The following is a 288358-nucleotide window of genomic DNA, read 5'->3' as shown; positions in this document are numbered from 1 at the left end:
AGAATAGTTAGGTACCAGATTCTCTCTTTGAGTAATTAATGTGGCTTTTCCTTTGTTTGAGATTTAGCTAAGAGTTTTATAACATGTAAACCGTGATATAACAGGAAAACTATTGGTGGCTCATAAAGACTATAATTTCATTTCATATATTTCAGTCTATATCAGTTTTTTATTAGTGTTCCTAGCTTATACTTTGACTAATTTCTAGAAATTGAACAAGACAGTTCAATTCACTAGCAGGAAAGTACATAAGTAAACCTTTGGAGATATGGTATTTCCAGATCCTTTATGGTATCTTACATTCAAGCTTAATGAAAACTAGTAGTGAACCCCGCTTCTTTTTTCTAGGAGTTTGAAAAATCAGAGTATACTTGACCTGTTTCAGTTTGTGCAGTTTGGCAGTTGTTTATCAAACTCTAATTTACTTATGCTAAAAATGTATAGTTGTTTACAGTTTTGCTTTGCAGCGTCTGAGTGTAAAAATAGCCTATGCCTTAGATTTGCCTTGAATCTGTTCAGTGAAGTCAGACACAATGAAACTTGGCACCTGAGTTTTGTGTGCTTGTGCTTTAAAGGTCCTAGTCTCTCCTTGCCTCCTAAGAATTTGGTTTTTCCAAGCCAGTTTTGTACAGTCTGGTCAGTATTTATGAGATTCAGAAGATGCTATTTTCTTTTTTTAAAGATTTTTTTTTTTATTTTTCCTTTTGCTCCCCAAAGCCCCCCGGTACATAGTTGTCCATATTTAGTTGTGGGTCCTTCCAGTTGTGGCATGTGGGATGCTGCCTCACCATGGCCTGATGAGTGGTGCCCTGTCTGCGCCCAGAATTTGAACCGTTGAAACCCTGGGCTGCCGAAGAGGAGTGCGCGAACTCAACCACTTGGCCACAGGCCGGCCCCAGAAGATGCTGTTTTCTTTAAGTCTTCAAAGTGGGCAGTCTAGAGGTCCCTGTCACCCAGCATCCTCCTGTGCCCCTCAGGCAAGATACTTGGGCGTAGTCCCCTGCCCCATTGGAGCTTATTCCCAGGGTGACGTGTTAGTCGCTTTGCATCTTGTAATTCAAAAAATGACTAACGAAATACCGTGTCTGCTTGTGCTTATTCTCATTTATTTTCTTATCTTTAAAAATTTTTTGTTGACCTGGTATACATACTCAAGCCTTTGGACTGGATTATTATCTTAATTGACAGAGATATGTGTCTTGTCTTTCTGTTTGCTTAGTAGGAAGTAGAATTAGAAATTCTCTTTTTTCTAGAATCAGAAATTAGTGTATGACTTGTGTGCTTTTAAATCAGGACTTATTACTCATTTGAATGAATTGGATAAAATGTAATGATTTTAGCCTGTTAGTTCTGGCTGTTCTATTTCTTAAATGTCATTCCTGGAGTGTTTTGTCAGCACTGATGAAGTTCTGATGACATTTTATTATTTAAAGTTAAATTTTAGTAGATATTACCCTTACCTAGATTTTAGCATGTTTTTCTACTTGGAGAAAACCTGGAATGCAAATAATAATATTACAAAGCAATAGTTGCTTTCTGAATATAAGAGCTCTTTGAGTTAAAATGAATAATTATATTCTTTCTAGGCGATAGCATTTGTGGCCTTAAGTAACAGTTTAAGAAATACTAATGGCTGGCTCTACTACTTCAGATTAGGAGAGTAAACTACTGTAACTTTGTTTTTATTATTGATATAAAAAAATAGAAGCCAAGGTTGAAATAAGGAGTCTGCTTTTCATCTGTGTTTTATAAAATCAGTTTTACTACTTAGTAGCCACATTTGTTATGTGAAAAATAGAATTAAAACATTATAGCCTAGTGTTGCAGTTAATCCTATTTATGAATGTAAAAATCATAAAGAAAAAATTAAAATGACTTAGGTTTTGTTTTTTTTAAAAGATTTTATTTTTCCTTTTTCTCCCAAACCCCCCAGTACATAGTTGTGTGTTTTTAGTTGTGGGTCCTTCTAGTTGTGGCATGTGGGACACTGCCTCAGCATGGCCTGATGAGCAGTGCCATGTCTGTGCCCAGGATCCGAATCGGCAAAACCCTGGGTCACTGAAGCAGAGCGCACAAACTCAACCACTTGGCCATGGGGCCAGCGCCAGACTTGGTAGGTTTTAATATAAATGTTCTGGTATCTCTTTACAACAATAGATTAGATGCCATTGCATTTTGTATTCTTGAGGTGTCTGAATTGTATGTGCTCTGTCAATAATTTAAAAAATAAAGTAAGCCCCGTAAAGAGTCCCTGTCTTATGGACACTTTTATCAGGATAGAATGGCAGCATGCTGTTCCTTTAAAATTTTATGTATTTAATTACCTAAATTATGTTTTGGTTTTTAAAAGGTAAACCAGGGAATTGGGAGTATAATTGAGTAGAAGAATATGCCCAGAGCTATGATGGGATCTTATCAGAGTTTGAAACAGTTCGGTGCTTCGGTGCTTAAGTATTTGAATATTTCACCTTTATGTCTTTTAATACTCTCCAGATATTTTAAATATATCTTTGGCAGAAATTTAGTTGCCAACGTTTTCGTTGATATTTAAACTCTCTAGGTCCTATAGTGGATCAGTTTTGCTTCGTGTTATAGTAATTTTAATTATTAGTCTCAAGACAGCTAAGCATGTATAAAAACTTTAGGTGCTTAATTTTTTTTAAGTTGGGATGATTTTATAAAAGAAGCCTTGGTGTGTAAGCATCCCTTCTTATTTTCTACTGTTTTTGCCTTAATGTTTGATAGCTTTTGCTTTTTTTAGGTGGACTTTTATTTTAGATTTACAGAAAAGTTGCAAAGATAGGTCAGAGAGTTCCTGTTCCTCACCCAGTTCTAGTTATCGCTCCGTCATCTTTTTGTATCACTGTGGCACATTTGTCGAAACTAAGAAACCCACGTTGGTACGTTACTGTGAGCTAACTCCAGCCTCTATTTGGATTTCACCAGCTTTTCCATGAATGTTCTTTTCTGTTCTAGCATTCAGTCCAGGATACCACATAACGTTTAGTGGTCATGTCTCCTTACTATTTTCTAGTCTGTGACAGTTTCTCACTTTTTCCTTGTTTTGCATTACCTTGACAGTTTTGGAGTACTGGGCATTTTTTGGAATGTTCCTCAATTTCATTTTATCTGATTTTTTCTGCTTGTGATTAGACGTCATAATAGTGAGGTGTCAAACTCATTGTGAGTTTTCGCAAAGAATACCACAAAGGTGAAGTGCCCTTCTAGTCGGTTATGATGTGTCGGGGGTGGGGGGATTCCTGTGTTCTCGTGGTGTCACTGATGGTGTTAACCTTGCTCCACTTGGCTAAGGTGGTGCTTGCCAGCTTTCTCCATTGTGAAGTTACTGTTTTTCCCTTCTGTGTTCTATTCTGTGGAAGCTAGTCCCTAAGTGTAGCTGACACGGGCCAGAGGAATTAGGCTCTACTTCCTGGAGTGAGTAATTGTGTTTGACTTTTGGTTGTAATGTATTAGTGCATTGATCTTAGTTATTAGTGACTTTTGTACCAAAGTTATGTTTGATTTTGAATGAAGTGTAAATTGGTACTACTTTTTTGGAAACAAAATGGGGTGTAAATTTATGAGGATATTTAGCAATTTGTATGGCAAATTTAACACTCCATTTGGCTATTTTTAGATCTATAATAACATTTCTGTGTGACAGTGAAGATAAATTTAGGATGAGTTGCAAAGGTATTAGTGAAGAGCCTCATAACTCAAGGAATTCTATAATCTTACAGAGCTTTAGCTCAGAAAGAACTTGGAGGTGGGGTAGTGATGAAATGCTATTGTAGTCTGCGTATCTTCTTTTTTTTTTTTTTTTGAGGAAGATTAGCCCTGAGCCAACATCTGTCAATCCTCCTGTTTTTGCTGAGGAAGATTGGCCCTGAGCTAACATCCGTGCCCATCTTTCTCTACTTATATATGGGACGCCTACCACAGCATGGCTTGCCAAGTGGTGCCATGTCTGCACCCGGGATCCAAACTGGCGAACCCCAGGCCACCGAAGCAGAACGTGCGCACTTAACTGCAGCGCCACCAGGCCGGCCCCTGCATATCTTCTTGTTATTAACTTGTTATATAATTAACTCAAAAGAGAGAGGAATACTGGGGCTGGCCAGGTGGTGTAGTGGTTAAGTTTGTGTGCTCTGCCTCAGCAGCCCAGGGTTTGTAGGTTTGGATCCCTGGCACAGACCTAGCACTGCTTGTCAAGCCACCCTGTAGTGGCATCCCACATAAAATAGAGGGAGATTGGCACAGATGGTAGCACAGTGGCAATCTTCCTCAAGCAAAAGAGGAAGATTGGCAACAGATAGTAACTCAAGGTCAGTCTTCCTCACGAAAACACCCCGGAAGGATATATTCTTATCAGCTGCTAATTGTAGCAAAGAGTCATTATGTTGGCTCTTAGAAACATTTTATTCTGTCTTAAAGGAGTACATTTTTCACTATTTTGACTATCTTTTTTTCTTTGTAGCAGTTTTGTATGTAATTTCAATGAAAATCTTGATGTAATTGTAGTTGGCAGTTTTAACCAGAAACTGTTATTATGGGAAGATTAACTGTGAGTAGAACTTCACTTTATTGACTTCAGAATTTTCTAAGCAATTGAAGCTTACTCTTTTAAATGAGAAAACTTGTTTACTTTGACAGTTTTTGGTGTATTTTTATTTTGGCTGATGTTTTTGCCATTTCTCCTTTCTTCCTAGTAATAATACCGATTTCATATGATGAAAGTTATAAAATATGTACAGCACATTGTTTTCTTGAGCAGAGTATATTTATATTTGAGGCTATTGGATAAGTGACTGCTGGAAAAGTAATAGTGAGATATGAAAATCTTGCCAAACCCATTTCATTTATAGGCTAAAAAGTTAAGCCAAGGTATTTATCTCTCAGGGGCTTCCTTGAAAAGAATGAAGGAGAAAGGTAGAAATTGGATGTTAATGGCAAATATATCACTAGTTGTAAATAGAGCGGTAATTCTTTAATTTGAGATTGTAGAGGACAGTTCAGAATGTATAAATCAACTCATGGGGACACCTGGGTTTTTGTGCAGTATATAAGTCAGAAGTGTTTGTAACCAGCTGTTTATTAGTTTAGTAAACCTGGTGGTGCATTTTTAGACTTTTGGCCTTAAATAATTCCAGCATCTGGATGTCATGTTGGTGCTAAGAGTCACTAGTGTGGCACTTAGGGCCATCTTAATAGCTTGACACTCTGGGCAGGTGTTCAACTGGTTCTTCTGTACCGGTTTCGTTTGCTGACTTTCTTAGGTTTGAGTGCCTTGTGGGCCCTTTTTTCTTTCTTTTCCAATCAAGACTATTTTTTTAGAGCAGTTTTTTTTTTTTAAAGATTTTATTTTTTTCCTTTTTCTCCCCAAAGCCCCCCAGTATGTAGTTGTATATTCTTCGTTGTGGGTCCTTCTAGTTGTGGCATGTGGGACGCCGCCTCAGCGTGGTTTGATGAGCAGTGCCATGTCCGCGCCCATGATTCGAACCAACAAAACACTGGGCCACCTGCAGCGGAGCGCGCGAACTTAACCACTCGGCCACGGGGCCAGCCCCTAGAGCAGTTTTAGGTTCACAGCAACATTTAGGGGGAGATACGGAGATTTTCTACACCCCCCTGCCCACACTCATGGAAAGCCTCCTCTGTCATCAACATTCCCTGCCCGAGTGGTGTGTTTGTTACAATTGATGAACCTACATTGACACATCATTATCACCTGAAGTCCATAGTTAACATTAGGGTTCACTTTTGGTGTTGTTTATCCATGAGTTTGGACATATGTATAATGACATGTATCTATCATTATGATATCATACAGAGTATTTTCATTGCTCTAAAAATCCTCTGTGTTCTGTCTATTCATCCTTCCCACCCTTACTCCCTGGCAACCACTGATCTTTTTAGTCTCTCTCCATAGTTTTGCCTTTTCCAGAACGTCATATAGTTGGAATCACACAGTATGTAGCCTTTTCATTTCATGTTGGCTTCTTTCACTTAGTAATAGGCCTTTAAGGTTCCTCCATGTCTTCTTGTGGCTTGATAACTCATTTCTTTTTAGTGCTGAGTAATGGACACACCACAGCTTGTGAATGTCTTCATTCACCTCGGTGGGTCATTTTTAGTGAACAGAGCTGATAGTAGTTTAATAGTTTCTAACTTTTTGAGATTCACCTTTGTACTTTTTTCAAAAAATCTTAGTAGCAAGTAGCTTAATTCTATATTTCTGGCCCATTCTATCCTCAATTCTACCTTTCTTATCCCCTGATACTTGTTCTATAACGTGCTCCTTCTCATTCTAATATGTTTCACGTTTATTGTAGCATTCTTTCTTTGAGATGTCATAGCCCACTTTTTATGGATAAAAAACCTGGGCTACACAGGTTGGTTGAAAGTGCTGAGATCATAGAATAAGTCCCTCTAGTGATGAGTCTGGAGCTGACTAAGGTTTCTCACGCTTTTGTCCCTTGTAGCACAGATTTAACTTTGCACGTGAAGCAGGTCCTCAGGAAACACCTGTTCAATGAATTACACTAAATAATACACCACAGGTTTTTTCCACCAAGGCCTTGGGGCAGTTTTAGACTAAACTTTGGCACCTGTGTAGAAACGATATGGAAATCATGCTGGAGAGAGGCAAATCTTCCTCAAATGTTGGAAACTTCACTTCTTTTATATGCAGATGTCATTTGCCATTTCAAGTACACTGTTCATTTTTCTACACATAACATGTGTTTGTGTTCTGGAGCGGTCCTAAGTGCTAATTCTTTAGTTTATTAAATGCCATTTTCAGGTGATTTCTGTTTTGAGCTTCTTTGACTGCTGGTTTTATTTAAGATCAAAGGAAATTAAGATTGTGGATTAGGGAAAGAAACAGCTGAAACTTCTCTTACTTCACTTTAAAATGGAATACTTTACACTCATACAGATCATATAGCTTGTTAATACTCTCTTATACTTTGTGAAGTGTTTCAAGTTCCTCCACACAAACTAGCTTAAGATTTGATACTATCAGCGTCTTTGTTCAGGACTTCGTTGAAGACCTGTCTTTATTTTGTGTTTATTTTTACCCTTCCACCCATACGCTCTGAGGAAAGAAAAGATTTTATTTAAGAAATGTTTTAACAGCTCACACCTTCTATGAAAGTTATATGTGGCCTGTTTTTAGTTACTCAGAATAATGAGGAAAATACTTTATAATAGCCAGATATTTAAAATCTCATTTTATAGATGCCAAACTTGAGGTTTTATGATATATTTTAACTGTATATACACATAAGTACAGCTGTTTTTCTTTGTGTATTTGCTTACGGGCAGTTGGGAAAGGAGATTTTTGCTCCTTAGGTATTGGTAAGTTCTTTAATTATTTGAACCCTCTAAAACAAGTTCTAAAGTGTTGCCTGCAGAGCCCTGGGGATCCCCGAGACACTTTGAGGGGGACCGTACGGTTAAAGTTTGTTTCCTAGTTATATTAATTCTTTTTTTTTTTTTGGCCCTTTTTTTTTTTTTCCTGTATTGACATTTGTACTGATGGTGCAAAACCAATGGTGGATGAAACTGTTGATGCCTTAGCACACCAAAACCGTGTTAGTGGTGGTCTTATTCTTCATCACCACATATCTACAGTTTAAAAAAAGGGCAGTTTTACTTGAGCATGACCTTGATGAGGAGTAAAAACAATTAATAAAATTTGACCCTTACGCACGTCTGTTTAATATTCTGTGTGATATAATGGGAAGCACTTTTCCTGCTTACTGAAAGTATGGTGCTGGTTTCTAGAAAAAGTACTTATGTGATTTTTGAGTTGCCAACTGAACTAGCTACTGCTTTTATGGAATGCCATTTGTACATGGAAGTGTGACTGACAAACTATGATTATTCAGACTTGGATGTTTGCTAGTCATTTTCTCAAAAATGAACAAGGCAAGCCCAGGACTTCAAGGAGAACTGATAGTATATATTGCCAATGATAAAATACAAACTTTAAAGTGAAAATTAGGATTTTGGAAAACTTCTGTCTGCTACCACATGCTTGACAGTTGTCTAATATTTATATTTCTGGAGATCAGTGGTGATATTAACCAACAAAATTTTTCGATATTATGTGATGAAATGTGTCCACATTTGGAAGATCTGTGTAAGTCAGTGGACCAATATTTTCCAAACAACCAGTGCATGATGGAAAATCATGCTTGGGTAAAAGATCCATTCAAAATGCAAGGTAGACCATTGGATTTTAATGTACAGTATGAAAAGTTCATTGTGCTTTTTCAGATTCCAAATTTCAGTTAGCCTTTTGGAAACTACCACTTGTCAAGGTTTGGTGTAATATCAATGAAGAGTGTCCAGAATTATGTGAAAAGCCTACTAAACTTGTCTTTTCTAACTACGTTCAGAACATATTGTAGCAGATTGAATGAAGAAGCACATATGAAAATCCAGCTCACTTCTGTTAAGACGACATTGAAGAGATTTGCTAAATAGATTTTTGTTTGGGAAATTAGTTATTTTTCATTAAAATGATATATGTTAGTATGCATAAGATTTATTATTACTTTTAAATGAATCAGTGTTTTTTATTTCTAAAATGATAGATATCGATAAATATTACCACATAAAAAAGCTCTTTGGGGCTGGCCCTGTGGCACAGTGGTTAATTTTGCACATTCCGCCTCGGCGGCCTGGGGTTTGCTAGTTTGGATCCCGGGTGCGGACATAGCACTGCTTGGCAGGCCATGCTGTGGCAGGTGTCCCACATATAAAAGTAGAGGAAGATGGGCACAGATGTTAGCTCAGGGCCAGTCTTCCTCAGCAAAAACAGGAGGATTGGGAGCAGATGTTAGCCCAGGGCTAATCTTCCTCAAAAAAAAAAAAAAAAAGCTCTTTGGGGTGGTCAGTCTTTAAGCGTAAAGAGTGCTGAGACCGAAAAGTTTGAGACCCACTACTCTAAGAAATGTATGTTTGAAGAGAAGTTGTCGCATTGTTATGAAAATCTAGGACGTGCTTTATTTGTACCTAGCATAGTGTTGGCATAATAGTAGGTTCTTTAATAAAATATTTGAATCAGATTGTATTAAATTATACTGTAAACCTTGTAAATACACATTTAGTCAAGAAAGAAATTGGTGTTGTGTGAAGATGGCAAGTGTTTTTATGTTAGTAAGGAATGTCAGGTTTACACCATATTTTATAGATTCTAAGATATTTTTTCCTCTATCTTACCGTCTTTGAAATTGAGATGTCTTAAAATTGGTGGTGAGTCACAGATTATCAGCTTTTTTCTTTCTTCGTGTGTCGTAAAATAATGGCGGATCGTAGATGTGATGAATAAGGTGCGGCCTCTTTTTATGTGGAAACAAGGAGGAAACACACTGGATAGCAGTTTACTTCTTGGGCTACAGGATATGCTGCATTAAATGTTATTTTTCATCAGGCACTGAGTTGCCTCTGGGCAGTTGACATGGGCCCATTGTTAAAATATTCCCTTCCTAAAGCATTTATCTTTCTTCCAAGTTAGAAGACTAGACTCTAATGCTGTAATTCAAGCTTTTAAAATAAAACAGAAAATGTGATACAAATTTTGTTTTTTTAGCTGCAAACCTTGTTGTTTTTCTGTTTAATCGTTTTGTTGATGGGAACATAATGGTGAGTGTTGTCTTCCCATTTCTATTGTAAAGGAGGTCTTGGGAGGTTTTACTGTGTAGCCCTTGCAAAATGAATGAAGAAGAGTAACAGAATTAAAAATTTTTAAATTTTCTTTTCATTAAAAAGTTTTTAAATTCAGTAACACTGTGCTGAAGCTTGAGGAATTCACAAGTTTACTTTTGGCTTCTGTTATTCTGAATCTGAGCACTATTAATGTTTATTCTACATGGTTTTATGGGGATGTAGGAGGTACAGATACTTGTTTCTTCATCTTTAGAGCCTTTTCTGTTCTCTTGAATAGGTCTATTAAAAGAAGTTATTGGATTCTATTATTAACCTTGTGCCTCTTTAATTCTGTATAAAAATAAATAGGACCATAGCAGGGAAATATAAAGATTTATATACAAATAAATAACATAGGCTCCCTTAAATATGTTTAAAGAGAGGGTAGGCCTCGGAAATGTATGGAGTTGACTCTATTAGAGAAGGCTTCCTGGAGGAAGCTGAATGTCATAGAGACAGGAGGTAAATAAGCAAGAGGTCACCCGTGAGGATGGGAGGTGGTTGGTGGCTGAACTTGATTAAAGGATCAGAGGTTGTAAATTAGTCACTGTAAGTATGTGTCTACTAGAGTGCTGTGTTTCCGAAATTATGTGGGTTGCTGTAAGGTGAATAGGCTCAACTTTTTGCTTTTTATGATCTAATGGACACTCTGGAACCAGTAGGACTGGAGGTTTGATCTCGCATCATCTGTCAACCAGAGAAGGACTCTTGGTAAAGAATTTACCCACAGAGGTTGTTGAAATCTGATCATGAGTTGGCAAGGTTTTAATGGTGTTTATAGAAGATTTGGAATGCTTGAATTTGTGGCACATTATATGAGAATGATTAAGATAATATTTTGAAATGCATATCCTTTTTCAGATATGTACTACATTTGAAAAGTAAAACATAGTAGAGTGACCATAGGCTTAATCACATATTTGGATTTCCATCTACATTTGGTTTCCTTGTCCAAAAACTGAAGAAGATACCACAATATGGGATTGCTTGAAGGATTATATGAAATAATGTATGTGAATGCATTTATTATGTAATTGCTTAGTGAGTAACTCAGTTAGGAATTGTAGTTGGCTGCTAGTAACAGATATGAAATAATGTAGCCGTAATATGGAGTTAGCAGGTAGACAGATAAGAGCAAGGTTGTTGTTATCAGGGACCCAGATTCCTTCTGTCTTTTTACCCAGGCATCTTTAGTATATGGCTTACTTCCTAAAGGGATCGCTCCTACCATTAATATTTTATGCAGGAGGAGGAATAAAGGGGTGAATAGGCAAAGGGATAAGACTGCCCTCCCCCTGCCCCAACTTTTAAGGAGCTTTTCTGAGTGTCCCTCCCTACAAATTCTACTTATATCTTAGGCAAGAAATGTCACTTGACCAACCCTAGCTGCAAGAGAGGCTGGGGAACATTGTTTTGACTACCCTTAAGAAAATCAGAGTTTTAGTAGTAAGAAAGAAGGGGTGAATAGATACTGAGTTGGGTAACCAGCAGTGCCTGCCGCAGTGAATGTGAAGTTCTATTCTTTCTTTCATTTACATATTTGGGAGTATTAACATTTCGGTCTGGCTTCCCATGAAATGTCCCATGCCTTGAATTTTGGTTTATAAAATTTATCTCTTACCTTTATTCTGTACCTTCTAGGGGGACTAGGCTTATATGATAAAATTATTCCATGCTTTGCTGGGGGACTGGGCTTATATGATAAAATTATTTACTCTCAGGCATTAAGGGAAAAGAAAAAACATTAATTTGGCTCTTTTCATTTATGCTTTAGCTAGTATCTTTAACCTTTAACTCAGAGGACGTAATTTGGGGGTTTGGTCACTATTGGAGGTTGGTAGAGGTGAGGCAGCATGTTAGTATGAAAGAAGACTGCTTGGAAGACCATCCAGGCTTCTTGCCCTTGGCTCTGCTGCCCGTGAGACCCTGTGCCTTTCACTTCCTTCTTGGGTTTCTGTTTCCTTATCTGTTGAGTAAGGAATTGGCTTAGATGATTCTGAGTCTTTCAACTTGAATATTCTGATTTTATCTGTATACGTTTTGCATATAACTCAGTGTGTGTGTAAAATGTAAAAGACCTTCATAGCCGTATGTATACCTGGCATTGCCTTCTAAGGCATAAAGAATTGAAAATAGCTTTATAATATAAATTTAAAATCTTATTTTGAATTTTAATAACTTTACAGATAGATGTGGATAGTAAAAATAAATAAGTTCAGCAGTTTATTACTTTCTTGGTATGAATTTTTAGTAGGGCTTTTTAGAAGTATGAAGTAGGAAACCTTGACAACTTCATTTCTGACTTTGAAATATGGTGGTAATGATTGTTGCTTCATGTTTAGAAACTTTCATTAATGTTAAGTTTGAGTAGAAAAAGCCTCTATCTTATACCAGTAAGTCGTTACCCTTTCATTTCTAGAAATGGATTCCTGGAATTAGTTGAAGTTTTATGAAAGTATAATTATTAAAATACTAGCCAGTGTTAACTCATCATCTGCTTACCTGAGAATTCAAGTGCTTTGTTTACCGTATTTAAGTCAAACTTTGACCAACTCTGTGAATGAATCAGTTGTTGCCATTATTAAAGATGGTGGAATTAAGACAAGATGTTACTGTCCTTGTCTGGTAATGAGAAGCAGCCAAGTTAAGAATGCTTTCTGATGGGGCCAGCCCCACGGTGTAGTGATTGGGTTCTGCGTGCTCTGCTCTGGCAGCCTGGGTTTGCAGGGTTCCGATCCCGAGCATGCACCTGCACCACTCATCAGCCATGCTATAGTGGTGACCCACATATAAAGTGGAGGAAGATTGGCACAGATGTTAGCTCAGGGCTAATCCTCCTTAGCAAACAAAAAAACAACAACAAAAAACCACAGTGCCTTCTGATTTTTGTCCTGTGGGGTGACTGTGTTTAGTTACATGTTTCAGGAGAGGGAAACTGTGGTTCCCTCATGTCTTGTTTCAGTTTTATTTTTCATGTAGAGTACATCTAGAGAGGCAGTATGGTTGAGGAGATGGGACAAGGCCCTTGTTAGAATTCTTTCAAACAATTAATATAATTTCAAGCCAGTATATTTCTCCTTCATCTTTGTTTCCTGATCCTTTGGGTTATGAACAATCGATTTCAGAATGCTTCCATGTTCTAGAACCAATCTTAGCATCAGTCACCTTAGATGTTTCTGGTTGGTATTGGGATATTTCAACTAATTATTAGATAGTTTTAAATTATAGATCCTTTTACTGAAGTTTGGCTTATTGGAAATAATTATGATTGAGGAAATTGGTTATCAGTTTTGTGATTTTTCTAAATTGCTGCATAACTTCTAATCACATAAAAAGTGTCTATGCTTATTCAGTAGCAAAATTGGGCTACTTTAAATTATGATTAATAATATTACAGAATCAGTTCTAGGTTGGCAGTAATATTTACTGGTTAAAATATAGTAGTAGGCCTTTAGCTTTGCCATATTGTAGATCTTTTTCTTTCAGCTGCCACATTTTTATGAGTAAAACTACAAAAGCAGGTAAAATTTCATTTTATTCTGGATGTTAGTTGGTAAGGGTAATTTTCAGATAGAATTGCATGTTGATGGCAGTATTAAGTTTTCTGCTCAACAGATATTGACTGGGAAATTTTCTTTGTAGTTTACTATGAAAAATCTCAGATACATAAAAGTGGAAAGAATAATATAAATGCATACCTGTCTATCTTCCCATGATGTAGACTCAATAATAAATATTTTGCCATATTTGCTTTTTTATATGTATTTTCAGTTCAACCATTTGCAGATAAGTTGCAAATGTCATGACACTTCAGCCTAAATATTTTAACATATGTCTTCAAAGAGGCAGGACTTTTCCTATATAACCACGTACCATTATCACACCAAAGAATATTAACAGTAATTCCATTTATATCATGTAATCTCCATAGAGGAAATATTCACATGATGAGATTGTTTATCCATAAACAGAGGAAGACAGAGTAACCATATAGTCTTACTCTTTAAACATTTTAACACAGTATTAGACAAAGTTAGTACCTAAAAGATTGCTTTAAAACCCATGTTATCCTAGTGGGGAAAATATTTTCACACATTCTAATAATTTATAAACTCAGCTTTTAAATTAGAGTTTAAATTGGTTAACAGTGCATTTTTTAAAAAAATTAGCAATTTGTATATAATGTACTTGAAGTGGACCCACATTCATTGAATTGATTTTTTAAAGCAAAGTTACCAAATGGAGCCTAGGTTGGCATTCGTTGTATATGTATTTATTTTATACAATATTTTATATATTTATTTATTTAACTGCAGAGGCTACATTTTAGTGTGATTTCTGTTGTACGTAATTCTTGGAATAAATTCTTTGGATTAACTGAGAGTTGAGCAGAAGAAATCCTTTTGATTTGAATCCATGTTAAAATCTTTCAAAAAGATTAGTCCATTTTTTGCCCTTAGAAAATGTAGAATGGTGAGTACAATTGGACCCTCAAGGTTAAAGACCAGAGACAGTGATGCAGTCAACGTAGCAGAAAAATAATAGAACCTGCCACTGAGGGCTGTTGCACCAATTAAGTGAGACTGTGTACCTAGGGCTTAGTACAGCGTCTGAAATGTTAGCTTTTTGTTAAAAAAGACCAAAAAAAATAGGTGTTGACTTGGAGCTATAGACACCAGGACATTTTCAAGGTTGCTTTTCTTTTTTTTATATTCTAGTCATTTTCTCATTTAAAAATGGTTTTAAAATGATAAAATATTTTGAGCACCACAACAAATATGAGGAATAGGATAATGATAATAGAACGGGATCTGTTACCTAGTTTTGTCAGATCTTAACATTATAGTTTATTTTTTTGCTTTTGCTTCAGAAATTCTATTTCTTTTTTGAAGAAATAGGGCCTGAAGTTACATTGAAGCCCCCTGTGAAACCCTCCCTGATCCACCTCCCTCCCTCTCTTTGTGAAATAGAGGTAACCATTTTCTTGAATTATCATCTTACCAATCTTTTTTTTTTAAATTTTTTATGTATGTACATATCCACAAGTAATATGAGCATTGTTTTGCATGTTTAAATCCTGGTGTCATCACATTTTAGTTCAGTATTTTGAGATTTATTGATGTTCCTAGAAGTAGCTCCACTTCATTTGTTAACTCATTTATAGTAAGTTACGTACATTACTGTATTTTACTTATCCATTTTTAAATGTACATTTAGGTTCTTTCCAGTTTCTCCATTATATATAGTGCTATAGTGAACATTTATGAATGTCTTTTTGTTCTTTAGACGTAATAAGAAACATACTCTACATTGACATTCAGCAGATACCTATGTATAAATGCATACTGGAAACTATAGTTCTATAAAAATACTTACCCTGAAAAAATATTTACCCATACAATGTGAGAGATGCACAATTGAAGTATCTGTATCTACGTATATCCCCTTACTTAAAAAAAAGCTAGTCAGGACCCACATTTGTTAAATAGTGTATATAACCTGAAGCAGAATTGTTGGTCTTAATGGTGCACGTCTTCTGCTTTGGTAGAGGTGAAAAAATTACCAAATTTGTACTAAATTTACACTTCTATCAACAGCATTTAAAACTACTTTTTTTTTTTTTTTAATATCCACACCCTCATCTAGCTTTCTAATATTTGTCGATCTGATGGATGTGAAATCGTATCCCAGTGTTTTCTCAGTGTGTTTTCTAATCATATATTTTGAGTTCCTTTTCTGTCAGACCTGTTGTGAAGCAGTGAAGATGCTACCAGGAGAAGCGAGATGTAGCTTCTCTATCCTGGAGATAGAGGTGAACTTTGTCAGCCTATGAATGGTGAAAGGACAGAGGAGGGAGCAGTGTATGGCCCACTTGGAAACATGGCTGTTGTGAGAGCTGATACTTGACCTTGGTCTTGAAAGACGAGGGGGCATTTACAGACGGAAGTGGGGTTGAAGGACATTCCAGGTGGAGCGGAGGGGACTGGGCAAAGGCATAGAGCTGTAAAACCGCATCACTCAAAGAATTTATTGAGTGTTCATGACTGTACATAGAATCCCAGGATTGGGGAGGCCAGGGGAGAAGCAGAGGAGAGTATGCAGCCGTGTGGGCGGGCGGAAGGAGCTTTAGACTGTGGCACCAAACCTTCCTTGGTGAAGTTTAAGCAGGGTATTAACAGGAGCCCTTTTTTTTTTTAAGTCCAGAAATGGATTTTGGTATTTTAAAGGTTATGGTCAGTCATAATTTTGTTTTCATTTCAATTTCAAACTTATTAGCTTGGCTTTTATTTATTATTGCCCTTTTGAAACAAGTAGATGGTAGAAATTGATGTTTTTCCTTTGAACTGGAGTTGATCATTTGCTTTCCAAAATAGAAATAATTGTAGCCTAGCAAGTGACACATTTGCTGTCATCCATGCTTCTTGATTTTAAGTGGGACAACAGATAGTCTTCACAGTATTTCCTTTCTATCATCAAATAGGAATAGGTATATGTTTGGACAGGTTCAGTAATTTTAAGAACTTGTATTTTTGCACAACATCTTTCCTGAGGATATTTACAATCTTTGTCTCTCACCCTTGCTACATGATAGCAAGTATGAATATAGTTGAAAGAATTTCCTTAAGAAAGCTTGAATGCCTCTTGTTCATCAACTCTGTGTGTGTGTGTGTGTAAGCTATGAGAGATGATGCTATGAGAGATCTCTTTGGGGTCCTTGCCACTTTTCGCGTTCCTGAGCTGCCAGTTGTTCTTTTTTTTTTTTTTTTTTAAAGATTTTATTTTTCCTTTTTCTCCCCAAAGACCCCCGGTACGTAGTTGTGTATTTTTAGTTGTGGGTCCTTCTAGTTGTGGCATGTGGGATGCCGCCTCAGCATGGCCTGATGAGTGGTGCCATGTCTGCGCCCAGGATCCAAACCAGCAAAACCCTGGGCTGCCAAAGCAGAGTGTGTGAACTTAACCACTCGGCCACAGGGCTGGCCCCTGCCAGTCCTTCTTAATAGGAACATTTGTCTTGCTTTAAGGCATGAAAATTGGGACCTGCCAGCACCTAATTTAAATAGAAGCAGTTTTAGAGACCAAGTTGGAGAGAGTTGTAGTATTTTTAAATTATTAATGCCTTAAGAGAATAAATGTTAAACATATAGCACAGAACAGTAAACCCCTGTAGGTGTGTGCGTGTTTGATATCAACTCTTGGTGATAAATCTCACACTGTGTTAGTTAGTGTTAAGGAGAGTATTCATGTGCTACATAACAATGTTTTTTGGTCAATGATGTACGGCATATAAGACAGTGGTCCCATAATATTAGTACCATATAGCCTAGGTGTGTGGTAGGCTATACCATCTAGGTTTGTGTAAGTATGCTCTGTGTTTGCACAATGACAAAATTGCATAATGATGCTTTTCTCAGAATGTATCCCTGTCGATAAGTGAGGCATGACTATATGTTCATTGAAATGCTGGGGTAACACTGGCTACTGCACAGGTATTATTTTTAATTTAGGAAAATTATATGCAAGTAGATTTTTTTAAAAACTTCTAAACCTTACAGTTCAAAGTCTTAGTTTTTCTTAACTACTTGATACTTAAAAAAATACACACTTCCCTCAACGATATCTCTAAAATAAAGGCGTTTTATTAGTTTAGGACCTAATCCACAGAGAGCTGTTTTTGAGAGAACCATGCCTGGGATTAAAAGAACTAGACAGAAGCTTGTGTGGCCAAATATCCCTGCCTGTGCCCTTCCCTCTCAGAAACCCCTCTGGTGTTGATTCTCTCAGCCTTGTCTCCTGTCACCCACCAAGCTTCCAACACACACACACACACACACACACACACACACACACACACACACACACACACGCTGTTTCACAGGTGTTGATTCTCTCAGCCTTGTCTCCTGTCACCCACCCAGCTTCCAACACACACACACACACACACACACACACGCGCGCGCGCGCTGTTTCACAGGTGGGGAAGAAGTAGGGATGTGAGGGTCTGTTCTCAGGGTGGGGAATGGGACTATTGTATTTACTTCCTGCCTTGAGCAAATGTAATACATGTTAACACCTTGGCAGCAGAAGTGGGCTGGATCAGATGGATACAAGGTGACTGTTCTAAAATAAACAAAGTGAGGCAGCATAATCTTGAATTTGTGGGCAACATGTGAGACTGGGCAAATGAGACTTTTCCAGGTGGTTTGTCCATTAGCTGTGAGCATGCTAGCAGTGTGTTAGGCAAACGGACAGGATGTTCTCTGTGTGTACTGTATAACCTTGAAGCCTTGCATCTATTTCCATTTCCCCAGGAATGAAATCTAAAACAGAAAGCTACTTTCCTTCTCCTTAGCTTTCGACACAAAAGTGAGGCTTGTACACCTGAATCAGACTGTTTCTGTTGCGTAGTGCTGGAAGCATGGCTCTTGTTCTGGATTTGATTTTTGGTGAGGATTTTTTTTTTCTTAAATTGTTAGAACTTGAGCATAGATAAATGGTTAAAATATAAATAAAAAATAAAAAAGTGATATTTATTTATGTTTGTTTATAAATAAAATAAAGTGAGAAGAAAGCTCAGAACAGTAACCACTCATTGTGCATATTCTGTAGCAAATGGCTGAGAAATTTAAAGCAAATCTGTTAAGGTCCGTATAAACTGAGCATGTTGATTTCTGTGGTGGGTAAAGCCAGTGCTGTGTCTGAAGACTTTTTCCCTTTTTCTTACATCCTCCTTGAACTGAATATGTTAAATGACAGAGGACTTCTATGTTAAGCTGGTTATAGTGTCCATTAAAACTTTGTGTTTAGGGTATTAGAGTCCTGGACTAAATAAATCAGGTTATCCACCTATAAAAAAAAGCTGAAGTCACGTGAAGAAAAATTAAAAAGTGCAGCAATATAAGCCCTTTGAAAGCTTAAAATGCATCTGAGAAAGCCTAGTGAGAGTCAGAGGGCTTTATGCCTGTCTTCTGTCTTGTCATTAGTAAGTGAACTTGTGTGAAAGGTACATTTTAGCTGGATGGACGTACAAGGAATTGTTATAGATTGTCTTTGTGTTGTCTGTGATCTGTTTCTATATCCTGAACTAATGATTGAAAGAAAAATGTGTGGAACCTCAGTATTTTTATGGCTTTTGAGATGGAGATGGGGCTGAAAGGTGACTGCATGTTGGTGGGGGGGGGGGAGTTCTTTTGAAAGACTGGGGTCGTGGGCCCCTCAGCCTCTTTGCTTCTGCTTTGGCCACAGGTGCAGGCAGGCTGTTTTACAAAGAAGTTAAAGTTCTCCTTCCAAACAGATGCCTTTCCAGTGTTTGTTCCTGGTGCTGTGAAAACCGTATGTGGGGGGAAATAGTCTTGTTCTGTGTAGAGCTTAAGAGTGTTGCCTGTCTGAAAGCCCCAGTAGTATTATTTAATATTTATTTTAAAGTTTGAGGCAACAAATGAAGACAACTTCCTGCCATTTAACAAAGTGGAGCCAAGCCACCAGTTTTTCTTGGGAAATGTATTTCTACCACTCCTTTAAAGCTATAGAAGTCATTTTCATAGCTTCAGGGAAAGATACTGCTTCCCCTAAAGATCACTTCTAGGAGGATTGGAAGTCCAGTTGTCATTGGTCTATAACTTACACTGATAAAAAGCCTCTTTGAGTGCTTACCTTGTGCCAGGCACTGTGCTTTTCGCACTTGAGGTATCTTATTTAATCCTCAAAATAGCTCTGAGAGAGAGATGCGCTTGTCATTTTTCCTGTTTACAGATGAGAAACCTGAGGCTTAGGCCCCAATCTCATGCCAAGTAAGTTGCCGGCTGGGCATCTGACTCTGAAGTACTGAGTTCTACATTACAGTACTGATACTTCCCCGATGCATTGTCTCCTGGCAGCGGTGCTGTACCTGGTTGTGGTTCTGAGGCCAGAGCCCATTGGGACAGTTGATACACTTCACCTTCTTACGCCTGTGATACCAGCCTGGATTCTAAGACCTGCTCTGAGTTCCAGTTGAGGACGAGAAACAGCTGTATGTTCCTAGTTGTTTCCAGATTGCATTTGTCCCTTTATAGAAGTTATCTCCCTTGTTGTAGGTAACAGACTATAAAGTATGGGGCTGAGGACGAGACAGAGCCTCTGAGGTCAGACCTGGTTCTGATAGTGGCTGCACCAGCTACCGGTTCTCTCACCAACTGTCTACTTGGTGACGTGAGATGAGGCGCTTAACCTTTCTCAGATTCAGTTTCTTCATCTGTAAAACAGATAGATGTCCTCATGGTTTTGTAGGGTTTGAATGAGACAAACAGGCATTAGGTACTCAGCATGTTATCTGGACATGGTAGGTGTTCAGGATTTGATGGCAGTGTTGGTGATTTATTCTGCTTTGTGGTCCATTTCTTCTGTGACCAGAGGTTTTTGTAGAACTGAATGCTTTCTGGAGTAGACTGTGATATAAATATTCTGAATTGGTTATAAGGTAAAGTTTGAGATTCGCTTTATTTTGTAGTCACTTGTAAATCAGTAAATTGCTTTGTAATTTAAATACTGTGTCCTCAAATTATACGTTGTAAATTTTTGTATACTTTAAAAACTTGACTTTAATTGGAAATACACTTGGTTGTGTTGAACAAAATTTTTTAAGAGTTGAACATAAATTTTGATGAATGACTTTGATATTAACAACTTTCGTAAGACTTTTAAGTTCTTTTTGCATTTAAACATAATGTACCTTTTTTTTGGTGAGGAAGATTGTCCCTGAGCCAACGTTTGTGCCAGTCTTCCTCTATTTTGCATGAGGGATGCTGCCACAGCATGGCTTGATGAGTGGTGTGTAGGTTGGTGCCCGGGATCCAAACCAGTGAACCCTGAGCCACAGAAGCAGAGTGTGCAAACCCAACCACTGTGCCACCAGGCTGGCCCCAAACATCATGTACTTTTTGTTTCTCAGATGGAGAAACTGAGGTAAGAAGTAGGGGTGGACTTTGCCCAAGGGCTGTTGATTTAAAGCAGGGGTGGGCCAAACAGTAAATATTTTAGGCTTTGTGGGCCATACAGTCTTTTTTGCAACTACTCAACTCTGCTGTTGCAGCGCAGGAGCAGCCATCAACAATACATAAATGGATGGGCTTGGCGTGGTACAGTAAAACTTTATTTACAAAAACAGATGATGGGCCATAGTTTGTGGACTCCTAGACTAACGGCACATACTTAATTCTGTCTCATTATGAAGCCCTACCTTGGTTCTACGTCTCTCTCAAGGTTGATGTAGATTTATTAAAAGTTGGTTTTCCTATGGGCTTCGTCCTCAGTTTTCTTTTCATGTAACACATCCTGTGCTATAAAATAATTCATATATATACATCTTCATTTGAATTGTTTCCAACTCTAGATTAGTATAGCTGCCTGCCTTCCAAACTTCTATCCAAGAATATCCCGTCAGGCCCCTAAAACTTTAACATGTGTGAGACTGATTTCAGTACTACAGCCTCCAAAACAAGACTGTAGTCTTTTTGTGTGTGTGCGCTTACTCATCTGGATGTCCCCTTAACTCTTCCCCCATCCTGTTTGTTCTGCCCCCTTGAAACTGTTGCCTTCCCCACCTCGTCTCCATCAGTACCACTGCTGCTTTATTCAGGCCCTTGTGGTCTGTCTTGGACTGTTGCAAATCATTTCACAACTTCAGGGCCCCCTGTGTCTAGTCTGTCTCCTTCCAGGCTGTCTTTCATTTTGCTGCTAGAGTGGTCTTGTTTTTAGTACATCTCATCTTGCCATTTTCTGCTTAAAACTCCTTAGTTGCTCTTCCGTGCCTGTTAGTTGCTCTTATGCCTAACCTTGGCATAAAAGTCGTTTGGATAGAGAGAGAGTGCCTTCCTGCCATGAAGGTCCGCAGTGTGGTGCTGCGTCCACCCCTGCAGCACACCAGCCTTCTCAGAGAACAGTTCCTAACTGTCCTACATAGTCCCTTTCTCCTCTTTTGGCCAACTTTTGTTTATTCTTTAGGATTAACTTCAAGCTCTGCATCTCCCTAAAAGCCTTCCTTGAACGCTCCCCCTCCAGTCTCCGTATCTGCCTTAGATACTTTCCCTGTCTCCTGCATGCTTTAATAGCACCCTTAGTGGCCCCCTCAGAGAAGCAGTTCCTACTTGATAGTCAGCTGTGTGCTTGTGGCTCCAACTCCCACCTCTTTCAAGCTGCTCCTTGGAGGATAGATCCTCTGTCTTTTATGCCTTTGTCCCCAGTGCCTAGAACTGTGCATTGTACATCTGGCCTGGACATTTTGAAGAATGGTAAATACTTATGAATAAAGAGGTGGGGCCACACATACATTTTTCTTTCCTTTTTGAGAGGTTCTTATTTCTACTCCAGGGGAATTAAAAGCCCAAGGAAAGTAGCAAAAAAGAAAAAACACTTAGGCTAGGGTCTGTGGTACAAAGAATGCTCAGTGGACAGGCCTGGGGCCCAGAACTCTCCCCTTGTATTCTTCACGACCTGGCCACTCACTCCCTAGAGCAGTGGTTCTTAATTTGTAGTGTAGATCAGAAACTCAGGGGGTGCTTCATTAAAGTGTACATGTGTAATGAACACCTACCACCCCCTCTCTTCCTGCCTAGTTATCACTGGGGCAGGGGCTATCAATATCCTGGTGATTGTTAGACACCTATATTTCTTCTTCCTATTTCCACTCATTTCTCCCACCTGATATTCTCACCCTACTTATTATATTGCATAGTTCTTCATGACCATTCTTCTTCGTCTTATTTCCCTTCCTATGAGAGAGGGGCTCTAGGTGCAACGAGGTTCAGATGATGATGTTAGCATCTCAATTTAAAAATCCAAATGCATTTACATTTTCTGGTAGAAACATTGGTATAGATGAGGATTAATATTCTGAAGTAAAGTAGTGTACCTCAGATACAAATGAGTTAAACTGGCTTTTATTTGTGAGAAATTACATTGAGTTCTAAGTAATGGATTTAACATTTGAAACAAAACTTAAGTCTGTTAGTTAAGGACTCATGGAAACCTGCTGTACAGATCATCGTGCTATACCTCTTGCCATTCCCTCCTCCTATACTCTGATTTCTTACTTTTATAGATAGAGACCCAGGAGCTCTATAAAGGCAGCCTTTCTTGGGAGGAACCCCAGGTTGGCCCCTGGAAGATGGGTTGGAAAATGGTGCACGTTTTGCTGGTTCACATTTCAACGAGGTGCACATTTCTCTGCAGCTAAATCCAAGGGTTCAAACAATTATTTGCTGTCATATTTAAAAATACACTTTGCTGGTTTTGAGATTGAGCCTATGCAGATAGTTAGCTGGAGCCTCTAAAGAAGAAACCTCTTTATTCTTAAGTGACTGCTTAGTAATCTACATAACAAATGAGCTGTTTTGCTTCAGAGATGTGAAATAGGCATCTATAAATGAATAGTTTTTTTAAACTAAAGTTGTTAAGACAAAGTTCATCTTTTCACAGTAGGGTTTCTCCAGAAAACCCTCTTTACTCTATTGAAATGCAGCTAGTTTGAACTAGGAAAGCATATTCCAATAATAGGCCCATGCAATTAGCCTTCACTAGAATAGAGTGAATGCTGGAATTTTTTGTGTTATTATCATCAATTGGTGTTAGTCTCAGGGGAACCACATAATAGTTAGAAAACCTTGATTGAGAGACAAAAACAAAGGTTTCTGTCTTATTCATAGGCATGCTTTAGTTCTTGAAACTAATAAAATGTTAGGGTCTTAAATGTTATACTTTTTCGGTAACCATCTGCCGATGGTAAGATTAAGAAAAGGTGCTTCAGAACTATGTCATTATTTTGAACTAGAAGAAAATGTTGAGGGACTCTTAATTTAGTGCCATATTCACACTAGATCTTGTATAGAAATGACATAGTGTGATGTGCTGGTGAATGTTGAACAACTGCCCTCACGGGGATAAAGCTCTGATTTATAGCATTTGCTGATTTCTGAGGTGTAAGTTCTCCACCATGACTGGTTTCAGGCTATGTGATTCACTGAACTTGGAGTTGGGAAGAGATGCCATAATCAGCTGGCTTCAGCACACTGCTGAATTAACCTCAGCTATCAAATGTTGAGAATTTTACAACCTCTATTTTTTTCTTTTTACAGCCTACATTTTTAATACTTATCTCATTCCTGTCTTTACGTTTGCCCTTTGTTTTTTAAAAATTGGCCTTATTGGGCTGGCCCCATGGCATAGTGGTTAAATTCATGTGCTCTGCTTCAGTGGCCTGAGGTTTTCTGGTTCGGATCCCAGGTGTGGACATGGCGCTGCTTATCAAGGTGTCCCACATATAAAGTAGAGGAAGATGGGCGTGGATGTGAGCTCAGGGCCAGTCTTCTCAGCAAAAAGAGGAGGATTAGCGGCAGATGTTAGCTCAGGGCTATTATTCCTCAAAAAATTCTAAAAAAAAAAAATTGGCCTTACTGATGTGTAATCTACATACAATACAATAAAATTCAGGAATTTTAGCATATAATTTTGATAAGTTTTGACAAATGTATACTCCACCACAGTCATGATACCCTATAACCCTTTCTACACACAGTTACCAGATTAATTTTTCCAGAATCTTACTTTGCCTTCACCACTCACCTGTGCATAAAACCATCACTGGTTATGTGCTGTCCATAGGATAAAGTACAAAATTCTGCAGCCTGCCCCTCTGCCATCTTGCCTGTCGTCTCCTTCTCTGGCCTTATCGACTACTACCTGCCTACGTAAATCTCTTATTCCAAAAAAAGTGTTGAGCTGGTTCCTAGCACAGTTCCTGCATCTGTGTCTTTGCTCATTTCTGTACCCTGCCTGCAGTACTCCTGTTACCTCATGTTCCTTCTTGTCTTGACTGTCTTGCCTTTTCTTAAAAGTCTGGTTCACACCCATTTTTCTTCTTATACAATCCAGTCTTTAGTGATTACTCCTGCATCTCACCTGTGGTCCTACGGTTTGGCACTTAACTTTGCAACTTGTGCCGAAATCCCAGGTTTTTTATGGAGTAGTTGGGTCTTTCCTGATAAAGTTGTAAACTATGATAGGGTAGGAAATGTACAACTCAATTTTTAGCACTTGGCTTTCCTCAAATAAAAGGGACAATAAATGGTTCTCGATGACAATAAACTTTTCAGTGGCTCTTCCAATTCAGTAAGTCACAATCTCAGTGACACTGTTGGGAAGAATAGTACTGTGCTGTATCAGACCTCTTGGAAGAGGAAGGTTTGGTTTGTTATGGAGTATAAATGTGTAGTAATGTCTCTCAAAACTAGTGGTAAGTCATTAAAGTACACGTTGGAGCTTTTAGCTCTGCCTTGAAAATTCATCCAAAGGTAGTTAGCATCACGGACTTTGAACTCTTGGCAAGCTTTTAACATTTAAAGTAGGTCTCCAAAGAACATTCTTTGTTCCTTTCAACTAGCCTTATTTCACTTTTTGAAGTACTGGTAAGAAGTCAGTAGGGTGTATCTCATTGATTTCCTTCCTGTCCCAGGAAGCCATATTATGGTATTCTGAAAGAACTTTTGTGTCTTTTTGGGTAACTTTACTATAAGCAAATTGTTTTTCTTTTTATTTTAAAAATTGTACTCTCTGTAAAAAAAATTGCAGGTGTACTTGTTGAAATTTGGCATTGAATGATAACCTAACAAATATTTAGAGGAATTCTAGATGCCTATCTTTATTTCACAGCCTACCTTGCAGGTTCCTCTTTTTTTGTTCTTTAAAGTGTGGGTTTACTCAGGTTCCACAACTGGTCTTCATCTCTTGTTAGCTGATACACTTTTCTTGGGTGATTTCATCTATCATTGCCCAAATGCAAGTGTCTCCAAAATTTCAAAATTCCTTGTCTCTTTTGTTCCAGTCTTAGATGGCCAGATGCCTACTGGACATCTCCACGTAGCTGCCCTTCAGAGACCACAGATTCAGCATGTCCCAAATGGGACATCTCTCTATAAGTCTTGCCCCTCTTATTGCTGTTGCTCTCTTGCTGAGTGGTATTGCCATCCCCAGATCACTGAAGCCTAAAACCTTGGATGATTGGCTTCACCCTCTTCCTGCACCTTCTGTATCTGTCAGATCCACCTCAAACATTTCTTTTAAATCCTTTTCCTTCTCTCAGTTTGAAATCAGGCTAACCTTATCCTTTGTTGGGAGGGGGGCTCCCTCACCCCCAACTATTTAGTTAGTGAATTAAGAGCAGGTCCACTTCCCTGGCCTCAGATTAACCAAACTCATGAGTTTGAGAGGTAAAATTGGAAAGCCAGTATGTAATTTTCAGTGTGTACTAATGTGTTCCTTCCCTTTAGGTACACACAGCTGGGAGCCCATAGGTTATCTGAGAAGGAATCAGAACAGAAGCAAACAGATGAATCACGTGTGTAATGGCCATAATTAAATGGTGCCACCGTCTCATAATAGGGAGATCCCTCGTGACCAGAAAACTCATGTCTATGAGCAAAGGTCCTCCTCCCCTGCCCAGTTGCTTTATTGGCCCCTGCTGGCCTTTCTCTTTTTAGTTCTTCTTCAGTGACTGCAGGGCAGACCCTTGCTGTTGGATTCCATGTTTCTTTATATATATGAAGACATTCGTTTTGGGTCTGCTTAAATCTTGCTACACAGAAATCAAGCTTTCTCTTTCAAATGGCTTTCACTCCTCTCTTCTGTCATTATGTGTTGATCTCAAGTTGAACTTTGAGGGCCATCTTAGTTCATGTGTTTGGAGAAGATTTCATTGTAGCTGAAACATAAGAACAAAAGGCTAATCTCCCCCTTGCGTTCCACTGGCATCACTACCTCCTGAAACACCCTTTCCCCTTCCCCACCCCCCTGGGTATCGAGCACCCTTGGTATGCCTCTTTAGCACCCTCTGGGTAACCCTTATTGTAACACACATATATTTCACTGTTTGGTAATTGTTTGTTTATCCGTTTCCCCATTAGAACTTGAGCTGTCCAAGGGCAGGCACTCTCACTTCCAGATCCCACTGTCTAGCAGTGCCTGGCACCCATTCATGTTACTCGCTTAATCAGTCTTTGTTGAACACCCACTATATGCCAGATAAAGAACAAGTCAGATCCATTCCCTGTCCTCTTGGAACTTGAATTTTGTTGGAGGTGAGGGAAGATGTAAACAGACAATATAGTACCTATGGTAAGACCTACAAGGAAGTGTACAATAGGCTGAAGTAGAGAATATTTAGGGGGTTGTTGGGGTGTGTACTTCTAGACAATCAGAAAGATCTCTGAGGAAGTGTCATTTAAGACACACCATAAAGGATAAGAATCAGCAAGCTATCTGTAGAAACAGGAAAGTCAGGGCTAGTCGGAAGTAGCCATCACAAAGGCCCTGAGGAAGGTGAGAGCTTATTATGTTTCAGGAAATGAAAGACCACTGTGGCTGGAAAGGCTAGGAGGAAGAATGTGGCATGAGAGGCCAGTCCCGTGGCCGAGTGGTTAAGTTCGCGCACTCTACTTTGGTGGCCTAGGATTTCGCCGGTTTAGATCCTGGACGTGGACCTAGCACTGCTCATCAAGCCATGCTGAGACTGCGTTCCACATAATAGAGCTAGAAGGACCTACAACTAGTGTATACAACTACGTACTGGGGGGCTTTGGGGAAGAGGAGAAGAAGAAGAAGAAGAGAAAAGATTGGTAACAGATGTTAGCTCAGGGCCAATCTTAAAAAAATGCAACTTTGGGAAACTATTTAAAAAAAAGAATCTGGCATGAATATACTGTGCCAGTCATATTTTGGGCTTGGATGAGTGAAATTAGACTTTGATACAGTGATTCATGTAGGTTAAGATTTATTTGGAACTAGTACTTGATTATCTGTTAGAATTTGTGATTCTAAATGTTCATTTTGCATATTCCTTTCTGGTAGTTAATTTTCACAAATAATAACTGAAAGAAAACCTGGAATTTCAGTTTTATGTGAAATGTATCCTACAATAGGCCAGATACTCTTAGGAAGTTCCTTTCCATGCCTAAATTTCTATCCCTAGGAAACCTGTAATATAGCCACATAAGCCTTCTGTATCATATTGAGAATTTTCACTTAGTCTTATTGACCATCATTATTTTCTGCTGGTTGAGCTACTAACTATTCAGCACAACTGTTGAGATAAATACTGTTAATTTAATGTGATATCCTCATCTGAAAACCAATTCAGAATAAGCACAGCTGAGTCATTTAAACTTATATGAGTACAGTTTTTGAATTACGTTCATTGATGTGTTAACTTATTTTAAACTATTGTTTCGATGGAAGACTCCTCTCCTTCCCTTTTCACAAACCTGTTTTCTGCCGTTCACTGCCCTAGGTTGCACAAACATTATTTGGCTTAATCGGAAGCAGAATGTTGAGTAGAGAGACAATGAGTGGTAGCTCCACTACTTGCCAACAATCTTAGCTTGGAAAGTGTTGCAGACTGGCCATTTCTTTATATCTTTATATCTTCCATCTTTATAATGGAAAAAATACCTGCACAGTAGGGTTGTTGAGGGGATTAAATGAAGTAACATATGTAAGACTGAAATCTCATGGTAGAGGCTTGGTGAACACTTGGCACCTGTTAATCTTCAGCTATCCTGTGGGGTAAATATGATTATCCTGACTTTTGTAAATGGGGGTAGAAAGCAGGAGTTAGAGAACATTTCACGTGCTCTGCGCTGGTGCTTCTCAAACTTCTGTGCATTCTAGTTGCTGGGGGATCTTAAAATGCAGATTCGGATTCACTTAGTCTGGAATGGAGCCCAGTTTCTGCATTTCTAACAAGCCAACCACCTTGAGTAGCTAGGTCCTAGGTTACTTACTTAGGAAGTGGTGGAGCTGGGTCTCAAACCCAGGTATGCTCCACTCCAAAGCCTTCCACCGTCCCATAGACCCTCCCTAACTCTTACCGGAGGAACAGAGATTTTGTGGAGGGACCTCTAAGTTAGTTATTTAATAATTTCTTAAGCTAGTTAATCTGAGGTTGTGTTTTATTCATTCGTTCAGCATTTACTTAGAACCTTTTATGTGTCCCATCTCCTTTTTAAAGATCCTACTTTTAAAGAAGTGTAGGGCTAGATAAAAAATGGGGGCGTATTACTTAATGTTGTCTATTGGACAATTATTTGGTGTCTCATCACCTTACACTTAAATGTCCTGTATTGCTCTTATCTACCCCATCCCCAACCTGCTCCTTGTCTTGCTTTCCCTTTTGGTTTTTTGTTAGAACAGTGTCCTCTACCTCATCTATCAGATTGGAAATACCAGATAATCTTGAGTCCTCTCTCTCCCTCATATACAATTAGTCATGAAGTTCTTTTAATTCTTAGAAATCTTATTGAAATGTGGCTTTCTCTCCCAGCCCTTTGCTGCCTGTCAGCTCTTACCTGTCCTTGTTCATCAGACCCCAGCTGGCCTTTCTCCCACCACTGTCTCCCTGCAGTCTCTCTGCAGTTAATCTCTCTAAACCAGCACAAGTCTGAGTGTGCTACACGCCTCTCCAAAAGCTCTGTGGTCTATGTAGAGAGGCAGTGTAGGGTAGCTAAGAGCACAGACTTGACCTAGACTGCCTGGGTACCCACTCTAGCTCTATACCTTATTGGCTGTGTGAACCTGAGCGGGTTACTTAACCTGTCTTTGTAGTAATCACTTGTCTCCCTGGGCTGTTTTGAGGGTTATGAGTTAGTACAAAAGGCTTAGAACTGTGCTCATCACATTGTAAGTTCTAAAAGGGCTACCTGTGTTAATATTTGTGACTAAAAAGTGGAAGAAGCAATTTAAAACATCGGGAAAGGGCTGCACCAGCACAGAAGTTGTGCTGAAGGCTCTCTTTAGAATAAGTTATAGGTTAATAAACCCCTCATTAGCAATTGATAACATCAGTATAATAAGGACCTAAGCATATTAAAGATAAAAAGTCACTTACTTTTCTCAAGATTGAAGAGATGTAATTTCAGCTTTATAGGTTTGTAACTAAGGTAGTTTAAACTAATAGATGTACCCTCTTTAAATCTGAGGATACTGTTTTTGGAAAATTAGTGATAATAGTAAATACTGAGCCTTTCCTTAATCCTGTTAATATATTTACTATTACTCCCTTTTACATTGAAGAGAACCAAGGCACAGAGAGGTTAAGTGACCTGCTCAAGACCATATGGCAAGTAAATGATCAAGCTGAGATTCAAACTAATGAACCCACTCTCTAACCACTAGAATTCCAGACTTACTGTGAAATTTCTGTTCTTGGAAAAGAACCCTCTTCCTTTGGGGAAAGGGAACTCTAAACTGGGTGATTGTGTAAAACTAAGTGGCAGAGAGGTGGTTGGGTAGGACTTCTTTGCTGTCCTCTGTGAGTCTCCAACATGTGACTCTTTAGTCCTGGATTTTACTGTCTAGACAATGCTGATATTGAATACTTCTGGTTCTTTTTAAGTGATGTTACTGGTTCCTTTTTAACAGAAAAATTCTTAAGTACTTTTGGGCAGATTGCAGTCAAGTATTGATCCCTGTCTGGCTGCCTCTGTCAGCTGGCATATTCATGAGTCCCCTTCCTGTGCCATCTAGCCAGCATGTGCTTAGGGAATGCATGCTACCTGATCACGCTCAAAAGTGAGAAAGGTAAATTTGGGGGAGGAAAACACTCAAATACAAATATTCATCTTGATGTGTTTAAACTTGTTGAGACAGTTCTGTCATAGTTGAGGGACAAATTAATGATAGTTACATTGGGTTCTTCGTTGCTTAGTTTTTTAAGGCAGTGATTATTTCCTTTGGGAAAAAATAAGAGAAAAAAAACTGAATATCAATTTGACTAGCAGTGGTAATATAACAATATTCCATGGATAGGGAGAGGAAATGTGGGGGTAAAGGTGAAAATCCTGATATTCCATAGTGAGAAAGTCATTTGATAATATTTGAAACTAGAAGATCAAATAATACATAAGAATGCTATTTAGATATGTGGAAAGTAAATACCATTTCATATATTTGAATTATTTTCTACAAGATCCCTCATTTGTTTTAAGTAGTCAAGTGTAAACTCTATGGCTTTTAGTAAATTGGAGACTAATGTATTTCTTTAAAAGTTGAATGTCTGTTGTTGAGGGATTCAAGTCTATAATTCTTTTGTCAGAATTCATTATTTTGTATGCTATAATAGCATAAGTAGTTTGGTCTAAGGAGCTATTTAAAATACTAGATCCACTCAAGACATATGAAATTAACCTCATGTCCTGTTTGGGGCATAGATTTAGAAGTACAGATACTTTAAATGTTTAGAGAAGTAGGTAGGATACTATTTCTATCTTTTAATTGAGTGATGCCATGGAGTTAACCTAGCTAATGAATTAAGTGAGATTTAATTGGCTAGTCTTGTCTTTGAGGTAGTTCATGAAAGGTGCTTTGTATCCTAGTGTGTTTTTGTTCATGAATCCTAGAGAGCCACCTTCTCGTGCAGGTGTTGTGTTAGAGACACAAGAAAGCAGGTGACCCAGCCTGGGCTGCAGTTGAAGTGATGAACAGCATGAGAGAAAAAAGCACTGGGTAGTTTGAAGTGCAGATAGCAATTGCAGAAATGTTTAAAGATGAACTTTTTTTCACTATAAAAGCTTTAATTTGATAAGAGTATGAGGAAAACAGCTTGGCTCATATGATGGTGGTTAGAAAATAACTGTATGTGAGCCAGCCCTGATGGACTAGTGGTTAAAGTTTGGCGCTCGCCACTTTGGCAGTCTGGGTTCACTTCCAGGTTGCAGAATCACACCACTCGTCTGTCAGTAGCCATGCTGTGGTGGAGGTTCACATAGAAAGAACTAAAAGGACTTACAACTAGAATATACAACTGTGTACTGGGGCTTTGGGGAGGGGAAAAAAAAAAAAAGAGGAGGAAGATTGGCAACAGAAGTTAGCTCAGGGCGAATCTTTCCCTGCGAAGAAAAAAAGAAAAAGAAAGTCACTCTATGCAGCCTTTTTGAAGGACATTTAGGCACTATTTATCAAAATTAACTATATAGCCCTTTGACTCAAAAGTTCCACTTTAGAAATTGCAAACAGAAACTGAGAAAGTTTAGTGAGAGACTATGCATACTGAGATGTTCATTGTAACATTGTAATGGCAAAAACCTGACAACAACCCACCTGTTCACTAGTGGGTACTTAGTTAAATTATGGTACATCACTATTGTACAGGCATCTTTTTAAAAGGACCTTAGACCTGTATGTACTGATAAAGGAAGATGTCCTCCACATATAATATGGAGAAAGGTGTTTCTAGAACAGTTTAAACCTGTGTGTCTGTGATGATGTGAATGTGTGTGTATATATAAACATTTCTATATAAAGCACACAAACAATGGTAATATCTGGGCAGAGGGGCTGGAGAGAGGGCAGATGGGAAGGCTGTATTAGGACCACTCACATTTTAAAAGGCGATTTTTTTAAAAGCCTAAAACTCAGTACTTCCCCAGATGAGGTTATTTAGTTGTATTGAAAAGTGTTCTCAGAACTGCACTCTGCCCTCTGATTGTGGCACCAGCGAACTGTTTGTCTCACTTAGTGGCACCTGAGCCTATCAGTCCTACTTGTCCCCATGGTACAAACACAAGAGAGGGAAACCTAATAGTTTTGTCACCTTTTGAATGCCAAATTTTCTTACTATATATACTCCCACTGTTGCGTCTAGATTTGTTTTTTCTGGTTTTGCTAAATAGCTTTGATTTTTTTCACATTATTTAATTAGTCAGGAAGCATTCCTTGTCAGAAACTTAATTTTTAATTTCCTTCCAGCACCTCATAACAATACAGCCTTTATTCTCTTACTGTTTATGCATATTTAAATCTCAGACTTCTGTTTACTTTAAATTATTAGGCTAAAGTGATAAGCTTCCATGTCACTTACTCATCACTTCCATATCTCTTAATTGTACCTGACAACCCATTTCTTACTGTGTGTTAATCGTCGATACTGGTCTTGAGCTAGCAGTCTGACTGGCGTGGCAAGAAAGCTTCCTTTCTCAGCTCTAGCACCTGTTACTTTTATGTTGCTTAAAATAGCTTGAATCACTCTGGTTGTTGTATCACATTGCACACCTAGTTTACAGTCCACTTTCACCTCACATCTCTTGACTTTCCAGGGTTTTCTGCTTATTTGATCATATTGGAGTTATTTTCTTGTGGTAGGGTGTTTCTTTAAAAGAAACTTCTTTTCTGTCTTAAAATTTCTTTTCTTTTGCTTTTTTTCACTATGAATTTCTTTAAAAAAGCAACATTCTGGTTTCTGTTGAAAGTTTTCACCCCAGTGCTTTCATCCCAATTATTCGTGAAGATAGTAAAGGCAGTTTGTGATAGGTCCTTGAACGTATCAAATAGGATATTTGCCTGCAAACTACTCTTTCCTATGGTTTTTAAGCAGAATTTCAATCAAGACGACACTGCTATTTTCCATATCACTTTAGATTACTTTTTAATCCTTTTTTTAAACACTTTATCCAGGCCTCTATTAAATTTCCAACAGATAATTGCTACTACCTCTCATAATGGAAACTGGGCTCAATAAATAAAGGCATATTCATTTGTTTTGGAATCCAAAATTCTCTACACGGTAGGTCATGCTTTAATTTATCCTTCTGTCCAGTATATTCATCTGTAGTTCTACTTTTTTCGGTGTAAAATCGTGACAATGGTCTTGAACTTGTAACCCTTTTGCACATGTATTGCTTCAAAAAGCCTGAGTCTGTGCTGCTCTCTGTCCCTTTATAATTTTTATGAAATCAAGGTTAAGTTATTAGTATTTGCTATATCTAATGAACATGGGGTTATAAAGAGAACAGCAGGCATTCACGTTCTGGAGGAGAACTGGGGAGTGAAGAGGCACTGTCACCAGAGCTTTAGAGCAGTGATTTGTAAGGGCGAACCAATTGTATGTGCATGTGTGTATCTTTCCCCCCTTTCCTCTGGGCTTACAGGCATTTGTATTTGAATTTTAAAGAGTGTTAAGAAATTCTCCTTGAAATTATGAAGTCATAAAATTATGATGGGACACAAACTCATAATTAGCCAGTACGGAGAAGAGAAGGAAGAAAAGCCGTGGCCTGTGTTGCTGACCTGGGTCTTTTGGTAATTAGCTCCATGACTTCAAGATGAGTTGACTGTTCTATACAGAGAAGAGGATGACCACATGTCTAAGATCTCCCCCTACTCTTTTTCTGCAATCCATCGTTTTTCAGTCTTCCATAATCTTCATCTGCTGAATGGGTACCACTGCTTGGTATTAATTAATTTGTACATATCACTTTGCAGTTGTAATATACTACATGTAACTGGGAGAGTGCCAAAGAAAATATTTCCTTTAAAATGTCACCGCATACTGTGACTGATTTACATATACCTTGATTGGAACATCTTGGGTAGGGCTTATTAAACCCTCAGCTTAATTCTGTTTTCATTGAGTGTCATTGCAGTCTGTGTGTCAGGTGTTAGAGTAAAAACTGATCTACTGTGTTTAAAACAAATGAAGGAAGTAAAGTTCTCAGAGATTTTCAGAGAAGAGAAGAACATTGGAAATGTGAATACCAAATACACTGTATAGATATTCCATAAAGCCTTATTAAATTTAGCTTAGTAGTAGTACTTAGAAGCCGCTTCATAATGCGCTTTGTCCTAGGCACTGTGGATGGTACAGCGAAGAAGCATACAGCCCAGAAGGGGAGGTAAGGAGATAGATGCTTCCATTAGGATTTTCCAGAGCGCCACCTGACTGTTTGTTTACATGTTTCCATATCATTTATGGGGAAATTATATGTTGCCTATCACTTCAAAGTTCTCAAGTTCAGGTACTATTGTCATCCTTAAGGTTGTGATTGGTTCGTTTTTCTTCTCCAGCCTACTGTGATTAGGTAGTCTGACTTTGGAATGACAGGGTTCTTTCCGTTTTTCTGATGCATGGACAGTGGTTTCCTCTGCCTCATACTGAGGACAGGAAACTGGAAGTTGTAATTAGTCCCAGTATCTTTTAATGTGTCTTACCTTCTAAAATTTTTCAAAAAAAAATTTTTTTAACACTTTTTCCTGATCATTTGTTTGGATTTTCATTGTGGACTTTATGTCTCTGGTGTGTCTTGTGTTTTGAGAATCTTGCAAATCTTTTCTCAAGTTTTTTCTCTGTGGATTCAACCAACCGTGGATCAAAAGACCTACGATGGTCGCATCTGTACTGAACATAGACAGGCTTTTTTTGTTGTTAGTATTCCCTAAACAATAAGGTGGACCAATTATTTACATAGCATTACACTGTATTAGGTATTATAACTAATCAGGAGGTGCTTTAAAGTATACGGGAGGATGTGCATAGATTATATGCCAGTACTATGCCATTTTATATAAAGGACTTGAGCATCCACAGATTTTGGTATCTGCAGAAGGTCCTGGAACCAATCCCCTAAGGATACTGAGGGATAACCGTACAGTCTTCTGATTAAACAAAAAGAATAATAGGTATTGGAAATTAAATGTAAATAATTTATTTTTATTATGAAATTTTTCAAGTATACACAAAATTAAAGATTAGTTTAATGAATCCCCATCACGCAGATTAAGATTTTGCAATTATCTGTATTTCCTCACACATCTATTTTTCTTTCTTTCTGAAATATTTTAAGGCAGATCCCAGAAATTGTTGTCATTTAACACATATATCAGTAGAACCCTCTTAAAAATATGGACATTTTCTTGAATAACCATAATGCCATTATCACACTTAAGAATATAAGCAATTCTTTGGGAAATTGATTTATTTTTAACATACTGTAGGTTTTACCTTTGAATCAAGCTATTACAAACCAAATTGTGAAAATCAAGCTTTTCCTTACCCTTTGAGTTATTTAAGAGTAGTATACTGTTTAATTAGGTATATACCATTAATTTATGTATGTGGATTTGTGCATTTTCAGTTAAAAGTAAACAAAATACACTGCTGCCATAAAAGAGCAAAGCAGTGGAGTTTGTTTATTAAAGAACTGTTTCTATTTCATTGATAGTCTTCTAATATTTTGAGGTGCTTAAGTGGAATTTGAACTTTTTAGAAAATATAAATCTTATTTCTGTTTTGACTGTGTTACCTTGGTCTCAAGATGGCATCATTATTTTTCCATATTTCCCTTTGCTTTTCTCTCTTTCTCACTTTTTCTGGAACTGGCTATCTGATTTTGTAAATCTGCTTTATAAAACATTTTGTTGAGGATAGAATGGGGCCTAGATTTCCTATATATCTTTCTGATACACTTCCTTTTTCTAAAACCTATTTGAAAAAAATATTTTCCATAACTTATGACTCTTAATTTTTTTTGAATTTTTTATTTTTTGGGATTCTGGTAGCAGATAATGCATCCAGGGGAGAACTAAGTTATAATGATTTTCCCATTTGAAAAAATAACATTTACTTAGATCTTGCCAGTGTTTACTTTGGTTTCTGACATGGAAGCTTTAAATGAAAGTATAACACTTGAGGAAAACACTCTCTCCTAAGGCCAGTGTGATTTATAGTCTGCTGGCTGGTAATGAGCATGCTTGCTGTTTAACCTTACTCTTACCTGTTTAACTAAATTTTTTGACTATCTCTGTAAAATTTTAAAATACTTGCTAATTTTTACCCCTTAGATAATGAGTCTTTTAAGTGTTCAGTGTATCATAGTAAGTTGTCAAACTTTTTTCCTTTACTTACTTTTGGGCAATACATATTTATTTTGAAAAGGCTATTTTTAAATAAGTGATACCTCCCTCACTCAGAGGTGGTTTGGCAGCTTCATCCAACTAACTTAGTTGTAAACCTGCAAACAAACAGCTAAAAATTATGTATTCTATGTATTGGAGAATGTCTTTCTTAGAATGTGTTTACTCTTATTCTTTTAAATAAAATTTCATGAACTTTGGTTTTCTGATTTTTATAACCCACCTTCGGTACATTTTAAGGGACGGTAGCTCAGTGACAGCTCTCAAACCTAGCTAAAGATGCAAGAGAAACTAGGGAAAGAACCTGCCAATCTCTTCAGCATATAACAGTATGGGAAATTTCTATTTCAGGAAATAAGTTTATACCCTATTAATTCCTAAGGGTATCATTGTATTTTGTAGTGCTGTATAGCAACTATTATTCATAATGATGACTTAACATCAAGAAAGGGTGTTTTTGTTTTTTAGTATTCTGCTTAAGAATGTAGAAGAAAACTTAATTTTTCAGATCCAATAAAAGTGTTGCTTAAGTAAATTTTAGTCGTGTAGAAATTTAGAGTTTTGTATATTTATTTTACATTTAAAAAAATTGAGTTTCTGTTGTGTCAGATGCTGGGCCAGGTACCTTTGTAGATACTTCATTTCACCCTCAAAAATCCTATAAGTGGGATAGTAACCCCTTCCCATCTCCTCCCCCCTTTTCTTTTAGAGATTAGGAAACAGGCTCAGAGTTAAATGATTTACGGGTGGTGCCTTTTAAATCACGAGTTTTCCAACTGCTTATAATATATCGCTGCTTGGTTTATCCATTTATATGTTAAATTTAGCGTGTTCAAAACTGAACTTAGTGTCTTCCATAAAAAACTACTTTCCTCTGTCCTGTGTTCCACTTTATCCTTAACAGTATCACCTCACCTGTCTGACAGGCTAAAACTGTACTTAGCTCTCAGACAAGCAGCTTCAGGCTGTGCATGTCTTGCAGCTTCATTCATGTTTTCATTTTATACATATTGGTTGAGTACCTACTATGTGCCAGGTATTCTTCTAGGTTCTAGGAATGCAGCGGTGAACAAAAAAGACAATCCCTGCCCTTACGGAGCTTGCATTGTAGTAGGAGGAGAGAAGTAATAAACCAAATAAAGTAAAATATCTGGTATATTAGTTGGTGGGAAAGGAGCAGTATGTCGTTATAAATAAGGTGGTCCCAGAAGGCTTCACTGAGAGAGAGAGACACGTTGGAGCATATGTGCTTTGTTTACCTTTAGAAATTAGGAGATTGACCTAGAAATCTAGGTTTTTGGTTTCTCATGAAAATGAGATATTCTAGCAATGCTGGCACTTTTTACTGGCTGTGCGATCTCTAGGCAGTTGCAAAGCCTGGGAGTCTCCATTTTATCTCTCCCATAATTCCCATAACTGTTACCTTAGTTGAGGCCTTGAATGTTTCTTTTCTCCTCTTTTGCTTTCACTCTATTTATCACACCGTCAGTTACACAACACAGCTTGGTTATCTTTGTAAAGCACAGTTATGTTGCACTGTGCATAGAAATACCAACTGTCTCTCTGTTCACCGGATAAATCCATGCTTCGAGGCCCTTTGTAATCTGGTCTTGGCCTACTTTCTAATACTCCCCGTAGTCCACTTATCAAAATAAAAATACAGTGGTCCCTATTCTCTGGACTTATCCTGTGCTTTTCTGTCTTTGCTTTAAATGCCTTCTTCCCACCTCTACCCATCCAAATCACTGTGTTCTTAAGGCTGTGTAAATCCTTGCCTTCTATAGCAAACCATTTCTGTCTCTAACCACCAGATCTTTTCTTACTCTAGGCTTTAGTAGCACTTTATGTAAATTCTTTTTTTTTTTTTGCATGTACTCCTTAATATACAGATCTCATGCTCCCTTTCTAAACTTTAAGCTTCTTGAAGGCAGGCTCTGTTTAAGAGTAGTTTTTGTTTGCCTAATGGCACTTATGTGGGAAGTGTATAGAATATTTAGTAAACCAACTTTTTTTTTTTTTTTTTAAAGATTGGCACCTAAGCTAACAACTGTTGACAATTTTTTTTTCCCCTGCTTTTTCTCCCCAAATCCCCCCAGTACATAGTTGTATATTTTCAGTTGGGTCCTTCTAGTTGTGACATGTGGGATGCCACCTCAGCCTGGCCTAACGAGCAGTGCCATGTCCGCGCCCAGGATCCAAACCAGTGCTCTGTTCCCCATAGTTCAGCTTAATGGATTACTATTAATTCATGTGGAAAGCTCAGAATATTTTTTGGAGGGATACAGGGAATAAAACTGCCTGAGTTTAGGAGATATGACATGTATATATTGTTTTGTTGATTGCTCTTGGCATTATATTATTGCTTCCCAAATTGAGATAAATGAATAAAAGTATATCCTCATTCTTTATCTATATGTATTTCATCACTGGTAGACGCCTTTTTTCCTCCCTATTACTGCCTTTCATCCTTTTTCCAATGCTTATTTTCTCAAAGCTTTTATTTCTGCTATTTTTTATTATTTCTCCTTTGAATAAAAGTCCTCCTTCCTCCTAATATGAAGAACACAAACATTTAAGAACCTTTTTTGAAAAGTTTAAACTTTCATCTCACCCAGGAGCCTTTGCTATTACACATGACCATTTTGCTTTACTTATAATTTAAATATCTATAATTATTATTTTTCCCAGAGGCTAATTTTCATGGGTATGCAAAAGCCATGCTCATCTTCCTTCACTGCGGTTAGATTTTTCTTAGATGTCCTTTTGAATCCACTTAAATTTGATTCTTCTAGGATGTCAGCTGTTGATTTACTATCTTGGCAGAGTATTCTTCTCTTCAATAGGAAGTCTTTGTTTTCTTGAATACTGGATCACTTGCTATTTTTTTCTTCCTCAGACTGAGTATTGGACCTCAGGAAAATGTTGGATTGTTTCATGAGCTCTTAAGGGTGCTGTAGGAGCTGAGTTCTTCTAAACTGTTATGCTTGTTAAATGCTAAAGTTCTGATGATGACTGACTACATTATTAATTTTTTTAGAACTTTATTATGGAAAATTTCAAACATAAACAAAAGTAGAACATATAATGAATTCCCATGTACCCATCACTCAGATTCAGTAATTATCAACTCAAGGCTAATACCATTTCTTCTTCTGCTTTTTTTGCTGAGGAAGATTTGCCCTGAGCTAACATCTGTGCCAGTCTTGCTCTATTTTGTATGTGGGTCACTGCCATAGCATGGCTGCTGATGAGTAGTGTAGGTCTGCACCTGGGAACCAAACCTGGGCTGCCAAAGTGGTGTGCACCAAACTTAACCACTTAGGCCATGGGCCAGCTCCTATAATACCATTTCTTCTATACCTCTTTCTCCTAACTCTACCCACTTTGGATTATTTTGAAGCAAATCCTTGACATTGTTTATTTTAATTAGTAAATGTTTCATTTATCTCTAAAGGAGAAGGATTCTTTTATAAACATAATCCCAAAGTATTATTTTTGTGGTATTTTGCACATTAGTGGATTAATAGACATACCGTGTTTTTACCAAGAAAACTAGGTAGTGACGGTTGCGGAGGTTCTTCAACTTTCATAGTGTGATTAATCTCTAGGAGAGTTGGAAACAGGTCTAAATATACAGAGAGAAAGCCATGCAGATTGCTTCTGCCTTCTGCACAGAAGCACATTCTTCACCCTGGTCCCTAATACTCATGGATATAGCTTAGGGAGGCCACCCTCTTTTATTTTATAAACTCATCGTCAGTAAACCTAGGAAACAATGATGTCTGAATCCTAGGTCGTTGACCTGTTAATGTCGATCTTGTGGCACAGGCTTAGTCCTTTGGCTCTTTCTGGAAAATTCCAGAGCTGTAGAAAAATCATTTCTAAAATCCCGATAGACACGTTTTGCCAAGAATGTCAGTTATCTCTTGACAGTTTGGCATTAACCTTTAAATATTAGATTGTGTAATCATAACGCCATTCAGGAAAAATAAAGTGGTAGGTGGCTGGCATTTTAAAAGTGAATTGAACTTGGTTTCCTGGGAGTGTTAATCATTATTCTACTGAAAATGCTGATAGTAGTGAAATGCTAAGTAGGGAAAAAGCAGTATTTTGCCAATAACTTAGATCAGAGGTAAATAAAATGTGATTTTATGAGTTTATTTAACATATTTTTAGCAGAACAGTATCTGAAGGATATTTTATATTTTCAAGCTTTGAAAGTGAGAAAGTAATGAAGGAACCTTGTAGAGAGTTCAGCTAGTCTGCTAGCCTGACCTGCAAATCTGAGGAATAGATCATTATTTTTGTCATTGTAGCCTGCCTTCTTATTTGCCTTCCTTGCCCTTGACTTTGCAGCAGAGAGGGGAAACTCATGGCCTCTACCATAAATACACATGGTAACAGCAGTCAAGTAATTTTATATTTTTGGTAGGTAAGTCATTCAGTCGTGGCAATGGAATGGCTTATTTTTAAATGCAGTGTTTTTCTTTCAACTAAACTTAAATTCTTTTTTTCCATCTGATTTAGTGTCTGTATCATTCTAAGGCAGCATAAATTTAGCACAACTTTGTCATTTTACCAACTTGTTAGAGGGTTGTAAAGGTTTCATTCAGTTTACTTTTAGCTTTTCCTATGAAATGGACTATAGGAAGTCTTTAATTTACAGTATAATGTGTAATTAAAGACAGGCCCAGTGTGCTGGCCTGTGGGTTGTAGCAGGGATCATGGGAGAGAGGAGGTTTGGAGCATTGATTTCTAATCTCATTTTAACGTGACTGGAAAGGAGAAACTTCTTTGGAAAGTAGATGAAAGCATGGACTAACTCCCAAACACACCATGAAATGGAAGAAACCCGGGTTTATAGCATCCCCATAGAGGATAGAAAAGATATCTTCAGTTTTCCAGAAGAGACATCCATGTGGATAACTCATAATTTTCAATGAGTAATTAAGAGTAACTGCTATAGATGACTGTCGTTCATTGCAAATTAGTTCTGATTGATGGGGAATGCCGCTTCTACATATTTTTATGTTATAAAATTAGTTTATGACTTCTTTCATTTAACTCTTTTAATCCTCTCCCTTACTCCATTCTTTCATTATCCTTGGGAATTTATTAGGTTTTTTATGGTTTGGGTATCTTTACTACTATATTCAGTTGACTACTTCTGTGTATACCCTAGGTTGAGCAGAAACAGACATTGGAGGAGCTGTGGATGGGGAGAGGGCACTGGTAGACACTAGTAGCAGCCTGTTGTATAAACAGCTTATAATTAATTTGACCAGTTTCCTATTGATACTCAGATTATTTCCATTTTTAAATTTCAAATATTCTAGTAAATGTATTTACACTTTGTTGTTTTTAGAAACTTTATTAAACAATAACATATATACAAAAAAGTGTACATTTTTGTAGCTCAGTGATAAATGGAACAATAAATAAAGGTGTAATCAACACCCTAGAAGTCCCCACAAACACCTTTCCAATTATCACATTCCCCACTAGGGTAACTTCTGTCTTACTTTCTAATACTGTTGATTCAATTAGCCTATTTGAAATGTGTGTAAATGGAATCATATCATATGTGCTCTTTGGTATCTGGCTTCTTTTTTGTTTAATGTGTATACTTCTTTTTTTTTTTTAAGATTTTATTTTTCCTTTTTCTCCTCAAAACCCCCCAGTACGTAGTTGTGTACTTTTAGTTGGGGTCCTTCTAGTTGTGGCATGTGGGACGCCGCCTCAGCATGGCCTGATGAGCTGATCCGTGTCCGCGCCCAGGATTCAAACAGTGAAACCCTGGGTCGCCGAAGCGGAGTGCAGGAACTTAACCACTGAGCCACACGGCCAGCCCCACGGTATCTGGCTGCTTTCACTCACTGTACTGTCTGTGAGGCTCCCATTTACCTGTAGCAGTTCATTTTTTATTACTGTATAATAGTTTGTTGGGTGACTGTACTATGATTTATCCTTTTTATCATTGATGAACCTTTGGGTCGTAACCTATTTTTTGGGTATTACAGATAGTTAACCATGTGTTTTCATGAACAAGGCTATACATACCTATTGGGAGTAGCACTGATGGGCATGGGGTATGCATTTGTGCAGCTTTACCACCCAAACACTTTTCCAGAGTGGTTGAAACTGTATCATACTCCCACCAGCAGTCTGGTTATTTTTAAAAAATAACTTCATAGAAGTGAAATTTGAATAAAAGTAAATTTATTTTAGGTTTTGAAATATAGTGCTGAATTTGTCCTCAGGAGTACTAATTTATACTCCACTGAACACTAGGTTTTATCCAGCTCTTTCATCTTTTCAATTTATAGTGAAAAATGTCTGACTTTTAAACTAATGAGTTGAACTTTTTATATCTTAATTTTACTCATTTCAATTTTCTTTTTAACTTGGCTGTTCTGACTTTCCTTTGTTGTGGTGTTTCTCATTTTGCTTATCGCTTTGTAATAACTCATTTTTTAAAAATTCACTTTTTTTGTCATATGCTATGTTTTTGTTCCTAGTTTGTCCTTTGTCTTTTTTTTAAGAGCATTTTTTTATTTTTAGTATTGGCCCTGAGCTCCCATCTGTTGCCAGTCTTGCTCTTTTTTTTTTTCTCCCCATAGTCCCAGTACATAGTTTTATATCCTAGTTGCAGGTCATTCTAGTTCTTCTATGTGGGATGCCATCACATCATGGCTTGATGAGCGGTGCATAGGTCTGGGCCCAGGATCCAAACAAGTGAACCCCGGGTCACAGAAGCAGAGCATTCAAACTTAACTACCACGCCGCCACCAGGCTGGCCCCTCTTTGCCTTTTAAAATATGGAAGTTTTGGGGCCGGCCGGGTGGTGCAGCGGTTAAGTTCGCACATTCCACTTCAGTGGCCTGGGATTCGCGGGTTCAGATCCCAGGTGCAGACATGGCACCGCTTGGCACACCATGCTGTGGTAGGCGTCCCCACATATAAAGTAGAGGAAGATGGGCACAGATGTTAGCTCAGAGCCAGTCTTCCTCAGCAAAAAGAGGAGGATTGGCAGTAGTTAGCTCAGGGTTAGTATTCCTAAAAAAATTAAAATATGGGAGTTTTAAATGTGTGAGCATGCTTGCATCTGCTAATCTTTTCATTTGTGGTTTCTGGCCTTAGTGTCATTCTTAGGAAGGCTTTTTTACCCCCAAGTTTTGTGTTTTCTTTGGGACTTCATTGTTTGTATTTAAGTTGTTTATTGGAACTGGACTTCTTTTTTTTCCACTAACACAAGGGTGGGTTTTTTGTTTTTTTAGTTTTAAAACAATTATGTTGTACTTTCATTTGTTACATTAGCGTGAGCTTTGGTGTGTTTTGCAGAGTGTCAGAGGGTGACTGGTCGGGAAAATTTAGTACACCAAAGCATGGATGCATGTATGTTGTCATTTACCATGAGAATTGAAGCCAATTTTCCAACATGGATACTAGTTGAATCCTTTCAGTGTGGACTTTATTAAAGTAGTTAGTTTTCATTTAGAAAAGAATGAGATCACATTAGTGTAGACTAAATTATCTTATCTCCAGTGGATGCTGTTCAAGGCTCTTGAACAAGGACTGTGCCAAAAATACACCTGACCTCTCTGCTGTGGCCTGCAGGACAGAGGATCTTAATTTTGAATATTTAAAAATACACCATTTTTATCTATTTAAGAGATCATTTCAAAAAATTTTTGGCTTCTTTCTCTTTCATATAATAGTATATGTAATTAATATAATTTGCACTGCTGATTAAGAAAGATGAGATAGGTCTATCATATATAATTGTTGTTTTTTTGAATGTTACAGTGGGATTTCAGAGCTCCCCAAAGCCCCCACCACCTAAAATTTCTATTAGTAGAGTCATTTTTGGGTTAGACCACAAAGCAGAGACATAAACCAGATATTAGACCAGTAGCCCTCTCCTGATGTGGATTTGTTTGGTTTCTATAATTGAATCTTAGTATCTTAAAGGGGTTAGAGTCTCAGGGACAGGTGAGTTTTTGAGGAAGAGAAGACAGAAGTGTTGCTTCTCTGTGATTAGAGCCCCAGAGCACACTGGAACCTAGAGACCAGTCTAAGGGGGATGGAGGTTTGGGAAGGAGGGGAATAGAGTAGGTGAAAATAATACTATAGACAAGATTAAAAAATTCTTTTACTGGTCTTTTGCATTTGGCAGTACTACATGTAGCAAGGTTGTATCGCTAATTATTTTGATTATTCCCTAAGCCAGGGAGAAAATTGTGAGGACTTTACTTAGTAAATCCATAATTTTAGGAGCACAGCATTTCCAGTTGAGGAGAATCAGTGTTTTGCCGACTATTTGAATTTGACTAAAGGGAATACTGGATTTATGTTAAAGGCTCATGGGGATAAAGTTGGGGAGGAGAGAGTACAGAGGGGAGAAAAAACTAAAATGAAGGTCCTGTTTTTCATTTATATATATATAAAATGCAGTCTTACACATTTTACATGTTTAACGATTTAATCCTCACAGAAATCCTATGAAGTGGTGTTTTCCTGATTTGCCAAGAAAGAACGAGGCACAGGCAGTGAGTTTACATTACTTTATCTAGGCTCACAAACCCAGTAAATGTCAGTCCTGGGCCGTGAACACCAGTCTTTCTGAATCTAAAGCTAATTCATGTTCCTTTCATAAGAGTACATGTTGCCTTCTAGATTACCAGAATTATGTATTTTTTATATATTATTGGTTTCATAGCAAGTGTCGGTGACACTTTAAGTGGCATATCTTGGGGATGTCATCTTTAGTTCTTTCAGGTAATAGAAAGCCTGTGTAATTTCCTTTACCTTCCACCTTAGCATTGAGAGTAAGCATGAGGTCACGATCCTGGGAGGACTCAATGAATTTGTAGTGAAGTTTTATGGACCACAAGGAAGTAAGTACACTTGTTGGTATGTGTTCTATTACAGTGTTTTACTCTCTTCCTTCACAGACAATGAGAATATCAAATACAGATGGTGGTTATGTATAGTTTTTGAAAAGTAAATTTAATTGAATTCTAGAACCAGTGAGGAAGTCTTGTTCTTATCATAATTTCTTTATATGCTTTTCTCTTTTATCTCTATGTGACAGCATGAAACATGGATTGTGAATTCTGTGTTTTGTTATGGATGGCCACATGGATGGTTTTGGGAAAATGTTTTTTGTTTTATTTTTGTTTCTGTTTTTTTGTGAGGTGGGCATGGGGTAGATTGAGATAAGGAGGCTGTTATTTACAAAATAATTGGATAGTGTTTAATACTTTAAAGAATCAGGTAAATTTGTGTGGGGGGTGGGGAATGAATCTTTGCTGGTTTTCTTTTTTTTTTTTAAAAAAGATTTTCTTCTTTTTTTTTTTTCCTTTTTCTCCCCAAAGCCCCCCGGTACATAGCTGTATATTCTTCGTTGTGGGTCCTTCTAGTTGTGACATGTGGGACGCTGCCTCAGTGTGGCCCAATGAGCAGTGCCATGTCCGCACCCAGGATTCAAACCAACGAAACACTGGGCCGCCTGCAGTGGAGCGCGTGAACTTAACCTCTCGGCCACGGAGCCAGCCCCTTTGCTGGTTTTCTAACTGTAGATCTTTTAAAGAAAAATGTGTTAATCTGAACAGAGTACCTACTGATTTGTAAGAGGTCCCTGAGTATTGAAGGAATTAATATGCAAGGTTTTCAAAGGAAATTAGGATTTAATGTTTGTTACCCTCAGATTTATTTCCTAGTTTGAATACAGAATTCTAATGTTTAACATTTTTACTTTTATTTCAGCACCATATGAAGGCGGCGTATGGAAAGTTAGAGTGGATCTTCCTGATAAATATCCTTTCAAATCTCCATCTATAGGTATGTAACCACCCAGCTTCTCTCCTTAAGAGAGTTTCGAAATCAAAGAAAAAAAGAAAAAAAAATCTTACATTTGTGGGAGATAATTCCAGCAATGGTTATTTAACTAAATTTTTCCCCTTTTGCCTTTGGTTAATTAATCAGTGACTTTTTGAGGGACTTCCATATCATTAAATATACCCTTTGCATGATTGTAATGACTATAACCCCAAGTTTTTCTCTCTTTCAGGGTCAGATTAAACAAGGAGTTTTAAGGACTACTGTTCATTCGGGCTATTAGTAGTAAAATAATGTATCTTAAATTTCATTTTAAATGCCGTATTGTTGGAATAAATATCATATAGTGTCTATTCTAATTCTGTCATTTAAAAATCCTCTCTGTATCCTACTTGGCTTTTGTTCAGCCCAGCTCTGGATACCTAGCAATGAAATGATCCTTTTCTGTTCTCTCCACTCCCCGTCTTTTTAGCCTTCTAAATAACTAAAGAAAGTAGAGTAGAAACCTCTGTGGGGTTGTGTAAAGAGGTACTTTTTCCTCACCTTCGTCTTCCTTCTGCCATAATTGGTGATATTATTAACCTGTCACCCCCCCCTTAAGGCACTTAGTGACAGTTTAGGTATTTTACCATCGGGTGCTGTAGAGGTATATCTGAAGGGTGATATCTTTAAATATTTTGACATTGTAGAATGGTAGTAATTTAGCTAACTAAGGCCAACTTTTAAAAATTTCATTCTGTCGATTTTAAAATAGTATAAAATACTGATTTCAAAAAAGAAGAAGAAAATAAAATTGGGATATATTGAACAGTCTCTGCTGGTCACACTGGGCCTCCTGTTCAGAATTGCCAGAGTTCAGACATCTTGCTAACTGCCGTGGGCTTGTCTGCAGAACTAATGCCAGATCTCTTGGAGTTTAGATGTTCCCCTACCCCGGAACAGAAAGGGTTTTTTAAAAGAGGTGGACCGAAGACATTCTGAGCTATATGTTTTGATTCTAGGCCCCCACATTTCTGTCTAGAATAAATAATGCAGAAAAGTTAGGATAGTCACAGACTAATTCCCAATCAAATGCAGTAGGCTTGCCTCCAACATAGCTGTTTTACATGCTTTAGAGCTTTATGTATAAAAACACTACCGAGCATTTATCATTCCTTCTTAGGCTGGGAACTCTTAGTCTCATTTTAAGGATAAACTGATGATTTCCTCTTAAGGCCCCTTAGGTAAGGTTTCTAAACTCAGTAATCAAGAAGATACTTTATGGATAATTGAATTGGAAATTTCCCCATTGCTTCAAGGGCCTCTGAGTTTTAGAATTATTGGATGGTGAAACAGGAAGGCACCTGTGGGTGCTGCGTCTTTGAGACAGTCCCCAAGTCTGAGACTTAATACCTGTGTAGTCGGGGCGGCAGCCCTTGCCCAGTTCCATTCCAGGGAGGTGGGATGTAGGTTTCACTCAGTTTGGGAGGGCTTTTCTGTTGTGTGGTGGTTCCTTGTCCCCCATTTATCTCTTATCTTTCAGATATTTCTTTCTATAGCGGTATCTTCAACTTTTATGTAATTATGATCTTTAAACCTTTACAAACGGAATGTCCAAACCATATAAATTCATTCAAACATATTTCATAAATACCTATTTACTTAAAGACTAGAAATTGACATGTTAATTCTAGTTTCGTTCCCCTTGATTCCTGCCTAGTCAGGAACCTATAGAAATGCAATTACATATCCTGTAGAAATGTAGTTATTTCTCAAACCTTGTCTTAACATATTTTTCCAGGTAATATCATTGTTTCATCGTAACTTTCAAAATAAAAATATCTAAACTTTAGACATTGTTTATTTGTTAACTAATGACACAACAGAACCCTATGCACTTTCTTAAATTAATGATGTAATATGAAATTGGTTGGGACAAATGACTAAGCTAATTTAACTTCTTCATAATTTTTCCTTTGCCTTTCTGTGTGCTTTTAGAACTTGGCAATACCTGTGAATGTGTACCATCTTCTCTTAGGGAAGTAGATCTAGTTGAAATATTTGTACAAGCTGTCCTTGTTTCCTCCAAAGGAAGATTGCATAAGAGAGTTTGAATCAGTTGTGTGGGGTGACCCATTTTCAGGTTGTCAACAGTGTAATTACTGTTGGAGTGTGCTTTAAACATTTTGAGAGGTAGTGGCTCACTTAGAATAGGCAAAGTTTCCTTTTTGAGCTGTACAGATAGTTGTAGAATTATACAGAAAGTTAAGAGAGATAAGATAAACCCAACCTCAACATTCTTTTAAATCCTGCCTTTATAGTATTTTGGCAGGTGTACCCTTCTTCCTGAGACAAATTTGGAGCTCTTAAATATTAAGATGTGCAAATTTAGATTAAGCACATTTAATGTTAGATCTTGGAATTTTTAAATATATATGTATATAGACTTTTTTGTTTGATGTTTCTATGTGTATGTATGTATATTTTTTGATTGTATAAATGCTGCATATCCACAGTAGGAATGTAAGAATGTCCAGGTGAGCAAAAATAAAGAAAAATTAAAATGTCTCATAGCCTTATCCCTCAATGGATATCATTATTTACATTCTAGTGTATGTACTTTAAAACATTTTCCTATGTATATTTAAGTATATATTCAATATAATTTGACATGCTCATCTTTGGGATATCCTCCAAATATAGTTTTAGAGAGTTTTCAGTAGTTACATGATGGCATGAAGTGTAACTAAAAACATCCTTTTAAAAACAGTTTGCATCTTTAAATAAATGTTTTTTTCAAAATAATAATAAGGCTTACCTCGAATCCTCTTTGGAAAGAGAAGGAATATAAACAGACACCTTGGGAGGTTATGAACTTCCTCTTACAATGCCATCATTGTTTCAAATATCTTATGCTCATCTTTTGGAATTTTACATTCTCTTTGAATATCATAAGTGATGGCAAATCTTGATGCCTTGAAGCTGAAGATAAATTTTTGAAACGGCTACAGGTCGTTTAATCCCAGGGAATAAGATGAATAGAAAAACTGAGTAACATCAATTGGAGGGTAAAATGATATATGATTGTGAAATTGACTTAAGTTTAGGGACTATGGTTCTCTTGTAATCTAGCCCTATGGGCACTTTCAAAGAAGAATTATAAAACTCTTTTAATCAATTGTAACATCACTGAAATATTTGCTTAGTTTTCCAGAGATACTGCTTTGAAATAAATCATACTGAATCTTTAAGTTCTGATTTATTTGAAAGTTCAGACTTACTTTTATCTTTTTCATTCCGAAACTTTCCTAGAATGCTTAGCAGTGCTGCTGAGTGTCACCAACTGTGTAGAGTTAGGAGAGAGTGATAGGTCAGTGGACTGGTTATCAGGAAAGAGTGGTTCTGGCTTTGGTTCTCCTTGACCATGAGAATGATACTCATCTGAACCGTTGTTTCCTCTTGTAGAAAATGAGATTGGAATTAAATGAACTCTGCATGTTTGATATTGACCAATGCATTAAGTACTCAGGTTATATGGCATTCCACTGCATAATTAGGAGGGCTGTATAAGGCTCTCACTAGTTAGAAGAGAAGGTCAACATAAATAAAATGCTGCATATACTTTAGTGACAGCATTTCATTACTTTTTAGGAGAGGGGTGAGTCAGCGCCTCAGTCAAGGAGGAGAAAGTGTATGAAGGAGATACATTTTTACAGGGGAGATTGTGTTTCATGTGTTGAGAATATAGTCTTTACAAAGCTTCAGAGATGTGAAGCTGCACATAAGGACTTTAGAAATACTCCTTCAAAACCCCAAGTAATCCCCAGTCTGTGGAGATTTTGTTCTATGCAAAGAAGTTGCTACAGAGACTGTCATATTCCATACTTTTCCAAATTCACAGTTTTCAGCCGTTACACATGTGCTCGTCTATTAAGAGAAAGCTTTTACCAGTCAGAGAAAACACAGACTTGCAGTTGCTGTGGGGGTGAAATAAAGATGAATGATATCATGTATAAAGAGAGTAATTGAGAGCAGTTTTTTTTTTTTTTTTTTTTTTGAGACAGTTTAGCCCTGAGCTAACATCTGCTGCCAATCCTCCTCTTTTTGTTGAGGAACGCTGGCCCTGAGCTAACATCCGTGCCTATCTTCCTCTCTTTTATAAGTGGGACGCCTACCACAGTATGGCTTGCCAAGCGGTGCCATGTGTGCACCTGAGATCCGAACCAGTGAACCCTGGGCTGCCGAAGCGAAACATGCGAACCGCTGCGACCCCGGGCTGGCCCCAAGAGAGCAATTTTTTATAAAAATAAAACTAACCAATAAGCATAGGATACAGAATGGTTTTATGTCTAATCCAAAGAATACAGATTAGGAAATGAGAGAACATATGATTTATCAAATTGGCAGGTTAAACATTGCTGGCAAAGGTATTATGTAGGATATAGCCAACCTACCAGTATATGTTGATCAATAAAGATTTCATACTCTTTGAGTGATTTTACTTAAAAAGTTATCTTAAGGAAAAATTCAGAGATGTACACTAAGATTAATGTACAGAAGTATGTAAATTGCAGTTATTTCTAAAACTTAAAAGTTGGAAGCAACCTAAATGACCCAGCAGATAATAAAGTAGTTAAATTACAGTACATTTTAATGGACAAAATGTTTTACAGCTATTACTCATGTTTTAAAACCATCTTTTTAAAAAAACACAGGAAAATGTGTAACTTTATATAGTGTAACACTAATTTTTTCCATGAAAATTCCAAGAATGAATGCCAAAATATTGAATATGGTTATCCATGGCTGTTAAGGGGGTTGAAAGCATTTTTCTTTAATTTCCAAATATTCTACAGTAAGTTTCCTTTTATTATAAAAGTAAATATTTTTAAATGTATGGCAAATGCATGTCTTTTGAATGTCCCATCTATATCTTTGAGTCTACACTTTTCCAGTCTTTTGTTCTAGAAGGCCAACAAGCTATCCTTGGCTAGAATTTCTACCTGGTAGCTTGCTAAGGGCCTACTGGCCCTCATATTCCCCACCAGCCTCCTTTCTTTTTTCCTTTCAGTTTTAGTTACGTGTGTGTAAGTGTATGTATATTGTTCTTTCCTTGGTCTTTCTGCTTACGGTTTAGTTTACTCTATCTTGGGTACTATCTTTACACCTTTATACCTAACTGTTCACTCCTTTTCTTGCTTCCCTTCTTTTCCTTTCTCTTGGGCTGTACCTCAAGCATTTCTTCCCTACTTCTCTTTTTAGCTTCCACTTGTGTTCCCCTTGCTCCATTTTTCTTTTCATATAAACCAAAAAAAGCTCCTGCTTATAGCTAATAATAATAACAACAGTAATACTCTTGATAAACCTAAGCTAAGGGGAAGACATCTTCTAATAAAATACAGACATGAAGTATTAGATTTAAGGCTTTCAGCCTCTAAAGTTTTTGAAAGTACTCTGAAGTCCCCTTCAGGATCTGCGGTAGTCTTCATTAGATCATACCTACTTTACTTAAACACTCGCATTCGAGAGAAAATTAAGTTGTCATTTTCTCTTATTTTTTAAATGATTACTGGCTAGTATATTAACAGAACTGCATTCTACTAATTTCAGATAGAACTAGAGAGTATTTTAGAATCTTCTGTAAGTAACCTTAAGACCAGACTGGGAACTATGTTACCATGTATACTTTTTTAAAAAAATAGGAAACTATGTTCTATGATCCAGCCAACAAGTCTAGAAACTAACTTGAGATACTGCCTATGTATATCTACATATTAACAGTGAGGAGGACCCTCTCCCAGGAGCAAGCTGTATGCACCCTGTATCTGGATTGCAATTTGATGGTGCCAAAGCTGAGCATTTGAGAGGAATGGTTGGTTGAGAACGGGATTCTGGAGGGATTGCTTAATGGTTTGCTGAATGTTCATAGAATGGCCAAGAAGAAAGCCAAGAACATTCTGCAGTGGAATTTGATGTCAGTAGGATATAGCAAGAGCTAGCCAAGTCCCATTGAATAAATGAAGACAAAATGAAAAAGTCATGAACAGTAACAATAGTTAGAATACTCTCTTGAGCTATACCAATAGTGTTTACAATTAGATCAGACTATCATCTAAAGAGGACGGTTTGGGTCATCCTGTTCTGAGGGAAACTAAACTAGATAACCTGTCAGAATCCCTTCTGAATCTTCCAGTCTGCTGCAGATTCTTATTTGAAAGATACTCTGATGATCAATGCAGCATATTCTTTTTACTTGTACCAGCGATTAATGGAAATGATTTAACCTTTTTCATTGTCAAAATAGCAAACTCTTCTGGCATTATAAATTTTTTATTTCACATAACCAAAAACTGCCTCACAATGTTTTTGGAATGGAGTTCTGTAATAGGATACGACTAAACTAACTATAGAGCTTAGAATAGTTACCGTTTTACTCTGTGTCCTCCTAGATGGAAACATTATACAATTACTCCCTCAGGAACCGGTGTGACTTAAGAGGGTAGTGTTTAGTCAGAGGTGGACCAGGATTTGGAGTAGAGAGGAGTGTGTCACTTATGAGAGATTTGGGGTTAGTTGTTTAACAAAGGGCTACTTGGACCACTGTATTTCCACAAATAGGATGAAGTCTTAGACTGAGGAAGCAAAATTCCATTAAGAGCACCTATATATTTCTCTACTGTCATGACCTTGAGTTTGAATTTAGTTCCCATCTCAAACAGTTATATAATTGCTACTGTGTGGTGATCTGTATCTTTTGAATTCCAATAGAGAGAAACAAGGTTATAGTAGGAAAGTTTTGGAAAAATCTTTTTAGATAATGCTATGAGAACATAAGCAATTGTTAAAAGCTCTCTTTTTACTGTTCTGAAAATGAAATTTTTCAGGATGGATTTTTTGAAAGATTATGTCTGGCAGCTGAGGCAGAACCTTCTTTCTCAGAAAATGGTTACATCTTACTAATCAGCTCCACAAATTTCTTGGATACCAGCTGTGTGCTGGGCATTATTCTAGGTGCTAGGGATACAGAAGTGAGCAAATTGCTCTCTTGACCCTTATATTCTTTGTGGGGAGAAGATAAAGCAAAATTTTAAATGTCTGATAGCTTTATGCAGAGAATTGATGTGATAGGATTGATACAACAGCTACCTTAGATTAGGTGTTCAGGATGGGCCTTTCTGACAAAGTAAATTTAAGCTGAGGTATAAATGAAAAGGGAAAAAAGAGCCAACCCAGATCTTCCAAGATCAGAGATGAGAGCATTCCAGGCAGGAGAAATTCTAAGGGCAGAGACCCCAAGGCAGATAAGAGCTTAGCGTACTCAAGGAAGAGAAGGCTAGGAGGCTGGGTGAAGAGTCAGATATGAGAGAGGATCCAAGTGGTAGGCAGGTCGAGGTGCCATAAGGCTTGTAGGCCAGGTTAAAGGGTTGTGTTTTATTTTTAATGTAATGGAAAAGTCATTGAAAGGTTTTAAGCATGTTTTAATGATCACTCAACTGTTGTGGAGAAAGAATAGAGGTACTGGTGGTTTAGATCAGGATGCCAAGGTTAAAAACTCAATGTAGATATATGTTGCTTTGAAGAAATTTGGCTACATTAAGGAAAACATACAATTGGTGGTGGTACCTGAAGGAAGATAAAAGGAAGGTTCTGGGTTTTATTTCTTAAATGGGAGATTCTGAAGAATGTTTATGTGCTTGTTGTAGGGAGTTGTCCAGAACGGAGGTCAGGAGAAGGATGGAAGGAGCAATTCTGTCGAGACATTTGAAGGGACAAGATCAGAACACAAATAAAGAACTTGTGTTTGAGAAGGGTGAATATTTGAGTGAGCTGTTAAGGCAGGAGAAATGAACTTGTGTGGAGGGAGGATGTTTTTGGGAAACATGAGGTATCCAGACACTTGGCCCCCATTTTTCAAAGAAAATGGGCAGAGCTGTTAAGTCAAAGTGAGAAATGGAGGAGCAAGGGGAATGGCAGATTTGCAGAGTAATGGTAAAATGGACAAGTCCTTGGAGAATGGGGGAGCAAGCTACTAGAGAAAGGAGAGAGGAAAATTATAGGTGATGTTGAGTTGAAGCTTAAGGAATCGAGAGGCTTGGGTGTCGGAAGTGTGGTCTGTATGGGTGATAATGTCACTAAAAATGACAGGAGCTGTGGGGGGAGAGACCTGGGCACCAGGTGCTGAAGTTCTCAATGATAGAAGCAGCCTGTGGTCAAATTGGCCTTATTAATGAAAAACCTGATGTTAGTAGTCTATGATATCTAAATTCATTCACCTTCATCTTGGTATTAGCCATAGTGAAAACAGTTGTAGTTAGCTTTCCCTTCCCCTCCCCAGACCACCTCTAAGGGTAGCCTTGCCTTTGTACATGCTTGCTTCCATCACATTTGTCTATTTCCTTCTTGAAGCTGGCTTTTGTCACTTTTAATTCTGCCTTTGGCGATTCATTGTTATAAAATCTTTCCATTTACTATATAAAAATTCCATCTAACTTGCTGTTTAGCTTAGTTCCTACTTTGATTATAGTAGATGACCTCCAGCTTTTGAGCTGGTTATTAATTCTGACATCTTTTTGGCATTGGATCCATTCCTTTTTTCCCCTTTAGGATTGGTATCATAATGAAAACATGTATTCTTGGCTTCCTATTTCTTTAGTTAAACTGAGATTCTTTTAAAAACAAATAAGAGTAATGTCTTAGTTCCCTTTGAAAAGCTTGTTCACACAGTTGAAGATTTGTTCATGTTCCTGGAATGGTGAAAACCATATTGCTAAGGAACTTGAGAGATTATATCATCTAGTTGCCTCATTTTAAGGATGGTAAAAATGAGACTCAGGAAGACAGAAATATATCACTACTAACTAGTTGCAGAGTCTGCCTTCTGGCTTCCAGTCTAGAGTTTTTTCCCCTATACCAAATGCAATCAGAATGGTCTTTTTAATAATAAATATTAGAGTGACTGTATTTTCCATTTCTGGTGTGATGGGGTAGCTAATAATATTGTTGAGTGCTTACTGTGTGCCAGTTACTAGTCAAATGCTATTCTAGATATTAATTCATTTAATCTTCAGGACAGTCTTATGATATGTAAATACTATTATTTAACCTAGATTTATGAATAGGGAAACAGAAAAGCAAAAGAGATTTCAGTAACTCTAGCTTGCCCAAGGCTGACGGGAGCCTGATCTTTTAACCATGACTTTGTTTAATAGGAGTGGCAGACTTCAGATTGGGTCTTGCAGTTTCAAGTCCAGTGTGTTCTATACTTTACTGCCTCTGACTGTGAATATAATACTGCCTGATTCAGATAGTGTGGTTATATGAGTGACCAGGAGAGTGAAAGATAAACTATGGAAACAGCAAAGAGATTCCAAAAATGAAACTACAGGAGAGTAGATTTAAGGCTGCAGGTTTTGGTTAATCCTCTAGGTTGATGGAAGGGTTATGCTGTTGAAGGATAATACTTCACCTTTTCTTAGTTATAAATGAACTTTTCTTATCCATCCAGCCCATTCCTCAGATTCCATATATTCAGAGAGAAAGGAAGAAACAGAAAAGAGGACCCCTTGTTGAGTTTAGATCTCCTGAACACACACAGGATCAGTTCAGAAGTTCCCATGGCACAGGGCATTGAGAGTGAGCTCCTTGCTTGGTTCCTCACCCAAGAAGAGACCAGCCAGGTCCATCTCTCCTGAGTAGGAAAGGCTCAGCTCTATGAAGAGACTTCTGCCCGGGTGCAGGCTGCCACGGGCTGGGCCTGGCTGTCTGAGGTAAGACGAAAATCTATCCAAGTGTGCACTAATGCACAAAGCTGGAAGTATGGCTGTCACTAGTGAAGCTGGCAGCATCCCCACCCCTTTTTTAGCTGGAACACCCCAACTCTGGTCACCTCCTTCATACTAGGAATGGAGATCCAAGTTACTGCCCTTAAAATATTTATAGTCTGAGATACTGCTGTGGGAGATAAGATTCAATCTTTAATAAATATATTTTAAACAATTATATTCACTTTAAAAAATAGAATGAATCAGTTTGATTCTGAATGGTCTACTTTTTGTAAGCATTTGTCCTAAAATAGAATATCAGAATATTCTATTTAATGTATTCATTTCCTGTTTTCTCATAGGAATTCATAAGCTTATAATTAAATTGCATCAGCCACAGCTGCCTCAACCATCTGTAATCCAGGCTCATTTTATCCCTGGGATAGAGCTACCATTTTTGTCTTTGGCACTTCTCACCTGTTTACTTTAGGGTGGATTTACCTCGTTTCATGAGTCACTTGTTTGACCTCTCATTTCTTCAAGATTATTCTGAATGGAATTTCTGGATAGATGACTGGCTGTAGATATTTCATTCTATCCACAAATTTGATCATTAAAAAGATCCTCACAAATAAAGGAAACAAAGGTGAAAAATACTATGAATTTTTGCCTCTTTTATTTACATATTGACCCCAATATCAGAAGTTACTTGAAAGTATGTACAACTCTGTACAGATCCCTCCTGGGATTGGACACACAAACAGGCTAAAATAAAAACTAGTTTTCAGCATGACTCGGCATGATATTATTTACTTTCTCTGCCTATTAGCCTATGGGTCAAGAGATTTGTTTTTCTAGAAGCAGTTGAGTATTGGAGTGGAACAAACGAAAAAGCATGGCATGTTTTTCCATTTTAATCATTTATGCTTTTAGTTTTTAAGATACATAGTTTTGTTTCAGCCAAGCACAGTTTGGATTCCTCCTCCACAATTATCTATCACCTGATTCCCTTTTGCTAAAAGATAGAGGGCAGGCAGTGAGCTTTTCAGCTAAACATTTGTTCCTGTTGTCCCCATTTTTTTTTTTTTTTTTTACAATTGCCTGAGCCATGCTGGAGAATAATTGTTCAAAAAATTTAAACAAAGGAGTTCTGAATTTTATCTGGTCAAATCACTGAAGTAGATATTAGAAAATGTCTGGTAGTGAACAAAATCTTAAATCACGTAGATTAAAAATGACTTGCTGCTTCTACTTATCATGTTTCCATAAAAGCAGTTTTCAAAATATGTTCTCCTAAAATATCTTCAAAATAGTTCCTGGTCAAATGGAAACAAGTGTTGGGAAAATTCTCTTGTTGCAGACATATTCATTAGTGTGGTGATAGCATTGCCAAAAGGAAGGAAAACATGCCAGGGCAAACACGCTCAGTCCTGAGAATGTTCCTTCTCTGAATTCCTAGCCTGTTCTTTCTCAGTCTCCTCCCCTCCTTGCCCAGAAGTTGCATTGTTGCCATCAGTATTCAGAATGTGAATGGCTTTGCCAGAATTGCTGTCCGCAGTTTGTCCAAGAACAAATGTAAAGGAGGTATATATGCTCCTTTCCATTTATTTGCTTTGGATATTTTTCTAACAATTGAAAAAGCCTGGTGTGGGAAGAGATCATTGTAGTCTGGAAATTGTTTTTTGGTAGGATTGGTCTGACTGTGTTTGTTCCTCAGAGGCAGGGTTATAAACTCTGTTTCTGCCTACTGTAGAATAGTCAGGGCATTTTGTGTCTCCTTGTGGTATTTTAGCATGTTGGTATCTTTGTATTATATTCTCCAGAATATTTCTGTACCTAAAAGTGTGGCTTACAGAATTAATTTCCTTTATAGACTTAACTGTTGGACACATTCCTTTAAGCCCTCTCTTCTCAGAGCTCTGGCCATTGTTATTAACTCCTAGATTTTCAGAGCTGATAGTCCCTTTAGAAACAGAATAAGAGTATTTTGGAGATCATATAGTCCAGCTATTTCTCTTTGTAGGTAAAGGGGCTCCAGAATTAAAGTGACCTGCCCAAGGCCTGCAGTTAACAGCAGAGTTGGGACTAGAACCCAAGTCCCTGTTAGTACTTTTCTCTTTCCAGTCTAATTCTGCCTTCTATCTCAGAGCTCAGTAGTGTGTTATCCTTAACAGAGGCCCTGGGGACTGGGCTGCAACCCATTTATTACTAAAGAATATGTCTACTAAGTCCTTTTTGGCCCTCTCTATTTTGTGCTCTTGGACTCAACCAAGCCAAAATCTAGATTTAATTGAAAACAGTGTGGAAAGGATATTGATTCCAAATGGAATCTCGTGGCCTTGTACAAGGAGGGAGGCACCATAATCTTTCAGAGACAATTTTGATAAACATTTAAAGCTTTTTTCACCATAGCTGTTTTCTTGATTTACATGTCTGTGTTTCCCTGTGACATCAAATTATTGAAGCTTCATTCTTACTGTAGGAAGACAGCTCATTCCATTTTACTTGAGATATGCCATTCCCCGTTGTTCTTTCCCCAGCACTGAGGTGCTGTGACCTGACCGAGCTATTCCTCTAATTAGTCTTTTTGGGGAAATAAGCCTTTTGTTAAAAACAAAAAAACTTAAAGAAGGATTTGTATATATCTCGGTTCTAGCTCTAGTCTAAGCGGCTTCCCACTTCACTCAGTATGAAAGCCAGCATCCTTAATAGGGCCTGCAAATGCTCATCACCTCTCTGACCTCACTGCTAGTCTTCTGCTCCTTATTCACTGCACGTCAGTTTCACTAGTCTCTTTGCTGGTCTTCAGACACATCGAGCAAACTCCTGATGCACTTTGCACTTCGCTGTTCTTGCTGTGCAGACACTCTTCCCCTAGATACTGAATGACTCCTCTCTCACCTGTTTCGAATTGGGTCACTTTCTCAGGCCCTCCCTGACCATCCTATTTAAAAGTGCAGCCCCCACCCCAGCATTCCTGTTGTGATTCTTTGCTATATTTTTCTCCACAACACTTGCCGCCTTCTAACTTAGCACTGATGTTCCCTAAAGAGCTCTCCAGGTGATTCTTACCTGTAGCCAACATTGGGAACTTTAGTTCTTAATTGTAGCTTCTTTTTAAACCATATAGTGGCTAAACATTAATGTTTCCCACTCGTTTCTTGGCAGTTGTGACAGCAGTATATTTCTCTATGTAACTATTCTTGAGAATTGAGTGCCTTATAACCTGGAAATCTTCTGATTTTTTGTAATGAATTTGCATTAAACAGTATTGCTACTGTTAATTTTTTATTTGAAAGATTTTCTCAACTATTAAGACTATACATTATAGAAATTTGGGGAAATCAGAAGAGTAGTGGTAGAAATAATGGGGGAGTCTCTCAAAGTTGACTACCATTGACACTTGTTTGTTTCCTTCTAGCCTTTTTACATTGCTGTGATCCTACTTCTTCTGGCACAGGGGTGGTGGGTGGGGTGGGGTGATGTGATTTTAAAAGTATAATGGAGAAAATATTCCCACCACTGGGAATTAAGCACTGTTAGCATGTGTACATATTTACTTCCAGTTTTTTTTTTAATCTATGTGCACACTTTAAAAGAATGGAGCAAATAATACACAAGCACGTTATCTCTTTTTAGTATATGTATTGCTGAAGTGAGCACTATCTCTTTTTAAAAAGAATATAGTTTTACAGATAAATTTATCTTCAATCACCTTCCCTGTTCTGTTCCCCATTTCCACCATGACCTTGGCCCTTCAACCTCTCTGTGATAATACTCTTGTAAGTTTGGTATATGTTGGTCCAATACAGTTTTGTATGCTTGTTACCATAGAGGATATGTGGTGTTGCTTTGTTTTAGTTTATCTAAATCGTATCATGCTGTAAATATATCATTCTGCAACTTATCTTTTCCTCAGCTTTGGCTGTGTCCAAGTTGATACATACTGACTTAGTTCATTACCTTGGCTGTGTAGGGACTCCCAATATATAGATGTACTATAGTTTCTCTAGTCCCTTGTTGATAGGGTTGAATTTGGTTCTTGGTTTTTATAAACAATGCTGCATCAAATATCCTCACAGGTCTTCTTGGACACGTGTATTAGCGTTTTTCTAGGGTTACGTAGAATTTTTATCCTTTTTCTCTTAAAATTAAGACACGAATGTTTCCATTGTCTTAGTATAATCTCCTGATAAACACATACCTCTTAAATCTAAACTTTGAAATGTCTTTAATTTCCTTAATGAAAAATTAATATGGTAATGGGACACAAGGCTTTTCTTTTTGCATTTAACCATTGCATAGGCTCTCTTGATAGTAGTAAAACATTAAGCTATTTTAACACAAAGGATTAAAAAAACAAAAATTAGAAGCATGATTAGTACTTGTTGGAGTGGCTAGAGCAAGTGAGAACTAGAATACCTAGGATTTTGTATTCTTTTTTTTTTTTTTTTTGAGGAAAATTAGTCCTGAGCTAACATCCATGCCCATCTTCTTCTACTTTATATGTGGGATGCCTGCCACAGCATGGCTTGATAAGTGGTGCGTAGGTCGGTACCTGGGATCCGAACCAGTGGACTCTGGGCCACGGAAGCAGAGCGCACAAACTTAACTGCTGCACCACCGGGCTGGCCCCAGGATTTTGTCGTCTTATCCCGGTTTTATAAGTCTAGAAAAGTTTCTTAGCTTTCTGGAAATGACCTTTGTTGCAACTCATCCTTGAGGATCCTCCTTCAACGCCACTTCTCTGCGTCTTTCCTGATGTCGTCCTCTTCCCATACGTATCCCCGGTGACTGTATCAACTCTTTGTGCACAGTGCAGTTATTTCTTCATGTCTCTTGTCCCACTGCTTCAGTGACTTTCTTGAAAGTAGCATCTTATTTTTGTACACTAAACAAGCACAGTGGCTGATACGGAGATGGTGACCAAATATGTTTTAAATGAATGAATGAAAGAGAACATGTGAGGTGGGAGGTGAGGGAGGGTGGGATTGGGACATGGTGATGGTCACTTTAGGAAGGAACTTGAATTTATTGAAAGTATGGAGCAGAATAAGGAAGTCTTAAATGGAAATGAGGTGATAAGGATGACAAAATGACAGCTTTGACAGTGGATTTCCACTTTAGAGTATTGTCATTTGCAAATATACAAACTGATTAAATCATTGGTTTTAAGTTAGAAAATAATTTCTCCTTGAAATTTCAATATCAGTGTATTTGTTAAAGTCTATACTTGTTTTTCTAGGAATGAATTTTGAAAACTTGAATCCATGACAGATATAGCCATCTTAAAGATTTTTTTTTGACTCCTTGCCTCATTTCTTGGTTGCCCCAATTTTAATCAAAAGTGGGTTTCCTGGAATGAGTAGACTAAACTTAAGGGAAATATTTTGGTCGCTGTTGTTATGAAATCCTTTGTGGTTTGGAAGCGGTGCTGCTTTAGCATTTCAACAGCTTCATTCATGTTCCGTACACAGTGTAGCAGAGTCATAGCAGTAACTGAGCTTCAGAAGGAGAAGTTCAAATGCAGAACCTGCAGATTTAGAGACTGAACAATAAAACTTTAGGAGGGCAGTCAGAGTGCCTTTCTTAAGTTTTATCATGGCACTAGTTATAAACCATTTAGTACTATAAATTTTCTTGGCAAGTACCGTCATAGCTCAGAAAACAATTTCTTTTAATGATTATTTTGTATAAGCTGCATTGATCTCAAAGGTAGCTCATTTGATTAATAGAATTCTGATGTATTTTAAGTAATTGACACTGTCAGGAGAATGTAGCCTTATCAGTAACCAAAGATCTAAGATTGAAAATAATGAGTTATGGGTATCATCACCATTTTCCAGTACTGAAACTATTTCCAATACTGAAATACTTTAAAACTAATTGTTCTCTGGATACTTTTTGCTGCTAATTAACATCTCTTTTTACAGGATTCATGAATAAAATTTTCCATCCCAACATTGATGAAGCGTAAGTAACTATTTAAAAACATTTAAATCTTGGCAGCACCTGCTCTTGATTAGAGTTCATCTCTCTCTCCATTATTAAAAAAAAGCCTCAATTATCTTTTTGGATTTTACCAGCAGATAGAACTGTATGAATGGTCACTTAGAATGTAGAATCCCAGGAATATGATATTCTAAACTACTTAGTTCAAATTCTACTATTGGACTGCATAGTTTTCTCTGTTGTTAGGAATGAGTCCTTCATTTCCCTTGATATCTAGCTAGCATTTGTAATATTTCACATCTCCATTCTCTTTGTACGGACACAACTCAGAGACCTGCTTTCAGTATACAGATTTACTATTTTCAGTCCTTAAAGTATTTCTCAGTTCTTGAGAGTAAAGCAGACGTGAATGACTGTAGTTTCCTTTAAGTTGTGAATCTTAATTATCTCTTCTTTCCTTCTATTTATTAGTGATATTTTAAAATGTGATACCATTGCCTCCTATTTTGTACTTCTAGTGCTGTTTAGAATGCATACTTATTTGTTGTGCAGTTTTTTCTTATCGTGGCACTAAATTTTGATATTACATGCATATACACACATGCATACATATGAGGTATTCTGAACCTGATGTGAGTAGGTTGTATACATACATCATGCCCTGTTGTCCTTTGATACTTCTGTGTATCAGTCATCCTAACAAGGATGTTCTCTTATGTAACCACAGTATAGTCATCAGATTCAAGAATTGAATATTAATCCAATACTTTTTAATCTACTGCCATATTCCGGTAATGTACTTTTTAGCACTTTTTGTCATTCAGTGAAGAATCCAGTCCAAAATAATGCATTGCATTTAGTTGTCATCTTTCTTTAAACTACTTTAATCTGGAACAGTTCCTCAACTTTCTATAAAATTGACATTTTTCAAGAATATAGACCAGTTGTTTTATAGACTGTCCCTCAATTTGGATTTGTTTGATGTTTCCTTATCGTTAGATTCAGAGTATGCACTTAAGGCGAGAAAACCACAAAGTGAGATTGTGTCTTCCTCGGGGTATCCTGTTTGGAGGCACGCAGGTCTGTCTGCCACTGGTTACCAGTGTTAATTCTGGTTTCTCCATTGTAGATTGACTGTTTTTCCTTACAATCTGTAAGGAGATACTTAAAACTTTGTATATATTCAACTCTTCATCATACTTTCCCCAACTGGGATTCTTTTTTTTTTAATGATCTATTAAAAGTATTTTTCTTGATAAATAAAATTAGTTGCCAGATACATGCAACTAACTTCCTGATTTTTAAAAAAATGCCATTCTTTCCATCTGTTTCAGGTCAGGAACTGTGTGTCTAGATGTAATTAATCAAACTTGGACAGCTCTCTATGGTGAGTTTGGCCATGGAATATTTTTTAGAGATGTTGAGACACTGCCTAAAAAAATGTCATTTGGCTTTTCTTCTCTGGTTTAAGATGTTTTGTTGGGAATGGGAAGGGATTTTGAAGGACTGGATGGGAAAGTTTGATCAGTGAAAAAAATATTTTCTCTTAAGTACAGACTCGAGTTTAGCAATGGGAGTTTAAAATAATCTTGTGAGATTCTGAAATTAAGGTATAGTGATATACATATGCAGACATACAAATATATTTGCAAACATTTTATATATGTGTGTATTCAGAAGTACATTGTATGTATGTTTATCTGTAAAAACTTTTAGTTTTGGAAAAACTCTTAGGAATGTCCCTATGAAATGAAATGATGTTTCTTTTAAGAGGTTAAGAGGTTTGGGGGATCATCTGTTTCAAAGCCCCAAGCTTCGTTTGAAGTGAATAATTCAGCCTTACCTTTGGTGCTGAAATTGATGTCTCTTAAAGATTTTACTTTTCCTTTCTCTCCCCAAAGCCCCCCGGTACATAGTTGTGTATTTTTAGTTGTGGGTCCTTCTAGTTGTGGCATGTGGGATGCTGCCTCAGCATGGCTTAGATGAGTGCTGCTAGGTCTGCGCCCAGGATCCGAACCAGCAAAATCCTGGGCCGCTGAAGCAGAGCACAAACTTACCTGCTGGGCCACGGGGCTGGCCCCCTGAAATTGACATCTCTTACAGTGAATCAACAATGAATTGCCTAGCTCTGCAAAATACTGTGCTAAATATCATGGAGAGGTATAGGATTATCAGTCTGTCTCTCCCTGAGCTTGTAACTTGGTTGGGGAGCTAAAAATATTTTAAAATATATTTAAAGTCAATTAAGGTTACAACAAATCAATCTGTTTATTCCCTGACATGTCTAAGTCCTCAGGCGTCACAGACTCTCCCTGCTCTCATGTCCCCACCCCGTGAAGCCTCCCTTTGATACTCCAGCTGAAAGTAATCTCTGGCCACTCTTACATCTTATGGCTCTTTTTTTCGGCCCGCTTTTACTTTCTACCTTGTGTTTGTTGTTTATGCCTACATTTTTTGTACTACTAGATTATTTCCTGCTTAAGGGCCTTTGGGGTGCGTGTCCAATTTGTCTTTTAAGTCTCAGCACTCCTAGCAGAGTGCCTCACACCACTGTGTTTGAAAGAATGAGTGGTACAGACAATGAACATTTGCTGAGAGGTACAAGAAGATGGGGGGAAAGATCACTTTAGGCTGGGGTTAACCAGAGATGGCTTCCTCTTGTTGAAGAGTTGTGAGACCTTTTAACAGCTTAAGGTACTTAAGACATCTTATTCCAGCCACAATCTGCCAGTCGCCTTGCCAGACATCCTTGTAGTAGGATGGTGCATGAGAATCACTGAGGAAGGTTTGTCACCAGCAGCACACAATTAATCCATTTTCTTTTCTTCCTCCTAATTCTGCCATTCAAGAATCATTTCCTCTGCCCGGAGTCACCTTCCCTGGTCTTTGTGTGGCTGACACCTTGTTTTCTCACCTCAAACATCACTTCCTTAGAGAAGCCTCCTTTCCTAGCCACTCTGTCTAAAACAACACCCCTCCATAGCACAGCACCCTGTTTTAAAAATCTGTCTTTAAAACCAGTATTTGTTTATTGTTTGTCTTGTCCTGTTAGATTGTAAGCTCCACAAGAGCAGGGACTTCGTTGTGTGTGTGCTTATGTGTGTGTGTATGTACACACACTTGTATACATACATATATATATATACACACACATACACACATATATACACATATATATACACACGCACACACACACACCCGTACCCAAAACAGTGCTTGGTGTACAATAAATGTTCAAATATTTGTTGAATGAAGCAGTGAATTAATCATGCCCAGTACTGTTTAACATGAGAGTGTTAGGGAAATGACAGCTTGTAAGATGAGGCAGTAAGAAGGAGCATAGACTGAGGTTGATTAAGTGGATTCTTTTTCAGATGGTTTTTTGGTAAAAATGTCTCATGGCAGTCTGCCTGGAATATCTGATGGACTGCATTCACATTTTAGAAATGTACATAACAAAATACGACAAGCTGGTTCCAATTACAATAAAGTAAATTGGACTTTTAGTTTAGCTAATTTTTTTGCTATTGACCAGAAAAGCTTCGTGGAAAAGGTTTGCTGATTCTCAAGTACCTCACATCTTAGAACAGATTTTTTTCTTAATAACAACAGCTTTATTGAATTATAATTCACATACATAAAATTCACCCATATAAAGTAATTTGATAGTTTTTAGTATATTCACAGTTATGTACAACCATTACCCCATTTACATCATAGAACATTTTCATCACCTCAAAAAGAAAATCTGTACCCTTTATCTGTCACCCCCTTATCCCCCTAATCCCACTCCCCCAGCCCTAGGCAACGGCTAATCTACTTTTTATCTCTATGGATTTGCCTATTCTGGACATTTCTTATAAATGGAATTATATAATATGTAGTCTTTTATGACTGGCTTTTTCCACTTCATATAATGTTTTCAAGATTCATGCATGAAGCATGTATCAGTACTTCATTCCTTTTCATGGGCAAATAATATTCCATTGTACAGATAATCACATTTTAATCCATTGTCAGATGATAGACATTTGGGTTGTTTCCACCTTTTGGCTATTATGAATAATGCCTTTATAAATATTGGTGCATAAGTTTCTATGGGGGCATATGTTTTCGTTTCTCTTGGGTATGTACCTAGGGGTGGAATTGCTGAGTGATATGGTAACTCTTTGTTTAACCATTTGAGGAACAATTTTCCAAAGTTGTTGTACCGTTTTACATTCCCACCAACAGGTGTATGAGGTTCAGAACAGACTTTAAAGCAGAAGGCCAACATGACTAAGGTTTTATCATGTCTGTAAAATGTTAGGATATGTTCTTGCATTATCTTGCAAAGCATTTAGTAAGTAACAAGAATTAAACCACATTGATCAAAGTGAACTTTGACTTCAAAATCAAAAGTGAGTCAAAATCAAATGAATATTGATTTACGTGTGTATGAGTTATCCTTAAGTGTTCCATAATACAAGAGCATGGACACACTAACATTACAGGTAAGTTCAAGAAACCAAGAAGAAATATTTTTAGAATACAGTCAAAAGTATACTCTGCATGAGAGAATTGTTTTGACATTTTGCTCAAACCCAAACTATTCCTCAAGAAAATTCAACATTCTTTCATAGAAAGCTTTAGGAGCAGGTAAACCGAATTTATGTAAAAGAATTGGTAGAAAGGGTTTGTTCAAATGACGTTAAATTTTCTCTTAGAGTTATCTGATCTTGAGATCTAAACTGAGTTTTTATTACAAACTGCTAAAGCCTCAGGCATTGAAGGTTAGTTCATAATTGTGAATTCTGAATCAGTCCATTTCTTGCTGTAATTCTTGAGAGAATCTTAGTTCAAGGGCCAAAAAAAACACCTAATTTAATATGAAACAACTAAGTGGAGAAAGTTGACTTGTTAACACACATATTTAACTGAAAAGCAAAAAGCTTAGCCTGGCAACCAAAACTTGTTTCAACACCTCTACTATATATATAATATGGTAAGGAGCAAGGGGTTACTTGTGAAATTTCCTGCAATGAACTTTGCCCCAGGGCAGGTACTATGCAATGTAGTATAGTAGCAATTCTAGGTTGAACTTTCAGATTTATACTTATAACTTGATAATAAACAATGTTCATGTTTGTAGCAAATTTAGTCCTCTATTCCACCACCCCCACCAAAAAACCCTTGCTTTCTTGTATCCCATTTGACTCATTGCTTCTGTTCTCATCCTGTTTTTCTTTGCCAAGTGTATGTGCAGTTTGTTCATTCAGAAGCTCAAAATTGGTGTAACTGTAGTTTAATCACCCAGTAATTTTTAATTTTATATTATTTAACCTTGCAAGAGAGCTAATTATAGTGGCTAATATGGTTAATTTTGTGAAGATGCTTGTCATCAGTATGAAGTTGTCTATTGAGTATGAAGTTACTATTGTTACTCTTGTGACATTAAAAGAAAGTAACAGATGCCATCACACAAGTGATTCATTTTAGCTTCCTGCATGATAGCATCTTTTTTTTTTTTTTTTAAAGATTTTATTTTTTCCTTTTTCTCCCCAAAGCCCCCCCGGTACATAGTTGTGTATTCTTCGTTGTGGGTTCTTCTAGTTGTGGCATGTGGGACGCTGCCTCAGCATGGTCTGATGAGCAGTGCCATGTCCGCGCCCAGGATTCGAACTAACAAAACACTGGGCCGCCTGCAGCAGAGCGCGCGAACTTAACCACTCGGCCACGGTGCCAGCCCCAATAGCATCTTTTTTTACATCCCTTCCTGCTCTTCCAGACGACAATGATAAAAGCTCTGGAAAACTTAGAGTGCAACTAATGGGATCTGGATATCAGTTTTAAAACCAACTTTAATTTTAAAGACTGACGGAAGGAAAGTTCATTACGCCATAGGTAGCTTTTTAAGCTCCTTTCTCTTTTCCAGTTTTCCTTTTTACTCCAAGATACGTTTTATCCATAGTTGTCTTTTGAGCCCACACGCCTTGAAGCTCAGGTACCTTCACTGTAGTACAGCTTTAATTGCCCTCCCACCCTTCTGTGCCATGCATACTTGACCCCTCCAAACTGTCTTTATCTCTCCAACTTTCATTTTACTCATTTTTTGACTGACTTGGCAAATTACTTGTCCACAACTTTATCTACAAAATAAGTAAGGTGGAAGACAGTTTTATAAATTGGGAGGTTTACAGTTTTATTCTCACCCTTAGGGTTGCTAGCCAATAGACTGGATACTCCTCTTATTTTGCTGGTGAGAAAAATCAACATTTGGGAAATTACTTATCCTAGAGTTATCTGGGGAGTCAATAATAGACAAATGAAGTTGACTACAACAAGAGGAATGCTTAGGGGAATTTTAAGATTAGAATTAGACAAGAGAAACAAAGTTTCTATTGCTGGACATTTAGAAAAATTTTAAACCATAAATTTGTTTAATAGTACTATGCTGTGGCCGAATGAATTTAAGCTGCTAAACAAATTTCAGCTTTCCCATGTTGGAAATACTTATTCCATTCTTCTTTTCAGTTAGATAGTCTGTAAATCTTTCCAAACAATTGAAATTTTGGCTGAAGGCAATTGTGTCTTAAAATAATGCTTTGTGTTGCCTTAGTGTTTGCTTAACTATGTTTCTCGACATTTTAGTGTAGTTACACAGACAAGACATATATGTATCTGTCTGCATGGATGATTGATTAGCTAACAACTACTGTCTGAACAGGCTTGAGAACTCAGTATTGATCCATCCATGTTGGAATCACAGACATCATTTTGCCTTTGGAACAGCTGGATGTCATTATGAGTCTCCTAGACAGAGGCCAGGTAGAGCAGTTTCTTTCTAGTACTATCGGAGAAATGTCAGCTGTAGTAGATGAAGAATAAATAGGCTGTTTTGGATTTTATGGCTTCAACAGTACTTAGCTCTGTTATCTCCCTCCTTTATTTGTCTGCTTGGAGATATTCGTATGTGGTGTTGGTATGAGGCCCGAGTTTAAATAGCTATATGCAGAAAAATGGGATCTTCTTGGGTGAAAGAACTTAGTGGAAATTCGTTAAAAACACCACATTCACATTCACTGGTGGTCAACATTAGAACCATGGAGGGGTCCAGGCTTTGTGGATCATCAGACATGAGCAAGGCTGTGACCCTGAAAGACAGCTACAGCTGTGTTCTGCTTTCCTTGGGGCTGTAGTTTCAGGGCTCAGTAGTGCTTACGTGGATTTGTTTTCTCTTCATTTGCTTGTGATCACGGTGCATAGGTAAAGTCTTTCCCCATGCATGGCCACTTATCTTGTAATTGCGTGAAGTTATCTTGTTCTTTTCTGACGGTAAGGACAAACTAAATTATTGTCTAGTAATTAAACACTCTAATAATGAGTTTTAGTATGACTATAAGAATACCCAACTAGCTAATTATAAATTAACTGCCCTCATTTCTGGAAGGTTAATAACAAATCCTATTACCATGTTTTAGAATGCAGTCTTTTAAGGTAAGCAGCAAAATTCCAGGTTTGAACTAGGATGAAAGACCTCTAAAGAACATCTGTGTAAGGTGGGAAGTGTTTCAAGGTTGACATAGCAGCAAGGAGGATGTTTCTGATGAACAAGAGCCTGTTTTCTTCGTTCTGATCTGTGTAGTAGCATTCATTTTCTTCTGCAGATCTCTGCAGTTTAGGAGGTGGAAGCTGCAATTAGGCAGTGGATGGGAGATGGCTTTTCTAAGTCGGTGGACTCCCCTGAAATGTTTCATGTTCTCTAACTACACACCTCTGGTTGGTGACCTAGTGATCTGGCACTTAGCAGAATGTATCTGCTGTTCCTCCAGGTTTTAGTACCCTACATCTTTGACATTGCCCTTTCCCACATATAACAGAAATACCTGTTTTTAGCTTGGAATACTTAAAATCTGTAATGCTAGCACTAGTGAGATTAAATATATCATGTATGTTGCAAAAACTCTTTGAATGTTTACTAATTCTTATTAATTCCTACTAATTGTTCTTTTAGGGTATTTTTGTAAGGATGATTGGCCCTGAGCTAACATCTGTTGCTAATCTTCCTCGTTTTTTCTCCTCAAAGCCACAGCACATAGTTGTATAGCCTAGTTGTAAGTCGTTCCAGTTCTTCTCTGTGGGATGCTACTACAGCATGGCTTGATGAGTGGTGCGTAGGTCTGCCCCCAGGATCCAAACTGGCAAACCCTGGCCACTGAAGCAGAGCGTGCGAACCTAACCACTAGGCAACGGGGCCTGCCCTGTTTATCTGGTTTTTTTGAGAGGTGTGGGGAGGGAGGTGCTTTGTTTTTTGCCTTCATGACTCTCTTCATGAGACCTAAAGGATGAGAACATACGTAAATCTCATGCATTCAGACCTTTTGTCTATTTTATCCATACAGAAGACCCTCTCAGTTGAGTAATTGGATACGTTCTTGAATTTATCACCTAGCAGATTGGTGGCTGGATATATTAATCCATTAGCGGCATGTTAGCATTTGGTAAAGTAAATACAACGCAGCAAGCCTTGTGGCCAGCTGGCTCCATGCCATGGCACCACAGGAAATCTTTGTGGTGGTCTGCTTCAGCTTCCCATGCATGTGCCCTGAAAACAGCTATAGAAATAGGTTTTTCATCATTGAAATTGGATACAAATTAGTAATTTTAGAGAATTTTCTTAATCTCAAAACCATTTATTCTTTCAAGTCCACTTGCCTATCTGAGGGCTTCCCTTCTGATTGGCTTTATTAATACTTTCCTCACTGGGATGTCTGTCGTCGTCTAGGGCCGCTGCCTACCATGTCTTGTTCATACGCATCAGCTGCTTGATCCTATGCAGTGCTGACCCTCCGGTTGATGGTGTGTAGGTTTCTGACTCCTCCTCCTTTGTGGGAGTAGAATTCCACTCTTTTTTAGTGTTCAGAGTGTAAGCAGAAGAAAGTTAAAGTAAGAACTCAGATCTATTATTAATATTGCAACTTCTTAGGAACTGGTAAAAGTAGAAAAGTAAAGATCTATTAATTAGCCCAAAGTTATTAAATAACTGAAGGAAATCTAGAAATTTTTTTTATTTGCCCAGTTTCGGTTATTAAAAAAAATTGGCTGCACATGTTTGTATGTTTTTATACATATAGTGGATACCCCCCCCAAAAAATTTGTTGGTTTTATTTTGAACATATATTATAAATTCATGACTTGCTTAGCAGTTCGTGACAAATCAATCACAATTCCTCGTAATATGAGCAAAAGTTAAATCAGTGGGGTTGTGAAAAAGGTCAGCTGCTGATTTTCTCTAATAAATCAAGGATATAAATAACATGGTTGAAATTCCCAGGGGATCCCAACTTATTTAGCCATTAGTTTCAACTGTAATAGCCAAAAGCCGAGGGAAAGAGGAAATCTGTGTAAGTCATAGAGCATATCATCAGTTCTGGACCACTAGATTTACTCCTCATGATGTTTGTCCATCTTTTACCTCTAATGATGTGTAGGACTTTTACTTGCTTCTCCTTTCAGTCCTGCTCCCTATTGAATTTCAGAACAGATAAATACCTTAGGGAGTCATGGCTAGCTCAGTGATTCTCAAATTGGGGAGCCTCTCCAGAGGGAAGGGTGACAGTGAAATAGAAGTTTGTTTGGATAGCATGCTTCTGGAATATGAAGAGTTTTGAAGCAAAACAAGAGGAACTTGCTCTTGATGAAAAATAACCTGAGTGATTGTTTTGAAGAAGCTGATTACAAAGGCAAGGGTTTGGAGCCTAGAAGGCCATCCACGAGATGGTTGCCCTGATCCAGGGCTGGGGTGATATTTGGGGCTTGATGTGGTTACATGCCAGGGGAACCAGAAGAGGGACTAGAGGCATTTCATTAAGACAGTTAGGGAGTCTGGGAACTGACTGAGTGCATGGAATACAGGAGAAAAGCCTAACCATGTCCTTCCAGAGGTTTGGAGCCTAGGGACAGAGTATTGGAGTCAATTCTAGGTATTAGGAGAAAGGAGTAGGTTTTCAGGGAAATAATTTTAGGCGTGTCAAGTTTGATAAGACCAGAGACATAAAGGATCCAACAGAAAGATTTGGGAGTTAACAGCACAGACTTATTTCTTTAAAATTATAAGCTGATGGGCTTCCCAGAGTAAGAGTGTATGAAGCTAATTCTTAAAATACAAATAGGACAGAATTCACAGTGCTGTGCAAGTGACTGATGTCTTTCCAAACAAGGTTTTCTGTGTATTATTTGCTTGGCTTTAAAAAGAAGGAACCCAGGGCCTTGGACACCTGGGGGACAAGGAATAGAGTTGGAAAAGGAGTGAGGTAAGTGGCATTTGAGAAAGGAGGGTTGGCTTGGCTGCTTCTCAGCATCTGGCTGTGACTGTACTATGGGATGGTGGTGTTTTCTGAATTTACAGCATTTGGAGTGTTAAATCTGAAAAACAAATGAAGATTATGCAAGTTAAAGTCTCTGAGATGACTATCTGCTTGGTAATTGTGGTTCCTGGTAGGGCAGACCACGTCAAGCTTTGGGTGTCCACAGAGTTTTAACCTGAAGATAGCAGCATGCTTTAATAAAAGTTTCCATTTTAACGTTCAAAGGAAATAGAGGAAGAAGAAATAACCTGTGGTCACTGGTTCATAAACAGCCGAGAATAAAACATGAGATGTGTGATTCATTCATCCCCTCCTATGCTTTCTCCTTTAAGCCATGTGCCATGTTTTTGTGAGTCACCTGGAGTTAGGGTGTCTTTAAGAATTGGTGCTTTTTTTTCTTCAGTGTGACTCATTTTAATTAACATGTATTCCTTGAGGGATACAGGTAGCTGAATTTTCTACTCTAAGATGTCATATTTGTATTAATATTTTAGTCTAGTCCTTTGATGCAGTTTGAAGCCTATTTTAATCGTCATTTTTAGTTATATGTAATTTTTCCTTGTAAGGAACTGCAGTATTATACTTCTCTTTTTGCAGATGAAGAAATTGAGATACAGAGAGGAAGAGACCTGCCCAGGGTCAAAGAGCAAGTCAGTGGAAGGCCTGAGATTAGACTTGTGGTCTTCTAGGGTTTTCATCTGTTGTTCACCACTAAGGAGCCAGCTTCCCTTTTGCAGGAGACAGTTCAGCGTAATGGAATTTGCTCCACCCGGTGTCCACAGTCACTGCCTATTCTACTGTAAAGCAGCCCTTTAATGCCCCTCTAAAATGGATCCACTTTTTCATGCCTACAGTTTGGAATTCCTCCACTTGGAGGAAGTGATGGTGATTGCACTGTGCAGAAAAGAACGACAGGAAGGTCAGGGAGGGCCACCAAACTAGACCTCTTCAGCTTAGCTGCTGAGACCTGAACATTTTCTTGAACCAAAGAATCCACAAGCAAATAGCACTCTTCCCATTTGGTCTCTGAGAATGGGGCCTACATAGGCTAGGTAGTGTTTCCTGGCTGTGCATTTCTACACACACACACACACAAACACACACACGGATGCCAGCCAATCATAAATCAGGATCTCTGGGGTAGGTATGAGGCCTCAACTTGCATATTTTGAAAAAACCCCATGGGTAATTCTGATAGACAAACAGCCAGGACCCAGACTCGCCCAGGAACCATTGCTCTAGACTGAGTGGGGTTAAATGATGCTACTTTTGATGAGAGATCAGTATGATTTGAGTATTTTTAAAAATTAAATATGAATATAAATCATTAGTTTATGTGCCTAAACTGAGGTCTGAGTGTTGTAATATCGTTAACATTAATACTCCAAGATCAGGCTGCAGCATTGGTCCTGTGGACTGCAGTTTGGTAAATGCTGATTTAGTCCAAGGCAAAAGTAAGAGCTGTTTGCTCATCATAAACCCTTCTTCTCAGGGATCTTGGGACTTACTTTAAAAATTAAAGCAGCCAGTAATGGAGCCAGCTGACTATAATCTCTAGATTGGGTGACCTTTGTCTGGCTCTCTCCCTTTCAAAAAGTGGAAGGTTAATGTTTTTTAAAAAAGGCGTTTAAACTGATAGATGTTTTTGTTAGTAATAGTTTTAGGAGAAAATCTTTATGATGATGGATTTTTCCAAAGAATGAGTATCTTTATTTCATTCTTGGTTTATAGTTTAGGTCCCTTCTGCCAACATCTTGATCTTGAAAGAAGATTTTTTACACATCTGCAAGTTTGAGAGATGTTCCTTTGGGGAAGGCCCTCCTGGGAGTAATCACTCTGTTAGCCACTTTCAGGAATGCTGTACTGCTTTAAAATGGCCACAGCCACAACATCCTGGCTTTCAGAGGCTGTCATCTTCACCTGAAACTGAGCTGTGTACTTTTCTTTTTCTGCTCTTCTGTTTTACAGGTGTGACTCAGCACATCTGTACAATGGATCAAAAGTATGTTAATGCAGGAAGACAGTAGACACAGGAAGGAAGAACCAATAATTGAGGGTTCTTTTATTTGTTTGGAACAAATACCTAAGCAGAGCCACTTACTGGTAGCTTGAAAAACTTAAAAGTAGTGGGGAAGGGTGTAAAATCTCTTCCTGGAACACATGAAACACCTAGTTATGAAACATATTTTCTGCAATGTTTCTCGAGTCCTGAAGCATTTTGAACAGTCCTTAAAGAGAATAAAGCCTGTACTTTATTATTTTTTAAGGGTTTTTTTTGTTGTTTGGTAGGAACATTCAGCTGCTAATCTTTTTGAGCAGCACCTATAATGATGACGTAGCAGGAGAAGCCTGGCCCAGTTCACTATGCATGGGTATCTGTGAACAGCTGTGAGCTGCTTCCTGTGGTTGAGCTACTTGAAAACAAGCACACTGACTCTGTGAAATATCAGACAGTTTCAGCCACAGAAACTCCTGAACATGCTCTGCTTAGAGATCATCTGGCTGGCCTTGAACTTGTGAGAAAGGAAATCTTTGAGGTGGGGGTTGCCATTTCTGAGGGTATGTAGTTTGGATGCCGAGATGCAGGGAGCTTGTGCCATCACGAAGGTTGAGACGGTGTTCATTTTATCCATTAACAGAGGCCGCAGAGCAGATAAGCCCAGGTTTGAAACCTGGCCCTTGGTCAAGTTACTCAGCCTCTGACCTCTCTATGCCTCAGTTTCTTCATTTGCAAAATGGAGATAGTGATGGTACCTACCTCATTGGCTATAGTGAAATTAAGAGTGTTTATATAAAGTGTTTAAAAGTGCCTGGCTTGTAGTAGGTGCTATGTAAGTGTAAACTGTTGCTGCTGCCATTCTGTTACTGTTACTAGTGTTGATGTTACTCTTATTAACTCTTCCCTGCTCCAGGATCATGTTCAATTTGTAAAACTTCCACCCTGCTTGTTTTTTCTTCTTAATTAGCTTACCTTTTGGCATTTTCTAGCACTGCCTTAATAACCCACCCACCTAAGGATAAAGAGAGGAAAAGAAAAAATTTTTCAGAGTTAGCATGGTCTTTTATTTTTTTTTAATATTGGCACCTGAGCTAACATCTGTTGCCAATCTTCTTTTTTTCCTTCTTCTTCTTCTTTTTCCCAAAGCCCCCTAGTACATAGTTGTATATTCTAGTTGCAGGTCCTTCTGGCTCTGCTGTGTGGGATGCTGCCTCAGCATGGCTTGATGAGTGGTGCTGTGTCCATACCCAGGATCCGAACCAGCAAAACCCTGGGCCGCTGAAGTGGAGCATGCGAATTTAACCACTCAGCCACCGGGCCAGCCCCTGTTTTGATTTTTTGATTAGGAATCTCTGCATTTGTCTCCTGGTACATGGGAGTCTTACCATAATGTGGTTCTTTGGGAAGTTAGTCTTATGAAGGTGAAATAGCCTCAGTCTGTGTAATAATACCAAGTCCATACCTTGGGGTTAGAGGTAAACCTGCTCTGTGTCAACACCTGTGCATGAGAACACAACTGTGCAGGCTGTCGGGACTCTCCATTGCATGACTCTCTAGACCTGAGTTGTCCAATACAGGATCTACTAGCCATATGTAGTTATTTAATTTAAATTAATTAGAATTAAATAAAATGAAAAATTCAGTTCCTCAGTCACACCAGCCATATTTCACATGCTCAATAGCCAAATGTGGCCACCACATTGGACAGTGCAGATACAGAACATTTTCATAATTGCAGAAAGTTCTATTGAATAGCGGAGCTCTAGCTTATTCTCTACTATTTCTTAACCTTAGAGTGACAAGGAGAAGCCTCCTCTTATTGTAGGGTTTTCTAGAGTAGAGGTTGGCAGACTTTGGCTGCCTGTATTTGTATATAAAGTTTTATTGGAACACAGCCACGCCCATTTGTTTACCCAGTATCTGTGGCTGCTTTTGTGCTACCGTGGCAGAGCTGAGTACTTACGACAGAGACTGAATGCAGCCCACAAAGCCTGAAGTATTTATTCTGGCCCTTTACAAAAAAAGTTTTGCTAACCTCTTTTATCTAAGCCAGAGTTTCTCAGCCTCAACACTATTGACATTTTGGTCCCAATAATTCTTTGTTGTGAAGGGCTATCCTGTGCGTTATAGACCATTTAGCAGCTTCCCTGGCCTCTATCCACTAGATGCTAGTAACAACACCTGCCCTCCCACCTCCCACCCCCAGTTGCGACAACCACAATTTCTCCATACATTGTCAAATGTCTGCTGGAAAGCAAAATGACCCCTGGCTGAGCACCACTGATCTAAAGTGATGTGGCTTGACAAAATGTTCATTTATAGTACTGGATAAGACTGCTCACTCTAAAAAAAAAAAAAGTCCTTTAAAAGAGCAGAACAAAGAGTAGTTGTTATGCTGCTATATTTTAGCCTTCCCTCTAGAAACAAATGTTTTCTATAAAACGTGATAGAGTAACTAGAGAGGGCAGAGAAATGGAGGCGTTAACTTTCCACAGTTAGGTCTGCTGAGAAGCACAGAGAATGGGAGAGCATCTCTGAATTCATGGGGATATGCAGTTTATTTTACATGTTTTCAAGGCCTGTATCCTTTATAAAACACTATGCGGCTACAGAGTTTTTGTTGAACTGTGTGTGTAGATATCATGTGTACACCCAGCACCTTGTGCTGAATCTGACAAGGGAGTTAATAAACGCAGTAGATTGGTATTTAACTGTTTCATGGTTTTTTAATGATCTTAAAGTGGTCCGTATAGGTTCCTATCCTCATTACCCAGAAAATTGAAAAACTGGTTATATTTACCTTCATTAGAAGTTAGGAGGATTGAGTTAAATGTCAAGGCCTGTAACAGGTGCTTGAATACTTGTCAGAGTGGGAGTTTTCAAAGCTGTAGAAAATTGTGATATCAAGTAATATTACTCATATCAATGATATTACTCATTTTGTTGGAATGTAGAGTGCTGTAGAGTATTGGGACACAAGTTTTTTGTTTGTTTTTTAAAGATTGGCACCTGAGCTAACAGCTGTTGCCAATCTTCTTTTTTTTTTTTTTCTGCTGTTTCTCTCCAAATCCCCCCAGTACATAGTTGTATATTTTACTTGTGGGTCCTTCTAGTTGTGGCATGTGGGACGCCGCCTCAGCATGGCCTAATGGGTGGTGCCATGTCCGCACCCAGGATCCGAACTGGCAAAACCCTGGACCGCCAAAGCGGAGCACATGAACTTAACCACTCAGCCACGGGGCCAGCCCCAAGGGACACAAGTTTTAATTAATAAACAATGTATGTAATATTTCTAATTTCTTGGTTTAGAAAATGAAGTGAATTAGAATTGGGACAATTGCCTTTCAAAGTGAATATCAGATATACCTTTATGTGGTTCTTTAAATTAAAATTAAATTCAAAAATTGGCATTGAACGGAATATGTAATATAAGTCACATGTAATGGAGCACACTTTTATGGAAATACATCCATGTGGTTAAATATCTAGGAAGGTAAGCAGTTTTGGCTACTGAATTCAAGTGAATTTTAGGTGAACTTGCTTGTTCCATGCATGACGTATTTCTGTTTACTTTTTCAGATCTTACCAATATATTTGAGTCCTTCCTGCCCCAGTTGTTGGCCTATCCTAACCCCATAGATCCTCTCAATGGTGACGCTGCAGCCATGTACCTCCACCGACCAGAAGAATACAAGCAGAAAATTAAGGGTAAGAAGGCAAATAGTTTAACCTTGATACAGAAGAGCTTAAGTCTATTGGACTTTGATAATTAAAAGTCCTTCTGATCATTTTTCTCAGGCCTAAAAAGAGACAGCTGTGGGCTAGAGCAGAGCTCACTAGCCTCTGTAGTTCCAAGGGTCAGAGACACCTTTGAAGGCTGGAGGTACCAGCAAGGAAGAAGGGAAGGGGAGAGAGAGAGCGAGCGAAAGGAAAGATGAGAGAGTGTCAGGCTCATCTGTTGGGTAGTAATGGATGTATCTCTGCCAGAAATCCCTGTGGACACCCATACAAAAAAACCTTTGCCTTCATTTGCTTCCTCTTTTAAAATTAGAAAATTGGACTTGAGGGTAAAGTATTAATTGAAAGGCATAATCTCACATTTGTTTATAGATAGTATCATCCTGGCCTTTCAGGAAAGCAGCTTTTTGGGAGCTGGGAAATGCCAAATTCATCTTTAGACTTTTTAAAATTATATTCTTTTACCTATTGAATTAAAAACACCCAAGTGGCATCTTTTCTTGGTCCCATACTGATTTGCCTTTAATTTGGGAAGTTTACAGCCAGGCACATTTCTCCTCTACTGCAGATACTTGGCCCTGGTACCCTGGTTTTATGGGATTTTTCTATTAAAACTTGAAATGTGCTATTAAAGTTAGAAGTGTGGTAGTAGTAGTTTGCTCATCCTTTAAGATTCAGAATCCTATTTTCCTATTCTTAAACAGTTTATATGCCAATGGGATGTGAATTTCATAAAAATAAAAATATGGTTACAAAAGAACATCTAAAACTCCACACAACTTTAGCAATGTTCATCATATTGTCCTTTTTATCTCCAAGTATGTTTGAGAATTTTCATAGTGAAAAGTCTAGATATATAAAGTCCCACCAAAAAGGAAAGGAATTCAAAGTCTGTAAAAATGGGCCTGCTCTTTTTTTTTTTTTCCCCTCTGCTTTATCTCCCCAAATCCTCCCAGTACACAGTTATATATCTTAGTTGCAGGTCCTTCTAGTTGTGGTATGTGGGATGCCGCCTCAGCATGGCCTGATGAGCGGTGCCATGTCTGTGCCCAGGATCCAAACCAGCAAAACCCTGGGCTGCCACAGCGGAGCACGCGAACTTAACCACTCGGCCAGGGGGCCGGCCCCAAGGGCCTGCTCTTCTTAACAAATGGCAGGCATTGGTATCTACCCAATTTTTAGCATGACTTGCCCATCTGCATAGCAATTCAGAACATCAACTTCTGCAAAATGTGTGGCCCCTCTGAGGTACATTTGCAAGAGATAGGGGTAGAAATAATTTATAAGAGCTTGAATATATAGGTCTTCAGTCTTAACTGTGCAGGTATGAGACAAACAGGAGCATTCGGGGCTATTTCTTGAGCAATGGTTTTCCTTCTGTTTTCTCATTCTTCCCAGGTCTCTATTGAGTATTGTCTGGTACGTTTGTTGAGATAAAGTAGAAATAAATCGACTCTATTTACTTAGATCTCAGGTGCTTTGCAAATTAATATCTAATTTATGTAGAATATCTATATAGCCAAACAAACATGTATTTCAAGAAAAAGGCAGTCAGTTTTAACCAGATAAAATTCTATTATGAGACTGTATTAAAATTTTGACATAGAAATCACTTAACAGTGTCTGCAGCCCACAGATATCTTGGCGCAGAGCATATTTCCATAGTTGTTAGAGTCATTATGCCTCAGCAATTTAACACTATCCGTGTCTAGTACCTATCTGCTATAGCAGCAATTACAAAAGGGACCCAACCCACATTTTTATCTTAGACTCGCTAGCTCAAGCTTTCTGAAATGTTACTGTTGTCTATCATTTTGTCTTCCTTAGTAAACTGGGAAAATCATGGCTATCAGACCTGAATCACCCCAACTTCCTACTGGACTTTTTATATGTACATATTCCCCCCATCTTTTTTTTGTTCCTCCTACAGGAAATAAGAGATGTCCTGTCTTATTTCTCAGATTCCCTCCCCTCAGCAACCTGTGAGCTTATTCCCCCATTTGTGCGCTTCCTCCTGGCACTCTTGATCCTCCTTCACCTGCAGACGTCAGAGGGCCATTTCACAAATCCTGTGGCCTCCTTTAGGAATCTTGCTCTGTATTTCCTTTCATTTTCAAATGCCTTGCTTCCTTGTCTTAAACTCCAGAGGTCTAGTTTGTTCTGGCTCCTCTCCTGAGTCTGTGACCTCATTTCTTCCTAATCATGTGGACCCTTCTCGAGACCCATTCTCCTGGACCTCTCTGCAGCTTTGGTATTTTACCCCTTACTTTTGTGAAAACTCTTCTCATTCTATTTCCTAAACATGGTCATTCTCTTAAGATTCCGTCCTTCGACCCTCTGTCTTCCTCCCCCACCCCTTGGGAGAGCTTATTCACCCCTCCCAGCTTTAGATGATCCCCTCTAGGTAGATGATTTCCCAAAATGTGTGTCTAGGTGTGACATCTCTCCCCAGCTGCCTCCTGGACATTTGCACGCCTAACATCACAGGTTGGTGTAGGCACCCTTTCTTACCGTGAATGTTGGTCAGCATTCATATTTAGGTGATGCTGTTTTATCTTCTAAATATTGGACTGCCTGTAGGACGGGCCACCTTGGAGCTGTCTAAAGACATGTCACTTCCCTGCTCAGAAACCTTCACTGAGTGGCCTGTTAGCCTGCCCTTCAGGACTCTGTTACTGTGAGTGATCTACATCTTTGCCTTTACTCCTCTAAATGCATCAATATGTGACAATCAAATTAGATGAGTTTCAGGTACCCAAGTGTATTTGCTTCCTTAGTTAGTCATGGAAGGTTTCAACCCTACAGAAGAACAGCATAACTTAACAGCTGTGTGTCTACCATCCAACTAGTTATGCGCCACATAACCTTTCAGTCAACGACAGGCCACATGGGTGACCGTGGTCCCATACGATTAGTACCATAAAGCCTAGGTGTGTAGTAGGCTATACCATCTGGGTTTGTGTAAGCTCACTCTATGGTGTTCGCACAACGACGAGATCGCCTAACAACATATTGCTCAAAACAGATCCCAGTCTTTAAGCAACATGTGACTGTAAAGCAAAACCTGTACATTTTTGCTTTATTTGCTTCAGATTTTTTTAAAGGAAGGAAACAACTGTAGTTCTCTCTTAATGCTGTGTCTTAATAGCGCAACCACTTCTTTCCCTGTGCTTTTGGCGGGGCTGTGCCTTTCCCATGGAATGGCGCTTCCTACAGTGCCACTGAGGACTTCTTCAGTGCAGATGCAATTGCCTTCCCAGCTCGCGGCCGCAGCCCCTTCCTCCATGCTTCCCTCTGATGGGCTCAGCAGCGCACTGCTTTTATCTTTATCTGCTTCTCCTGCACGTCAGTGACCTTGCTTTGCATTTTTCTCTCTCCTGAAAGGCCTTGTCCTAGTAAGCACTTAATACATATCTGTTTCCTTGAATATACTTAAGGCTGATACTATCAGATTACAGTGTCAGAGAACAATGTCAAAGTGCAGCAGCTTCTTTCTACAAAGGAAGAAGCAAGGTAGCCAGCCCCTTAGAGAGTAAAAATAAAATTTCAAAGGCTTTAATAAACATTTCTCTCATTCTAAAAGGTGCATTAGGGTAAGTTTCTACCTTATCAGGGGCTTTTTAATTTCATTATCTCAGTGTAAAATTTTGTTATAATGAATTTGTAGGACTCTTAAGTCAGAAGTCTGCAAACTTTTTTGTAAAGAGCCAGATTTGACCACATGTCTCTGTCACATATTCTTTTTCTTTCTTTCTTTCTTTTTAACAACCCTTTAAAAATATAAAAAGTATTCTTAGCTACGCCCTTGCACTAAGTTATTCAAATTGGGCACCCCGTTTGGCCATTTCCCTTATCTTCGTTTTGCGCTTAGTTCCTCCAGCTCCGTAGGAGGAAAAACAAAGCATAAGAACCTGAGGAGTTGTTTTCTCCTGCCGGTGTTCTGAAGAGGATTCTCACTGTCTTGTCTCTTCATATTGTGTGTAGGCTATTTACTCAAAAACACTATGCACTTAAAGAGTTTTTAGGAACAAGTTTAATTGTTTATTCAGCAGTTCTTACAATTTTTTTCAGCTAGCAGATTCAGCCTAGACTATAGCAGCATAAATTTTCAGGTAAATAATCAGTGGTGAAGTTGCTCAGAGGTTAGCTGTGTCTCCAGGTAGCAGCTCATTCCTGAGCAGATTGAGAGACTGTTTTTACCAGCTGCTTCAAAAACCTGACAGGCAGGCTCTGTTTAGGCTAAAATCTATTCCTAAAATAATAGATTTGGGCTGAGTGTAATTATATAACTGCAAATCTAAAAATGATGGAGGATTTCCTTATAAATTACTATGGAATCCTAACTAGTTAGTCCTCTTCTATCTGGGGAGATGAATGGTTTTATTAACATAGAAAGTACGGGGTTCACATTTCCCCAGTCCATCAAGTTTAGAGGAGTGCACCATGTTGGTAAGCCAACAGGGAAAGAGTTGGAGGACATGTAACACCAGGCATTGTCCTGGACATCTGCTGGCTTTCCCATGGCGTGCAGCCGAGGCCCGTGGTGGTCGGCTGCCTAGTGCACCTCCACCTGGGGTGTTCATCTGCCTGGGAGGTGATGGCCCAAGGGAGTTCTAGGATGGTGATGCAGTGTACTTATTCCCCTGCAAATCAAGTGTTCTGCGTTGTCTCTCTTACTAAGGGGGCAAAGTGCACGAACTCAAAAGACATCTCCCTGTGGGATTTTCCCCTTAGCTTTAGTGACCGTAACTGTCATCTTTGTTACCCCCGGGATGTAATGAAAGCTCCAACCTCCCTGGGACTTTCCAGCTTGGGGGTCGCTGAAGCACATGCCTGCTCGCTCATGGCCCTTGTGTTTTCTTTATCCCCGCCCCCTGTGCAGAGTACATCCAGAAATATGCAACGGAGGAGGCACTGAAAGAGCAGGAAGAGGGCACCGGTGACAGCTCGTCGGAGAGTTCTATGTCTGACTTTTCGGAAGATGAGGCCCAGGATATGGAGTTGTAGTAGAAAAAGCACCTGCTTTTCAGAAAGACTATTATTTCCTAACCATGAGAAGCAGACTATAATATTCATATTTAAACAAAGCAATTTTTTTTATTACTAAACAAGGTTTTTATGAATAATAGCATTGATATATATATATTATATATCACCCTTTAGATCTTGATTTCTTGGTCATTTCTCAACCTGAGGTGCATAGCATATTCCCACATTCCATTTTGGTAGCAATATGCGGTCCGAATGCATGCATTCATAAGTCCATTTGGCCAAGTCAGCCTGTGTGCTACTGAACTGTCGAAAGAAATAGCCGCTCTGATAAATAGACTTGAGTTAAAATAACAGGAAAAAGTTGCTTCTTTTATTGATGGTTCCAAAGAAACAAACCAAACCAACCAGTTCTTGGACTGTTCTTGGAAGATAGAATAGTGCTTTTTCTAAACGGAAAGGAAAAATTGAGGAGGAAAAGGCTTGCTGTGGGAGCATGTAGAGCCAGCCCCATCAGAATCAGAGCTGCTCCTCCCTGCGAATCCTAGGTGGCCCCGTGCTGTGGAGTAACAGTATAAAACAGGGAGCTAGTGGGAGCGTTGAAACTTACAACAATTTTTTTGACTCAGATTTTAAGTACATTTTTATGTGTAGATTCCTGCCCTTCTCGCTACCAGGCCCTGCAGCCACACGTGTTTGCTTTGGAGGAGCTTTTGGAAGTGTTTCCTGAACCTGATTCTTTTTCTTGGGTAGAGCTTTGTAATCCAGACCTTTTTTGAGACGACAGGAGGAGAAAAGTGACTGAGAAGATGTTTCCTCCCATCCAGCACATGCAGAGTCACACCCTCATCCTATTGTTGGCCACTTTGAGACCGCTACTCTGGACTGAGAGCTTTAAATTTGAGGGTGGTTGTGAGTTTTTTGTTTTGAGGTTTTTTTTCCTTTTTCCGGCGTGTGTGTGAATTGTGCTTAGAAAGGTTGCAGATTTAATCTTCACCTACCAAGAGATGGCCTCTTCCTCAGACAGCCGCTCCGTGGACCATTAGCCTCGGGAAGAAGACCCGTCTGGCGGCTGGGACTCCTGGGTACTCTCATTCATGTTTTGGTTTTTTCTCCCTTCCGCTGCTGCTCTTGGCAGCAGCCTGGTCATCACCTGCTTGTGGGAGTGGGAAATGGGTATTTCAGACCCAACACGTATTCTAAATTTAAAATGAGAAATATTTGGAACAAATAAAGGTTCTTGTACCCAAAGTGACTCTACATGGGAAAAACAAACTGCTTTTTTCAGAGTGTGACTGAATAGGAGGAAAGGATTCAGAAATATGACGTAGTGGAACAGGTTTGGAAGGAAGGAAACTTTCTCTCCTGTATATGTTAAGAGGAAATCAGACAGTTTAAAATGCCTGCTAATCAAATGTTTACTCAGCTAACCATATGTCCAGGTTGCCGGCAGAGTTCCTTTCACATCTGAGCGTTGCCTGCTGAATTTGGAGAACTTTAGACAGCAACTCTGTATTCTTTTTTTTTGCCACAACCAATAGGACAATAGCAGAATTAGCCAATCCTAAAACGTTCTAAAGACAATTTTTGAATGTCCCACTGGGATAACTTAATTTTTCTTTTTGATGTGTGTTTTTTAGTTTAGAAGTGCTATATTCCACAAGATTTGAGTCAATGAGGTTGGAAGATATCCTATCTTTTTTTATTCAAAAAGCACAATCAATCTTTTCTTTGAAAATCTATTATATAAAATACAACTTGCTTTTAGCATGATTATTTTCCTAAATAAAAAGACAAAGAATTTACTTATTTTATGTTAATTACGGGCATGAAGCAAAAGGTTTTCTTTAAAGAAAATTTAAAAGTGCAGTTACGTAGGGCTGTGGTTAGTTAACCGTACTGAGTTACCTATCTAGCATTTGTGGCTTGTCGGAGGGTAGTGTTAACTATTTAACATGTACTGGTGTACTTTAACTCTTATCTAGCACGTTGTCTTCTCATTACTCTGGGGGAGGGAGGGGCTGTGCTGGCACTGTCTAACCTGCTTACCTGCTGATCTAGCAGTCTGCTTGTGCTATAACCGTGACTGTAGGTGCGATTTAGGGTAGGCTTAAAGTGCTGGGTGGTGATTTGAGTTCAAACAATAAAAAATTGTATTTTTTCAATATTGTATAAACAATAGTGTTCTAATTACCTTTCAAAAGAATAATGTCCAGTAATAATTGCCTTTAATCTTTTCAGAAAAACTAGGAGAACCAAGTTTAGGGAAGTTATGTGAGCAGTGCCACAGCCCTGCTCCCCGACTCAATCCATATTTCTCTAATGAAAAGATAGCAGCTTGCCTCCGATTGAGAGCTCCAGCGGTAGGAACCTGGTGGTGCAGGCTTCCCACATGAAGACTTACTGGGGGAGGTTGCAGGGGTTAAGAAGCAGATCTGAGTATGGCTGCAGAGTGTGTGTGTGTGTGTGTCCATCCAAGTCTGTGTGATGAAGGTGTAATTTAGGCTTCAATTCTCTTAGCACTGAAAGCTCCTGGAATTGCTACCCAAGTCATGCTGTACCCTCTCATTCTGTGCAAGTCCGTCCTTTCTGGGCACTAACCTTGGTCCCATGCATGTTTTTGGTTCTGTGTGGGGCTTTCCATCTCCACTGGGAAATTGACTTTTGATAAGTTGACGAGAATTCCTTCTTACGCTAACTTTTTGTCCCTTCCCTGTACCTGGGAGAAGTAGGAGTAGAGACCATAGTTATAGGTACAGAGGGAGCTGGAAGAAGCCGGGCCGTGAGTCTGAGGACTCTGGGTCCGACAATAGGTAGCAGAGTAAGGCTGGAGTGGGGGGTGTCACAACAGCAAATGCTTTTCCAGGCTGTCCCTTCATGACACTCAGAAAAACATCCAGAGCCTCTCAGAAGGGCTGAACATTATTGCTTTTAAAGGTGGTGGTAGGTCAGAGCTGCTTCTGGCAGTTTCCCTTCCCTTCCCTTCCCTTCTTAGAATCTATAGTTTTTGAAATCCTTCCTTGTGGTGTACCAGCACAAGCTCTTCTTTGCCCCCCGTTGAAATCACTGAGTTCGAGCTCTCGCCAGACACCAACAAGCAAGATGGCTGCATCCCAGCTGTGATGCACTGCTCGCGGGCGGCCCAGCACTGGCGCCTTGAGGTTACGTTTAGCGGTAGCCTAGCTAGACACTGGCATTTTTGCTCTTTTGTCTCCAGTCTCATCGCACTCCTTGAGGTTACTGTGCAGTTTCAACCAGCATTTTATACTAGTGAGATGATTTTCAGAAGTTGCCATATATCTCTCCAGTACCTAACATTTTCTTCCACTTCAAAAGATGTTCTAATTGCCAACTGGCTGATCTAAGCTCCTGAGGAGTGTCTCCCCTTGAAGGAATTTTTTTCCCTCAAAAGGCTCCCTGAAGCCATGGTTGGCCTTGGCCTGACACTTGCTTTTTATTAGGCCTCCTGTTGGGATGGCTGAGAATCATGAAAGACAGATCCTTTTCTGGCCTCCGCGGGTGACGTTTCTAGACACCAAGTTTCTGGGAACTAGTGTTTGATTTTAAATGGCATGTGGCCCTTCTGTGTTGTAGGGACTCAGTCAGAAAGTGAAAGCCATTAACAAAAGTTAGCAAGAGTTATTTTCATCAGCTTCCTAACTGGGTCCACAGCCTTGTTGACTAAAGTCAAATCGTTTCTGATTGGGCGCAAAATCCTGCATTTCTTTGGACTTCTGAATCCGTGTTCATATTTTCTCTGGCCACTGAACACCTTGGCGGTTCCATTAGGGATTGGATGGAGTGGAAGCCCCTTGGGGAAGGGGAACGTGACAGCCTTCAGGTGTGCGGGTTCTCCGCTCGCCTGAGGAAGGGCCAGGACTCTTAATCCAGCAAATACTTGTCTTGGCTGTGGGCTTGGGAAGAAATGGCCATTATTTACTGATTGTATTTGGTACATATTGTGTGATACTTGAAGAGATAAAAGGGACGTACCAGCCCTTAATTGAAATCTAAGCTTTTTATCACTTATTTTTTCCTCGCCCTATCTCCTCCCTTCCACCTTTTTCCTTGCATTGTGATGATCTAATGGGCACTTCTGTCAACAGGACAAATGCCTCTGACTATAACCTCTTAATAGCTGTGTATAATGAAAACTGTAAACTTTTTTAAATAAAATGTGTATATACCTTGGCAAATGGCTGGACCTTGATCAATAAGTTAGCAGCCCCCATGATGACTGAGCCCGTTTTCAGAGCCCCTCCCTGATCGTCTGGCTCCTCTGAGCAGCAGACCTTGGCTTTTTCTGACAGAGAAGCTCTTACAAGCAGATGACTGGGTTAGTCTGGGAAGAGAATATCACCTGTAGGCAGTAATAGGTAAGAGGCCCTGCTCAGAGTCCCTGTCCCTGTCCCTGGAGGGCCAGGTGACTGCTGACAATGAACAAGCTTACCGTGAGGCTTCTCCACTGGAGCCTTGAAAGCCATCTCTTCTGTGAAGTCCTGTGGCCTGGAGCACCCCACCTTCCCCCACATGGATTGGCAGGGATGGCTTCCATGCTGCTGTTAAGCTCAAACCTAGGCCATATCAACTAATGCTGAGCAAAGGGTGCCCGCTCGGCCTGGAGTCTACACGCAGTGCAGCTTCCTGCCAGGGCCTAGCTGCCTCAACAGGTGCCCCTCTGTGCCAAGTGCCAACTTCATCCGGGATGTGGTGGGGGAGCTGTGGGTACCGCATCCGAAGCTGATCACTGGGTTAGCCCAGCGTTTCAATTCCTGTCTAAAGCATATGCCCTCCTTGGCCACCAGAGGGCAATGTTGCCTAGTCTCTTGGAGAATCTACTTGATTTTGTCAAAAGGCCCTGAAGACAAAGGGAAGAGGTTTCCTTTGGTCACATGGTCTCATTCCCCCAACTCTCTTCCACCGTTTACTTATTCGTTTCCCTCACACCTCTTTTCTTCCTCACTGCACCTGATGTATTCTCCAGTAGGCCCAGCTTTGAGGCCACCAGGGAGGAGGGCAAGGCCACCCAGGAACGGTGCTCTGGTGTGAACACCTCATGCTCTCCCGTGGCAAGGAGATCCCCAAGCTGCCCTGGCTGCCTCCGGTGCTCAGAAGCAAAACATTGAACAGCCTTTTTGCAAGTGGTCGTCATCAACCCCTCAGCTGAGGATGCAGGGGACCAAAGGACCGAACCAGGCTGTGAGTGCTAGTCCTGCCTCTAACATGAACCAGCTGTGTATCTCCCGCTCTGTGGGCCTCGGGTTCATCTGTAAAATGAGGGCCCTAAACCAATAGGTTCTGACTCTGACACTTTGTGACTCAGAACTCCATCTGGGCTCTGAAACAATGCCACATCACAGGAGATGGTCTCCTGAGAGGGGATGTTACATCCCTGAGAAACACGAAGGTTTCAAGATCACAGCTTAGAGTTTTGGGACACAAAGAGCTCTGGGAATTTAGAGCACCCATTTTCCAGCTGAAAGGAGAATTGAGAGATCTGTAGGTCATGTGAACAGTCATTCTGTTGATCTCACGTAAGGCAGCTGGTTGAAAACTGCCCCATGAAGCGTCTCAGTGCATTCAGTGGGGCTCGGGTCCTCTTTCACCAGTAGTCTCACCCAGCATCACTGCCACCTCTCGGCCTCAGTCCAGCTGCTCCCCCAGGGGCAGAGGGGGCTCTCCACCGCCTGCCTGAGGCACTGGCCCTTCCCTGAGAAGGGGATTGGGCATTTCTGAGGCATGTTGTCCTGGGGAAGAAAGTTGTGGGCCCAGAGCCCCAGAACTCTTACCTTAAATTCTCTTGCCATCTCTGGAAAGCTGCCCTCTACCCTGTGGAATGAGTTCCTGTGACGCTGGACTCTGGTGTTTCCTGCTCCTCACCTAGAACCAGGGCAAAGGATTTATCTGGCTCACAATCCTTGGACCTGCAGAGGCCTGGAGCCACCTGACAGACTGAGAGCAGCCTCCTCAGGAGAAGCTCACAGGCTTCTCAGGGACTCGGGTCCCTGCATGAGCCCAAGGCAGTCCACCTTGGGCCTGCTCTCCAGGGCCTCATGTCGAAGGATCGTGCACCCGGAACTTCTGGGAACTGGAGTTAGCCTGACTAGGGATTTAATGTTAGAAAATAAAAGACACAGGACTGTTTCCCCTCCTCTGTGAGGGGTGCGTGTGTGTGTGTGTGTGTGTCTATATCGGTGTTTATTTTTGAAAAAGGGCTGGGCACTTCGTGGATCTGGGTTCCTGAGAGCTCTTTAGGGCTCAAACTTGGCTCCTACGACCTGGTGTCAAATGGTTGGGCGTGGCAGGAACAGAGTTGGGCTCCCTAAGAGGAAAACTCTACCTTTCTGGCTGCCCCATTGTCGACAACCTGGAGAAGCGCTGGACAGCCCTGAGCTTTGGCCTTCAGCTCTCAGCTCCCCTTCCCGCGGCCACTACCAGCTAAGTCAGCCAGCACGGAGCAAGCGACTCCGCTGAGAAGCTTCAGCCTGGATTCTGTTCTCTCCAGCTCTATGAACTGAATCAGGTCCCTGCTACAGTCCACTAAGGTGCATTTAAAAGTGTGGGACGGGGCCGGCCCAGTGGTCAGCGGTTAAGTTCGCAGATTCTGTTTCTGGGCAGCCCGGGATTCGCCCGTTCGGAACCCCGGGTGCGGACATGACACTGCTTGGCAAGCCATGCTGTGTTAGGCGTCCTGCGTATAAAGGAGAAGAAAATGGGCACTGATGTTAGCTCAGGGCCAGTCTTCCTCAGCAAAAAGAAAAGGATTGGCAGTAGTTAGCTCAGGGATAATCTTCCTTAAAAAAAAAAGTGTGGAACAAAGCTTTTAAAAGATGCACTTCTGCAGATTTCAGAGGAATTATGTGCTGGTAACAAGTTGGCATTCCAGAAACCTGACAGTCTTCCATAATGCCCTTCACCGGAGGTAACCACCATCAGCGATGGCCGAAGAGGGCTTCCCTGTGATGTCACACTGGCCCTGGGAAGGAGACCAGGACTTGGTCCCGTTTCACATTAACTGCTTGTGAGGCATCAAGAGACCTGGGCACACAGATAATAGTGGCACAACCAGTGCTGGAAGCCAGGTCTTTAGACCACAGAGGAGTGTTCTTTCCAAGAGCTCATGCTGTGCCCGAGCTCTGTGGCCATCTCCAACACCCAGGGAGCTGTGGCACCTGTGTCCAAGTGAGCCTCACCCTCCCATCCGGGCGTGGTCCCTGAGGGTGGGGGCCTTTCCCCACACATCCCCATTTCCACTGACAGCACTGTTCCCAACCTCAGTGGAGTGAGAAAATAAAACTCAGATTTAGCCCAACCCACTCCCTAGAGCAGAAATACAGAAACAGAATGCCATCTACATAAGTAATCTAAAACTTTCTAGTAGCCACATTTTTTTAAAAAACGGTAAAATTAATGTCTTAACTCTATATCCAAAATATTATTTCAGTATGTAACTACTGTTTAAAAGTGAATGAGCTATTTTGCGTTCTTATTTTTGTACTAACTTTGAAACCCAGTGTTTATTTTACACAGCACATTTCAATTTGGATGCTGCATTTTCAACGTTTAAAAGTGACGCACAGTCCTACCGAATTTACACTGCTTGTTTTTAAATTTAAATTAATTAAATAAGACGAAAAGTTTCGGTTCCTCCGTCGCCACTCTTCAAGAGCTCAACAGCCACATGTGGACCGTGGCCACCTACTGGACAGCGCAGCCCTGGACAAGCCTCTGGGCAGAGCAGGAACTTTCAGGAGAAGCAAACAAGTCACAAGAGGGACCAGAACCTCACACTCCGCAGAGAATGTTCTGGGGTCCTGCTGTCTCCGATCAGTCCAAAGCCCGGGGGCGGGAAGCGCGCTCAGTTCGGTCCCGGTGCACGGACCCCGCAGGCTGTGGGCGAATCGAGGAGACAGCGGGGTGGGGACCCTCGGGGACCTGGCCGCCGCGGCCACCCCCTCCCGGGGGCGTGACTGCCAGGATGCCAGGGCGCCCCGGCCCTGCCCCGCCGCGCGCTGCTCACCGCTGCCGTCGCTCCGGGGGTTCGCGGGTGTCCCCCGACGAGAGGGAGGGGCCCATCCCGAGGCTGGGGACTCCCTGAGCGGGTTCGGGCGGAGGGGGCGCGGCGGGCGCGGGGGACGGCCCACCAAGGCCGTCTTGTCTCCTCGGAGCCGCCGTGGCCCGTCCCCGCCTAGGGCGCCAGGGGGCGCTCGGGCCTCGCGCCGCGGCCCCCGGCTCCCGGCTCCCGGGCAGGACGCACCCTTCAGCCCCTGCGGCCGCCGCCCCGGGGCGTCTCGCCCTCAGGAGGCCCCTCGGCCCCGCCCCCGGTGCCCCGCAGGTGCCAGAAAGGAAACAACCGCGGCTACCCAAACGCCGAGCTCGGGAAACCGGCCCCACCCAGAGTCACCCGTAGTGTCGCAGAGGCCGCCCCCGCTTCCCGCATCCTCCCCCCTCCCCCCCACCATGACCCTCCTCGCCCGTCTCAGGAGGAGCCAGGACCTCTGACTGTCCCCTCGGGCCAGGCACCTGGTGGCCGGCGACAGATGTAGCTGCTTAAGCAAGCAGGAGCTTGCTTGTTGGAAGGTCCAGGCGGGGCCCCAGAATCCCGAGGAGGCTACAGACAAGACTTGGAAAAATGAGGGGGGCCGAGGGACTCTGCAGCTCCAGGCTCAGGAGCAACCGGGCCAGAACAAGGCCACCCCAGCAGGCTGCCCCGGCCACCCAGCATGAATTTAACCGTCCCTTCCTCGTGCGGAAGACAGACAAGCCCCAGCAGGAGCCAGGCCCCCTGGGGGTGGGGACCCAGAGAGCAGGGACGCAGACCTCTCCAGTATGATCACTCCAGAGGAATAGCCCTCGGAGACGCTTACTACCGCTGCGCCGGCCACCCTCCCAAGCCCTCCGCAAGTCCAGGGCCGGGGAGAGACAGCTCATCCCGCCTCACCCCACCACCCCAACTGACCTTGCAGGGAGGAATAAAGGTCACCAGACACCACAAACTGCCAGGAGGCGGCTTCCAGGAGGGGGCTTGATCAGGGCCTGGCTGGATGGAAAGGAATTGGATGAAGGGAGAAGGAGGGCAGGGCACCCCAGGTAGGGGAGTGGCCAGGGGTGTGCAGGGAGGCGGGAGCCGACCTGAGGTGAAGGTGAAGGGGGATGGGTCTCAGGGGTCTGGCTAGCCTGGTGGGCAAGGAGCTTGAATGGTGCCTTGGGGTCAAATCAGGCATGGGAAGCACAAGCAAGGATACAGAGAAGGACAGAGACAGGGAAGCGGAGAGGGCCCTGAAGTGCTCTCCAGAAGCAAGAGGGCTGTGCAAGGGGGGACAGTGGGACAGGCTTCAAGGACAGGAGGGAGCAGGGGCAGCAGGGCAGGAGCCATGGGGGACTGGCGCATAGGGGCAGGAAGGATAGAGGGATGTTCACTTCCCAGGCTGAGTGGAAGGCCGCAGCTTCCACCTGAGTGGACTCTCTCGCTCCTTCCTTCCATCCTGGATCTCTCACTCTGGGGGAAGTCAGCTGACCCCTTCTGAGCTGCCCTGTGGAGAGACCCACATGGCTGGGAAGTGAAGCCCTAAACCAGCGGCTCTCCCAGACCCAGTCAAGCTGGGAATGATGGCAGCCAGGCCTCATGAATCCCAGATTCCTGACCCTCAGAAACGGAAACAGATAATCGATTGTTGTTTTAAGCTTCTGAGTTTTGGATGTAATTAGTTACTCCGCCATAGACATCTGATACTCGATGACCTTGTGGAACCACTTTATTAGCCCTGGACTGCTTATCTCTAGATTTCTTTTGTATGAGAGAGAAAAATAATTTCTATCATATTTAAGCCACTGCTATAAAATTTTGTTTTATTTTGTTTTCTATTTATTACAATTGAACCTAATCTTAGATGATTCAATAATAAAGACTGGAAATAACAGTGGAGTGGGAAATTAAGTTCCTACTCTCTATCTGCCATCCTAGCTTTGGCTTCTGCTTGCGAGGTCACCTTGTGGTCCAAGATAGCTGCTAGAGCTCCAGAGATCATATCCCAAGTTCCAGGCGGCAGGAAGAAGGAAGGAGGGAAGAATAAAAGGTGCTCATCTCGCAGCTGACAGCTCCTTTTTTTTTTTTTTTTTTGAGGAAGACTGGCCCTGAGCTAACATCTGTGCCCATCTTCCTCTACTTTATATGTGGGATGCCTACCACAACATGGCTTGCCAAGCGGTGCCATGTCCGCACCCAGGATTCAAACCAGTGAACTCCGGGACGCCGAAGCAGAACTGTGCACTTAACCACTTCGCCACCCAGCCAGCCCCATGACAGCTCCTTTTAAGGAGTGTTCTTGGATGCCTCCTCCACACTTCTGCCTACGCCTCCTTGACCAAACTGAGACACACAGCTGCACACTGGTTCAGGGAAGTGGGGAGATAGTCTTCCTCAGTTGGGCACATTGCCCCCTTGAATAAAATTGGGGTTCTACTAGTACGATGTGTGGATCTTGTGTTTTTAGAACCTGTTGGAACAACTCAGCTCCTTAAAAAGATTTGAGACAATTGAGGAAATTTGAACCATGAGTGGGTATATGATATTAAGAAATTATCATGAAATTATAATTGTTTTTTATAGGTGATAAAGTTATTGTGTTCTATATTGTGTACATTTAAAGTCTACCTTTTAGAAATATATATTAAATTTAGGGATGAAATGACATGACGTCCGGATTTGTTTCAAAATGATCCAGTGGTGGGAGGGGATGTAATCGCTGAAACAAGCCATGTGTTAATGTTGCTGAGGCTGAGTGATGGGTACATGGGAGTTCATTATATCATTCTCTCTACTTTTGAATAGGTTATAACATTTTCATAATAAAAATTTCTTTAAACTTCTGCTATTAAGTAAAAGTATTGAGATTTATATTTTAAAAATTGGGGTTCTAAAACATTGGTGTTCTATTACTGGGGAATAGGGGAGGTTGCCTTTGGGGACACACAGAGCAGTCTCTGCCACAGTTACTAGCAGCTGAGCTCCCGTCCTAATGGACAGAGATTGCTCGAATGTCCCAGGAGGGGGTGTCCTCCAACAGGCCTGGGCCCTGGGACCAGCTAGACACCTCCATGGCCTGGTGCTTACTGGATCCTGCTGTGTGCCCAGATGTGCATTCTGGGGCCTGGGAGGAAGGAGGTACACCTGAAGGCATATGAGCCCCCGGCCCTGGTCCCAAGCAGTTGATAATTTCTTTGAGCAGACAGTGCCAATGTGAGGACACCCACACTCCATGTAATCACTCCAAGATAGGGGGCAAATTGTCCCATGTGTGTTCTTTCAGCAAGAAGGGTGATGCCCGGTGCAGGAAGGCTGTGTGGAGGGGAGCCGGGGATGAACGGGGCCTTGACTTGACCTGATAAGGAGGGGAGGCCCATCTGGCGAGAGAGCATGAGATCAGGAGGCTTTGCTGAGCCTCGCTGCCAATTGCGTGTCTCAGGGGCCGAGGGAAACTACTGCTCTGGGCCTGTTTCTGGCCCTGGCAGAGGAATTTGTTCTTAAGGATAAAAAGGCAAGCCGCAACACCTCCCTGTCAATAACAACAGTGATAACAACAGCTAATATTTTCAGGTTGCGGGCATAGAGCTAAGGGTTTAATTTACATCAAGGCTATGAGGCTGATGTCATTACCCTGCAGTGGACACCTGTTACCTTTGCCTGCCCAGCACCTGTTCCTTCTTCTTCTGGTATCGGTACCATTATGCTGTTTGGGGGAACTGGCTGTCCTCACCCACTCACGTCCATGTGGGCTTTAGAGTCAACTCCCTCTTCCCCTCCCTCCCGTGGTGGCCCCTGGCACCCTGCCAGCCAATCAGGCACCCTGCTCTACGTTCAGGGCTGGGATTTCTGATCCCTTCCCCTCTGGGGTTGCTAAGCAGGCAGGAGGTGAGCCTGGAGCGGGCAGGGGAGCCTGCCTGGGAACCTCTTCCCCGGGCTTTTCCTTCAGATGAGAACGTGAAACCTCTTGAGGTTGAAGCCTGGTTACACTGGCTTTTGGTCATTGATGGTCAAGAATCCTGACTAATATGCACCTCCAATAGCAAGGTGAGGAAACTAGAAGGTGCAATTACAAGCCCAAGGTTACCAGGTCTACTCAATCTGTAATACTGCACCCGGGGCCTTAGGAGACAGACTTCCAAAAGTGCAGATAAAGAATAGGTTTAAACCAAAGACTTAAATAGAACATGATGGCCTCCACATCGCAATCCCTGACTTCAAAATGTACTACAAAGCCATAGTAATCAAAACAACATGGCACTGGCACAGAAACAGACACAGATCAGTGCAACAGAACTGAGAGCCCAGAAATAAAACCACACATCTACAGACAGCTAATCTTTGACAAAGGAGCCAAGAATATAAAATGGAGAAAACATAGTCTCTTCAATAAATGCATCTGGGAAAACTGGACAGCCAAATGCAAAAGAGTGAAAGTAGACCATTATCTTTCACCATACACAAAAATAGACTCAAAATGGACCAAAGACTGGAAGGTAAGATCTGAAACCGTAAAACTTCTGGAAGAAAATATAGGCAGTACACTCTTTGACATCAGACTTAAAAGGACCTTTTCGAATACCATGTCTACTCAGACAAAAGAAACAAAAGAAAAAATAAACAAGTGGGACTTCACCAGACTAAAGAGCTTCTGGAAGGCAAAGAAAACCAAGATCAAAATGAAAAACCACCAAATGGGAGAAAATATTTGCAAACCATATATCCAATAAGGGGTTAATCTCCATAATATACAAAGAGCTCACACAAATGAACTACAAAATAACAATCCAATCAAAAAGTGGGCAGAATAGGGCCGGCCCTGTGGCCAAGTGGTTAAGATCGTGTGCTCTGCTTTGGCGGCCCAGAGTTTTGCCGGTTTGGACCCTGGGTGAGGACCTGACACCACTTATCAAGCTGTGCTGAGGTGGCGTCCCACATGCCACAACTAGAAGGACCCACAACTAAAAATATCCAACTATGTACTGGGGGGGCTTTGGGGAGAAGAAGGAAAAATAAAATCTTAAAAAAAAAAGTGGGTAGAGGCTATGAACAGACATTTTTCCAAAGAAGATATACAGATGGCCAATAGGCACATGAAAAGATGCTCAACATCACTAATCATTAGGGAAATGCAAATCAAAACTACACTTAGATATCATCTTATGCCCGTTAGAATGGCTATAATCACCAAGACAAAACCAATAAATATTGGAGAGGGTGTGGAGAAAAGGAAACCCTCATCCACTGCTGGTGGGAAGGCAAACTGGTGCAGCCACTGTGGAAAACAGTATGGAGATTCCTCAAAAAACTAAAAATAGAAATACCAATGACCCAGCTATCCCACTACTGGGTATTTACCCAAAGAACTTGAAATCAACAATTCAAAGAAACTTTCCCACCCCTGTGTTCATTGCAGCATCATTCACTGTAGCCAAGACGTGGAAGCAACCCAAGTGACCAACAACTGATGATTGGATAAAGAAAATGTGGTGTATGTATATATATACAATGGAATACTACTCAGCCATAAAAAAGACAAAAGCATCCCATTTGCGACCACATGGATGGACCTTGAAGGCATTATGTTAAGCAAAATAAGCCAGACAGAGAAAGACAAACACCATATGATTTCACTCATCTGTGGAATATAAACAAACTTGCAAACAAAGAGAACAAACAAAACGCCAGGGTAAGGGGGGTGGAGGGTGGGCACAAGGGGTGAAGGGGCATACTTATATGGTGTATGACAAACAATATTGTACAACTGAAATTTCACTACGTTATAAGCTATCATGACCACAATTTTAAAAAAAAGATGATGGCCTCCAGTTAAGCTGACCAATGGACCATATGGGTAACCTTGCTCCCTACCAAAACCAAAATGATGGCAAAGAGTTACAAAAGGGGGCAGGGGGCATAAGCAGAGGAACACAAGGAAGGAACAGCAGACAACAGCAAATAACAAAAACATTGTTGGAAACTGGAAAAGAGGTATACATGCAGTTACCACCGTGGCAGATTAAAAGCAAAGCAAAACAAACAAAAACTCTTCTCGTAAAAACCCTATTCCTAAGGCAGAAGGGAGGGAAATGAAGAAGCGACCCAATTTACACTGCAGGAACCCTTCAATGGTCCATGGTTCCAGGTTCCTTTGACCCTGGGATGAAGGACAGGCTGTGACAGGAGGCGAGGTTGAAAGCTTGAGAAGTGTTGGACACCCAGATCTCCTCCCAGTTCTGTGCAGCAGCCCTCGGACCCTCTCCAGATAGAGAAGACAGGATTTTGCTAGGGAAAGAGCAAAGCATGGGGATGCGAGCACACCTAAGGGGAAATTATCATACTGAAAAGCAAGGTTTAAAGTGAAAGTTAACATACTGAACAGGATGGCCTCAACCTCCTTCCCCCGCTCAGCTCCAGCAGCCTGGCAGCCAGGCTTATTGCATCCAGGCAGGAAGCGGGACGATTCCTCTATGAGCACTGTACCAACTCAAGAGCAAGGACACAAAGACACAAAGACACGAACGCCGGGAGTCTCCCAGTGAAACGGCCCAGTTAGATCACGACAGGGGAAGGCCACCAGTTGTCAGGCTCATCCAGGCACACAGCTCCTCATCAGCTTTAGTGTCCCTCTTTTAAATATCAACTGAGCAAGGTCCAACTCTGTGCTCTCTACAGGAGACACGCTTTAGATTCAAAGACACAAATAAGTTGAAAATTTAAAAAAAGGATAAAAGATATACCATGCAAACAGGAACCATCAGAAAACAAGAGTGACTATATAGGGATCAGACAAAAGAAACTTTAAAACAAAATATATTACTAGAGGTAATGAGGGATCTTTTCTAACGATTAAAGGGTCAGTCCATCAGGAAGATATAACATGAGGGAAGAATCAGACAGAACTGAAGGGAGAAATAGACAATTCAACAATAACAGTTGGTGACCTCAATACCCCACTTCCAATAATGGAAGAACGACTAGGCAGAAAATCGGTAAGGAAAGAGCAGACTTGAACAAGACCGTAAACCAACTCGACCTGACAGACGTCAATGGAATAGCCTACCAACAGCAGCAGAACACACGTTCTCCTCAAATGCACATGAAACGTTCTCAAGAGTAGACCATTGCACAAGCCTCAACAAGTATAAAAGGATTGAAACTGTGGAAAGTATGTTCTCTGATCACAATAGAGTGAATTTGAAAATTAATAACAGAAAGAAATTTTGGAAATTGATAACTATGTGAAAATTAAACAATACACTCTTCAATAATCAATGAGTCAAAGAATAAATCAGAAGGGAAATTAGGAAATGCTTTAAAATGAGTGAGCATAGGGGCCTGTGCGGTGGCAGGGTCTAGTGTCCAGAATAAATAAAGAACTATTACAACTCAACAGTAAAAATACAAATAACCCAATTTTAAAATGGGTAAAAGATTTGAATAGACATTTCTCCAAAGAAGGCATACAAATGGCCAATAAGCACATGAAAAGATGCTCACTCAACATCATTAGTCATTAGGGAAATGCAACTCAAACCATAAGGAGACACCACCTCGCTCCCACTAGAATCACTGAATTGCTTATAAAGCAAAAAATTTTGCTTTATAAGATGTGAATTGTATCTCAAAAAAGCTATTATAAAATGTTATTTGAAGTATCTCTCTTAACGAGATGAATGGGGTGTTTTTGTTTGTTTTGCAATTATTTTTATATCTATGGTTTTAGGACAGAATTCAGAAATTCTGGAACAATTTTAATCCTATTTTTCATCTTTAGAGATGTAAGCCCTGAGAAACCTTGTTCACATAAATAAGGAGATGGAAATGGCAAGCATTTTTGATGCAACAATTTCAATCAATTCTTTGAATTCTTTCTGAGTTATAGCGAAAATCATAGAGTAATCCATCATCACAAATTATTTTTAATGATCTACCTGTGGACATATCTATTCATTTCTCCTCTAATTTGCCAAAAGCAAAGAATTGGAAGTCACCTGATTTACAGAACAACTTTTTTTTTTTACTCAATCACTAAAGTTATTCTGTTTGCCAATTGTGTCAAATATACCAAGACAGATTTATCAAGACTTATCAAATATATCAAAGACATCATATATGTTAATTATCTGTTATTTTTCCACTTACAGGAACCTTGCTCAACCTGAGCTATTTGGAAGGTTTGGGAAACTACAAACACTGTTAATTTTAATGTGACTTTATCAACATAATTTTTTATAAAACGACTTCATCACACATTTTACATATATGTGTAACACACACATGAACACATACATAATTTTTTTCGTCAGAACCTTGAAACAGCAGTTTTGGCCATTCACTTTATGGAAAATATTTGCTATATAACCCAATTCAGTCCTCTTTAGCGAATCAATCAACCAAATCAGACTGACTGACTTTCGTGTCTGAAAAAGCCTGATGTCGCCTTTCAATTCAAATAAAAGCTTTAATGTACGTTCTGGAAAATAAAAAAATTGAGAAATAAATTATGAAATTCATCTTGCAAAATAGATTATTAAAGGTAGATGTGATTAAAATCATATAAAACTGATATAATTAATGTCTTAAAAAATTCTTTTTTATAAAGACTGGCACCTGAGCTAACAACTGTTACCAATCTTCTTTTTCTTCTTCATCTTCTTCTCCCCAAAGCCCCCCAGTACATAGCTGTATATTCTAGTTGTGAGTGCCTCTGGTTGTGGCATGTGGGATGCTGCCTCAGCATGGCCTGGACGAGCGGTGCTGTGTCTGCACCCGGGATCTGAATCGGAGAAACCCTGGGCCACAAAGTGGAGCACGCGAACCTAACCACTCGGCCACAGGGCCAGCCCCCCCTAAAAATGTTTTAAAAGCAAAATAAAAAATCAATATGCTGTTTATTATATCAAAGTGTAATTTTTTAAAAGTTGAAAATATAACTCTTATACACAGAGTGATCATCTATCAAAAATTAATTAATGAAAGAATAAGAAGGCTGGTAACTGATTCAAATGAGAATTTGAGGAATGGAGATTTTTATAGTTAATGAGTCAAAAGAAAGCTGAAAACAGTTTCCTAAGTTAGGAACAAAACTGGTTAATATCCTACAGGGGATTAAAACTTATCTTCTCTATCAGACAGAAGTAATTTGCATCTCTCCTGAGCAAAAATCTGCACCTTAACAAGTACCTACACAAATCTGGCCTCTAGCCAATGGGAAGACAGTCAAACACAGGGACACCCCCCTGGAGGAGGAAATACTCCTTGGGCGGTCCTGTCGCACAAGGTTCCAATATGGGATTGAAAAGACACGCAGCCATCCTTTTACCTTGTTTCCATCTTTTGGATAATTTGCCCTTACACTCCTTATTTGATTTATATCAACACAATATAATGTGTTACTAAAATGATAAATTATTTGTGATCTGAAGAGTATGATAAAAAGCATGGTATTCCTTCAGTAAAATGTGTGCTCATGTGTGTTTCAAACTCTAATGTTTGGTTTGGGGGAATAATTAAAAACAATCTTATATTAGAAAATCAGAAATAATGCCATTAATTTCGTTAGACATCAAGATCAAACTTTTCCAGTAATTTTAATTAAAGAGAAAAGCATAAGAACTAATTAGTCTGTCAGCTGGCACATAATTTTATTTTTGCACTAAGGAGGAGAAAAAATTAAAATTTTATTAGATGAAATAAAACCAGGATTAATTATAATTGGAACATTATTTTCAAGTAATATTTTATAACATGACTTGAGGAGATAGATTTTTAATACCTTATTGAATAAAGTACATTGTACAAAGAATCATACGCAATTTTTTAAAATGGATTTTAGCCAGTCCGTCTTGAAAAAACTGTGGTGGTCCTCCCAAAACTCTGCAGTTACGTTTAGAAGAGTCAGAGTCACTAGCTTATACTGCTTCGGTTCTTTTAAGGAGGTGTCCTTCTCGAACAGGGGCTTGTGTTGAGAACGGATACTGACACTAACTTAAAAATAATTCCTTACAGTTAAATGTGGGGGCAGGAAGCAGTTTTGGGATTATTTGTTACTGATGCTGGCTTTGCCCTTGCCCTCACGGGAATTTTTCTCTAGAACAGTAACACCACTTAGGGTATGAAAGAGGCAAAATGTCCTCACCCCCCATCCCGGTTCTACAATACACCCGAATTCTGAAACCCGCATCTGGAGTCAAAATGCAGGTTTTTTTGGGTTTTTTTTTTTAGGATGATTAGCCCTGAGCTAACATCTGCTGCCAATCCTCCTCTTTTTGCTGAGGAAGACTGGCCCTGAGCTAACATCCGTGCCCATCTTCCTCTACTTTATACATGGGATGCCTACCACAGCATGGCTTGCCAAGAAGTGCCATGTCCACACCCGGGAGCTGGGCCTGCGAACCCCGAGCCGCTGAAGTGGAACATGCGAACTTAACTGCTGCACCACCAGGCCGGCCCCCAAAACACAGTTTTTACCGCCTGCTTCACCCTTAACAGATACACACATGTTTATGACAAAGGAAGACCCAGAGGCGGAAGACCAGTTTTCGGCCCTGATTAAGCTTACAGGAGGCTTTCCTCAAAGCAGATTTTCAAATTGTGCCTTCGTTTGTGTCCCTGAAGGTTTTCATATTTGGAGGCAAAACGCTTTAAACTTCCCATAGATGGAAGTGTGCAGTGGGAGCCGGGCCATGGTGAAAGTGGACATGGGAAATATGTTAAATATGTAGCTCTGGCTGCTGTATGGAAATGAGGGGTGTGAGTGGAAGCCAGAGGCAGGTACCAAAATCCAAGAGGGAGAGATGGTGGCCTGGGCCAGGGTGGGGGCCGTGGAAGGGGAGGGCTTGCTGTGGACTGGATACGGTAGGAGGGAAAGAAGAGTCAGGATGAAGCAGCGACTTCTCCCTGAGCCACTGAGCACTAAGGACTCCACCTCCTGAGACAGGGAGGGTGGCGGCGGAGGAGGTTAGCGAGGAAAGGCTGCGCGAGTTTGAGAGGATCACTCAGCAAGTGGGCATGTCACAGAGGAAGTTGTAGAATGAGCCTGGAATTCAGGGGCACGGCCTGGGGGACACATCAGATCTGGGTCACTAGTGCACGGGGAACACAACATCGAAAGCCCATGGAATCGAGCGAGATTACCTGGGGAGAAAGACCGATAGAGTCTTGCCTACCCGCTAGCTTTTAAAAATTTTCTTTATCTCGTATCAAATATTTATGTTTGTTACATCTGTTCCCCAACTCTTTATTTTGTTTCATTTATTGATGCTTCTATTTTTGCTCGGCAGCATGTCACTTCAAATACTGTTGCTTTATAATACATTCTGATGGTGTAATTCCTTCTCTAGGACTAGACCATCATGTTTTCATAATAAAATCTGAATTATTGCCTATTTATGTCTCCAAATAAATTGTAGAAGCATTTTCTCACGATCCAAATATCTTTGTTGAGATTTTCATAAGGATTGCAAAAATATATAAATTTGTTTAAGAACAACGGATAATTTCACATCCTGTGTAGTTTAGTCTTTTCATTCAGGAACAAGGAATATTAGTTTTTAAAAATATTTTTGAATCATGGGGCTGGCCCCGTGGCCGAGTGGTTAAGTTCGCGCGCTCCGCTGCAGGCGGCCCAGTGTTTCGTTAGTTCGAATCCTGGGCGCGGACATGGCACTGCTCATCAGACCACGCTGAGGCAGCGTCCCACATGCCACAACTAGAAGAACCCACAGAAGAATACACAACTATGTACCGGGGGGCTTTGGGGAGAAAAAAGAAAAAATAAAACCTTTAAAAAAAAAAAATTTTTTTGAATCAGTAATACGTGAACACAGTACAAAATTTCAATATGTTACAATTATACGGTGGAAAGTAAATCTCTTGGCTCTTTCTTACAAAACTAAACAGACTCTTCCCATCCGATCCAGCAATTTGTGTTTCTTGGTATTTCTCCAAAGGAGCTGAAAACTTATGTCTGCAAAAAAACCTGCACTTGGTTGTTTTTGGCAGCTTTATTCATAATTGCCAAATCTCGGAAGCCACCAAGCCATCCTTCAGTAGGTGAACAGATAAATACACTGTGGTTCATCCAGACAATGGAATATTATTCTTTGCTAAAAAGAAATGAGCTATCAAGCCATGAGAAGACAGGAATGCAGCTTAAATGCATATTAATAAGTGTGAAAGTCTGTATGCTGTATGATTCCAACTATACGACCTTCTGGAAAAGGCAAAGCTATGGAGACAGTAGAAAGATCAGTGGTTGCCAAGGGTTGAGTTGGGGAAAGGGGCGAGGGATAAGAGGTGGAGCGCGGAGGATTTTTAGGGCAGTGAAACCAATCTGCATGATGCTATAATGGTAAACACAGGTCTTTATACATTTGTCCAAACCCACAGAATGTACAATACCGAGAGTGAACTCTAAAGTAGACCATGGACTTTGAGCGATAATGATGTGTCAGTGTAGGCTCATCTGTTGCAACGAATGTACCACTCTGATGGGGGATGTTGATAATGTTAGGCTGTTCACGCTGGGGGCAGGGGGCACATGGGAAATTACTGTACCATCCCCTCAACTTTGCTGTGAACCTAAAACTACTCTAAAAGATAGCCTTAATTTAAACAATTTAATTTTTTTAAAGATGTAAATCTTAGGGGCTGGCCAGGTGGCATGGTGGTTAAGTTTGCCCGCTCCACTTTGGCGGCCTGGGATTCATGGGTTCGGATATCAGGTGCAGACCTACCACCGCTCATCAAGCCATGCTGTGGTGGCATCCCACATACAAAACAGGGGGAGATTGGCACAGATGTTAGCTCAGTGACAATCTTCCTCAAGCAAAAAGAAGAAGATTTGCAACTGTTAGCTCAGGGCCAATCTTCCTCACCAAAAAAAAGAAAAAGAAAAGTAAATCTCTTTGTCCTTCCTACCTGTACATATTCAATTGCCTTTCCCAGAGGCAACCACTATTTTTAGCTTCATGGGTGCCCTCCCAGAAACGGGCCCTGTGTATAGCATAAGCATAAAGTAACAGGTTCTTTTTTTTTTTCTTCCTAAAGCCCCCCAGTACATAGTTGTATATTCCAGTTGCGAGTGCCTCTGGTTGTGCTATGTGGGATGCTGCCTCAGCATGGCCTGATGAGTTGTGCCATGTCCGAGCCCAGGATCCCAACTGGTGAAACCCTGGGCTGCCGAAGCAGAGTACACAAACTTAACCACTCAGCCACAGGGCTGGCCCCACATTCTTTATATACAAATGGAAGCAAATCGTACACACTGCTCTGCATTTTGCCATTTTGCATTGTTTTACATAGTAATAATTCCATATCAGCACATATAGAGCTGCCTCATTATTTTTAATAGTTGTGTAATATTCTACTGTATTGACATATTTAATCAATTCCTTTTTTTTTCTTTTAAAGATTGGCACCTGAGCTAACAACTGTTGCCAATCTTTATTTTTCCTGCTCTATCTCCCCAAATCCCCCCTGGTACATAGTTGTATATCTTAGTTGCAGGTTCTTCTAGTTGTGGCATGTGGGACGCTGCCTCAATGTGGCCTGATGAGCAGTGCCATGTCCGCGCCCAGGATCCCAACTGGCGAAACTCTGGGCCACCCCAGCGGAGCTCGCGAACTTAAACACTCGGCCACGGGGCCGGCCCCTAATCAATTATTTATTGTATTCAAGTTATAGAAGTTCTAGTTGGTTCTTTTTCATATCTATTACGTCACTTTAAAAAATCTTTTCCTGTTCCTTGCAGATCTTTTCAAGTTTGTCTTCATTTCTATAAACAGAGTGTGCCTGTTTTGTATAGACTGGGTCTGATAATTCCAATATCTGAAGTCTTTGTGGGACTGTTTCTGTCATTTTTTGCTGGGTGTCTCACTCATGTTTCCTTGTTTCCCCAGGTGGAAGGGGGTCTGAGGTGCAAGAAGGAACAGAGAACACAAAATGTGATAAACACGAGGGCAAATCTAAATGAGCATTAACATGTAAAACAACGGAAATAATTGCAGTGCATTTTAAAATGTAGAATTAAAATACAGAACTACACATGGGATTGTACGCTTGAAAATGGTTAAAAGGAGAAACTTTATGTTATGTATATTTTATCACAATAAAAAAATACATAACTGCAAAAGCACATGGGTCAAGAGGAGGAGGAGTTGGAGGTACAGCTTTCTGATAACTGAATTGTCCCAGAAGAGGATAAAGGTTGATAAACTCTAGAGCTGATAAGTATGTATATATGTTGTGATTCCAAGGGGGACCACTAAAAGAATAAAAATAGGATAACTTCCAAATTAGCAAAGGAAAAAATGGAATAAGAAAAAAATCACTCCAAAAGAAGGCAAAAAAGGAAAGAAAAAGAAACCTAGAACAGGTGGACTAATAGAAAGCAGAAGGGTGGCAGGCCACCATTCCCCTCCCTCATCCTGTGGCCATGTGCCTCAGGTGCCACCATCCATCCGTCATCCCAGCAGGGCCAGGCACTGTGCTAAGCACAGGTGAATAACACCCAACCCCTCCTCCCAAGAAGATATGCAGATGGCCAATAGGAAAAGATGCTCAACGTCCTTAGTCATTACAGAGATGCGAATCAAGACCGAAATGAGATACCACTTCGCATCCACTAGAATACTATTGTCAAAAACAAACAAACAGGGGCCGGCCCTGTGGCCCTGTGGTCAAGTTTGTATGCTCTGCTTCAGCGGCCCAGGGTTTAGCCAGTTCAGATCCTGGGCACGGACATGGTACCACTCGTCAGGCCATGCTGGGGCAGCATCCCACATGCCACAACTGGAAGGACCTGCAGCTAAAATATACAACTATGTACTGGGGGGAATTGGGGAGAAAAAAAGCAGGAAAAAACCCCGAAACAAACAAAAATGGAAAATAAGAGTTGGTGAGGATGTAGAGAAATTGGAACCCGTGTGCTTTGCTGGTACAAATGTAAAATGATGCAGCTGCTGTAAAAAAGTTTGACGATTCCTCAAAATGTTAAACAGAGTTATCGTATAAACCAGCAATTCCACTCCTAGGTATATACTCAGGAGAACTGAAAACAGGGACTCAGGGGCTGGCCAGGTGGCATAGTGGTTAAGTTCACACGTTCTGCTTCGGGGGCCCGGGGTTCATGGGTTCAGATCCCAAGCGGGGACCTATGCACCGCTCATCAAGCCATGCTGTGGCAGGCGCCTCACACACAAAGTAGAGGAGGATTGGCAACAGACATTAACTCAAGGCCAATCTTTCTCACCAAAAAAACAAAAACAAAACAAACCAACAAAAAGAAAACAGGGACTCAAATAGACACTTGTACACCAACATTCTTAGCAACATTATTCACAATTAGCCAAAAGGTGGAAGCAACCCAAGTGTCCACTGACAGATGAATGGATAAATAAAATGTGGTCTATACATTCAATGGAATATTGTTCAGTCTTAAAAAGGAAGGAAATTCTGCCATATGTGACAACATGGAAGAACCTTGAAAAAAATTATGCTAAGTGAAGTAAGCCAGACACAAAGGGATAAACGTTGTATGATTCCACATTGTATGAGGTACCTAAAATAGGTGAATTCATACAGACAGAATGTAGACTAGAGGTTACCAGGGCTGGTGGGAGTGGATAATGGGGAGTGTTGTTACATGGATACAGAATTTCCATTTGGGAAGATAAAACAACTTCTGGAAATGGATAGTGGTGATGGTTGCACAACATTGTGAATGTACTTAATGTCATTGAATTGTACACTTAAAAAAAGTTAAAATGGTAAATTTTATGTGTATTTTACCAAAAAAGGGGAATAAAACATGTAAAAAAAAAATAGGTAGAACACCTGATAAACACATATTGAAAAGTAAAAAAGCAAAAAACAAGAAAAAAAAAAAACCCTCATACCCCGATGGGAAAGACAGACACAGGGCTGGATTTATGAACTTTGCAGAAAAGGCTGTGATGGAGACACAGGCAGGGCAGAGTGGGGCCCTGGTGCTCAGGGAAGGCTCCTGGGAGGAGGGAGGCCCGAGCCGAGTCTTATGAGGTGAGTGGCAGCTGTGCAGGTGGCGGGGGTGGGGGTGACATCCCAGGATGAGGAAGAGGCCTAAATGAAAGCAGAAGCTGGAACAGCATGAGGGGAACCACACAGCGTGTTGTTCCCGGATCCTGCAAAGTGAGGCATTGAAAGGCTCCAGGGTGAAGGGGCAGGACCATGGAAGAATGCGGGGGCTGCAGAGCCAGAGTAGAGGTAGGGACTTGATCCATGAACCATGAGACATGGGAACCATGAACGCGCCCGAGACAGGGACGATATGGCGAGACTGGGTTCTAAGCAATCACATGCAGAGCAGGTGGGAGCTATTCTGCAGGCAGGGAGCCCAGTGCAGGAGGGTGAAGGGGTGCGGGCGTTGGCTTGGACCAGGGTAGAGGCCGTGCAGATGGAGAAGCGCAGATGGAATCAAAGGGTTTATGAGGTAGAATCGGAAAGACTGGGTGATGTGGGAAGGGGGAGAGGGAGGTGACAAAGACGGCTCTGGCAGGGTGACGGCTGTAGGGGAAGCAGGAGGTGGGGGAGCAGGTTTGGACCTGGTGAGGGAGTCTGTGAGAGCCTCCCGGGTGCGGAGACACCCTGGGGGAGGCTGGGATCTGCTCTGATGCCCAGGTGGAGGGCTACGGGGCCAACAATTGGCCTCCCACAGGGAGTCAAGATACCCAGCTCTGCTGAATTATTCAGCTCTTGCCTCTCAGCTGTGCCTGCATTAGCAGGGTGGGTGGCGGGTGCTAGAAACTCAGGCTGCTCTGCTGGCTGCCCAGGAAGCAGGGGCCAGGTACCCTGAGCCTCCAGAGAGTCCCCCCTCAGATGCTGCAGGGCCTCGGAGCTGGGCTGGGCTGGGGCGTGCTCTGCCTCACACTCTCCCCTCCTGCCCACTCCCGGGGGGCCCAAAGCCTGGCCCACCAGTTCTGCTTGGCGGGGCCTGCCCCCCTGGGTGGGCCGATGGGAATGAAGCTCCGAGGGTGGGTTGTATCCTCACCTTGCTCCAGGGTCTCAGCTCCTACCGTCCGTCTTCTTGTCACTCTGGAACCCAGTTCTACCTCCAAGATCCTCAGGCCCAGGGTGGTGGTACGGGCAGCCCCAGAGACTAGGCAAGGTGACACATGGGACAAGGCCAGCCGGGTGCAGCAGCCTCTGTCCTGACCCCTGCGCCCAGTGTTGGCCAGCCAACTGAAACTCTGGCCCTTGTGAAAGCCTCAGCCAGAGACCAATCTGGTCATCCTGCCTGGAGCCCCCCATTCCCGGCCTATGTCCATCGTGGTCCCAGACATCAACCTCCACACCTGCAGGCAGCTCTATGCACAGCAAGCTTGGAGCACTCGGGGCCGTGGGTGGGTGAGCCGGGAGTGGGCTGAGCTGTCCGCCCTCCTGAGGGTCATGGCCTCTCTGAGGTCACACAGCTGGTCGCCCGTGGAGCCAGGGCTGGCGCCATCCTCCCATGAGGACTTGGTCTACCCTGCTTCCCTTTAGGACCAGACTTTCGCAGTGCCCTCGGGCTGCCCCAAACGCCCACGTACTCCACCTGGGATGTGCCCCCTCCCCCGGAAGCTTCCCCTCCTACACGGGTCTACCCATCTCCTGGCCTTATCCTTGGAGGTGTTGTTTCCTCCAGTGTGATATGCATTCTGGTAACAAGGCCTTTTCTCCCATAGGGAGAATTACAGGGACCCTAGGAGAGGCCTTTGAGGCAGCCAGGACCTTCGCACCCAAGGGCAGCTGCTGGAGACAGGTCACAGGCCGCAGGGCAGAGCCTGAGTCCCTCAGGGACATCGCAGAGCTGCTGTGGGAGTGAAGGGACTGTCAGGTGGTACAGGGGCGAGGCAGGGCCTGAAGCTCAGCCCCGGGAAGGGAAGAGCGGCCGCCTGCAGTCCCAGCGTGAGATGATCTTCCCTCAGACTCCCTCACCCGCCACGTGGGTCTGAGGAGGACGGCTGGGGTGTGAGCAGCGCCCTTGCACCCAGCCTGCCCTCTGAGCTGCGCCCCCCGCGCCCTGCTGTCCCTGAACTGTACAATCCTCCAGGCCTGCTTGGTCCAGGATGCCCCCTCAGGAGCCTCTGAAGCTGGGCCTCTGCTGCTCTTCAGCACACATGCTAGCCTGCCGTGGTCTGACAGTGGCCCTGCTGTGCCCCCTCTGCTTGCTGTAACCTGCATTAGGGCCGGGTCTGAATCCTAGGATCCCAGAACACCAGGGCTAGAGGTAGCCACAGAACAGTCCTATCAGGGGCTGGCCTGATGGTGTAGTGGTTAAGTTCACTTATTCTACTCTGGTGGCCCTGGGTTTGCAGTTTGGATCCCAGGTGTGAACCTACACACTGCTCATCAAGCCATGCTATGGAGGGGTCCCACATACAAAATAGAGGAAGATTGGCACAGATGTTAGCTCACAGCCAATCTTCCTCACTGAAAAAAAAAAAAAAAGAACAGACTTATCACTCTAGATGAGGAAACTGAGGCCCAGCCCAGGAAGGCCTTGCACCCCAGCAAAGGTGTCCCAAGAGGGCTCCCAGGTCATTTCCTAACACTTCCATATTGAAAGAAGTGACAATGTGACCAACGAATGCTCGGAATGTCCCAGGAGAGAGAACTTGTTTGCATTTCTCATTTTGAGGCCCAGGAAAAGAGGAGGTATCTGATGGCCCCACCGTAGGGTGGAGTCTGGAGAGCAGTGGGTGCCTGGGCTCGGGTTACTGCCCCACTCTGGAAACAGGGCGCAGGGCCAGCAGGATCGGTGGCCATTACTAATACATGTGCTGGCTGTAGCCGTGCAGCCATCTCAGCCTCCCCAGCTGGGTCCCAGGGGAGCAGGGGTTGGCGCTCACATTCACCCAGGCCCTGGCCCCAGTGTCAGCCCTGGGGAAACGACAAGACTGGCCTGAGGGGACAACCAGCCCTCACTGTCTGAGAGCTCAGGCCAGCGAAAAGGAGGGGTCAGGCAGAATCCTGGCCTTGCGCTCTCCCGAGACGTGATCCCTTCCCCTCAGCGCCTCCCCAGACACATCTGTGCCCAGCTGCCTCCCCTACCACTGATACCACCGCAGATTTGAATTTTGTTTTTGCAAGGGAAATGACCTGCGTTCCCACCAGATACTCTACCCTGGACAGTCCCCTCGCTCTTCCGGAGAAGCCCAGCACCCCAAAGGCCACTCCGCTCCACGCAGCCCCTAACTCAGGCAGCTTGCTCCCCCTAGAGCCAGGATCAAGATGCTCCCTGGGTCCTTGGGCACGTGGCTTTCCTGGGCTGGGCCTCCGTGTCCTCACCTGGGTCCTGAGGGCTTTGGTTTCTCTGATCCGTCAGTCTGTCTGTACCCTGCCTTGCTGCAGAAAGGATTTCAGGCATTGAAGTTTCATACCTAGTACCCAACTCCGTCCTGTGAGGTACGGGGGCGTCACTGCCCTGTTCCACGTGTGCCATCACGGCTACCTCAGCACAGAGTTTAAGCGACTTGCTCAAGGCCAAACTGAGCTCATCCAAGGTCACACACCGACCTCCTTATCGCCAGCCCAGGGTTCTTTCCATCGGACTCCTATACCTCCCCATGAATAATTTGTGACCAGCTGGTAGGGCGGTCATCAACCACATCCCTCTTCTCACTTTTCTGGAATATCAATACCAGCCTCTCTGCTCTCCCTCTGGCAGCTCTCCGCCCCATTCCTGCCAGCGGGAGGACCTGTGTGTTCACAATTAGTAGCCAATTCTTTCCGCTCCTGGAAGGAAGACAGCCAAATAATGTCTCTCTCCTTCCCAGGTGGGTGCCTCATCCCCCTCAGGCTGCCTTGTGTCATCCTGATTGGAGGCTCATTCATAAAATCACTCATTCAGATCTGGCCCAAATGCAAATATGAGACCTTTACACACACACACACACACACACACACACACACACTCATTTCACGTCACAAGAGCACCTACAATAAAACATCCTTAGTTCACAATTTGACGTTTGTGATGAGAAGAGTAGAAGGAAATGTACCTTTGCACCCTCCATGCAAAAAAAAAAAAAAAAAACTGTTAAGTAAATATGTAGCATGATTGAGAAAAAAGACATTTACTATCCTGTGAGAATCATATTCACAGGTTCTTCAGCATTGCTTCAGCATTCACGGAGGGAGACCTGACGACAGGAGAGTGTCTTCTCAGCTGAACTCGGGGTCCTGAGGCTCCTGCTGTGGAACTGACCTCAGGGCCGTTAGGGTACAGCCAGAGCCCTGTGCCCATCCTCCACATTCGCTAAAGAATTCATACGTCCTAAAACAGAAGCTCTGATCGCATCCTTTGTCATCGTCCAATATGGAAAGCCCCACTTGGGCAGTTTGTCTGCAAACCTCCTCAAGTGCTGCTGGCCCCTGAGGTCCAGTCTGTGGTTCAGTGTTCAGCTCAAGCACCAGTCCTTGGCACACGCAGCTGATCGCGGACAGCCTGCTGGGGGGCATTTCTCTGAAATCCAGGTCATGTTCTGAAAGGAGCATCCAGTGGCTTATACAGAATAGGACTGTGGCTTCAGAGCCTTAAAATGCCAGACTTGACTGTTTCCAGGTACTTCAGAAATAGATCTGACAACTATGTATAATAGCAAAACATTAGAAATAGCCCAAATGGCCACCGCAAAGGAGCAATTGAATAAACTATGATATATTTACATAATACTGTACAATACAATGCAACTGTTAAAAAATAAAAGAAATGAAGAATTTCTCTATTTCTATGGAGTGACCTCCCAGATATATTAAATAAAATTTAAAAAAAAATTTTAAGGTAGACCTCTTTCTCTTCCTTTTCTTTCTTTTCCCTTTCCTTCCTGAATAATTCATTCCAAACACCATGAAGTGGGCTGAACAAGGAGGCATGCAGGCTGCGGTGCAGGCGGAAGCCTGAGCCAGGTAAGGACGGCATCCATGTGGCCGGTCCTGCCACCCACTACAGGGTCAGAGTCCAAACAGGACGAGCAGGGCATCCTGGTGGGGAGGCCCACCTATCACAGAGCATCAGAGGCCACAGAGAAAAGGAAGATACCACGGGGGGGGGGGGGGGCATCTAGAATGGGATGTCGGAGTTCCCTTGAGGGAATAACAGGCACCAAGTTTGTCACTGTTTGAGAAGGAGGTACAAACAGGGAAAGGGGAAAAGTAGAATAAACTCTGTGGAGGCGGAAAACTTGTGTTTTTTGGTCATGTGTACATAAATATAGAAATAAGTATAGTTCTGGATAAACATGTATTTACATCTATAGATCCAGAAATAAATGTAAACGTACTCCCTAGTTCTATTTACTAAGAAGCCTGGGAGAGCAAGGACAGCAAAGGTTATGACAGCAATGACCACTCCGGTGCCCAGGCTGGTTTCTAAACACCGTTTTCCACTAAAAGGAACCAGGGCTCCCTGGAACAATGGTTGATTTCAGATCAAGGGCAAGAAATGTACAAATGAGACTGAGACGTCTTCGTGTGACAAAAAACAAGGATTTGCTCACCGAAATATAGGGATGTGTCAAAAGGACACAGGAGCCTCTTTGAATGGGCTCCCATTGGCCAAATCTAAGATAATTAGCATCAAAGTGCATAATGATAGTAAAAGATTATAATCCATTGAATAAAATCTGAATCCATGAGTCTATACTGATACAAGTAAAGGAATTGAAAGTTTGATGAGGAACAGGATATTTACATAGTCTCAAAGCATTTCCCCACAAAATACTTACTAATAACAAAGGGGACAGGAGTAACTTCAGCGGAGAAGCCCCACAGACTCCATCTTAATCAAGTGATCAGAGTGAACACCATCAGTAATGGGGTAAATGGGATTGTGCCTCCTGATACAATGAGGAGAAGGAAGGGTCACCTTCAGTGCTATTCATACAGAAGACGCATAATGTGAGGGATCTAATCACAAGGAGTCATCAGAAGCCGCCCCTCCTGCTCCCACAGCTGAGAGCCATCCTACGAAATAACTGGCCTGGAATTTTCAAAATTGTTGAGGTCCTGAAAGTCAAGGAAAGACCGAGGAAGTGTTTAAGATTGAAGGAGGCTAAAGTGACTTGACAACCGAACACAGTGCATGGTTACGGACTGGAAACTTTTGCTACAAAGGGCACTACTGGGACAACTGAAATATCTGAATGAGGTTTGAGGATGTGGTGGGTGTCACAGGTAACCCTCTGTTATCCCTTTGCCTCCTCTGCTGTGTCTGTCTCCTTTGTGTGTCTCCTGTAAGGACACTTGTCACTGGATTTAGGGCCCACCCAGATAATCCAGGATGATCTCCTTATTTCAAAATCCTTAACTTGATTACATCTGCAAAGACCCTTTTTCCAAATAAGGTCACACTCATAGGTTCTAAGGATTAGGATGGGGACACATCTTTCGGAGGCCACTATTCAACCCACTACGCCAGCCTTTAAGGAGAAGAAACGGCAAAGAACCCTGAGAACGGGAGCCACCCAGTGGGGCTGGATTGCCAAGGCCACGGGACTGCAGACGGACCCACTTGGGGACCAGAGAAGGTGGGAGCGGATATTTCTACTTTGTTTGTTTTAATGTTACTTCTACTTCTTGGGTTTATTTCCTTTGGGGCTTAGCAAAGTCTATTTTGAAAGTTCTAGTCAGTCTTGGTTGTGCTGAGAAGAACCTGGTTCTTGGGCCAGAGTAATAGAGGGGGCCAAGGCACTGTCAGCAGCCATCACAGAGAGGGACTAGGGACAAGGGTAAATTGGGGCACAGTCAGGGACCTGAGCAGTCTGCTCCCAGAGCCCAGCCTTGGAGAGTCAGCGTTCTGCTCCGTCAAGGAAGACAGTGTCCTTTACATGGGGCTTGCAGCCTGGGAAGCCTCTGGAAGCTGGTGGTGCAGAAATAAGGAAGGCAGAGAAGAGACAGGGGTGAGGGAGGTGAGGAGGGGCAGGGAGGGCAGAGAGATGCAGTCCAGACCCTGTGCAAGCTCTGGGTGTCCCCCTTGCCCAGGGAAAAGGCCCTTCTAGACCGCAAGCCCCATGAAGCCTGGCAGCAGCCCCTCCTCCCGCCTCCACATCCCCGGATGCTCATGCGCACAGGGAGCTAGGCAAATGTGTGCTGTGTGCGAGTGAGCTGGTCCAGGGTGACTTTGAGGGAGGAGAAGGTACACAGGGCTGGCCAGAGCGAAGGTTCTCTCTTAACCAGAGACTGGAGGCAGGGAAGGGACTGGCTAGGGAGGGGTAATGCTAACCTGGACACAGCAGGGCAGACCACCTTCCGGAATGTTCCCCAGAGTCTCAGTTCCCTAATAAAAGAAGATGATAATAGATTGTTTGGGGAATAAAATGGGCTATTGCTGCAAAGCTTTTAGCACACACATACTAAGTGGTCACTAATGGTGGTAACTATCAGGAGCACTAGGAGACGGAAGTAGAGGGATGAGGCTGGCAGGGAAGGTCTGGCACCTCTGCACCTCTGCACCTCTGCGGGGACCTGTGGCCTGGGGTGACAGGAACAATGGTTTGGGGGATGGCGCTGGGAGGCATTGGTCCATATCCCTGAGGTTCCCCCACCTAGGAAAGTGGGAGTTCAGGTCCTGAAAGCAGAGAAGCCCCTTGGAAGAGGAGTATCTTAGTGAATCTCACTATTTAGATCATGGAGGCATCTCGCAGACTAGCAGGTACCAGAGGCAGGAAGTCCTCCTTGTTCAATTCTGATTCCCCGGGCCTGAGAGTGCTCCCAAAGAACTTAGGGAGGAGAGGCCCCACCTTTTCTCATGCTCAAGATGCCTGTCATCAGGAAATTCTGCTTGGTATCTCTCCTAATGCCCTCATGCTTCAGCCCTGGCAGGCGGCCCTGTGTTGGGCTGGGAGACATAGGCAGGGTGTCTTTTGGGGAGAAAAAAAGCACACCACACATACACGCACATGAGGATTGGAGGCCCCTGCCCAGCTCCATGGTGACAACTGCGCCCTCGGCTTTGAGGGGCAGGCAGGCGGGTGGGTGGGGAGGGACCCAGCTGCCACCTGGAGGAGACAGAGCCAGTCTTAGAGCTCCATTCTCAGCTTCTGTCAACTTCAAAAGTAATTTGCTTTATTGCCGGCGCCACCGACTGGAACCCTGGATGAGCGCATTAATGTTGGGAGCAGGTGGGCACAGTTAATACCTGCGGACAGCCTCGCATCCTCTCAGCGGTAAACAAAGATAACCCGAACTCTAAACAGTCCATGCCAGGCCGCCCTCGTGCACCCACATCACATCTCGCTCAGCAGACGACGGGCTCGTTTGTTTGAAACAAACAGGGTCCTTCCTTGACTCTGTCGAGAATTTGGGTGGGTGGAATCACAGGATTCCAGGATGAAGGGGCCACCTGCCCCCAACCCTGGTCGGGCAGCTCTGCCTGCAAGGTCCTTCCTGCCATCCCCCCAGCCCCTCACCTGCTCCAGCCTCTTGCTGCCCCACAAACAGGAAGTCCTGTGGTACATCAATTGCTGCCATCATCTTGTGCTGCCTGGGGGCCTCCCAGCCAGGCTGGCAGAGGGGACAGAGGCACCTGGCACCCCTCACATCCACTGGGCAGGGGCTGCTTCTGCTTCCTGCTGGGCCAGGGCTGGCTGGGTTCCTGCGGCCTGTGTTCAGGCTCCTGAGGCTGCTCACCCTGCCCCAACTCCCCCCAGCCCCCCGTCCCTCTCCCAAAGCCTCCCCTGCCCATGGCTCTGAGGGCAGGACACCGCCGGAGCTCAGAAGGCCCTTCCAGGGGCCGAGGGGGCAGAGCGCCTCATGGAGCGCCCTGAAGCATCCCAGGCGACCCACATGGGGACCACAGAGCAGGCCCCATCGGTGCCTGGAAGAAGGAATACCAGTTACTATGCTTTTGAACATATACCACACATGTGCTGTATATAATATAAGCTCCAATGACAGCCCTGTAAGTGCGGGCACCACCATCCCCATTACTTCAGGTAGGGAAACTGAGACTCAGAGCCGGCTGGTGTGAGCCAACAGGCACAGAGTGGTCCCTGAACTTCCTACCTTCTCCCCATTTGACCTCACACAACCTCTTGAGGTAGGTGCCCTTGTTATTCCCCAGTGTAGGTCAGGAAATGGGGTAACTTGCATGGGGCCAGCCAGCCAGGACATGGACTAGTTTGAACTTGAGTAGTCTGAGTTCGGAGCCTGCTCTTGCCCTGGTCACCACGCGCCGCACTGCCTGGCCCTCAGACTCACGGCCAGTCCTTAAAGGAGCTGGATTTGAACCTGATGTGTCCAGCCTGGGACACTTGGACATGGGCCTCTGACTCCTCTCAGCCCTGACTCTACAGTCAGCTACCTGTCAGTTCTGGAAGACTTCCTTCCACAAAGCCCTCAGCCAGCATCCTGTGGGACCTTCCTTACCAGTTCCCAGGATTTCTAGCATCTCCTCTCCTCCTGCTCTCTCTGCTCCAGTCCATCCTCTACCTTCTGCTACTGTGGCCTCTCTTACTTCAAGGCCCCCCCCTGCCGACAGAGTCATATGCAAAACCCTCAGCCTCCAAGAGCCACCACAGCTTTATTTCAAGGCTCCCACCAAACCAGGCCTCAGGCCCCAGGCCCAGACCCCGGGAAGGAGGGGCCTCCCCCAGCCTCTGGAGAGCGGGTCTGGCCCAGGTACTGCTGGAGGCAGAAAGCGAGGCCAGGGAAGGCTGAGTTGAGGAAGGCTTCCAGGAGGAAGCAGCTTTTAAGATGGGTCCTGAAGGAGGGTGGGGCTGGGGGTGAGTCAGGAGGCCTTGGGGCAGAAGAGCTGGCATGGGCAAAGCTGAGGCAGGAAGGCTGGGTCTGGGGGCGTCTGGCCAGCAAGGGGAGTCAGTCAAAGCAGCCCCTCAGAACACAGGAGAGACCACTGCCTACCCTAAAACCTTCCCGAGGGGCCAGGAAGCCCTGGAAAGGCAGATGGGAAGTGGGGGTCCATGGTGGGGGGGGGGGTCTGGTACTGACAGCGTTCCCACAGGTGGAAGATTCAAAATACCTGAAGGGTGACTGAGGGTACTGGACTCTAGTGCCATCACTGTGTGTTACTAACCTGCTGTTACCTTGGCCAAGTCATTCCTGCCACTCAGTGTCAGTGTCCTGGTCTGTAAAATGGGGACCGGCGGCGGAGGGCGGGGGGGACATGCAAATTAAACTAATAGTCATTTTTCCAAATATTTTTACCATTAGAGCCTGGGAGCTTTTCCTTAAAAGAGATCTTTTTTGGAGGTCTTAAAAACAATGGATAGAAATGAAGCTGTGCAAACCGATGGGGGAGGGGCAGCCCAGGGCCAATCAGCCTCTCTTGTTTCTGCCCCAAGAGGCTGTTTGACAAGCACTGGGTTTGGTATCTGTCATGACAACCAACTTGGGGGTCCTGACCCCACCCAGCAACGATCCCCTGATCCCTGTCGCCTATCCCCAGCTCACGCCAGGCCAGTAGCCGCACCGAATGCCATCCCCCGCACCCCACCCCGGCCCGGGCTGTCGCTGGCCTTGGGAGGTGGACAAACACTCTGAACCCCAGCCTTGGAAGAGAAGGAGGAGCCAGGCCGGCCAGGCAACCCCAGGACCCCGGCATCTCTGTCTGCCTCTCTGTGCGCCCAGGGCCCCTGCGGCCAGAGCAGGGGAGAGGGGGCCCACCACAGACCAAGGATGCCTGAGCAAGAGCGGGCTCGCCTGGGAGCCTCCCCTCAGCCTGGCCCGCCAGAGCCAGCAGCCGTTCCAGGCCGCTGTGGGGATCCAGATCAACGAGCGCCTGCTGCATCTACAACCTGCTTGTTGGAATTTATGACAGTGAGCACCTGTGTGCCTGTGTGTGGATTCTGTAGTATGAACCAATAATGTTTTAAATTTTCACACCCTTTGACCTAGAGATACCACTTATCAGAATGTATCCACATGACGCACCCCCATGGCTGCCCTCCCCTCCCCTTCTTTCATGTGTTGCTGTCACTCAGGGAACGTGACCCTCCCCATGAGGAGGGTTTCCATCTTCAGGGCTCCTCCCCCTGAGGCCAGCTGTGCTCTCCAGGCTCAGCTCTCAGGCCCAGAAGAGGGAGAGGGCTCCTCAGGCCATACAGCAAGGCTGCACCATGGCTGAGAGGCAAATCCTGCTCCCCCCTTCCCCCGCCCCGTGCTTCGGGGAGTCGGGGTGGATCTGAGGACCCTCTCAGATTGGGTGGGAGGTCCTGTCTGCCAAGGGCTTCCTCCCCATTGGTTAATTATCAAGTAATAAGATACTGGAGATGGCTCCTGGCCTGCGGAGACAGAGAAGAAACACATACCAGGGTCTCCCATTTCTGCGCCCTGTGCTCAAAGCTATACATAGATTGTTGAAGTTGAGCCTAGTGTTTCCATGAGACAGAGGTGTTTTTATCCCCATCTTGCAGATGAGAAAACGGAGGCTCACAGAGGTTAGGGAGCTTGTTTAAGGTAACACTAGCCAGTAAAGCCAGTAGATGCTCCTAGCCGCTGGTGGGACTCAGCTTCAGTCTCCAAGGCTTGTTCCAGTGGGGTGGGGTCTTAGCCCCTTTCCTGGGTCGTGAAGGCAGTGGGAGGTCCCTTCTATTGCTCAGCTGAGCCCCTGGGTGGGACAGGTCTGGGGAGGCGCTCTGCTCCGAGGCCCAGCCAGCCCTACCACAAGCGGGTGGGACCTGGGAGCCTGGCGTGGACAGGCTGTTCCTGCTGCCTTCCCCTGACCTGGTACAGAACGGACAGCGTTTATGCCTTTAGGGCATGTGCCCAACTGCCCTTTGGATGGGCCCCAACCTGTTCCCAGGGGAAGAAGGGTCTCCTGAGAGGTTGGGTGGGAGGGACTGTGGCCTGGAGCCCTAGGCTTGTGCTCCTCACAGCATAGGGAGCAGGACCTAATCCCCCATGCTCCCCTCACCCTCAGGGATCTGGCCCCTTGAGGTGGTTCGAGTCCTCAGCACCAGGCATCCTTAGTCATGCTGACTCGTGTCACCTGTAGGGCAGCAGGGCCCGTAGGAGGAAGGCCGAAGAGGGACTGTCCGAGACAGACAGCGGAGGGCAGGAGGGCAAGAGCTGAGCAGATGAAGACACGAATGAGAGATGGAAACAGAGCCAGCAAGAGCAGGCAACAGAGAGATTCAAGATGCACACAGGGCCCAGCAGCTGTGTCAGACACTGAAGTCAGCTATGGGGCCTGGGGGTAGGCTGGGGGATAGGACCCAGCTAGAGTTGCCACATTTAGCAAATAAAAATACAAGATGCCCAGTCAAATTTCAATTTCAGATAAAGAAAGAATACTTTTTTAGTATAAGCATGTCCTGCACAATATGTGGGACATACTTATACTAAAAAATGTTTCATTGTCATCTGAAATTCCAGTCTGACTGGTGTCCTGTGTTTTATCCGGCATCTCTAGACCCAGGGTCTGAGTTTTCTGCAACTGCTACCGCTACTCAGAAGGCACCTACTTGCACCCCCTGGCCACTGACACCTGTCTTCATGAAGCCAGGAAGGGGTCCTGCCAGTCCCATGACAGGCTCAAATCTTGTCTCCACACCCAGTGGGGACCAGGCCTCGCCCCAGGGTAGGGAAATGCTGACGCACAACAGGGCTCTTCCCTCATGTGCCGGCTCAGATTTAAAAGCCACTCTGTGCTGACCTGTGCAGGACCATCCTGTGCTCCCAGAAACCGCACCAAGGAGCCAAGGTGGGTTGAAAGGCTCAGACTGTGGGTTCCTCGAGGGTAGGCAGCAGCAGATGGTCTGGTACAAGTGCTAGAGGACTCGGCCTCTGTGCAGGGTGTCCAAGTGCCCAGACCGGGGGGCGGGGTGGTGGTGTGCAACTAGAGAAACACCCCAGCCCACCCCAGGCAGTCTCTTGGAACACTGTAGAATGCCTTGGCTGGAAGGGAGTTCCCATTCTTTGCTTTATAGATGAATGTCCTGGGGCCCAGAGCCTCGGGGTCCAGAGGCCAGGCCCTTTGGCCCCCAGGGCAGTGCTCTCCACTGTCAAGTGCACCTCACCATTGTGGCCTCTGGCCACATATTACTACCCTTCGTGGAGGTCTAGCATGTTCTACTTTGCAAAGTTCTCTTCCCTCTTTTGTCTCATTTGAGGTACCTAGCCACCCAGGATGCACATGGAACCATCAGTACATCAGCATTGCCCCTGTTTTTTTTTTTTTTTCACTGAAGAAGATTCACCCTGAGCTAACATCTGTGCCATCTTCCTCTTTTTGTATATGAGCCCCCACCACAGCATGGCCACTGATGAGCGGTATATGTCTGCGCCTGGGAACCAAACCTGGCCTGCCAAAGCAGAGCACACTGAACTTAACCACTAGGCCACTGGAGCTGGCTTGCTGCTGTTTTGACAGATGCAGAAACTGAGGCACATGTAAGAGACTAGCCCAAAATCCTACAGAGAGATGGTGGTAGAGCTCCAACCGGCTGGGACCTAGAGGCAGAATGAGGAACCCCAGGGCACTGAGTTGCTAATTCTTCAGCTAGTCTTGGTTGGGACCCAGCAAAGGTACCTAGCTTCTACAGACAGAAACTTAAGTACATGGGCATGCTTGGATGTGAAACACTCTTTGTATTTGCATGTAAACCCCCCACAGTCTTGGGAGATCCCACTTCATGCTAGAAGGGATTCTGCAAACTTTTGAAAGATGGCAGAGGTGGCTGCAGCAGCTCCCCACCCCTCCATGGCTGGCTGTGCCCCACCCTGCCCTCTTGGTGCCGGCTGGCCTTGGAACCCCGGGCTCTGAATTGCCAACTGCCTGCCTGCCTTGAATGGATTACTTCTGATGCTCCCCTGCACCTCAGTTTCTGCATCTGTGAAGTGGGTGGAAGGAAATATGTGTCTCTCAGGCTCCTAGTGGCCCAGCGTGATGCCCTGTTTGATTACAAAGTGAGTTAAAAGTCTTGTGTACTTGATACGAGTAATTCTATCCTGCACATGGATAGTTTCGTTGAAAAGCAGCCTCGGGTGGCCTTTCACCAGCCTCCCTGCCCCTCCCCTCAAGCCCCGCTGGATGGACTGTGAAGGAAAAAGAGAGAAAGTTGATAGGCTCCTCCTGGTGCCCCGAGGTATCGCTGTTGCTGTTCATTCTTGCTGAGGGCTCCCAGGAAGCCCCGGGGGGCTGAGTGCCTAGGCCTGGCGGGCCCCTGTTCATGTCCCGTTCCTGCCAGGCTGGGAAGTTGACTTCTGCCTAAAAGGGCACCAGGGGCTGCAGATCAGGGCGGGGTTCCTGCAGAGTACATGGAGCCACTCAGGTGCCCAACCACCTGGCCTCGTCCTCCCACCCCAACCCTGACTCACACTGGGCACCGTTGCTGGCACTTGTGTCTCTGGATGCAAGCGAATCCCATGTAACACAAGCTCAGATCTGGCCTCTGGCCCATACCTGGTCCCCTCGTGTCCCCTGGACATTTAGGTGGAGGGGAAGTGTGAGCCGCTCCAGGGAAAGCCACACGCACCGTGAGGCCACCTTTGGTCTGTTCCTCACAATCCAAGTAGTAAGGGCTGCCTGGGAGCCCCAAGGTGGGTGCGTGGAGAAGTGTTAGGCACCTGCCACATCAGCTGGTGGTTCACGTGTTTTTGTCCGCCTCCTTCTGTGGGGGTTTGGTTTTTCTTTTTCTGTGAAGAGCTTTTTGGTAGGTGGTCTTCCGTTGTCTGCTCCTTCTGGAAGCAGGCCTCAAATAAAACAAACCAGCACATAAACGAAATGTGTCCCGATGGTTTTCAGGAAGCTGGACATTAATGGAGTAGCATTACCATCGTCACAACGACCACAATTTCCCCCTCCCAGAGGGTAGCAGCCAATCATAATACCGATATCCAGGCCTCTGGTGGCCTCGGTCAGCTGAAGGCACAGGCTGCAAATGGCTGCTGAGTGTGGCCCGAGGCCACACAGGCTGGAATGTCTGTGGCTGTCCTCCTTGATTTCAAAATGGATAGAAAGACGTTATACTTTGGGGCAGAGTGATATTCTCTGAGGCCATGGCTGATGCTGGCTTTGGAGACAGAGCTCTAGAGGAAAGTTTGAAATTCCTAGTTTTGGGGCCGGCATCTGTCCCACCTTCACTGGCGTAGTTGGCCAGATGGGGTCAGGGCCTGTCTAGAGCCCAGGATCTCGGGCTGCCCCCCTGCCCACTGGAAGCCAGAGGGCCCATCTGGGGATATCCCCACTCACTCGCCTCACATGGACAATAGACAGAAGGTCGGCACGGCACTCACACAGACTCAATTCTAGTCCCAGCTCCACCCCGTCCTAGCTGAGTAACCAAATTTTTGAACCTCTTAAGCCTCAGTTTTCTCATCCGTAAAGTGGATATAATAACGCCAGCCTCACACAGCTGTGGGGAGGACTGAGCAGCATCCACCCAGTAAATGTAATTTCCCTCCTCTTGGATTTTTTAATTAATTACAGTCCGGAAAAAGAAACCATGTTTATTAACAAATGCCATTCATTTATTCAGTAAGCACGTAACGAGGGCCTGCTATGTGCCAAACTGGTACTGTCAGCACCTGAGCTCTGGGACAATCAGAGGTGGGGTCTGAGCTGGCGAGTTGAGAACACACGCAGGGACACGCAGTCTGTGTGGGGAGAAGGCATTTTGTGTCTGGATGTTCATGATGAAAACAGAAGATGCCATAAATGTGAGAAGAGTATTCAGGAGGAATATCTTGGTTGTCTAACAGCAAGACTGAGGGCAACCTGCAGCAAGGTGTCCAGGGGTCTTCCAGGCAAGGGCAAAGCCACCGTGTGAAGAGAATAGTTCCTTAAATGTGGCTGAGCTAGAACCAGCTGGGACTGGTTGAGGCCTGGGGCAGGCGGCCTGAGGAAGATCCTGCTGCGGCCCCAGGAGAATTAAGCAGGGCAGAGGGGACGCCTTGGGTCCCAGCTGGAGGTGAGGTCAGAGGAGCTTCCCAGAGACAAATGGCGGAGCCAGAGAGCCAAGCAACTAGGGTTCAAGTCTCAGCTCTGCCACTTACTGGCTATGGCACTTGAACAAGTCACCCAGCCTCCCAGAGCCTCAGTCTCCTCACTGGTGGAATGGAGTTGTCTTGGGAATCCGATGAGATGAAGGCGTGAAAGTTCTCTATAAACAGCCAAGTGGCATTATCAGGGCTGGGAGGGAGGAAACCTGGGTCTGAGCCTTCATCTCCGAGCGCCCACCGAGCAAACTTGGAAAAGGCACATTCCTGTCAAGGCTCGGATCTTCCTACGCCACTGAGACCTGAGGGGAAAATGAAAGTGTCGGGAAGACTTTTGTCAACTGTGATCTATCAGGCCTCAGTCAAGGTGCCCGTCCTTGGCCTAGGTGCCCCAGGTTCCCGTGGTGGGTGCAAGGTGCCTGTAGCCCTTCAGTGTGGCACCTCACGACATTTCCTCATAACACACCAGAGCCAGGCGCTTCTTCCCAGCCCCCTCAAAACTTACCCATCCAGGCGCACAGGCACATGAAAAGATGCTCAGCATCGTTAGCCATCAAGGAAATGCAAATTAAGACTACAAGGAGATGTGGCTACACACCCTCTACAGAATGCTAAGATTAAAAAGACTGGCGTATGGGGCCGCCTGGGGGCGTAGTGCTTACGGTTGAGTTCCAGTGCTCCACTTCAGTGGCCTAGGGTTTGCCAGTTTGGACCCCAGGAGCAGACCGACTCACTGCTTATCAAGCCATGCTGTGGCAGGCATCCCACATAGGAAGTAGAGGAAGATGGGCACAGACGTTAGCTCAGGGCCAATCTTCCTCAGCAAAAAGAGGAGGATTGGCAGTGGATGTTAGCTCAGGGCTAATCTTCCTCAAAAAAAAAAAAAAGAAAAAAAGAAAAAGACTGGCATATCAAGTGTTGGCAAGGATGTGGAGCAACTGGAACTCTTGTTTTTCTCATTAGCCAAGGGAAAGGAAAATCAGTAGTAGTATACTGATAGCTTCAAATTGCCATGGTAGGAAGATTTGTACCTCAGAAACCAGCAACACTGCAAATCAGGGCTTCCCCTGACCCAGAGAAGTGGTTGTTAAAAGTTTACCAGCACAACTCCTGATGGAAACATGTCCACAAAGAGGCTTGTACATGAGTCTTCATACTTTATTCATGATAGCCAAAACTGGCAGTAACCCAAAAGTCAATCAACTGCAGAATGGATAAACAGACTGTGGTACATCCATACAATGGGATTCAAAAGGTTACATACCATATGATTGCATTTACGTGAAATTTTGGAAAAGGCAAAACTGCAGAGATAGAAAGCAGAGTAGTAGTTGCCATGGGCTGGAGACGGGTAGGGGTTGGGGTAGTAGGGGAAGGAGATTGACCTGGAAGGGGTGTGAGGGAAATTTGGGGGGTGATAGAATGTTCTAGATCCTGATTATGGTGGTGGTTACAGGGGTGTATATACTTGTCAAAACTCATCTCATTGTACACTTAAAATAGATTAATTTTATTTTATGTAAATTATACCTCAACAAAATTGTCCAAACAAAATAAAACAAAAAATGTATCCATTCTGGGTCCCACTCCTCAAGGTCCTTCTCTTGGCTGACATATACGTGGTACGGGTGGGGGTTCACAGGTTGCACACTCCAGCACTGATCTTAGAGAACACCCCTCAACCTGAAGACTGCCTCTGTAGGATAGGGGAGGTGATGTGGAAGCAGGAGACATACCTCGAGTTACACCTCCTGGAGTCAGGGATGGCAAGACTGAGCAGACGCTCCCCCCCTCATCGAGCAGCCATCCTCTCCACCTCTGCCCTCTGCCTGAAGGAATCGGTAAGCTATGGGTGCTGACTGACAAAAACTTTGTCTTTGACCCCAAAGGCTGGGGGAACTGAGAGAACTAAGCCCATTGAGAACTAAGCCCATGAGGCAGGAAGGGACCAAGACCATGTCATCATTCACTATGTGTGCTTGGAGGGTTAGCACATGGCCAATAATGACCAGCTGTTCTCTGTCAGTTCCAGATGGATTCAGAGAAAAATGGCTGTCATTGGTAGCAGGAAAGATTTAGGTGGGACATAATGATGAACTTCCTGAGAGGCTTCTTGAGAAAGTGGACATGTGTGTGCACACCCATGTAGTGCATATGTGTGTGTGTGTGTGTATGTTGTAAAACCACATCAGGGGAAAGGGCACTGGGTGTAATTCCTTTCTCTGGAGCACTAGAGGAATTGGAAAGAAAAACCCTGCTCTGAAATGAGCCTGGGTCCCTCTGGGTTGGGGACAGAGAGATGGACTCAGTCCCTTTCTCTGGGTACCTCCGAGGGCAATTAGCTGGCTAGTCCATCAGTAAGACCCCCAAACCAGAAGTCTGTGGAGCCAGATGGGTACTTACTTGCATGGCCCTACCCCCTCCCAGAAGGCCCTGTGCACTCTCCTCCTCATTAGGGCAGAAGAGACCATCCATCACCAGCAGGGATGGTGATGTCACAGCTGCAGGCCTCCGAGTGCACAGGAAGACTGTTCCAACCCCTCCGAGGCCCTAAATCATTCATGGGGCAGAGGGGGGTGGGGGGCAGGAGATTTACTGCTAAGGAAACACTTTGGGGATTTGTGGAAATCAATGTTTTAAAGAGACCCCATCAGCTGGCAGGTGGCCTAAGGCTGAGGCTCGGGTGTGTGATGGGGACCCAATGAAATGGGAACTGAGGGGGCAGCTTCCCAACTCGAAAACAGGGGATGGGAGGGAGCCCAAGGCCTGAGGCTCAGGGTAGGTCATGGTGAAGGCAGATTCCAGTTCTGGCTTACCCACTCCTCCTGTCACCCCTATGAGATTTCCATGCCCATACCCATGGGGGCTCTGCAGGTCAATAAGACAGAACGAACGAGGAATGTTGCTGGGATGTGTCTTCTGAGTCTGCTGGCTCTGCGATCTCAGACTACCCCAGTCTGTGCTGGAAAGGGAGTTTCAGGCCAGCCTTCATTCTCTGAAGTGGAAGTTGGAGCATCACCCAGAATACGTCTTCTGATCTCAAAGAGAATGTGAGTTCCTCAGAGGCCCAAACAGTCTGTTTGAAGATCTAGAATTCCAGAACTTGGTGATTCAGCTCCTGGGGTACCATGTGCTAATTTAACCAGGTGGCACATGCAACATTCAGCCTGGGACTTCTGCTGCTCCACGCCAAGCAGCACAAAGTGGGAGATTCAGATTTAGCACAGCAGGGCTCATCAGGTCCAGGTCCAGCCCAGCTTGCCTGCCTCCATTGCTATGGCTGTGGCCTGCCTCCATTTCTATGTCTTGAACAAGAAGGATGAAAGGATGAAAGGAGAAAGGTAAGGCATTTTCAGATCAGCTTTGGAAAAGCAGACTCAGCTCTAGGGTTTCCGTCTAGTCCCTGTCACTTTACAGATGAGAAAACTGAAGACTAGAGGGGATATTGACTCGTCCAAACCGATGTCCATGAGATGGAAAAATGGGAAGAGGAAAGGAGGCCTGGAAGTCACACTGAGCAGTTTCTGCCTCTCTTGAAATGATCTTGGTCATCGCTAAAAGGGGATATGTAGAGTAGGCGGCAGTGTTGGACAGAAAGAGACATGGGACACATTCTGGACTCTGTTTTGCTGCCTGGCTCCTCTGCAAGATGGTTCTCACTGTGCTGCCAGGGGAATCCTTTGGTACACCAGTTGTGACTGTACTCTGTACCCCTGCTCATTTATTCACTCAAACACATATTTATGGAGCACCATCCTAGAACCAGGCTTGGGGATACAGCCATGAACAAGATAGATGTGGCCGTTGTCCTCCTGGAGCTTGCATTTTATGTCAGCTGGGACTAGTGCTAAAGGCCTGGGGAGGTAATTCCTCAACCCAGCCCAGGAGAATGGGCTCAGCCAGACCCGGATCTACTGGGCGCTCACAGCAGCCGCACATCCTTGACACAGACCAAAGGCTGCTTCCTGCAGCAGGGGCCCCGCCGCCCTCAGTGTAGGGCTCCCAGTTGCTGTGCCAGCTGCATCCCCACCACTTCGGCCAGTCCCTCCCTCGGCTGCCATCAGTCTCAGGAGGGCGGACTGGTGCAGGTTCCCACAGGGCAGAAGTCAATGCTGGATTCTGGTTCTTCGTGGAGATTTGCGAAGAGCAGACTTCAGGAGCAAAGAGCTTCAGGAATCCCTGACTGTCCCAGTCCCTCCCCAGCCCCACCCAAGCTGCTCCTCTCTACCCCCCACTGCCCATCCACTCCTTGGTGCTCACTTACCACCCACTCTCTCCCCCTGCATCATCTCTCCTGTGGGAGGGGTTGTCAGCTTGCAGCCAAGGACTATGAGAAAACCCTTCTTCTAGGCATCCCAACGCTTGCATTGCACTCATCTCTCATGTTTGTCCCCAGGAAAATCTCTGCAGTGCCCAAGGCCCCCTCCTCAGCTGGAGGCGGGAGCCCGCCTAGGGGACATCTGGCAGTTCTGAAGCTGGGAGGTCCTGGGCCCCACTCCTGGGGGTCCCTTGGCATTTATTTCTTAATCTCCGCTCCAGGGGAATCTCTCCCCACTCCTGGTGGAAAAAGCCCCAGGCAGGCGTCCAGAGAACTGGGCCTTGGTCCCGGCTCGGGCCCTAATTCGGGGCTTGGCTGGGCCTCTGATTCCTCCTGTGAAAAATGAGGTGTGGATCAGACAACCCCCGTAGCCCTGGAAGGGTCGGAGGGGGCGCGGGGCAAACCAGAAGGACCCCAAGGCAGACAGCGAGAGGGAACACTCGCGAAGACGCGGGGGCTAAGAGGAACCGGAGCCGGGGCCGGCGGAGTGCAGCACCGAGGAGGCGTCCACAGGGAAGCGTGCACCGGGCGGAGGGCACAGAGGGTGCGCGCCAAGAGACGCCAACTGCTAGGAGCAAGGGAGGAAGGGACGCGACGCCCCTGAACGGAATGCATCGGCTGTTCCACAACGGCCTGCGAGCAGGGAAAGGACCGTTCTACGCCGGTGCAGGAGCTGCGCGTCCGCATCCAGGAACCGTGGACAACTCGACTCCTTCGAATCTGGGTGGAGACTGCAGGACTAAAAAGAACCGTCTCTTGAAGAAACCCTTTGTTGTTTCCCAAGCGCTTGCAAAAATATTTCGTTATTCCACTCCCCCAACAGTTCTCTGACTTGGGCGAGCTCCCAATTTACAGATCAAGAAACTGAGGCTCAGAAAGGTCAGGCAGGCGCCCGACAAATACGTGTTATGTGATTAAAAATGCGGATTATTCAAATTTGAGACAATTTAGTCCTCGTTCTCTGAAGCATCCCAAAACAGAAATAAAAGCGTTTACCTGGTTCGGGGGCTGAAATACTCAGTTAAATTCTGCTTTGGACACGGAAAGTGAAACATGGCCCGTGGCCAAAACCATATCTGGGACACCGACCTTTGGATAATCTGCTGAAGGCTGCGGGAACCCTCCCCCGCCAGCTGCAGACACCTCTGCTTAGAACCTCGGAGCTCCGGAGCCCTGGAGCCCTGAAGCCATGCCCCGGCCTTGGGCTGGGGCCTGGGCTCCACGCACACGGTGCTCCCTGGACAGGGTGTAGTGGATGCCAGAGGGTGGGGGCCGCCGCTCAGGCCTCTGCTGGGTGGGGGTTGGGTAGCTAGATCTCCAGCCCCTGGAGGGACCCGAGTGGAGCTCTGGCGACAGGGTCCCTCTCCAGGAGCCATGCGCCCATTTTCTCCTCTCATCCTCCAGAAGGAGGTGCGGCGGATCCTCAGTTTATCGTACAGAAAAGGAAACTGAGGCTGGACTCAGTCTCTCGCCCTGAGCCCCGACCCAGGGCTCGGCCCTTATGCCCGGCAGCCTCCTTCTCCGCTGACTCTGGTCACGGACATCTTTGGGGTGGGCGCTCAAGCCTCAGCTGCCGCCGGGGCCAAACTCAGCCAGGGTGTCACCTGGTGGGGGAAGGAAGGGGACAGAATGCTGCAAAACAGCACGGGCCGCGCCTGCTTTCTCCACTCCCGGGTCGCCCTAGCTCGGAGCCCGTGTTCGGGACCCGCGTCTGCCTCCTGCGAGCCGAGAACCCGCGGCCCCCACCCCCGCAGCTCGCGGGCTCTCGGGCTCAGGCTCTGCCTCGGCCTCTCCGACTCGACTCCTCCAGGCTTCAGCATCCCGAATCAGATTTCTTTTTTCAAAAACACAATTTTTGCAGTTTCTTTTTTTAATTGAAAATTTAATACAAGCATGTGGTAAACAAACACATACACACTTCAAACAGTCCTGAAAGACATACAGCAAAAAGAAAGACTCCTGACCCTGGTCCCCAGTTCTCCTACACGGAAGCCACTCCTATTTGCTGTGTCTTGGGTCTCCGAGCGGAGACCTGCTGTGCATAGAAGAAAATGACATCTAGACACCTCCCCTCCTTTATATTTTTACACAAAAAGAAGCCCATGTGTTCTTTGAGATTTTCGCTTCACGTCCAGGGTATTTTCCAGGATATATGACGACCATATAGATTTTCCTCATTCGTTTTAAGAGCTGCGTAGATCCGTATGACAACATCGTCTTTCGTTTGTCATATTCTCGTTCTTTCGCGATCGTCCCCTACGCTCCCCGCTGCCTCTCCGGGGTTCCCGGCCCTTTGAGAATGGTACAGAGACCGCACGCTGCTCCAAGACAAAGGCACAGACTCACAAACACACCGTTTTTCGATAAATGTCAGGGAATTAGATGGGTTTGCAACACCCCTGTGAGTGTCAATCGACGCACATTTAGATTCTAGAACAAAGCCCCGAGGGCTGGGGCCTGGGCCAAGACCGAAAGACAGCGTTGCGGCTCCCCCAGCAGACCCGAGCCCCCAGCACGTGGCCGGGCCCGGGGTGAGGTGGGGTGGCGGTCGTGGCGAGATCTAGACGGGCAGCACCAGGAGCCTGGGACACGACGGCAGGGGGTGGGCCCCGGGAAGGCATCGCGCGCCGGGATTCAGGGTCTGCGGCAGCGATAATGCGGGTTCTGTAGTTTGCAGAAATCTACGGATCACGAAGTACGCGCGTGCCCCCGCGTGCATTCGCTTTGTCCTCCTGAGAGGTGGGAGTCATTTACCCATTTTGCAAATGGGGAAGCTGAAGTTTTGCGAGGTGATCCCACAAACCCGGGGCTCGGTTACACTGGAGAACGCTAGTTGCGCGAGTCCTGGGTCGGAGCGCCTGGGTCAGCGCGGAGTCCTGACCAGCCTGAGCGAGGCCAATGGCACAACTGCCGCCGCCCGGGCGGGTCTGGCCGCTGGCGGTGGGGAGACTGCAGCCCAGACGCCCCTCCCTTCAGCCCTGTCGCGTAGAATGGGAAGGAAGGGGAGACCGAGGGTTGATCCCCTCTTCGCCCAACATGTCCAGCACAAAGGGGACTGCCATGGAGAGGGCAAAGTTGGGGGTTAGGGAAGCAGAGTGGGGCAGGGGCCGGAAAAGAACTAAGGTGGCCAGAGAGACAGGCCAAGACATCAGGAGCGAGAAAGGACAGTGTCCTGGGACGGAGCAAGGAGCGCCGAGTCTTCCATTTTGGAGTAGGCAAGACAGTCCTTCCTAAAGGTTTAGGGGTCCTTCCTGAGCCTGACTCGAGGGTCAAGGAACCCAAAATTAGGCGTCGTGGCCGTACAGCTTCGGGCATAGTGGGATGTTGGTGGTGAGGCGGCAAGGTCTCTCTAGGGGGAGGAGGATGCTGCCTCGGGGCAGACAGATGTCGGACCTACAGAGGGAGGTCAGGATGCAGGCAGGCGTAGGGTGCGCGGGACAGGGCAGCTAAACGAAGATCTGAGGTCGTCCCAAGCCACCTCCTCCCCCGCCTGCGCCTCGAGCCGAAGGGGATCTGGGGTATCGGGTCCCCGGGGGCCGCCCCCTCACCGTCAGGATCCAGCTCCGGTTACCGGCCGGGCCTGCTTCCTAAAATATGTATGAGGCTCTTGCGGGTGCAGTTTCGCGGCCCCTCCCAGAATAGGGCTGTGGGCGTCGGGGTGCTCGGGGAGCCATCGGGGGAGAAAGCAACGCTGGCTCCCGAGGCCGGGGCCGTCTCGACTTTCAGCAGTGCATTTAAGAAAAGGTGGAAACTGGATCTGCCTCGGCGGCGCCCCACCCCGCCAGCCCCGACGGCCGGACCGCGCGGCCCGGTGGCTCGCTTTGCGCCGTGCGGTGTCTAGTTCTCAACAGCAGGTGAATGGGCCCGGGCGGGGCGCTCCGGGCACGGGGGGCGGGGCGCGCGCTATAAAGGGGGCGCGGCACCCGGAGGCGCCACTCGCAGCCGGTGTGGCCTGCGCTTCGGCTTTGCGGTCCCTGGCACACCGCGTCCCTACCACCCAGCATCCCACGGTCCTTGGGGACCAGGTAGGGCGCGGGTGGGAGCTCAGCCAGGGAAGTTCAGGGAGATCTGGCGGGGGCGGGGGAATGCGTGAGGGCTGGGGAAGGGTTAATGTGGACCCCCTCCCCGCTTTGGCCTGTTGGGCCCTGTGCCCAGCCCATGAACGACCCCGTCCGGGTCCTGGGGCACCGCGCCCCATCTTTGGCTGCGCTGAGAGGGACACCGAGGCCCCGCGACTCGCCTGGCCAGCCACCTGGGGTGAGGGTCTTGCCTCCTCCTCTGGCTGCGACATCCAGGGCCGGAGCAGGCCCCGCCCAGGAGTCGGACCTATTGAATGAAGGTTCGTATTCGCACCGTCTCTTTGGGCTCCTCCCGGCTCGCCAGGGGTGGGGGTCTATAGACATCCCCCTACCACCGCTGCCTACTCTCTTCCTTCGCTTAAGCCCAGGACAAGGTGCTAATGGTTTTCAATCTTAATACAAGAGGCCTTTAGATTTGGTAGGGGCGTCGGCTAAGCATCCTCCTTTTTAGGGGCTTCTCAGCCGCCAGATCTCCGGGGGTCAATCCGGAGAACTAGGATCTAAACGGGAGGAGGACGGATTAACGTTTTATTTTAATCTGGTTTTGAACTGTGGTTGCCGTCTGGGGTGGCCAGGCGGGGCTGAGACTGGGAAGGGCGCCCAAAGCGGCAGCGGGTGGGGGCGCTCCGGTGTTCAGGATGCTGGGGAAGAAGGAAGAGGCCACCTCAACGCTGACAGCCTGGGAGTCTCCTAGCCCGTGCCCCGCCCCTCGGAATGCTCCGGGCGGTATCTGAGCGAAGGGCGGCGGCGAAGGATCTAATCCGCGTCCGCGCGCCAGCCTTGGCCCGCCCCGCCCCCTCCCGGGGGAGCCACTGCCGCAGTGGGGGGGAGGGAGGGGGATGGGAACGGGTCTGGGGGCAGCTCCCCTCCCCCTCCCCTTTCCGGGACAGCCAGCCTTTGTTCCCGGCGGCGGCAGTGGTCAGACACCTGTGAGGCCGCAGAGCTCAGCGAGTGTAGGTGGGTGAGGACGTGGCGGGGAGCCCCTCGTCTCCACTCCAATCCTGCGCCCCCGGGTCCGGGTGGGCCCACTGAGACAACTCAGCCTTGCGCACCCTTCTGCGGGGGATACTGCAGAGATCCGTCTAGTGGCCCCACAGTGCGTCCCAGCTCCAAACGCATTTCCCCTCCCCCAGCCCAGGGTCGGATTTCCAAGAACGCTACGCTACACACACCTCGGCTAGCTCCGGGCTCAGAGGGCGGTGGGGTGGCAGGGCGTCGGGGCGCACCTCGGCCAGCAGCACCCTAGCCTGAGGGCAGGAGGCAGGGATAGAAGGCGGGCGGCGAGGCCCCTTGGGGCCAGACCCGGCCGGGTTGGGCGAGCAGGCGGAGCTCCCAGCGTCTCCGCAGTCCCGATCGGGCGTGCCCTGCGCGGTGCACCAACCGGAGCCACATTCAAGGTGAATCATCCCCAGCCCGCCTCCTGCCCCTCCCCTGCCTCGCGGCACCTGAACCAATGGCGCGGCGCGGGGGGCGGGCGGGGCTCAGGGGGCGGTAAACCCTCCCAGAGTCATTATCGCTGCACTCCGTCGAGCCCCTGCACCTCTGCACCGGAGCCCGCGGGCTTCTCTCCAGCCGCGCCGTCTGGGGCACCCCGCGTACCCTTCTCCTTGGGCTCTGGGGCCCCGGTGCCTCTCCTGTCCTATCCGCCTGCCGCGCGGAGGCGGCTCCTCCTCAGGTGGCCCGGCCCGGGCCTCCCCCAGCAGACCTGTCACCCGACACCCAGGAAGCGCGCGGCCCCATCCCGGCTCCTCTTTGTTCCCCCGCCGGGCTCCGCGCTCGGGCGCCGCCTCCTCCCGCGTCGCGCCGTGGAGGTTCGGGGCGCCGCCCTCGGCCCGGCCCGGGCGCGCCTCATGAGGTTCCGTCCATCCGGCCCGCTCCGAACCAGGGCCCTTTTTGCCTTGTTTCTCCCGTGTGGACTCCGCGCGGAGCTGGGAGGCGGCGGTGCGCCCAGCCCGGAGCCGGCGCAGGTGAGTGTCCGGGGCGGGGCCGGGCGGAGCCAGCGCCGGGCGAGGAAGAGGAGGTGGAGGCGGGCGCCCCGGGGCGAGCGGTGCTAGAGCCCGAGTTGCGGGGGGGCGGCAGGGAAGGTGGGGGCCGCTCGGGGCGGCCAGCCTTCGGGGATGACGCGGCAGGGCGGCCTGCCGGCTCTCCCGCGCCTTCCGGCGGAGGATCCCACGCGGCTCCTTGGTCCCGGGTCCCCTTGTTGGGTCTGCCGTGCGCCCGGCACTCTGTCCTGGGCCCGGGGCGGCTGCGCGGTTTGAGTGCGGACTGTGTTTGGCAAGGTGCGTATTGGCGCGGGCCCAAGCACCTCCCCAGGGAATGGAGCGGGGGTCGCGCCGGCGTTTCGCCGCCCTGGTGGGCTCAGGTGGAAGCGCAAGGCTGGGAGGCGGGTGGCTATCCGGGTTGGGAGAGGGTTCCTGCTCCAAGAGCTAGTTTTTCTAGCCCCTTCTCAGGGCTTCACGGCAGGTCGACACCGCTTCTGTGGCCACGGGGCGGTCCCGCCCAGTCTCTGGGGGAAAGCTGTTCTCAGGTTCCAACTCACCTCTGCTTTGCGGCCACCCATCCTGAGAGCCTCGGAGCACGCGGCTGAGACACCTTCCCCCCTGCGCCAACCCCATCCCTGTTAGCGCTCGCAAGCACCCGGGGCCCTGAGCTCTGCTTTGAGGTCGGCGGCTGGACGGCGCGCCTTGGGCGCCTCGCCGGTGTGCGCGTCCTAGGAACGGGGCTGTGAGGGTGCCGCCCCGAAGTCAGGGATCGCCCGATTCCGCGGAGCCCTCCAGGCCAGGCCGTTCGCTTTCCCTTCCCCCAGCCCTGGCATCCCTACACTGGGTATAGACCTACCCGCTGGGGGCTGGGGGACGCTAATACTGGCTCAGAGCGATTAGGAGCCGGGAGGCGGCGGTGCCCTAATCAATCTCCCCACCCCTACTGTCGTCCCCATCGGTTAAGAGAAGACCTGCGTTCTGCTGGGCTTCGTAAAGCTCTTGAGGATTAAAACCCCGATTTTCGTCCTGGGGACCAGGTGGCAGATGTCTGCGCTACACCCCTGGTCCTCTGGCAGGGTCACTGGGCTTCACCGGGTGCGCCCCACCCTCTGCTGGTCCTGAAGTGAGCCCAACGGGCACCGAGTCGGCCGGCAGGTCCGAGCCGAGGCTGAGCCTTCCAAGAAATCTGTCCTGACCGTGGACCGAGCGCACTCAAAGGATCGTGGCCCCACTCCCAGCTCTCAGCCGCCACCGGCCAGCGCGTTCCCCACGAGGCTCCTGGTTTGGATCCCGGCAGCTGAGCTGCAGCTTCCGTTGCTTGTGTCTTTACGGCTCATGGCCGCCCTTCATGCACTCGAGGCCCTGGCCCTGCTCCTGCGTGGGGAAGGAGTCGGCCTTGTGCAGGAAGAAAAAAATCCGGGGTACTAGCCTCACTTGTGAGAATTTCGTTTATTCCTTTTCCCCTACAAGGCGGGTTAGCGGGGCCCAGTGGCTCCTGGCGTGAGTCCGCACAGCTGCAGCCACTGCGTTAATGGTGGGCGCGCTGGCGACCAGGCGGCGGCGAAAGCAGCTTTGGGCCCCTTCCCCGGGACCTCATGGGGAGACCGGGCGGAAGGCACCGCGCCCTGGGCATGTCCTAGGGCCCCAACCGCCCCCAGCCTCCAGCCCCTTGGGCTTCGGGGGCATTCGATGGAGACCTGCGGGACCAGGCCCGGGCCGGGCGCAGCTCGGATCCGGGACTCCAGAGTCGTTGTGTAGATGTCAAGTGGAGAGCCTTGGGGCTTCGTGATGGCGAAACACCCCAGGTCTTGGAATACTCACAGCCTCGCGTCCCAGCCACGCTCACCTCTCAGGAGCTGCTAAAACTGGAAGAAGAGAGCGTGGGACCTACCCTGCACGGCTGGGTGCCTGCGCGGAGGGAGGGAAACCTCTGGAGTAAGGGAGACTTAGAGAGGAGTCTGAAGATGGTCCTAGCAGAGTTCAGGGGGGTGGGGCTGAGAACGCCGGAGGAGGGGGTGGTCAGCAGAGGCCTTGTAGGGTGTGTAGGATACATACGGCGTAAGACCCTCAAGTACTCTGGATGTTTTGGTGGCAGTGGTGTCACAGCCAGCCTGCCCACCTGGCCTGGCAGCCGAGTCTCCTTTAGGCGCGCGCCAGTTCCGATGCTCTTTTCTTTGCTAGGAGCTCATTCCCGGCCAGGGTGGGAGACGGGGACCAGCCTGCTCCGGGACCTTGTCTTCATCTTCCCACTCCCAGAAGTGGATTATCTGTGCCTTTGCATCTCAAGGTCAGGGCTGTGCGCCCCCCAGGGAGGGCAGAGGAGGTGGCTCTGAGGACTGGCCTCAAACCATAGGCCTCAATTATCCCTTCTGACCTTTCAAATGATGCTTTGCTGCTTCTGTTCTCCCAGCTCCCCTTGCCCCCCATTTCGGGAGAGCGGGGAGACCCTGCTTCCCTAGGGCCCAGGCCCGGGCTCCCCCCCACAACCGAGATGGGAGAGGTCCTGCAGGGCTTTGGGGATTGACCCCGGCTGGGACCGCCGGTGTGGCGCCGCCCAGGCACTGCGGCACCGCGTCCTGCCGCATTCGCGGTCTCAGGGGTGAGGCAGGCGCAGGGGAGGAGTCTCGCCCAGCGATGCACTAGAACTGGAGGCTGGGAGAGGGTTTGGCCTTGTAAGCTATACTGCACTCCCTCCCAAGTCTGTTGCAAAGATGAAGAAAACAGAGACCAAGTGTCTCCACAGAGATGCCACAATTAGGAGGAGCACCCAGGAGCCTGGTGACCTGTTAGAGCACTCTTTTCCTGTGATCCCCTTGATTCCTGGGGCTGGGGAGAGCAGAATCCGTAACTACAGCCCTCGGTTCGCAGACCTCCACCTGCTTCTTGATTGCCTGTTGCCAGGCTAGTGCCCCATGTTGCCCCCCACCCCCTCCCCAAGAAAAGAAAGAAAAAGGAATTTAGGGTTCTGTTTCTTTACCTTAGCAAGGCTTCTCATTGCTTAGAGTGGAGGAGGCCTTGGGAAAGAGTTCCCAGACCTTTCTCAAAGAGGATCTGAGACCCCTGCAGCCAGATGGCCCGGGCACCTATTAAGATGCAGATTCCAGGAGGACCCACTGATCTGCATTTCAACAGCCCCTGGGTGAGTCTGGTCACACCCTGAGCTCTGTAGATAACTGCTTCCCTCCCCTAGGGTCTTTGCTAAGGTTCCCACCCCCCAGGCTGGGAGATATCCTGTCCCTTTAGCAGAGTTCAGAGTTGTAGTGGGGGAAACTGAGGCAGAATGCCAGAAAGTGACTTCCAAAGACCATCCCACTGAGCTGGGTTGGCCTCTGGAAGACCAGAGCCCAGCAGTGGGCGTGTGGTGACTGAGGCCATATAAAGAGTCCCAGGGGACTGTAGGGGGTGGAGCATTGAGCAGTCTTTTGGGGCCCCTTGGGCACAAATGACGACTGCAGAGTAGGTGAGCATTTGGTGTAGGTGCCGGAGGTAGCAAGGCACCTAGCAGCCTTGAGGTCACTGGGAGAAGCATTGCCAAGAGGTTTTCATAGTTTCTGGGCCAGGTGACTCTCTGAGCCTTCCAGGGTGCTTTTCTAGCCACCCTGACTCCTGGGCCCAGGCTGTTCTGGGGTAGGTGAGACTGCTGCTCTGCAGAGTCCCCCAGCCCTCTTGCCCTGGGCGTCAGCTCCTTTGAGACCAATGCCCTCTCCTTCCCTCCCCCTCCTTCCCCAAGGTGCCTGGCACCAGAGGCAGGAGATGCCACAGCGACTTCTCTCGAGGCAGCCGCTCTGGCAACCACTGATGCAACCTTTCCCGGCCCCTCCCTCGCCTCCCTTGCCTCTGCAGTCCCCTCAGAGTCAGCCAAAAGCCTCTCCCCTTGCTGGAGAGCAGCTGTTCATCGAGTTCCCTCTCTGCTGCCTCCTTGGCCAAGGGACTTCCTGCCCACCCGCCCTCCTGTCCTGGCCGCAGGCTGGCAGCAGAGATGCCTAGCCTGAGCAGCTCACGGTCTGGTCTGGTGGGGATGGGAGTCCCGTGAGCAGCAGGTTTGGTGTGGCCACAGGGCAGGCTAGGGGATGGAGGATGATGGAGACCCAGGCGTCTTGGAGTAGGACTGCTCGTATCTGTGCTCAGAGGCCAGGAGAGGCACCCTGGATGTCCCACTGGCTACTGCCCCTTTGGGGCCTAGCATGATGGGCAGAGAGGAGGATCCAGCCATCTGCTACTCTGAGCTGGACTTATTCCATCTCCAGCCTGAGCAAAGGTGGGCTGGGCGAGGGTGGAGCGACTGTGGGTGGACCTCCAGGTGGAGACAGGAAACACCTTAATCTGGGCATCTTGTCCCACCCTCTGGAAAGCCAGGAGTTCAGCCCTTCTCCCCACTGTCCTTGTCTCCTCAAAGGTCATCTTGGGCTGAGACAGGCATGTCAAGCTTGTGACGGTGCGGGGTGAGCAGGGCTGCTGAGCTGTAGGTGGGAGGCGTCGGGGAGCGGGATCTCTTTGCAGGGTCGGCAGGCGGAGAGCGCGACTCCTGTTCTGTGTATGGCACTGGTAGAATTCACTGTGAACAGTCTCGGTCAGTGAATTACCGAAGGGCCATAAACAGAGCAGAGACAGATCCGCGAGTGTCTCAGGAGCACCTCACTCCCTCTGGGCCGGAGGAGGCCTGGACATCGGAAACGGCCTGCTTCCAGGGGTCAGGGAGACCAAGACCCCCTTCCGCGTGTCCCCAGGGGGCCCGCACCACTGCTATCTGCTTGGCCGATTTTGGCACTAGCACATTTTTGCTTGTGTCTCTCCGCTCTGAGCAATCATGTGCAGTGCCAATATGGGAAAAGCGGGACGCTGCAGTCACGGTCACCTCCCCCCGTGTCTTGTGTCCCGGCCGCAACGTCTCCTCCTCGCCGCCTCCTTGGCCCATTTGGCTCCGCTGCTGTGAGGGCTGCAGCCCCGTGGGCAGCCAGATCGCCTTACACTGCCTGGGGCTGCAGCAGAACTGGAAGCCCAGCAATCTGAGCTGGGCCAGCAGATGGGGCCGCCTGTGGCAGTGGGGGGGTGGGCACCATCTGTAGGGCCAGTCTGGGTGGTGCTGTGGGTCAGAAAGGCCCAGCTCGGCTTCCAACACGCCCTTAGGGTGAGACATTGGCTGGCAGCACAGGGCTGGGCCTTCTGCTGGGGGAACTGAGGGCTTCCGCTCCCGGCATTGGGGGTATCCCTGGGGACTGTTGTCCTGGTGGCAGAGCCTGCCATGGAGTGGGTCATCTGGACAGCACTCAGAGCAGGGTCCTTGGTGGGCTTGGAGTTGGAGTGTGGGGTTCAGGCCCGGCCCCTGGAAGGTTCTGGGGCAGGGACCAATGGTCCCCTTCACCCACCACCCACTGGAATAGAGCTCCCTGGATTTGGGCTATGATTATTGAACCTTTGCTGTCCATCGGTGTATCAGGTGACATTACATATGTCATCTCATTGATCACAGGCCTGTGGGGTGTGGAATTTTTTTTTATCATCTTATAGACAAGGAAACAGGCTCTGAGAGGAAAGGCCTGCCAGACGTCAGTCAGTGAGCCGTAGAGCTGGGCTGGTGTGGCTCTTCGGTCACCAGCCACAACTTGTGTGGGGTCAGCCTCCTTGGTGGGCTTTGTGTTGCCCCAGGGCTTGGAGGCAGCTCAGTTCTGAACCTTCAGGCCTGGCCTCCCAGGGATGCCCCAGACAGCAGATATTGAGGCTGAGAGGCCTGGACCCAGCCAGGCTGTCCCCATGTGAAGCCCTGGTGACCAGTGGTCAGCAAGAGGCCAGCCATCACCTGGAATACTGACCATCTGGGAGCTGTCAGGCCTGAAGTCACTGGCCCAGTCCCTGGTGGTTCTTCCCACCGAGGATAGAGCAGCTGCCCCTTAGACCCTGGGTGGTCTGCAACTGGGCTCCACTTCTTCCTGTGGCTTTGCTTCTGCTCCTCGCACCTGCCCAGGTGGGCACTTTTGCTGAGCCCTGCACAGCAGGGGCTGGTTTCTTCTTGGGGGGTGAGCCTCAGGCAAGGGCTTGCAATTTAGTCTGCATCAGTGAGAGCCATTTTTGGTTTCTGAGCCAGGGAGCGGTGGTGGTGGTGGTGGGTATGTGTGGTTGAGGCTGTCAGTTGGAGGATGGCAAGGTCCAGTGGACTGCTCAGAGGGAATATGGCTGGACCACTGACCCCTCCTGCCTACATCCTAGGGACTGCCTTGGATGTGTCATGCCATTTCTCTCTGCTGGTTCCCTGTGTACCAAAGAGGGAGGAGCCCCCTCTAGTCCCTCCTGGGTGTAGCGATGGTGTCCTTGTGCAGAAGCTCTTCCAAGCCCTGCAGAGAAAGGAGCTGTTTGCTTATGTCAAGATAGGGGGAGAAGGGGACTTCTGCCTTGGTTAGCTGCCCTTGCAACAGGATCTCTTCTCTGATGGCCCAGTTCCCCCACAGGGCCTGGCTGGCCTGTGCTCATCGTCTGCCCTTGCCCTCCAGGGCTAAAATGACTGACCGGCCTGAGAGCTGCCCTCCAGGCCTCTGTGCTGCCGGTCGGAGGGGCGGGGAAGAAAGGAGTCCATGGCTTGGATCGGAGTGACCCCTTGGCTGGGGGTGGGCACAGAGACCCAGCCAGGGGATTTGGAAGGCCCCTGTGTGTGAGTTTCTAGAGTGTCCCTCGAACTTCTGAAATGTCTGGCCACATTTCTGTACCTTCTAACCTTAGCAGGGAAGGGTGGTCCTTCCAGCAGAGGAGAGAGCAGCTGCCCCTTAGACCCTGGGTGGTCTGCAACTGGGCTCCACTTCTTCCTGTGGCTTTGCTTCTGCTCCTCGCACCTGCCCAGGTGGGCGCCTTTGCTGAGCCCTGCACAGCAGGGGCTGGCTGGGGGTGCAGGGGAGTGCTTCTGTGCCTCCATGCGAGGCCGCCTGTGGGAGTCCAGCACCAGTGCTCCCCTGGGAAGACCTCAGGCCCTGACTAGTTTCAAGTCCTTATAATTTAGTCAGTCCCAGTCGGGCCCCAGCTCCTGGCCTGGCTGATGAGTTCACGCATAATAGCGTCTACCCCAGGCTGGGACCCCTGCAGCGGGCTCTCCTCCCCAGAAATCCATTTCCCAGCAGTTGGGGTGGGAGGAGGCCTTCCTTTGCCTCCAGCCTTTGTGCCTCCCACTCTGTAAAAAAAAAGTCCTCCTCTGCGGGTCTCCCAGGGGAAATGGGCAAAAGGTTTTACCCCCTCGACAGGTACCCCTCGGTTTGGGAGATGTTTACATCTGGCCAGTGCCCTGTGCCCCACAGGAATTCTGAGTCTGATTTAAGCCTTTCCCACTGCAGCTGAAAGCATTTTCTTGTCAGAGTGGGAAGGTCCCTGGGAGGCACTTTGCTCTGAGTTTTGGTGTTTTTCAAGAGCGGCCACTCCAGGGGGCCCATCTCCCCACCCAGGCCCCCCCCCCCCCCCCGCACCCCTACCCCGCTTTTCCGGGTGCTTAGAGCCCTGGAGGGGCTGTGCGAAGTGGATTTTCCAGACTCCCCACCCCTCCCCCACGCTCCATTTGCTTATTCAATCCCGGCCATTATCCTCGTCCCTGCCCTGGCTCTGCGAAATGCGATCCGGCTCCATTGATTGCTCGCGGGTGCTGCAATGAAGCTGGGCTGGGGCGGCGCCCACCGGCCCAGCGTGCCAGGCTGCCCTGCAGGGCCAGCCCCAGCATCTCCCTATCCCTCTCACTCCTCTCCCTCCTCTCCCTCCTCTCCCTCCTCTCCCTCCTCTCCCTCTCCCGCTCCCCCCATACCCCCCAACCCCGCACTGGGGGCGGGGGAGCTGACTGACCAAGTTGCCAATTCCTGCTGGTGTCCCTAAACAGGACTGCCCAGCCCACCGTCTTGCCCTTGCTCAGTTCCGTAATTTTCACCACCTGGCAGATTTCTCTCAGCAGAAGAGTCTCCTGACACCTGGGCCCAGGCCTGCTGGCCCTGCAGGGATGGGGAGGGTGGGGGGCTACAGCTGCCCAACCCCAGTGAGGAATCTGCCCTGGGTGAGCTGGAACCCGAGGATGGCCTGGGTCTGTGTGCATCTCTGCTCTTCCCAATCCATCTTCCCATCAGCCTTGCTCCATCCCAAAGGGCAGGGAGGAAGGAGTGGTGGCTATTGTCACCCAACCCCTGCTGAAGGCCACAGCGCTGCGGGATGGCATCAGCCTCCCAGGCAGCTGCTTTTCCAGCTCCGGCTTCTGGTTTGGAAATGGGCCCACTTATGATTTGGTCTTACTGCCCAGGGGCTTTAGGGCAAATATATTTCCAGGCCTTGGAGGGCTGGGCCTGCACACCAGCTGAAGACTTGAGGTAATTTTAGGGGCTTCCACACCCCTTAGGAAAGGACCGGACCCGCATCTGGGGGATGTGGGACACAGAAGAGTGCTGTCCTTGGAGTACGTTACCTGGAGGCCTGGGGAAGTGCCACTTTGGGGAATCAGATGGCAGCCAAGCCTCCCAGGGTGTACAGATGGGTGGGGTGCATGGTCTGGAGAATGCCGTGTGGACGGGATATTCAGCTGCGTTTGGCCTGGCCCATTCCTGCCGTGACTGGCCAAGATGAGTGATGCCTGTGGGCCCAGCGGCCACCTGGCCTGGGCCTGGGTGGAAGGGCCTGGCCGGGTGTCTGCTCACCATTCTCGGGGAAGAGACCACAGCAAGTGGAGTGGTTTCCCTTTTTGGGGCTTCATCTGGAGAGTATTGTGTACAGAAACTCTCACTTTCCTCCCTGTGGGGTGGGGCAGCTGCTGAGTTTTAGGCTCTGGGAATAACATGGGAGGGGTCTCTCTGGATCAAATGGGACAGTGACATGGAGGGCTTGGTGAATAGCAAAGCACGGCCAGTCTAGCTGTCTATTCCCTAGAGCCCAGGCAGAGGACTGCCTGGTTTAGAGGTGTGCCCCGATCCAATCCCAGAATCCCCTGCTGGTGGCCTGGAGTGGAGGTGCCCTCTTGAGTTGCCCCAAGAGTGGGTGGGGACAGCCCCTGCGCCTAGGCTGGGTCCTGATAGCTGCCCCCTGGGGGTCCCCTCCATCCCTGCTCAGGGCCTGTGAGGAGGGACTGGGCTCCCACACTAGTGCAGCCAACAGGAAGGACACCACTGTGACCTTGTCCTAGCTGGGGAGGGTGCCTCGCCCCGACCCTTCCTGGCTCATGCTAACTGTCCTTGTTTCTTCCCTAGCACAGGCCGCAGCCTCCCTGGGTCCTGGGTCAGCTGCCACTTGCCTCCCACCATTTTTGGCAATGGTAGAACTCACACTGGTGAGGTAATGGGATCCGGTGGTTCTAGACTTGCCAACTATGGTGCGAGGGCTCAGCAGGCAACTCCACCGCCAGCTGGTGAGGGAGGGTCCACACTGTGCTGGACCTGCTGCCCCACTACGAAGGAAGAGGGGACTCTGGTCCCCAGACCGCCGGGCAGTGGCAGAGGGTGGGTGCAGCTGGAAGTGACACTGGTGTTTCCCTGCATCCCCCTGAGTCACAGATCTTCGAATCAGCTGGGGAGCCTTCCTCCAGCCCTTGAGGGGGGCCTACCAAGTGGGCTTGAGGTCCAGCAGAGGCGGGGAGCGGAGGGTGGGGCGGGGCTGGGGAAGGAGGGAACAGATGCCCTCACCCAGCTCTCCTGGGGGGTCAACCTCCTCATGCACCGCTCAGCGTGGGCTCTGAGGCCCCGAGGGAGGGTGTCCGTCCTTTCCACACCGCACAGAGTACTCTCCCCTTTGGGCTATTGGCTGGGAGGGTGAGGCAGAGGGAGGGCTGACCGTGCATCTGTGGGCATTCAGTCATCTTGCTGAGGCAGTGGAGGGACAGATAGGACAAAGGCCCCAGGGGTGTGATGAGAAGCGTGTTCAAGCCACTTGTATAAAGGCAGGACTGGCCTCCTGGGGAGTTGGTGGCCCGTGGACTGGACTTCTGCCCTCAGCAGGAGCTCTCTGCTGTGTGGATGCTGCTGATGCCCAGAGCCTGGTGACAAGCCTGCTGCTCTCTTCCCAGAGCCCAGGGGGGCAGCTGGGGCCCCTGAAGACAGGCCAGAGGGTCAGGGACCCGGCTCCAGTCAGGACAGGTGGGAACATGGCGGGCAGGCCTGTTGGGGAGTTTCCTGTGCTTGCAGCAGGCTCGGCCAGCTGAACTAGAGCTGTGAGTGTGGGTGAGTGTGTTTGGACCCACAGTGAACGGGACACATGAATGCAAAGGCCTCTGACTGCTCCCCAGCCCCGGGCCTGCGCAGCCTTCATTTCTGGGGAGACCCCATTCCCTGAAGCTCCAGCTCTCTCTTTCCCCTCACCTGCCCTCAGAGGGTCATTGGTGGTTCCGGCCCCTTGGGCTGCTGGGCGGTAGAGGCTATGGGGCTGGACTGGAGAAAGTACCTAGAAACAGAGTCCCTGGGAAGGAGAGTGGGGGATCCACCAGTCTCAAGCCTTAAAGGCCTCTGTTCTTAACCTGAGCAACTGGACAAGGCGTGCGTGTTGTGGTAATACATCCTAGCAGGCATGCTCGAGGGGCAGTCAATTACCTGCGCCCTGTGTGCCTGCTAAGTGGTGAACATTCAGGTAAACGACGTAATTAGAATGAATTTCTAGTCAAAGCCGGTGGAAGTGAGCAGAGCAGCGTGGCCCCTACCTCCTTCAGCGCCATCCTACCCCACCCCACCCCATTCTTGCCTTCTCCCTGCTCCAGCTGGCCAGTTGGGGACTTGCGGGGCAGACGGGAATGACATTATTCTGGGGCCTTGGCAGGGAGTTAAAGAAGAAATGGGGGGCTTTGGACAGATTTAGTCATGGTAAAGCTACCAATCTTTTAGCACTTACTATGTGCTGTATTTTCATGATTTTGATTAATCCTTACACCCGCAGGCCAGCCAGGGTCAGGACAGAAAGCGCCTTGACTGCAGTGAGGAGCAGGGAAGCCGAGCCCTGGCCATCTGTCTCCGGAGCTGTGGACCCTGCTCTGCGCTGCCAGAAGGGAGCTGGCTGGGGCTGTGGCCAGTGGACACTGGCCTTCTCCTCGGTGGCCCCTTTAACCACTGCAGGGGCTCTTGCCCTCCCCTGGGAGCCGTGGTTGCTGGAGGTGGTAGAAGCACAACCAGGGCCAGTGGGGGAGGCCTGGGCACCATTGTCACTGCCGCCTCCCAGTCTGGCTCTGTTCCTGCTCCACTGACCGTCTTCTGTGCTAATCTGACCATGTCTGCCCTCACCCACCCAGGGGGACTTACCTGGTTTTTGTGACCTGCCCTACCATGCAGTCAGTCCCCTTCTCACCACTCCTGGCTTCCTTTGCTCTGCTAGGAGATTCCACACAGGTGTCTTGTCCCCTCACCTTTGTCTGCACTCCTATGTATCCTTTGAATGTTCAGTCTGGCAGGCTCTCGTAAACGCCCAGGGCACACCTCTCCCCGAGTCCTGGCCACTGCACTGAAAGTGCTGCTTCTCCATCTGCTGACAGCTCTTTGGGGCCCAGGCCATGTCTCACCTGTACTTGTGTGCCCAGGGCCTGCATCGTGGTACATGGCATATAACAGGGAGGCTCTGGAATCCCATGGGGTATTGAGTTCCAGTTTCCATACTGTGGGTGACCTTGGGCACCTCCAGGATCCTGGTCACTCTCAGTCCCAATTTTCCACAGGTGGAAAGGACCCTCATGGAGCAGGTAGCCCATCGGGCAAAGGGAGGCACTCCCCTGGGGTCAGGGCCCAGCACGTGGCTCTAGCCTGGGAGCGGAGGTGGCAGGGGCCCCTCCTCTTCAGGTCAGGCAGCTTTCAGAGCACAAAGGGTCCTCAAGTGAAGTGCCATCAAAACCCCCTGTAATGGGCTTCTCTCAAAGATCAGCCTTAATGCAGAAAGAGGCCAACTGCAATGAGCCATTCCTGTTGGATGCTAATGGCAAAGGGCTGGGCTTGCTGCTGGAGCCTCATCTACAGATGGGGCCTGTCATGGCCCATACCGCTCATCTGGGGAGGTGGGACAGGCATGGTAACAACTCTGCTGGGCTGTGTGGATGGAGGACAGGTGAGTGCAGTACAGATGTAGGAGGTGCTGAGTCCAGAGGAAGGAGTGGCCCCAGGGCTGGGGTGTCCCAAAGGCTTTGAGTAAAGGTAGCACCTGAATTGAACCTTAAAGAGGATAGGATCAGATGGACAGAGAGAGGTGGGCAGCAGCAGGCTCCAGGAGAAGGACCAAATGTGGCTCATTGGAGCCTGGAAAGAACAAGCTGGAGCCAAGCGATGGCAGGAGAGTTGGGAAGGGAGTAGTGGGAAATAAGGTCCAGAAGCCCTAGACACGCCTCTCAGTCTGGAGGACATCCATGCCAGGTGTGATCCTGTTCCCCCCGTGGTCATTTGCCACCAGGATACAGGCACAGCATGTGGTTGACACAACCAGGATGGTACAGGACAGTGGTCTCAATGGGGGTTGAGTTTTGCCCTTCTGAGGGACATGTGGCAATATCTGGAGACACTTGTCACAACTGGAGTGGGGGTTGCTACTGGCCTCTAGTAGGTGGCGGCCAGGGATGCTGCTTAATACCCTAGATGCACAGGACAGCCCCCACAAAGCATGATCCAGCCCCAAATGTCAACAGAACCGAGGTTGAGAAACCCCAGTATAGGATGACACATTAGAAGCAGCAAGTTGACATCTGAAAAGAAAAAGCATAAAGCCATAAACCAACGCTATGTTTAGGTTAGAAAAAAATGAATTGTACAAGGGCAAGGCTGGAGGAGACTACGGTACTGAAATGAAGGTGGAAGAAACATCTCATTGACCGAGTGTTCACCTGGGGCAGCACTAAAGAAAGGAAAGCAGCAGGTCACAGGAGGCGAGCAGACCATGTCTGTGTCTTGGTCAGTACAATCCTCAGAGGGTCGGCATCAGCGAGCTGGCCCAGACTGCGGACCAGGGGCTCTTCTGTGTGGTTACTTTACTGCTAGCTCAGTGATACATTTAGATATGTTAAATATATTTCTTTTAGATTTTATTTTTCTTTTTTCTCCCCAAAGGCCCCCCCTTACACTGCTGTATATTTTTAGTTGTGTGTCCTTCTAGTTGTGGCATGTGGGACACTGCTTCAGCGTGGCCTGATGAGCGGTGCCAAGTCCGTGCCCAGGATCTGAACCGGCAAAACCCTGGGCCACTGAAGCGGAGCCTGCAAACCTAACCACTCGGCCACGGGGCTGGCCCCTGTTAAATATTGTTTAATCCAGCTTTTTTGGTTTTCATTGGGAGGGTCGTTCAGAAAATCTAGTCTACTTTATTATTGGAAACAACTCACCAGTCTCCAGGGAAAGTTGGAGCTGGAGATTTTAGCTACGGAGAGGCTTAGGTGGGAATCTGAAGGCTATTTTCAATTATTTGAGGTAATGGAGACCTTTACAGTTCTCTGTGACTCCACAAGCAACGGGCAGACTAGAGAGGCAGATTCTGTTTGCCTCCCAGAAGAACTTCCTCACTGGTAGATTGGGCCATGACTTAAGAGGGGTGAGCTCTCCATCTCTGGAGGTGTTCCAGCAAAAATGGCTGCTGCCATCCCATGGGGCTGGACCAGAGGCCTTGTCACTGTGCATATGCTTAAACGGACCTAAGTGGGGGTCTCGTGCATCTCCGTCAACTCCCCAGCCGTGATCTAGGCATTATTAAGCTCACACTTAGACATCATTTTAAATGTACGTAAGTGCTATTGTATGAACAACCTACAAATTGATTGAAGAGTTTTGCTTTCATACTGGATGCGTCTTTTCTCAAACAGCAGATACTGGAAAACCAGTTGCTGTAGTGGTAGGGCTGGTGGGTTGTGGGGTTTTGTTGGTGGATCAGTCCCATATAAGGGTTCTTGAAGCTCTGCCCTAAGTGTTGGCCCAAGCGTGATCCAAACCTTCCAGAAATGGAGACCTCCCCCTTCACTGGCTCCATTGGGATTTCTCAGGGTGAGCGGCCAGCTGGGAAAGGAGGCAGCAGGCCTTGGGGATGGTGATGGAGGAGGCATCACTGAAGGCCCCCTTCCCAACCAGGGGCCCCTACTCAGCTCCATTAACAGAGACACTTCTAGAGGGTCTCCTGTGTGTGCTTAGCCAGCCCCTAGTGGCATCCTTCCTGCCCCATCCTGGAAGTCCCTAGCTTCTGGGAACTTGCCTTCTGCCACCTCAGCTCTCCTGGAAAGGAGGCATGAGAGGGGTCGGAAGCCTTTAGGACCAGAAGAGCAAGGACAACTTCCTGTGAAGGTTGTGGGGAGATAGAACACTTCATTGCCACTGATGTACCCATAAGTCTCAGGTGTCTTCTCTTTATGAAACCAGAGGCATCTTGCTTTGGTGGGTTTGAACACAAAGTGGCTTTATTTTCTGCAGTCACTGCCTTCACCGTGTCCTGTTGACTTTTCTAGTTCCTTAATGACATTTTGAGTGAATTCCATAACTTCATAAACATGGTCCATCATTAAGTCCAGACCACTGTGAAGCTTCAGTCTCAAACTTGAGTTCAACTCCACCCTCTTCCGAGCTCTGAGGGAAGGCAAGACCCGCAGTCTTTGAGTGGGGCTGCCACCTCCTCTCTTTCCTCTTGGTCTGGATCCTCCAGGACTCAGGGGTGGAGGGTGGTGGGGAGGCAGGGAGGATGGGATACGCAAGGCAGAAATCATAATAGATAAGCACTTCCTTTAAGACCAATAGCCTTAATAGCTCCTCTCCCAGTTCCCTGCCTGTGGACTGGGAAGGGGCCGGCTGGGGGCAGCAGGCCTGGTTTTGCCTCCTAGTAATCCCTGGCCCACGAGTGTGACTCTGCTTGGCAGTCCTCTGGAGAATGGGGGTTTGAATGTGGGGGGGAAGAACTCTGTCCTCACTTGTGTTTCCTGCGAGCCAGTCCCCACCAGCCATCTCAGATGGCTCATCAACTGACAGTTGTTCAAGCACTTGTCTCTCTTCCACCTTTTCCTTAGATAACGATCTGCAAATAAACACTTAACTACCACTTAGTTTGGCCCCTCCCAGAATACCTTCAAGGCTTTAAAAGCCTAAGGAAGTAATCAAAGCCATTGCTTTGGCTATAAAAACGTTGAAGATGCTGCATGTAAAATAACTTGGAGTTCCCTTAAACTTTCAAAAAAGTATTTAGTGCTTTGTTTCTTTGGAGTAACTGATGACTTGTTCCTCTCTTCTAGTAACATGAACCTCTGCCAGAGCAGAGCTAAGTGGGAGCCTTCTCATCACCAATATCGACCCACAGTTGGCAAATGTGTGGCCTCCTTTTATTTGGTCTTGATTTCTCATTCCTCTCTTACTTCATTGCAGACATCTTTTATGTAACCTGCTTCAAAATTATTTTTTGGGGGAAAGTGTTAAAAACAACCCCTTTTGAGGATGATGAAAAAGTTCTAAAATCAGATTATGGTGATAGTTGCACAACTTTGTAAACACACTAAAGACATTTTAAATTTGGAATGTAAATTATATCTCAAGAAACTGTTTTTAAAAACCTTGAGTTTATTGAGGATGGCGGGAATGGGCAGATGGAGCACATCGTTAGGCACCCAGTACCTCCCTAATTTACTGACTCAAGATCCTCAGAGACCCAGGAGAGATCTTTGGCAGAGGCCAGCGGGGCAGTGGGGAAGCTGTTATGATCCCCGCTTCATTGTGCCCTGGCCGCCACAGCTTGGGTGGAAACGAGGCAACTACCACCTGGCGGACCCGTATCCCAGGCCCCTTCTCTACCTGTGGGGTAGACCCCCGCGGCCGGGTTGGGGGGGGTCCCCTGGCCGACTGGCCCGGGGGCAGACACGTGACCTCAGGCGACCAATCAGCTGGGCTCTCCCAAGGCAACGGCTTGGGGTCGCGCGGACGCCGCTCCACCCGCAGCCCTGGAGCCTCTTTGTTCCGACACCTCTGGGTTCCTGCTGTTCACAACCGTAAAGTTTTTGACGCCTCTGGGCGTCAGGCGCTTTCCGACCTCATTCCATTCAGTCTGCGTGGACGGGACCCTGAGGCCGGGTCTCCCAGCCGGAAGGTAGCCGGGCCAACCCAGCCCGGCGCGGCTCCTCATCTGTGGAACAGGAATGACACTCGACTCAGCTACCAATTGGGGGAGCAAAGGACGACACCTGGGCCACTGCACTTTGTTGGCGATCGCATCCCTCGAAATGTTCGTTGTCCACGGAGGTTCACTGCTGTTTTGTACAGATGACAACCCTGAGCGCCAGGCAGGGTAAAGAATCCTATTATGTGCCGAGTCTCCCCTAACTTTTCTCTAGTAAATTCTAAAAATATTTTGTTGACTCCCCCCTCAAGGCCCCCTTCCAAGTATGCCTTTATGGCTGTTTTCTGCAACGATTTTGGTAAATTTCAGAATGAAAGATAAATTCCTTTGGCTTAAATATTGCTCTCTATAAAAATAGTTCTGGTTAGGGAAATGCATAGGCGTAAATTGAAAATTTCAGGTTTTGAGAATCTGGATGGTAACGCCAGGTCAGGAGAAGGTCAGAGAGCAGAGTGCAGTGAGGGAGATCACGCCCGCCTAGAGTCAGAAGTCTGGGTGCAATGTCACTAGCCGTGTGGCCCTGGGCCTCTTGTGCCTCTCGGCCTTAACCTTCACAGCCTAAACGAGGCGTGGTGGCTATGTCCCTCCTAGCTTTAAAATTCTCTTCCACACAAGGGCAGTAGGGAGCCCGAAGACTGCCTGGGGCTTAGGTCCGACTGACCACTTCACAGTCCAGCTACTTTGCCAGGATTTGGCTTGGCCTCCTTGCCCAGAGCGTTGTGAGTTTTAACAGTAGCGCATCTCTCTCTCCAATTGGGCCCTGGGGCTTTTAAAGAAGGCAGCATAATGTAACTGCTCATGCCAAAGAATGTGCTCAGGCATGAGCATCTCCACTGCCCTTCACCCTTGGTAGGGTCTCACAGGACCAGAATTTTCCTAGGAATAAAATCAACATTATTTTCACGTCAAATTACTTAACAATGTTAACACTGGGTTTTGCAGGAAATTTTTGAGAAAGGAGACTGTGTGGAAACGGATGTTTTGGGTTCCCTGAATTGTCTGATCAAGGAACCACTGGAAAAACTGAGGTCACTCCTCTGATGAGAAGTATCGAGCTCCTGCTTGTATGCAAGTTCCTGGGGGTGTGTGTGTGTGTGTGCGTGTGTGTGTGTGTGAGATGACAAGCCCTGGGCAGGGAGCATGGCGCGATACTTATGACTGGTTCAGAAAACAGTGACCACTGGGAGAGACTGCACATGGGCTGAGCTCAGGACTCACCTGGAGGTGACTTTGCAAGTGAGAACCCAGATGTGCAGCTGGTTGTCCATCACCTGCCCCGAGTGGTTGGCACAAAACGCAGAGTTTCTAAAGACAGCCACCCCAGAGTCTGACCCCAGCCCTCCAGTTCTGCATTTACCTTGAGGAGTTGCCGAGTCTCAGTTCCCACACCTTAAAATGAAATCTGCCCTCTGCACAGAGTTGTGGAGAGGCTTAGAAATAAAGGTGTAAAGCATTTTGTGTAGTGTTCTACACAGAGCAGGCATTTAGTAACTGGTAGTTATAACTATTAGTTTCTTAAAGGGTAGATAAATTCAGAAGAAATTTGAGTTGAGAACCCTTCATTTCAAGTTGCACCAACTTGAAATAGTTTTATCTACAAGTGCATTAATTCTGGGAGGACAGTTTCTAACTTTTTCTCCCAAATAGTAAATAAACTACTTTAAACTTAACCTCTTTGTGCCTCGGTTTGCTCATTTATAAAGTGGGGATAATAAATACTTTGTAAAGATTAAGTTAATATATAGGTAAACCTTAGAACAGTACAAGGTACCTTGTAAGGGCTGTATCAGTGTTTATTATTATTGATACCCATATACATATGCTTAATTGCAGACAAGCCATAGTTGTCATAAATGAGAGCTAGGAAAGCCTCTGCACAGGGCTGGGGGCGCAGGCCTGTCTTTGCCTTCCAAGGTGGCTCTGGGCAAGTCCCAGGTTCTCAGGGGACCCTGGTTTCCCCTTTGCAGAATGTTATCCCTGCCCCTTCCCCTTTTCCCCCAACTCTCTGCAGAAATACACTCCAAGACCACCAACACTCGACAAGTGTTTGCTCACAGCCCAGCTAGTTTTCAGGAGGGAGAAACTCAAATTCCGAGTGGGTTGGGGACTCGCTCAGGGGCCCAGCAGCACTGGGAGTGGAATGGCAGGTGGAGAAAACGTACACCTTCCAGTTATTTCAGTTACAGCCCAGTCCTGAAGTCCTATCTCCCGGCCGTGTCCCTCCTTCCCCTGTGCTGTCTCCACCATCCTGAGTGGTTCTTCTCTGAGAGCTTCCAACCTGCAGAAAACAGCAGAGGCCAGGCAGGAAGGCACTGAAGGCTGCCCTTGACTCTGAGGCCACAGGCTGGCTTGGGCTGATAACCTGGGCGGCTTGAAGCCCGTTGTGATGGAGTTGAGAGGGGAAATGTGGGCTCTTCTCCTCCACCTCACAGTGCCTCTGCTCCAAATAACTAAGCTTCAGTGTCCTCCCTGGTGGGTTTTGGTGCTGACACCAAAGAGACCCACCACAGGCCTGGTACAACTCTGCCATGCCCACAGCTGAGGCTTGGGGAATTACTGAGGAGGGGAGGGGAATGGCTGCAGAAAGGGAGGAAGGCGAACACAGGAGAAGCAGGCCCTCTGCCACGTGACAGCAGCAGGCAATGAGCCTTGCTCGGGTCTGAGTGAAGCCCGGGGCGCACTGGCAGCCTGAGCTCTTCTTATGGGGCGAGTGGCCCCTCCTCTTCCCTGCCCTTCTGGTTCTCCTCAGCTCACTCAGCTCAGTTCCGCTAACTCCAGCAGTCACCAGCATCGCCAATAGATCTTCTCACATGTAGGACTTAGAGTCAAGAATTCCTGGCCCAGTCTCTTGGTTTCTGTGAGCACCAGATCCTTGTCTGCAACCTGGATGAGAAACTACTTAATGCAGAGGACCGTTGAGGAGATAACTTAGATAACATAGCTCGTTCTGCTATCGTACCCTGTTGAGATGGCACCTTTCGCAATGGCTGCAGTGATCCAGTCATAGGGATCTCTCTTCCTCTCATCTTGTTCCTCATGGGCAACTGCCATGCTTTATTCACATGGCACATGGTAGGACGAAGTTAAACTGACCCTCGGGCCAGATCTGCTCTATGGGAGGGTTTTATTTTGCCTGCAGAGCACGTATAGGATTTTTGATCTGTTGTTGAAATCAGGAGATTCATACACAAATCTGGACTCTTCAGCTTCTCTGGAAAATTTTGAAGATGGGGCTCCAGGGCCCATGTTCCTCTGGCTTGGGGGCGATGTGCTAGCACTCAGGAGAGGCTGTCCCCTTTAGACAGGTGCTCTCCACTCTGCTTGTCTCCATCACTCCCTCTCCTCTCACACCCGATTTGCCTCCACTTTACTCACTCATTTTACCTGTAGGCAGCTGAGTTAGCAATGTCTGTTGGTGACTCTAGCAATAATGGAAGCAAAGGTCTCCATCAGCCCCGCCAAAGAAAGTGTTCAATACAGGCTTGTTGAAAAGGTGGCATCTGGTCTTGCCAGGCAAACAGAACGTCCTGTATAGTAAGGCACCTCTGGAGAGATGCCATCCCCATAGGAGATGCTCTAGATAACCCAGGTGTTCCCGGGGTGGCCAACCCAGTGATGTTTGGTTGATTTGGCTACACTCAATCCTCTTGCTCTGGTAAAAACAGGCAACAGTGTGCCATTTGTGCAAGAAGGAGGCGAGGTGGCACTGGCTTAATTGAGCCACTATCAGTCATCAAGGCAAACATCTCTGGCCTTCCCTATTCACCTATTCTTAATCATTATCACCAGGAAACCAACCCAAACATCCAACAAGAAGAAACAAGGGTGGTGAAGGTGGAAAGGAGGGCATCACTCCAGGCCGAGGCATAAGCATGGAGGTGCAAAACCACTGGGGGGTTTAGGAAGGGCCTGAAGCTGGGGGTGTGGCAGGGGTACAGCCGGAAAGATGGCAGTTGCCACATTAAAGCAGTGAGCTGTGAGAGAAACCAAGGAGTGAGGACTTAGGGCAACAATTAATGGCTTGGGGCTTTGCTTCAGTAATCATCATGCACTGCAATACTAAGCAACACTCGCATGGGGAGAATCTCCCCAGACGGACAGGCACCATCGTGCCCCCGATTTTTACTGTGCAATGCAATTAACCCCTAAAAAAGGAACTCCAGAGTAGAGGTTTTCAAACTATCTTTGGGATTTTCCAAACTGGATCCCCCAGTCCCCACCCCCTAGGACAGCATTTTATAAAATGGATTGGGTGGAGCTGCTCTGGTGTCGGGGGACGGGCAGGAGGCCCCGACCCTGTGCTGGCACTCTCTTTACAGAGCTCCACAAGGCCCAGGAGCACGGTCCAAAGACCAGGAGCTTGAGTACAAGCACCTTTTCTAAAGCAGAACCAGCTATCCCAAAAAAGAGGTTGTAAGAGGCCAGGTACTCCTACAGAGATGAACAGTTCCACTCCCTGTTGCCACATTTGTAACTATTTATTGAATGAGGCAGTAATAGACAGAATGGAAAACAACACAGAATCCATGCTCTGCTACTTGGGTTTTGCTTTTCTTTTTCTTCTTGGCAATTTCTCAAACTATTAGGAGGTTATTTCACCACAAAGGAACATGGACTTTAAAGTCCCTGGACAGCTTCACAATGATGATAAAAAATAATAATTAAAAAAATAACAAATTGTAGAACTAGGACTGTTTATATGTAAATTTCCCTTCCCTCCCCCCCATTACGTACAGAAAAAAACATACAAAGAACATTGGATAGTTTTATATAAAACAAGCAAATACAAGAATCTGAAACTTTTCTCAAAGGCTGAGCGAGACGTGAAGAATCTTTTAATGTCGCATTAAAAAAAACACGTTAAATACGCTAACACACACGAGGGGCCTGGGAGGAGGGAGGAGAATTGTCCCTGTACTCAAGGAGCAGAGAGTTGGCCTGCTGAAAAGTCAGGGAAAGTTAGCCACTGGAGACCCGGGGCTTGCAGCTGAGAAACCACTGAGTTTAATGGTTACAAAGGACACCCCGACCAATTGACACCTGTGAGCAGGAAGCTGCGCGGGGCCTGGCCCACCAGGATGCACCTGGGAGAACCCGGGGTCCCTTCTAACAGGGCCTGATCCAGGAGCGCAGGAAACACCCTCAGTCCTCTTCTCTTCTAAGGCTCCCCAGCATGTTGGCTAACCTTCCCCAAGCCAGGTGCCCCTGTCAGTTTTGGTCTCCTCTGTTAAGCTACAGAAAGTTACAGGAAAGGAGAAAATTGCTCCCGTTGGTGTACTCTGGTCTTTGAAGATTTTTCTCTCCCTCCTTCCTTTCCCCTTCCAACCCCCACTCCCCCTCCCATTCACTCCCCCCAAGCACACACGCACAAGCACACTTAACGCGCACGCTTTCCTCAAACCCTTAATACTTCTGTTACCTTCAGTTCATATACATGACCAATTCAGGACTGACCTTAAAATCAAAGCAACATTTTAATAGTCATGAGCTCAAGGGTTTCTGGGAAGGGGAGGAGATGGGAGGCGGAGGAAAACCCTCTTGTCTCCGCCTGGGAGCTTTAAGGACATCCACCTGCCTGTGGCAAGGTCAGCACCTGGGCCAGCCCGAGGAGTGTCTCAGCTGCCAGACCACGAGGCCCCTGGACCTTGCAAGCACAACTTCTGGACCCCACCCCGTTCTGGAACCTCCTTCTTCAGGTGAGTCCAGCAGGGAGAGTTCTGGGTGGCCACTGGGAGGCAGCTTTGGTGAAGGGCTTGGTCACCTCCGCCTGAGTTTGTCAGTAGCTCAACGCATGACCCTGGTATGAAGAAAAACTGGGTGACTGTGTCTGGCCACGTACCCTACACCCACTAAACTGGGTGAATTATTGTTTCCACAGCTCACCTTGATTTCATACAGATAATTCCATGCGGGTTTCATATATATATATATATATATACACACATATATATATACTTTATATATATGTAAATGTGTATATCCATATGTACACATATACATATATTCACACTCACACATACACACACATAAGTATACACACGTTTCCGCAGAAAGAAGTCCTGCCACAATTTGGCTTTTTCGGGACAGTGGAATTGACAACGCAGTATCTTACTCCACCAATCCCAGAAAATCAAGAGTGGTGCTTTAAAAAATGCAATTCCAAAATCCGCTGCCTTTCTTCCTTTTTAAAAAAAAGGTTAACAAAACTTTTCTTCCAAAGTCGAGAGACTTAATTCCATTTGATTGCACCTCTGCAAACGTGTAAAAAATTTTGAAGTAGACTAGAAAACGATGCCATGATATGGCTGCATGTCACTGTTCCAATGTCACCACCTCCACAGCCTGGCCGTCCATGGTGACTGTGCTGTCCGATATCCTGGTGGCCACAGGGGCCATGGCCACCTGCACCGGCCCATTGCCCTGGGCAAGGCTGGTTACCACAGTCTGGTACATGCTCACAGGGATCTGGACCAGTCCTGGGGAGACAAAGGGGAGATCATTGGTGGGGATCGGGCTCAGCTTCCCAGATGCTGGCTGTACAGGGCAACCATCTCCAGCCCTTCAGGTCTCACTGTCTGCAGCCCCAGGTATTGCATACCCACTGTCCAGGCACAAATACTTCCCTTTTCTCACCCCATTTTAATTCTTTAAAACAGACTATCAAGAGAAAAGTTTGGAGAAACTGTGGAAACATGTCTCAGTTCAGGGCCTCCCCAACTTGCCAAGAGATAACGCTGCTTGCCTCCAACTTTAGGAAGCACAGGCCCGTCAGTGATGAATCCTTCTCCCCACAAGCCCATCCCTCCTGCCTGCCCTGGTCCTCTAGGAAAGGCCACCATTAATTTTCTTTGATATTCTGCTACAGTAATTTCTTTAACCCTCTTTCTGCCTATGCTCAAGTTTCTCTCAGCTTGGAAAAGCTTCTCCCTCAGTCCTATCCTGTTGTCTAGCCACTGTCCCTCCCCTCAAAGTCAGCTTATTAAAAAAACAAAAAAAGCCGAGTTCATTAGTTTTCTGATTTCAGATTCCACAGACCAGTAAAATTTTAAAACACATTTTGGGATCAACTTAAGAAAAAAAACCCCTAACTACCTCCTAATATCACTATTATTTCACAGTAGAAAGGATGGTTTAACACAAAGAAAGGAAGCAGCACATAATCTTATAAAAGGGCAGTTCTTCCTAAGAAAGGAAAGTTGATACTTTTATACAACATATTAAAAAAAGTATTTCCAATTAAATAAGGCAGAATAAACGCACATATGAAACTCTTCTTCCTCCTAAAACTAAAATTATAGTGAAGGGGGAGAAAAGGACACCCATGAGGGATGTCAACATATTTCTGAAAGATGCAGTTCTGACTTATCAGAGAAGAGTAAGCTGCAACTCCTGTGTCCAGGGAGGGCTCAGGACGTGGAAGCCCAGTGACAGCAGCAAGAGGGGATGAGGCCGAAAATAGGAATTAGCTGAAAGTTTGTTGTTCAACTGATTGGACCAGTAGGTCCCACCAACACCAACACTGAGGCATTTGTTGACAGGACATCTTAAATTCATCCACTGTATTGAGAAACTGACCTGGAGAGACCCAAGAAAAGACCTATGGTGATATCAGTCGGTGGGGAGAGGATGAAAACTCCGGTCTGCCATGCTGTTACTTACCCCGAGGTCTACAGGTCACCTAGCTCTGCCCTGAAATACCCTGACAGTCAGTTTCAGCGTCTCTCAGGGAACAGAGAGGTAACAGATGACGTGGGAAGCAGAAGAAAACAAAAACAAATGTCGCAGAACTCTAACATTGTCAAAGAGAAAAGAGATTTGTATCATAAAAATGGGGTGCTTTTATTAAAAAGGAATGGGAGAAAAATTTTAAAATAAAAAATCAAATAGATGAAGTACATTCCAAAGAAAGATCAGAAGATAAAGTCAAGGAAATCTTCTAGAGAGCAGAAAAGAAAAAATTAAAAGATGGAAAGTACAAGAGAAAATATGAGACTAAAGAGGTCCAGCCTCTGATAAAAGAGAATTCCAGAGAAGAGAAAAAATAGAGTAGGAAATTATCAGACACATTGTAAGTCAATTTCTAGAATTGAAAAACATGAGTTTGAGATTGAAAAGGCCCACTAGATGCCCAGCACAACAGATGAAAAAAGATCCAGACACCAAGACACATCTTTGCAAAATTTCAGAACACCAGGGATACAGCAAATATCCCAAAAGATTCTAGAAAGGAAAAAAAGTCACATACAGAGAACTAGGAATCACAATATTGTTGGACTTCTCAAAAGCAAGCCTGGAGGTTACAAGATGATGGAGCAATGCCTTCAAACGTCTGAGAGAAAATGCTTTCAGCCTAGAATTCTATATCCAGACCATGAAATGATACCCATATCAATTAAGATGGGGGCAGATTAAGACATCTTCAGACTTGTAAGAGCTCTAAAAATTGGCCACTACATGCACACTTTCTGAGGAAGCTCTAAAGGATGTGCTCCACAGAAATGAGAGACAAAATGAAGAAAGAAGGGGCCATGGGATCCAGGAGACAGAATCCATGGTAGAGAGCTCTGGGGCAGGACAAGGGGCCCAGCACGAGGGCTGTGCAGTGAGTCTGAGAGGACGGAGAGAGAAAAATGGCACGACTCCATGGGAAAGCCTACTGAGAGGGGTTTTCCAGAATTGGGTAGAACTGGTGATTACTACTTAAAAAGTAGAAGAAAAAAAGAAAATATTAACCATAATAATTATAACACACTCATCTTGGCAGTGAACAATTTCTATGTGGTTATAATAATATAAACAAAACTGAGTTATCAAAAAATTGTGATAATGTCTCAAGAACTAATGATGTAAGACTATTATGTAGTGCAGTAAAGATACACCCCAGGGGGCTGGCCCTGTGGCCGAGTGGTTAAGTTTGCGCATTCCGCTGCAGGCGGCCCAGTGTTTCCTTGGTTTGAATCCTGGGCACGGACATGGCACTGCTCATCAAACCATGCTGAGGCAGCGTCCCACATGCCACAACTAGAAGGACCCACAATGAAGAATATACAACTATGTACTAGGGGGCTTTGGGGAGAAAAAGGAAAAAACTAAAATCTTAAAGAAAAAAAAAAGATACACACCAGAAAAAAAGAGTATGAAGTGTTGCCTCTGGGTTAATCTTTTTTTAATAAAGGACTTTCAGTCCTTTTTGACATTTAAAACCATATATCGCTTTGATGAAAATAAAAGTTGATGTTTTTTAAAAGATTTTATTTTTTCCTTTTCTCCCCAAAGCCCCCCGGTACATAGTTGTATATCTTTAGTTGTGGGTCCTTCTAGTTGTGGCATGTGGGACACCACCTCAGCATGGCCTGATGAGTGGTGCCATGTCTGCACCCAGGATCTGAACCAGTGAAACCCTGGGCCGCCGCAGCGGAGCACGTGAACTTAACCACTCGGTCACGGGGCCAGCCCCTAAAAGTTGATTTTAAAAAGGGATGTCTTCTCAGCATATTTTCTAAGGCAAAAAAAATCAACCAAAATGTTATTTTAAAAATGTTAAATTGTATCTAACTGTTTTCTAGGGGCAAGTGTTGCCAGTTTAGGAATAAGTATTTGATGACACCATATGAAACGGGGCTTGATGTTTTGATGACAGTCATTTTTGGAAATGCAGGCTCACCCTGGTGCATGTTATCAGGAATGGAAGGCACAATCCACCATCCCTCACACCTGAGACGCTGGGGCCTGAAAAGAGAGGAAAGAGGCCAGCTCACACTCGCACACAAGGCTTGGAGGAAAGCAGGCTGGGGGGCCAGGCACTGGCTTCAGAAGGCTGTGGGGTTCAATTTCCTTCATCTAGACCTTTGTAATGGCTCTCAAAAGTCTCTAATCAATCCCTCTTTCAGTTCACCCTTCTCTGCCCCCAGGCTTACCTTTCTGTAACATATCACTCTCCCCCGATCTCAAACTTTTCAAATTCCATGATGTTGAAAATGTTCCCAAAGCCTATAACAAAGTTCAAATGTTTGGCATGGGATTCAGGACCTCTCATGGTCTGCCCGGGTCTGCCTTTCCAGTTTCATCTCCTTCACTTCCCTACAGGCACCCTGTGTTCTGGGCACCACCCTGGACTACTCTCAGTTCCTCAACACATTGGTCACACTCCTTTCTCTGGACCTTTGCTCAAATTGTTCACTACCTGGAATTCCCCACTCCCCACTCCTTCCCCTTTAAAACCTGGTTCAGTTGTCCCTCCTCTTGAAGTCTGCCCTATCCCAGCCCCAGTCGATAGCAAGCGTGGCCTCTAGATTCTCAGCAAGCACTAGGACAGCAGTGCATAATCTGGCTTGGCCCAGTGAACGCATGGGGATAGGCCTTCCCACTCGACTGAGGGCTCCTTCAAGGCCAGGCCTGGCTCTGGTTCACGTTCTTTTCCCCACAGTGTGAGGTACAAGGTGTGACATCAGTTGGCATCAACATAGCCTCCAAGGCAACAGGCCAAGGGAATGTATTGCTGGCCTCAACCAATGTGTAGCTGGGCCCTGCCCCCTAGGCTCTAGGTTCCAGGCATGAGCCTGAATATATGTGAAGACCGTACAACCCCTTCAATCACCCCAGTGTATCATGGTCATCATCACTTTCATTCTCTCTTCTGGTCAAAACAGGCAAAGTTAGTGAAGTAACCCCAAATGCCCAGTGGCAAAGCCAAGATACATATGTAATCCTCCCAAGAACCCACATGCTAGCAAATAGCAACCGGAACCAGAAGTGAAGATCAATCTCATTTCACTGCTCTTGCTTCTGGGCTTGATTCAGTTCTCTGACCTTGGGGAATGAGTCACACACTTCACAATTACAGTGACTACTGTGAGCAGCCATCCTGGGTTAGGGCTAGGGTGGACAGAAACTTAAAGAATTGTCAGAATTAAACCTTTTTCACCTGGTTTAGAATATGTTTGGCTTTCCTATGGTGTGGGTCCAGGCCCAACACTGTCGTTAAAACAGTTTTCAGGATCATGGAAGATTTGCCCCAGAATAAAATGGAGAAGGGTTCAAATGCAAAAATATACGTCGGCTGACAGCTATGACCAGAACAACCTCCTGAACACAGCTGATCTTGTCGTCCTCTTTTACAGTTCTTCGGTGCTTTCCAATGGGATATAAAGTCCAAATCCCTCTGCAGGTATTTAAAGCCTTCATGTCAGCCCATTGTTCAGTTCAGACTGGTGATGCACGAATCCCCACCCACTTTACACTCCAGCCAGGGGAACTGTTTGATTGAAGTTCTCTCCACGCACACAGCTCCCTGACCTGCAGACACCATTACTTCTGCCTGGGATGACTGTCCTTAGCTTGTTCCTTGCATGGGCTCCTACTCTTCCTTCGATAGTCAGCTCCAGTCTCTCCTCTTCCCCTCCCCAGCTCTCAGCACTTTGTACTGGCCTCCATGGGGGCAATGGTCATATGCATTATCATTGGGTGCATGTCTTCTTCCCAAGGAGACTGTGAATTCTTTAAGGGAGGGATAGTCTCCATCTTTGAGTCCCTAGCAATCAGCAGGTGCTCAATAAATGTTTTTTCCACACTCATGAATGAAATGTGCCTTCTGAGATTTCACCGGTGTCCCACCTAGGGACCGAGTGATTGAAGTGAGGAAGTCTTCGGATGATTAGCTGTTTCAGAATGGGAGCTCCCAGTCCAGAAAATAGTAACATAAAAACCACATTCAGGACTCATCCAAATAAAACCATTTTGTAAGACTTCATCTTCTGTACTTCACCTCACAGTCAGGGAAGGAGTAAATCTGGCCTCTACAGCTGGGTGATGAAACAACTCCCACACAAAGCTGTCTCAGAGTGAATAATGGGGACAGCAACCACATATCTGAAAAGCTTTTCAGAGGGAGAAATTCCAAATACAGGAGTCATTTCATAACCTCAAATGCCTTGAAATCCCAATTCCATTATTTTCTGCATGCAGTTTCAGTGTCCCTCCACCTTAAATAAATGTATTACCATTCCATTGTGGGGATTTTAGAGTCTCTCTCACACAACACGGCCACAGCCATTTTGACATGGGATTAGATTAAATCGTCTCAGCGTCTCTGGCCCGGCAGTCTTTATGTCCATGGCAGGGGAAAGGGGGAGGGGACTGGAGGCTTGGACACCCTGCATGCACTAAGTCGGGCCGGCTGCCCTTGGAAGAGAGATGATTAAATGCTGAGGTACAGTAATCAGGCTGGGATTGTGCTCGCATCTGCTCAGCCTGCCCCTGATTAGCCCTAATCTAGAAGGCGTATGTTAATCTAAGCTTGTATTCTGGGTCATTTCAGTTGATTAAGCAACAGGAAGCCCTTCACATTCTACTTTAAGGGCTTGAAGTTCTCCTTTTTGTTTTCCAGAGAGACCCTGTACAATCCTAGAAATAAGACTCTCTTGGCATTTGTATAGCACTTTTCAAAGCCCTCTCACACTGCATATAGTTCGATTTCTGCTAAGACCCTGGACAAGTAGGCAGGGCAGGTGTTCCTCCTTTTCACAAATGACAGGCAAGCTCCTTTGGCAGAACCATGGGCTCATGATAAGGCACACACTCATAAAGTCCTATAGATTTTAGTACCCCAATCTCTAGTACCCCAATATTTCAAAGCTATAAGAAATCTTGGAGCTCATTCAGTTTAGTAAATCCAAGCCCCTTTCTTGCTCTTTAAACTCAAAAGTACGCAGGTAAAAAGTTTACTTAAAAAAAAAAGTGAACATGGACCAAGAGAGACTGAGCGATTTTTTTTCCCTCAAGATGACTGAGTTTTGGTAAAGCCAGGCATCCAGGCTTTTGATCCGGGAGCCTTTCCATGCACCAGAATGCCCTGATCACTGAACAGTACGGCCAGCAAAGGCCTAGAAGGGAGAAGACTAATCTTTGGACTCACTGCTGCCTCTCCTCTCAGGCTTCTTGGTAAGGTTTATAAAATTGGCCAAAATGGAAAAATACGCCAAAGGTGGCTCAGGAGCTTCAGGTCCCAGCGGAAGGATTTCCTTGTCAAACAGCAATCAGACCAAAATCCCCAGAGGAACTGCTGGCTCCAGGACCACATTTCCCTGTAAAAGACAATGAGACCTGACCCTGCTCTATTTCTCTACAAGCTGGGTATCATTCTTGAGCCCAAATGGTCAAACACACTCCTCCCAGTCTCCTCCCATCTTAGTAAGTGGCAATTACATCCTTCCAGATGCTTAGGCCAAAAAATTTGAAGTCAAGTCATCTTTGACTTCACATGCAATACATCAGCAAATGCTGTGAACTCTCACTTCAGATATAAACCTAGCATTCAGCCACTTCTCCTGCTGCCTCCCCGGGCAGACTCGTATCATCTTGTGCCCGGACTACGCTTAGTTTCCTTTGTGATGGCCCGGCGTCAGCCCCTGCTCCACTGCGGTCTGTGCTGCACATAGCAGCCAGAGGGACCCTCTAAAACTTCACATGAGGTGAGGGATATGAGGACATGCTCTGAGCATTTGGATCCCCAGGCCAGCCTAGCTCTGACAGAACTCACACACTCCTCACCCAACATCCTTCCTTCCTTCAAGTCAAATGCCCTTCTGTGGGAGGACACATGGTGAGTCTGACCTCGAAGGTGGCCAGGCTTCTGCTCTGACTGCTTGAAGGAGACCTGCACCGAGGATACATTCTTTGAGGGGCTGGCTCCTCTCAGCAGGGACATCATTCCTCACAGGGTGTTCATCAGTCTCTTAAAATTTCCCTCTTTTCATGAGAATATTTTAACAGGGACTTAATTTTGAAAAGTAGGTAACACATAGAGGACGAAGTAAAAAAGGTGAAAAGGTGTATAGAGTAGAAAAAAGTAAATCTCCCTCCCAGAGGTAACTACGGTGGCCAGCTTCTTGGGTGGCCTATAGTCTACCCAAGATTGTGTGGGCATTTGAAATGTGTCTACGTGTGTCTGTGTATTTTCCCAACTCAAACAATGTATCCTATTCATACTCCTCTGCACCTTGCTGTTTTGGAGATCTTTCCTCACAAGTACACAGCGGGCAGCTTTATTTTTTTAGGGGCTGCAGAGCACTCCATTTGTATAGAGGTGCTTGATTTTGATTAACCAGCGCTCTGATGACTTACCCCTTAGGTTTCCACTCTTTTGCTATTATGCCAAATGTATATGCAGTTTCTCACAAATGCAAGGATAAATACCAAGGAGTATGATTTCCTAGCTGGAGGATATTTATACTTTAAAATTTCATAGGTATAGTAATGGGGGACTCTTAACTGCTCTCCTCCCCCCAATTCCTTTCAAGACTCAAAATAATCTATCTCTAGTAGTGGGATTTAAGATTAAGGCATTAATAAGTGATAAGGAAAATACTTTTGGACAGAGGTTAGTCTGTGAGCCTCTCAAGTCACATTACATGGGTGGCAGATAATGCCATCTACTCATAAGCTTGGCTTTGGTCTTCTAATATAAGTGACCATTTGCTCATGTTAAGGGGCTTGGCCATGTTTTCTGCAAAACAGGAGGCAAAGAGGTTTTACAGTGGTCTGTCTCTGATGGTGGCACCAGGGGAGGCTTTGTGGTAGACCATGGGCGCCAATGAGAGTAACTTTAAAGGTTAGGGTCACAGGCTTGCACACTGTGGATTTATCATTCATGAGCTCATCTATTCCTGACCTCTCCTGAGGTAATGAGTTTCATTACTTACCTACTGTAAGTAATGGCGCGTGCACACACACACACACACACACGATATGTGTAGAAACGCAATTTGTTAGGAGTAATTCATTTATTTTTCCCAAGAATAACTTCTTTTAGTATTCTGAGATTTGAAGAATAAGTCTATATATCCCAGTTAGCTAAATCTTCCTGAAATATTGTTTGGCAATATTTGAAATATTGTTTGGCACTGGCCACCCATCCACCAAAAACCCCCACAAAAACCAAAAACAACTCCAACTTTTGATGGGTTTCTACTATGGGAAAAATAAAGTCCAAATACCTAATAGTTGAGGGATTACACCAGCCTTTCTCACAAATACTCTACATTATCCCTTCATTATAATCATATTTGTCCCCTCAGTGTACCCTAGCCAGCCCTGGTGGTCTAGTGGTTAAGATTTCTTGCTCTCACCGCCAGGGCCCGGGTTCGTTTCCTGGTCAGGGAACCACACCACCCAATTGTCGAGTGTCATACTGTGGTAGCTGCGTGTTGCTGTGATGCTGAAAGCTATGCCACTAATATTTCAAATATCAGCAGAGTCGCCCATGGTGGACAGGTTTCATTGGAGCTTCCAGACTAAGACAGACTAGGAAGAAGGACCTGGCTACCCACTTAGGACAAGACTGGCCATGAAACTCTGAATAGTGGCAGAGCACTGTCTGATAAAGCACTGGAACGTGAGGGGATGCTGCAAAAGACCGGTACGGTTCCGCTCTGCTGTAGACAGGGCCTCTAGGAGCTGGAATTGGCTCGACGGCACCAACAACAAGTGTACCCTAACTACCACATGTATTTGCTCAGAACCGATCCCTCTGCCTAGAATTATCCCCTGCCAGTCTAAGTTCTGTTTTTCCAATAATTTCCACATCTTTCAGGGGGGTTACCCCCGACAGAACAGCCCACTAGGTTCTCTACTGCCTGTGATTTTACCGCCTTCACCATCCATTTGGCACCAGCTCTGTGCTAACCTGCTTCCAAGTGGTTAATGTGTTTCTCTGTATAAATCTTCTTAGATTGTTGGTAGGACTCTGTCTTTGAACACTGAGCAACTTGAACATAATAGATGCTTAATAATTAAATATGACAATAGATCATGTTCTTCATGATTTTCAGAAACTTGGTTACATTCTTTTTAGCCTTGACCTCTGCAGACAGCAGAGCCTTGAAGCCCTTTACTCTGCTCCTGAGAGAAGTAGGATTTTGTCCACAACACCACTCCTAAGGTAATGCAGCCAAATGCTCTGTTAGTTCAGGTGCATTCTATGTGAGGATAAAACAGGCTGTTTTATTTCCATTAATTCTTCCCAGTCAGAAAGCCCTACGTGTGAATCCTGGCTCTGCCACTTAACAGCTTGTGAGCCTCACTTTCCTCATATGTAAAATGGCAATTACTAATCTCACAGGGTTGTTGAGAACTAGAGGTGATGGCCTGGGTAAAGCCTGGCATGGCACAGTCCCTGGTACACAGTAGGTATACAATAAATAGTTGCTTTTCAAAGATGACTTTGAATAAGACGTTTGATGAAGTCTGGCTGGAGTCACAGATGTTAGACTAAAGCTCTCGGGAAACAGTAAAGAAAGCAGAGACAGCACAGATCTCCTTTCAGCAGCAATTTACTCCTGCCAGGAAGCACATCATTCGCCAAAGTCCTTCAAAGATGGAAAGATTAGAGATAAAAGCCATGAAATCAGGGCAGATGGAGTGGCAGGCAGCTTCCTTTCTGCAACACAGCAGTGGTCAGAAGTGGCACGGGAACTGCACCGTGACATACATGAAATAGCTGCCGACTCAGTGCACTGGAAAACCAATGATCCCGGCTAAACCGCTAACCAATATCAAGAATGTTAAATACACCGTCAGGGGCAGGATGCTATGACGTCACCACTCTGATAAACTTCTAAACTCTCCAGAAACTAACAGCATAGGCTTGAGCCTAGCAGAGATGGAGCAGGAGGTCTGACCGAGTCACTTGGAACCACAGACTGCCCTCCTCCACCCCACCCCACGACAAGATAGAGCAGGACGGACGGCCTGAGGAAGAATGGGCCTTTCATCTGCCCTCACAATCTGGGAAACCTTTGGGAATTGTTGTTTGCTGTAACTGGATCTTTCAGCCCAAAGGCCTTCCAAGTTGGTCATGGAAATATCTTTAGTTGGGAGAGAAATATTGATGGTTGTGAGAGAAAAATGAGTGATACAAATAAATTATCAAATAAACATGAAGTTGATGGAAGAGAAATAATCCTTAAAACCTAAGAGAAAAATTTACAGTGTAATGCCTTCTGTAGTTGATGGACACGAAAGCTAACTCCAGGTACCAGGGAAATGCTGGCTTAAGTGGGGAACCCGAAGACTGCGACTGGAAAGGACAGGAATAAATAAGACACGAAACCATGCATTCTGTTACCTAAGTGACTTCTGCAGTTTTTTTTTTTTTAAGATTGGCACCTAAGCTAACAACTGTTGCCAGTCTTTTCTGCTTTTTCTCCCCAAATCCCCCCAGTACATAGCTGTATATTTTAGTTGCGGGTCCTTTTGGTTGTGGCATGTGGGGTGCCGCCTCAGCGTGGCCTGACGAGCAGTGCCATGTCCATGCCCAGGATCCGAACCAGGGAAATGCTGGGCCACCAAAGCGGAGCACGTGAACTTAACCACTGGCCACAGGGCCGGCACCACTTCTGCAGTTTTTAAAGAGCCATCAAAGGTATCTACAGGTGTTTCTAGGGGTGACAGGCAGGAGGGAAGTCCTTCAAAAAGTTTTATTGGTAGCTCTGGAAAAAAATTTACATCAATGACTGATGTCTAAGAAAAGCCACTATTATATAAAGAAAAATAGGCATGGTATGTACTGGTATAGAAATGGGAGCATGTGAAAGGACATCAGGTAAAGAAGCTAGCCTAGTAGGCGGGCGGCAGATAAAGAGGCTGCGAATGACAAACAAGGACCAGATGGAAAGAGAACACACGTAGGGTAAGAAAAGGAAGGTCATGAAAAGAATGTGAATATCAAAGAAAAGGAGATCCAGGTAACCCTCATGACAGTAAGACAAGGGGGAAACAGACAAAAAGCATCTCTCTCTCAGTGGTTCTGTTTCTGTTATATTAGCTGTTCCTGGGACATTTAATCTTCCTTTTCCGTGTTTTCTAAGTCCATGGCTTTTGAGTGCATTTGAGGGATTTATGGATTAAAATATGTATTACATCTAGCAAGTACTGAATATTCTCATGAAGCCAATAGCAGCCTCACAGGTGCCTTGGTGTAATAGACACTTTTCAGCATCCAATGTTTTCTCCCCTCTTGCTAGACAATCTGAAGTCTCCCTTGGAAACACCACTTTCTGGAACAACTTCCATAGCAGTGACAGTGTCACTGTGTCCTTTGCCTGATTTTGCAGACCACCCAGAAACTCCTTTTGCCCCCATTCCATAAGCCAAATTTTAAAAATGAATTCATTTTTTTAAAGATTTTATTTTTCCTTTTTCTCCCCAAAGCCCCCTGGTACATAGTTGTATATATATATTTTTTAGTTGTGGGTCCTTCTAGTTGTGGCATGTGGGATGCCACCTCAGCATGGCTTGATGAGCAGTGCCATGTCAGTGCCCAGGATTCAAACTGGCGAAACTCTGGGCCACTGAAGCAGAGTGCACAAACTCAACCACTCAGCCATGGGGCCGGCCTTGCCAAAAAAATGAATTCATTTTTACATTATTAGTAAATATATTTCAAAACATATTTTGGAGATATAATTTCACAATTTCCTCTTGAAATTATTGGAGTGCCCAGGAACATTAACGAAATCAGGGTTTTGTGTTTCAGTGTTCAGAACAACTGAGCTCCCAATGTAGGGCTGAACAAGCTGACTCCAAGGCCTGCTAATCTGACCAAGAGGTCTTTAAACTGAAAATGGTGGGAGAGGAGTGTTCAAATAAGGCTGTGTGACATGTATGTGCTCCGAGGCCATCTGATCTGACTATACAAAGAAGGGCAGGAGATGCCTAGTAAATTTCCAGAGGAAATCACTGGGAAGAAGGGTGGGAACAACACTCAAGATCTCCAAAGACCACTGGACTCACAGTGGTCTCCACTATGGACCAGTGAACAGGGTATAGGCAATATGTAAAGTGTTGACATTTTTAAACAGAAAGTGGAGCCAAGATGATGGCAACTCAGGAGAAAGTCACTAAGCTAAGAGTTTGCAACAGTCAGGTGTAGAAATGAATATGAGGGCCAATCAGGAGTTACCCAGAGTTAGGAATGGAGATTTATATTTTTCTGTTGTTATTTTCAAATTTTTTATTATGCAAAATTTCAAATAGGTACAAAAGGAGAGAGACTAGCACAAGGAATGTGACCCCTCCTCCATCCATGTGCCCATATCCAGCCCTTGCTTCTTCTCTCCGAAAAGGGATAAATCAAGGGAAAGAAGCTTCCAAAGATGTTCTCTTGACTTTTCAACCCCTTAGCACAATCTGTAGAGTACCAATTAGAAAACAAACAGGGGCCAGCCCCGTGGCCAGGTGGTTAAGCTCGCACGCTCTGCTTCGGTGGCCCAGGGTTTCACTGGTTCAGATCCTGGGTGTGGATCTAGCACTGCTCATCAAGCCATGCTGAGGTGGCGTCCCACATGCCACAACTTGAAGGACCCACAACTAAAATACACAACTATGTAGTGGGGGGCTTTGGGAAGAAGGAAAAATAAAATCTTTTTTTTTTTTTAAAAAGGAAACAAATACTAAAACTTTCTAAGAGCACATAAAGGGCAGAATTAAATTTGCTTCAGGTAGAGAGACACCTACAGACAGCAGATTGGAAAGTGGAAATAAACTGACAGTTACGGATTTGATAGTCGCTTAGAAATAAATCTATCTTAATAAACTTCATTTTGAAGTATTTACCCTGCCTTTCCTTTCTGGGCTGTATTTAGAATAACCAAATTGTTAATGGGGACAAGTTCTTTATAAAAGAATTCCAGCTAATAAAGGCAGAAGGAATGATAACACTAGAGAAATCACCATTCTGTAACTCTTAGTGAAATAGTGGATCTACCCAAAATCATCAATGGTTACTAAAACTGTTAGGTGACCAGGTGACAGGGACTGTGGAATAGAGGAATCCCCCATCCATGGAGGATGCAGCTCCCGGAAGGGCAGCCTCTCAGTTACTCTGCCCACTAGCTGCTTCCTTCTTCGCCCAAAGATGACCCTCGCTGTGGCATTCTTAGTCAGCATCCACTCCCAGCAGGCAGTCTGCCATACAGAGGCTTGACAATAACACAAAACTTTTAAAAACCACAGGGCAAGATGGGCCACCAGAACATGCTGTGGAGGGGGAGTCACAGGAAGACCGCTTCCCACGCACACCCTGGTGTCCAGGGTACAAAGCCATCTCTGACATCCACCCATGGGGGGTTTTACAAATCCTTTGGTAAACATGCCAGCATGCTGAGTGCTAATGGTGCACATGTTTAAAAAGGGAGATCTTACAGTCAGCTCTTAGTTGAGCCAAAGAGAAGGTAGGTCATTTCCGCCATACTACCCCTCTAAACTGGAATTTATGGTGTACTTTTTGTATGGCAGACTTACTTTCCTAATTATGTCTTCCTTAAGCTAATATGAAAACTAATTTGTATTCCTTAGTACCCAGCAGCTGGGTGGGGGGTGGAGAAGATGGTCCAGGCTTATGCTGGCTTGCTTAGAGAAACTGTCCAAGGATTTAAAATGTGTCACGAGTAATCTGCATGATGGATAATCTGCATGTGGCAACTAAGAGTTAACCATATTTACATTTATAAAACTACAGGCTAATTCTGCCTCATTGGGCTGCTATGAGGATAAGTAACATTATATTTATATGATTTAAGTTGAGAAAAAAGAAACTGTCTAAATTTGAGGTAGTATTGTTCTTTCATATAAGTTTTCTCTCAGGAGCCAAAGCAACCATGTAGCTACTAGAGGCAGACAAATGGAGGAAGCAAGATTAATGATCCAGCCCTTGGTCCTCAGAGTTGCTGAAAAGGAAGGTGCCATCAGCTCAGTGTTCCACCCCCAGGAGTGTTGTCCACACTCCATGTTATACACAAAATGAACAATTCATATACACACTCTTGGCCCCTGAGTGTTCACATGCCCTCTTGTTAGTCAGAAGCTCTGTTTAATGGGGAAAGAACTCTCTAGTTAAACGGAAGGGCTGTGAAAGCTTAAGGAAGGGAAGGCCCGGGAGCAGGTCAGCTGAAAGTAGACAGTCCTAAAGTTAAAGTTCTTTCTCATGGTTACAGCTTATTATTTATTTATTTTTTCCAAGAGATGGGCAGGGGGTGGGAAAAGGACAAGAGATTGTTAGAGGAAAAAAAATTTTAAAGGTGAAAAGATAAAGATCACAGTCTAAGTAACATGGCTGGAAAGAGTTGTTCCAAAAACATTCAGGCAAATTTCCTTTTTCCCTTCCAACAAGGCTGAAATAGAAACTCTAAGGCTTGCTTAAGCAGTCAAGATATTTCAGGAAGTTCAGACCAATCTCTAAAACCGTGCTGTCCACTAGAACTTGCTGTGAAGATGGACATGTTCTATTTGTGTGCTTGCCAATACAGTGGCTATGGAGTACTTGAAATGTGGCAAGTGTGACTGAGGAACTGGATCTTTAATTTTATTTGATTTTAATTAATTTAAGTTTAATAGCCAGAAAGCAGCTCTAAAACCTTTCCAGAGCTTCCAGTGAGCCAACTCCACATCACAAACCTGCTTCAGTCGCACATATACTGTACAACATGGTAAGAGTTGCCTTTGTTTAGACGGAAACTCAATCTGAAATTAGACGCTCTGCATTCACCTAAAATATATTTTCCTGGTATTTCCCTTATTTATATCACATGTTTTTTCCTTTGCTGCCCAATTCCATCAACTTATTTTAACAGCCCCTAGCCCCTAGGCCCCTAGGTTAAAAACTTTTAGCATGTGAGAACAATACAGTATCGTTATACATTATAGTGCTACACGCAGTACGGAGAGGCTGGTCTGGGCAAAGTCAGAATAATTGCTGGACGCCTCTTTAGTGAGCCAATCTGATAGCAGGGTCTTTGTAGTCTCGCTCAGAGCAGTGTCTCAGTTTCCATATTTAGACTCCTTCAATGATTCTCAGATCCAATTGCTAGCTTTACAATGGAAAAGATGTTTTTATCAATTTCACTTCAAAAACCCCATTTAGGCTCTGAAAATCTCCAAATTGGGGCCTTTCTGATAATAAAGATTTGGTGTAACTACAATGTCAGAGGCAATTGTGCTGACAAAGCAAAACCAATATGTCTCCTTGCTGAGCCTCTGCTCTCAGTCTGACCAACAGGAGGAGAAAAGAGGCTTTGTCAGGAGCAGATGTGCAGTGGGAGGCCCCAGGAAAGCAGATCTGTTGAATGAAGCAGGTGCCACTTAGACATTCACTTTACTGACTCCAACCACAACCTCCCCTTCATTTGATATCCTGCTCTTGGCAGGAGGACGGGGAGAGAGCACCACACAAAAAGGAAGCATGTTTATCCTGTTCAGATTACTGCTCTGCCAGGCTGCTGCTGCCGGGTTCTGCACATTTGCTCTTTATTAAGCAAATGGTAGAGCTGGGAAGTGAATCCCTGTATTTACACAGGTAACCTGAGAGCCAGAGGGATCCAAACCATACTGGCTGCGATGTGTAAGCTATTGGAGTTAATAACAGTGCGCTGACATTCCTTCAAAATCCTAATGGAAGCATAAATAAAAAGAGGAAAGTCCCCTTTACCCAAGAACCTTAAAAACGTCATTCTCTAAGAATTTTTCCTGTCATGATATTCTGGTTCTTGCATGAACAGTGATTAATCCCATTTTTACATGCTCAATTAAAACCCACTTTTTCATCCATGTATTGAACAGAAATGATTCCAATTAAACTTGTCCAATTATGGCTCTGGTTTTGCTATGCCAAAAAAAAAAAAAATCCCTTAACAGAATATTACCTGCAATGACAGGCACCAAGATTCTGTCTTGGTTACAAGGAGCTGGAATCATCTAAGACCAGAATCTGTCTTTCGAATACAAAGACTCAGAAAGATCTGGGGACCTAAAAGGGAAGGAGAATGAGATAACGAAACATGTAACTTGGACTTGAGGACACTGGGGATGGAGAGGAGACCATGGTCAGTGGTTCCATCTGCCAGATGGCAAGTACCTTCTTGGGAATCTCTGCCCTGAAGCCCTGGCATGACTCCTCTGCCCAGAATGTCCCTGGTTCATCAAGTTTCCCCAAGCTGAGAATACCTGACACAGTCAGACCAAGGGGTAGATGATGGTATGCCAGCCTGGCTTGATAATATGTGCTAATTCCCTCTGGGGCCCCAATGAGCCAACTCTGGAGGCATTCACCTTTTAACACGGAAAGCATCTAAAAGCTACACCTGAAGGACATGGCCATGGCTCAGATAAATACTTAGAGGCCAACGTATAGTGGTGTGTCATTTCATTCTAAAGGCCCTCTTTTTTTCTGCAGTCTTTAAGCCTTCAAGCGGCAGAGCCTAGATTAGCAATTCCTGGTGTACAAATGATGAATGTCTGTGGCCACCCTAGTTTATAACAGTACAGGGGAGATGACACATCCCCTCTGGACTTGCAGACTCTGCAAGGAGAAAGATGAATCTGAACCTCACAATGACACTTTCAAGAGGCAGTCCTGCTCCTTCTGAAGGTATCTACAGGTCAGCATCTTTGCAGGAGACAAACAAAGGCACCAGAGAACCCTCACAACTGAAAACCCCTCCAGTGGTGGGGTGTATGTCAGATGAGTGACAGGAAAGGCCTGGTAATTCTGGAGAACTGACTCTCCGTTTTGTCTGTCCCAGCCTGCCCGAGGGACATGTGCTCCCACCAGTACCAGCGGCCTTCTCAAGCAGAGGTTCTCAGTGTGAGACTCACTACCTGCTCCTCCGAATAGAGGCTTACTGAGCCAGATCCTAGGAGTGTGTCCCAGAAGTACTAAGAGTGAACCCTCTGAAGGTTAATTCCCTTCCCGGTCAGTGTGAGTGTCTAATAATAACAGTAGTAGCAGCAGTGATTAAGTTATTGTGTGCTCACAATGCCCCAGGTATGAAAGAGAATAGGACTAAATATTCTCTGTTGCCCCTGAAATTAGTGCCATTGATGATATCCCTGGACGGGGGAGATTGAGCAGTCAGAAAAACTGCCACTTCCCTCCGAGAGCTATTCTGGAAGGCATTTTGTACTGTAGGAGGTCATTATGAAGGGAATAGGGAAGGAAGACAAGCTTCAGTGCTATGAAAGGTCTGGGTAACACACATGGGGCAGAAAACTGTAAACCCCCTTGGGTACTCCAGGATGGAGAGCACCACTATACATGTCTATGTTCCCATTTCTCAGAAGCAGCCACGTTTCATTGTGAAATCTGGAACTCATCCAATAGTAATGGCTTCTTTCAGACTTGAGACCCACCAGGCTCTGGATATTTGATCATTTTGGGGGTTACTATAAATCCATTAGAGCACCTGGCCTGAAGATGCCTGTAGCTGAGGAAAGAAACTTGCACTTCTGAGGCATCTGAGTGGAAATGTGCAAGTGGCCTGAGTCATGAATAAAGAGACTAGGAAGTGGATCTAGGTGTCGCCACTGCCTCCTGTCTCAGGTTTTCCTGCTCGGGACTCTGCAGTGCACAAAAATAGGCCAGTTCTTTTTGCAACCCTCCTGCCCAGCTGTTTCCTGGCTGCGGATTACTGCAGTCACATGGTAGTTTTTTTTTTTTTTTTAGCAAAGCCATGCTGTCTATGAGCTGAGAAGGTCACCAGGAGGCAAGGCTCATGAAGTCTTCGAGTTGTCCTCCCCTGTGCAGAGCGGGCACAACTTGCCAGAAGACCACAGTATTTTCGCTATGGCCTTTAGATTGGTGCTAGCCAAAAGAACTTTCTGTGATGATGAAAATGTTTGGCATCTGTGCGGTCCATTACGGTAGCCATTAGCTACAAGTAGCTATGTAAATTTACATGTGAATAAATTAAAGTTAAATAAAAAATTCAGTAGCTCACACAACACATGGCTGTTGAGCACTTGAAATGTGGCTAATGTGACTGACTTGACTGAATTTTTAATTTAATTTAATTTTAATTAACTTGTATTTAAATTCAAATAGACACACACTGCTAGTAGGTACTGTATTGGACAGCACACCTTTAGATCTTGGGTTTTGAGGCTACTTATTTATTTGCTTCTGCTAAGACTAATCATGACACTGACTTCTAAAGTGAGTAAAAGACAGCTATGACAATTCTTTAAAACAATCCTGCAAAATAGTGACCCACACCAAGTAACAGAACAATAAAGATGATGATTTTCATTTGTTTTATACCCTCTTTACTTCCTGGGCGGGGTGGGTAAAGGGAGTAAAGAAGAAGGGCACCCATATCGGGCAGCAGGAGTACTGGAGATCTGGGTTTGGTTTCCAGTTTCACCAGTTAGTAGCTGAATGACCCTGGGCAAGTCCCAGCTTTAGCTACCTCTACAAAATAGGGCTCATAAGCTCTGTTCCACCCACCTTACTGGGTGCGGGCAGCATAAGGCAGAGAGGGCTTGCTTAGTCAACTGCAACAGGGAGGTACGGTGGTGCTGCTGGTGGCAGGGTGGGGGTGGTAGCAGTAGTAGAAAAAGAAAAGCAAGAATGGAGAAAGAAAAGAAAAAGATGAAGATCCTAAATAACTATGCTCAACACTTAAAGTCAAAAGGCAAAAATCGAACACAGTGGAAACAATTATTGTCCTGGTATGTCATCTACCAGCATGTTTCCCAGAATAAAAACTACTCAAGAAAAGTTAGCTGACTTAAACGGGAAAAACTCTGTCTGCAAAGAAAGCGTGTTTCCTAGAGTGGCCCATGGAGGACACTGCAAAGCACACCTGTCCCGAGGCTGCCCCAGTTGGAGGCCCCATGCATGTATTCACCCCTCATCTCTCTCCTTTTTGAGCCACATCTCAGAGCTCTCCTCATCCTATTTGTTCTAAGAAGTAATCTTTTCAGGTCTCTGAGTGTGCCTCCCTTGTTTAAAAAAGACCTATGATTCTGAAAGGGAAACAGTCGTATGACAGATAGAATCTTCATTTGCTTTTTCTTATAGAACAGGTGATGCCTCAGCATGGTCTGACTGAGACCATCCTAGCATCTTGGCTTCCCTGTTCCCTATCAGTGGAAAAGAGGGCCATTTACCTTACAGGAAGGTGGCCTAAAAACCCACCGTTGCCACAGCCTTTCAGATGGGAGGCTTGCAGCCTGGGACTCACAGCTGACACAAAACGCTGCTGCACTGGGGCTGCCTGCTTCACGTCCCAGAGGCAATGAACTCCCTTCTTTGGATTAACGGTACAACAGTAGCACAGTATCAAGAGTGCAGAAGCTCTGTTAAAGCTATTACCATGCTAATGGTGCCTGAACATGCACTCTGACAATAAAACTTTACTTACTACATTTATTTATTTAAACTTTAATTAAAATACTGAGGCAAAAAGCGATTTAGTGTACTCTAGAATAGTATATCAGTGTACCTTTTGGGGGGAGCAACATTGACACATTTCCTAAATTAATTTAACATTTCCATTTCCACTGACTCTTTTGGGAACAAGTCCATAAAATAATGTGTCCAGAGAATGAGGAGCACAGAAAAAGTGAGAATGACAGCTGTATTTTACAGTTTATTAAGATGAAGACTGGCATTTTATCTCTTATTTTGAAAGAAGCACTGCAAGAGAAGGACATGTGGTCAGTAATAATGGAGGATGGTGGTGGTGATAAGAAGGGAGAAGGGAAGAAAGTCACCCTTCATGATGGAAGTTGACATACAATGCAGTTGAGAGATCTGAACAGAGATTATGCCATTAGGAGTAACAACGGCCACACTAACTACTGCAAACCATGTGCTGGAAGAGAACGGCAGCCCTTGACCAAGGAGAGGAACACAACCAAATGCAGGAGCCATTAAACGATGCCACCTTCAATCAAGGTTCCTTCAATTCCCTCCACAGAAGGTTAGAGAAAGGGCTTCTGATCTATTCCCATTTTTACAGTATTCACCTCTGGAGCAAAAACCCTTCAATTGTGTAAAGAAAGCATTTGGATCTGTCCTAAAGCCAGGAAAGCAGGGTCTTCACCAGTACCGTATGCTCCATACAACTTAATGTACTTGGGGGAATGAGGGAGAAGAAACTGATGCTGACAGCTAATAATAATTTCATGTTTACAATGTACCTATGTGCTAAGCATTATGCTAAGCACTTTACATGAATCTTTTTGTTTGATGCTCAGAACTACCTTTTGATCATGGAACCATCATTATCCTATACTTTTTTTCTTTTTTGAGGAAGATTAGTCCTGAGCTAACTACTGCCAATCCTCCTCTTTTTGCTGAGGAAGACTGGCCCTGAGCTAACATCCATTCCCATCTTCCTCTACTTTACACGTGGGATGCCTACCACAGCATGGCTTTTGCTAAGCAGTGCCACGTCCGCACCCAGGATCCGAGCTGGTGAACCCTGGGCCACCAAGAAGTGGAACGTGCGCACTTAACTGCTGCGCCACTGGGCTGGCCCCTCATTATCCTAATTTTATAGTTAAGGTTTAGAGAGGTTAATTTGCTTGCCCAAGTTCACAGACTCGGTAGTGGTGCAGCTGGTAGAGTATCCAGCTAGGCTTGCAGCTCCTCCCGTCCCCTTGCCCCTCCTTTTATTCTCAGCGCTACACCAGATACCCACAAAGTTAAATGACCCTAGCCACCACTTCCTATGGCAGAGGTAATAGTGTTTACATCATAGGGTTATTCTGAGTTTTAAATAAGTTAATGCAAGTAAAACACTTAGCAGAGAGCTTGAACAAAGCAAGCATTACATAAATGTTTGTTAAATAAATAAAATTAATGGGACAATGGAATTGAGAGACAGAATGGAAGGTCAATAGTGGAAAAGAATACTGGTGTCTGATCTTGGAGTACTCCATGAGTGGGGCATGCCCCATTATCATCTCTAGTACAAAAAATAAAATTGAAGAAGTTGGGGGAAAAAAAGGAAAATTAAAATTTCAAAGTACAAGAACTGAGTCTCCACAGAATTCTGCATAAACACAATGGGTATTATAATGTCTTAGTCTAGAAAGACACACCTAGTTTGGTCTTAAGAAAATGAGCACCATTGCAGGGACAATGTCTCCTCCAGCAACAATTAGTGTCTCATTATTCAATTCACTGGGGGCAGTATTAAGAGCACTTGCTTCCCAACCCTGGTCCATCTCTATAATAATGAACACTCCCCACATCCTTTGCCCCAGGGAAAGTTGGGGTAGAAGGAGAGGAGAAAACTTAAATTAGTCAATTTTACAACTTGTTAGCAGTTCTGCTAAACGGTTTGGTAAGATTTAAAAAAATGGGTAAAATAAGGCTTAATTCTTCCAGATGAACTTTAAAATTATTGTAAAAATAATTTTACAAAATTATTGTAATTAATACAATTACAAAAAAAATCTTTGGAATTTTGATTGATTTTTTTTTTCAAATTTGGAGCTAGGCCTTTCACTAACTGCTAATAACAACGTCACAATAATAAAATATTACAGTATAAACAGAATAGAGGAACGGAAATAGAAGAACCCCACACAAGACCCTACACAGTCTATTTAAGAATTCTGCGTATGATAAAGATGACATTTCAAATCAGTTTAGAAAAGATAGATTTCAACCTTTTTATGGAATAAATGTTGCAGGAAAAATTAGATTATGTAAGAAAAAAGAAATCGATTCAGATTCCTACCTAATGTCATTACCAAAATAAACTCCACATCTTTTATAGTACAGGCATACCTTGGAGATATTGTGGGTTCGCTTCCAGACCATCACAAAAGCATATCGCAATAAAGCGAGTCATATGAATTTTTTGGTTTCCCAGTGCATATAAAAGTTATATTCACACTCTACTGTATTCTATTAATTGCGTAATAGCATTATGTCTAAAAAAAAAAAACAATGTGCATACCTTAATTAAAAAATACTTTATTGCTAAAAAATGCTAACTATCATCTGCGCTTTCAGTGAGTCATAATCTTTTTGTTGGTGGAGGGTCTTGTAGAAAACATACTATCTGCAAAGTGCAATAAAATGAGGTATGACGGTATTTAAAATAAAAAATGAGACCAAAAAGAACTGGCATATAGTTAGATATTTATCTGATTTGGGGCCTAGATAACAATAAAGGCAAAAGAGAAATAATTAAGGAACTAAAAATGAAAGTAACAGAAGTGAAATAAAAATAAACTGGGAAAAACTATTTGCAACAGATACAATAAAGAGGCTATATCTTTAATATATGAAGAATTTTTCCAAATCAATAAGAGAAAGGATAAAGACCCCAACAGAAAAACGCGTGAAGAACACAAAAAGACAAATAGCAAGATACACAAGGGTAGAAAAAAACATGAAGAAAAAAGTGAAAATGTCTATCACTAATTAAAATTGCAAATTAAAATGAGATACAACTTATTGTCTACAGAATAGGCCAAAAAATGTAAATTATGCTAATATCCAGTGTTGGTGAGGGTAACCAAGAAGGCTCCCAACAGTACTGCTGGAAGCATAAGCAAGCATAGGCTACGGAGACAGCAAAGAGTCAAAGAGGCGGGCAAGACTTTGTACAAAGATAAACAGCCTTGTTTTCATTGTAAAAAATTATTAATAACCTAAATTATCACAATAGGGGATTGGTTAATATGATGGATAATATGATAATAGCAAACATTAAAGTGATTTTTTCAAAAAATATTTAACATGAAAATGGTTAAGATATTTCAAAACAAGTTATAAAACAGTACGGACATGATCCTAATTAGGTTAAAAATTTTATGAATGGGGGGCTGGCCCTGTGGCCCAGTGAATGGGAAAAAAGGTCATATTTTAAAAACTCAAAATATTAACATTCTATGTAGTAGGATTATAGATGATTGTTATAATCAGGACCAAAATAAAACAAAAAAACCCCCAGCAAATGCTATGACACCCTTTTTTCTTGTGGCCTCATTAGAAAAAATGTTAGCCATTTTAGAAAATGATTTTTTTTTTTTAAAGATTGGCACCTGAGCTAACAACTGTTGCCAATCTTTTCTTCCCCCCCTACTTTTTTTCCCCAAATCCCTCCAGTACATAGTTGTATATTTTAGTTGTGGGTCCTTCCAATTGTGTCATGTGGGATGCTGCCTCAGCACTGCCTGACAAGTGGTGCCATAGTCTGCGTCCAGGATCTGAACTGGTGAAACCCTGGGCCGCTGAAGTGAAGCCCGAACTTTACTTGGCCACGGGGCCGGCCCCCTTGATACTTTCTTAGAAGCTGTGGTAAGAGGCTTGATAGGACAATAGTTGAAGCAGATGATTGCCAATACCTTTATTGATTAACTATGAACTTCAGTTATCTGTTTTGTTCCCCCCCATCTGGCTTTTAGGAATGAAAGCCACATGAATCTGCAATAAGATTTCAGATGTAAGAGCACTTTTGAGGTGGCCAAGTGCCAAAATAATTCTTATTTTTCATTATTTTTGCTGAAATAGGAAGGAAGAGAAAAGATCTGTAGATCTGGCTCCCCGAGGATTGTTAACAGTGCGTGGCAAGGTGGGGTGGGAGGTGAATGTCACTCAGAGCTCCTCAACCCGTGTGAGCCTACCTTCATTGGTCCTGGAGTCCATTAGCTCAGGGGCTTCTAGGGCACAGAGAATGGTAGAGTGAAAGGAGACCAATGGCCAATTTAAAAATTGTACTGCCTCTTATGGTAAGGTGTGTTAGGGGAGAAAAAGGAGTAACAGTGCTTAAAAAGAAAAAAGAAGGGGCTGGCCGGGTGGCATGGTGGTTAAGTTTGTGTGCTCCGCTTCAGTGGCCTGGGGTTCGCCAGTTCAGATCCCAGGTGCAGACCTATGGACCGGTCATCAAGCCATGCTGTGGCAGGCATCCCACATATAAAGTAGAGGAAGATGGGCACAGATGTTGGCTCAGGGCCAATCTTCCTCAGCAAAAAGAGGAGCATTGGCAGCAGATGTTAGCTCAGGGCTGATCTTCCTCAAAAAAAAAAAAAGAAGAAGTAGTAAAGGAAGGAACTCATCCAGAGGCCTTTTCCAGCCTTCGGCAATTCTACTGCATTTCAAGGAAAATAAAGGCACCTGTGAAAATCTTTAAATTGAACCAAACCAAGAAACTCCAACCTAAGAGACCAAAGACTCATTTACCTCTATTAAAAAAAAGGAGAACATAAATGAAATAAGGTAATGCTAATGCTTGAGTAGTCCCTTTAGTGATGAGGTGGGGTGGCGTGCAGAAAAAAGGGGAAGTCTTCAGGGTACAAGATCTCTGTCAGGTCTGCCTTGGTGACCAAGAATTTTAACTTGAAAACCACCGTCCTACAGGACATTGCTTCATATCCTCGCACTGCCCCAGCCATCTCTCACCCGCTCCTGTACTCTACCAAGCTCCACGTTCAATGGTCCTCCATCCCCTCTAGTTCTATCCCGGAAGATGCTGAAACTCCTTTTGCTTCAGGCCTGAACGATATCCAAATTGCTCTTAGAAGAGTCACCTGCTAATAGGACTTTTATTTAAACCATAATCTGAAATCTGGATGTGTCATCTTTCTCCTGTAGTAACCGTTTCCAAATAGCACTTGTTCTGCTATCATCTGGTTCTTCCTGATAATAAACTTGGTCTACTGGCAGACACCATAAGTTTGTCATCACAGAAGTGGCAAACTTTGGCAAGAGGACACAATCTGAAAGAAAGATGAAAAGAGAACCCCTAAATGTCTAGCCAGATACCAAATTAGCCGGTTAAATGGGAAAAATCTGGTTCTAGTCCCAGAGTAAATCCCGTAGCACTCTGGGCAAAAATGTCAGAAGACAGAAGGAGCGTCAGAATTATCTGGATCATGTCCAACATTAGATTCATTCTCTGGATTCCCAAGGGACAGATGAAATGATTGGCCTTTGCCTAAAATTTCTGGGATAAGGCACAACTCAAGAGTCTGATTTGATATAGAAAACCTGCACTGAGAAAATGGTAACTCCAACTCTTAAGCCTGAGTTCAGTATGTGTCGGCAGTCACAAACGGGGGATGGCCTGCTTTGGGGAACCACTGGCTTTTAGGATGTAGACCAGAATTTTCTCTTATCACAAATGCAGCCAACAATATGAAATCAACACAACTCAAAGCTACTGAAAAGAGGCAGCTTCCAGCAATCAATAGTAGTGAGTATGGTTCAACTTTACCACATGGCTGAACAGGTCTACTTGGCCAGAGATCCAGAGGGTCCTTACACTTGCTCATAAATTCATCCATCTGAAAGGTGAGCCTGGGGAGGAGCCAGAACTATAAAGCAGTCTGTTCTCCTTGCTCAGATGGGTCAAGACCATTAGAAAGGATAACAAGATCTCCTATCAAACCCACACAGAAAAGTATTTTTAGCAGTTCCACAGTGAATAACAGCAACTGCACTTCAGAAGAATGTCACATAGCCAGATATCCTACCCTCCATTCAAGGTAGATTAGGACTCAGATGAGGAATAGAAAAAGGTAAGGAAATAGGAGTAGGATTCTAGCTGAAGAGGGAGGTTGTCCTTAATTCTATCTATGGCCCATTTCATCCTGAACATAAAGGCTATAAGATGCCCTTTATCCTGCAGTATTCTGGCTAAGGTCAACTCTCTCTCTACTTGGATTAGTTCATGGAAGCCCCTAGCTGTTGTTGTGTTATTTGATATTTTGTTTGCTTTTTTTAAGAAAAGGATTCTCAGAAGCCACAAGGCTCTTTCTATGTCCTATGTTATTCTTCTCTGGGGGACAGAAGTACCTACTTCTTCCCACTTCCAAAGTAGGACACAGCATCGTGTCTTTCTTCAAAGACTTTTCCAACGAACATTTTAATCAGTTCTTACGGACCTACCCTAAAAAAAGTGCTAGGGACTTTTCTTTCAGCCAGTAACGCCATTAAGGAACTTTTTCCCTAAATAAAAGTAAGTTATTATTTATCCTCTTTCCAGGACCTTAAAACAACAAATCAAAAACGATAGAGCACTTAATTTGTCCTACTTAATTATACATATATATTTAAAAAATTTAATAAACAATCCCATAGACTCTCACAGAAAAGGCTGGTCTTCCTCTTTCACCCAGACTTCTGAGGCACTTCCCTGGGTAGCCCAAGACTCCCAGAGCCTGCCCAAGTGGATCCAAAGAGTTGGGCTGGAGTTGTAAATTTTTGACACCATATTTATATGAACTTTATCCCTTTTGTTTATTTGGGATATCACCAATATCCAGGAAGTCAAAGAGCTGGGAAGAAGGGAAGGAAAGTGGCACGTTACTGGCTGAATCCAGAGGCCACATTTAACAGGAAGCAGAACCCACAGCACCAACCAGAAAAGCACCTTCATCACAGATGCTGGCTGACCCTGTGATGAATGATGGTTCTTTTCTCCAGATAGTCAGAACATTCCACCCTACCACAATGCGCTGCCTATAGGAGTCTCTGCTACAGTGAAGGACAGTGATCTACCCCATGGGATAATAAAGGACAAAATGTACCCCAGGGCAAATTTTAAAGTACCTCTCAGCAAGTCCTATCACAGCAAAATAGCCACTTTTCAAATAAGCAATTCAGTTAGGTAGCAATTATCACGGCTTTTTCTTTTTTGAGGAAACCCCAAGTCTCCCACTATTGGAAGGAATCAGAGGCTCCTAGAATTTTCCTAGGCCTACCAATAAAGAAAAACTCAAATCAAAGCTCAACCTCTTTCTGAAGGGTTTGCTGTCAGTCACGTCATGAAGGTTTAAGTGGAAACAGGGAAGAAATTCAATAAAATATTTATGCTCTCTCACCATTAGCATCTTGGACTCCAGTAAGTGCTCCGACGGCTGCTGCGGTTTCCCCAGACAGGACGATCTGTCCCCCCCCTTGCAAGGTAGCCTCGGCCAGGGTGGCGACAGCATGGGCGGCAGCTTCACTGTGGGTACAGGAACAGGAGAGGGGGGATGTGTAAGTACAGCACTGCAGCAAGACAGACCATCCTTTCAACCCTTCCTTGGATCGCGACTGACTCCACAGTTGTGAGCCTACCAGCAAATACATGATTCCAGTGATACTAGATGGAGCTGGAATAATTGTTAAATGATAATAATAAATAGAGAAATCCCAAGTCTTACATATTTACAAAGCTAATGTGAGATTTTCTTTAAACCTAGGAAATTGATGTTTGAGGACAGAAGCACTTATTATCAATCTCTTCTTTATCAATATCAGTTGAGTGCCTGCAAGCCATAGTGGAAGCTCTGATCCATATTCACAATGCAAAAGCCATTTTGGTTGTCAATCATAGGGTTTTCCTTTTCTCTTTTCTATTTATGGTAACACAAGACAGACCATCTGAAACCATCCTTTTATAGCCAAGGATGGATGATATGAGGAGTAGCAACCTGGACTTGCTATTCAATTAACATTAAATAATAACAATTTGGTTTATACTCATGATTTCAAATACAAAGTTATGGTTGACTAATATCCTGCAAAGTCCAACCCTTCCCTTTGCCTCACTGTACATGGGGGCGGCAATTTAAATTAAGACAAAATTTAAAATTATCACTATAAACCAATCTCCTTTACTCTAGAAATACAATGAAATAATAAAACTCCCTTCACTGCAAACACTTTGTAGAATAGCGAGATATTAACCATCTGTTTATAGTGAGCACTATTCTGGCAGTTTGTGTACCATTTTTCTTTCTCTTCCTTGCTATGTGCATAAATATCCATTTTTATTGATTCTATGATGCTACAAACTAGAATGTACTATTATTTTATGTGCCAAAGAAAAAGCAAGGAAAAATTCCTGATAATTGTAATTGTATGCTTATAATTTACCATCCAAATTTCAAAGATGTTAAAATGTGAAGGAAAAAAAAACCCAGATAAATTCTGTACCTCCCCTGGGAAAGCATCAGATACCACTTTGCACAGTTACTGACGGAGTAGCAAAAATAGGCATGGAGGGGCCGGCCTGGTGGTGCAGTGGTTAAGGGCACATGTTCTGCTTCTCGGCGGCCCAGGGTTCGCAGGTTTGGATCCTGGGTACAGACATGGCACCACTTGGCAAAAGCCATGCTGTGGTAGGCGTCCAACGTATAAAGTAGAGGAAGATGGGCACGGATGTTAGCTCAGGGCCAGTCTTCCTCAGCAAAAAGAGGAGGATTGGCAGTAGTTAGCTCAGGGCTGATCTTCCTCACAACAACAACAACAAAAAGTGGGCACGGAGTAGAGGAGGTGGAGTCATTTACTTTAGCACAGGTGGACAAAATCCTGGGTTTGACACCAAATAAGGCAGTTGATTCAGCTTTGTTCTGAAGCTGCAGACTTTGCTATAACTATGGCAGTCATCTCCCAATCACAAGCTGTAGGTAGGGATGGGGAGGGGCTATGGAGTGGTTAGGGTAAACATGTCAGGACTGTGGGCAAAGCAACCTGTACCAAACTCAACAGTGTCACTTTCATCTAAGAAGTCAGCAGACAAGTAAAGCAACTGACAATCATTCCCTTGGGGAAGACTTCTTGGTCACTACAAAGATTTCAGGAAGTAGCAAAAGAAACTCATTAAATGGAAAATTCTCTCCTTCTTTCTAAATTGTCTTGCTTTTTCCCTTTTACGTCTGTGTGTTTAAAAAGTTATTTTTTTCTGATAATAAAATACATGTAGAAAGCTTGTAAACATTTCATTAAGTATAAAAGAAAATTTAAAAATATCATACAGAGATAAGTTATTTCCTTCAAATCTTAAAGACAACTTTAAATAGATAATAATCAGGATCATACCACATACAGTTTTATAGCCTGCTTTTTTCTCCTAACATTGTATTTCACCTTTAACATTTATTCAAAATAATAAATGCAAAATTGCTGATTTTTTCCTTTTTTCTCATCGTTTAGTTGTGGCAGCTTTTAATTTTCAGGCTTCCTTTGACTTAGTTCAACATCATAATTATATATTTCAAATTTACTTACTTCATAAAAAATTTTGGGATGTAATTGAGGCTGAGAATCATAGAGTTTACCTGCAGCCAGAGTAAAGCTGAGATCATTCTCTATGCTGAAACATGGATTTACAGCTAAAGGGGACCCTTGATCTGGAATTACTACTAAGGCTATTCTTTACATTTTACATGGTAGATTTTAATTTTAAAATGCTTCATAAGTATTTATTAGAGATTGTAAAATGAATGATTATTTAGTGCCTAGATCTTTAATTTTTAATGTTTTTCTAAGAAACTGTGTCAAATACTATTACCAGCCAATTTTTCAGTATTGAGCTATCACTGATTAATCATAAAAATATTTAACACTGACGAGAGACTTCATGGAAAGCTGAAAAGTATATTCTTTGGAAAAATCTGAAGCTGTGTGGTATTTTGAAGAAGGAAGCTGTTTATGAGAATTGTTCATATGGAAATAGGACCTCTGTTTACAGGTTACCTCAGCAACTGCTCATTCCCCATTGCTTTTATCAGAATTTACAATAATTTTATTTCTATGACCATCAAAGGTGATGTCCTGCCTCTCTTCTACACCCCGGACACATGCCTGCAGTGTGGAATTGCACAGGCGATCAGAGGGAGGGCAGCTACCCAAGGCCTGATGTGAAAGTGTACCTGTACCCCATCACATTCATTTTATCATGTCTGATGCTCTAAATATTTAAAGTCATTTTCTTTAATACCTTTCTAAAAATATGTTATGGTAGAAGAAACGCTTCAAACTAGCAACAACCTAAAGCAAGCCAGGATGCCAGGGATGAGGGGTCTGACAGGGATGACAGGATCACAGGTTGACGAGGTTAGTTATTTCATCCTCTGTTAGGGGCTACAGGCAAAGCAGCGATGGACGGATCTTTTACATGGGGCATAAAGACAATGATGACTCCCATGGTCAGCAGGCCTATCATTTCCAAGTCTATACTAACTACTTACACTGGACTTCATGGGAAATGATCAAACCATACTGCTAGAAAAAGGTTACCTTTACTTAAAAGGTGAATAATGATTAAAATGTCTCTAAGCTACCACTTCACAATTTTTCGATAAAAGTCATTTCCAAACCAGAGTTACAGATGAGAAATTTCCCTCAACTTTTTGTCTGCAAGTGCCCAACATTTATCTACAGGAAAAAGAAGTGGTTGCACAGTCCCTGCCTTCCATTTCCAGAGAAGATTTCTGATCTAGGTTGTCCATCTCATTTTACTGAACAAATAAATACCAGTCCATATATTAGAGGTATATTTTATTTAGATAATATCTCTGATTTTAAGTCAACAGTATTCTCATTTTAAAAAAGGAGTAAATTTTTCTTTAAAAATATGATTCACTTGAGGAAGACTGGCAACAGATATTAGCTCAGGGCCAATCTTCCACACACACACACACACACACACAAAATATGATTCACTTCTTTCTTTAAGAAAAATCCCTTCACAGCAAAAGAACAGCAACTCTAAATTCCTTGAGAAGAGGAACCAACTTAAGCGTTTGTTTCCCCATAGCACTGAGTCATAGCACTATACACAGTCAACCAGAGTAAAAACTGTCTTGGTGACAACAACATAGTGTAAATTTCTACTAAAGCAAATGTGGATTCAGTCTACAAATATTTGTCATGTATCTCCATATGCGAGCACTGTACTGATTTTGCAGAAAGACTTGTTTAGAGGGAACATAAGTCTAGCACAGGTTAACTGACAAACTGAAACTTCAAATTACTTATTGTATTGCAACAAGCAAATGATGATTTCACTTCCTTTCCGCTCTGGTTGTTCAGGATGAGTAGCGACTCCCCTCCCTTTTCGATCTGTGATGCTCTGCTCTTCATTTGTTCACTTTGATTCTCTCCCTATCTCTTTCCTAAAACTGCTGATTATGTATTTTAAAAATAACTAAGTTTAATTAGTTCCCAGATTTTTTAATGACAATTCCTCCATATCTTCTTTGGGTTATTATAACGTCAGAGTGAGCTAAAGGTGGTCTGAGCTCAGGGCCCTTGTTCTGACTTGCCATACAAAACTCTTTTAACAGCACGGTTGAAACAGGTCTGTCCTACATCTGTCCTGATCCCCTTTTCCCCTCTAAGAGATGAAGGAGCCCCTCTGCCTTCTTATTCCCCACCTGCCATTCCATGCAGCTTGCCTCTCTTCTCGCTCTACACCTACACCTGCTGTTTACAGTACAGCAGAGGTGCAGGTGATTATTAGAGAACCATGCTTGTTCCATCTGCACCTGAAACAGAGAGAGGCTAGAAGGGAGGTGCTCTATGAAATCACTTTGTTACCATAGGAACAAAGAACAGATTTCTCAGTGTATTTTTCACTAAGATGACTTCCAGCAACAAATTCTGTAGAGAGGCAGGGAGTGCATCTCATCCCACAGAGAAGCAAACACCAAGGACTTGTGTCTTAAGTCCATCTTTCTGATGTTAGACAGTGAGTTACCTCTCTTGGAATCAGAAAGCCCCTGATGTTCCCCTAATAGCCTGCAACAGTCTAGTCTTCACTGTCAGGCTTGGTTTCTTCATCCCCAGCAGAGGCTGCAATATACCATCCCCCAACACTTATTGGGGCATTGAACTATCTGATTGCAAACAGATTTCAGCATCTCTTTACTCCTCCTACATGCCACAGTGAACCACGTTCTCCTTCCTTTGAGGTAAACACTGTAGCCACCTCAGCTGTATCTGAGTTTGTTAACAAGCCCTCACGGGAAACCATTATTCTTCTTGCCTTTAGAAACAAGCCCTGGTCCTCACATTAAAGGGAGACAGAATGTGCCTCATATTTTCCACTAGGTACAGAGTTCCCAGGACACTCACACTTCACTAGAATATCCAAGATGCTGGCTCAGTGAAATGAAGTTCTGCGGGTCTTTAATGATGGCCTGTTAGGTCCCATGCCACAGTGAGGGGTGACAGGACCAAAGGAAGGGAGGTTCTCAGTCTGGCCATGGCTCTCAGGAAGTTTATCAGGAACCATCCTCTCTCAAAGGGAGGAGTGCGATTGGGCCCAAGTGTAAGGAATTAAGTAAGACTATCATGTTACTGAAAAGCCACATGGTTCAATGCGCTAAGAAAACAGTTCCAATCCCAGGTCACAGGCACTCAGTGAGTGACTCTGGGAGGATGTGTGCATGCACTTCATTTTCTACACCTAATCAACCACCAAGTCCTGGCCATACTTCCTTCAAAATCACTTTATCTCCATTCTTACTACTTCAGTTTCCAAGCCTTTAACATGTCATACCTGGACTGCCTCTTCCTATATTAGCCTTCTATTTCTAAGCTCTTCTCACTATAAGCAATTTTGAATAGACAAATCTTAAAATATAATTTAAATGATAATAGTTCCTAAAGTGCTAACTATGGGCTGGACACTTTGATGAGAGTTTCATATATATCATCTTACTGAATCTTTTTGATTCTACATAATGAAAATTATCCTTACTATAACGATGAGGAGACCAAGGCTCAGAAATTAAATTTCTCAAGATGAAATGGCTAGTAAGCGGCAGGTAGGATTCAAACCTGAATCTACACGACCTCAGAACCCTCTTCTCAGCCACCATACTATACAGCCTCTTGGAAATCTTATGTACAGAAGCCTGTGAAGGCTTTCTAGTACCTAACACAACCAATCTAAACTTCAGCTGATCTTTATATTTTGGAGAAGGTGATCCCCCTCCTCTGAATTCCTGCAATGTTCACAGTCTATATTACACAATTCAATGATGAATTACACTGTGAGTAATACTGCTCACTAAGTGTTTTACTTAAACCAATCTCCCCAATAACAGTATGATATCTTTGAGGGCAGACATATCTCAGAGCATTCTTTATTCACAACCTTACCTGGTAGAGTGCTGGCATGTCACAAGAGTTCAGTGACTATTTGAGATTAACAGCTGCTATGCCTAATGATAACAGCAGCCTTACCATATGTCAGGCCCTGACCTAAGGATCTCACATGCCTTGACATTTTCTCTTCTCACAACAACCTACAAGGTAGGTACTGTTATTACCCCCATTTTACACAGGAGGAAAGCTGGGCACAGAATTCAAGCAAACTACCCAAGGTCAAGCAGCGCATAAATCAGAGTTGGGATTCAAATCCAGGTAGTCGGGCTTCAAGGCCCATGCTATTAACTAGTAGTTAAAATGTCTAGGTCCACTGAAAATAAAATTGTATCAGCAATGAAGAAGAATGACACAAGATAATCTTTTCTGTCAACAAACAACAAGAGGAACCAAGCAGGGAACAACACAATTAGTTTTGGAAACTACCTCTTACTGGAGTATCCCATTCTGCAGCACCCTCCCTAAACAAACCTAAAGAAAAAAATTTCAATTATTTTTCCCAATAACCCAAAACATATTTTATTTTAAAGTCACTGAGGGCTGGCCTGGTGGCATAGTGGTTAAGTTCACATGCTCTGCTTCGGTGGCCCAGGGTTTGCAGGTTCGGATCCCCGGCATGGACCTGCACACCACTCATCAAGCCATGCTGTGGTGGTGTCCCACATACAAAACAGAGGAAGACTGGCAGAGATGTTAGCTCAGGGACAATCTCCCTCACGCACACGCGTGTACACACACACACAGAAGTCACTGATAAGCAAGGGAAGCAAATTTCCTGAAAAGTCACTAAAAGCTCTCGACCAGCTAAAACATGGATTAATACTCCTAATAAAAAGCAGTTTCTTTTGTAGGGTAAAAGGAAAATCAATCCTTATGCTTCTTGATTTGTTATTATACCCTTTGGTCCCTTTAAAAACACAAAGTACTCAAACCTTGCAGCTTTTGGTGTGTTAATGGGCACAGAACAGGATAAAGCAAAAGGGACCCATGTTCTTTGACCAGCAGGCCTGAGCTGGAAGTCAGAAAGGCTGGATTGGTTGCTAGGGGTGCAGTGGGATGGGGTGGGTGAAGGCTGAGTATAAGCCAACTTACAAGGTCCTAAAGGTTACAACTGCTAAGCTCCAACTGCCAGTTGTGAGAAACTGAGGTTCAACATTTCTCTTTACAGCCCATACACAGGGATGGATTTGCCATCCTCATTTATCCCCTGACTCCTGCCTCTACCTGTTGAGTGCCATGGTGACTGTAGCTCCCTGTTGCATCTCCTGAGAAGCTGCCACTGCGGCCTCTGCCAACGATGCTACCGCCTGGGTGGCCTCTGATGCTTGCGTTGTCTGGATGGTCATCTCACCTCCCTGTAACGTGGCCCAATTTTGTTCCACCTGAGGCAGAAAGAACATGACAGTAAAGATCAAACTCACAAAAGAATTAGGATTTTTAAAATTAATTTTTCTAATAAATTGCTATGTGCTCAGCTAAATACATACACACTTTTAAATTAACATGACCTACAATGTATAGAACAGAGTTTTTAGTATGCTATCTTTGTATTAAAAAAGGGGGGGTATTAGAATATATTTTTGAATTTGCTTATATTTGCATAAAGAAATTCTGGAAGGACACAAAAGAAACCACAGAAAACATTTTCCTCAGTATGTGTGTGGGGAGGTGGGGGGTGGAAAGCTGTGGGAACAGGTTGGATAGGAGACAGAAAGCAAGATTTTCCACTGGATACTTTTTTTTTTAGTGACGAAGATTGGCCCTGAGCTAAAATCTGTTGCCAATCTTCCTCTTTTTTTTTTCCCCTCCCCAAAGCCCCAGTACATAGCTATATATCCTAGTTGTAAGTCATTCTGGTTCTTCTGTGTGGGATGCCACCACAGCACGGCCAGATGAGCAGTACTAGGTTTGCGCCCAGGATCTGAACGGGCAAACCCTGGGCTGCCAAAGTGGGGTGTGCGAACTTAACTACTTGGCCATGAGGCTGGCCCCTCCACTGTATCCTTTTAAATAATTTTTGAAATATCTGAGCTACATCAATATATTACCTATACAAAAATTAAAGTTTTTGAGTAGACCATAAATTCTAAAACAATTCAAACTGTACCAAAGGGAATATACTGCCAGTACTCCAGATCCTTTGCCCAAAGGCCACTACTATTACCTATTTCTTGTATATCTTTGCGGGGATATTCTCTCTATATGCAAGCACACACACACACACACACACACACACACACATACACACAAACTCCTACTTTCCCCATCCTATTCCCTCCTTTTAAAAAACAAAAATGGCAGCATATTCTACATATCTTTTTGTACCTTGCTTTTTTCACAAACGATATATTTCCCAAATGATTCTATTTTGGAAAATAGAAAACTACTTCATTCATGGATGATTCGTAATAGTGGCTGTACAGCATTGTGTTATGCACACGCACCATGATTTATTTAACTAGCCATCTTTTAATGGGCAGTTAGGCAGCTTTCAGTCTTTTGCTATTACGAACAGTACTGTGATGAATGTCTTATATACTACTTTGTATATTTTACGTGAGTCTATTTACAGAGTAAATCCCTAGAGGTGGAATTGTATATCAAAGTTATTTTCTATTTTTATTTTTGATGGAAACTGCCAAATTCAGTAACTAATTTTTTTTTTAAAGATTGGCACCTGAGCTAACATCTGTTGCCAATCTTCTTTTTTTTTCCTTCTTCTCCCCAAAGCCCCCCAGTACATAGTTCTATATTCTAGTTGCAGGTCCTTCTAGCTCTGCTATGTGGGACACTGCCTCAGCATGGCTTGATGAGTGTTGCTAGGTCTGTGCCCAGGATCCAAACTAGCAAAACCCTGGCCAAAGTGGAGCGTGCAAACTTAACCACTCGGCCACAGGGCCAGCCCCAGTAACTAATTTTTTTTAATGTAGCAAAAAGCTTTCCTTTTAGTGGGGAGGAATTATGAAGAGACAAAACAAAACAAAACAACATATCATCTGATGACAGAGGAGACAAGAATTCAGCTTTGCTAGATCTAGCACAGGGTTTCTCAGCCTTGGCGCTATTAACATTTGGGCCAGACAATTCTTTGCTGTGGGGGCTGTCCTGAGCACTGAAGGATGGTTAGCAGCCTCCCTGGCTGCTACCCACTAGACACTAATAGCACCCTCCTCAGTCATGACAATCAAAAATATCTCCAGACATGGTCGAATGTCCTCTCTGAGGGGTGGTGGTGGGGAGTGGCCCTGGTTGAGAACCACTGATTTTAGTACAATGCTTTGCATTGAGAGATTTCTCAGTTCTGGATACCTAAATCTAGCTACTTTGGTCTGATTTGCTCAATAAATACTGGTTGATTATTCCCTCTTAGAAACAAAAAGTCGCAGGGACAGTGAAAGAAATTTCTTTCTGAAATATGGTAGGTAATAACTCAATGAACTCAGGTATATTATTTCTATGGACGTGGTCTCAGGATGTTAGCTGTGCTTTCTGGAGTTCTTGCTATTCCTGCTTCACATTGCTGGGGCCCAGTGAGTGGTTAACCCGTGCCTGCATGTTACTGTGTCCCAAAGAAAGTGGCACAAGCTCCAGGCGAGGCAGATACTTAAAATGTCTGCCACTTTGGTTCTATTAGCATACTGAGATTATGATAGTGCGTCTCAGAATGTTTGTCACAAGTCTCCCAGAAAATGAGACATTCTTTTGAGCTACCTTAGTATTTGCCCTGTGTTCTCACAGGCAGTAGACTGTGCCAGCAAGCGTTCAGGGCCCATTACTAGAGGCAGAGATATCCTATTTCCTTCCGTTGGAGTTACAGAGTTGCCCACTCAAGAACTCACAAGACTCTTGGTTCCCAAGGTATTATCTCTTTAATCTCATTACTCCAATGAGCATCACTGCAAACAATGCCACTTTCGATGGCAAGTTACACTGCCAATTCGTATGCAGTTGATGATTCCACTCAAAACATCAGCTGAAGCTGGCCATCCCTGTCAGTTTTTGCCATTAGACATCTTCCTCTTTCCAGATTTGCCCCTCTATATTTTTTGCCCATCTCACTGCTGAGCTTGGCCTAGCGCAGCTCTCCCAAGTATTCATGCTTCAATATATACATTTAGTTACAACTATACTTGTAATGAAAATGGTACTAGAATGTTGCCATATACAGTACACTTTAAAGAAGTTAAATTATACAGCATGAAAGATTAATGGATGGTGGTAAAAGATGGAGAGGAAGAATGAAGAAGCAGACAGAGATTTCTATTCAGAATAATGGCAGGTGATAAATACACCTGCTTAGGTGTTAACATTTCTTTGGAATTTCCTATTCTTGAGTCTCAGTGCTTTAGCTGTGTTTGCTTGAGCTCTTGTTGCTCTCTTTTTCCATCTGCTGGGAGCCACTGTGTGGTTATCTATGCCTGGATGTCACCAGTGCCAGAGAAAGGGCCATAAGCCCTAGGAGGGAAAGATACTCAGAGGATGTACAGTTAGCTTCTATGCTTTTGCCAGAGAGACCCACTGCAATGAGGCCTTCAAACTGTGGCTACTCTTATCCCTCTAGCTACAGCGAGCCACCTGCGGCTGTTCCAGACTTTCACAATGGGACGCACTGCATGTGCTGTTCCCTTTGTAGGAATACAACTCCCATTCTTCCAGCCTTTGCTTCCTGTTTCCCCTTCTAATCTGAGCTCAGGGGAGACTGAAGAAGCTGAGACAACTCCACTCCCCTAAAGTCCAAGGGTCAGGACCTTTCCTCTGTGTTCCAAGCACCTGGGGCTTGCTTCTGCTAGATCCTCGTTTCATTGCACTTGTTCTTTGATGCGTTTTTCTCTGCCACCTACCTGTGTGCTCCTTAAGGGCAAGAGCAGTCTTTATTTTCTTGTATCTATAGTGCCTGGCACAGGGCTCAGAGAGTGTTTACTGAATGGATAGATGAAGAACATACTCCTCTTTACTCATACTTTCCTACTTGTTCTTCAGCCTACTCATATTTCAGGTAAATTAATATTCGTAAAAAACTCACCTAAAAAAGTTGTGCTACTTCAAAACTGTTACATGTATTGATGGTTCAGTTTAAAATTCATGCCTCTAATGTCTTTGTACTTTGGGTTTTTTTCTTCTTCTCCTAACAGAATCACATATACCACTATTATCAGATACAATTCTGTTTCAAGTTTTTACTTTTCTGATACATAATGCAATTAATATCACCAATACCTCTTGGTGGTCTTATCACACAACCGAATAAATTCTCAAATCCATTTGTATTTGTAAATATGCCATCAAAATTGAAATTGTACATATATTTTGAAATCAATATACATAGTTTACTTCATATTATTTTGAAAGTCTTTCCTTGTTCATTTCTAAATGTCTGTGTAACTTATTCTGTGTCCCTAATTAATTTTAACCTGCCTAAGGTTAGAGAGTCTTTTTGCTTCTTTCTAACTTTTTAGATTATTGGGTATTCACAGCACAAAGAGTACTCAAACAGATGTGGGAGACCTGTACAGTCATGTACTGCATCACAATGTTTCATCAATGATCAATAATGGACCGCATATAAGATGGTGGTCACATAAGATTATAATGGAGCTGAAAAATTCCTATTGCCTAGTGACACTGTAGCCGTCAAAATATTACATAGCTGAAGAGGCCAGAGAAAAGCAAACTGCAGAAGAAAAAGAAGAACGCTCAAGAAAATTCACAGTGAAGGGTTTAACAGAAGCTTTTGTAGACCTCAATAAGCTCCTTAAAAAGTTTTAAAACATAGACCCCAACACTGAAAGGATTTTATTTCCTTTCAGTGACCTTATAACTTCTAAAAGAGAGGAAGAGACCTCCTCAAGAAGAGCCTCGGGCAGGTCCTTCAGGAGGTATTCCAGAAGGAGGCACTGTTATCAGAGGAGATGACAGCTCCATGCGTGTTATTGACCCTGAAGACCTTCCAGTGGAGATGGAAGAAAGTGACACTGATGATCCTGACCCTGTGTAGGCCTAGGCTAATGTGTGTGCTTGTGTTTTAGTTTTTAACAAAATACTTTAAAAAGTTAAAAAAAGAGAAGGCTTGTAGAATAAAGATATAAAGAAAGAAAATATGTTTGTATAGCTGTACAATGTGTTTGTGTTTTAAGCTAAGTGTTATTACAAAAGAGTCAAAAAGTTAAAAAACATTAATAAGTTTATAACGTAAAAAAGTTACAGTAAGCTAAGGTTAATTTATTATTGAAGAAAGAAAAATATTTTTTTACAAATTCAGCGTAGCCTATGTGTAGTGTTTATAAAGCCTACAGTAGTGAACAGTAATGTCCTGGGCCTTCACATTCACTCTCCACTCACTCACTGACTCACCCAGAGCAACGTCCAGTCCTGCAAGCTCCATTCATGGTAAGTGTCTGATACAGGTGTACCATTTTTTATCTTTTATACCATATTTTTACTCTACCTTTTCTATGCTTAGATACACAAATACCATTGTGTTAGAATTACCTACAGTATTCAGAGCAGTAACATGCTGTACAGGTTTGTAGCCTAGGAGCAATGGGCTATACCATATAGCCCATGGTACACAGGGCTATACAGTATATACGGGTTCAATACCTGCTGGCTGAGCAAGGATCTGGCTCTGTCTCTTCATCTCACTAGCCACAAGACCTTTACCTAAGTGTGCAGTAGGCTATACCACCTAGGTTTGTGTAAGTGCACTCTATGATGTTCACACAACAATGAAATCGCCTAGTGACGCATTTCTCAGAACACACCCCTGTTGTTAAGCGATCCATGACTGTATTACCAGATGTGACAGGCCCCTAAACAGTCCTTCTTATGTCTGTAACCAAATGTAATTAACTGGATGTGGAAGGCAGTGTGGTCTTATGGTAAGAACTCTCACCGGCAAGGTGGGATAACAAAATGACCTTACAACTTCTAAAAGTATGGGTATTCTCTATTTTTGTAAAGTATTTTCTGTTCCTTGGGAGAAAAGATGCTAAATACGAGGCAGCAAGATGTTTTTACTGAGTCACCTGATGAATGTTTCACTGGTTTGATGTGGTCTTATGTGCCCCAAGTCAGTGAGACATTGTGACTAATTACAGCTCTTATGGCTCAAAACTAAGATGCTAACAGCCATGTCGACATCTAAGAGAAAAAACAGAATCAGTACTATAAAATCTAAAACATTTTGTCACTTTGAGATAACCTATGCTTCTTCTCTTCATATCATTTTTGTTTTATTGGAAGTGTGGTAATTTTTTATTTTTTTGCTGAGGAAGATTAGCCCTGAGCTAACATCTATGCCAATCTTCCTCTACTTTATATGTGGGTCACGACCACAGTATAGCTGATGAGTGATGTGGGTCCATGCTCAGGATCGGAACCCACAAACCCAGCCCGCTGAAGTGGAGCACGCTGAACTTAACTACTAGGACCCTAGGCCAGCCCCCAGAATTTTTTTTTCTTAAATCTAACTGAATTTGGGTTATTTACCAGCAGGCTATCTGTATATGTCATTCGCCCACTCCCATGGTAGATGACTAAATGACATTAGTGTGCTGAAAAAGCCATAAAAATGTGACTGAGACATTTTTATCCTTCATATTTTCCATGAACTTCTGAATACATTGATTACCTTTGTATAAGTGAAGTTATTTTAGTAGAATGGGTTTCAAAGAATTAGTCTCTAGAGAAGTGTTTAAGAAACACAAAGTTACTTTCTTTAAATAGCATCAGGAAACATTCAGTAGGGAGAGGGAGATAGGATGATCTCTTTGACTAAGTCAAAAAGTAACAAATCTTGTAAATGTGCCCACCACTGTCTTCTCTACCTCTTTCACATTTCAAGGTGTGTCCTCTATAGTTTTAGGATTTGGGGACTGAGGAATTTTTCCCTCAGCTAATCCATATGATATTTATATACTTCTAAAAGTAAATATCCTGTTGAATTACCTTTCTACACTGAAAAACCAAATACTAGCTCCTGCCCCGACCATGGATGCCTAGCTGCAAACACTCTCTCCTGAAGGCACAGACCATAGCTCGTTTACGCAGACATTTCTCTCCCCCCGAGACAGGAGCTCCTTGAGAGCAGGGTTCCCCTGTAAGCCAGCTCCAGACATCTAACACATCAGCTGCAGCATGGCAGGGGCTCAATACCTGCTGGCTAACTGGGAAGCCGGCAGCATCTCTTCATCTCACTAGCCGTTAGACCTTTACCAGTTCTCTCCATTTCCTGAGATGCACAAACGAAAAGGACTTTGTGGTGTGCTGAGTGAAAATGCTCCATGGTTTTGAACAAGGGTGAGATAATACTTTTAGTTTTATTTCTGATACTGCTCTCTGACATTTGTGGATGATCCTTCAAATTTCAGCAGTACACCACATTGGTACTTTAGGGGGAAAGCCCACAGTGACTTAATGAACCCCTTCCTGAACTTCATTGATGGCCCAGAGCTCAGCTTAGACAATATTTTTCTAAATGCATTACCCAGCTTCAACACTTACTCTGTGACTTCGGCCTAGTCCCCTAACCTCTATACATTTCTGTTTTCTATCTATAAAGTGAAGATGATAATAGAATCTATACTTCATAGACTGAATGCTTAGTTTACCAAGTGCTCATTAAAACTTAGCTACCTTTAGGTTAACATCCAATAACTATCTTGATTTTGGTAGGGAAGACTTTTCAAAGCCATATTTAAAATGTAATAGATCAGGTCTACTCATTTACAAATATATTTATCTCTTTAAAGAATGCACTGTCAGCTCTAGTTTTAATAATCTAAGTTTTTTTCATAAAGCCCAAAGATTAAAATCTTTGGATTCACAGCATAAAAGTATTGAATGGATAATCCCTTTTTATTGTGTATTATACAAAATGCTATATTGCAAATGTAAATTATAAGTTCCTGACAGGTCTGAATCATAAAGATCTATGAATTTTGATTGTTACAACTAACATACACAGCATAAGATCCTTTGCAAAACTGTCACGATCTGACGTTTTAAAACCTTTAAATAAAATACTGCTCCGGACGCGTAGTCTACTTAAGTCTCTTCGTCTTCCACACCCCCCCTCTCCCTCATCTGCACAGCTCAGGACCTGGGCGGACGCGGACAGACCCCTCTCTCTTACCTCCCCATCAGCCACAGCAGAATAATTCACTTGGGCAACAGTGACTGTGGTTGGTAATTCTGAAGCATCGGCCAATGTGGCTACTGTTGCCCCTGTACCAACCTAAAGAAAAACATGCAAAGTGGCTAAGTATCAGTTAGATCTTTCTAGCTCTCCTCTACTCAGAAGTTAAGATTCATTTAACCTCAAATTCAGCACAGACAACAATTAATATGCCTTGTAATGTGAAATGAGCTACTAAAATCCTATCTCACACACTAATACGAGTTTCGGAGTTTTACTTCAACCAAATAAATCAATATTCAAAGCCACCACATTTTACTAACAGTGCCCAGTGCCAGTCAACCAACTTCCCACTCTCACCCCAATCTGAATTTTAGAGGTTCCCTGTCTACCAACAAATTGTGTTTTACTTCAGAATAGGTAATTCAGAAGGAAAATTTCCTGGCCACTCACAGGGTAAAATGGTAAAAAAGAAGCCATTTTTACAGTGCTTTGTTTTGAACAAGGTTCAGAAAAGCTATCTATAACTCTGTATTTAGCAAAATGCAAACAATTTAAAATATTATTAAAAAATCAATTTTAGATAGTAAGATCTTGGGGAGCTATATAAAGTTTACACAAGAGTTCTCATAAAGAAAACTTTCTTTGGTAGGAGGTGAGGCGTCCACTGACCAACCTCAGAGACCACAGCCTGGGAACCAGAAGGTTTACTCACCTGGATAAGCGAGACGGTGCCGTCGGGGTTACTAAAGGTCTGGACCACGGTCTGTGATGGTACAAGATGGGCTATACTGTGTGTAGTTGTGGCCTGTGTTTGTGTTTGCTGATCTTCAAAAGCATACAAAAGGTCCTCCCGCCCGTGCTGTTTATAACAGTTTTTAACTATGGTCCGTAGTGCCTGGGTCCATGAAACCTGTCACCAAAAGACCAAAAAGCACATTAAGTCATGAAGAATGTTGGTTATTCAGTTCCACTATGAATAAGAGGCTGTTTATTTATCAAACCAAACCAAACCTCACACAGAGTAAACTCTCTTAGGACTATTTCCCACAGACTGATTCCAGCACAAAGAAACTTAGGACCATGTACCAAAGAAGATTTCCCACTGGTTCCCTTCCTGATCAAAGTCTGTTTGGCTTTCAGGTGTTATACCCTATTCTAACCTGAGGCCAACTCTTAAACTTCTCACCAAAAAAACGACTCTTTTGTCAAGAATTTTATATTAAGATTCTCAGCAGATTTCCAAGTTAACTGAAAAACAAATATGCAGAAAAAGTAAGGGATGATATCTAGTTTAGTCTTTCTCTTTTTAAAAGAAGTTTAATTATCAGCAAACTCAGCCAGCTTCACATCTCTCTAATTCCATATTTATATTTTTCAACAGTGATTCTCGCTAACCAGAAATAAGGATATTTCTAAGTCTTCGAAGTGATTAATACTTTTACTTCAAGTTTCTTCGGTTTTTCAAAGCACCTCATAAAATTAAAACTGCTCCAAAAGGCAACTATGCAAAGAGAAGTATATATTCATGGACCCATCCCGAGTCTTTACAGTGATGGAGAGATGCACGGGAAAGGAGGTAAGTCAGAGAATATCAAACTTTTTTAGGGGGACAGGTTTGACTAGAATATAAATGTTAGACTTTTTGGCATAAGAAATAGAATGACAAAAATTGAGATGGTTGACTCAGAATGGAAAAGCAACAGGCAACTCAGGCCAGCAGAACCCTCACCCTCTGCTTTTGCTCTTCTGTGCGGACGTCGCTCCGGACATTTGCCCACGGGATATCTTCAGGCCACCAGATGGGCTTGCAGCTTTCTTTGCCCCAGCCTGGTTTGCCCCGACCTGTGGAATACTTGAGCATCTCGGGAATAAATGCCCGAAGCTGGGCCTGGAAGACAAAGTTTGGTCATTAGTAGTCACGAAAGACATCTGGGATATATTTATGTCTCCCACCAAATTCTAAGATCATAAAACAGAAAGCCTGGGGCCAGCCCCATGGCCGAGTGGTTAAGTTTGCATACTCTGCTTTGGCGGCCCTGGGGTTCACCAATTTGGATCATGGGCGCAGACCTATGGACGGCTCATCAAGCCGTGCTGAGCTGGCATCCTATGTAGAAGAACTAGAATGACCTACAACTAGGATATACTGGGGCTTTGGGGAGAAAAAGAAAAAAAGAGGAAAATTGGCAACAGATGTTAGCTCAGGGCCAATCTTCCTCACAAAAACAAACAAACAAACACTACCAGGGAGAAGAAAAAAAAACAAACAGAAAGTCTTCCTGGAGGGTCCCAGAGAGTTCCAAAATGTGACATGAGAACCCATTGTTTTCCATGTGGGTGATTAAGAATTATATATATGTTAGTAAAGTTCGCCTTAAGCTGTTTTTCATAGACTTGTTGCTATAAGAGCAAGAATACCTGCCCCAAGTTTGATTTCTGCCTCCAAAGATACTACTGATACTATAGCTTACTTCCCTTCTTCAGCTTCTACACATTTAAGATATCGAAGTCAACATGTTTTCAACACTGTTCTAGAGGTAGTAAGCAGGGCAATTAGATAAGAGAAACAAGAGGTGAGGAGCAGGTCAAATCATCACTATTTGTAGGTGATATGACTATCTGGAAAACCTCAGAGAATCAAATGAAAAACTACTATAAACAATAAGAAAACTCAGCAAAGCGGTAGGTTATAAATATATGAAAATAAATAGACTTTACTTAATAAAAAGAAAAAACAACCCTAAACTCTTCCAGAAAGTTTCTAGCAAGCTGGGCCAATGTCTAGAGTCTGACATATAGATACAGTGGAGCATGTGTGATCTTAACCACATTATGGACTTCATTCAGATTTATTTTACAAATCAAATCCAGACCAAACAGCTGCTAAACCACAGAGACAACTGCCATTCCTCATCTCTTGGCACGGTTACCACACTGTGTGGGTATTTGAGGGAGAAGGGGAGCCTACTTTGTGAATATTCTTAATTACTGACAATGATTTTTGGCAAGAGAAGCAGTTTATCAAGTTAACATCTTCCTCCTCAGACCTACTGCTTTCCTTTTAACCTGGTGGCCTACAACACTCCAGAGAAAAGCAGCATCCTCCAACTAAGGACACATCCATACTGCCTCTGCAGCTTAATACCAAAAGGAGAGGACAATTTTAGCAATGGGTCAGACTCAAGGACATGGACTTGTAGCTGTAAAAGAGAAAAAGAAAAAATAGAAATGGGAATACTTAAGTATTAACGAGAGAATGAGTGCAGCAACACTTTTATATTTAAGAGCCTATTTAAATATCGATATTCTTATTTAAATATTATTTTACCAGAAGATGGTGCAAATTATTACATAATAGGGAATCATGAACCCAATTGGTAATGTTTACCTAATAAAGAACGCGCAGGTTGACAGTACTTGCACTGTTAATTCTTGCGCAGGCATGCCACTTCACCTCTTTCTAAGCCCCCTGACTTCCAGACAGTCTCCTGCCTACAGGATATGATATAATACACTCCGTATATATTTGGCTCTGCGGCATCAAGCAGCAGCCTAATAGAAATGTATCCATTTGCAAACCCAGGCTATCAGCTGGCTCATGAGGTCACTCCTTCAGTTATTTTAAGAAAGTGCATCTCAAAGTCATTCTTCCCTGTATCCTGGCTTCCTGGGACTGTGTCTTTTTCCAGCCTCAGATATACAGAGAAGGAAAAGGATTAATCCTCACACAGTATTTACATTTGTTTATATAAAAAAAACAATGCCTTTCTCAGATGTATAAACAAACTGATACCAGAGACTTTTATAAGTCTCCTCTTTCTTTTAATCCCATTAACAGTCTCCAAAAGGAGAGTTCTTTATATCCATACCAAGTGTCCAGAAAGGACTCACTATCAAGAAAACTTGGCTGACAAGAATCCACTCAGATCCCACCTGGAACCCCATATATTCTCTAATTCTGATGATTTTCTCAGGTTCTGACCCCCTACCCATTTGCACCAATGGTTTCCCATGCTTCTTAGTTCTGTGTCCCCCTGGCACTTGGCTGTGGACAGTTTTCATCCTCAGTCTTGCTTTGGCTCTCTCACAACAGGCTTTCCAGTGGGTTTCAAGAACTAATCAGTTACGTGAAGTGTGGGCACAGCACCAGCCCACTCACTTAACGGCCCCCCCGAACCACTTGTTTTCTCAGAATCTTTGCTTTCTCTTTGCCAGTAGAACCCCACCTCCTTTCCCCAGTCACCCAAACTCAAAACCTCAGTTAGCTTTACGTCTTTCCTTCAACATCCATCTAGCTACTCATTGCAAGTTCAGTTCTTTCTTTGAAATGTCTTGGCATTCACCCCCTCTTCTCCAGTCCCACCTGCATCCCCACTTCCTAGCCCAAAGCTAGTGTACCCTTCTAGTTGGCTTTCTTGTGGAACTCCAAATTCTCCCCTCTCGTCCTCATTCTACATATCCTTTGACAGACAGGTTTCCCTAAATGCTACACAGCTAAAATGTTCAAAAACCTTCAAAGGGCCTTTTACTACTAGCGACTAAACTAGACTCTTCTGTCTAGCTTTTCTGGCATGCCACAATTTGGTGTCCCACTACATTCAGTTCCCACTAATTTCCGCCAGGCAGCCTTGGTCCTCATTAGGTAAGTCTCCGTACTGTCTTATGAACAGCTGAGCTCATTCCTGCTTCTATGCCTTTTGATTTGTGCCCCTTACTGGACCACTTTCACAAGCTACTATTCCAATGCTACTGCTCATCCCTTAACGCCCAGCAAGTCCCACATTCCTTGTGAAATACATTTTGACTACTTCTAGAGTAAGCTTTGTATATTTTGGTTAAGGCCAAAGGGACTATTAATAAGGGAAAATGAGCTGTCCAGTATAGAAAGAGTTAAGTGATTCCTTTCTAGAATTCAGCACCGTGCTCTCATTACCAGTTGGATTAATTACTGGTCCTGGAGAGTTCTGGAAACCCAAGCTACCCAATGTGCTTGTTAAGGAAGGTTTGTCTTTAATCCACAGGGGAGACAATCAACAGGATCAGCAAAGGCAAAGCCTACCCTCTCATGCTGTCCTTTAATTGGGCTGCAGCACGCTCTCCCAGCCTCTCATTCTGATTTAGGGCTCTATATGGGCTTAAAGTGCCCAGCTTGATCACTAAACCCAGCTCAAGCCAGAAAAGAGTAGAAAATACCACTCTTTCCAGGGTACCTTCAGCAAAGGAAAAAGAGATCAAACTCATGCCAGTGGCAGTCAAAAGTAAAGATTATGTGGAAACCACAGATGGTTTTAAAGAAAAGATTTTCTAAAACTCTAAAACCAGTCAAAATGAAACAATACTTCTCACTATGTTAGAAATTTTCCACTTGTACATTCAGTTAAGTCTTTGCTGCCCAACAATGCATTACCCTCGTACCTTCCCGAATACCCTTCTCCTCTCGCTCCTCTGCCTTTGCTCTGCAGTCCCTGAGTCTAGGGATTTTGAAGCTCCTCAAGTCCACTTAGGTTCAGTTACCAAGAAAAGACCTTTCAACCAAAATGTTTGCCAACTCCACCTTTACTGAAGAGGCAAGAGAATACATAATAAATTTAAAGAGAAGGCAGCTGAAATCAAACCACATTGAAAGGCAATATTTTCTACAGCCTATTGGAAAACAGGAATGTGGCAAGGAAGGAAAACTGAAGAATTTTCAGACTGTAGCCTTCATTATTTTAATTTAAAACTATGAATTTCCAAGTTGACAGACCTAATTACATTCACATGGATATTTAAAGGGCATTAGAAAGCAAAAGAAAAAGATTTTTTTGCTCACTATTTGGAATTATTTGTACCACTGACCCCTCATCACAGCAATAATGAAAGTGGATTTCCTTTATAGAAACACCAATCCTATATCCTCATTCCCTAGTAGTGCCAGCAGAAACACTGGCTTCTCTTCATCTCATTTTCCCATAAAACACATTCCCATAGAAACATGGGAAGAACAAGTTTGGAAGGAAAGATAGGTTTAGAGAATTCGAGGGACAGCCAACGAAGATACTACTTGGAGACTCTCTCTCAAGCCAACACTTCTGCTTCTCTATCTCCACACGCATCAACCTATCAAACTGTCTCCCTCTCATTAATCAAAATGCTCTTAGGGTCCGGCCTGTGGCCAAGAGGTTGGGTTCATGCTCTGCTTCGGCGGCCCTGGATTTCGCTGGTTCGAGTCTTGGGTGCGGACATGGCACCACTCGTCAGGCTAAGCTGGGGCAGTGTCCCACATGCCACAACTGGAAGGACCCACAACTAAAAATACACAACTATGTATGGGGGGGGGCTTTGGGAGAAAGAGGAAAAACTAAAATCTTAAAAAAAAAAAAAATGCTCTTAAAATTCTACCTTCTCGGGGCTGGCCCAGTGGCACAGTGGTTAGGTGCTCATGTTCTGCTTCGGCAGCCTGGGGTTCGCCGTTTTGGATCCCGGGTGTGGACATGGCACCGCTTGGCACACCATGCTGTGGTAGGCGTCCCACATATGGGGTAGAGGAAGATGGGCATGGATGTTAGCCCAGGGCCAGTCTTCCTCAGCAGAAAGAGGAGGATTGACTGCAAATGTTAGCTCAGGGCTAATCTTCCTCATAAAAAAAAAAAAAAAAAAAAAAATTCTACCTTCTCTTTTGAAGGAGTCTCAGATAGGTCAGTTCCTTCTAGCTTATTCCAGTTGTACTCTTGAGCAAAAACTTAAATAATGCAGATAAAGTCAAAGTCCTCTTTTCCATCCACTCTCCCCCAATCCAGTCACCTGTCTAGAGGCAGTAGTTTAATAAAGGCCCCTCCTTATAGGCCAAATTCTATGCATTTGCATAAATATACGCTGGAGAGGCACAGTTTTACGTGATGGAACCCCCCCCAAATGGTACCATATTGTACACATTTTACCATAACTCACTTTTTCCACTCAATATTTTGTCAGGGAGATCTCACAGTACTAAAACTAGAATAATCTCATTTAAAAAAGAATAGTTGCCTGGTCTCCATGGTATAGATTTTCCATTTTATTTAACCATTCTCCTAGTGATAAACATTTAGATTGCTTACAGTGCTTGTACACGCTTCTTTGTGCAAACGTGAGTACTTCTCTAGCAGAAAAGTGGAATTTGGGTAAGGGTATATGCATTTAACATTTTAATAGATACTGCCAAGTGTTCTCAGAAAAGACTCTGCCAATCCCACTCCCACCAACAGTGCAGGACAATACACATTTTTCACACTCTCCCTCACATTTTTATTACTGAGCTTTCTTATTTTGGCTCATGGGAAGTGGGGGAAATGGTTTATTTTAATTTTCACTACTAGTGAGGTTCAGAATCTTTTTATATGTTTACTGATTTTTTCCTTTTGGTGAACTGTTCATAATGCTTTGCTTATTTTTCTAATTATCTTTTTCTTATTAATTTGAACAAAATATTCATCTGTTCTAGATATTAATTCTGTCATATAATTTGCAAATATTTTCCCCTGGTCTAGTTGTATCCTGGATATGGAATTTATATGCCTATTCACTTCTATTAGTATTCTTGAATATACTCTTATTCTTTTACTCTACTCAAAATATGTTCTGTTCTATTTAAGAACATCCAATGTTTTTGTTATCTTTATATTCTCTTAATCTCATCCTGCTTACCTAATATTTACAAAGTGTAGAACAGCATCATATGCATAAACACTTTTTTTTTAATCATTTTAAACAGTAAGAAAAACCTACTTTGCATATAGATTCTGACACTATGGTAAGGAGCAGCAGTTTGGAACTGTTATCTAGAACAGCGGTTCTCAAAGTTGGTTGCACACTGGAATTGCCTGGGGAGTTTAAACACTACAGGTGCCTGGATCTCAACCCCAAAGATTCTGATTTAATTGGTCTGAAGTGTGGCCTGGGCACTATAATTTTAAATTCTTTAGGTGATTCTATTGTGCAGCCAAGTTTGAGGACCACTGAACTAAAATACTTTTTATCCAGCCCTTTATCTTAAAAAAATTTTTTTAATTGTGGTAAAATATACATAACATAAAATTTACCATTTAATGTGTATTCAGTGGCATGAATGATTGTACAATGTTGTACAACCAGCACCATTATCTATTTCCAGAACTTATTCATTATCATCTCAAACAGAAACTCTGTACCCATTAAACAATAGCTCCCCATTCCTACTTCCTCCAGACCCCAGTAACTTCTCTTCTACTTTCTGTCTCTATAAATTTGCGATTCTAGATATCTCATAAAAGTGGAATGACACAATATTGGTCCTTTGTGTCTGCCTTATTTTACTTAGCATAATTTTCTACTCTTTGGGTAGCCAAAGCAAAACACTCAGAAAAGCTAAATTGATAAGTGATGAAAGTTTTCTAAGTAAAACATGTCAAACCCTGTGAATAAGTTCTTCCTAATGAGGCAATCACTGTGCTGAATGTTTCTGAAGGTTTCCCTGAAAACTGGTGAAGAATTACTATCCTGTTGCATCATCGCTCTAAGGGAATATTAAAGCAACAAAGACTGCGCCAACAAGAGTAAGAGGAGGACAGTAAGTTCAAGCCGGGAGAGGGATGGAAGAAGGGAAAAGGAGTGGATTTTAACCAATAACACCACACTGGTCTTTCCAGAGATATTTATAATCTTTGCCTGGATCTCTTCTAACACAAATTCCAAAAGGATTTACATCTTCCTAAGAAAAAGAAAATCCCATAGGGCTCAAGTGGGGTAAAGAGCAGAAATGATTTTCTACTAGCAAAATTGTAATTATTGCTTAAAGTCTCTTCAAGAAACGATGTAATTCCTCAAAGTATCTAGGAACAGCAGCTGTGGCATCACCTGGGAGCTTGCTAGAAGGGAGAATCTTAGGTCCCACTCCAGACCTATTGATTCACAATCTGCATTTAAACAAACAAAACTCTCAGGTGATTCCTATGCACACTGAAGTTTGAGAAGCATGATTTAGCCCATCCTCTGGTCTCTGGTCTGAAGTATCCTAGAAAATTTTGCTAACTGGCTTTCAAAATCTTTGAAAAAGATGACTTCATTATTTCATTGTAAATGAATTCTGGGATTGCAGAATCTACACCCAATTAATGACTTGTTCTGCTAAGCCTTACCTCAATCTCTTTCAATTCTTATGCAAGGAAGAAGCAGATACAGGATAAGTTCTAGCCACTATTCTTTAAGGTGCCTAGAAATTCAAGTTTTCATTATATCACTAAAAATTCTACAGAGCTCTGTTTCTTACCATACACACAAAAAAGACTTTATCAGGATCAAGATATATTTATAATGTAACAACATACGTTTTTCAGGTAAACATTCTATTTACTAATATAGTTATACTTTTACCAAAAAATAAAAGAAACAAATAAAAAACAAAACTAGAGTTGCTTCCTAAAAGAACCAGTTCAGTTCACACAGAACTTAAGATACTGTTATATGGAATTTCAATCTATGTAGGAGAAAATTTGTTAGAACAAGAAATTCTTTTAAAGTAATAAATGTTTAGTGCAGATTAGCTGAAATAACCTGAGTGATGATCACAATATAGTTTTATAGAAAAAAAAAATGAGAGAGAAGAAAACACAAGCAATATAGACTCAACCCTAAATTCTATTTCTGTTCATTACTAGCTTGCTTCATAAATTGTTCTCTCTTTATGCCTCAATTTTTCAATATATTGTCATCCGTACTGTCTCACTTCATTGCTGAGCAAAATAAAAATTCTAGGTTCATTAACATTCTCTAAGTGAAAAATGGGTGAGAACAGCTATTCAAAAGTTAATATAGGTAGCATATATAATTAGACCTGAAAGTTAGTAATCATATCTTTGTGTGATGTGTTCATTTTCAAAGCACTTTCTCATCTAATATCTCACTTTTTCTTCCTCTGACTCCATAAGGTAGGAGGGCATATATTATTCTCACTTTCAGAAGATGAAATTGAGAACCAGGGCTAATATGTAGTAGAATAGGGGCTACAGACTAGATTTTCTGATTCTAATAAACTGTGCTAACTTTCTAATATGTAAAGAACTAAAATAATGAAACACATGATAGCATTAGAACAATATTGAATATAATTTACTCTCTTTGGATGATTCAGAACTTATCTTAGGGTTGTATATAGCATTATATTTGTAAGTTAGGGTCATCAGTATAAACATCAGTCATTTCCATAGCATTTGGAACAGATAAGCTCATTAATAGAGCTGTCTGGTCAACCCAAGCCCATCTCTATTACAGCACACTTTCACAATTCTGGAATTTTATTACTTCAAGGAAGTCACGAATTACCCGTATGGTCTGAACTCCAAAATTGGTGTCCCATTAAATTTACCTTGTCCTTTATGGCTACAGAGTATATCTGAGCTCTGCTTCCTCGACTGTAAAATAGGAATTATATATACATATATATATTCTGGCGGGTAAGTATTAAATGAGACACCCCTGTAAAGAACTTAGCACTGTGCTTTCTAACACATAGTAGCTATAGAAGAGAAAAATAAGAGAGAGAAAAAAAGAGTTGTTGACATCTTCACCCAAACATAAAGAAAACTAATCTTTGGAAGAAACAAAGCAGAAACATTATCAAACTTGTACTTTAAAAAAATTCAAGTTTAAATATAAAATATGAAAATACTTTTTGCGTTTCTATGGTTATAAAAGTAATTCATGCTTATTAAACAAAGAAAATGAAAATCACTCATAATGCCATCATGCATGGATAATCACTGTTAACATTTGGGTGTACATCTCTCTAAAGTTTTACACACACACACGCACACAGGCAAGTTTTGTGTGCATGTTTTAAACAAATGAGATCAATTAACTCAATTCTGCATTCCCTGAAAAAAAATCTAGCCCCCAAAAAGAAGCAAAAATAAAGCCCCAAACCCCTCAAATTAGAGGATGTAAGAAATGCTATTTTACAACCAGTTTTTAACTTATCCCACAAGTATCATTCCACATCAAGAGAGAGCAAACCATCATTTTTAGTGTCTAATAGTTCACTGAATAGTAAACTTCTAGTCTCTTCTGGGCTAAGCTGTTCTTTCCACATAAACTCTAAACACCACTACTGTAATTTATTCAATCTCATTGTTCCCAGATTTTCCTATTGTAAACGCTGCCATGAACATACATCTTTGCTTACTTGGAGGGCATGATGCACATTTAAATTTTGATGTGCATGCCAGCCAGCCCTCTGGAACAACTGCACCAACGCACATTTCTGTTGACAGTGGATTAAAGTGCTGTATCCCAGACCCTTGCCTATCTAGGTTTGCTTTGAAATAAAACCCCACTTTTACTAACATTAATAGTGAAAGGCTATAGGATCAATTAGGGAAAAAAAAAAGGTATTTGGCTCACATTAAGAAGAAAGTATCTGAGGAAAACAAAATAAAACACAACAACAACAAAAAGATTACGGGAAGGGGAACCCAGGATCCAAACTCAGAAATTCCCATTTGATTGGGAGCTGGGTTTTTCATCAACCTGCTCAGTCCTCCTCACCATTTGTTTGTTTTTGTTTTATTTGTTATGTATTATTCTTTAGTCATCATCTGTGGTGAGAAGGGAAAGGAGGGAATGTATGACGATAAAGAAAATACATGCCTCCAACAAAGTCCCTCTGAATCTGATCTATGACTCGAGTACCAGTTGCCCTTGGATCCACAACTGCATCGAGCTCTACTTAGTGCATATTTCATGAAAATGGAAAACATACAGTTTCAAATGTTTTACCTCCAACATGATACTTAAACTGTTTGCTCTGACTTCTGTGGCCATCACCAATTTTCAAAATTATCAGTATCCATGATGATTTAATATGATCAAAACCACAGATTATTTCAACCTAACACATGAAACATGACCAAAAAGGAAAAAATGCCCATCACAGGAGAGGAGTCTACCTAACATAGTATTCTTAATCAGAAGCTTAGTCAGCATTAGGTGTACTTTATATCTGAGATATAGAGTAGATTCTTTTCATCAATCAGGTAAAAAAATTCACCTTATGGTTTCTTTAACCAGTAAGAATGGCCCTAGGGACAGAATAGAAGGTATGACAGGAAAAAAGTTTAGATAATGCTTTCTCTTTTGAACCATTATTTAGAGATCCCTCAAGTGTCCACAGAAAGATCTCTGAATTCACTAAGCAAAAGATCACAACTTAGTTTATATTTACAAAATGTTGTATCATGTCAGAGCAAGCTACTGGTTCAGACTTAGGAGGAAGCAAAGAGCTCCCTCCTGAGCAGCGGCATCAATATCTGCACCAAGAGGACACCCACTCCAGAGACTTGCAATCCAGTTACCCACTATACTGGATCCAATCTTGCTCTGACCTTTAGGTCATTTACTGAACAGATACTGAGTATTATTTAGAATACAGATGTCATTTAGGTGCCAGGCAGCTGTACTGGACAGCAGTGAAGAATAGAAACTAAATCCCTGCTCTCAAATTCCAGGTGGAGAGACAGACCACAAACAAGCATAAAAGTTAATGAATCAGATAATTTAAGGTAGTGATAAGTGTTACAAAGATAATAAAATAGGGGAAGTATTAGACAATGACTTGGTAGCAAGAAGAAAGCTTCATTAGACAGGATAATCAAGAAAGGCTTGTCTCAGGGTCAGCCTAGTGGCACAGTAGTTAAGTTCACACATTTTGCTTTGGCGGCCTGGGGTTCACTGGTTCGGATCCCCAGTGCGGACATGGCACCGCTTGGCAAGCCATGCTGTATGTAGCAGGCGTCCCACATATAAAGTGGAGGAAGATGGGCACGGATATTAGCTTAGGGCCAGTCTTCCTCAGCAAAAAGAGGAGGATTGGCAGCAGATGTTAGCTCAGGGCTAATCTTCCTCAAAAAAAAGAAAGAAAGGCTTGTCTCAGGAGGTGATATCTGAGCTAGACTTTGAATAAGATGAGGTCAATCATGCAATGATCTGGGAGACTAATGTTGCAGGCAGAGGTAACAGCAAAAGTGAAAGAAGGAATCGGGAGGGTCTGACAAAAAGAAACAGGGCCCGTTTGGCTGGAGCACAGTGACTGAGGGGGAGAAACAGAAATGAGATTGGAAGAGGCCAGATTAGACAGGGCCTCAGAGGCCATGGCAGACTCTGATTTGATTCTAGGAAAAGTGGAAAGCCATTGAAGGCTTAAACAAGAGGGTGATATGATCTAAGTTCTTTTAAAAATTTCTGCTCTGTGGAGCATGGACTGCAGCAGAGCAAGAGTGACATTCAGGAGATCAATGGAATTGATCAACTGAAATAGTCTATGTGAGAGATGCTAAAGGCTTGGGCTAAGGTGGTAATGGGAACTGAGAAGAATGGTCAGATTCAGGGTATATTTCAGAAGTGAACTGACATGACTTACTACTGGATTAGGCGTGCTTGGTGGCGGAGTGAGGGCAAAACAGGGAAATCAAGGATTATTCCTATGCTGGGACTTGGGTGACCAAATGGATGGTAGTGCTATTAACTGATCTGGAGCATACTAGGGGAGGAACAGATTTGGAGTAGAGAGTGGAGGCAATCAAAGGTTCTGTTTGGGGCACATTAGGTCCTGAACTAATAGTGGTATAAGCTGGAGTATAAACAGAATATAGATGGGATATTAAGACAGGATGAGATCACCTAGAGAGAAACTAAAGATGGAACCCTGCGACATGCCAAGATTGGGGGAGGTGCCAGCAGAAGAGCTGAAAGGGAGCACCCAGTGAGGCAGGAGGATATTCAGGAGAGTGTGGTCTCTGAAATGGAATGAAGAAAGTGTTTTAAGAAGGAAGGGATAATTAGTTGTGTTAAATGCTGCTGGAATATTGAATAAGATAAGGAAAGAAAACTCACAACTGAATTTAGCAGGACAGAAGTACATTAATAAAGAAATAAGGTGGAGATTTGTTATAAAAAAAGCAATTGATCTTGATCAAGCTGTCACTTGTAAAGCTAAAAAAATTTAAAAGGGACAGTCTCAGCAAATTCATGAGGTATGCTGATTTATCAGGCTAAGTATATTTTGACTTCCCTTCTCAAAGGAAGAAGGAAGCAATGACTCAAGAGAGTGTCCTTCGGAGTTTTGTATTCTTATTCCCTGGAGAGGGGAGCCTTCCTTGGCAATAGTGTGGTGGTATTCAGAATTTACACAGAAAGAGGAGCACCTCAGCCCAAAAAAGACTAAAAGTTTACTTGCTCCATTTGATTGTGATTCAAAGTCCTAACAGTCTCCTGTCCAAACCAACTCCAGCTAAAAGTGTCTTTATCCAACCCAAGGGCCCAAATGAAAGAATAAAACTGCCAACAGAAGGAGGGGACCACATCCATATCCTTGGCTGGGCACGTTCTCCTGGCACTACATTTTCTTTTCCAAGGCTGCAACTGTTTCACTATAAGACTCCAGCCTGCATCTCACTCTGGTGGTATCACTAAGGATGAAACTAAACAAAGTGATCTGAAGCCCGCCCACACCATTGCCACTTGTCTCTGTCTCTCCTCCTCACTTCCCGCCCCTTACCTGGGTCATTTTGTCCACAGAGACTGGAATTCCATCGATGGTGAGAGGCGGCAGCTCTGAGTTAACCTCCTGTGGCGCAGGGGCGTGTTCTGCCAGGGCAGACTCCAGGTCTTCCAGGATCATGCTCTTGTACTTACGCACCTGCAGGGAATTAAGGGCAGAAGTAAACAAGATGCCCAACAACCAAGGAGGGTTGGTGCCAAGCAACCAGAGAATGGGTGGAGCTGGCTTCCCTCAGCCAGTGCAGAGCCCTAAGAACAAACACATCTACAACTAGCAGATAAAAATACTCACTGGCCCCAAAGACATCACATTGAACAGAATTAAATGAAAAGATGATGAAATTACAGGTAACAGTAGAAAAGAGCCAGTGGAAAAAGTTTTACAGAAATACTGCTTCTCAGTTAAAAATCACATTTTCTTGGTCAAGGCCGGCCCTAGCACCTGTTCCAGATCTAATAGGAATGGCATTCATTATTCTGCATTTCCCAGGCCACTTGACAAAACCTAGTTGTGGCCGTTAATCGCCAAAATCATTTTCAAGATCACCAAGGGCCTATGTCTCTAAACCCTCTAAGCAACCTACTTGAAACTGCTGCTACTTTCCTGCAAAGGCAGACTACCAAACAGACAGGAGATTCAAGTGCAGAGAGGCTGGACTGAAAAGCATCAGGGAAAAAACCAAGAGGCATATGTTGTAGCTGGATGTCAAAGGTGGCACTATCAGTAAGGTCCAGGGCCAGAGAGAGTGCCAAGGGCAAGTCATCCTCCTTTCTGGTACTCCCTGGTGTCAGAGGTGAACTTCAAACCCATGAGGCCTCTGTAGTTCTGACAAGCTCAGGTCTGAATCAGATATTGTTGTTCTGACTCCATTCCTTCCTCCACTGCCAGTGAAAGGTGTCTCAAAAGACAGAGAACTTAGCAGCACATTTGCACATGCACACACTCTTCTACCATGAGCACAAACGGTAGACAGACCCCGGATCCTACAACCAACAATAATAGATTCGTTCTCTTGAAGGAATACACAAGGGGTATGAAGGCACCTTTGGGAATAACAAAGAAGCCATGGAATTATGAAAATGTGACAAGATGGGATAGGAAATTAATGCTTTCAAGGCTCAAGCCATTATCTTAGAAAAAAAGGGAAAAGAAAATGAGGTTTGCCCAGTTAAGACAATGTCTGAGTCCTGAGTTTTCTGCTAAGGGGACTAGACTCTCAATCAACCTAGTCCACTTCCTTATAAGTACCTCATTATGAGGATTAAAAAAGAAAGATTCCTATACTCCACCTCAATCATCTGGAAAAGTAAAAATTATTGCTGGCTACAAAATACAACTTTTGTAGCTACAGAATCTTCCAAATAAATCAACAAGAAAGGGGATGAAAGAAAAACAGTGCAAACATGTAGAATCATTATCACTCTAGAGATTCAGTTTTATCCTGGTTTCTAATAAAAAAGAAAGTTTCAAATATTATTGTCAACATATACCGTAACATAAGCAGCTGGTGTTACCACGGCAATATTAAGGACTTATATTTTATTAGCTAGTTTCAAGTAATTTCAGCCATTTTCATGGGTCAGTAAAATTCTATGAATTCATATCCAGGTATTTTGCTAAACTGATCAGTGCTATACACTTCCTTAAAAATATCTTGAGTTTCAAAAACAAAACGCACTTAGAGCATCCCTCAGAGTAACATACAACAAAACACCTTCAGGTGTGACCACAGTATTTCTTAGCTTGCTTAGTAAAGTTAAGCAACTTTCCCAGAATTATACAGCAAGTGCTCCAATTCTATTTGATCTATCAATTCTGAGATGCATATTTTTTCACATGTATTAGTCCTCTGAAACTGGGATACATCTTAAAACCACACCATACAATTCACCCATTTAAAGCGTACAATTCAATCTTTTTAAGTATTTTTGTAGGGTCTGCAAGCATCATCATAATCTAATTTTAGAACACTTCATCCCCCCTAAATGAAACTCCATAACCATTGGCTGTCACTCTCTGTTCCTCCCTCCCTCTTCTCCAACCTGGCAACCACTAATCTACTTTCTGCCTCTATAGATTTGCCTTCTGGACATTGCATATAAATGGAATCATACAACATGTGGTCTTTTGTGACTAGGTTCTTTCATTCAGCACAATGTTTTCAAGGTTCACTCATGGTGTAGTGTTTATCAGTATTTCATTCCTTTTTATTGCTGAATAATATTCCATTGTATGGATAATACCGCATTTTATTTATCCATTCATCAGCTGATAGATATTTTGGTTGTTCCACTTTGTGGCTATTATGAACAATGCTGCTATGAACATTGTGTGTATAAGTTTTGTTTTCAGTTCTCTTAGGTAAACCTAGGTGTAGAATTGCTGGGTCACGTAGTAACTCTACTTTTAATATTTTGAGAAACGGCCAAACTGTTTTCCAAAGCAGCTGTATCATTTAACATTCTCAACAGCAATGTATGAGGATTCCAATTTATCTACATCCACATCAACATTTATTATTGTCCATCTGTTTTTTAAAGATTGGCACCTGAGCTAACATCTGCTGCCAATTTTTTTTTTAACTACTTCTTTCCAAAGCCCCCCAGTACATAGTTGTATATTCTAGTTGTAGGTCCTTCTGGTTCTGCTACGTGGGATGCTGCCTCAGCATTGCTTGATGAGTGGTGCTAGGCCCATGGCCAGGATCCGAACTGGTGAAACCCTGGGCCACCAAAGTGGAGCACACGAACTTAACCACTCGGCCATGGGGCCGGCCCCTACCTTTTTTGATTACAGTCATCCCAGTGGGTGAGAAGTGGTATCTCATTGTGGTTTTGATTTTCATTTCCCTAATGATGAACAATTATTTATCATTAGTGCTTGTGAGCTTGCTGGTCATTTCTGTATCTTCTTTAGAGAAATATCTATTCAGATTCTTCGCCACTTTACAAGTGAGTTGTCTTTTATTGTTGAATTTTAAGAGTTCTTTATGTTAAGTTCTTTATCAGATATATGATTTGCAAATATTTTCTCCCATTCTGTGAACTGTCTTTTTACCTTCTTGATGGTATCATTTGCAGCCTACTTTGAACATCTGTGAATCACTCTAAGTATGTCACATAACTTGAATAGAGTTGGGTTTTGATTTGGATTTTGTTCCAATGTGAAAGAAAATCTTTGTCTTTAACAAGAGAGTTTAATCCATTTATATTTATGGTTTATAAGAGACTTAATTGGTCTTACTTATATTACTTTGTTCTATTCTTTGTTTTATTTTGTTTTTTTAATTCCTTCTCTCGTTTTCTATCTTTCGTATTTAGACTTGGTTTTTTTCTACTTTAGTGCTCTGCAAGACATATTCTGCTTCTACTCCTACTGTTTATTCTTGAGCCTGTATTTATCAAATGTCAGTCAACGGAAAAAATATCTATTGCTTTTTACCTCAGTCTAGTCTATCATATGACTGTTTGTTCCTGTTTCATAGCATCTACATCTTTTTGTAGTCTATGGAGGACTCCAACAGTTTCCTAAAACTTTCTCTTGGATTTTTCAGTGAGTAATCTTCAGAGATATTTTTCTGAGTCTACTACAGGAGTCTTTTTCATAGATCACATTATTAGTAGTAGTAGTAATATTATTTAAAATTTTTTTTTTGAGGAAGATTAGCCCTGAGCTAACATCTGCCACCAATGCTCCTCTTTTTGCTGAGGAAGACTGGCCCTGAGCTAACATCCGTGCCCATCTTCCTCTACTTTATATGTGGGATGCCTACCACAGCATGGCTTGCCGAGTGGTGCCATGTCCACACCTGGGATCTGAATCAGCAAACCCTGGGCAGCTGAAGCAGAACGTGCGCACTTAACCGCTGCCCCACCAGGCTGGCTCTTTAAATTTTCAACACTGAAGAAGAGAAAACATGCCCAGATTTCATGTTTGTCCACAGCATGACACTAAGGACTACATATCAGGCATCATCTTAAACTAGAAGCCTTCTACTATATTCTTCTAAGGAAAGGTCCTAATGTGCATCCTATTCTAAGGCCTCAAGAATTTTGGGAAAACTCAAAACAAAATTCAAAAATCTTAGGAGAGAATCACATTTGTGTGTGTGAAAAAAAACCAATACAACATGGGGCCAGCCCCATGGCCGAGTTCGCATGCTGTACTTCGGTGGCTTGGGGTTCGCCAGTTCAGATCCTGGGTGCAGACCTACCACTGCTCATTAAGCCATGCTGTGGTGGCATCCCACATAGCAGAACTAGAAGGACCTACAACTAGGATATACAACTATGTACTGGGGGCTTTGGGGAGAAAAAGAAAGAGGAAGATTGGCAACACATGTTAGCTCAAGACCAAGCTTCCAAACAAACAAAAAAATACAACAAACAAAATCTCAACTGGTTACCCACTCCAAACTCTGGAAATGTCTACATTCAATATGGGAGAAATCTAATAAATGTCATTTCAAGCTAATAAATTTTATCCTAATAAAAACAAATAAAATTTAAATCTGGACATACTATTATACTAGTAATTCTGGTCAGAGAAAGAGTAGTTCACATAGTATAAGTATGCAATGGTAAAATACTATTTTTATAAAGTTAGCTATGGATAGCTATGTAATCAAAATATTCAACTGTATTTCAAAATTGAAGCAGAGTATTAAATCAATTCTTTGAAGAAATACAAGAGATTTTAAATATGCAACTCAAATATTAGCAATCAAAAAATGCTCCCAGGTTTGCCTCATGAAGTTTACATCCTGGAATTATCTACCATTTTGTTTCTGACATAAATCAGTAACTTTCTTACAAAATTCTGCACTGGTTTCTTAAAAACACAACACCGATTTTGTCCATTGCATCTGGTGAGGTAAAATACCTTGTTACAGGAAGTAGAAACAGAAATGATCCTTTTTATTTTGATCTGCATAAAGTAGTTTGAAAACTAGTCCCTACTCCCACCACTGGATGAGGGGAAGACAGAAGTAATAACTATAGAGCTAGAAAGAGGATCAAAAGAATGTGAACAACAACGCACAGAAAGCAGATCTGAGAACACAGTTCATTTCCTTACCACATTCTCCAAGGGTGCTGCACCAAACACTTTAAAGACAGGGTTGGGTTTGGAGGGTGAGATACAGAGGACAATAGCTTGCTGTCCCACTCGAGTAGTATATTCATCTAACGTGGCTCGAAGTTTCCTGAATCAGAGGATGAAAAGAGAATAGAAAGAGTTGAAGAAGATAGAAATTACAGTGAGTCAGACAAAAAATTTACTTTAACCTGAGACAATTTACTCTGATTAGATATGTTTTCTTTTACCTGAAATGTGAAAAAGGGAGTGTGAGGTTTGATATCCTGTTCAGCAAAAATATGTACATACCTTTGTCCTAAAGACCAGTGACTAGCCCAGTTATATAAGGATCTACTACAGGTTTACCTCAGGACACAGCCAGGACACTATGTTGAACATAGCGAGTACCATCCTTCCTGATCTTAGCAACACCAAGGGAGTTTTCTCTTACTGCTACTTATGATAGTAAAGATTACTACTGAGATGTCCTCATATAGATTTATTATATCATCTCCATGCTTAACGAAGGGGGCGTAAATGACCTGCTTCTAAATTCTTTGACTGATACAGTCCTTATTTATGTCTCACTGACATAATTTTATACAAAAATACTACTCCAAAATGTTGTCATTTCCAGATTTTCATTGTGATATAAACATTAATTCTTAGTCTTTCAGTATTTTACAAATGAGGATGGAGTAAAAGAGCTTTTTCAAATCTATCAACACTGGATGAAACAGAAACACTGTCCTTTCCCTCTGAAATCATGAGAGATTATTTTAAAGTTCTATACTCCATAATTCTTCTGGTAACATAGTCTACCTTTTCAAAGGACTGTGAGTCATGCCAATTCAAATGAAGGAAAGCCAACATATCTAAAACAAAGTTTTCCATCTTTCTCCAAACGGGTGTACTGTTGTATCTATTCCCTTTACAGCAAAGATTTTTTTTTTTAATTAAGATTGGCACCTGAACTAACATCTGTTGCCAATCTTTTTTTTTTCCCTTCTTCTTCCCCCCAAAGCCCCTCAGTACACAGCTGTATATTCCAGCTGTAGGTCCTCCTGGCTGTCCCACATGGGATGCTGCCTCAGCATGGCATGAGGCATATGCCCAGGATCCAAACCAGTGAAACTCCGGCCACCGAAGCAGAGTGCACGAACTCAAACACTCAGCAACGGGGCCAGCGCCCAGATATTTCTATAAATAATACATTCTAATTCCCCCTGCCTGTACTGTCATTAAAGGAAATGAGAAGAACTGCCCATCTAGTGGTATAGAACCCCTCTGTTTGCTGAAAGCTACTGTTAAGTACTTTTCTGGTTTTTCCTTCAGTTTCTTATAATCTTCTTACGTTCTTAATATAGACTGTATTTTCTAGCTTTCATCACATAGTATTTACATGAGCTGGTACCCCATTTGGATTCAACATTCCAATAAACATCTAGAAAATTTGGAAACAGTATTTAAAATACCACAGGAAAAAACTTCTGGAAGATTTTACAGACTAAATTTCTTATCATATATGAACGCATGTTGTGCAACCTGTTGAAATATTAAGTCCTTCATGTACCACACCTGTGTGATAATCTTTCTATGCAACCTACAAACTCTTCAGAAGAAATAAAAATGAGCAAAGGACCACATACCAAATGAGAAATTTGGCAGCATTCCTTGAAGGAATGGTCTATATTCACTGTCTCCAATTCCTTTCTTCCCATTCTCTCTTGAAGACACTCCAATCCTTTCATCCTTACCACTCCTTTGAAAACAGTCTTGTCAAGTTCAATCATGACCTCTATTTTGCTAAATCTAATGGTCAGTTTGCACCTTATTCAACCTGTCAGCAGCATTTGTCAGAGCTGATCACATGCCCTTCTTCTTGAAACACCTTTTGCATTTGGTTTCCAGGATACCACACTCTTGGTTTTCCTCCTGACTCACTGGTTGCATCTAGACTCCTTTGATAGTTCCTCTTGTCTCTCCAGCCTCTAAAGGGTAGAGTGCTTCAGGCCTCAGTCCCTCACTCCCTAGGTGATCTCTTCCAGTCTCACAGTTTTAAATACTACCTATATGCTTATATCTTCAAATAAGATCTCTCTGTTGAATTCCAGACTCATATACCCAACTGCTTACTCTGTATCTCCACTTAACGGGTAAGAGGTATCACAAACTTAACATGTCCAAAACCGAATTTCTGATTCTGTCCTACCTTCTCTTTCATACCTGCTCCTCTTCCAGTAAGTATCATCTCAGTCCTTCCAGTAATCCCCCAAAAACCTTCAGGTCACCCTTCACTCCTTTTTCCTCTCACCTCCCACATCCAATCCATCAATGAATCATGCTGGAGTTGACTTTTGAAATACATCCACAACCTGACCACCTCTTACCACCTTTGCTGCTGCTCCATTGGTTTTAAGACACTATCATTTCTGGCCTGGATTACTAACAATAACCTCCTAATTGGTCTCCCTGCTTCCATTCTTACACCCCCAGAGTCTACTCTCAACACAGTTGATTGAGTGATCATTTTAAAATACAAGTCAGATCATATCATTGCTTTGGTCAGAAGCCTTCACTGACTTCCCACCTCACTCAGAGTAAAAGTCAAAGCCCTTATATTGGACCAAAAGACCCCATGATGTGGCTCGCCACTACTACTCTGACCATATCTCCTCTCATTCTCTCCCTAGCTGTTCCTCAAATATGACTACCATGTTCCTTCCCACTTCAGAATCTTTGCTCTTGCTATTCCCTCTGCCAGAAAAGCTCTTCCCCTAGACATCAATATGGTTGCCCTTTCACTTACTTCAGGTCTCTGTTCAAGGTAGACTTATCAAAGAGGATTTCCCAGCCCATCCCTATAAAAGAAGAGAAACTACTATATCCCCTCTAATCTTCTAACCTATTTTCCTTACTCCACTTCATTTTTTCCCATACCACTTATCATCATCTGACATATTATATGTTTATTTTCTTTTTCTCTCCACTAGAATGTAAGCTCTTTAAGGGAATTTGTTTCCTTCATTGTTATAGTCCGAAGGTCTAGAACAATGCCTGGTATATAGCAGGTACATACATTTTCTCTGAATGAATTAATATGATATTATATACCTGTTAATCATATTTCTAGTTTCATTTATTTAATTTTGTAAGATAACTTTAATTCTATCATCAAGGAATCTAACTTGGTATCCTTGGCGAACCTAATCATGTACGTTCTAACCCTGCCATTCACACCATGAAGGATTTGGGGAACAGCAACAACAGGGGTAAGGAAGCTCTTACCGAAGCAAACGTGTTTGCTGTCTCTTCCGGATAGATGGATTAGACTCAAACACATGAGGCCGTTTCCGTTTCTTTCCTGTTGCCACAGCAGCAGCAGCAGCCATTCCCACAGGACCTGAAACAATAATGGATGTGCTCAGATTAGGCAGAGCTGTTAACTCTACAAGATAGAAAATAATTAAAGGTACAAAAAAGGTAGCATTTATTTCCTAATATGTTATCAATAAATGTAGAATCTTCTTGATATTATCAATATATTTCACTATTGTTCAACATGAATCATATTTTAATTCACCAATAACACTTACAATGAATCTTTTAAAAAAGTCAATGACTTATGCTTCCCCACCACACACCAGCTTGAATTTTATATAATGTTGATTTTTGTTTTGTTTTGCCAACATGCCCATACTGTTAAGGAAATATTCTCAGAGGTGCTAGATGAAATTTCAGGATTGAGAGGAAGAGCTTGCCAAAACAAAAGACTTACAGATTTCTAATTTCATTTCCATCCCTGTGCCTCTCTTTCCATTAACCCAAGACACTGCCAAGTTAAGGAAGTCAAAGATAATCACTCATACTTAGAACTCTAACAACACCACCTATAAGAGGAATATCTGGAAGAACGGCATCTTAATTGAAAAATTTTTTTCTTGTATATCTGAGAATTATGCCCAAAATGGAGTTGTTGACCACAAGGTCAAGTTGGTAAAAGCATCCTGGCACGAAAGAGATGAAAACCGTCCCACTCAAAGGAAAAAATGTTAATAAAAGTTGGTCTGGCTTGCCCTGAAACTAATGACTAAAATAGAGGGTAGGCCCTAAGGCCCTACTGGAGTCTCTGATTCTTGGGATCTCAACACATCAGTGACATTCCTTTTTTTTAAACAGACAATCCACCTTTATCCTTTTTTGTGAACCCTGTAAAAGGCTTAAATGAAAATTAAGTTTAATTGCTCACATTTATACTGGCATATATGTTATATATGTTCCAAGTTGCTCAATTAAAATAAGCCTCCATGAGAATCTAGATGAGCTTCCCTGCATGTTATTAGTCGTATAATCAGTCTGACTTAAATAAATCTGTCTAAAGAGCCCCAAAGCAAGTCAAAAAATAGACTAATGCATTTTACCTTCATCATAAATAGCTGGTAGAGGAAAGAATCTTACTGATGCATTTTTTCCAACATTCTTACTTTTTAAAATTGTGGTAAGAACACGAGATCTACCATCTTAACAAATTTTTAAGTGCACAATACAGTATTGTTAATATAGGCACAATGATGTACAGCAGATCTCTAGAACATACTCATCTTGCATAACTGAAACTTTATACCTGTTGAATAGCAACTCCCCATTTCCACATCCCAGCCCTTGAGAACCACCATTCTACCCTTTGCTTCTATGAGTCTGACTAGTTTAGATATCTTATATAAGTGGAATCATACAATATGTGTCTTCTGACCTAGCTTATCTCACTTAGCATAATGCCCTCAAGGTTCATCCATGTAGTCACATATGGCAGGATTTCCTTCTTTTTAAAGGCTGAATGATATTCCATCATGTGTGTGTGTATATATATATATATACACACACACACCCCCCCCACATTTTCTTTATCCATTTATCCATCAATGGACATTTGGATTGTTTCCACATCTTCGCTGTTGTGAATAATGCTGCAGTGAACACAGGAGTGCAAATATCCCTACAAGGTACTGATTTCAATTCTGTGGAATAATTATCCAGAGGTGGAATTGCTGGATCATATGGTAGTTATATTTTTAATTTTTTGAGGAACATTTATACTGTTTTCTGTATAGGCTGCATCATTTTACATTCCCACCAACAGCATACAAGAGTTGCAATTTCTCTATTTCCTCACCAATATTTATCTTTTGTTTTTTTGATAATAGCCATCCTAAGTGGTGTGAGGTGGTACCTCATTTTGGTTTTGATTTGCATGTCCCCTGATAATCAGTAATGCTGAGAATCTTTTCATATACCTGTTGGCCATTTGTACGTTTTCTTTAGGGAGATGTCTACCCAATTCTTTTGTCCACTTTTTAATCAGGTTATTTGTTTTTATGCTATTGAGACGTAGGAGTCCAACATTTTATTAAAACTTTCAAATATATAACAAAGTTAAAAGAAATTTACAGTGAACATTCATATATCTGCCACCTAGACTCTATCATTAACATTTTACTATATATATCTATCCATCTTTCTATCCATTCATCAACCCATAGTGGGATTTTTTTGTTGATGCACTTCAACATACACTGCAGTACGATTCCCCTAAATACTTCAGTAGGAAGATCACTAGCTAGAGTTCAGTATTTGTTTACAAATTTTTTCCTTTGAGGTAAAATTTACATATAACGAAATGCACAAGTCTTAAGTGTACATTCAATAAATTTTGAAAAATGTATATACCTATGATACCCAATCCCCTATCAAGATATATAATACCATCAATATAGAAATTTCTTTCATGTCCCTTCCCATTCAGTTCCCACTCTACCTCCCAAAGGTACCCATGATTCTGATATATTTCACCCTATGTTAGTTTGGCCTATTCTAAAACTTCAAATAAATGGAATCATACAGTATATACTCTTTTGTGTAAGGTTTCCTTCACTTAGAATAATGTTTTTGAAATTCATCTACACTGTTATATGTATCAGTAGTTTGTTCCTTTATATCACTCAGTAATATTCCAGAGCATGAATAAACCACAGTTTATCCATTATCCTATTGATGGACACTTGGGCTATTTCCAGTTTTAGGCTATTACGAATAAGGCTGTTTAATTGATTTATTTATAAATTCAATGCAATTCAAACAAAAATCCCAATATGGGTTTTTGTGGAACTTGGTAAACTAATCCTAAAATTTAAACAGACGTGCAAAAGGCCAAAAATAGCTGAACAATTTTGAAGATTTTAAGAATGGAGGGGGGCACTCATCCTACCAAATTATCAATAGTTACTATAAAGCTATAGTCATTAAGACAGTATGGAACAGACCAAAGGACAGATAATGAACCAGGCAACTGAATTAAGAGTTCACAAACACCTCCTGTGTCAGAAGACAGAGGAAGGAAAAGGATGGGCTATTAAGAATATGGTGCTGGGGCAACCATCTGTACAGAAAAATAACGAAACTAGATCCATATATCATACCACACACAAAAACAAATTCCAGGTGGATTAAAGACCTAAATGTATAACAGCAACATCAATGAAAATGAAAACAAAAAAAAACTTTACAGGGGCCAGCCCCACGGCCGAGTGGTTAAGTTCACGCACTCTGCTTCGGCAGCCCAGGGTTTTGATGGTTCGGATCCTGGGCGCGGACATGGCACTGCTCATCAGGCCACGCTCAGGCGGCGTCCCACATGCCACAACTAGAGGGACCCACAATTAAAATATACAACTATGTACTGGAGGGATTTGGGGAGAAAAAGCGGAAAGAAAAAAAAAGAAGAAGATTGGCAACAGTTGTTAGCTTAGGTGCCAATCTTTAAAAAAAAAAACACAAACGAAAAACAGAACTTTACAACTTTATAACAGCAAACTGTTAGTTTAGTATAGTAAACTATTGGAGAATATTTATAAACATAGAATTAAGAATAATTTACTTTACACAAGATTCCAAAAGGATAAACTGTAAGGTAAAAGAGTGATAAATGTCACAAAAATATAATTCAAAACCTTTATGGACAAAAAGAAAGAACAAAAAATTGGGGGAAGGAGTGGGAAACAAACCAGAAGATAACTGCAATGCATATTACCAAGAAAAGAATAGTATTAAAAAATGTATCAATAACTCTTACAAATCAATTTAAAAAAAGACAACTCAGTTGGAAAATGGACAAAGGTATAAACAGGAAATATGCAAAAACGGAAAAGTGACTAGTCAATGAAGATCTGCAGTGGTGCTCCATCTTGTCTTCCTGCACCGTTGGAACCTCTAGCTCAGAGATAAGCAAGCTAAACCAACAGTGAGATGCTATTTCATACCCATGAGACGGACAAAAATGAGAAACGACTGACAATACCAAATGTGGTGAGGATGAGAAGCAACAGGTACTCTAGTACACTGCTTGTGGGAATGCAAATTAACACAACAATTTGGAAAGACATTTAGAATATCGAGTAAAGGTGAAAATGTGCCTGTCTTTGCCCTCCAATTCCACTCCTGGGTATACCCTCAAGGAGTGCTTTTCAAACTGCAGGTTTCTGCCCTTTGGTGGCTCATGAGTAGTTTCTTTCTTTCTTTTTTTTTGTAAATAAAATGGAATAAAGTGAAAGAGACTACAACATGTCAGTGTGTGTCACCTGCAGCAGGGGGAAGTATCACTTCATGAGAAATTATCTCAGCTTTGTATGCATTTTTAAATTCTAGATCACAATGTAAAATGTATTACTGCGGGACACTATCAAAAGAGCCTGAAAACCAATGTCAAGAAACACTCCCACAATATGCACATGAAAACATGAAAAATAATTTTCATTTGAAGCAATTTTAATAGCAAAAAAGTATAAACAACCTATGTGTTCTACCAATATTTGTGATGTTCAGATAATGAATGCAATCCGAATAACAGTTAAAATGAAAACATATGGCCACATTATCAACATGAATGAATCTCAGAAAAATAACACTGAATGAAATAAACATAATGTTACCAGAAAGATAGGATTGGAGTGCTACTATTCATATAAAATTTAAAACATGCAAAAAACAATGCTAAATATTGTTTATTGATACATACACATATAGCAAAAATATGAAAGAAATGAAGAGAATGACAAAGACCAAATTCAGAATAGAGGTTACCCCTGTGGAGGGAGGGAAGGGAACAGGGTTAGAGAAAGCAGCAACACACTACCCTTCCCTCTCCATTTACCTCACTTCATTATTTTCTTCAGAGCACTCAGTGCTTTCTGAAATTATTTTACTTTATTATTTGTATCCTTTCTCCCCTCCACTGGTCTGAAACCTCCTTGAGGAGCAAGCTCTTGCCTGTCTTGTTCATAGTATCTACACACAGTAATATATAGTATATAGTAATCCCTCAATAATTGTTGAATGGTAAATGGTAAATCACTTCTATCAGCTGAGCCTCAGTTTCCACATTTTCCATATGGAAGGTTCAGATTAAAGTCCTTTCCTAATCTTAACTCTATGACAATGCAGTACAATAATACAGCAAAACTATGTCTCAAAAGTATCCTCCTCCCTAGGAAAGAAGTTGACTTTGATTCATTATGTTAGGATGCCCTCTTCTGGGAAGTATAAAAATTTCAAAAATATATTTTAAGAAATATTTCATATACATTTTGCTACTAAGCCTTATTTTTAAATTCACCATTCCAGAAATATACAGTAGATAATAACTGACAGTAATAAGGTTATTACATGCTAAGACACTGCATCTGTCTTCTTCCCCATAAATACAGCATATACTAAAAAGATGCAGTATTTTGGCCATTCCTAATCATTGATTTCCTGTCCAGCTTTTCCTAAATATCTTCTAAGATCAATTTTTATTATATGACATTAGACCCATCCAGTCATGGCTGACATGGAGTCTTCCCCACAGTGCTACACACACAATGTAAACAGCAAAGGGAATGATACAAAACACAGCCCAGCTTTAAGTCATTTAGTGGCCCAGAAAATCTCAAAACCTTAAATTGGATTAAGATGATCTAGGATTGCTAGTGTCCCCAGGGAGCTGGCAGAAGCAAATAAAAATCCTCTCTAGAGGATGAAATATTATTCTAGACCTCAAATTATTTCTAAAAATAATTTTCCAAACACACCACACAACATTCATTCAAATGTAACCAATACATGAACAGAAAAACCAACATGAACAAGAAACAGCACTAACAAGCTATCCAGAAACAGACCCACAGGTGCTTCAGAGAATAACAGAATTACTGAATGGATTATAAAATCATAATGCTCACTTTATTCCAGGAGATTAAATTTTGTTTTCCCACTATAACTGATAACTGTAATTGTGCAAATTTGGGAAGAAAAAAACACATTTGACATTCTAAAACTAGAAAACAAAACTATTAACTACTACCAAAATTAATAACTCAATGGACAGATTTAAAAGCACCTTCGGGCCTGGCCCCATGGCACAGCAGTTAAGTTCCCATGTTCCGCTTCTCAGCGGCCCAGGATTCGCTGGTTCGGATCCCAGATGCAGACATGACACCACTTGGCAAAAGCCATGCTGTGGTAGGCGTCCCACATATAAAGTAGAGGAAGATGGGCACCGATGTTAGCTCAGGGCCAGTCTTCCTCAGCAAAAAGAGGAGGATTGGCAGTAGTTAGCTCAGGGCTAATCTTCCTCAAAAAAAAAAAAAAAAAAGCACCTTAGACACACCTGAAGAGAAAAATTAATAAAATGGAAAACAGAAGAAACTACATAGAATGAAGCATAAAGAGACAAAAGGATGGTAATATAGAAACAGAGGGTAGGAGACATAAAGGACTCAGTGAAGAAGACTAACATACTTAATTGGAGTCATAGAAGGAGATGAGATGGAATGGAGCAAAATTGAAGCAAAATCTAGTGACTAAGATTTTCCAGAATTGATGAAAGACACCAATCCACAGATTCAAGATGTTCAAAGAATCCTAAACAGAATAAATGAGAAGAAATCCAGAGCCAGATAAATCACAAAAACTAAAGACAGAGAAAAATCTTATAAGCAGTTGGGGAGAGGCCTGTGTGGGAGATAACTTTCAAAGGAGCAGCTGTTAGAATGAAAAAGCTGAATTCTCAAAAGCAACATGGAAACAAGAAGACTGTGGAACACCATCTTTAATACGAGGAATGAAAATAACTGCCAATGTAGAATTCCATACCCAGTAAGAATATCCCCCAAGATTGAAGGTTAAATAAAAACATTCTCAGACAAGCAAAACTGAGAGACTGCTACTAGCAGACTTATGCTGAAGGAAACACTAAATGGTATCTTTAGTCAGAAGAAAAATTCTCAGAAGACAAGCTGGATATTAAAAAAACAAGAACATTAACTGTGTATAAAACAAAATTAATGTCTTGTAAGGCTTAATGTACAAAGAATTAATATACAGGACAACAATAGAATATGGGTCAGGAACAAGGGAATGAAATTCAAGTATTCTAAGAAACTTGCATTATCCCTGTGCAGGATAAAAGTACCAATTACATAACTTCGCTTACTGAGTTAAGTGAAGAATGTTTATGTTATAATTTCTAGGGATACCACCAATAGTAAAAGTATATATAACTTCCAAACTAACAAGAAAAAAATTAAAACTTTTCCATCACTCCAAAAGAAAACACAAAAGGAAAGTAAATATAGAACACGTAGGATGAAGAGGAAGCATATAGTAAAGATGATAGATTTAAACCTAAATATATTGGTCACTACATTTAATGTAAATGGACTAAATCCCTCAGTTAAAAGTCAAAAGATGGTTGGAATGGATGAAAAAAACAAAAACAAACTCATATCACTAATAGTATATGATTCTAGAAGTTAAGTCTCAGGATAACACAGGTACAAGTTGTAAATGCAAAGCTTTAAACAAAAATTGTGAAGATATTAGATAAAGATAAATGTGAGAGTACCTGCACCCTAGGCGCTTTCAGATATTCATGGTATCATGAATTAAGCAAAAAATGAAGAGCTTCCAATCCAAACAACATTACCTGCAGCAGCCAGATGGGCTGTTACCTCATCAGCCGCTGTGGAGTTGAGTATATCTGAGTCATCATAAGAGGTGTCCTCGGGAGACGAAGGCGAGTCCTCGTCAGCGCTGAGCATACTGTGTTCAGTGTAGGTGGCCACATGGACCTGCTGCACTTGCTGGGCCACAGCATGGGCTTCTATGGTAGCCATGTGTTCAGTTTTGATCACTCCGTGCTCCTCCATGATGATCTCCTGTCAGAAAAAAGGGCAAAGAACAGGATTCAGTGCGTATGTAACACAATACTTAAACAAAGAGATATTCTCCTCAAGAGCAGAGGAACTTTGACAGTCTGCAATTTTACTACACACCTCACGACACCAAGTCATAGGAAATGGGAAGCACCACACAAATATGACATAAAAATGGTAGAATATTTTCCTTATGTGAAATCTTTCTGATGGGAATTCATTGTACTAATTCTATCCCTCAGGTCATAAAACAATAAATACTCTTAATATTACATATAATAGTAAAAAGATATTTAAAAGATCCCAGTGACTAGCACTTGACATCGTGGACATAAAAACACTTAATAAGTAAGTGAAATACTTAACATTTTCTTTGTATTTCAAACACAAATGGGAGTTAAACATTTTTTTCCCCAAAATGCAATCATTCAAATTGGTTTTTCTGCTTATAAAACTGTTTCTTGTAAACCCTGAAGTGATGCGGTAATTTATAAAGTACTAAGAAAAAGATTTGCTCTCTCTACTGCACTTATAATCTGTCTCCTCTTCCCCTCCCCCAACCTACAAAGTAGTGTGTTATCCTTAAAAAAAATTCTGTAGCATACATACATCTGATTTAAAATAAAAACATGTACACATTACACATATTATTCTATAATTTGCTTCTTTCATATTTCACTATATCTGGACATTCTGACATGTCAAAACACACAGATCTACCATACCTTTCTAAATAGCTGCAGAATACTTCATTGTATGGATGTGCCATAATTATGCAACCTGTCACCAACTGACACATAGCAAGGATGCTTCCAAATTTTTGCTACTGTAAACATCAGTGAAGTGAACATCCTTGTATATAAAATACTAAACAATGGTTCCCCAAAAAACTTTAAAAGGAATTACCATATGATCCAGCAATTCCACTGCTGAGTACATACCAGAAGAATTGAAAGTAGGGTCTCAAATGGCTATTTGTACAGCCATGTTCATAGCAGTATTATTCACAATAGCTAAAAGGTGGAAGCAACCCAACTATCCATTGATGGATAAATGGGTAAACAAAATGTGAATATACACACAATGGAATATTACTCAGCCTTAAAAAGAAAGGAATGCTGGGGCTGGCCCTGTGGCATAGTGATTAAGTTTGCACGCTCCACTTCGGCAGCCCGAGGTTCACAGGTTTGGATCCCCAGTGTGGACCTACACATTGCTCACCAAGCCATGCTGTGGCGGCATCCCACACACAAAACAGAGAAAGATTGGCACAGATGTTAGCTCAGTGACAATCTTCCTCAAGCAAAAAGAGGAAGATTGGCAATAGACATTAGGTCAAACCCAATCTTCCTCACCAAAAAAAGAGAGAAAGGAATGCAAACTAGGAATAGAGGGGAACTTCCTCAACTTGATAAAAAAGAAAAGTCTACAGCTAATATACTTAATGGTGAGGAACTAGAAGCTTCTTCACTAAGATTAGGAACAAGGCAAGGATATCCCCTCTCACTACTCCTTTTCAATGTTATACTCAAAGTCCTAGCTAATGCAGTAAGACCAGAAAAAGAAATAAAGAAAACTGTCTTTGTTCAAAGATGACAGGATTGTTTACGTAGGAAATCCAAAAGAATCAACACAACACCTCCTGAAGCTAATAGTGATAGCAATGTTGCAGGATACAAAGTTCATATACAGAAGTCAATTGTTTTCCTATATATCAGCAATAAACAATAGAATTTGAAACAAAAAACACAATACCATTTACATTAGCAACCAAAAAAATAAAATACTTAGGTATAAATCTAACAAAATACATACAAGATCTATATGAGGAAAACTACACAACTCTGATGACAGAAATCAAAGAAGAACTAAAATACCGAGGCACTCCAATTCATATATAGGAAGACTCAATATTGTCAAGACACCAGTTCATCCTAACTTGATCTATAGATTCAACGCAATCCCAATCAGAATCTCAGCAAGTTATTTTACGGATATTCACAAACTGATTCTAAAATTTGGGGGTTTTTTTTAGGAAGATTAGCCCTGAGCTAACATCTGCCACCAATCCTCCTCTTTTTGCTGAGGAAGACAGGCCCTGAGCTAACATCCGTGCCCATCTTCCTCCACTTTATATGTGAGACACCTACCACAGCATGGCTTGCCAAGTGGTGCCATGTCCACACCCGGGATCCGAACCAGTGAACCCTGGGCCGCTGAAACGGAACGTGTGCACTTAACCGCTGTGCCACCAGGCCGGCCCCTGATTCTAAAGTTTAAATGGAGAGGCAAAAGATCCAGAATAGCTAACAGAGTATTGAAGGATGAGAACAAAGTTGGAAAACTGACACTAGTCTACTTCAAGACTTACTGTAAAGCTACAATAATCAAGGCAATGTGAAATTGGTGAAAGAAAACATAAACAGATCAATGGAACAGATCAGAGAGCCCAGAAATAGATCCCCATAAATATAGTCAACGGATCTTTGACAAAGGAGCAAAGGCAACACAATGGAGCAAAGAAAGTCTCTGCAACAAATGATGCTGAAACAACTGGACCTCCACATGCCAAAAAATGAATCTAGACACAGACTTTATACCCTTCACAAAAATTAACTCAAATGGATGGTAGACTTAAACGTAAAACACAAAACTATAAAACTTCTGGAAGATAACATGGGAGAAAACCTAGATGACTGTGGGTACAACAATGAATTTTTAGATACAAAACCAAAGGCACGATCCGTGAAAGAAAATCGATAAGCTGGACTTCATTAAAATTAAAAATGACTGCTCTATGAAAGACACTGTAAAGAGAACAATAAGCCACAGAGTGGGAGAAAATATTTGCAAAATATACATCTGATAAAGGACTGTTTTCCAAAATATACAAAGAAATCTTAAAACCGAACAATGTGAAAATGAACAACCTTATGAAAAAATGGCAAAAGATCTGGAGAGACACCTCACCAAAGAAGATATACGGACAGCAAATAAGCATGTGAAAAGATGGTCAACATCCTAAATCATTAGGGAGTTGAAAATTAAAACAATGAGATAACACTACACACCTATTAGAATGGCTAAAATCCAAAACACCAGCACCACCAAATGTTGACAAGGATGTGGAGCAACAGAAATTCTCACTCATTGCTGGTGGGAATGCAGAATGGTCCAGCCACTTCGGAAGAGAGTTGGGCAGTTTATTACAAAACTAAACATACTCTTACAATATAATCCAGTAATTGTTCTCCTTGGTATTTACCCAAAATAGTTGAAAACTTACATGCCTAAAAAAACCTGCACACAGATGTTTACAGCAGCTTTATTCATAACTGCTTAAATTTGGAAACAACCAAAATGTCCATCAGTAGGTGAATGGATAAACTGTGGAACACCCAAACAATGGAACACTATTTAGCACTACAAAGAAATGAGCTATCAAGCCATGAAAAGACATAGAAGAACCTTAAATGCATATTACTAAGTGAAAGAAGACAAACTAAAAAGGCTATATATTGTATGATTCCAACCATATGAAGTTCTGGAAGAGGCAAAACTATGGTGACAGTAAAAGGATCAGTGGTTGCCAAGGGTAGGGTGGAGGGAGGGATAAATCGGTGGAGCACAGAGGATTTTGTAGGACAGTGAAACTACTGTATACGATAGTATAATGGTAGATATACATTAGCATACATTTGTCTAAACCCATAGAAAGTACACAAAGAGTGAAGCATATTGTAAATTACGGACTTTGGGTGATTACGATGTGTCGCTGTCGGCTCATTCACTGCATCAAATGCACCACTCTGATGCAGGATGTTGATGGTGGGGGACGCTGTGTCTGTGTAGGGGGACAAGAGTATGTGGGAAAACTGTAACTTCCCTCAGTTTGGATTTATCAGTTATACCTAAATGAAGGTGAAAAAAAACCCAGGTAAAATAAGAGATTCTGACACATGCTATGACATGGATGAACCTTGAGGACATTATGCTTAGTGAAATAAGCCAGTCACAAAAAGAAAAATACTTTATGAGTCCACTTCTAAGAGGTACCTAGAGTAGTCGAATTCATAGAGACAGAAAGTAGAAGGGTGGTTGCGAGGGGCTGTGGGGAGGGGAAACCAGGGAGTTTACTTACAGGTATAGAGTTTCAGTTTTTGGAAGATAAAAGCAGTTCTGGAGATTGGTTGCACAAAATGTGGATGTACTTAACACTACTGAACTGTATGCTTAAAAATGGTTAAGATAAATTTTGTGTTATGTATATTTTACCACAATTAAAAAAAAATCACCCCTTATATCAGTTTAACTTCAGTGCAAAAATTAAATGACTAATCTTAGAGCAAAATAATAAAACTAGCCATTATTATCTTTTAAAAAAAAATCCTGCATATTACTTCATTTTCCTCTGAGCTGACATCTGTTGCCAATCTTCCTCTTTTTTTGCTTGAGGAAGATTAGCCCTGAGCTAACACTTGTGCTAATCTTCCTCTACTTTGTATGTGGGTTGGAGCCACAACATGGCTTGATGGGTGGTGTAGGACCGTGCCTGGGATCCAACCCCAGGATCCCAATCTACAAAACCGGGCCAATGAAACAGAGTGTGCCAGACTTAACCACGACGCCATGGGGCCAGCCGCTTGATTTTTTTTTTTTTAAATAAATTCTTAAAGGTAAAATTTCTGGGTCAAGGGTATATGTATTTTAAATTTTGATGCATATTGAAAAGCTAAGTGTTTAAAAAGCTAAGTGCTAACATAATATATACCTGTATAACCTCCCCCCAAACATATATTTGAAATTTGACTATCATATAATAGTATACAGCACTGCATATCTAAAGTTTACCAAAAAGGGAGGGCAGCCACGCAGATATAGAAATATGCCTTTATGGCCACAAGTAAAAAGAACAAAATTATCTATCCATGCAAACTTCCTCTCTCATTTTTATTCCACACTATCATAAAACTCTCCTTTTCCTTCTTTGAGGACTTCTAAAATCTTTCATTCCTGAGTAACAGCTTTCTTAAGCCTCATTCTGCTATGTCTCTTTTTTTTTTCAGGTAAACTTTTTCCATGTAGATGACCAAATTTTTACTTTTCTGAGGCTCTTGGTTTCTGTTCTATAGTCTTGTGCTATTTCTGTTTATTATTATTATTTTTTGCTTTAACTTTTAGTTATCTCTTTTCACTCTCATACCATTACACATATCACAATACATCCTTCTCATCCCAGTGATTCTTAACTTTGGGACTATTCATGAACATTATCTCAAGAAGTATTCTGTATTTCAAAATAAAATTCACTTTAATTACAAACTGAAACAACCAGAGGATGCCATAAATCCAAAAAGATTAGGAATCATTCAGCTATAATTTGAACCCCTTTCCCACACTTTCTTTTCTGCTTGAGGTCATCCCAACCCTGTATCTCTGTGTGGCATAATACCTTCATGAACATACTCGAATCCTTGTTTCTTCAAATGGAGCTTTTGAAGAGGTACCTGGTAAAATAGTATGTATTTAACAGAGAGAGAAAAGGATAAAGAAAATATAGTAAAATGTTAACATTTAGGAAATCTGAGTAAAGAGAATTCTTTATACTATTTTTGCAACTTTTCTAAAAGTCTGAAATTATGTCAAAATAAAAAAAATTTTAAACAGAGATACCTGATAAGGATTCTTCCACATCCTGATTGGTGTGTTTCAGAATATTCAAGGGGAATACATCCTACCCCCAGATTTGTAAATATCTAAAATGCAATTTAACACACTATTTAAGTCACATAATTAAACATAATATATTAGAGGAAGACACCACTAAAATGCTATTTTTCCATCCATTTCACTGTTCTTCTAGTCTAAGAGACAAACTGCTTAGGGCATTTTAGAATTCTGGGTACTTCAAAATTGTTTTTCAATGATTTGGGATTAGATAGCATCTAACTGCTTTTCAAAGGGATTTGTACGCTATGCACTTGGCATAATGGATTTCAATTCTTTTCTCCAGAATGCAGTTCACAGCATAAATCAATAAGGCTGTCTGCTTCACAGGCTTGTCACTTCTGCCTAGTGCCTCATCTCTTTCTACCTCTCTCCCCATCCCACCTTTCAGCCTCTAGCCATTTTCCATCACTACACTCTATAAAAAGCGATTTCAGACTTCTTTGAACCAGAGTGGGATACTTGTAGACGACACTTTCAATGTTTTCATATAATAATAAATAAAACAGCTCGTCTAAAGGCAGATATGACTGGCATACACATATTGCTGGAGATCATCATGCCCTACCCCACCGAAGTCATTTTTAGTGAAGCATTTTAGCTTTCACCCACCAGGAGTCAGATTCTCTGGAAAGCAAAACGTACAGGAACTGCTAATAGATGAAAACATATTAGATAATAAGAACTCTAAAACCAGCACAGACTACTACTAGATATCCAGAACCCCTGGACAAGTTACTTAACCTCTAAGCCTCAATTTCAAAACTTTTTTTTAATGAAAGAGAAACAAGATGGTACCTATCCTCAAAAGGATGTGAGGATTAAATGAGATGATCTAGATAAAGTGAGGAACACAGTACCCAGCACAGAAATGCTCAACTTAATTATTATGATGATGCCAGAATTCCCATGTCTTTATGATTCCATCCTTCTTGACTCATTACCTGACTAGTCTCACAAGGACTGGGCCTCAATTTCTTCATCTTTAAATGAGACATCCATCTCTGAGGATATCCACCTCTGAGGATATGGTTTTCTTAATTGTGTGGAAAAGATTTTGAGTCAGGCATCTACAAAGCCCTTCTTCATTATATTAACTCTGACAACTGAAATACTGTTCCCCTAGACATAAAATGAGGAAACTATAGGGAACCAACACCCCTAACATAATTTCATGAGAGTGCACAAAACAGAGAATCAGCAAATGGACCTGACAGTAATTCCTCTGAACAGATAGGAAAAGCAAAATGAGAGCACAGGCAACATAAAATGACCCTGTGACTGTAAACACCACATCCAAATAAAAGGCATATCTGTCTATATCACCCAGAGCCAGTGACGGGCAGCAGATCAGTCAGCACTCCATTTTTAAAAAGTCATTCCCCAAAACAATAATATAACATGGTAGCAATTTTACTAAAACCTCCTTCTTAGCGTGGATCATCACCTGGGGGTCAACATGTGCTTCATCTGAAGGTTCTTCTTTATTACATACACTGTAATGAGGGGCCGGCCCGGTGGCGCAGTGGTTAAGTTTGCAGGTTCCGCTTCTCGGCAGCCCCGGGTTCGATGGTTCGGATCCTGGGTGTGGACATGGCACCGCTTGGCAAAAGCCATGCTGTGGTAGGCGTCCCACGTATAAAGTAGAGGAAGATGGGCATGGATGTTAGCTCAGGGCCAGTCTTCCTCAGCAAAAAGAGGAGGATTGGCAGCAGTTAGCTCAAGGCTAATCTTCCTCAAAAAAAAAAAAACAAAACTGTAATGGTTGGAGAGGGGGCAGTTTGGTACAGAGGGGTTCCTACCTTTGCCATTCTAGGCCTGTAAGAGTGGGACTGAAAGATAATGGAAGAGAGCACAGAAAAACAGATTTTCTTGTCCCAGAGCACCCTGGTAGTTGTAGTCAATAATATCTAGGGAGCTATTGGAATTTGGATGCAATGTCCAAGGGAGTTAAATCTAGTCTAATCCACACAAAATGGATGAGATTAAGTGTAGAGTATTTTAAAAATCAAAGTAGGAAGAAGAGCAGGCCAGGAAATCTAATTAAGGTGCAACTAAATGTAAAAGAAGGCAGTAGTGTAATCAATAGCATTATCACATCAAAAGAGAAGCTGCAAGAATTGCCTAAGGGAAAGTCTCAGAGAAAGCCTGGATCTACAGTCCAAACCAGGCGCAGGAAAACCCAGAGCCTCCACTTACATTCCTGGACAGGTCCAGGATCTAAACTTCATACTTAGGATAGAAATTTCACCCAACAGTACAGCCTTTCTCAAAAAAGCCTAAAGTCAACGATAGCATTTGATTGTTGGGGGGACAAAGGGTAATGGGCCAAAATCTCATCACAATAGGAAAAATTTAAAAACTGCACAAGAAAGTCAAAGTGAAAGCAGAATCAAGGGAAAATGTGGCTTAATTCTGAGTAATAAATGGAGCTTAACACAAGAAGAATCCATTTGGCCTTCCTCGTAATATTCTCTTTCAAATAGCCCAAGGGTGTTAAAGGACTTGCAGGGAAAAAATATCTTCTCACACCACTGAGCTCTACAGAGAAAAAAAATGAAGCCAATCATGAAGCAGTTTACTGTCTTCCATTTTCAGACTCCAACTCCAAACTACAGAAAATTAAATATACTACAAAACAGGTGAAAGTTATGAACTACAACAATATAAAAGCAAAGATAAGGCTGAGAGACATGAGGTAGGAGAGGGCGGAGAGGTGGAGGAATAGCTAGGAGCACTAAGGTCCTATCTTCACACTGTGAGGGGTCAGGAGATGCTATTAAGAGCAGACGGAAGAAATTAGTACTATGATGTAACTATGAAAAATAGAGCGGGAAGGAAGACAATACTGTGAAGTAATCCTGCTACAGAAGAAGTCAAAAAATGTCCAAGTTTGATAAATCAAGAAAAAGTGGTATAGACATATTATTTAAAGTTATAGAAGTATTTTTGTTTGATAACGCTATAAACAAAATAGTTAAACTATAAACAAAAACAGTTAAAGTAAACGTCTCTGAAAAGTGGGACAGGGGGTAAGGGAAGAATGTGGCACAAAGCCACTGATTTTTATTATAAATCCTTCCATTTGATCTTTTATCATATGAATGTATTACTTTCATTGTTGAATGTATGACTTTCAACAAAATAAACTTTAAAAACAAATAACTGTAATATAACCTTCCAAACTGATCCTTTTGTAAGATTTTATTTACTTTATTTTTCCTTCTTCTCCCCAAAGCCCCCCAGTACATAGTTGTACATTTTAGTTGTGGGTCATTCTAGTTGTGGCATGTGGGACGCCACCTCAGCATGGCTTGATGAGCGGTGCTAGGTCCGCGCCTAGGATCTGAACCGCCAAAACCCCGGGCCACAAAAGCAGAGTGCACGAACCCAATCACTTGGTCATGTGGCCAGCCCCCAAACTAATCCTTTTGAAACTTAAAATTAAATGACATGCTAGAGCAAATTGTCACTAGAAAAATCAAGTCCCTTTCTTATGCTAAGAAAGCAGAGTTCAAGTTTAGAAACAGTCTTACTTTAGAATAGCAAGACTAACTTCCTAATTTGGAGTATCTGAAACTAACAAAATTTTGTATGACTGCAATCACATATTTTTCATTCCAATATGTTGACAAAATTTGTAAATGCTCATTAACATTAATAACAGCCCAAGAATCCAGTTAATAATTATGCTTTTATATAATATGTGAGAAAAACAGGCTTTACCATGCAACTTCATAATGACTGAAGGATAAGTGGATGGTTTTGTGGAAACAATGTTGTTAGCTCACTCAAGGCATCACTTGGCTCCATAAAGTCTCTATGAATAGTAGCTATCATAATTTGCTCCTTAACAAATACTTGGGGGTAACTGGTTGCACATTTCAATTACTAAAGCTCAACCCAGACAATCACAGTTTCTGTAATTCCCCTATAAGGTTGTGCTGGCTATTCACCTCTTGTCTCTCACTTCCATGCCCTCCAGTCCTTACTTGTTCTGAACTGCTCCATACCCACCTCTGGGCTGGGTCAGCTAACCTTTGTTAAGCAGACTTGCCTGCCAGCTTCCTGTTAGGTTTTGCCAATGGGAGGCAACAGTGCGAGACGGGAAGAGGAGAGGAGAAGGGATTTCCTTGCTGTTTTCATTCCTATCAAAATTGAGCTTCGTCTCCCAGCTTCCCCTCCCCTGGTGGCTGAGCACCAGCCACATGGTATCTCATTCAGAGGTCAGATTACCAGCTGTGTGGGAGGCCCTCTGAGCTCCAAGGTTCTTCTCTTCTGTTCCCCCAGCCCTAAGGGTGGTAGCTGCTTCCTAGACTTTTTAATATCTGGATTACCTCAGTGTCTACCTTTTGCTCTTTTAGTCTTCCAACACCTGTGTAACCAATTCCCAGAACTAAATTCTCTGAAATACCTCACATGGTTTACTGGGCTCTGAGTGACAGAAAGGGAAGAAAATACGTACCCTCATCAGAAATTACTCACAGAGTGCTGGTAAGCAGCAAAACTGTATATTAACTTGTATAAGTCAATAGCATAAAATGTATTGACATTTTATAATGTCAATAAAGTGATTTTAAGGACATTTTTATAAGACCACCACTAGGATTTGTTTCCATACACTGCTGGAAGTTGAATACAAAATCTTGAGTTAGATGAATCACTAAAAAGAGGCTAAGTTAGTATAAAATGCCTTATGAAGAGAGAAATTAGACACTTAGAAGTGAAAAGGGGGTGCAGACATAAAAGGAAGTAGGAGATTTAAACACAAATTTTTATCTGTTTATGAGACTATCTTACCTATTCTTTAAGGTACTTAATAAGTCTAACATCCCAGCAAACCTCAAAATCAACATCACAGTAAAACAATAAATGCCTTCTTATGGAAATAAGTGACAAACAGTCACAGAAAGATTTGTCATATTATTCAATGAACAGACTAGGTTAAGTGTCTGTACAAACCAAAGAAAATATGATAACGATGGCAGCTTAGACCCTCATCTACCACTCTGAAGTCTTGGCAGACTACACAGATCTATACATATCTACTGAAAATCAACAATAAGTACTAACTATAATTTCTAGCATGGCTTGCAGTGATTTAGAGTAATTATTTTTATTCTTATTACACAACTGGACCCAAAGTGTACAAGAGTATTCAAAGTCTCCTCTCCATTCCACTTCATATCTGCTTAAAGTCTTATCCTCACTTCTACAGCAGAGTGGTTAAAAGTACAGACTCTGGAGCCAGAGTATTGGATCCAAATCCTTGCTCTGCCACTCACTAGCACCTAAGACAAGTTTCACTTGATTTCTATGCCTTAGTTTTATCATCTGTCAAATGAGGAAAATAAATAGAACCTACTTCATAGAATTACTGTGAAGACCAAATACGTTAATATTTATAAAAGGGCTTAAAATGGGACGCAGTATATAATGAGCGCTATTCCACATAAAGACAGGTAAAGCATAGAAATGCCAAAAAGAAAGTTACATCACTTATTTTTATCTTGGGAGAAAAATGCTTATAAATCACCAACTAGGAGTTTTGACCATACAGGGACTTCTATCAGAGAGTAGTTCTTGACCTTTTTTGAAGTATGGACCCTTCTGAGGATGGATGAAAGCCACAGACCTCCTGCCTAGAAAAATGCATATACACACAAAAGTTTCAAAATATTTCGGGGCTGGCCCTGTGGCCGAGTAGTTAAGTTTGCACGCTCCGCTGCAGGCAGCCCAGTGTTTCGTTGGTTCAAATCCTGGGCGCAGACATGGCACTGCTCATCAAACCATGCTGAGGCAGCGTCCCGCATGCCACAACTAGAAGGACCCACAATGAAGAATATACACCTATGTACCGGGGGGCCTTGGGGAGAAAAAGGAAAAAATAAAATCTTAAAAAAAAAAAGTTTCAAAATATTTCAATGTTCTTGGATTCAAATCACAGATTTCACAATATAGATATTCACGATAAAGATGATATAGCTATACCAAAGCTGAAACACTAGAGGGTGCCACGAGCAAAGAAAAACGTAAAGAAAGCAAGGAATTTCCGGTTGCTTAAAATCCTTCAACTGGAACAAACATCCTTCCACAGAAAAGATCAGTTAGATGAATCTACTGCACCAACTGCTTTAAAATATGTCAACTCTTCTATAGGTTCTAGATCAGCACTGTCCAAGAGAAATTTCTGCAATGATGGAAATGTTTTAAATTTGCACCGTCCAAAACAGTAGCCACTAATCACATGTGGCTACTGACCACATGAAATGTGACAACTGTGACTAAGAAATTAAAATCTCAATTTTACTTAGTTTTACCTAACTTTAATATACATGGTCACCTGTGGCCGGGTCTACCACACTGAACAGTGCAGTGCCACACTCTATTTTTAAGTTTTTTGTATGACTTGCTTCTTTTGTTGTTTGTTTTTTTGACAGTTTTTTTTGCAGCATGTCAAGCTTTATTTGAAATGACTTGCTTCTAATCATTGTTAAAGAAATTTCTAACAGAGTGGGTTCATACAATAATTCAAGCCAATCTGTCCCCTGTGATAATTCAACACTGCAAAGACAGAAAAGAGACTGTCAGTGTCTCTCCTCTGCCCTACAGGTGTTTACAATCAAAAGTAAAGCTTTCTTCTACTCATTATAGAACACCCTACCTACCCAATTCCTTGATTGTGTTTCTTAAGACTCTGAGTTACAAGAGCTTAAAAAAAATAAGTGCAAATTAATAAAGTTAAGTAAGAAGGCTTTTGTTTTTAAAAAGGCCTTTTCCTTAAAAAAGAAAAAAAAAAGATTAGCCCTTGCTAATCACCAAGGGCTAAGGGAGCACTGAAAAGAAAGGATTTCAAGGACTTCAAGTAGGTATCATGAAGGAGAAGACAGAGTCTTCAGCCAGGAGTTTGTCAGAATTAAAGAGGGGGACTGCAGGCAGAGGCAACAGCTTGCGAAAGTAGATGGCATCGTAAGGGGACATCGATGAACACCCAGACAGCAGACTCAGGAGGAATCTGGAGACGAAAGTAACAAAGCTCTCTGCTGCCGCCACACCAGATTCTTTCTTTACACTGTAATTTAATCTGCTAAAAAATAGAGTGGTTCTAAGGACACTAATGCTGACCCACCTGCCAAAGAGGAAAGTAGTCTATCCACATTATACAACACCTTACAGCTTACAATCCTGTGTCTGGCACAGTGCCCTGAATGGAGAAGGTACCTAGTGAATGTTGATGACAATGATAAGAAAGATTACAAAATGCATTCAGATATTCAGATACTTATTAACAGCTACAAATATCAATAAAAGGCAGGTGAGTTGCTGAAGCTATCCCTGGATTAGAAACTGGTGGATAGGAAGTTTAGTATGCCCAGCATTTGCAAATGGGGCAGAATGCAGAATGCAGCTGGCTCTTTTTGCAGAAAAATCATTTGTCCACAGCTGCTCTCCAAATTACCAAAAATCAAATATGTAGTTGTCATGTGATAGCAGGATTAGAGGCTGCCTCAATTTCCATTAAGGAGAAATAACATAAACTGCCACAAGTCCCACCCCTCAGTCTCAGACAAGCACAAAGGACACTTTTATTCAGATCCTGCTTTCTGTAAAATATAGCATTGTTGCCTGGCTGCTTCTGTGGTGGGCCTCAATCCTGCTGGCTCTGTCATTACACAACCAACATTCAGTTAAAGCTCTTTCTCAGATTCTGGCGGACAGTTGTGTGACAACGTGTGATTTTTCTTTTGAGATAACTGAACTAGAACTTGTTTCTAGATACAATTATGAAGTATATACTTCATTCATATACAATACTACAGATCTAGCAATCTCTGCCATTCAATCATTCTCTCATTCATTCCACAAATATTTACTAAATTCTTGTCAGGTACTCCCAGCATATTTCAGTATTAGTGTTGCAAAAAAAAACACTGACTGGCAATTCTGATTTTTTATCTTTAGTTAAAAAAATTTATTATTATAGAAGTGACATATGTTCTTTTTGGGTAACTGAGAAAATACAGATCAGGAAAAAAACAAAAAAGAAACAGAAATCACCACCTGAGATAGGCACATTACCAAGTTAATTTGGTATACATGCTTCTAGCATTTTCCCCCCAAATTTTTTACATGGTTGGTTTTGTTTTTTTAAACACAAATGAGACTATATATAGTTTTATATAGATACTGCTTTATAAATATTTAAAAATTTAATATAGAATAAATTTTATGTTACTAACATTTTACATCATTTTTTTACTGTTTACAGAGCATTTTAAAGTTATTTTACTAATTCCCTAAAGTTTATCATGTTGGTTGTTTCCAATTTTTCACTATTATACACAGTACTGTGATGACACTTCTTATATTCAATAAATATCTGAATAAATGAGTAAACGAATGGTTTACTAAGCTAAGCCTTTAAGTACACACCTGATTATTTCCTTGGCTTTTAAAGGACATAAAACTTTGAGTAATCATCCAGTTATGCTTCTGGATACGCTATTATAGCAGGCATAGAAAATTAATGCAGTAAAAAAGCAATCTAAACATTAAGATAAGCACATAACACTTAGTGGTGGGTGGAGAACACAATGAAAATATTAATCTTGATAATGTAGAAGTAAAGTACAGCTCCCAGAAGGGGGAATGTAAGAGGGAAGTGCAGGGGCACTCACAACCCCATTTTACAAAATGGGAAGATGAAACCCTATTGAAAGTTGATGGATCAAAAATAAGTTTACCATTTATAATTATAAAAATAATAAACTTTCAAAAATAATATAAATATCAAATAATAGGAGGTAGAGGAGGGGGTAGAAAAAGTGAATTTCTTATTTTTCATATCAAAAAAGTCCACAGAAATTGTCTAAAGTTGATAAATCAGAAAACACAAGTTTACTCATATTATTAAGCTTTATGGAAGTAACTCCAAGAGAAGCTAAAGGCAGAAATAATGAAATAGTTTTTTGTTTGTTTGTTTTGGGTGAGGAAGACTGGCCCTGAGCTAAGACCTGTTGCCAATCTTCCTCTTTTTGCTTGAGGAAGTTGTCACTGAGCTAACATCCACACCAATCTTCCCCTGTTTTGTATGTGGGATACTGCCTCAGCATGGCTTGATGAGTGGTGCATAGATCCACGTCCAGGATCCGAACCTGCGAACTCCGGGCTGCCAAAGCAAAGTACATGAACTTGACCTCTACACCCCTGGGCCGGCCCCTAATAGTTTTTAAACGTTGTCTCTAGACAGTAGGGCTAGGGATGGGAAGAAAAGAGAAGAGGCGAGACTTGTATTTTTTAATCGTAAGCTCTCCTCTCCTATTTGACTTGTTAGGAAGCACAGATAAAGGCTGGCTGAAAAATCTGTGACTACTCACTTCAGCTCCTCTAACTATATCCTTCTTTCTTGACAACTAGTCAAAGCCAACTGCTCACAGAGCTTTCCTTTAGCCAGAGGCAAACAAAATACCTAAGACCTTGGAAACCATCTAGTCTGATTTTCTCGTTTGACAGATTTTAAGAGCCAGAAAGGCTAAGTGAATTACTCAAAGTCAACATCTCTAGTTGGCAGCAAAACCAAAGCTCGAACCCACATCTCCTGCCTTCCAATCAAGTGCTCCATCTGCTCCATCAGAGACCCACCTTTGTCCTGGAGCACAGTCTAACCATTATTGGCTTGCGCTCCTTCACTGCTGTTTCACACTATCATGTGTATATCTTCAAGCCAAAATTTGGGTTTTACTGAGGGTCCAGTGAATCTGTATTATAAAATAATACGCATAATGAATTGAAGTGATTTTTCAAACTGCACCTATAGTAACCCATTTTAGTCCCTCTAACACGCCCCTGGTTGCCCCTACTTCACAACCCCCATCACTGCCTTGGAGGATATAGCTACTTTGAAGACTAGTTCCTACAAACTGAGGGGTCTGGCAGCATGGTTCCCAGCCACAGGAATAAACGCAGTTCATGAAGTTTCCAAAGCAATGCCTTTTGAAGCTGTGGTCTTCTGTGAGCACCAGGGCGCTCTGATTTCATGTTTTCCTGCACCCATATTAAATGGTTTAGCTAATTACCAACTCTCACTTTCAGTAGATGGAAAGGGAACAAAATTATTTTTTTTTTAAAAAAGAGGAGGACAAGGGACTTTTTGAGGAAAATGGACATCATGCACACATTTTTACTCTGTAAACATTATACACCATTTTATAAAGATTGTTTAATTAAACTTTAAATATGAAAGTCATTATGATTTATACAAATTATTTATATAGATTATTATTTATATAAGTTTGTAAAGAAGGAAATAAAAATGGGGACCAGATCAATCACTGGAAATCAAGTATGTGCAAAAGAGTTAAGATCTAATAACCAAAATGCCAGGATCTACTGCATTTTCCATAAATTGTGTACAAGTTTGTATTGTGTACAATGTGTATTCGTTGCCTCACTAATTTAAAATAAGAACGGTCGGCCCTCTGACTTGAGGGACTTGAGCATCCGTGGATTTTGGTATCCACTGGGGTCCTAGAACCAATCAATCCCCCGTGGATACCCAGAGATGACTGTAATTCTCCATGTTTAAAAGCATGCCTTCTCACACACGGAGCTGGGCATAAGGAGATGGGTGAGGCAACAGCAATACTGATAAATATTGAAAAGCAGGCTGAGAAGGGAGCCCAACACTCATCATTTCCTGGTTTACTTCCTGTTTTACTCCCTCTGATCCACCACGAAACTGAGGACTAAGGAATACACACATAGTTTGGTAGTGGCAGTACCAACTGAGGGTTTTTTTAAAAAGTCAACACATATGAAAGTACTTTATAACTGCAACATGCTACAGAAACATAAGGCATTACTTTATTTCATTTTATTTTATTGTGGAGCAAGAAAGTGAGGCAGAAGAAGAGACAGTTGTTGCACCCGCTCATGTAACTATCCATCCAGCATTCGAGGACCAGGACATTAAGGGTAGGACCATAAGCAGCTCCAGGTCTAGTCAGAGAAAGACCATATAAACCAGAGCAGCCCCTCATACCTGTTTGGTCTGCAGTGTTTTTTGTTTGGTTGGGTCTTTTTTTTTTTTAAGTTTGGCCCTGAGCCGAGATCTGTTGCCAATCTTTTTTTTTCTTCTTCTTCTTCTCCCCAAGCCCCCCAGTACATAGTCATATATTCTAGTTATAGGTCCTTCTGGTTGTGCTATGTGGGATGCTGTCAGCTTGGCTTGATGAATGGTGCCATGTCTGCACCCAGGATCTGAACCTGCGAAACCCTGGGTCGCCAAAGCAGAGTGTGTGAACTTAACCACTCGGCCACCGGGCGGGCCCCTGTTTGGTTTTTAAATGTGAATGAATTGCCAACATTTTAAAATAGGGAAATAGCATAAAAATTCCAGATTTCTGATTTCTCTTGAAAAATCAGGAAGATGTGGGAACAACAGGAAGCAGTACTGTGTTAAAAACTTGGGCTGGGGGCTGGCCTGGTGGCGCAGCGGTTAAGCTCACACGTTCTGCTTCTCGGCAGCATGGGGTTCGCCGGTTCAGATCCCCGGTGCGGAAATGGCACCGCTTGGCAAGCCATGCTGTGGTAGGCGTCCCACATATAAAGTGGAGGAAGATGGGCACAGATGTTAGCTCAGGGCCAGTCTTCCTCAGCAAAAAGAGAAGGATTGGCAGCAGATGTTAGCTCGGGGCTGATCTTCCTCAAAAAAAAAAAATTCTCCTCTCTAAAAGCTTGGGCTGGAGAGTCATTGGCTAGTTTGGTGTTACCTAACCTCTCTCTGTGTCTCAGTTTCCCTACTTACAAACTGGTGATAATGTATTAATACCTTCCTCATAGTATTGATGTGAAAATGAAATGAAATAGAAAAGTAAAGGACTCAGCAGAGCGCCCCCCCGAAGAAATGCTAATCGTTACTATCATTACAGACTGGACAACAGCTTACTGGCTAGAGAAGCAGAACACGCTCCTATCAACAGTAAGTTCTCTTCAGGACGTCTACTCCTGGGCCGCCTCGCTCATTTACAATGCCTGTTCGGTCCAGCACCAGAGGTTGCAAACTCTAACAGCAACAGAGAGTCTGCAATGTAATATACAAATGCTAAGGAAGATAATAACAGGGAGAGTGGGGCTCAAAGGGAAGGGTAGGTAATCCAATCAGTCAACACATATTTACTGAGGACTGCATTATAGGCGAAGACACAGTGATGAACAAGAAGGCAGGGTCCCTAAACTTAAAAAACTTATATTCTGGTGGAGGGATCCATAACAAAGACATAAAGGAATAAAGAATTTCAAGATATGACATGTGCTATGCAGAAGATAAAATAAGGCAATATGATAAGAAAATGGCTAGAGGGGAGGGGGTGGTCTCTGATGAGGCACATTTGATTTGCAACCTGAACGGATAAGAAGGCAGCCCGTGGGAAGAGCCTGGTGAAAAGTGGGAAAAGTGGGAAATCCACAAGATTGGAAAAAAAATCACGTAAGGCCTTTGTAGGCATGGAAAGGAATTTGGATTTTATTCTGATCAGGAAAGATTGTTATGAAATAGCTATTTGAGAAGTGTTGTTGGTGGCTGCAGGGGAGTGGGGTGAAGTGTTTGGAGCAGAGGAACCAGTATGGCATATGGACCATGACTAAGCATGGAGTACACCAGAGGTTCACTGGGGGGAGGACAGATGGTGGGGGCCTTATATGCTGTGCAAAGTAATTTGTACTTCATCTTATAGCTCAGTAGTACTCAATATTATGAAGATCTTTTTATAACAACCAAAAAAGAAAAAAGGAAAGAAAAGGAAACCTCTAATACATGATAGTCATATTTATTCAGAAAAACAGATAATGAAAAGAGTATACTATAAATTACTTAGTTTATTTGAAAACTCTTAAGAAATACTTTTGAGAGACAGTTATACCTATTCAGCCTACAGAAAACCATAGGTCACAAAAGCCCTTTGCAATAACTTCTGGCCACCCTTAGGGTTCTAGGGTGGAAGCATTGCTAAAGGTGATGAGTAGCATTCGGCAAACATTCCTCAAAGCTATGTGAAGAATGGCTTGCGAAGGACTGAGGCTGGGGCCAGTCAAACCAGTCAGATAACTAATTCAATGGTCCACAGGGGTGTGCTAGAGGGCCTGAACTAAGATAGTGGGAATGGAAAGCACATGTGAAATATTTAGGTGGTGAAAATGGAAAGGACTCAGTGAACAACTGGATGTGAGCAGCGAAGGAAAGGTAAGTCCAGGATGGGTTAATGAATGACTCATTAACCTAGGCAAGGAACAGTAAAAGAGCAGATTTGCAAAGGAAGACAGTGCGTGAAAATATTCACATGAGCTGTCTGAACAGATATCCAGACCTGAAGCTGTGATGCAGGGAAGTCTGTGATGCAGGTGAAAGTTTGGGACTCATCAACAAGGAGATGATAAAGAAAGCAGAGAGCATGAATAAAATTGACCAGGAATAATATGTAAAGTGAGACAATACAAGCAGCCAGGAAACCTGAAGAATATTCAAAGGAGAATACAGAGGAAGAATAAAAACCCCACATGTAAAGAATGAGATGGAGTTAGAAGGAAAAATGAGAATCGGGAGACAGTAGTGTCATGGAAGCCAAATGAAGGCAGAAGTCAACAATATCAAATGCAGTGAAAGAAGAGTTGAGACAATGACTTGCCAAGAGATTCAATACATTCATTCATTCAATACAAAAATGATAATCACCTATTGTGTGTCAAGAATTGATGTAGACACAGAGGAGACAGCAATGAACAAAAAAAGTCCCTGCCTACTTGGATTTTACATCCTGCCAGAGGGAGATAAACAATAAACAAATATATATTTAATACTTTAGGGAGAGGGGACATGGGGATCAGGGAGGGTGCTAGTCAAGGAATGCCCTTCTGACAAGAGATCTGAGCTCAGATCTGCAGAAGTGAGGAAGAAAGCATGAAATACTTTGGGGAGGAGTACCCCAGGCAGCAAGAACAGCAAATGCAAAGATGCTGAGACAGGAGGGTGCTTCGTGTGATCAAAGAACAGCAAAATGGCCCTCGTGCCTGAAGCACCCTAAGTTAGGAGAGGAGCAGCAGATGAGGTCAGAGAGGTTAGCCAGGGTTAGACTAGTGGGGCCTTGAGGGCCACATAAGATCCTTGGATTTTACTCTCAATGAGATGAGAAGTCTTTGGAAGGTTTTGAGCAGGGGAAAGATGTGATCTGGTTTTCTGACTTATATTTTTAAAGGGTCACTTGGGCTATTAGTGAGAGCAGACTGAAGGGAGGGAAACAGTGGAAGTGGGAAGACCAGTTAAAGGCTATTGGAAGAGGAGCGTGGCTTGGACCAGGACAGCAGCAATAGAAGTGGTGAGAAGTAGTCAGAATTTGCAGGTTTTGAGGGTAGAGCTGCCAGGATTTCCCGACAATTTGGATGCAGGGTAGAATGACAGAGCAGAGTCAAAAACGACTCCAAGGTTTTTGGTTTGATCAACTGGAAGAACATAATAGACACTGAGATGGGAATGAATGTCAGAGGAGCAACTGAGATGCCCATTAGATATCTACAAGAAAATGCTGAGTAGGATGCTGTGAATTGGTGGGTTAAGTGTGTCATTTTTTAAAACTGTTTTTAGATGCTTTTAAATGCCTTTTAGCCACATCTTAAAAACAATTTTTAACTGCTTTTTAACATGTATTTTTGCTCCTTTTTTGAAGAATATAATTAAGAACTGCACTTACCTTCTTAGAAATACTGAGGTCAACAGTATTTATAAATTCATTATTTAGATTCTTTTCTCAACAAATCAATTATAAAAGTACCACTACTTCCTTTTCTAAGGTAACAATATAATACTAGGTCACAACACCTATCATATCTCAGTTTACAAATTTCTGTCAAACATTTTTCTTTATGGATGCCAAAAGAGTCTATGAAAACAAAATAACTACGTAAGTAAGTTAAAGTAACATGCTGGAGAGACTCAAGAACCTGCTCCGCAAATTACTATATCAATATTCTTTCTTCTTTTTTTCTTTTCTATCTTTTCCTAAGAGATACCTGTAGTATAAGCAGAAAGAAGCCAGAACTTGGAGTCAGAAATGCCTGGTTTTGATTTCTAGTTGTATAATATTGGAATAAAATCATAAAGTCTCTATGAGCTTCTGTTTCATCATCTGTAAAACTGAGACTGATAATGCCCGTCTCATACAGAAGTAACAGTAGTAACAGCTAATCTTTATTAAGCCCTTACTATGTGCTAGGTGCTTTTTACATATATAGTCTCATTATAATGTATAATGTAATCCTCACAACTCTATCAAGTATTATTATTATCCTCACTGACATATGGTGAAACGAGGCACAATAAGGTTAAGTAATTGTTCAAGAGCAAAGAGGGAATGAGTGACAGACGCAAACTTTAAATCTTGGTAATGTGCATAGTGCTTTACAGTATACAAAACATGTTAACATTTCTAAAAAAAAAATTTTGTGTGTGAGGAATGCTCTCCCTAAGCTAACATCCATTGCAGATCCTCCTCTTTTTTTTTTTTTTCCTGCTTGAGGAAGATTAGCCCTGAGCTAACATCTGTGCCAATCTTCCTCTACTTTGTATGTGGGATGTCTCCACAGCATGGCTGATGAGGGGAGTAGGTCTGCACCTGGGATCTGAACCTGCATACCCAGGCCGCTAAAGCAGAGCACACAGAACTTGAACCACTCAGCCATAGGGCTGGCCCCACATTTCATTTTTAAAAGTAGGTATAGCACAGTAGACTGAACAATAAGAAATTGCTTTTTATAGGTCCAAAACAGTCAAATATCAGCAATTTCATATGGTTCAACATAACTATTATGCCATAGGCACTTAAAAAAATGAAATGTGAAAATGTTTTTTAACTGCAAAGGACTATGGAAGGTATTATTTAAGCAACAATAAATAGAACCACACTAAGAGTTATTAACACAATTGTCAAACTGAAAATCGTATGAAAGGGAACAGACAATAAATATGGGAATCCATTCAAATTACAATAGTCAATCAAAAGTCCATTATATATGCAATCCACATTTCCACTTGCAAAGTTGGTGTTTTTGAGGATTACTCTTCTGAACAGTATGGAGACAAACTCAAGCTGACACCATTTTCCCCACAGCCCTCATTAGCACCTGATGTAATATTTATTTGTTTCCTTTTTCCCAACCCATTAGAAAGTAAGCTCACGAGGGTAAAGATTTTTCTGTTTTACTCAGTGCTTTAAACCCAGCACCTACGCGTGTTCAAGGTTCACAATAATCACTCAAATTTGTTTGCTGAATGAATGAGAAATCAGAACTTCCTAAAGTACTTGGACAAGGATACATGAAATACATTTTAGACAAGGATAAATAGTGCTCAGAGATTTTGTGATGTAAACAATAACAAATAAAACAAACCTTTCTAAATGGCATAAGATAATAATGGTCCCTACCATAAACACTTCAAAAAGTGTCAGATATGTAAATTTGAATAGTACCCATTCAAAAATTAAAATCCTCATATTTACTTTTTGAGTAATCCATTAAAATAAACTGTATCTTGAATTACTTACAAAATTAAAGTTAGGATAGCATATAATCAAAGTTACAGACGTGGTAGTAAGACGGAAAAATCATCTTAGAATCCTAGATAAGGAGAGGGGGTTAGAGAAAAGTAAAAAAGCACATATGTTTCAAGAATGGAATTTACAAAGTGTTTGAATATAAAATCAAAATGACTTCACTTAAAACTAGGAATAACATTTCCATTTTAGAATTTGTTCAACCTGTACAAGATATATCTAAACTTAAAAGGGGTATGCGGCGGGGAAGAAATGCTATCCTAAGTTTCTAAGGAAATAAAAGCTACCTAAATAACATTTACACTATATTTCCTGCTCAAAAAAAGAGAAATCACCAAACTTTTTCCATGACTATCAAATGTTGCATCTGTCTAAGTTATTTGAAAAATTGTAGAACACCATACAGAGAAGATAATCGTCATCCTAAAAGAATAAGAAATATTTTTCTCACTACCAGTTTCTCATGTGATCTTTCATAAAATTCTAAAAAGCAGAAGGGGAAAAGGGACCATCAGATGTAATTTACCATGTACATTTATCAGCAGCCGCTTGGTCATGGCCACAATAGACATCCTGCAGCTGGCTGTCAAAGCACCAAAAGCTGCTTGTCACCCACCTTCCTAGTCTCTTAGAACTAGGCTCACTTGGGTCAAAACAAGTCAACTGCTTTTCTCACCAGCAGTAATATACTAGAATAAATGTGTCAAGTATAATTCTGGCTGCCAAGATTTTACTCTTAAGAACAGACTTATAACCATTAAAGGGGACATTAAATTGGAGTGATTGCCTAAAAGAAAAGGGCTATCTGCATCTGTAGCTTGATTGGGATAATACTTCTGAGGTCTTGATCTGTAATCAAGCCAGAGAAAAGGGAAGCAACTGGAAAAAGAAACAAATATCACAACCCCCAAAAGAGTGAATAAAGAGGAAACTATTGAAAAAAAAATGAGTCTGCCAGTAGCAATATGTAAATAAAACTACGGTTATACTTTAGAACAGATTCCATGTGTTGTGCAACAAGGAATATTCACTCTGACTTAGCACAGCTACAAATCATTAGTACAGAGGAATATTATAGAAGTACTAAAGGATGAAGTAGACTGACGATGTGCATTAACACAGAAAAACATCCAAAACATACTGTTGGAAATTGAAAAAAACAAGTTAAAAAAATCTGCTACAACGAGTACAGTCTCATTGAAAAAAAAAAAGTAAAGGGATCAGCACAGCAGCGTAGTGGTTAAGTTCATGTGCTCTGTTTAGGCAGTCCGGGGTTCGCAGGTTTGGATCCCAGGTGCAGACCTACACACTACTTGTCAAGCCATGCTGTGGCAGTGTCCCACATACAAAATAGAGGAAGACTGGCATAGATGTTAGCTCAGGGACAATCTTCCTTAAGCAAAAAGAGGAAGATTGGCAACAGATGTTAGCTCAGGGCCAATCTTCCTCATACACACACAAAAAGTATAGATATGGTTATAGGCAAATAAAATAATTTAGAAAGATATACTGAAACTGTTAAGAATGCTTTTCTTCTGTGCAGAATGAAATTATGAAGACTTTACTTGTGTTATAGATTTTTTTTTCTCCCTTTAAAATAATAAGTATGCAATTACTTTTATAATGGGGGTGGAGGATGGGTGGTTATTTCTAGGTCTGGCAAAGAAAAGAAAAATAGCATAATAAGCCCTTCTCACCCTTCACCAAATGAAAACTCTGAGGGCGGCCTCCAAGCTCACGGAATCAAAAAGACACATATATAGACTGGCAAAGCTGCCCCAATGTCCTCTGGAAACCCTTTCTTTAAACAGAATCCTGTGTGGAACCTCAAAACATGAGATAAAAGTGGAATCTCTCTTATTGAAGGAGCTGGGCAATGTAGAGAGCTATAGCCATTCATTCCCGTCACCTCCCGCAGCACCTCTGAGGCTCCTTAGGACTCCACAGAGCACAAGTGGAAACCCCCTGATTAATGCAAGTCTTCCACTGAGCACTGAGAAACTGAGGCCCAAAGATTAGCCTCCTGCTGAGACATCTGCTTTACAGGCTGGCCCTGGGTCATGTTATATACTAGGTATTATAAACACAGTCTTTAGGGCCTGAAAGCTTTTCAAATATATATAGAAAAGTTTAGAGAAAGCTTAAAATACAGATAAATTTGCTCCAAAATGCCAAAAGAATAATACATAATCAAAATTAATAAATGTCAAAAGAAAAAGAAGAAAAAGATACATAAAGCTTCTTAATGTTCAACATGATTCAAGCACACTAAACTCCCCAGTGGCTTTGCAAATGTCTATGTTTTTCTATTGTCTGAGGTTCACATTTAGCCATCCATATCCATCAAAGTAACACAAGCTGGAAACTGCCACAGAGAAAAACAAGTGGAAAAATGGCAGCAACAGAGGGGTAGTTTTGGAAACTGAAAAGAGACAGAAAAGATATGTTGATCAAGTAGGTAGTTAGAGATGCAAGGGATAGTGAAGTCCATCCTTGGATGGTAAAATCAAATTCCAAAAAGACTCCAATGGCATAAAATAATGAGCAAAATCCCACAGGATAAATTTTAATAGTCATAAACAGGGGCTTGCCCCGTGGCCGAGTGGTTAAGTTCACGAGCTCCCCTTCGGTGGCCCAGGGTTTTGCCAGTTCGGATCTCATGCACGGACATGGCCCCGCTTGTCAGGCCATGCTGAGGCAGCGTCCCACATGCCACAACCAGAGGCACTCACAACTAGAATATACAACCGTGTACTGGGGGGCTTTGGGGAGAAGAAAAAAGAAAAAGAAAATAGTCATAAACACACCATTCTGAACTTTAGTCTAAAAAAAACCATTGCAGAAAAACACAGAATGATGAAGACTTTTGTCATCACCACAGAAAAAAAAGATTGAGGAGTCCTGGTTCACACTAAACTTAGTATGGAACAAGCACTATATGACAACAAATCTAACACATGGATAATGAAAGGTGCTTTCTGTTGCAGGCTGACCACACCTGTATTTAGTGCTGGGCACTTTATTTTTTAAAGATGCAGAAAAACCCCAATTATGTTTCACTGGGACTGTCAACAGGCCTAATATTTTAAGGAACAATTGGAAAAAGCAGAGATGTCTTAAACTTAAAGAATAAAAAGCTTTAGGAAAATGACCTCTCACTCAAAGGACTATTATGAGGAAGAGGAATCATAAATATTATGTGGCCCTAATAAGAAAAAGTAGGTAAGAAGTTGGAGTAGATAGGGCAGAATTCTGGGCAACAGATCATTCTTCTACAAGAATGTGAAGACGAGTGGGTTGTCAGGAAGCAGTAAGCTCCCCCATCAATAGATATTTTCATCCAAAGCATAGACAACCACTTGGGGGCACTGGAGAAGTGGGCCTTGTGCTCCTCCTGACTCAAACTAACATGCAGAAAGTAAAAGAGAAAAAAAAACCTCTAAGATTCTGCACCAGGAGATTCTGCACCATGGGGTCCATAGGTGTATATTAGGAAGACTGTCTCAGGTGAACTGGATACATACACCAGATAAGATTTGATACCATCCTTGCCCTTCACCTATTGGGAGAATATAATCTATTAATACACAATTCTGATGCAGCTGGGAGTATGTACAAATGCACACACAAACAGAATTACATACACAGTATAAAACTAGCTTTAACCAAAGGTTTGTTCCTCTTTGAGAACTGTAACAGTAGAAACTGAAAGGCTTTCCTGGAGAAATTTAGGAAAAAAACAAAATTCTTCTATCAGGGTCTTAAAACATTTTATAGTTTCCTTATTATTAACAAATCGCAAAGGAATGCAGATTTTATTAATGTACTACTCTATTCCTATCTCTGAAGAAATATTAATCTCTGAGATTAATCATGCAACAACACGTTTACTGACTGCTGCCCTTCCAACCATCCATAACACAGCCAAGAGACTCTGGGAAAGGACTTAGATTTGTCTTGCTTTTGCCTGCTAAATCTGTACACTATTCTCATTCCGTAGGCCAAAGCAGGAGAAGCGGTAAAGCAGGAAAAAGAGAGTAAGGACAATACCAAAAGAAAGAAACAAATAAATAAAAGAGAAAGCAGACAAGAACAAGAAAAGTACAATCAGCTGGTATTATTTATGGAGGGACAACCAGCCCTAAGACCTCAATTGCTCGTAACGGCATTATCCTATCACAGGACAAGCATTCCTTTACATATGTGACTAATGTGTTTTTGAAAAAGCATGCACAATCTAAAAATACATATGTCAGCCACTTTGGAAGACAATTTGGCAGTTTCTTACAAAACTAAACATACTCTTACTCTGTGATCCAACAATTACATTCCTCGGTATTTACCCAAAGGAACTGAAAACTTATGTACACGCAAAAGCCTGCACACAAATGTTTACAGCAGCTTTATTCATAATTGCCAAAACTTAGAAGCAACCAAGATGTTCTTCAATAGGTGAACGGATAAACAAATTGTGGTACATCCATATAATGGAATACTATTCATCACTAAAAAGAAAAGAGCTATCAAGCGATGAAAAGTCATGAAAGAATCTAAAATGCATATTACTAAGTGAAAGAAGCCAATCTGAAAAGGCCACATATTGTTTGATTCCAACTATGACATCCTGGAAAAGACAAAACTATGGAGACAAGAGAAAGATCAGTGGTTGCCAGGACTGAGGGTCGGGGTGGCAGGGTAAATAAGCAGAACACAGAGGATTTTTAGGGCAGTGCAAATACTCTGTATGATATTATAATAACGGATATACATCACCATACATTTGTCCAAACCCACAGAAATATAAAACACCAAGAGTAAATCCTGACATAAATTAGGGACTTTGGGTGATTATGATGTGTCAATGTAGATTCATCCTTGGTAAAAAATGTACCATTCTGGTGGGTAGAGCTGGTAATGGAGGAGGCTATGTATGTGTGGAGACAGGGTGGGTAAACAGGAAACCTCTGTACATTCCTCTCAATTTTGTTGTAAACCTAAAACTGCTCTAAAAAAGTAGTCTGAAAAAAAAATGAAAAAAAAATGAAAAAAAAGCCTGCAATGAGTATTTGCTATTTAAACCAGAATACTAGGAAGTGTTATAATTTTATCTTTTCTTGGCAACTAGATGTCACTGTGGAAAGCACTGATTACTGAACTGTATTGGGATGTCTTTTGGCCTAAGTGCCTTTGAACTGATGTGCGCTTTTTAGTTAGACCTTTACTAGTATACCATGCCACTGGGGGAAGGGAGCAGGAAGAGCATGACAGACAGTTTGAGACAAGTGCCACCATAGGCTACTGCTGGCAAACATAAGCTCCACCAAATCATTATTTAAGATGAGAAAGCAAAAGTCTTGGCATTTCTCTCACCAGTGGCAGTGTTGGGAAAGCTCCCCAGCAACAATGTCTCTTCATCAGATGAAGCTGACCCACCCCTCTAATTTCTTCAGTCTCTCCCCACCAGCAGGCATCTTATATTATGCTGAATACATTTGAATGTATAATTATTATTAACTACAAATTATGTACATATTATATATAAACTACATTTGAAGAACATATATTTATATGTAAAATATAAAATATATATATATCACATGTAAACTATAACATTATATAACTACAAAACCATTCAGAAGCATCTAACTATAGGCTATGGTGATTTCGTGTGGAGAAGCTCCTGACTGTGCCTGAAAATCCCTGTCCCCTACCTTTACCGTGATTTCTTATAGGAACGTTGATTTTTGACATAAGTATTTTTTACATTAACATGTTTTTTTAGAGCAGTTTTAGGTTTACAGAAAAACTGAGTGGAAAGTACAGTGAGTTCCCATATACCCCCTCTCCAGGCCCTCCCTATTCTATTAACAGCTTGCTTTAGTGTGGTAAATTTGTTACAATCGATGAACCAATATTAACTAAAGGCCATAGTTTACATTAGGGTTCACTCTTTATGTTGTACAGTTTATGAGATTTGACAAGTTTATTATAACGTACCTTCCATTACAATATACACAGAATGGTTTCATTGCCCCCAAATCCCTCATGCTCCCTCACTCCCTTCTCCCAAACCCTGGCAACCACTGATCCTTTCACAATCTCCATAATTTTGCCTTTTCCAGAATGTCACATAGTTGGATTCATACAATACGTGGGCTTTTCAGGTTGGCTTCTTTCACTTAGTAATATGCATTTAAGGTTCCTCCATGCCTTTTCATGGCTTAACAGCTTATTTCTTTTTAGTGCTAAATAATATTCCATCATATGGATGTACCAGTTATCAATTCTTTCTTTCATGCATCATGCCTTTGGTGTCGTATCTAAAAAGTCATTGCCATACCCAAGGTCATCAAGGTTTTTTCTTATGTTATCTTCTAGGAGTTTTACAGTTTTGTGTTTCATGTTTAGGTCTACAATCCATTTTGAGCTAAGTTTTGTGAAGGGTGTACAGTCTGTGTCTAGATTCATTTTTTGGCATGTGGATGTCCAGTTGTTCCAATACCAAATCTGTTGAAAATACCATCTTTGCTCCATTGTATTGCCTTTGCTCCTTTGTCAAAGATCAGTTGACTATATTTATGGGGGTCTATTTCTGGGCTCTTTATTCTGTTCCATTGATCTTTTTTCTTTTTTTTGGCTGAGGAAGATTTGCCCTGAGCTAACATCTGTTACCAATCTTCCTCTTTTTGCTTGAGGAAGATTCACCCTGAGCTAACATCTGTGCCAATCTTCCTCTCTCTTTTTTTTTTTTTGAAAGATTAGCCTGAGCTAACATCCGCTGCCAATTCTCCTCTTTTTGCTGAGGAAGACTGGCCTTGAGATAACATCCATGCCCATCCTCCTCTACTTTATATGTGGGACGCCTGCCACAGCATGGCTTGATAAGCGGTGCACAGGTCCATGCCCAGGACCCAAACCAGTGAACCCCAGGCCACTGAAGCAGAGCATGCAAACTTAACCGCTATGCCACCAGGCTAGCTCCCAGTCTTCCTCTATTTTGTATATGGGTTGCCGCCACAGCATGGCCACTGACGAGTGGTGTAGGTCCGTACCTGGGAACCGAATCCAAGCCACCAAGCATCAAACTTAACCACTAGGCCACAGAGCTGGCCCCCCGGTGATCTATTATTTGTTTATTCTTTCACCAATACCACACTGCCTTGATTACTGTAGCTTTATAGTAAGTCTTGAAGTCAGGTAGTGACAGTCTTCCAACTTTGTTCTTCTTCAATATTGTGTTAGTTATTCTGGCTCTTTTGGTTCTCCATATTAACTTTAGAATCAGTTTGTCAATATCCATAAGATAATGTGCTAGGATTCTGATTGGGATTGCATTGAATCTACAGATCAAGTTAGAATGAACTGACATCTTGACTATATTGAGTCTTCTGATCCATAAACATGGAATATCTCTATTTTAGTTCTTTGATTTCTTTCATCAGAGTTTTTTAGTTTTCCTCATAAAAATCTTGTACATATTTTGTTAAATGTACACCTAAGTATTTCATCTTTTTCACTTTTTAATCAAAAATGGTTAAAACCAAAATTGTACTTAGTGTTTAAAGAGATAAGCATCTCTTATCTGGTAAATTTGTTTACTAGAAAAATTACCGTTTACTCTCATATAAGTTTAAAAACACGTTAAACAATACTACCTAACTCTTCCCAGATGCCACTTATACAGTTTTTCTATACTAAGAAATATGCCATCAATATTTGGTATAGACAGGAAATTGACCAGGTGTATGTCTGATATGTAATGCTCATTCATTCATTTTCTTTCCTTTTTCAACTAAGAATCAACTAAAACAGGATGACAGCCTGTATGTGGCTATTTTGCAATTTCATGTAATCCATAAAACTGTATCCGTTATATAGTAAAAAAAAAAAAACACATAAACTTAAGTGGGAAGGGAGGAAGTAAAGGAAAAAAACCAAGATTGTGGCATCTCTGGATGCCAGGGCTACAAATTTTTCATCTTTATACTTTATTTTCAAAACTCTCTATAAAGATCATATATTACTTTCACACTCCAATAATCAAATATTATGCAGCATGTAAAATGAGTGAACTATAACTACGTGTACCAAGAAAGATTAACCTCATATAAAGTTTAAAAACATACAAAATAATATCTTTTCTATGAATACAACACATGAAGGGAAAGTTTTTTTAAATGCAGGGGAATGATAAACACCAAATTCAGAATAGCAGTCATAGCTGGGAAGGGAGGAGTCTAGGATGAGGAAGGAGCATCCAGAAGGCTTCAACATTATCTGTGATTTTATTTCTTAAGCCGGGCAGAAAGTACGTGGTATTCATTATATTGTTCTATATCCTTTTTCCTGCCTGAAGTATCTTAAAAGGCAACAGCTACAGAAGTTATACCAAAGTAGTAGTACTTAACTCTAATCTCTTCAAATTATTTAAATGGGATATGGTACTAGAGGAATAACAGAGATAAATGTATCTTCTATAAACGAGAAAATTTTTAGAAAATTTAAAGCAGGAGTTCTGAAGGTGGGTTTCCATGTGTCTGTTTACAAGCAAATAATCTGAAATCTACATTCCATAAAATATCTGTAGCACTCATTCCAATCTGTGCCTTGCATATAGATCTCAAAATTAAATCTGTCCAGTAAATGTAACACATAAATTATTTTGAATATGGCCTTGTTTCACATTTTCACTTAAAACTCTGGTTGAAAGCAGACTTTTTACTTAGGTCAGTTTTAAAACAGTATTTAGTCTTTTAGGGATGTCATAAAAATAAGATTAACTTCTGCCTGGTATTTTCCAGCTTGGTGACTTAAAATGGTTTCTAACCAGAACGTGGCACCTATAACAAGAAGCACACAGAAGTGGCTCACATCACATAGTAACACAACCCCTGCACTGGCTGTATCCTCTCACATTGTTACATAGGTATGATAATAACCAAAGTCTAGGTAATGCCTATCCTACCCAACTTTTCAGTAGTATCCATCGTAATTTGAAGCAATGACCTTCAAGGATAAAAGGTAAATTCACAAGATGTTTGAAGAAACTCCTTAAAGTAGATCCAGTTAATTTTTTTTTTTTTTTTTTTTTTTGAGGAAGATTGGCCCTGAGCTAACATCCGCCACCAATCCTCTTCTTTTTAGGCTGAGGAAGACTGGCCCTGAGCTAACATCTGTGTTCATCTTCCTTTACTTTATATGTGGGACGCCTGCCACAGCATGGCTTCATAAGCGGTGTGCAGGTCCATACCCAGGATCCAAACTGGTGAACCCCGGGCCGCTGAAGCAGAGTGCACAAACTTAACCACTATGCCACCAGTCAGCTCCTAGATCCAGTAACTTTTAACATGAAACAAAAAACTGTGTGGTTTTGATGCTTAGAAATACCTTATCTCTTACAATATTTACTTGAGATAGGAGTAAGTAGTCTTTTTTAAACGTAGGGATGGGGCTTGGGGGTGAGCATGGGGAAAGACCTAGATGGTGTAGAACTAGTACTGTTCCTTCCGATTTCCGCCTTGAATTTTACTGCCCATTCCTACACCCTAGCCCTGAATTAGAAATAGACTATAACAAACAAAACACCTAAAAACAAAAGGAGGAGTAGTACTCTTTAGCAAATTTTGAGATTATCAAAACATAGATAGATGGATTGAGGCTTCCACATTAAAAGAAGAGCATATATCACACCATCTTATGACCCAGTTCCCTGCCCAAAACCAGAGAAGAATAGTCCATAAGCACACTAGGGTATTCATAGGACAGGTTTCCTTAAATGGGGAGATTACTCAATCTAAACTATCTACCTAGATCTGCAGTTTATACGAACAGAGGACTTTTATTCACTATTTTTCATAAAAAGTGATTTGGTTTTTTTTATTTGTTTGTTTTTGAGGAAGATTAGCCCTGAGCTAACTGCTGCCAATCCTCCTTTCGCTGAGGAAGACTGGCCCTGAGCCAACATCCAGGCCCATCTTCCTCTACCTTACATGTGGGACACCTACCACAGCGTGGCATGCCAAGCGGTGCCATGTCTGCACCCAGGATGTGAACTGGCGAACCCCAGGCTGCCAAAGCGGAATGTGTGCACTTAAACCACTGCACCACCAGGCTGGCCCCCAAAGTGATTTGTTTTTAACATTCACCTTCCATAACCCTTTTTGGAAAGACTTCAATAGATCAAGCACAAGCAGTGGCCTATTGAAATTTAAACGAGATGCTTGCTTTTCAGATCAGAATCATTTTACTTGAGGATCCTCTCTTAGACCACTACAAAATTTAAGGACCCCAAAAGTAGAGGACTCAGGGGCTGGCCCCATGGCCCGAGTGGTTAAGTTCACGCACTCCGCTGCAGGCGGCCCAGTGTTTCGTCGGTTCGAATCCTGGGCGCGGACATGGCACTGCTCATCAAACCACGCTGAGGCAGCGTCCCACATGCCACAACTAGAAGGACCCACAACAAAGAACATACAACTATGTACCAGGGGGCTTTGGGGAGAAAAAGGAAAAAAATAAAATCTTTAAAAAAAAAAAAAGTAGAGGACTTGTTAACAGAAACCTAACAAGGGGCCAGCCCCTTCGCACTCTGCTTCAGTGGCCCATGTGTGGTTCCCAGGCATAGACCTACACCACTCCTCTGTCAGTGGCCATGCTGTGGTGGTGGCTCACATACAAAAAGAGGAAGATTGGCAGCAGATGGTAGCTCAGGGTGAATCTTGCTCAGCCAAAAAGAAAGAAAGAAACCTAACAAGGCTGAAATTGTTGGCACTATACTTATATCCTTTTCCTGTGCATTTCTGAAACCAGTCAGTTCTAATTTCAATGTCACCCTATATTTAATTCTTTTTTTCATCATTTTCATCATTTGCACTTACTGACTGTATTATCATCCACATTCCATTTGTTCACCCCATTCCCACAAATGTCTGTGGAAAAGCTCCCTAATCAAGACTGCCTAGATAGATGTAGGCAGCTACATAATTTCACTCACCAAGTTTTGTCCTGTTAAAATGTCATTATATCACATTCACCAAAAGAAATTCTTTGAGCACCTTTTCTATGTAAAATCTTGGACCAGAAATTGAAGGAGGACATCTAGAGGATTAAGGACCCAAAAAGTAGGGGGATTAGTTTAACCCTCAAATGGCTTACAGAAGTAATTCTCAAAGTGAGCCATGGAACCCTGGGTTCCCTGAGACTTTTTCAAGGGATCCATGAGGTCAAAACTATCTTCATAACAAAGAGATTATATGCCTTTTTTCATTGTGCTTATATTTGAACTTACGATGCAAAAGCAATGGTAGGGTAAAACTACTAGCACCTTAGCACAATTTAAGGCAATGGCACCAAAGTGTACTAGCAGTAATTATATTCTTCACCTTCCCATACTTACAGTAAAAGTAAAAAAAAAAGTCAATTTTATTTAAGAATGTGTTGAGGAAAGAGCAAGAATTATTAACTTCATTAAATATTCATCTCGAGTTCATGTCCTTTTACTATTCTGTGTAACCAAGTGGAAACTATGCATAAAGCACTTCTGCATTCAGAAGTGTGATGGCTGTTTTAAAAAGCACATGTACCATGTTTTGAGTTACAAAGTGATTTAGCCACTTTACCCGAAGGAACACCATCTTCACTTGAGAGAGCGGCTGACAGACAAACTATCTGGTTATTGAGACCTGGGTAACTGATAGATATTTTCTTAAAAATTAACAAAGTGAGCCTGTCACTTCAAGGAAAACAACTGACAGTATTTGTTGCCAATGGTAAAAATTGTTATTTCAAGTGATAATTAGAATTTTGGAAAACTTCTATCTGCCACAGTGAGCTTGATAGCTTCCCATTACTGAAAAGCCTTTTCTGATGAGATCAGTGGGAGTGCTAATGAATGCGATTTTTGTGTCAACACATGGAAGATCTGCATAACTCAGTAAACCAATATTTTCCAAATGACCAACGTATGACGTTACAAGATGATGCACATGTTAAAAGATCCATTCAACGTACATGTTAAACCAATAGATTTCAATGTAACAAAGTACAGTTATGGTTTCAGATTCCACGTTGCAACTCACCTTTAAGAAATTAATACTGCTGAGTTTTGGTGTAATATCAAAGAAGAATATCCACAATAATCTCAAAAGGCTCTTAAAATACTCTTCCCTTTTCTAACTACATATTTGGTGTGAGACCAGATCTTCCTATACTTTAATCAAAGCAACGTACTGCAGCAGGTTGAGTGCAAAAGCAGATATGAGAATCTAGCTGTCTTCTATCAAGCCAGACATGAAGGAAATTTGCAAAAACTGTAAAACACCACCATTCTTTTCACTGTTGTTTTTTGTTTTGGAAAATATAGTTATTTTTAATCAAAATATTTCACTTATTTTAGGGGCTGGCCCCGTGGCCGAGTGGTTAAGTCTGTGCGCTCCGCTGCAGGCGGCCCAGTGTTTCGTTGGTTCGAATCCTGGGCACGGACATGGCACTGCTCATCAAACCACGCTGAGGCAGCATCCCACATGCTACAACTAGAAGGACCCACAACGAAGAATATACAACTATGTACTGGGGGGCTTTGGGGAGAAAAAGGAAAAAAAAAATAAAATCTTTAAAAAAAAAAAAATATTTCACTTATTTTAACGTGTAGTAGGTATACTGTTATTTTAAAATTAATAAGCATTTTTAAAATTTCTGCTTTAATTTCCAATACAGTAAATATCAAAAATCATAACCCACATAAACAAAAACTCGAGTCCTCAATAATTTTTAAGAATACAAAAGGGTCCTGAGACCAAAGACTAAGAACTTCTGGCTTACAGTGTAATGAGAGAGAGGGGGAAAAAACCAAATAACCCAAGGTAGAATGTAATGACTGCCACAGCCCTCCTATTCTTGGACATTCCAGCTCTTCCTCAACTAGACCTATGCTATCTACCAGTCTCTTGGAATAATTTATTTAGCCCTGTTGTCAATATAATCAAAATGAGTAATTCATTTAGCAAGCATGAAAAGGGCTCAAGCAATACCATGATAATGTGTTAAACCAATTTGAATTGATGGGTTTTTCTTTACTTGTTTTCTAAATAACATCCTGAATTAAAACTGGTCTTACTTCTCTGGTATAAACTTAGCCTACAAAGAGAATTCCTTCACAAAAGACTATATAATATACAACTCTCTTGGAAATGCATCCCACACAATCAAAATGGTAAAGGAAGCTATGGAATTTGGTTCCCTGCCTCTCAACAATAGCGCAAAAAAACTAGAAATCCCACACTGGTGCTGAGGATCAGAATACAAAACATGTCATTGGCGGGGGGGTGGGGGGGGGCGGGGGTGGTGGAAAGCACTTTCTAGAGGACCACATGCATATAAGCAATCATTCGTGTTTTTTGAAAGGGAGACACAAACACACACACTTTGGCTTAGCCTACCCTGATGGATACTCAAGAAACCAGTAGTGCTGGTTGTTTCTTGACAGAGAAACTATGGGAAAGAAATTTTTCATTTTTCACTGAATTCCTCTTATGTTGTTTGATCTTTTAACCATTTGCCTGTAATACTTATTCAAAAATAAATATTTTTAAAACATATTTCTACATCATCTTTTATCTCAAATGCAAATAATATCAGTATGACAATAATATGGAAATCATTAAAAGTATATTTGTTAAATAAGCAATGGACACACATCTCATATACCTGACAGAAGCATCAAAAGCAAGGTGTCCATCAACCTGGAGGCAGTCAGCCACTGATTATGTGCAGGAGTTATCTAGTGATGCCATCCATCTGCCCAATATAACTGACACATTGCTACTTCAATGGTAACTCTTTTCCTTTTTATACTCACCACAGCATTTAAGAAATACTCTCTGAATAGCACCAAAGTAGGTTAAATTTAAAGATTCCTTTAAACCATGCAGCAACATTAAATTCAGCATAATTTAGTTCCTATTATGCAGGAGGCACTATGACTTGATAATGTAACACTTGTAATAAAATGTTAATACTTGACAATGTGCACTTGGATCTAAACACAATAGAGGTTTAATAGTTACACCAATGAAAAAGACCTGGAGGTTTTAATCAATTCTAAGTTTAATGAGCCAATCTTATGATGTGGTTACAAATAAACCTAATTCAAACTTCTGCTACTACGTTAATCAGAGTGGCTATACACCGCCCAGCAAACAGAAATTGGACTCACTGTAGTTTGTACTTCCCTGACCAGTCCCACAGTTCATGCTGGACTCTACGCCACACATGATATCTAGGGACCCTGACAAAGTGCAGTAAGGTCAGAGTAGTTTGTACGTGGAAGGCAACATTTAAAATGAGTTAGCTACCAATGTGTCAAGTACTTCACCTGAATTTTCCTTAAATCTTCACATATCAATCATACAGGCATTATTATCCTTGTTTAATTTTTATTTATTTATTTATTTTCAGATTGGCACCTGAGCTAACAACTGTTGCCAATCTTTTTTTTTTCCTGCTTTTTCTCCCCAAATCCCCCCAGTACATAGTTGTATATTCTAGTTGTGGCATGTGGGACGTCTCCTCAGCATGGCCTGATGAACGATGCCATGCCCGCGCCCAGGATTTGAACCAGCGAAACCCTGGGCTGCCAAAGCGGAGCGCAAGAATTTAACCACTCGGCCAAGGACGGGGCCGGCCCCCATATCTTTATTTTAAAATTAAGGAGATTCAGACTCAGAAACGTTAAGTAAGTAACATGCTCAAGGTTGCAAAGCTCGTAGGTGACATTATCAGAACTTAAACCCAGAGCCCCTGTAGTGGGTTGAATGGTGGCTCCCAAAAAGATATGTCCACATCCTAATTCCTGAAACCTGCAAATGTTACCCTATTGGGAAAAAAAGCTCTTTCAGATGTAACTAAGTTAAGGATTTTGAGATGAGGAGATCATCCTGGATTACCCAGGTTGGTCCTAAATCCAATAACAAGTATCCTTGTAAGAGTGAGGCCAAGAGAGATTATATAGACAGAAGGGTAGGAAAGAATGTGCCCACAGAGGCAGAGAATGGAGCGATGTTAGCTACAAGGCAAGGGATGCAAGCAACCACAAAAGCTGGAAGAGGCAAAGAACAGATGCTTCCTTAGAGCCTCCACAGCACTGTGGCTCTTCAACACCTCATTCCTGATTTTTGGCCTACAGAACTATGAGAGAATAAATTTGTGTTGTTTCAAGGCACCAAGTTTACGGTAATTTGTTATGATAGCCCTAACAAACTAATACAGCCCCCAAACTATCTTTCCAGCATAACCCACTACCTTTCCAAGAAAGCTGAAGGATCTAGGGATTTAGATATGGCCTACCTACATTGTTGGTACGGCCACATTAAGAAGCTTTATCTTCATCCTAAATTCAACGGAGGACGTGATGAAACTTGTGTATTTACAACAGATCAATTAATTCTGCCTGCAATGAGAATGGACCAGTGCTCAGCTAGACTGAATGCAGGTAGACCAGTTACAGGTTACAGCACCAGTCCAGAAAAGAAACAAAAGCAACTCAGACAAAAGTGGGGATGGTAGAAATGAAGAGGACAAGTGGAGTTTATTTGGAAAGTTAAATAAACAGGATTTGATGATATGGAAAGACCAAGGTTTCAGTTCTAAGAAACTGGATGAAACGCTGGTACCCTTCACTGAGGTAAGCAAGAGTGGAACAGGGCCAAGTTTGAGAAGGGAATTTCACTTTGGGATGAAGTACATCTGAAGCATCCAAGAAATGTCAATTAGGCCACTGGATATAGAGTTCTGAAACTATTGGCAGGCCAAATGAGTAGGCAGATTTACATGGAACAGCTGCACAAACTTTTTAAGGGAAAATAGTTATTGTTATAAAATAATCATTATTCTTAAAAAAAGGATAATTTCAAAATCATGCTAGCCTAAAAGATAAGAATCACTACTGTACCAATAGCCCTAAATTAATACTAATTGAAGATTACCTATTTAAATGGCATTGGATATATACCACTCATTTAGCTACAAAATAGATTTCTTTCAAACGAAAACAATCTACCTTGATGGATTCTCAAGATAGAATTAGCTACTGCTCTCACACCTTTCAGACACGAAAACTGAAGACAAACGCAAGCAAAAAGTTTGCACTTTTTATTCCCAAATTCTCCACTTCTCCCTATGTCTGTAAAATACTGATTTAAGCATCTTAATTGTCAAGTATAAATGATAACGTTTTTCTCCTAGAAAAGATCCCAGTCTTCATATTGGAAGGGAAGAGAATAAACACACTTTTTTCTTCTGACAGACATCTCCACAGGCTTTATACTAAGATGAGAAGTGACTAAATTACTTTAGATATTAATTGCAGTAACTAATGAAGTATTTACCCTAGGTTTGCTTTCCATTTTGTATAAAAAACAACAAACCAGCTACCAAATAAATGAGTAGGCAGGAAAATTGGATTAGATTACTAACTCTAAAGAGAATCCACTGTATAAAATCTTTAAGGAAGTCAACTCAGAGGAAGATCCAGTTATTCTTTACATAAAATTAGAATTTTATATATATATATACACACATATATCACATACTTCATTGAGGGAGAGCATGAATTAGATTACATAACATTTTATATTTGCAAATAAAAATATTTATATTTTATGTATATAAAATCTTTTGAACTCCTCCTAGTTAATGCTAAAACAACAGGCATTTTTAACACCTCTGTATTACACTATTGCTACTTCTAATATCTAACTTGCTCTTGATGGGAATATAACAACTCAGAAGGTCCCCGGGTAAAACAGAAGACCAATCGTATATCGAGACAAACTTGTTCACTTCAGTAACTATCCTGCAAATAGGAATCTTAGCTCAGGGAAGTATGAGAGCAGAGTGGAGAAGAAGCAAGTTAATATGTGAAGGAATGTGAGGTTAACCCAGGATTTAGCTCTCATTCTTCACTAAGTAAGCTTTCACAGGCAGGCCCTTCCGCCCTTACTCCAGACCCTTACCTCAGCAAAACCACACAGAGCATGAAACAGACAGTAAGCACTTCCTGGGTAAATTTTTATTTGGAGGGAAACTTTTAAATATCTTTTAATTTCATTAAAACAAATGGATTTATAACCGCCTCATTAAGAATGTTTCAGGGTAGAAATAGATAAATCCAATATCCTTAGATATTTTTGGTTCAAGACAGTATGCACAGTATTATTTCATATAATCATATACAGTATGTATATGTAGTATGTGTGTGCACACACATACTACATATATACTTAGGAATATCTAAAACCATACATATTAAAATAGTGTTAATTATCTATATATGATAGATTACAACTATTTTTAACTTTTTGCTTTTCTACCATGAACGCATATACATACATTTTTACTTTAAGAAGAAAATTCATATTTATTGTTTAACATGTCATAACAGACTCAGAACTAATTTTAGAAAGAATTTTTATTTAGAAGAAACTTTAAATATCATTTCTGTCCTCTTCATTTTTCAAGTGGGGAAAAAGGCCCAGTGAGGATACATGACTTAGCACGCCCAAAATCTGATAGTGAGTCCCTAGGCCATAATTATTCATATTTATGTTTATGTTTTCTGGTTATAAAAGTTGATGCATTTTCATTAAAGACAATCTGAAAAATAATGAAAGCTTCAAGAAAGAAAATGAAAATCACCTATATGCTTATAAACCAAAGATAATCGATTTGGGGGGGGTTGTTTTCTTTCTAACATTTTTCACCATAAAAAATATATTTTCAATGAAAAAAACTTAAAATATAGAGCCAAAAACTAAGGAAGACAAAAATTTTAACACCCAGTCACATAACTGGTGATACCAGAATTATTTCTTCTTTAGACTTAGTACCTGAAGCCAGTTTTCAGCGAAGAGACGTTCTATGACGGTGTTTTTATTTAGCAAACCTTGGCTGGTTCTTTAATTTGTAGGTTATTTTTATATGGAAGATCTATTACTAAGAATTTTATGTCATAATTGTTTGATGAAAGACAAAGGACCAAAAAAAGTAAGCAAAGAAAATACTCCAGTTCTATTTAGGGATCTTCTTTGTAGATTTAGCGAATGTAAGGATAATCCACAAATACAAGCTAATTACAAAGTACATAACACAAGTTTTCTGTAAGATTAAGTAATATATTTATTCTTGTCATTCTTGTATTTACCAATACTTTTACAGGGTATCCTATAAAATACTGCCAACTGGCATTAATTATAGAAAAAATATCATACATTATGAGCAAATATATTTATAAAAACAAGCTAATGAAACTCAAAGTAAGTTACTGAACCACCATTAACTCAATTAGCAAGACATTAAAAAATACTGTTTATTTCATCTTTATCTCATCCTTTTAAAATTTCTACCTTCTACATATATGCACATAAATGTATTAGTACAATAGCATAGGAACATCATTTGTAAATAAATGTGATTCAGAAATGTGTGTTCAAAATTTTACTTGGAAAGATAACAAAAGTTGGAGACCATTGCCCTAGAATCTAGGCCCTACCTGACAAAACTGTCTCCTACTCTAATTTCAAAGATCCAAAGCTTAGAGGGAAAAAAGCAAAAATGACCAATTATCTAAAATTTCAGAATGAAAGATCTTGGGAACCAAGTAAGTTCTAGTATGGAGCATTATTAAATAATTTGCTTAAATTTCTAAATTTTATTAATCAGTTAAGAAATGTGAACACTAGCAATTGTTCACATTAACTCATCTGAGACCTCAAAGCATTCCATAATTGTCATATTTCAGAAAGACCATATAAAATAGACCAATGGTGCTTTCATTTCATGAAAATTTAAGTAAGGAAAAGTAAGGAGAGAAGAAATATCTTGCCCCAGATCATTTGATTGAAAGATTTGTGCATTTTAGAAATTTTCCAAAGTATAACTCCCAACTTAAAAATGAATTTTTCAGTGCAATCTATGAACCATTTAGCTTTCTTTCAACTCACTTTCTCTTTAAAACAATAATAATTTGATCCCCCCACAAAGCCTACTGTATACAGTGCATGAACAGTCGTCTACTAGTGTGAATCCTGGAGTATAAAAAACCAAGGAATCCAGAAGACTTCGGCAAAACTCTGAAATGGGTTAAGCTTTGCTTTGGCATGCCTCCCACCTTCCTTCTGGTGTTCCTACTCCCGTCTCCTAGAGATGCCGCATATCTTCCCAAAATTCCTCACCTGAGACACCCACTCAAAATTTCTTTCCCTTAATCTATCCCAGTCAGTCAAGATAACTGATTTCAGCCAATTAACACCATGAACAGTTGACTTAATCATTAAAATTACTGACAAGGCTCTTGACTTTTCTGTGTGTCAAGAAACCTTTGAGAATCTCATAAAAGTTATGGACCCTCTCCCCAGAAAAAACACATAGGCATATGCACACAATTCTGCATACAATTTCAAGAGGTTCAGAGTCACACAGGCAAAACATATTCATGAACCCCAGAACTACAAAACCCAGGTAAAAAACACTGCACTTAACATGTAACGATCATAAAACCTCAAAATCTTTTAAGAGGAATTTGCATTTTAAGAGACTATAAACTCAGATATGATATACTATATACTCAAATACATAAACTCCAGTTATCAGAATTTAAGTCACCTCCCAAAGCTTTTGAGCTGTAATTCCCATGAGAGAAGGGGAGTAACAGGCCCTATTTCTAAGCATGGGTCTTCCATTAAATTGAGTTTTACATAGGCCCTACCCCTATATTCAATAATGCTTTAGAAACCTATTGTGTTTATCATGATTCCTGGCAAAACAATATATATACATACACACACATAAACACATTCAGAAATTTTCTTTTTATCTCTTAATTGCCAAATCCAGGTTTTTTTTTGGTTGTTGGGGGTGGATTTTGAGGAAGATTAGCACTGAGCTAATATCTGCTGCTAATCCTCCTCTTTTTGCTGAGGAAGACTGGCCCTGAGCTAACATCCGTGCCCATCTTCCTCCATTTTATATATGGGACGCCCACCACAGCACGGCGTGCCAAGTGGTGCCATGTCCGCACCCGGGATCCGAACCGTCAAACCCCGAGCTGCCGAAGCCGAACATGCACAATTAACTGCTGTGCCACCGGGCCGGCCCCAGCAAATCCAGTTTTTACCCTAATGAGCTCTCTGTAGTATTTCACATTGCTAAATTCTGTTAAAATTCCCTTAATCCCTATCCTCAGCTTCTTCAATCCTCTACCACTTATCTTATCTCTTTAGCCACTCTTTTTCAACTTTCCTGAGAGGCCCCTCTTCTTCCACTGGACTCTCAGATGTAGATGCTACCCAAGGTTGCCCTTAGTCTTCTCCTCACTCCTGATATTATTCTCTTTTGCAGTTTCTATACGACATTATGCTAATGAATACAAATCTCTTAACTGATCTCCACTTCCCCTTGAGCTCTAGCCCAATCTTCAGATACCTAACCTATTTGACACATATTGATTCCCACATCTAGAATCATCCCCTATTACCTCCTGCTCAAATTCTGTTCTTCCTATACACTCCCTATCTTTAAGGCATCATCATCCATTAGCCATATAATCTTCCTCCAAGCTCTTCCCAGTCAGGTCACAGTCTCATCAGCTACATTTTCCACTATCCTCCAAGTACAGCAAATCTACTTGCTATTTCTCAAATCAGACTATCAATGCCCTTCCTCTAGCCTCTTCTTCTCTAAGAGTAAAAAAACAGCTACTACCCTTCAAAGTCCTCCTTAAATACCCCCTACAAGAAGTCTTTCCTAACCTCACCTATTTTCCCTGCATCACTCACCCCCTCCCAACAAGGAATTCTTCCCTCCCTCTATAATTGCATACCACTTTCTTTACTCTGTCTTGATTCTCAACAAGTTGTATTATAGTTAACTGAGCCCTTATCTTTCTCCCCTACAGACAAGGCCCATGGTTTATTTGTTACTCTAGCACCTAGCACACACCTGGAATATAGTACATCTTTAATCAATGTCTGGTGAATGAATGGCAACACTCCAAAGTAAGGACACATCTAAGGTAATTCTCAATGGAGGGTATGCCTCATCCTCTTGAATATCCAACAAGAATTAAGTTCTCTAGTCCCTACCTCCCCATTTTCAGTCCATGGCTTAGCTTTAAGCAATGTTTCAAGGGACATTTCCTCACTTCCTCTTGTTCTTTGTAGGTTTAGCTGCCAGCCTAACCACATTAGCATTCAGTAGCAGCAGCAAAACAGACACTCCAAGTCCTAAAAAGCAAAGACTTTACAATTACCAAGAGTAAAATACAAGCTCGGTTTTTAAAATGGTCTTAACGTTTATACATACAAAGCTCATTCTTCATGATGATTTTGTAAAAGGCTTGGCATAGTTTATCCAACAGGCACCATTTAAGAGTTCTCAAGAAAATGTCCACTTAAACTGTCAAACTTTTCACATTTGTAACCACAGAAATCAGCATGCATGAATTAATCTAAGTACTATGCTTATATACTAAACAATACACTATAAATAGCAGATAGTCTAAATCATCAAAATGATGATCCATACACAAGTAGCTCTTTTAGCTTCTTTGAAAAATACTACACTTCCAAAATTCCAGTGAGCATCCCAATCTATAAAACTAGATTCTTTTGGGGCTGGCCCCGTGGCCGAGTGGTTAAGTTCCCGCGCTCCGCTGCAGGCGGCCCAGTGTTTCGTTGGTTCGAATCCTGGGCACGGACATGGCACTGCTCATCAAACCACACTGAGGCAGCGTCCCACATGCCACAACTAGAAGGACCCACAACGAAGAATATACAACTATGTACTGGGGGGCTTTGGGGAGAAAAAGGAAAAAAAATAAAATCTTTAAAAAAAAAAACTGGATTCTTTTACCAATATCATTTACTCTCCCCCAACACACACACACACTCCTCCCTTATTAGACATGACTTCCTCAAGAAATTATCTGATAGCTCAGTAGCAGTTGGATAAGGCAGGCTACCAAGTCTGGGATTCTAGAAAAGATTCCTTATGGTCAGCTTATTGTCTAAGTGACTGTTGTTGGTGATACAATACAGATTGGCCTTAAGGGGTCACAGATGTGGTACACCTGCCTTAACTGTGCCCTCGTTGTCTTTTCTAAATATACTAGAACATCTCTACAGAGTTGTATTTCTGATTTTTCTTCAGTTCAAATAAGTGCTCACATTTTAGGCCAAAAGGCCACATGACGAAAAGGGGAAAAAACAACACACAGACACGATGAAATCTTTTTGAAGCTTCGGTAACTAAACTGCATTGAGTGGGGTCAAAAACACATCAGCCTAATTCTGAAATGCACTTCAGAAAAAATATACATTCCAAGGTATACATAATCTACTTATTTTCCTTGAGCAATCAAAAATTCTTTTCTTTCCTAAGTTTTGTCCATATTACATCAAAATAACTTCAGACAAAGCATTCTTGTTGCTCCAGGATTAAAAGTTTCCAAAAGCTCAATATGGTTGTAATCTTCTGGAAACACCTGAAATTGATTTGTTTCACCTCCTTTACTATTTCTCTTCAGCCTGTTCACCTTAGTAGAATACTGATGGATAAAAGTGCTAACTGAAAAGCCAAGAAAGTAGATAATCCACCCCTTAGTTAATAAAGAAAGAATTATATGATACATAATACACAAAAATTAACATGTATCCAGAGCCTCAAAAGACACTGATTGGACTTGGTCTAAATAAAATGTTTCTAAAATAAACTTAAGTGGCTTTCTTTCTCATTGCTGTTTTACTAAGCATTCATGGAAAATTATATTTGGGTAAGCGGAAGACACAAGCTTTAGCTCTCAAGGAAAGAACAGAGAGAAAATGTTCTTTAGTATAAAACATCTGAAATGTTTTTTACAAAACCAAAGATTGGTATTTATTTCTAAGATTGATTTTCCAAATACTATTTATAAATGTATTAATAGGCATCACACAGTCACACACATCTAAATCCAAATATCGAATTTCCTGGACTAATTACAGCCCCAGAGATTACACTGAAACTCTTGAGGTTAGAGTAGACCCTTCTGAGACTCAAGAGCCCACAGAGCTTCCCTTTACTCTCCAACTCTTCACAGTGGCACTGAATGGATGAACAAGCCCGCTGCAGCATGAAGCACGGTGCTTGCCTAAAGATATCTGACAGTAGCTAAATGTATGCAATAACTTCCTGTTCTCCAGAGAACTGGAGGTTATACTTCTAAAGGCTGACAGTTTACAGGCCTTCCAAAACCAAAAAATCAGCATGCCTTTTCAAAATTTGTAAAATTGTGAAAAAAATTTTAATTTCAACAATCACTATTCATTATTATTATTCTCCAACAGTTACTGAATGCCTTATTATATATAAGAGAAAAGGTATAAAAAATTTAATCCCAGACCACAAGGAGCTTAAATTTCCCTTAAAAGTCACCCATCTGTGATTATTTCACATAAAATACTTCTTAAAGATAACCCAGGGTCTGGGTTTGCTTGAACCTACAGCATATAGGCGATGCAAATTCCGGTATTTAAATCATGGGAAGTTGGTTTTCAGGTCCTTAACAAAATTAGAGATTGATGCATAATTGTGATTTAATAAAACAAAAAACCCATAATTTGGGGTTCCATTGTTATATACAAAAATTGGGAGGGAAACACAAAATCCTTTCTCTTCTAATCCCTTCTATATCTGGACATGGGCTCTCATTATCTCTTATCCCTAGAGTTACTTTCCTAAATCCAGGAGCTAAACTTCCTTAAAACCTAGTAAAATAACTATTTCTATGAAAGTCCTAGTAAAATAACTATTTCTACGAAAGTCCTGGTTCAGGGATAAGAAACTTTCTTTTTTTTTGCGCTAAATGAGAATATGACCACTGACTACTACGCAAAAAGTCATTTTCCCTCATATATGTTGCATTTGAGATGGGTGGAGGGGGAACCCATGCCAGATGAAATCAAAGGACTTCAAAGATAGGAAACAGTAACCCTTAACCTGATGGATTCTGTTGAAAGCTACATCTAACTCCTGTCAGAAGAAAAATAAAAGTCTCACAAAACATTCTGCACACAATTTAGGACCCGAGTTAAGAATAAGTATGCTACAGTACATATGACAACTATATGTTTGCTTTCATGCTCATAAAATAAGGAAATTACACTAAGATGTGCAGGCAGAACTAGCCATATTTTCACTACCATACAGGATAACACATCAAGAACTTTCAAACACAGTTCTAGGGAGTCAGGCTTCTACTGAATTTAAAAAAAAAAAAAAAAAAAAAACCGAAACACCAGCATCTCCAAGACTCCCGTTCCCCTCTTCCCTTGAGTGAGGAACAACCAAATAACTTACTGTTCAAGGCCAAAGAAAAAGGAATTTTTTTAAAAGGCTGGGTCTAGATGAAACGAGAAAAGGATCACCATGAGCACAGGTGATGCACTGGAACAAAAGACGTGACATGTGCATACCCATTCTCCTGCCAAGAGCTGTCTAAACTGACAGGCTCACTAACACCATCTTTCACCTGAAGAGTTTCCCAATACGCTGTCTCTACACACTTAAGAAAACGTGAATTTTGCTCCGACCACAGGAAGAATTAAGCATAACTGCAACAAGCTTTAAAGTAAGCAATTAATATATTCTAATCTAACGCGTGAAAAGAAGGGATGGAGACCAGGCAATAGCTCCTCCATCTGGCTGGAGCAGATAACATTTGAAGCCCTAAAAATATTAAGATTTTAAAACAACTTCAAGTTCTGATGGGCACAGTCAGATGCACTGCAGAAACTCTGGGACCAGCAGCAACGACACAACAGGTGAGAGAGGCAGTGGACATTATCGTACAATAAAGTGGATAACATGCAGGGGCAAACCCTTGAGTTCCCCAAAAGGCCGGGGAAGGGGGTAATACCCATGCACAAGGCCATCTAGAGCCCCTGTCTTCACAGTGGCATAGGTTCGGTTCCTTCCGAGGGTCGCGCCACTCCCCCTCTCCCAGTGGACCATCACCCCAGGCACAGAAGAACCGAGGCCCCTCCACGGGCAGCATCTCAGCTGGGGAAGAAAACACAATGTCGCTCCTTATTTCTGCGTACAAAAGGACTTTGCGCCCTCCTCCTCGAACTGCCGCCGCTACGGTCCGGGCCGCCTCCTAACTTGCAAGAAGGTGGGCAACGCGCCATATTCCAGCGTCCCCCAGTCTACCTGGGTAACAAGCCCACGCCACCCCGGCGGGAGGGAAGCTTCGGAGGTCGCCCAAAGAGCCAGCCTCCTCTCCCGCAGGAGACAGCGGCTCCCGCGCCCCGGCCCTGCCCGCCGCGCCGCGCCGCGCCGCCCGCAGACCAGACCCGGGAAAGGCCGAGGGGGCGAGCAGGGAGCCGCGGCTCCGGTCCCGCGCAGCCCGCCCACCTCCCGCTCCCGGGCCCGGCGCGTTCTCCCGGGCCTCCCGCTCCCGAGCCCGTGGGCAGGCCGGGCCCGGGGTTCCACGGCGGAGAGGAGGCCGCGGCCCCGAGAGCCTCAGGCGGCGGGGGAGGCCGGAACCCTGGGGCTCTCAGGAGGGCAGCGCCTCCCTCCCGAGCCCGCCAGGACGCCTGGGGCCTAGTGCGGCCTGCGCATCCTCGGGGTGGCGGTTTGACTGGGCCGGGCCAGGGCCCCCCGCCCGAGGCGGGCCGAGTCCGGTGGGGGCCCAGGCCCGGAGCCGGGGGCGGCAGGGTGCCGGCTGCGGGGCGGGCCGGCCGGCCGGCGGGCGGGCGGCGTGTTGCGGCTGCGCCGGGGCTGAAATAGCTGGAGATTGCGCGGTAGGGCACTCACCTCAGAGCGGCTGCGCTACCGTGGGCCTGCGCCGTGGAGACTGCGACCGCGCCGGCTCCTCGCAGCCTCCTGCCACCAGCGGCAATGGCGAGCGCTGCCGCCTCTGCCGCCGCCGCCGCCGAGGAGGGGGAGGGGAGGGAGAGGAGGCACGCACGCGACGCACGGCTGGCTTCCCCGCCCGGCGGCCGCCATGATGGGGAGGTCGGCGCTGCCTCGGCGGGGCTGGGCGGGAGGGCTCTCTGGGTCGGGGTCCCTGCTGCCCCCCGCGACATCCTCGCTTCGCTTTTCGCTTCAAAGCTTTGGGTGGGGCCGGAATCACGAAAGCAGCTGAACTAGTCAAATGCGGACGCCCCGGAGAAGTGGCGCAGGGCTGCCCAAGATGGTTGCTAATCTGGAAATGGTAATGCTTCTCGCCCCCCAGCCCGGGGAATCGGGACCTCCGGAATACGCCTCGGCGGTCGGAAAGGGGCTTCCCGGCGCTTTCCGCAGCCGCGCCTTGCCAGTCGCGTCCTCACCCTCTCTCTGGAATGACCTTTGCTTCCCTATTTCAAACTCTGCCCAGGTATTTAAAAGCAAAAGTTTTTGTACAAAGCAATATATTAATTTTTTCGCTCCTTCATGCGTTCTCTGAACATGTCTAGAGGGCCCTTTCTGTGCCAAATATTGTTCTGGGCGCGCTGGAGATGCACCTCTTAGGAAGACGGAAGTCCTCGCTCTCTTTGAGCTTATACAGTGAGTGGAGGGAGTCAAGCAATAGGGACCCCCAAGCAGGTGCCTGAGAAGTCAGGAGGGGTGGATAGCAGAAAAACTAATGTTAGAGACACAGGAGAGGTCGTTTTTGTTGTTCTTTGTTTTTTAAATCGTGATCGGGAGACTACCTGCATCAGAATCACTCAAGCTGATTGTTTAAATCCTGTGCCCCATTTGTGTCTCCAGAATCTTGGAACCTGCATTTTTAACACCCGGGCCCCCCAACACACACACACACACACTCTCCTGGTGATTCTCCTGCACACCATCGTTTAAGAACCATTGCATTAGGGAATTACTAAATATCCTGAAAGATGTCAGAAAACAACAAAATCAAGATACTTTAATTTTCAGTAAGATTCCGTTTACATCAAAACAATCAAAAACAGAATCTTTTTATCCAGCGTTTTCTAAGAAAGTGAGTGTCACCACCTACCACCCAGGTGTTCCAGCCAGAGACCTAGGAATGATGCATTAGTCCCTTCTTCAAGTCCCCATATCCAGTTAGATCTTTAAAACTGTTGTTCCCTGACACAATGTTATAAACCATTATCATCTGAATAAAATTACTGAAAACAAGCAAACAAAAACTGTTGTTCCCTGTCATTTCTTACCTTGGTTTAGGCTACTGTCATCTCTCATTGAGATACTAGAATGGACCCTTCATGGTCTCCCTGCCACAGGAATTTCCCTCTCCAATCCATTTGCTACCCTACAGCTTGAAGGGTCTTTCAAAAAAGTAAATCATGGTATTTCCCTGCTTACCCGGCTTAGTAAGATCCCATTACACGTAAGTTGAAGTCTAAAATTCTTTGAGATGGGTTCAGGGCCTTTCATGACCTCACCCGCTGCTGCCATCTCTGACCTCATCTGTAACCAGCTTCTCCCTCCGGCTACGGCCCAACTGGGAAGCTCTCAGGTCATCCAAGACAGGAAGTTCTCCCATCTCAAGACTTTTGTAAGGGCTGCTCTCTGCATGGAACTTTCTTCTCTTCTCTCTGCTCCTTCCAGTCGTATGCTTAAACCTTCACCTGAATCATTCCTACTGCTCCTTAAGGTCTCAACATTAATACCCTTTCCTCCAGGAAGCGTTCCCTCATCCCCCCAGATTGAGTGCTTTGGCCCTTCTATCCTCACAGCCAGTACTTAGCACCTATGTTTATTGAGCCCCTAAGATGTTTCAGGCCTTATTTTAAGTCCTTTATAGGCATTATCTGCTTTCTCATTTAATTCTCACTTGGAGTCCCTGAAGTGGGTACTACTATTATTATTATCTTATTTTGCAGATGGAGAAACCAGGACATGTAGGGATTACTTGGCCCAAACCCAGACAATTAAGAGGTAGAGCCAGGTCTGAAAGCCATCAGCTGACCTCAGAGTTGTGCTCTTAACCAGGGTTTTTTAGTTTGCAGGTCGACACCCACTGATGAATCACAAAATTAACAGTGGATTAGCACCAACGTTTTATAAAAGAAGTAGAAAATACCAGAGAACATCAGTGTTAGTAAGGCTCTTGTTTTATGAAACTTTTATTTCAGATATATACATAGATGTACATAGATGTGCATGTTTGTCCTGGATCATGATATAAAATGCATTTCTTATTGGATTACAGTTGCAAAAAGTTTGAAAGCACTGCATTACTCTCCCCACAACACTTGACAGGTTATATGTCCTCCACAATCCAGAAGCTGCAGGAGGGCAGGGGTTTCATCTCATTCCTGATTGTATACCAGCATCTCATGCAATGCCTGGCTCATGGTAGACCGTCAATAAACATATAATGAAAGACCTCTGTGTCCCCCTTCCTGAGAAATGCAAATTAGTGTCCTAAGACAAATGAGCTTGTGAACCCCAGTTGCTCTGTCCAAAAGCCTCTTCAGTCCGGATGACCAAAGGTTCTAGAATCACTCTCAGATAAAAAGCAGAAAAATCTATCCTAAGAGATTAAAGAAGTGGATTCCAATGAAGTTGGATTATTTTCAGCACAAGGGAGTCAGAAACTGTAGGCAATATAATGGGGGAAGGAAACTCCGTAAGGTAAGGTGGAGGTAGTAACTGCATTAAGAAAGAAGGGATAACTTAAGATGACTTAACCTTAGGGCACAGAGCAAGGAAAGAAGGAAGCCTAGACCCTTATGAAATGACTGGGTGCTCGGTAGCCTGGGTAAAGCAGGAGATTCCCAACTTGGCTTTGCTTTGGATAAGCTGATGGTCATTCAATTGACTGATTACCAAAAAATTACAATGTATGCTGAGAACAAAATGAGTGATGATACAGATAGTACATGCTTCCAGAAGTGAAGCTATGTGGGAAATTTCACAGAGAGATGTACCTTGATTTGGCCTTGAAGGATGGGCAAGATTTTTACGGGCGTAGAGCAGAAAGGTAAAGACACTTTAACTGGGTAGAGTGTTTGGGAGACCAAGCAATAGGTGGAGGCGGGAGGCCCCCAGGTGTTTTTAGTAAGTAAAGCAGCCAGCGGGTCTCAGTTTGAGCAGCCAACGTTCAGGCCTGTCTGTGGTGGTTTGCTTAGAGGATGGGACTTCTAAGCAACAGTTGACAGGAGCTGACTTGCAGGAGGCTTTTGGCTGTAGAAGGCAGTCTCCTTTTCTAGTGTTGCCTGTGTGCCTAGGGGAAGATGGAGATGAAGAGAGAGGCTGAGGCAACTCTTTTCACGAGGGACTCTTCAGAACCCGCTGATGAACTTCATGGCGTCCCCAGAGCAGCAGCTCCCCTATCTCTACTTGGATGTGCACAGCCCCAGCTCCATAAGGATTAACAGGAACCTGGCACAATGCGAGCAATTCGAGGGAGTTTTGCCCCTTTGAGAACATCAAGGGCTGCTCCAGGCAGGTCTGCATTTCCAGAGAGCACTGGCCCCAGTGGCGGCCACCCTGTGCTTTCAAGAGGCCACGGGCCTCAAGTGGGGAGGCAGATTGCATCATAACATGGGTTCTGGAGTCAGGCTTCTGATTCAAAGCCTGGCTGTACTACTTCCTACCTGTGAGGCCTTGGCAAGTCACTTACCCCTTTAAACCTCTGTTTGTTTGCTTATGACATGGAAGTTAAAAGAGATAATACTCATAAAGGGCTCAGGACCGTGCCTGCCACCCAGGAAGCACACAGTAAGTGCTGAGTATTATTAGCTCTTCCCAATTACCATTAATCATGTAAATTGCTTGGTACAACATACAGGTATGATAGACGGTGGCTGCTGCGATGATGATGATGATGATGATGATGATGATGATGATGATGAATAACCATACCTGAGCACATGTAAATATCCCTGGGGACTCCCCAGAAAAGTTGGAGAGAACATTCAAATGATGCCAAGACAAGGGATTTCTGTAAGCGAGCAGTGTGTAAATGGATTAGACATGTCAAGATGAGTTGTTTTAGGCCTGAGGGTGATGTGGCAGGGAGGGGATGGCAAAGACTATTTATTGTTACTTTTTAAAAAAGTAGTATTTGACTTATTAAGGTAACAACTTTAAAAGCCTGTTTTTCTTTAAGCTTTATTCACTAATTTCATCTATTTATAAATCCAGGAGATTTTAACAGTCATTTTCAAAGGGCCCTCCTCTCCTCTCCCAGAACCCCAGCCTTGCTGATGATGCCCTGTAACATACATCTCCTGCTCCAAGCTGCTTCCTCAGTGTCTGGCCTGCACATAAGACTGCGAACTGTGATCAGGAGCTCACGTCGCACAGACACTGCAAGTTTGAGAGACTGAAACCTGACTTCATTATCTTCCCTCAAAGCTGTTCCTCCTCCTGGTGCCCCTGTCTCAGTTAACATGTGTGTATCGCTCATAATGTCTTAGAATCTTTTTATGTGACTTCTCAGTTCAAGGCAACACAAGTTTATTGAGCACCTACTATGTACAAATTGCCCAGATGCTGGGGATACAATGGGAAACATGGGCCCTGTCCTTCTTGAGAGGAGACTGATTAATGCTCCTTCATCTCAACCAGAACACACAACTCCCTTAAATAACTGCTTCACGTGCGACATTAATAAATTTTCCTAAACATTTAAACAGCATTTATATATGTAATATATTCACTTTACCTCCTAAATACTGTATTCAAATGCCTGAACTAACAAACAAATCCTCTTTATATAAATAATAACAACAACAACTAACTTATTGAGCATTCACTAAAAGTCGGGCACTATTGCAGGCTCTTGTATGAACTCATTAATTCCCTCACAACAACCTTATGGAATAGGTACTATTATTATACTCATTTTACAGATGAGAAAACCAAGGCACAAGAAGTTTAAGTTACTTCTCTTAGTCATGTGTCTAGCAAATAGCTATTCATCTAATAATTCGTAAATCTGATATGTTAAACTTACAGTGAGTGTCAGATTCTCTTTCAATACTATTTGCAAACTAGTAAACTTCTCTAATACAAGTCTAAAATCAATTACTCATTTATATATTTTACATTGTAATCACAAAGCTGATTTGTCATATTCTCTAATATAAATTCTCTGAATCTTATAAACATTGAAAATACCAAATTACACAGAATGTTACTAAAGTTAACACAAAAATATGAATACTATAGATTTCACTTATTTCATCATTCTCATTTTTAATTCTGAACCTTCTTAGGATTAAATGGCATTTATCCTCCCAAGCAATTTGAGGTTACTGCCTCAAGCCGACTGGCTTACCTTTGCAGGACAATGGGGATTCTTGTCTCAGCAGGCTGAGGTTGCCTTTTGGTCAGAGATTTTTGGCCAAGATGTGTCAGAGAGATTCTTCTGCAACCACCGTGGACACACCAAGTCCCTCTTACATGATGTCAACAGGGTTCTTCCAGACCTTATCCTACAGATTAGATTCCCATGATGCCTTACTACTTCTTATTTATTAGGTTATGAGGTAGCTAACATTCTGGTAACCACCCAGGTTCCTTCCCCTCTTGATTAGATCCAACTGACTTCTTTATTGGATGATTACATTAGGCATTCTTTTCCTATCCTTGCCCTGCCTACCACAATCCTAAGGTCATTCTTTTTTCTTTCTTCTTCCTTTTTTTTTTTTTTTGGTGAGGAACACTGGCCCTGAGCTAACATCTGTTGCCAATCTTCCTCATTTTGCTTGAGGAAGATTGTCACTGAGCTAACATCTGTGCCAGTCTTCTATTTTGTATGCTATTTTGATGCCACCACAGCATGGCTTGATGGGTGGTGCGTAGGTCCATGCCCGGATCCAAACCCGCGGACCCCAGGCCGCCAAAGCAGAGTGCTTCACCTTAACCACTACGCCACCAGGCCAGCCCCTCTAAAGTCATTGTAATGATAAAAAAAGGTAGGTTGAGCCAGGCTGTAGAAGGTCCCAATGGCCTCATTAGGAATTAGGTCTCAACTCAGTAGGCAACAAGTGGCTTTTGACAATTTTGAGCAAGGCACCAGCAAGATCAGAATAGTGTAGATTCACCAGGAACTCAAATATGAATTGAGCTACTGGTCCCTAGAGGGCACTCAAGATTCCCCACTTCTTCACCCTCTCTAAGGTGTACTCAGGACGGTGAGCCCAAAATTACACCCCACCCCCCCAAAAGGGGAAAATGGTGCTGAAATTGGAGAATACGGATTCGGTTATATTTTCTAGGGGTAGAGCCTTTAAAAGGTAAAAGCTTCAGCACTGGGCGGGGTACAGTCTCCCTCCAATCTTGAATTTATCCTGAGTAGTAACATGGGCTGCCCTTACTCCACTTGCAGGCACCCCAGCCAGCATCTTCTCTTTTCCTCTCCCACAAAGTAGCCAGGCCCTGGGGCTACAGCTCACCTATGAAGGCTTGGGGCAGCCCCAGGTTGGGCAAAGAGGCTGCATATTTATCCTTCTCTCCAGTTTGTCTGGTGAGGGTGGCTTTTTGTCTCACTAGGGAGTAAGGTTCTAAGACTCATATTTGGATATTGATGGGGGAGAATAGACAGAGGCGACCAAAGTCCAACCAATCTTTCCTGACTTCTGTGTTGTGGTTTGAGGCCAAATGCCCAGCTAATAATGAAGTTCTCTTTCACCTGGTTGTGTTCTTGTTCCCTGTACGTGTATTTCCCCCAAGGACCTCACAGGGAGGAGAGATGGCTGGCCAAGGCAGGATTCAGGCATTCCCACATCCCCAAGCAAACACCTTCTCCATACCATCTTAGTATCAGTCCTTAAAAGATATGCTGAACTCCCTAACTGACCAGAATTAGGCTGGAAATGGCTAAAAGAAATGAAAAGGAAAAGACCAATGAGGGAAATAATAACAGGTAAATTCAACACTTCTTGGTAACTGATGAGATATTGAGGGACTAGAAGGGCAAAGGTCAGAGATAATTCCAAGGTTTTAAGGACAGAAAGAAGGTGGTGTCGTTGACAGTGTCTAAAGGGACAGCCAATTGAGACGGAAAGAGGATGTATTTGGTTTCAGACAGATTGAGTGACGGATGGCAAGAGGAAAGCCATATGTTTTGGGAAGATTACTCAGCAAAGTCAACAGCAGAGCCATCAGGCAGGAGTACAAACTGGAGATGCCAGTCGAGTAGAAGGGAGGGAGGGTTTGAGAGACATCAGAAAGGAAACTTAATCAGGGCTTGGAGGCTGATTCGATTTTGAAAGTGATGGAGTGAGTGAGTTTTCCAATAACCCCCTAATACTTACCTAACAGCATTGAACAGTTTCTCATTTTAAATGAGATCATTCACTGATTTCACTTATTTGTAACAGTCACCTTTGGGTGTGACTTGCTAGCTGAACAGATTCCTCCTTCTCTGGAAACTGCCCTCATTCTCAGAAATGGCCCCCAGAAGTCATGCCCATACTTCAGACCCCCCCACCCTCCATTGCTGAGTGATCCAGGCACGGTCACCTGATCCAAGCTGTGCCAAACAAGTATATTCTCTGTCCCAGGAACTTAGAATGTTCAACTAAGAGACACAGAGACTGGAAGCATACTGGAGCTGAGTTGCGTTAATGATGGAGTTACAGAGAAAAGGTCCATGAAAAGGTCCCCATTGCAACAATATTTCTCTAGTGACTTCTGGCCACAGATGATTAGTCCAGAAGCAGGTACCTGACTCAAGTTGGGCTAATCAGATCCTTTCGTAGAGATTTTGAAATTGAAATTGAGATTTCTCTCTCTCTGTTCTTGAGCTACAACTTACTTAACTTGAGAGCTGTAGGCAGAGGTCATTTTCCATCAAATGGACCAGGAAACAGAAAGCCCATCAGTAATGAGAGAAGAGTGAGGCAGACACACACAGAGAAGCAGATATGAGAGAGGATTTCCCAGGGTCCCTACAGTGCTCTAGTCCCTGGTTCTCTCCTGAGACCCACAGGATCCCTGCCCAAGGGTGTCATAAGTTCCTGAGTATCCTCCTAATACGCTGCCTTTTTGCTTAAAGCAGTTTGGGTAGAGTTTCTGATGGGCAGATACTCCCAACTTAAAGAGTTCTAATGAATATCCACTTGCTGTATATGAGGCTCTGGACAAGGCACCAGGGATCCGATATGGATCAGGCTTGGTTCTACACTCAAGGAACTTAGAGCAGTGAGGAGAAGATAAACTCTATTATCAATAACTACAATACAGGTAGGAAGAGAAAGCCCTTTAGAGATGTACGAAGCAAGCTCTTTGGGGTCTAGAGGAGGCTTAGTACCAGGTTTGAGAGACAGCGAGAAGAAAGCTTAATCAGGGCTTGGAGCAAGGCTGGACTGGAGTGAGGCAAGCAAGGCACAGAGGGCACAAAATTTAAGGAGCCACTCACTCTCAAGGTCATGTGAGTGCAGGGTTGGCACTTGCGTGACCTGAGAGGGAATGCCTCCTTAAATTTTGTACCTTAGGCGCCTTGCTAGCCTCACCTTATTCCTGGCCCTGGCTAATAGCGGGGGTCGGGGGTCGGTAGGAGTTCACAGAAAGGTTAGTGTCTGAGCTGAAGCTAAGGGCAGGGAGGATTTGGACTCAGTGGCAAGGTCAGACACCTCAAGGCAAAGTAAATAATAATAAACAGTAATAATAAATACTCCCATGAGAACGCACAATGGCTGCTCTAGGATCATCAGATTCTTGGGTATGACTTAAGTGTAAAGGGCATGAAGGAGGAGGAGACAGTAAGAAAAAAAGGAGGGAACATAGAGTCAGATTCTGCAGGCAATGAGAAAATAGTGATGACTGTTAAGCTTGGAAACGACAGTCAGAGTGGTACTTAAGAAGATGACTTGAACAGAATAGCATGAAGTAAAGGAAGGGCTAAGGTCAGGGCAAACAGTGAGAGGCTGTCGTTAATCCAGGCAGAAAGGTGAAAGTCTATAAACGACTGGGGACTGGAAATGGAGCGACTGCGGAAAAATAACATGCAATTAATATAACTTGGCAGTTGATTGGATGTTGGAGACTAGGGAAAAGGGAAATCAGAAATACTGCTAAACTCTACGCAGCTATAACAAACAAGGAAAAAGCACTTGGATATATATATGTGAAAAAAGCAAGAGGTAGAACTCTATATGAAATGTTATCATTTGTATTTTTAAAAGGGAAAAAATATGTAAATAAACATATTTGCTTACATATGCAAAATATACTTCTATATCTTTAAAGGAACACACACAAAACTTAACTATATGTCTATATCTCTAAAGGAATACAGATTTATGGCATTAGTGGCCTGTCGAGAGGCAAAATGGGTGGCTGGCAGTCGGCATTGGGAGAGTCTTTTCAGTGTTCATCATTGAACCTTTCGAATCTTGAACCATTTGGATATATTACCTAATGAAAACAATTGCTTAAAATTGCTAAACAAAAACAACTCCAGGGGCCGGCCCCGTGGCCTAGGAGTTAAGCGCGCACATTCTGCTCCGGCAGCCCGGGGTTCGCTGGTTCAGATCCCAGGTGCGGACATGGCACCGCTTGGCAAGCCATGCTGTGGTAGGCATCCCACATATAAAGTCAAGAAAGGTGGGCACGGATGTGAGCTCAGGGCCTGTCTTCCTCAGCAAAAAGAGGAGGATTGGCAGCAGATGTTAGCTCAGGTCTAATCTTCCTCAAAAAAAAAAAAAAAAACCCAAATCCCAAAGATGTTGCTAAAGTATGGAGCTGGTGATAGTAGCTCCATTAACAAAAATAAAGAAAACAGGAAGAGAAATTCATTTGAATAAAAGAATGATGTGTTTTGATTGTGACATACTGAGACTGAGATGTCAGTTGTGTGTGCATCCAGTTAGAGACTCCAGCTAGTGATGGAGAAGGGGAGAGGTAACCAACATGGAGTCATGAAAGACCTTTGCCAGAATAGTCTCTATGGCATGATACAAGCAGAAGCCAGAATTCAAGGGGTAGCAGAATGAAGAGGAAGTGGGAAAGTAGAGGTAACTAGAATAGACTATTCCTTTACGAATGATGGATGAAAAGGAATAACGGAGAGGTTGTGATAGCTAGTGAGAGCTAAGGTCAAGGTAGCATGAGAAAGAATTGAACATATTTATAGGTTTCTGGAAAGGAGCCAGTAGAAAGAGGGAGGTTGAAGCTATCGAAAAAAGAGGCAGGAATTGATGGAGCAAGGGCCCTAAGGAGGTGAGAGAGCACAAGAGTGGGGTGGGGCTGAAAGGAGGTGGGGCACCTCCCCATTTAAGAGAAGCTAGAGGAGAATAAGCAAGGTTGGGTGAGGAGGTGGATGTGAGTGTTTGTAGGGAGTGAGGATTCAAGTTGGTTAGTCCTTGTTTTCTCTGTGAGGCAGGAAACTAAGTCACCTGCTGAAAGAGGGACCCAGCAGTCAATAGGGAGCTTGGGAGCAATGGTGAAGGTGTGGAACAGGCCTTGCTTAGGATGGAGGCATCAAACAAAGGCAGACAAGAGGGCTGCCCACAGTGTCTAGAGCCCATCTGAAACAAGAACCCACTCAAATATGGTGGCACCAATTAAAGTGGCTTGTAAGGCACTTTCTGTGCCTTTCTACGGCAGCCCACAAACACTCAGGTGGCCAATACTTAGTTTTGTTTGCTGGTTTGGGACTTTGCCTTGTTTTAAGAGTCAACTTAGGTTGGTTTGTTTTTAATTGTGATGAAATGCGCTGAAGTAGTTTGCTAGGGCTGCCGTAACAAAACACCACAGACTGGGTAGCTTACACAACAGAACTTTATTTTCTCACAGTTTATAAGCTAGGTGTCTGAGATCAAGGTCTCAGCAGGTTTGGTTTCCTCTCAGGCCTTTCTCCTGGGCTTGCAGAAGGCTACCTTCTCGCTATGTGTTCACACAGTCATCTCTCTGTGTGTGCATGTGTTGGGTATCTCTCTCTCTGTGTCTCTCTCTGTGACCAAATTTCTTCTTCTTAGAAGGACACAAGTCACATTAGATTAGCGCC

At 42.6% G+C, this 288358-nt stretch overlaps 2 protein-coding genes and 1 long non-coding RNA gene across 15 annotated transcripts in view; 1 reads left to right on the top strand and 2 right to left on the bottom strand.

The window, feature by feature from the left end:
* The window catches only part of UBE2H (ubiquitin conjugating enzyme E2 H), a 98589-nt gene extending 11366 nt beyond the window's left edge, over positions 1-87223 (top strand). The window contains exons 1-10 of one of the 8 annotated variants that reach the window (XM_070617726.1): positions 12859-12896; positions 14610-14689; positions 34361-34406; positions 44918-44972; positions 45244-45320; positions 46192-46266; positions 61937-61976; positions 63290-63342; positions 77880-78008; positions 82921-87223. In XM_070617726.1, the coding sequence (XP_070473827.1) occupies positions 61942-61976; positions 63290-63342; positions 77880-78008; positions 82921-83045 (342 nt within the window). In that variant the 5' untranslated portion in view covers positions 12859-12896; positions 14610-14689; positions 34361-34406; ... (2 more) ...; positions 46192-46266; positions 61937-61941 and the 3' untranslated portion in view covers positions 83046-87223. Of the gene's footprint in view, positions 1-12858; positions 12897-14609; positions 14690-34360; positions 34407-41758; positions 44973-45243; positions 45321-46191; positions 46267-61936; positions 61977-63289; positions 63343-77879; positions 78009-80618; positions 80716-82920 lie in introns of those variants that run through there. The other 7 variants (XM_070617724.1, XM_070617725.1, XM_008512662.2 and 4 more) reach the window with 7 other exon arrangements.
* A 41923-nt stretch (positions 87224-129146) lies between these two features.
* Positions 129147-133318, bottom strand: LOC139082910 (uncharacterized). Its single transcript, XR_011539265.1, has 2 exons — positions 132537-133318; positions 129147-132005 (listed from the first exon to the last, which is right to left on the bottom strand). It is a non-coding gene; the product is annotated as an uncharacterized lncRNA (long non-coding RNA).
* Positions 133319-153837: 20519 nt separating this feature from the next.
* Positions 153838-277762, bottom strand: NRF1 (nuclear respiratory factor 1). 6 transcript variants are annotated; one of them, XM_070617692.1, is made up of 13 exons: positions 277240-277339; positions 234522-234576; positions 228841-229072; positions 221109-221223; positions 217821-217947; positions 212742-212882; positions 199926-200084; positions 198909-199106; positions 198191-198292; positions 190282-190439; positions 182997-183121; positions 172073-172176; positions 155720-155854 (listed from the first exon to the last, which is right to left on the bottom strand). In XM_070617692.1, the coding sequence occupies exons 2-12, from the start codon at positions 234531-234533 to the stop codon at positions 172121-172123; spliced, it is 1425 nt and encodes a 474-aa protein (XP_070473793.1). In that variant the 5' UTR covers positions 234534-234576; positions 277240-277339; the 3' UTR covers positions 155720-155854; positions 172073-172120. The 6 variants fall into 6 exon arrangements, with proteins under 6 accessions (XP_070473790.1, XP_070473789.1, XP_070473791.1 ...); XM_070617689.1 differs by lacking the exon at positions 172073-172176 and having other exon boundaries at positions 153838-155854; positions 277240-277320; XM_070617688.1 differs by lacking the exons at positions 172073-172176; positions 277240-277339 and adding an exon at positions 236244-236338 and having other exon boundaries at positions 153838-155854.
* Positions 277763-288358: the final 10596 nt, after the last annotated feature.

The sequence above is a fragment of the Equus przewalskii genome, chromosome 4 (genome assembly GCF_037783145.1).
Source record: "Equus przewalskii isolate Varuska chromosome 4, EquPr2, whole genome shotgun sequence".
NCBI lineage: Eukaryota > Metazoa > Chordata > Mammalia > Perissodactyla > Equidae > Equus > Equus przewalskii.
Note: the sequence above shows the minus strand (reverse complement) of the source record. Positions and strands in the feature narration are given on the sequence as shown.

Coding starts and splice junctions, on each gene's coding strand:
- NRF1 (XM_070617689.1), bottom strand. Junction 190,440..198,190: donor CTGCTGTGGCTGATGGGGAG/GTAAGAGAGAGG, acceptor TTTCTGCCTCAG/GTGGAACAAAATTGGGCCAC. Junction 183,122..190,281: donor GTCACCATGGCACTCAACAG/GTAGAGGCAGGA, acceptor CTGTACCCACAG/TGAAGCTGCCGCCCATGCTG.